The 281,146-nt window shown below is 40.9% G+C and overlaps 26 protein-coding genes, 7 long non-coding RNA genes and 1 pseudogene across 64 annotated transcripts; 14 read left to right on the plus strand and 20 right to left on the minus strand.

Moving 5' to 3' along the window:
* Window positions 1–1,771: 1,771 nt before the first annotated feature.
* Window positions 1,772–11,946, minus strand: LOC135343959 (receptor tyrosine-protein kinase erbB-2-like). Of its 2 annotated transcripts, none has more exons than XM_064541009.1 (14): window positions 11,780–11,946; window positions 10,079–10,109; window positions 6,356–6,843; window positions 6,278–6,302; window positions 5,813–6,213; window positions 5,487–5,637; window positions 5,333–5,373; window positions 5,130–5,279; window positions 4,927–5,010; window positions 4,661–4,875; window positions 4,278–4,387; window positions 2,354–2,513; window positions 2,161–2,300; window positions 1,772–2,097 (listed from the first exon to the last, which is right to left on the minus strand). In XM_064541009.1, the coding sequence occupies exons 1-14, from the start codon at window positions 11,826–11,828 to the stop codon at window positions 1,953–1,955; spliced, it is 2,190 nt and encodes a 729-aa protein (XP_064397079.1). In that variant the 5' UTR covers window positions 11,829–11,946; the 3' UTR covers window positions 1,772–1,952. The 2 variants fall into 2 exon arrangements, with proteins under 2 accessions (XP_064397079.1, XP_064397080.1); XM_064541010.1 differs by having other exon boundaries at window positions 6,356–6,822; window positions 11,780–11,945.
* A 3,154-nt stretch (window positions 11,947–15,100) lies between these two features.
* LOC135343973 (tyrosine-protein kinase receptor UFO-like) lies at window positions 15,101–27,372 on the minus strand. Of its 4 annotated transcripts, none has more exons than XM_064541031.1 (9): window positions 20,557–20,845; window positions 20,413–20,504; window positions 20,216–20,359; window positions 18,117–18,200; window positions 17,848–18,062; window positions 17,461–17,570; window positions 15,793–15,952; window positions 15,600–15,739; window positions 15,101–15,543 (listed from the first exon to the last, which is right to left on the minus strand). In XM_064541031.1, the coding sequence occupies exons 2-9, from the start codon at window positions 20,450–20,452 to the stop codon at window positions 15,399–15,401; spliced, it is 1,038 nt and encodes a 345-aa protein (XP_064397101.1). In that variant the 5' UTR covers window positions 20,453–20,504; window positions 20,557–20,845; the 3' UTR covers window positions 15,101–15,398. The 4 variants fall into 4 exon arrangements, 2 of the variants coding, with proteins under 2 accessions (XP_064397101.1, XP_064397100.1); XM_064541030.1 differs by having other exon boundaries at window positions 15,102–15,543; window positions 20,413–20,453; XR_010397286.1 differs by lacking the exons at window positions 15,101–15,543; window positions 15,600–15,739; window positions 15,793–15,952; window positions 17,461–17,570; window positions 17,848–18,062 and adding exons at window positions 20,854–21,254; window positions 21,768–21,792; window positions 21,839–22,311; window positions 25,161–25,191; window positions 27,161–27,372 and having other exon boundaries at window positions 20,413–20,453; window positions 20,557–20,688.
* Window positions 27,373–29,322: 1,950 nt separating this feature from the next.
* On the minus strand, window positions 29,323–37,212 carry LOC135343957 (tyrosine-protein kinase receptor TYRO3-like; annotated as a pseudogene).
* Window positions 37,213–40,368: 3,156 nt separating this feature from the next.
* LOC135343958 (fibroblast growth factor receptor homolog 1-like) lies at window positions 40,369–84,690 on the minus strand. The gene is made up of 14 exons (XM_064541008.1): window positions 83,873–84,690; window positions 83,753–83,783; window positions 81,877–82,349; window positions 81,799–81,823; window positions 81,339–81,751; window positions 43,107–43,251; window positions 42,956–42,996; window positions 42,742–42,903; window positions 42,329–42,412; window positions 42,067–42,281; window positions 41,691–41,800; window positions 40,902–41,061; window positions 40,713–40,852; window positions 40,369–40,655 (listed from the first exon to the last, which is right to left on the minus strand). The coding sequence occupies exons 1-14, from the start codon at window positions 83,916–83,918 to the stop codon at window positions 40,511–40,513; spliced, it is 2,190 nt and encodes a 729-aa protein (XP_064397078.1). The 5' UTR covers window positions 83,919–84,690; the 3' UTR covers window positions 40,369–40,510.
* Window positions 45,499–50,629, minus strand: LOC135343991 (uncharacterized). The gene is made up of 3 exons (XR_010397299.1): window positions 49,631–50,629; window positions 48,892–48,922; window positions 45,499–45,820 (listed from the first exon to the last, which is right to left on the minus strand). It is a non-coding gene; the product is annotated as an uncharacterized LOC135343991 (long non-coding RNA).
* LOC135343990 (uncharacterized) lies at window positions 51,450–57,457 on the plus strand. Of its 7 annotated transcripts, none has more exons than XR_010397294.1 (7): window positions 51,450–51,497; window positions 51,661–51,749; window positions 51,974–52,123; window positions 53,753–53,817; window positions 54,236–54,394; window positions 54,776–55,048; window positions 55,355–57,457. It is a non-coding gene; the product is annotated as an uncharacterized LOC135343990 (long non-coding RNA). The 7 variants fall into 7 exon arrangements; XR_010397296.1 differs by lacking the exon at window positions 51,450–51,497 and having other exon boundaries at window positions 51,536–51,749; window positions 54,236–54,252; window positions 54,332–54,394; XR_010397292.1 differs by lacking the exon at window positions 51,450–51,497 and having other exon boundaries at window positions 51,534–51,749.
* On the minus strand, window positions 58,657–65,555 carry LOC135343982 (uncharacterized). The gene is made up of 6 exons (XM_064541042.1): window positions 65,479–65,555; window positions 65,360–65,437; window positions 65,166–65,226; window positions 64,875–64,930; window positions 64,011–64,055; window positions 58,657–63,800 (listed from the first exon to the last, which is right to left on the minus strand). Exons 3-6 carry the CDS (start codon window positions 65,212–65,214, stop codon window positions 62,703–62,705), a joined length of 1,248 nt encoding a protein of 415 aa, XP_064397112.1. The 5' UTR covers window positions 65,215–65,226; window positions 65,360–65,437; window positions 65,479–65,555; the 3' UTR covers window positions 58,657–62,702.
* Window positions 77,820–81,490, minus strand: LOC135343980 (tyrosine-protein kinase receptor UFO-like). The gene is made up of 10 exons (XM_064541040.1): window positions 81,348–81,490; window positions 80,605–80,754; window positions 80,504–80,544; window positions 80,299–80,451; window positions 79,991–80,074; window positions 79,731–79,945; window positions 79,003–79,112; window positions 78,348–78,507; window positions 78,137–78,276; window positions 77,820–78,087 (listed from the first exon to the last, which is right to left on the minus strand). Exons 4-10 carry the CDS (start codon window positions 80,426–80,428, stop codon window positions 77,943–77,945), a joined length of 984 nt encoding a protein of 327 aa, XP_064397110.1. The 5' UTR covers window positions 80,429–80,451; window positions 80,504–80,544; window positions 80,605–80,754; window positions 81,348–81,490; the 3' UTR covers window positions 77,820–77,942.
* A 77-nt stretch (window positions 84,691–84,767) lies between the features above and the next one.
* LOC135343972 (catalase-like) lies at window positions 84,768–96,053 on the plus strand. Of its 2 annotated transcripts, none has more exons than XM_064541029.1 (15): window positions 84,768–84,906; window positions 87,999–88,058; window positions 88,442–88,531; window positions 89,407–89,485; window positions 89,788–89,898; window positions 90,258–90,388; window positions 90,948–90,998; window positions 92,519–92,698; window positions 93,261–93,371; window positions 93,577–93,657; window positions 93,956–94,108; window positions 94,439–94,654; window positions 95,043–95,093; window positions 95,306–95,473; window positions 95,905–96,053. In XM_064541029.1, the coding sequence occupies exons 1-15, from the start codon at window positions 84,844–84,846 to the stop codon at window positions 95,917–95,919; spliced, it is 1,560 nt and encodes a 519-aa protein (XP_064397099.1). In that variant the 5' UTR covers window positions 84,768–84,843; the 3' UTR covers window positions 95,920–96,053. The 2 variants fall into 2 exon arrangements, with proteins under 2 accessions (XP_064397099.1, XP_064397098.1); XM_064541028.1 differs by lacking the exon at window positions 84,768–84,906 and adding an exon at window positions 85,502–85,661.
* LOC135343979 (uncharacterized) lies at window positions 86,116–87,794 on the minus strand. Of its 2 annotated transcripts, XM_064541038.1 has the most exons (3): window positions 87,669–87,794; window positions 86,919–87,244; window positions 86,116–86,665 (listed from the first exon to the last, which is right to left on the minus strand). In XM_064541038.1, coding segments are annotated over exons 1-3 (849 nt in total). In that variant the 5' UTR covers window positions 87,671–87,794; the 3' UTR covers window positions 86,116–86,144. The 2 variants fall into 2 exon arrangements, with proteins under 2 accessions (XP_064397108.1, XP_064397107.1); XM_064541037.1 differs by lacking the exon at window positions 87,669–87,794 and having other exon boundaries at window positions 86,919–87,286.
* Window positions 96,054–96,484: 431 nt separating the features above from the next.
* LOC135343978 (uncharacterized) lies at window positions 96,485–98,116 on the minus strand. The gene is made up of 2 exons (XM_064541036.1): window positions 97,703–98,116; window positions 96,485–97,522 (listed from the first exon to the last, which is right to left on the minus strand). Exons 1-2 carry the CDS (start codon window positions 97,986–97,988, stop codon window positions 96,639–96,641), a joined length of 1,170 nt encoding a protein of 389 aa, XP_064397106.1. The 5' UTR covers window positions 97,989–98,116; the 3' UTR covers window positions 96,485–96,638.
* A 56-nt stretch (window positions 98,117–98,172) lies between these two features.
* LOC135343987 (uncharacterized) lies at window positions 98,173–98,889 on the plus strand. Its single transcript, XR_010397289.1, has 2 exons — window positions 98,173–98,345; window positions 98,564–98,889. It is a non-coding gene; the product is annotated as an uncharacterized LOC135343987 (long non-coding RNA).
* A 438-nt stretch (window positions 98,890–99,327) lies between these two features.
* LOC135343949 (metabotropic glutamate receptor-like) lies at window positions 99,328–102,500 on the plus strand. Its single transcript, XM_064541000.1, has one exon. The coding sequence runs from the start codon at window positions 99,436–99,438 to the stop codon at window positions 102,145–102,147; it is 2,712 nt and encodes a 903-aa protein (XP_064397070.1). The 5' UTR covers window positions 99,328–99,435; the 3' UTR covers window positions 102,148–102,500.
* A 242-nt stretch (window positions 102,501–102,742) lies between these two features.
* LOC135343955 (probable serine/threonine-protein kinase drkD) lies at window positions 102,743–105,830 on the plus strand. The gene is made up of 3 exons (XM_064541007.1): window positions 102,743–102,972; window positions 103,032–104,126; window positions 104,803–105,830. Exons 1-3 carry the CDS (start codon window positions 102,790–102,792, stop codon window positions 105,757–105,759), a joined length of 2,235 nt encoding a protein of 744 aa, XP_064397077.1. The 5' UTR covers window positions 102,743–102,789; the 3' UTR covers window positions 105,760–105,830.
* A 292-nt stretch (window positions 105,831–106,122) lies between these two features.
* Window positions 106,123–195,398, minus strand: LOC135343942 (sushi, von Willebrand factor type A, EGF and pentraxin domain-containing protein 1-like). 8 transcript variants are annotated; one of them, XM_064540991.1, is made up of 36 exons: window positions 194,813–195,398; window positions 194,609–194,764; window positions 193,042–193,239; window positions 192,674–192,811; window positions 192,377–192,559; window positions 191,996–192,148; window positions 191,582–191,794; window positions 191,217–191,405; window positions 190,897–191,070; window positions 190,564–190,740; window positions 190,176–190,349; window positions 189,887–190,060; window positions 189,548–189,724; window positions 189,176–189,355; window positions 171,496–171,675; window positions 171,200–171,385; window positions 170,876–171,049; window positions 170,189–170,365; window positions 164,479–164,658; window positions 164,144–164,317; window positions 163,715–163,894; window positions 163,361–163,534; window positions 162,938–163,057; window positions 162,602–162,724; window positions 129,174–129,296; window positions 128,805–128,981; window positions 127,179–127,316; window positions 126,738–126,932; window positions 126,417–126,596; window positions 126,001–126,177; window positions 108,997–109,113; window positions 108,702–108,824; window positions 108,393–108,515; window positions 108,187–108,251; window positions 106,808–107,320; window positions 106,123–106,571 (listed from the first exon to the last, which is right to left on the minus strand). In XM_064540991.1, exons 1-36 carry the CDS (start codon window positions 194,982–194,984, stop codon window positions 106,536–106,538), a joined length of 6,093 nt encoding a protein of 2,030 aa, XP_064397061.1. In that variant the 5' UTR covers window positions 194,985–195,398; the 3' UTR covers window positions 106,123–106,535. The 8 variants fall into 8 exon arrangements, with proteins under 8 accessions (XP_064397061.1, XP_064397057.1, XP_064397056.1 ...); XM_064540987.1 differs by lacking the exons at window positions 106,123–106,571; window positions 106,808–107,320; window positions 108,187–108,251; ... (1 more) ...; window positions 108,702–108,824; window positions 108,997–109,113 and adding exons at window positions 123,499–123,891; window positions 124,130–124,653; window positions 124,780–124,844; ... (1 more) ...; window positions 125,295–125,417; window positions 125,589–125,705 and having other exon boundaries at window positions 163,361–163,528; window positions 194,813–195,395; XM_064540986.1 differs by lacking the exons at window positions 106,123–106,571; window positions 106,808–107,320; window positions 108,187–108,251; ... (1 more) ...; window positions 108,702–108,824; window positions 108,997–109,113 and adding exons at window positions 123,499–123,891; window positions 124,130–124,653; window positions 124,780–124,844; ... (1 more) ...; window positions 125,295–125,417; window positions 125,589–125,705 and having other exon boundaries at window positions 193,042–193,236; window positions 194,813–195,394.
* On the plus strand, window positions 110,702–114,007 carry LOC135344284 (uncharacterized protein K02A2.6-like). Its single transcript, XM_064541450.1, has one exon. The coding sequence runs from the start codon at window positions 110,702–110,704 to the stop codon at window positions 111,761–111,763; it is 1,062 nt and encodes a 353-aa protein (XP_064397520.1). The 3' UTR covers window positions 111,764–114,007.
* On the minus strand, window positions 117,574–119,188 carry LOC135343988 (uncharacterized). The gene is made up of 3 exons (XR_010397290.1): window positions 119,174–119,188; window positions 118,686–118,972; window positions 117,574–118,216 (listed from the first exon to the last, which is right to left on the minus strand). It is a non-coding gene; the product is annotated as an uncharacterized LOC135343988 (long non-coding RNA).
* On the plus strand, window positions 119,342–123,342 carry LOC135343953 (probable serine/threonine-protein kinase DDB_G0278901). The gene is made up of 3 exons (XM_064541004.1): window positions 119,342–119,728; window positions 119,778–120,860; window positions 122,301–123,342. The coding sequence occupies exons 1-3, from the start codon at window positions 119,498–119,500 to the stop codon at window positions 123,270–123,272; spliced, it is 2,286 nt and encodes a 761-aa protein (XP_064397074.1). The 5' UTR covers window positions 119,342–119,497; the 3' UTR covers window positions 123,273–123,342.
* LOC135343941 (sushi, von Willebrand factor type A, EGF and pentraxin domain-containing protein 1-like) lies at window positions 134,828–224,802 on the plus strand. Of its 3 annotated transcripts, XM_064540981.1 has the most exons (37): window positions 134,828–135,022; window positions 135,149–135,304; window positions 135,469–135,666; window positions 135,886–136,023; window positions 136,133–136,315; window positions 136,537–136,689; window positions 136,890–137,102; window positions 137,281–137,469; window positions 137,615–137,788; window positions 137,954–138,130; window positions 138,335–138,508; window positions 138,796–138,969; window positions 139,124–139,297; window positions 139,496–139,672; window positions 139,914–140,093; window positions 140,477–140,662; window positions 140,824–140,997; window positions 141,508–141,684; window positions 142,045–142,224; window positions 142,431–142,604; window positions 142,856–143,035; window positions 143,224–143,397; window positions 143,776–143,892; window positions 144,106–144,228; window positions 144,396–144,518; window positions 144,698–144,820; window positions 145,201–145,326; window positions 145,498–145,620; window positions 220,019–220,192; window positions 220,587–220,709; window positions 221,822–221,941; window positions 222,322–222,447; window positions 222,616–222,741; window positions 222,970–223,092; window positions 223,188–223,249; window positions 223,405–223,898; window positions 224,112–224,802. In XM_064540981.1, the coding sequence occupies exons 1-37, from the start codon at window positions 134,959–134,961 to the stop codon at window positions 224,644–224,646; spliced, it is 6,387 nt and encodes a 2,128-aa protein (XP_064397051.1). In that variant the 5' UTR covers window positions 134,828–134,958; the 3' UTR covers window positions 224,647–224,802. The 3 variants fall into 3 exon arrangements, with proteins under 3 accessions (XP_064397051.1, XP_064397053.1, XP_064397052.1); XM_064540983.1 differs by lacking the exons at window positions 220,019–220,192; window positions 220,587–220,709; window positions 221,822–221,941; ... (4 more) ...; window positions 223,405–223,898; window positions 224,112–224,802 and adding exons at window positions 145,857–145,979; window positions 146,083–146,144; window positions 146,298–146,791; window positions 154,490–155,141; XM_064540982.1 differs by lacking the exons at window positions 220,019–220,192; window positions 220,587–220,709; window positions 221,822–221,941; ... (4 more) ...; window positions 223,405–223,898; window positions 224,112–224,802 and adding exons at window positions 145,857–145,979; window positions 146,083–146,144; window positions 146,298–146,791; window positions 147,009–147,715.
* Window positions 148,374–153,749, minus strand: LOC135343962 (uncharacterized). 2 transcript variants are annotated; one of them, XM_064541012.1, is made up of 3 exons: window positions 153,547–153,749; window positions 149,775–150,788; window positions 148,374–149,503 (listed from the first exon to the last, which is right to left on the minus strand). In XM_064541012.1, the coding sequence occupies exons 1-3, from the start codon at window positions 153,721–153,723 to the stop codon at window positions 148,523–148,525; spliced, it is 2,172 nt and encodes a 723-aa protein (XP_064397082.1). In that variant the 5' UTR covers window positions 153,724–153,749; the 3' UTR covers window positions 148,374–148,522. The 2 variants fall into 2 exon arrangements, with proteins under 2 accessions (XP_064397082.1, XP_064397083.1); XM_064541013.1 differs by lacking the exon at window positions 153,547–153,749 and adding an exon at window positions 152,945–153,518.
* Window positions 155,971–160,896, minus strand: LOC135343965 (uncharacterized). Its single transcript, XM_064541018.1, has 9 exons — window positions 159,709–160,896; window positions 159,283–159,624; window positions 159,051–159,197; window positions 158,790–159,002; window positions 158,345–158,518; window positions 157,989–158,162; window positions 157,602–157,781; window positions 156,724–156,837; window positions 155,971–156,672 (listed from the first exon to the last, which is right to left on the minus strand). The coding sequence occupies exons 1-9, from the start codon at window positions 159,770–159,772 to the stop codon at window positions 156,143–156,145; spliced, it is 1,938 nt and encodes a 645-aa protein (XP_064397088.1). The 5' UTR covers window positions 159,773–160,896; the 3' UTR covers window positions 155,971–156,142.
* LOC135343999 (uncharacterized) lies at window positions 170,676–171,731 on the plus strand. Its single transcript, XR_010397308.1, has 3 exons — window positions 170,676–171,061; window positions 171,192–171,397; window positions 171,543–171,731. It is a non-coding gene; the product is annotated as an uncharacterized LOC135343999 (long non-coding RNA).
* On the minus strand, window positions 177,769–183,994 carry LOC135343968 (uncharacterized). Its single transcript, XM_064541020.1, has 12 exons — window positions 183,772–183,994; window positions 183,567–183,695; window positions 183,308–183,496; window positions 183,091–183,240; window positions 182,819–183,022; window positions 181,977–182,129; window positions 181,625–181,840; window positions 181,326–181,502; window positions 180,975–181,157; window positions 178,602–178,781; window positions 178,268–178,443; window positions 177,769–177,908 (listed from the first exon to the last, which is right to left on the minus strand). Exons 1-12 carry the CDS (start codon window positions 183,848–183,850, stop codon window positions 177,906–177,908), a joined length of 1,839 nt encoding a protein of 612 aa, XP_064397090.1. The 5' UTR covers window positions 183,851–183,994; the 3' UTR covers window positions 177,769–177,905.
* LOC135343945 (CUB and sushi domain-containing protein 1-like) lies at window positions 195,672–239,094 on the minus strand. Of its 5 annotated transcripts, none has more exons than XM_064540994.1 (19): window positions 238,915–239,094; window positions 238,659–238,787; window positions 238,405–238,593; window positions 238,202–238,351; window positions 237,923–238,126; window positions 237,427–237,579; window positions 237,091–237,306; window positions 236,797–236,973; window positions 236,451–236,633; window positions 236,100–236,279; window positions 235,770–235,946; window positions 235,239–235,415; window positions 234,971–235,144; window positions 234,672–234,845; window positions 234,360–234,533; window positions 200,509–200,682; window positions 200,197–200,370; window positions 196,465–196,593; window positions 195,676–196,408 (listed from the first exon to the last, which is right to left on the minus strand). In XM_064540994.1, exons 1-19 carry the CDS (start codon window positions 238,988–238,990, stop codon window positions 195,900–195,902), a joined length of 3,519 nt encoding a protein of 1,172 aa, XP_064397064.1. In that variant the 5' UTR covers window positions 238,991–239,094; the 3' UTR covers window positions 195,676–195,899. The 5 variants fall into 5 exon arrangements, with proteins under 5 accessions (XP_064397067.1, XP_064397064.1, XP_064397063.1 ...); XM_064540993.1 differs by having other exon boundaries at window positions 195,677–196,408; window positions 196,465–196,596; XM_064540996.1 differs by lacking the exons at window positions 195,676–196,408; window positions 196,465–196,593; window positions 200,197–200,370; window positions 200,509–200,682 and adding exons at window positions 229,923–230,481; window positions 230,533–230,559; window positions 230,616–230,747.
* On the plus strand, window positions 212,598–217,187 carry LOC135343974 (uncharacterized). Of its 2 annotated transcripts, none has more exons than XM_064541033.1 (11): window positions 212,598–212,830; window positions 212,962–213,117; window positions 213,282–213,476; window positions 213,698–213,835; window positions 213,952–214,134; window positions 214,277–214,429; window positions 214,619–214,840; window positions 215,048–215,225; window positions 215,520–215,693; window positions 216,268–216,441; window positions 216,649–217,187. In XM_064541033.1, exons 1-8 carry the CDS (start codon window positions 212,767–212,769, stop codon window positions 215,173–215,175), a joined length of 1,239 nt encoding a protein of 412 aa, XP_064397103.1. In that variant the 5' UTR covers window positions 212,598–212,766; the 3' UTR covers window positions 215,176–215,225; window positions 215,520–215,693; window positions 216,268–216,441; window positions 216,649–217,187. The 2 variants fall into 2 exon arrangements, with proteins under 2 accessions (XP_064397103.1, XP_064397102.1); XM_064541032.1 differs by having other exon boundaries at window positions 212,599–212,830; window positions 213,279–213,476.
* On the minus strand, window positions 217,057–217,920 carry LOC135343997 (uncharacterized). Its single transcript, XR_010397306.1, has 3 exons — window positions 217,665–217,920; window positions 217,327–217,532; window positions 217,057–217,181 (listed from the first exon to the last, which is right to left on the minus strand). It is a non-coding gene; the product is annotated as an uncharacterized LOC135343997 (long non-coding RNA).
* LOC135343964 (uncharacterized) lies at window positions 225,418–228,222 on the minus strand. Its single transcript, XM_064541017.1, has 2 exons — window positions 226,884–228,222; window positions 225,418–226,611 (listed from the first exon to the last, which is right to left on the minus strand). Exons 1-2 carry the CDS (start codon window positions 227,853–227,855, stop codon window positions 225,631–225,633), a joined length of 1,953 nt encoding a protein of 650 aa, XP_064397087.1. The 5' UTR covers window positions 227,856–228,222; the 3' UTR covers window positions 225,418–225,630.
* A 2,333-nt stretch (window positions 239,095–241,427) lies between the features above and the next one.
* On the minus strand, window positions 241,428–247,968 carry LOC135343967 (mucin-2-like). The gene is made up of 11 exons (XM_064541019.1): window positions 247,626–247,968; window positions 247,370–247,510; window positions 245,813–246,019; window positions 245,042–245,191; window positions 244,319–244,528; window positions 243,876–244,010; window positions 243,503–243,715; window positions 242,637–243,014; window positions 242,231–242,422; window positions 241,850–242,056; window positions 241,428–241,576 (listed from the first exon to the last, which is right to left on the minus strand). The coding sequence occupies exons 1-11, from the start codon at window positions 247,693–247,695 to the stop codon at window positions 241,554–241,556; spliced, it is 1,926 nt and encodes a 641-aa protein (XP_064397089.1). The 5' UTR covers window positions 247,696–247,968; the 3' UTR covers window positions 241,428–241,553.
* Window positions 247,969–248,974: 1,006 nt separating this feature from the next.
* Window positions 248,975–253,342, plus strand: LOC135343963 (CUB and sushi domain-containing protein 1-like). 2 transcript variants are annotated; one of them, XM_064541015.1, is made up of 11 exons: window positions 248,978–249,162; window positions 249,274–249,615; window positions 249,684–249,830; window positions 249,885–250,103; window positions 250,186–250,374; window positions 250,431–250,613; window positions 250,946–251,119; window positions 251,195–251,368; window positions 251,499–251,678; window positions 251,849–252,019; window positions 253,003–253,342. In XM_064541015.1, exons 1-11 carry the CDS (start codon window positions 249,099–249,101, stop codon window positions 253,134–253,136), a joined length of 1,977 nt encoding a protein of 658 aa, XP_064397085.1. In that variant the 5' UTR covers window positions 248,978–249,098; the 3' UTR covers window positions 253,137–253,342. The 2 variants fall into 2 exon arrangements, with proteins under 2 accessions (XP_064397086.1, XP_064397085.1); XM_064541016.1 differs by lacking the exon at window positions 250,946–251,119 and having other exon boundaries at window positions 248,975–249,162.
* Window positions 253,343–256,786: 3,444 nt separating this feature from the next.
* LOC135343969 (uncharacterized) lies at window positions 256,787–261,950 on the plus strand. The gene is made up of 12 exons (XM_064541021.1): window positions 256,787–256,986; window positions 257,902–258,051; window positions 258,191–258,385; window positions 258,528–258,671; window positions 259,072–259,275; window positions 259,447–259,608; window positions 259,770–259,973; window positions 260,220–260,402; window positions 260,704–260,865; window positions 261,193–261,366; window positions 261,579–261,689; window positions 261,802–261,950. Exons 1-11 carry the CDS (start codon window positions 256,926–256,928, stop codon window positions 261,662–261,664), a joined length of 1,725 nt encoding a protein of 574 aa, XP_064397091.1. The 5' UTR covers window positions 256,787–256,925; the 3' UTR covers window positions 261,665–261,689; window positions 261,802–261,950.
* Window positions 261,951–262,703: 753 nt separating this feature from the next.
* LOC135343948 (sushi, von Willebrand factor type A, EGF and pentraxin domain-containing protein 1-like) lies at window positions 262,704–270,788 on the plus strand. The gene is made up of 18 exons (XM_064540999.1): window positions 262,704–262,846; window positions 263,004–263,132; window positions 263,205–263,393; window positions 263,460–263,609; window positions 263,678–263,881; window positions 264,169–264,321; window positions 264,456–264,671; window positions 264,788–264,964; window positions 265,133–265,315; window positions 265,476–265,655; window positions 265,811–265,987; window positions 266,342–266,518; window positions 266,613–266,786; window positions 266,922–267,095; window positions 267,234–267,407; window positions 268,352–268,543; window positions 268,737–268,913; window positions 270,508–270,788. The coding sequence occupies exons 1-18, from the start codon at window positions 262,771–262,773 to the stop codon at window positions 270,618–270,620; spliced, it is 3,015 nt and encodes a 1,004-aa protein (XP_064397069.1). The 5' UTR covers window positions 262,704–262,770; the 3' UTR covers window positions 270,621–270,788.
* Window positions 263,725–270,906, minus strand: LOC135343993 (uncharacterized). 3 transcript variants are annotated; one of them, XR_010397303.1, is made up of 8 exons: window positions 270,714–270,906; window positions 270,524–270,640; window positions 268,713–268,848; window positions 268,330–268,481; window positions 266,299–266,778; window positions 264,781–266,077; window positions 264,193–264,562; window positions 263,725–263,863 (listed from the first exon to the last, which is right to left on the minus strand). It is a non-coding gene; the product is annotated as an uncharacterized LOC135343993 (long non-coding RNA). The 3 variants fall into 3 exon arrangements; XR_010397302.1 differs by having other exon boundaries at window positions 264,781–265,020; window positions 265,103–266,778; XR_010397301.1 differs by having other exon boundaries at window positions 264,781–266,778.
* On the plus strand, window positions 270,900–279,806 carry LOC135343950 (CUB and sushi domain-containing protein 3-like). Of its 2 annotated transcripts, XM_064541001.1 has the most exons (18): window positions 270,900–270,970; window positions 271,157–271,291; window positions 271,469–271,657; window positions 271,926–272,123; window positions 272,370–272,582; window positions 272,869–273,057; window positions 273,241–273,414; window positions 273,480–273,653; window positions 275,582–275,755; window positions 275,842–275,964; window positions 276,155–276,277; window positions 276,436–276,558; window positions 276,641–276,820; window positions 277,045–277,233; window positions 277,422–277,595; window positions 277,695–277,793; window positions 278,746–278,796; window positions 279,579–279,806. In XM_064541001.1, exons 1-18 carry the CDS (start codon window positions 270,922–270,924, stop codon window positions 279,680–279,682), a joined length of 2,661 nt encoding a protein of 886 aa, XP_064397071.1. In that variant the 5' UTR covers window positions 270,900–270,921; the 3' UTR covers window positions 279,683–279,806. The 2 variants fall into 2 exon arrangements, with proteins under 2 accessions (XP_064397071.1, XP_064397072.1); XM_064541002.1 differs by lacking the exon at window positions 278,746–278,796.
* Window positions 273,660–275,441, minus strand: LOC135343977 (lysyl oxidase homolog 2-like). The gene is made up of 6 exons (XM_064541035.1): window positions 275,327–275,441; window positions 274,989–275,183; window positions 274,756–274,935; window positions 274,551–274,706; window positions 274,169–274,502; window positions 273,660–274,117 (listed from the first exon to the last, which is right to left on the minus strand). Exons 1-6 carry the CDS (start codon window positions 275,385–275,387, stop codon window positions 273,859–273,861), a joined length of 1,185 nt encoding a protein of 394 aa, XP_064397105.1. The 5' UTR covers window positions 275,388–275,441; the 3' UTR covers window positions 273,660–273,858.
* Window positions 279,807–281,146: the final 1,340 nt, after the last annotated feature.

Here is a 281,146-nt window from a genome sequence, read left to right on the forward strand (position 1 = left end):
GAAATTGCTTGGTGGTGGTCTTCCTGTCAGTGCATTGTCAACAGGCTTCAGCAGGGGGTGTGACTCAAGTATATAGGTCCATTTGCTCATCAAACCATGGGTGACAACATTGAATAGGCCCACCCTTCCTGATAGGTGTTCTATTGACAAGGAGAAAGCAGTCAACATGAATTTGTAAGCAGAATGAAAGAAGGATTGCTTTTTTGGACGTTTCTGAATGATAATACTTCGTTGTAACATGTTTAATTTTGAATGCAATTCTGTTGTATAGGGCATTATTGATTATTATACAACTTGTGTGTGGGTTTTGAGAATACAAATAATTAGACTTTATTTCTTGTTCATAGCTAATAAGCTTGTAGCTAGGCCGCAGCTAATTATGATATCATAATGAGGGATGTGGCTTCCTGTATAAAATTTTCCGGCGCTCCGCGCCAGGGGCAGTCCAATTTGGGTAGTGTTTCGCACCGCCAAGTGGCCCCCCAACCTTTTAACTGTTCCTACTCCACTGACTAGAGACCCACTCTTTGATCCCAGTATGAGTTGTGACATATTCTCCAGAGCCAATGGCGACGCCCAGGTAAGGTCTCCATTGTTCACACCTGTGTCGGTGAAAAAGGTCAGCTTTGCTTCAGCATTGCAGTCCTTCTTGGTGATTAGCCAGGTCTTCGACGCTTTTGGAAAGTAGCCATAGCCCGCGGGCCTGCTGTTGTTAATCTGTCCCACTCAAACACCTGCGGTGTCCCACCTTATCAGGACTTCCTCAGGCTATATTATGAGACAAGGCTAGATGAGGTGGGACACCACAGGTGTCTGAGGCTCAGCCGTGCTTGATTGAGGGCAGTTTCGAGACCAACCCTCCTACACACTCACGCTCATTGCCACCATAGATTTCTACATTGGTAGGAATTTAGGTGCATTGTCATTTATACCCGCCGTGCTCGACAATCGTGGCGAATCCGAGGCTCCATCAGTGACACTTGTTCAGTGACCACACCGTTATAATCACGCAGACCACTCTGCTGCTAGAGAAGAATCAAAATATCATCAAAGCATTGATGGAAATCTAAATTGCAAGAGAGTGCACTAAGCTACTTTATTGTAATACATAGAAACGCATGACAGATTCATGTAAGTGTTAATTATTATGACCGTTTTACTTTTATAGCGTAGAATGTTCGAGGCACTTATATTTCGTTGAATGGCCTCTAAAAGCATTTTGTTACACAATGTTCGTGGAATGACTGCTTACCGGAAGCCATCTTTGCACGTAGCAATTAAAGAACAATTTTCGTGGACTTAATTTTCGTGTGTAGGATTGCAAAATCAGCGAAAATTAAGCCCCTCGAAAATTTCGTTCTATACGGTACTTTACAGTTCCTTGTACTAATTGATGTAACTGTTTATTATGCCTCAGTTGCACATAGCAGCGATACATGTAGATCTATACGGTATAGGTAGCGTGTGTGTGTAGAGTGCAACAGCTGTTGCTCAATGAGTAAGAGTTTCCAGTAATATTTTCTTAGAGCAATTTGTGGATTTGCAAAATCGATCGTTCTCAAGTATAAAATGGCTAGCTATACTAGCTAATAATCTTTAGCTATTGCAGACTCTTCAGACTTGTTTGTAGCAACATCGGTTGACTATTCTACTTATAATAGTAGTTAGTTCTGCACTAGAATGCAAGCTTTGGTAGCTGCAATAGTGAGAAAAGAGCTGCAAAGCCACACCGAGGCATCACAGAACTTGCGGTGATTTCAGTGTAACAGTATATCGTAACCGTTTTTATTCTTTACTGTAACTGTTATAGCAAAAACAATAATAATTTTTATGAGCAAAATCTTATCATGTGAGCATTAATGAGAAATATAAATTACAAGAGAGTTGCACTAACTAAAGCTACTTTATTTTAAAAAGTAGAAATTCACAGCATTGTATAATTCATAATCCAGTTAATTGTTACTCGGTGTGTCAGTGTTTTCAATAATGTAAGCGTGATTCTCCTCCCAGTGCTCTTGTAGCTGTTCCACCAGCTGACTGAATGGTGGTCTCTCCTCAGGCAGCAACTTCCAACATGGGGTCATCAGAAGTTCATATCTAAACAGAAGAGCAATCATATATATAATTATATATAACTACTCAGTATGTCAATGGATTTACAGCATTTTTGGACATAGTGACGGTCTCTTTAATCTCCTGTTTTCAGTGGAGATGTGTTTGAGAATATCCTGGTTTCGTATCCCTGGATACGGGCCTCGTCCCAAAGAGAACACCTCCCAACAAGTCACACCAAATGACCACTAAGAATAGAAATATAGCAACCACAGTGTAGCTGATAAGTTCACTAACTCACCACATCAGTTTTCTCGTTGCTAATGGCATCATGGAGTGTCTCTGGAGCCATCCACTTGACTGGGATCTTGGCTCCTTCATTGGCTCTGTAGTAGTCACTACTGTAGATGTCCCTGGCTAGGCCAAAGTCACCAACCTTCACAACTAGATTATTGTCAACCCTGAGGTAGAGTAATAAAGGTAATCAGTGGCGGATCAAGGAAAAATGAAAGGGAGGGTTCTTATCCAACGTGCGCGCAGCGCGATTTTTGAGGGGTTTACGCCCACTTCTGGTCAAATGTTGTGCAGTAAAACTAGGGAAAATCCTATTCTCAGCCAGGGGAGGGTCCCATAATAGACTATAGCTTGCGTAGAGCTAGCTAACTGCTACAAACAGTCAACTAGCTAGCCTAGGATATAATTATAACCATTGACTCTGGCAGTTGATATATCAAAACAACAGGTACAATCAATTAAAATAGCTACAAAAATTGATAAATAGCTAGCTGGTAGCTGCATAATATAGCTAGACTGAAAGGGGTGGGGGGGTCCATGGCACCCTGGGCCCTGGGATCTCCCCCTGCATCCGGTAATTAAGTATAACTACCTCGTGCGTGTGCGCACGTAATAGGGTAAGAGTGATTGGTGTGTGCGGACACAAAAGTGAGCTGTTTGAGTGAACTAGATACTTTCATGCTTTTATAACTGCTAATTACGAGACAGTGGTTGGATGAATAGGCTACTTACAATTATAGTAAGTGATCTTCAAGGCGACAAAAAAAGTAATTGTTGCTTTATAGATTCGGATTTTTCCGTATTTACTAAACAGCATTACGAAACATGTACATGCTGGAGACGATAGCAATACACGAGTGCGAGAACAGCATGTCCGAGTATCTGTCGTTGATACCAATGACAACTGTCCCCTGTTCACACAAAGATGCTACATTGGAGTCGTTGATGAGAATTCCGATCGAAGGACTTCTGTTATCACTGTTACTGCCATATGAATATTACTTAATTGGTCCTAATTTGGCACTGTTTCTTAACAATTTAGGAAGTTGACTGCAACTAGTTTTCCTTTCTTACTAGCTTTCATATGCACTTATCAGTTACTTTTAGTTCTTGCAACTCCTGCGAAGGTTTGTTTGTGCAGTTTTAGTGATTTTTGTTGGGTAAAATTCCGGCAATGATCTAATGCGCATGCTGACTGTTCAGTAGAAGTGACGACCTTTTTTTAGTCAGAATCTTTGTCCTGCTCAACTGACTGTGCTACTGGAATCCCCTTTTTCAAGAATCCTAGATCCGCCACTGGTAGGTAACACAATGGTGGTACGCATGAGGGCACGGGCAATTACAAGGCTTGAAATGGTGTGTAAGTAGCTCACCACTACATGTGGAAACAGATATGCATATACAGGCTAGCACGCTGTATGGAGGACCGAGGTAGATCTTCAATTAAACTGTGCTAGATATACGCGAGTACTTTTCCTGGAAATTGAAAGCTGGCTCTACTATAAATTGCACATAATTATACACATGTTATTATACATGCACACTAGTATTGCACATGCTACAAATAAGTTAAAGGATACGAGCAAGTGTCTACAGATGCAGTTTTGTGGTGAGCCCATGTGGAGTAATAGGGAGAGACTCAGAACTATATACTGTTGGCATAGCGGAGAGCCACAGGTATAGGACACTATACACCTAGAAAAGCTCTAAATACTACCAAAAGGCTATGTATCGAATCCACACGATGTAAGAACAATACAGTAACACTGCACATGCGCGGCCACACCATACATGCACCAAGGAAGTTATATCTGCCAATGTATACAAACACTTTCCCCACCTGCCATTAACCACTGTTTAGTGCTAACACACAAATTTAAACCCCTTTTTGAAACAAAGAGCTTGTTGACCCAAAAATATTGATCACTTACATGCAGTTCCTTGCTGCTAGATCTCTATGAACAAACTTCTCCTCAGCAAGATATTCCATACCATTGGCTACCTCCATACACATGCGTACCAGGGTAGAAACATTTAGATCCTGTACAGAGGGAATACAAGCGTAAATTGTTACAAATTACGGAGTGGACAAAACAGGCTTTAGGAAACGTCAGCTTTGGAGGTACAATGCATATCACACTACTTTATAAATTGAAAAACGCTTGAGGAAAGTAATTAAAGTTTTGGGGCTAGCTTCAAAAATTAAATCTGTAATTTGAAAGAACATTTATAAAATTAATTTGCAGACAACCACAAAATCATACAGAGCAGCACGAGCTACAGTACGTTCCAGTTGTCTATTCAACCCTTTTACCTTAGGTAGAATATCTACGTTGGTAACGTGAGTTCTCTTCGTCTTCAGAAAATCCTTCAAACTTCCATTGGCCATAAATGGGAGGAGGATGTAGGGTACTCCATCAAGAGTGTCAAAACACACTCCAGCTAGCCTAAGAATGTTGGGGTGACTGAAATCCTTCATCATCAAACTCTCGGCAAAGAACGATTCCAATTGATCTTTCGAACTCAAGTCTGTGTGGAGAATAGAATTTGCTTTAAGGAAAAGATCTAGACGCAACTCACTTTTGATTGTTTTGATGGCAATGTCTTCAACTTTTGAGGAATCTAACTTTCTCATTTCTCCTCGAAAAACCTTGCCAAATGCACCTATAAAATACAAGCTTGCAATTGTAGATCATCTCATAATAATTTACACTCGGTTTGTTGAACCCCATCTCCCTCCCCCCACACATACACGTCACCCTGTACCACACTCGGTTACTTACCTTGTCCAATCACCTCTCCGACCGTTAGGGCAGTGTATGGCACAAGAATTGAAGAGAAGACCTTCTCATAAGATAATCTGTCAGCATCACTCAGTTGGATATCCTCAGTGCCAGTGAACAACTTATTTTCAGCATTGTGACTAGGGCTAACTGTATAATTATGATTCACTCAATGCCACAAATAATTACAGAGTGTTACTTACAATTTTCTTTTTTGTACATCCTTTGGGAACCTCCTTGCTTCCTGAATAAACGTTGCTATTGACACAGTTACAATCATTATATATATATTCAAGAGCAATCATCTCCTCATATATATAGGTCTATAAAAAGAGCAAGAATACAAACTATAGTTACCTGGAAACTTTGTTACGCTGTGATCTTTTTCGAACAAATACAACCAGAACAAAAAAAAGCAGTCCAACCCCGAGAATCAGGAATACACCACTCCCCACAATGGCTCCAGCTATCACACTTACAGCCACTATCTCGAAGATGGCAGTCTCGGCTGAAGGATGAGAGCACACAAGTAACACATGTAATACTAAACAAATGGACGCACTTAGAAACATGATGTATACTGCATACAATTATACTACATATATTCAAGAGAAATAAAAATTAATGTATCACAAAAATTTAAAACAGAGCAAATACTATAATTTCAAGCTTACAAAACTCACGCAATTTACTTGAATTGATACACAGAGACGAGCTCACAAGTACAAAGTCTGGCAGATAGGAATTGGCATCAGAACAATTGAACAGTGACATCATGATCGTTAATTCATTCACTGATGTGACCATTGAAAGACAAAATTGAATCGAAGCATATTCAACTTCACAGGCCTCCAAGCAGAGTGGTAGTGCATTTCCTGTCTCAGGGTCACAAGGAGGAAATGTAATGTAACAGCCGAGAGAAAGAAGAATGTCCGTACAATTCTGGTCAAAGTTGTCACTAGCAGCCACCTCTCCTAGCAACTGTTGGTAGGTTGTTGTGCTCCGACTGCGTAGAGGAATGTAGTGGGTGTACTGGGAGATGGTTGTAGAGTTACAGATACTCGTGGAAGGAGTGGGCACACACCTAATTATTGTGATGTGTTTTAATTATAGCAATGTCATTGTTAAATGTGCACATGCAAACTTACTGATTTGGATTAGAGAGGATTGAATCTGAATGGATAAAATGAGTTATGCTATACTGTATAATACAATTATGCATATACCTGTTTGTTGAGGTGTGAGCAGATCAGTACATCTCTCAGCATCAATAAGTGAGTCAGATGAAAAATAATAAGTACTCACATTATTGCAGTTAAACTCCGTTAACAATTCTAAAGAAAATTTATCCACTGAGGCACCAGTTGACATCAGAAATATTTTAGAAGACTGTAATATAGAGTCACACTTTCCTTCTTCAACTAGACGATTAAACGCTGAGCAACTATCACTGCAAACTGGCAGTAGAAGATCTGTAACATTGTTGCAAGGTGGTGTAGCTGCCAAACATATTACGTGCTGGAAAGCTGTTTCACAGTTCGGGTCGGGTGGGGGCACTCGTAAGAAAAGGAATCCAGATGCGATACTACTTTCGCTAAAATAAACATTACCAGGAAGCACCTGAGGATATTTGTCCGGGGTGTTTCTGCCTGTTAGGGGGTAGCAGGTATGTTCCTCATCAAGTGGAGTACATCTGCACAATGATTGCGTTTTACTGTACGACATTAGATAATCCCACAAGCACTATAATTATATGTATAATAGGTGTGACACAGCCAGGAGTGCCACATGAGAATTGGCTCAGTATACGTAGTGACATAGTGACTTCAATGCATGCAGTTTATATTGCTCGGACCCTCCTATATTCATCCAGATTTCAGAAATTCAAGTAAAAGATACCCAGGCAAGATTGTAATAATGAAGTCATTGTTAGACCCTTGAAAAATTGGAGCGTTATTTACTTGCTATATTAGTGCTCATTAATTATGATGAGTGCTATTAAATCTCTCAATGCATGATACCACTGTTGATTGCTAATCGTTATGATGCAGTTTTCTGCAGTTTAATAAGCCGACTGTATTCGAAAACAAACCATTGTGTAATTACTGGTCCATGCAGATGTGATAATTTCACTGCTACACTTTATATTCTAGCTATATCTTGTTATGATTACAAAGAAACATGTGAAATCCTATTCTGGTATTGCACGCATGCTTATTAATGTCAGACCACTGGGCAAAGAGGATCGAGAACACTAAGAGCATAATAAACCGATATGTTACAACTTGCTTTATTATTCTGAGCTGCTTATGATGTATATATAGCATTTCATGAACTTGATGTCGAGTTCATGGAATACTATAATTATATACATCATAAGTAGCTCAGAATAAGAGCAAATTGTCCGCCCTTGTTGAAATGCTAGATCAGTGCTACAGATTATTTATAACTGCATAGTGCTGGAATGCAGTGCAACGAGAAACTAGCGGTGAGAATCAGTAGTTACAAAACACTACTTTTGATATGAGTTGCTAGGGTAAGAAGGTGTGATCATGCTTTTTCAATTCGTTATAATTATGTCTGAGCTAATTGGGCGTGGCCCATGCAACCTTCCAGAAAGGAGGCCGGGTTGTAATCTTATCTTGGATTTGTTCTAGCCGTCACTTGAGAATAACACTTGGGTAAGAACGACTCTGCAATCCTACCTCTTTTCTTAACAGAAGGTCAGCTATGCCCAACTATGTCTGAGCATGCTCAGTAGGAAAACAGTGGCGAACTGACCTAGCTGTATAAAGGGGTACACCCTAGCAAATTTAACTTAGAGGGAGTTAGTTAGAAACGTATATAATTATATATACCCAAGGCGACGGAGGACAGTACGGTGTCACTAGTGCTGTGGACCTACAGTTCTCTAGATTATCTTGCGGAATAACGTGAGAGGAAGAATGACAAAAAAATGAATTTTTGTAGTTTTGTTGTTCTTATAACTTTTTCATTCCATTCATTCACAATTAGTAAGATTATTATTGGCAACATAATTATATCTTGTGTCTCAAGAAGATCCAGAGAGAGAATGATTTTTGCTGTTTTCGACCAAGTCACCCAACCTTACTATTAGCACGGTACCACGCTAATGATTGTTAGTTTGTTCACACAACAGCTATTTTCAGTTTTGTATTATGCAGTCCTAAACAAGCAAACATTAAACAAACATATTGATAAGAACAAACAGTCACACATGTACTGTACATCGTTTCAACACCAGTGCTCTTATTTAACGTCTGGTCACCGGACAATTTCCGGACAAAAATTGCAATTGTGTAACCTCAGATGCGCATGCTCGGTAAAATTGTCCTGCCACGCGATGAAACATAGTAAGCAGCTGCAAAAATGAAAAGACTCACTAATATAAAAGACTACTAGTGCCAGTCATGATGCATGTAGCTTTACTACTGATATAGTATACTAGCGGATCTAGACCTAAAAGAAGAGCAGTAGGATGCAAGGTGCGTATATACTCGAATCAGGATAAACTTATTATAATTTGTATAGGTTCATCCTTACGACCTTTCATATTTTTTGTTTTGTTCTCTCAAACACTACACTGTCAGGACATTTTGTCGTGATGCTATGAAAAGTTAGTAAGAGCACTGCAACACTATTAGTGTTATGTGTGTTATTAGGTATAATAGGAGTTCCATTCAGTATATAGACAAAGTTAAAAGAGTTTCACAGAGTATCATTCTGTTGGCCAATTAATAAGTAGTATAGTTTACAGAACACACACAAAGCCTTTAAAATGAAAGCACCACGGGTGCTGATGTCTCGGTGGAGGTGTCAAAGCTACATAACAGATACACATATTGATTACATCATGAGAATATTTTTGTTTTGCTGCATGCAGGCAGAATCCAGAATCACAGGGAAACTCAAAGAGTGGGTAATTATGATCGACATGATTGTTATCAATGCCAAGTCTATAAGGCTGCATCAGCAGACTGAGCCTCTCATATCTCTTCTCACCCTTGCAGCTAGCGTTCTAGTGCAGAGATAACTACTAAGTGTAGAGTAGCGATATACTCAATGAACAAGTTTTTCTACGCATGCACTCTTCTGAAAAGGCTGCAATGGTATTCCAAGTAAGCAAAACTAGGCATAACTTGAGAACAAAGCATTATTTTGCAAATCCACTGTTTATAATTATAAGCCTAAAATATAGAAACTTTTATTTGCACTACATTGATCCTTGAGCAGCTGTAGCAGTCTACATTGACAGTTGTTTACAATGCTGTGAAGCTTACACATTTTAACTGATACAAGAAGATATATACACGGGATCTATACACGAGAATAGTTGACAACATCTAGCTATATTGAACAGATCTATTGAACAGATGATGATATCTTCAAGCCAAACAAATGAAAAATACAAGGGACCTCCATCCCCATTCTTGCATGCACTACGATTAAAAGGATCCCCAGTGATTTCCACCATTCCTTTATATTGACGTCTCTTGCAAGAAAGAAAAAAATGAGTGGAGCATGTCATACTCTAGCTATAGTAGTTATAGTATAATATATACTTCTTGATTTGTGTACTTATAGCTCATGTATAGCTTTCATCCAAAATGCATCCAGGCTGTGTCTAATTCGAAAATATATAAACATTCCAGACAGAACTGCTAATTAAGTATTGTTTGAGGTAGAGTTGCAATTTAGCCGCGGCCATTTACTGGGTGCTTTCTGAAGTACGGCCACCTCGCTATCCCGGCCACATTACACTGTCCCAAGGGTGATTGGATTAACAAGAGTCTACGTATACTGCATTATCTATAATAAAAACTGGCTTGGCTATATACACATGCATCCGGATCCTTACTATATTTTATGCCACAAATCAAACCAATTTTTCAACCACAATACATTCATGGCCATGCAAGTCAACTTACGATTGCGTTGATACTTGGTTTATCCACAACCCTATGAAATGATCATATATATATGCATGCACGCAATAAATCAAAAGTCTGTATTGTATACCGTAGAAACTGGATTATTAGCTCTTGCTCAATTATAAGCGTATCTTTATTTTAAGTGCAAGGTTTTTTGTACTCGAATTGGTCTGCTTTTCCAATAATGCAAAGGATTTAGTGACATTTCCGCTAACTTTGTTTATCTATGAGCTGTTACTGTACTGTAGCTGCATGGTGATATCTATCTGGAAGGACTCTTTGAGCCAGCTCGGATCATGCGGAGACTCGGATGAGGTGGACTTTACCCTGTTCCTGGTCAATTGAGTTGTGCAATGAACTGTAGCATAGTTAGCTCGCTCACTTTCTACATAGCTATAGCTGTCACAGAGACATCCGGTTACTGGGTGGGGCTCAAAAATGACTGTATTATAGGCGCATTCCCTCTGCTATTAACTTCATGAACGCATGCATGCGCTAATAATCTAGTTTCTATATACAGTACAATAAATCATGTCAGTCTTGACCCATGTTATATATACACTCATGTTTCATTCAGTGGAATCTTCATAAAATAGAGACAATTGGGGAACAGCCTTTTGGCCGTTATAGAGAGGTGATCTTCCTTGGGAGGTTCGATTGCCAGCTATGTATGCTCTAGGAGTCGTTTCTTGCTGCAAATGAATCTTAGAGCTTTGCTAACTGCTTCTTAGCTCATACACGGCTGTAGGGACAAGCTATAGCTAGGTTTCAACACTATCTTATCAGCCATCTTTTTTGTAAATGCTGTTCCACTCTAGAATTCATATCACGTAGTGCAGTCGCCGCAAGTAGTTTACTTAGTTTTAAGGCTCATGTGCGGGACTGTTTCTGAATCAATTAAATACGTATATACTTATAAGTACTTATACTAAGGCCAAGCCAACTTAATTACATGCTTCACGGATGCAAGCGGGTCTCTTTTTGAAAATCTAAAAAAACCCACAACCACCCACTCCATACCCTTATAAGGCTTATTTTGTTACCACAACTTACCAGTGTGGTTTGGGAAGCCTAAAAATTTCTCTAACAGTCTAAAAACACCCACTCTCCCTTTATTTTTAATGAGATTCAGGCTTGGCTGGTCTATAAATTGCTAATGAAAGTCCGTGAAACAGTTGGCTTGGCCTAATTGCCTGTTTGCTTACCTGTTGTGTTTCTTTGGGACAGTTACATCTGTTAATTAATTATACTTCACTCACTGCCCCTTTTTTTTTGTCAGTCCTGTACTTTCATTGTTTTGCTTTTCGTTGTTAAGCTCTTAGTTGCTAGTTGGTATACACTTCATGCTCCGCATTAAATTTTATAAAGAAAAATGTGTTCACGATTGTGCAAAATAATGCTATCTCAGCCATAATTTCCTGGTAATTCTGGGTAGGAGGTTATATTTTCCACTGCTAAAACTGATTGGGTAACTAAAAAGCTGCTTGCTATACAGAGTAGAGAGCTGCCCGTTCCTGAGAGATTGCTTAAATTGAAGTCATTGTAGTTTCAATCCGGACCTGAGCTCTTGGCCGTTATATAGCCTGTGGTTGCTCTTTGGAGGTGGTTCCACTGTAGCTATATACAATTATAGGCTTATAATTTATGTATATAGCTATACAGTGCAACTCAGATATAAATCTATATAGTTATACTCACCTCCAATAAGTAGGCTTGTACAAAGAACAAGATACTCATCAATGATCATACTGTAAGACTTGCGGCGTTAGCTAGATCTACTTCTCCACAATGAGTTAATTTACCAGCTATAGATCTAGATCTAGCTTATAGTCTTTGCCATATATAGAGATAGAAAAAATGACACAAAGGGATTTTACCTATAGTTAGTCTTAGAGCCTGCAAGTTGGGGCGTTGCCCAATTTCAGTTTCAGGATAGACACAGTATATCTACATTAGCAAGCAGCGATCATGCACCGTCATAATAGATCTACAGTAGATGTATAGATCTAGGTCTACACGACGTCGTGCAGATCTCTATAGGTTCCACGATTCTACGTACTTCACATGCATGCATGCAGTTCTACAGTTCTTTAGTTCCATGGTTCTACAGTTCTCTGGTTCTACAGTTCTCTGGTTCAGTCTGCAGTTCTCTGGTTTTACAGTTCTTTAGTTCTACAGTTCTTTGGTTCCACAGTTCTTTACTTTCATGGTACTATATACGTGCAGTTCTCTGGTTCTATACAGTTCTGTGGTTCTACAGTTCTGTGGTTCCACAGTTCTTTACTTTCATGGTATACTACATGCAGTTCTCTGGTTCTATACAGTTCTCTGGTTCTACATGCAGTTCTTTAGTTCCATGGTTCTAGCCACAGTTCTCTGGTTCTACAGTTATCTGGTTCTACAGTTCTCTGGTTCCACATGCAGTTCATGGTTCTACAGTTCTGTGGTTCTATAGTTCTGTGGCTCTACAGTTTTGTGGTTCTATATACAGTTCTCTGGTTCTACAGTTCTCTGGTTCCACATGCAGTTCTTTAGTTCCATGGTTCTACAGTTCTTTAGTTCCATGGTTCTACAGTTCTCTGGTTCTACAGTTCTCTGGTTCAGTCTGCAGTTCTCTGGTTTTACAGTTCTTTAGTTCTACAGTTCTTTGGTTCCACAGTTCTTTACTTTCATGGTACTATACGTGCAGTTCTCTGGTTCTACAGTTCTCTGGTTCTATAGTATACAGTTCTGTGGTTCTACAGTTCTGTGGTTCTACATGCAGTTCTGTGGTTCCACAGTTCTTTACTTTCATGGTACTATACGTGCAGTTCTCTGGTTCTATACAGTTCTCTGGTTCTACAGTTCTTTAGTTCCATGGTTCTACAGTTCTTTAGTTCCATGGTTCTACAGTTCTCTGGTTCTACAATTCTCTGGTTCAGTCTGCAGTTCTCTGGTTTTACAGTTCTTTAGTTCTACAGTTCTTTGGTTCTACAATTCTACACCCCTAGCTTTCCAAACAATGACAGTAATTGACTACAACAAACAACTGTTACTGGATGCTTATGGAATGCTCGTATAGCTTTGTTAACAAACTTAATAAATTCCAATCATATATAGAAACCAAATCTTTCGATCTAGTATACATAACAGAGACATGGCTGAATCAGATGATTAAGGATCCCCAAATATTGTCAGCCAACTACACAATCTACAGAAATGATCGTACTTCCCTTGGTGGCGGGGTTCTGATAGCTGTCTCATTACATAATAATGAAATTCTTACATGTATACTACACCAGTGGAAATGGTCACAGTCAAGATTTTATACACTGTGTATGCATCCTACCAAATTGTGACTCATCCTATCAGTATCACATTATTACGGCCTTGAGAAACCTCCCCTCAGACTACGATATAATAATTACAGGTGATTTCAATACCCCAGACAGACATTTTCTGGCCTTCACTATTCGCCCAACAACCTTTCTCCAAAGATATTTGTTATACTTTCTTCTCTCTAAACCTCCAACAGCTAATAAAATTCATATAGGTAACATGTGTGCGGCAACATTCTATACTGGCTATACAAATTCTCCAGACAGGTTGAGTAATGTCATTGTGGATGAAAAGAATAAGTTTTGTCGCTCTGACCACTACTTTTACTTTTTCTCGTTTGATGCCGCCGCTATAAACATACACCAACTAGACCTGTGGGTCCAAGAACGGCCGGTCTTGCTATATTCGAGGGCAGACTTCACATGTTTAATAATTCCATATAACTTCACATATCTCCTCGTCCAGCAACCATTGACACATTTTGGAATACCATTAAAGATGCCATCTTGTCTGCTTGTCTGCTCTATGTACCAACAATCTCAATATCAAGTTACCAAAGTGGTTTGATGGTGAAGCTAGACATCTCCTAACAATTCTGCACCCTTAAACGTTCTGCAAAATGAAATAACATGGTGGCTAAACAACAAAGGATTAACTGTATATGGAAGAAGAAATTATCAGTAAACTGATTAGGGGAAAGCGTTGTTACAAAGAAAATCTCATTCAGAACTTCTCCTCCACTCTAAAAAAACTGTGTCGCCACCTATAAGATCTATCAGTGTGTCTAAACACAGTTCAAATCATCTAAATGTAAATTCTACCCCTGTCACTGATCCTGTTGAATTATAGTGAACAATTATGAATTGTCTACATGCAGTGCAACTCAGATAGAAATCTATAGATATCAGTTACCTCCATAAGAAGGTATAAAGAACAAGATACTCATCTAATGATCATACATGCACATAATATACTTGCATTACTTTTCCACAGGTTTGCTAATTAGTTTTACAAAGTTTCCTGTGACAAAAAAGGCAGCTCCAGGAGTGCTCAAGTTAAATATGGAAACTGCAAATAGAATGAGTTGGTATGAATCCATCATTATTGACTTCAAAAAATGTAATGGTAGAGCTTAGCACAATTGAGCATCTAGCATCAACGTATATATAATTAGTTTTAAACTAGCAGATTATTGTCTCACTATATAAATAATGCCTTAGAGCCTTCCGCATGGTTGTGATCGACTTGTGTGTAATATTCGCGTCAGAAGTAATCACTATAATGAGATCTAGATGAGATCACTCTGCTGCTAAATATCTCAGTTAGATATCAGCATACAAGTCTATAACTGCAGCACTTAAGGCCTGACTATGAGCAAAAATATTTATGGTACAGGCATTATGAGGCATTAGAGATGTACCACCCAAATTGTTTGCTACGCAGCAGCTCTAGGTGGGATAGGGATATTTACCAACAATGTGTAGGATTCGTTGGACCTAAAGTTGCTATTTCCATCGGAAGCAATTTGGTTTATCCAATTAAGTTTTTAATTAATATAGTATCATGCATAGCCATGGCACCGTTATATAATATGTGTTTGCAGTTAGTTAGAATCAATCTCGGTTTGCACATTCAATGTATACATAGCTGACATTATTTTACATGAAAAAGTTTGCTAATCTGCTTGTAATCGATAAATAGTGTATATACACCTGAATAAAATAACCCCCTCATCACACACACACACACAAAAAATCTGAGCCTCTGCGAAACTAGAAACTGTTCTGCAGACTGTACTATAGAGTCGCACTTTCCTTCTTCAACTACACGATTATAGCAAAGACGATAATAACTTTTATGAGCATTAATTATTCTTATCATGAGCATTAATATAAATTTGCTAGAGAGTTGGAATTAAGCTACTTTATTAAGTGAGACCATAGATTTCAATCTATGATGAGACGTAGAAATTCACAACATTGTATGATTCATAATCCAGTTAATTGTTGCTCGGTGTGTCAGTGTTTTCAATAATGTAAGCGTGATTCTCCTCCCAGTACTCTTGCAGCTGTTCCACCAGCTGACTGAACGATGGTCTCTCCTCAGGCAGCAACCTCCAACACGGGGTCATCAGAAGTTCATATCTAAACAGAAGAGCAATCATTATAGCTACTATGTAATATGATGTCAATGGACTTACAGCATTTTTGGACATAGTGACGGTCTCTCTAATCTCTTGTTTTCAGTGGAGATGTGTTTGAGAATATCCTGGTTTCGTATCCCTGGATACGGGCCTCGTCCCAAAGAGAATACCTCCCAACAAGTCACACCAAATGACCACTAAGAATAGAAATATAGCAACCACAGTGTAGCTGACAAGTTCACTAACTCACCACATCAGTTTTCTTGTTGCTAATGGCATCATGGAGTGTCTCCGGAGCCATCCACTTGACTGGGATCTTGGCTCCCTGGTTGGCTCTGTAGTAGTCACTACTGTAGATGTCCCTGGCTAGGCCAAAGTCACCAACTTTCACAACTAGATTACTGTCAACCCTAAGGTAGAGTAATAAAGGTAAAATCAGTGGAAGATCAAGGAAAAATGAAAGGGAGGGTTCTAATCCAACGTGCGCGCAGCGCGATTTGGGGGGGTTTTACACCCATTTCCGGTCAAATGTTGTGAAGTAAAACTAGGGAAAATCTCATTCTTAGCCAGGTGAAGTCCCATAATAGACTAGCTTGCATAGAGCTAGCTAACTAGTACAAATAGTCAACTAGCTAGCCTAGAATATATATTAACCATTGACTCTTTGGCAGTTGATACATTAAAACAACAGGTACAATCATTGAAAATAGCTACAAAAATAATAAATAGCTAGCTGGTAGCTACATAAAATAGCTAGACTGAACTGGGAGATCCATGGCACCCTGGGATCTCCCCCTGGATCCGGTAATTAAGTATAATTACCTCGTGTGTGCGCGCGCGTAGCAGGGGAAGAGTGATTGGTGTGTGCGGACACAAAAATGAGCTGTTTTAGTGAACTAGATACTTTCATGCTTTTATAACTGCTAACGAGAGACAGTGGTTGCATGAATAGGCTACTTACAATTATAGTTGAAATTTGTAGTTATATACTGCCATAATTATGAATATTGGTTAATTGGTCCTAATTTGGGCACTGTTTCTTACACAATTTAGGAAGTTGACTGCAACTAGTTTTCCTTTCCTACTAGCTTTCATATGCACTTATCTTTTAGTTCTTGCAACTCCTGCGAAGGTTTGTTTGTGCAGTTTTAGTTATTTTGTTGGGTAAAATTCCGGCAATGATCTAATGCGCATGCTGACTGTTTAGTAGAAGTGACGACCCTTTTTTAGGTAAAATTCAGAATCCTTGTCCCGCTCAACTGACTGTGCTACTGGAACCCCCTTTCAAGAATCCTATAGTAGATCCGCCACTGGTAGGTAACACAATGGTGGTACGCATGAGGGCACGGGCAATTACAAGGCTTGAAATGGTGTGTAAGTAGCTCACCACTACATGTGGAAACAGATATGTGTATACAGGCTAGCACGCTGTATAGAGGAGGTAGATTTTCAATTAAACTGTGCTAGATACTTTTACTGGAAATTGAAAGCTGGCTCTACTATAAATTGCACATACACATGTTATTATATACATGCACATTAGTATTGCACATGCTACAAATAAGTTAAAGGATACGAGTGTCTATACAGATGCAGTACGTTTTGTGGTGAGCCAATGTGGGGTAGGGAGAGACTCAGAACTATATACTGTTGGCATGGCGGAGAGCCACAGGTATGTAGGACACTATATAGACCTAGAAAAGCTCTAAATACTACCAAAAGGCTATGTATCGAATCCACACTATGTAAGAACACATACAGTAATATTGCACATGCACGTGCACCAAGGAAGTTATATCTGCCAATGTATACAAACACTTTCCCCTCCTGCCATTAACCACTGTTTAGTGCTAACACACAAATTTAAACCCCTTTTTGAAACAAAGACCTTGTTGACCCAACAATATTGATCACTTACATGCAGTTCCTTGCTGCTAGATCTCTATGAACAAACTTCTCCTCAGCAAGATATTCCATACCATTGGCTACCTCCATACACATGCGTACCAGGGTAGAAACATTTAGATCCTGTACAGAGGGAATACAAGCGTAAATTGTTACAAATTACGGAGTGGACAAAACAGGCTTTAGGAAACGTCAGCTTTGGAGCTACAATGCATATCACACTACTTTATAATTAAATTGAAAAACGCTTGAGGAAAGTAATTAAAGTTTTGGGGCTAGCTTCAAAAATTAAATCTGTAATTTGAAAGAACATTTATAAAATTAATTTGCAGACAACCACAAAATCATACAGAGCAGCACGAGCTACAGTACGTTCCAGTTGTCTATTCAACCCTTTTACCTCAGATAGAATATCTACGTTGGTAACGTGAGTTCTCTTCTTCTTCAGAAAGTCCTTCAAACTTCCGTTTGCCATAAATGGGAGGATAATGTAGGGTACTCCATCAGGAGTGTCAAAACACACTCCAGTTAGTCCAAGAATGTTGGGGTGACTAAAATCCTTCATCAGCAAACTCTCGGCAAAGAACGATTCCAATTGATCTTTCGAACTCAAGTCTGTGTGGGAGAATAGATATTACTTAGAAATATAAAGAAAAAGATGCAGCTCACTTTTGACTGTTTTGATAGCAATTTCTTCACATTTTGAGGAGTCTGACCTCCTCATTTCTCCTCGAAAAACCTTACCAAATGCACCTATAAAATACAAGCTAGCAAGTGCTATACATGCTTATTGCTCATTGTGGTCAGACATCAAAGGAGTTTCTTTGTATTTTATTTTTGTTATAATTTATTTGTATTTTATATTTTATGCTGTATAATACATTGTTGCATTTTGAGTGGGCAGATCAAAGGAAACACTGTGCCAATATCTGCCATATGGCACAGGTCAAGCCTTGAACTGTGCCACTATCTAGATACTGGCATAGTATAGCTGAAGTTACCTAAAGCCCACCCTCCAGCCAGTAACCTGAAACGGTCCCTTTTATAGTATAACACTGTTAAACAGTCAGTGGTAGGCAGAAAACGTTTTTCATGCGTCTGGAGCATTCCACAGCCACCACAAGTAGTTGAAACTAGTTGTCCTATAAAAGGAGTGATGTGTACACGGAAAGGAATGCACAAGGCAAATCAGTTGTTACACAGCTCACTCGTGCGCACATGGGATATATTGGCTCAGTAGTGCCTTTGCCCTCGAGGCCTGCGGCCCTCGGGCCTAAGTCACTACTGAGCCAATATATCCCATGTGGCACTCGTGCATGTGTCACAACTATAACGTACACACGCCTGACTGTGGCGTTTCTAGGAATATCCGGCAGTAGGAGGGTGCTCAGGTCACGTTTAATTTTTTGGGACCTGCCTATGCACAGGAAACCACACCCACAGTTAATACGCATAACAAGAGACACACCTTGATTATAAAGAATAATCACCTCTACCATGCATTGTCTACAAAAGTCATATAATTATAGCTGTTATAAAATAATAGCAATCCTATACAGGTATATGTGACGATGTATGAATGCATGTGTAGAAGTAGTCTAGTTAGTCGATCATTAATTCTGTACGTGCATGGTGATGCCCATTCGAGTATTTTGATTAAATCGGCATGTACATAGATTATTATAATTATTCAGAATACCGACACAGTCATGTTTTGTGTTTTGTTTGTTACACAGTTCTACAGTTTTTGAAGTTGTCCGTTTCGATTGCAACGTTCAGTTCAGTAGTTGTATATCCTTTTGCTCATTGTGGTGATTGTACTGCTGTCTCTACTCCCTTCATACCACTGAAAGACCTCTCTGCTGAGCAGCTAGTGACAGGCTGAGTGCACAATATACTATCACCAAGACCACACATTTGTATCAAAAGCTTTGTTAATTGTCTTCGTTTACCTGGTAGAGTGTGATCAAGTTTTTCTAGGTTTCTGCTGCATGGTGATGGTTGCATGGGATATACATTTTGTAGCGTGCAGCTTTATAATAAGTCACAGTCTGAGTCAAAGTACGCATGCCCAGGAAACTTATTTCACCTCATGCATATCTGAAGGTGTGGTCTCCAATCAGATAAAAGCTCTTCTGCTAGCTCGCTTTCGATCTATCTCAGAGGAGGTACAAGTACCTTGATTTAGCAATTAGCCTCTGCAATAACGTTGAGCACCCTGAGCCCCTAGCTGGATATTACCCAGGATGTGGTCATTATCCAGGATACAGCCTAAAGCACCACTGACCACCGTATTGGTTTAAAATACGAAGTATTTACATTTATACAAAAATTTGCACCAACGAATTTACCCGCTATAGTACAACTGATTTGTTGCATTCCTTAATATTATTGCATTCCTTTCCGTGTACACATCACTCCTTTTATAGGACAACTAGTTTGCAACTACTTGTGGTCGGCTGTGGAATGCACCAGACGCATGAAAAACGTTTTCTGTTTACCGCTGAATACTGCAATAGTGTTATACTATAAAAGGGACCGTTTCAGGTTACTGGGTGGGCTTTAGGTAACTTCAGCCATACTGTGCCAGTATCTAGATAGTGGCACAGTTCACCATTTGACCTGTGCCATATGGCAGATATTGGCACAGTGTTTCCTTTGATCTGCCAACTCAAAATGCAACAACATACCATACATTTAATACACTCAGTTGTTAAACACCTCTCCCCCCACACACACACACCTTGTACTCATACATGGTCACCCACCTTGTCCAATCACCTCTCCAACTGTTAGGGTAGTGTATGGCACAAGAATGGAAGAGAATATCTTTTCATAAGAAGATTTGTCAGCATCACTCAGTCGGATATCATCAGTGCCAGTGACAAACAACGCATTGTGACTAGGGCTACCTGTATAATTATGATTCACTCAATGCCACAAATATTTACAAAATGTTACTCACAATGTTTTTTGTTGCATATCCTTTGGGAACCTCTTTGCATCCTGTAAACATTGCTATTGACACAGTTACAATCATTATATCGCAATCATCTCCTAATAATTATATAGGTCTATAAAAAGAGCAAGAAATACAAACTATAGTTACCTAGAAACTTTGCCGCGTTGTGATCTCTTTCGAACAAATGCAACCCAACCCCAAGAATCAGGAATACACCACCCCCCACAATGGCTCCAGCTATCACACTTACAGCCACTATCTCGGAGATGGCAGTCTCAGCTGAAGGATGAGAGCACACAAGTGCATGCATGTAATACTAAACAGATGGACGCACTTAGAAACATGATGTATACTGCATACAATTATACTATCCAAGAGCAATAAAATGTTTCACAAAAATTTAAAATAGAGCAAATACTACAATTTCAAGTTTAAAAAACTCACGTAATTTAGTTGAATTGATACACAGAGAAGAGCGCACACGCACAAAATCTGGCAGATAGGAATTGACATCAGAACAATTGAACAGTGACATCATTATCGTTAATTCATTCACTGACGTAATCATTGAGAGACAAGATTGAATCGAAGCATATTCAACTTCGCAGACCTCCAAGCAGAGTGGTAGTGCGTCTCCTGTCTCAGGGTCACAAGGAGGAAGCGTGATGTAACAGCCGAGAGAGAAGAGAATGTCAGTACAGTTCTGGTCCAAGTTGCCACTAGTAGCCACCTCTCCTAGCAACTGTTGGTAGGTTGTTGTGCTCCGACTGCGTAGAGGAATGTAGTGGGTGTACTGGGAGATGGCTGTAGAGTCACAGATGCTCGTGGAAGGAGTGGGCACACACCTATTGTAAAACCTTAAAGTTACTATTAAAAGACAGGTAGTGATTTTAGAGTTTTCAGATTTTTCTCTCTTTTTAGGGTATTAATTTAGCAGATTTGCAGAAAATTCATTAGCACAAAAAAATTGTCAGTTTAAGGTTGAATTGAAAGTTTTGAGTCAGGCTAGCTTGATGCTTAGCATACTCTCAAACAGAAGCAGTTGGAAGGTTGAGGCAATTAAAGCTATAAATGTGGTGAGTGAGTCAGCGCTATTTTTGTGTCAGCAGTTTAGTTGTACATAAGATACCAAGAGCTAGAAAGAAGCAGTACTGAAGATCCAGAGGACCACCTATATAAGCCAGACTCCTGTTCAATCCGGGAAGAGAAGCCTCGATCATCTCCGTGGATATAGTAGTTTGGCTAGGAGAAACCTTAGTAGAGATTTTAATCGGAAACTAGTGCAGTGATCAATGTTGTACATACACATACACACATGTACATTTAACTATAATTATTGAGCCTGCTCAAAAACTTACTGATTTGGATTAGAGACAATTGAATCTGAATGGAGAAGAAATAATTATGATTTAATAATTCATTTTCTTACCTGTTTGTTGAGTTGTAAGCAGATCAGTGCATCTCTCGGAATCAATAAGAGAGTCCACCCGGTCGAAATAATAATAAGTACTGGCATTTTTGCAGTTAAACTCCGTTAACAAGTTAAATAAAAGCTGAGCCTCTGGAACACCAGATGATAACAGAAATTCTTCTACAGACTGTAATGCAGAGTCACACTTCCTTTCTTCAACTAGACGATTAAACGCCGAGCAACTATCACTGCAAACTGGCAGTAGAAGATCTGTAACATTGGTGCAAGGTGGTGTAGCTGCCAAGCATATTATGTGCTTGATTGCAGTTTCACAGTTCGGGTCGGGTGAGGGCACTCGTAAGAGAGAGAATGCAGCGGTGATACCAACTGAAGATATAAAAACATTACCAGGAAGCTCCTGGGGATATTCATTCAGGGTGTTTCTGGCTGTTAAGGTGTAGCAGGCATGCTTCTCATCAAGTGGAGTACAACTGCAAGGATTGTGTATAAAGCATGCAGTTAAAATTATTATGCCAGATATCTATAAAGCACACTATACACGGTTGAATGGTTACTGTTAATACAGTCACACTATAAAAAAGCATTGTTCTGTGTTCTTGACCTTTGCTGCATATAGCATCTGTTGCGGTTTGAAAAGCTTACTATATCTAGATCTATATATATCCAGTGCAGCAAGCCAGTATACAATACCCTAGGAGTAGCCACGGAATATCAAATATCTGCAGTCTAGAATTGCTATTACATACCTACGGGTGTTCTTATAATATATTTTTCATAATTGATCAGTTCATATTTCACGCAAATGTCACAAAAGATATTGGCAATATGTACTACACTTGGCTTCGCCTCGAGCTACATGAGCTTCTCGAACTTCCGCTTGGCCAATAATATCCATAGAGCATGAGCGTAAAACAGTGCATTAACTGGTTTGTAGTTTTTAGCTTCTTGCAGCTACCAATAGCTATCGGCTCTAGTATAGAGCTAACTACTAAGTAGAATAGCAACCTTCTACGAAAACATTTTGCTATTTCTGATTCTGGAGAGACTGCAATGGCCTTCAACGTACACTGGTAAGCAAAACTAACCTTTATACTCGAGAATAAAGCCTTTAATTTGTTAGCAAGATAGCATTGCTAGAAGCTTATAGCATGGAGCAGTTGTAGCTATTATAAAATTCTGTGGCTTAAAAAAATGACCACAAACCGTGCTCTAACTACCCCAGCCATGCTCTAACTTAGTCTACCAAACTGTTCCAAAAATGCCAACCACAGAATAATAGAGCACGGTCTGTGGTTCCTAGTCTATGGCATTTGTTAGCATAGTTTTTCCTTTGATCTTTGTACAAAAAAACTACAAAATTATATAAACTCTATAGGTAAGATCCAGCTAGAGGTTCGACACAACACTACTGCATGACTATACTATAGTTTGTTCACGCAACAGCTATTTTTGCAGTCATTATATGAAATTAACAAACAGTCACAAACTGTTTCAACACTATAATTTATTATATAGCTATATATGATTATGGGTTCCACTCAACGTCATGTATATATAGACATGCACAGTCTAACAATTGCAAGTTAAAGAATTTCACAGTATCTGGCTGTTGGCCAATAATAAGTAGTAGATGCAGTACATGTATATACACAACACACAATTCATGCACAAAGTGAGTGCGTGTGCATCAGTTGTTTGCCATGCTGTGAAGCTTACACATTATTATGAGGTGCCGTTTGTCTTAAAACTGTGTAAAAGTGAGACATATATATATCATTCATTCTATGTGGGTAGCTAAGTCAATAGCGAGGAATTAAAGTGGGTGTTGGCGACGCCTCTCAGTCAATCCAACGTGTGCAAAATTGACACGTGGTAAAGTTGAGTGGGTGTGATCAATCCACTTAAGATACTGCAACCTGATTGGAGCTGGTGGAATTCCACCAGCAGAACAAAACCATGGATAGGCTTGGGTCCCAACCTCCTTCCGGGCAACAGTAGAGGGCAGAGACACCAGACTAGGCATGTACGTGCAGCTAGCTAGCTCATAATGTGCAAAAAACAAGACTTTAAATGTTAGTAGTACTATATCAATATAGACCTATACAAAGTTGTTAGATCTATCCTAGAACAGACATCAAGCGTTTAAGATGAGACTGTTTCCTCTGAACACCAGAACACATCTATACTTCCAGATCAGTCAGGCCCCATTCTATCTTGTGGCAGAGTGCCTTCTGTGATCTGTAACTGTAGATGGAGCTGTGTCATTTTCATAGAAAGTACCGGCCAGCATAACTCTCTTAGATGGGCGCTTGCACGGTTTAGTATAGCACATGATCAAATATCTGCCCACCCCTTGTTTAGCCTAAATGAAGCTATCAAAACAGATAGGCGGTTCGACGGTTAACTACAGTAACAGTATATACATGCATACATTCAAGCCTCGAGGGCAAGGTTTGCACATACATGCACACTAGTATCTAAATGAGTTAGACACTGTTTTAATTTGTTAGTGTCCATGCATGCAATTTAGAAGCCCTCAGGCACTTGTATAATATAGTACCCTTGCTATTCTCGGGATACTAAAGTACGTGTGCCTTTGGCCTCTAAATCTCATTTACACCTCAAAAACAGTGTTTAAATACAGTAGACTCACTCTGAAGTACGGCCACCTCAATATACCGGCCATTTGGTTTGGCACAAAATGCTAGCTATATAATTATTATTATGTTTACTCCACCTGGGGTGTGGTTTCCGGTTGAAAATTTTGCAGGGTTGCCTCCTTCCTGTACAATTTTTAGCTATGCCCCTGTTCTTCCACCAGGATTAAGAGGTTCCCCAGTGATTTCCACCATTCCTTTATTGACGTCTCTCACAAGAAAAAAAAAGTCAGTGGAGCTATACTTTGGCACATGTCCTATTATTACATATCTAGCTATAGTAGTTGGTATACTTCTTGATTTGTGTACTTAGCTCATGTATATGGCTTTCATCCAAAATGCATCCAGGCTGTGTCTAATTCAAAAATCTAAACACTCGAGACAGAACCGCTAATTAAGTAGCCTTTGTATTTGAGGTAGAGTCGCAATTTAGCTGCGGCCATTATTTTTACTGGGTACTTTCTGAAGTACGGCCACCTCACTATTCCGGCCACACTGCACTGTCCCATGGGTGACCGAATTAACGAGAATCTACTAATAAAAACTGGCTTGCTATACACAATACATGAAATGCATCCGGATCCTTGCTATTTTTATGCCACAAATCAAACCAATTTTGAAACCACAATGCCATTCATGGCCATGCATGCAAGTCAACTTACGATTGCGTTGATACTTGGTTTATCCACAACCCTATGAAATATCATGTAATAGTTGTACCATGGATATCAAGGGTGTATTGGATTTGTACTACCAAAGGCAGTTCTTTGTATTCCCCGAGGGAATACATACAACTGCCCTCGGTAGTACAATAACAATACACACGCAGATAAATCAAAAGTCTACATGCCTATAGTTGATTATAATACCGTAGAAACTGGATTATTATAGCGCTTGCTCGATTATAAGCGTATCTTTATTTTAAGTGCAAGATCAACTGCATGCAGGTTTTTGTACTCAAATTGAAGCACGCGCTTTTGCAATTATATGCGAAGGATTTAGTGACATTTCAACTAACTTTGTTTATCTATGAGCTGTACAATCTATATAGCTGGTGATATCCATCATGGTCAGAAGGGCAAGCTCTGATCATGCTGAGAGAATGGAGAGAATGGAGACTCAGATGAGGTGGACTTTACCCTTTTTATGCCTCGGTGCGCATGCACAAGCGAGGTATACGGTTGTGTGTGTGTGTCTGTGTAGACTGCTACAGCTGCTCAAGGATGAATCAAGTGCAAGTAAGAGTTTCTATAGGCTTCTAGTCATGTTTACTTGGATTTTAATTCGTGGATTTGCAAAATAATGCTTCGTTCTCGAGTTATGCCTATAGTTTTGCTTACTTGGAATTCCGAGTGAGAACAGAGCTGCAAGGTCTGCTAATGCAGCCATTATAATTTTAGACTTTAACTTTTGGCATCCATCGTTTTTAACAACAATCATGGTCAATCATTACCCACTCTTTCAGTTTGCATGCAGCAAAATTATTCATCATGTCATATGTATAAAAATCAAGCTATTAGTAGCTTTATGTTATGTAGCTTTGGCATCTCTACCGAGGCATCAGCACCTGCGGTGCTTTCATTATTTAAATAGTGTACAATGAACTGTAGCATACTGTAGCATAAATTATATGATATGATATAGATATAGTTCACTTTCTACATATATAATTATAGCTATAGTTGTCACAGAGACATCCGGTTAATGGGTGCATGGGGCTCAAAAATGACTGCATTATAGGCGCATTCCCTCAGTCTGCTATTGACTCCATGACCGCATGCGCTAATAATCCAGTTTCTACGATACAGTAAATCATGTCAGTTCTTGACCCATGTTATAATTATATACAGTGGAACTTCCATAAAACGAACACCATTGGGGAATTAACCGCCTTTTGGCCGTTATAGAGAGGTGAACAAGAGTCATTTCTTGCTGCAAATGAATCTTGGAGCTTTGCTAACTACTTCTTTAGCTCATACATGGCTGTAGGGACAAGCTATACATGTATAGGTTTCACACCAGTCATCTTTTTTTGTAAATGCTGTTCCACTCTGGAATTCCCTACCACGAAGTGCAGTCACCGCAAGTAGTTTACTTGTTTTAAGGCTCATATACTGTTTCAATTAAAATTAATACTTAAGTACTTATACTAAAATTGCCTGTTTGCTTACCTGTTGTGTTATTTCTTTGGGACAGTTATGTCTGTTAATATTGTCCATGTCACTGCATGCCCCTTTTTTGTAAGTTGTGTATATACTTTTGTTGTTTTTTGTAAAAGGTTTTCACCGGATTGTGCAAAATAATGCTATCTCAGTAATAATTTTCTGGTAATTCTGGATGTGGCTGTCCGTTCTTGGAGGTTATTTTCCACTGCTATATAAAGCTGATTGGGGGGGAACTATAGAAAGCTGCTTGTTATACGGAGTATAGAGAAGTTGCCGTTCCTGAGAGGTTGCTTTACGTGAAGTCATCGTAGTTTCAATCCGAACCTGAGCTCTTGGCCGTTATATAGCGTGTGATTGCTCTTTGGGGGTGGTTATTAATGGAGGTTCCATGCACTGTAGCTATATACAATTATAGGCTTATAATTATATCTTTGTGTAATTATAGTTATTTATATGCAACTTAGATATAGAAAATCTAAATCTATAATTATACTCACCTCCAATAAGTAGGCTTGTGCAAAGAACAAGATACTCATCAATGATCATACTGTAAGACTTGCGGCATTACTTCAATCTTCACAATGAGTAAATTTACCAGGTTTTTTCCGGCTATAGCCTTTGCCATATATAGAGATAGAACAAAGAGTCTGCAAATTTGGGCGTCGCCCGATTTCAAAGCTGCATGAGAAAAGGTTGGTTGATGAGTCTTCTTGTGTATATTTTGAATTCTCAGCACAATTGTATGTCTTGAGCATGCATGCACCCATCAACCGTTTATCTATAGTTTATCAATAGACTTTAGAGTACTCTATTATAAGAGTAAGTCGGCGAACTCCGTCAGACATCAAAGTGCGTAACTATAGGCGCTATGTATAAGCGCTTAAATTCAACACACCTATGCTAGACTAAGTATCACTGCATGGTCAACTCACTGCTTCCGCATTAAATTCGACCCATGTCCTCAAAAATTGTGCCACCTCGCTAACAAAAGAACTCACGGAACTCTTCAATCTCAGTATTAGGACTGGCTATATACAATTGAGCACCTATGCAGCATCACTTTAACGTATTATTAGTTTAACTCTAACAGATTATTGTCTGACTATAGTTTTATAACGCCTATAATTTATAGAGCCTTCTGCATGGTTGTGACTTGTATGTAATAAATTATTCGTGTCAGAAGTAACCACTATAATGATATAGATGAGATCACTCTGCTGCTAAATATCTCAGCTAGATATAATTTTTATCAGCATACAAGAACTATCACCACTCATTATCTAACCGCGGCACTTATAAGGCCTGACTATTTTACAAAAATATTTATGGTACAAGCATTATGAGGCATATCATTAGAGATTTACCACCCAAATTGCTTGCTACGCAGCAGCTCTATATAGGTGGGATACGATATGTAGGATTTATTGTACCTATAAAGTTGCTATTTCCACGGAAGCAATTTGGTCTATCCAATTAAGTTGCGCTTAATTAAATATCATGCATAGCCACCGTTTTAATAAGTGTTTGCAGAATCTTATTTAAAAAAAAAGTGGCTATGCAAACACTTATTAAAACTGTGGCTATGCATGATATTTAATTATACACAGCTGAAATTATTCTCCTTGACAAAGTTTGGTAATCTGCTTGCATTAATTTTGATCATGAAAGCATTTAAATAAGTGCATGTATATATACACAAATTCTTTAGAAAGAAATTCACAACATTGTATGATTCAGTTATACTCGGGGTATCAGTGTTTTAAATAATGTAAGCCTGATTCTCCTCTTAGTACTCTTGCAGCTGTTTCACCAGCTGACTGAACGGTGGTCTCTCCTCAGGCAGCACACTCCAACACTGCACCATCAGAAGATCATATCTAAACACAAGAGCAATCATGCACTTAAGTAGTAATTTTGATGTTAATTGGCTTACAGCATTTTGGGACATATAGTGATGGTCTCTCCAATCTCTTGTTGTCAGTAGAGATGTGTTTGAGCATGTCCTGGTTCTGTATCCCTGGATACGGGCATCGTCCCAAAGAGAACACCTCCCAACAAGTCACACCAAATGACCACTAAGAATAGAAATATAGCAACCACAGTGTAGCTGACAAGTTCACTAACTCACCACATCAGTTTTCTCGTTGCTAATGGCATCATGGAGTGTCTCTGGAATCTGGTTGGCTCTGTAGTAGTCACTACTGTAGATGTACCTGGCTAGACAAAAGTCACCAACCTTTATCACTAGCTCTGTGTTCACCCTGCATGAGGTAAAGCACAAAAGCAACTATTAAAATTAATGTCAGTTCATATACAAAGTCAAATAACTGTAGTTGTGTGTATCAGTATAATATCAAATCTGTAAATAGTTGATAGAAAGTGTATTAACATCTGAGGCACTGGAGCAAACACTTGTACCTCAGTAGTTATATTGATCACTTATACATGCATGCAGTTCCTTGCTGCCAGATCTCTATGCACAAACTTTCTATCAGCAAGATATTCCGTCCATACACATGCGTACCATGCAGGATAGAAACATTTAGATCCTATGCAGAGGGAATAAAAACATCCTGGTAAAAGATGAACAATGCATTGGACAAAAATAACTAAATATAACCTTTGTAGCTGCATTGTACCCATGTAATAAACTAAAAAAGCATTTACGTTATGTATATTGACAATTTCACACAATAATGAGCAAAATTATTCTTATCGTGAGCATTAATGAGAAATATAAATTACAAGAGAGTTGCACTACTTTATTAAAAGTAGAAATTCACAGCATTGTATGATTTATAATCCAGTTAATTGTTACTCGGTGTCTCAGTGGTTTCAATAATGTAAGCGTGATTCTCCTCCCAGTGCTCTTGTAGCTGTTGAACCAGCTGACTGAACGGTGGTCTCTCCTCAGGCAGCAACCTCCAACACGGGGTCATCAGAAGTTCATATCTAAACAGAAGAGCAATCATAATTATATGTAGCTACTCAGTATGTCAATGGACTTACAGCATTTTTGGACATAGTGACGGTCTCTCTAATCTCTTGTTTTCAGTGGAGATGTGTTTGAGAATATCCTGGTTTCGTATCCCTGGATATGGGCCTCGTCCCAAAGAGAACACCTCCCAACAAGTCACCCCAAATGACCACTAAGAATAGATAGCAACCACAGTGTAGCTGACAAGTTCACTAACTCACCACATCGGTTTTCTCGTTGCTAATGGCATCATGGAGTGTCTCCGGAGCCATCCACTTGACTGGGATCTTGGCTCCCTCGTTGGCTCTGTAGTAGTCACTACTGTAGATGTCCCTGGCTAGGCCAAAGTCACCAACCTTCACAACTAGATTATTGTCAACCCTGAGGTAGAGTAATAAAGGTAATTAAAAATAACCTCGTGCGTGCGCGGGGGCAGCAGAGGAAGAGTGATTGGTGTGTGTGTTTGTGTGGACACAAAAATGTTGTTTGACTAATAAACTAGATACTTTCATGCTTTTATAACTGCATGCTAACGATCGAGACAGTGCATGGCATGGTTGACAAGGCTACTTAAAATTATAGTTAACATTTGTAGGTGATCTTCAAGGCAACAAAAACACTAATGATGTTGCTTTATAGATTTTCGATTATTCCTGATTCACAATTCAATGTCATACAGCATAATAATATGATAATTTGGGCAAACAAGGCTGTTAAGCCACCACACGTGATAGGAGGTGGCCGATGTGTGAGGCCATGCCCCCGTGTGGGTAACATACAAGGCTGTGATACCGTAAAGATTAGCGGGCCAAAGGGAAATCCGTGGGATGCGATAGCAATACATGCCAGTGGCGTAGGAAGCAATTTCTCAATAGGGCTCTATAGTTTTTGGAAAAAAGTACGGCTATCTACATAGTGCAGCTTGATAAGTCATATCTACTTAATATAGCCTAGAAAGATGGGGGGGGGGTTCCAGCCTCTGGAGCCCCCAGGCCCTCCTTCACTTACATGCAGTTCCTTGCTGCTAGATCTCTATGCACAAACTTCTCTTCAGCAAGATATTCCATACCATTGGCTACCTCCATATACACATGCGTACCATGGTAGAAACATTTAGATCCTGTACAGAGGGAATACAAGCGTAAATTGTTACAAATTACGGAGTGGACAAAACAGGCTTTAGGAAACGTCAGCTTTGGAGCTACAATGCATATCACACTACTTTATAGCTTGAGGAAGTAATTAAAGTTTTGGGGCTAGCTTTGAAAATTAAATCTGTAATTTGAAAGAACATTTATAAATATTTGCAGACAACCCACAAAATCATTGTTGCCATGCAGAACACGAGTTACAGTTATTCCAGTTGTCTATTCAACCCTTTTACCTCAGGTAGAATATCTACGTTGGTAACGTGAGTTCTCTTCTTCTTCAGAAAGTCCTTCAAACTTCCATTGGCCATAAATGGGAGGAGGATGTACGGTACTCCATCAGGAGTGTCAAAACACACTCCAGCTAGCCTAAGAATGTTGGGGTGACTGAAATCCTTCATTAACAAACTCTCGGCAAAAAACAATTCTAATTGATCTTTCGAACTCAAATCTGTGTGGGAGAATAGAATTTACTTTGAAGAAAAAAAGACGCAACTCACTTTTGATTGTTTTGATGGCAATGTCTTCACATTTTGAGGCGATTGACCTCCTCATTTCTCCTCGAAGAACCTTGCCAAATTCACCTATAAAATACAAACTAGCAATTGCTATATACATGCTTATTGCTCGATCACATTGTGATCAGACATTAAATATGAATTGATTGATCTATTGATAATGATCCTCGAAATTATTACACAATAAAGCAACAGACCGAATAATGTTATACAATGCACTGTACACAAAAATTCACCATCTTCTTTAGTTTTTGCTCATAAGCTGTTGCATGCCCTCTCTCTGTTTATACGCCCTTGTTATGCTACTCATGCCTTCATGCTGTTACTGCTAATACAACTCTCCCCTGCCCCACACACACACATCACCCTGTATATCTACTCACACACAGTCACCCACCTTGTCCAATCACCTCACCAACTGTTAGGGCAGTATATGGCACAAGAATGGAAGAGAATATCTTTTCGTAAGATGATCTGTCAGCATCACTCAGTCGGATATCCTCAGTACCAGTGAAAAACAACTCATTTTCAACATTGTGAGCAGTGTGATGAGGACTAGCTGTTTAATATGATTCACTCAATGCCACAAATATTTACAGAATGTTACTCACAATGTTTTTGGTTGTACATCCTTTGGGAACCTCCTTGCTTCCTGAATAAAATTGCTATTAACACAGTTACAATCATTACATTAATTATTCTATTCAAGAGCAATCATCTCCTAGAAGAGCAAGAATAAAAACTAGATTTATTTACTTTGATACTTTGCCGCGTTGTGATCTCCTCCGAAAAATAACAACCAGAACAAAGAAAAGCATTCCAACCACGAGAATCAGGAATACACCACCCCCCACAATGGCTCCAGCTATCACACTCTCAGCCACTATCTTGGAGATGGCAGTCTCAGCTGAAGGATGAGAGCACAAAAGTACATGCAGCATGGGATGATGTAATACTAAACAAAATGGACGCACTTAGAATCATCATGTACAGTACTATAGCCTCGTTCCCAGGCCGATCCGTCTCCAATTGAACGCTAGGTCGACTCCTAGGCCTGGTATTGATTGTATCTGGGCGTGGTTGGAATTCGCTCAAACGAGCGAATTCCTAAGCGATTTTAGTGTTTATATTAGCAAGCTAGCTAGCACCTGTGACTGGACAAGGGGAGCGCTGGTCCTACCAAGCTTGTAGTCCATCAAAAAATGGTAGCAACTGGTAGCAGAGAGACTTTCCATACCCTGTTGGGAACCACAGAAACACTTCCCTTCCCTCAGACAGGAGCTTGAGGGCCTGGGCCTGTTCCAAGTAAGGCCTTCCAGAACTGAAGTCTCCATAGTCGAGTCACAGGTAGCTAGCTAGCTTGCTTAGTAATAATTTATAATTTAGAAGGAATTCGCTCGTTTGAGCGAATTCCAACCACGCCCAGATACAATCAATACCAGGCCTAGGAGTCGACCTAGCGTTCAATTGGAGACGGGTCGGCCTGGGAACGAGGCTAGTACTGTCCAAGAGCAATAAAATGTATAAAAAAATTTTTAAAACAGCATATACTACAATTTTTAAGCTTACAAAACTCACGCAATTTACTTGAATTGAAACACAGAGAAGAGTTCACAAGCACAAAGTCTGGCAGGTAGGAATTGACATCAGAACAATTAAACAGTGACATCATGATCGTTAATTCATTCACTGACGTGATCATTGAGAGACAAGATTGAATCGAAGCATATTCAACATCACAAGTTTCCAAGCAGAATGGTAGTGCATCTCCTGTCTCAGGGTCACAAGGAGGAAACATGATGTAACAGCCGAGAGAGAGGATAATGTCCGTACAGTTCTTGTCAAAGTTGCTACTAGCAACCACCTCTCCTAGCAACCGTTGGTAAGCGGTTATGTTCCGGCTGCGTAGAGGAATGTAGTGGGTGTACTGGGAGATGGCTGTAGAGTCACAGATGCTCGTGGAAGGAGCGGGCACACACCTATTGTAAAACCTTAAAAGTTACTATTATGCATGGAGACGAGTATAGTATAATTTTAGCATTCTAAGATTTTTTCTGTTTTTCTTAGGACAGTACTCATTTCGGCGGATTTGCAGTAAATTCATTAGCACAATGATTATTTGTATGAGTTTTAAGGTTGAATGGAAAGTTTAGAGTCAGTTTTAGCTTGCTTAGTATACTCTCAGAGGAGGTTGGAAGGATGCTGAGACCACGTGCGAAAAGAGCAATTAAAGCTATAAAATATGTGCTGAGTTGGTGCTATTTTGTGTATAATATAGTCGTACACAGATATGTTATAATAACATAAAACATCTCAAATAAAATACATCATTTGAAATTTAATGTAGAAATGACATAAATTTCTGTCATTTTAACACTAAAATACTATGATGCATCCCATATAACATAATTATGTGTTTTTGCGGTGTAGTTTAGTTGAACATAAGATATCAAGTGGTAGAAAGAAGCAGTAAAAGATCCATAGAATAACCTACAAGCCAGATCTTCTGTTCAATCCAGGAAGAGAAGCCTCATCTCCATTATCTAGTAGTTTGGCTAGGAGAAACCTTAGTAGATATTTAAATCGGAAGCTGGTGTATAGTGATCAATGTTGTACAGTTTGGAGAAGAAGTCAAACTGCTCATTTCCTTGATGGCCATGCGCAGTAGCTATCTCTGAAACTGCTGACTAGACACAAAAATAGCGCCATAACTTTTAATTGTTCTTTTCACACGTGATCTCAACATCCTTCCAACCTCCTCTGCTCTCAGAAGTATACATTTTCATTAGAAAAAGAGATTAGCACGTACGGACATAATTTACTCAAATTAGTATAGTTACCTGTTTATAATAGTAAATAGTAACAGGTGTAACACAGTCATATGTATGTTAGTGAGCCTGCTCAAAAACTTACTGATTTGGATTAGAGATAACTGAATCTGAATGGAGAAGAAATAAATGATTTAATAATTCAGAAAAATTAATTTTATTACTTTTTTGTTGAGGCGTAAGCAGATCAGTACATCTCTCGGAATCAATACGTGAGTCCACCCGGTCGAAATAATAGTAAGTACTGGCATTTTTGCAGTTAAACTCTGCTAACAAGTTAAATAAAAGCTGAGCTTCTGGGAGAGCAGATGATAACAGAAACTCTTCTACAGACTCTAATATAGAGTTGCACTTCCCTTCTTCAACTAGACGATTAAACGCCGAGCAACTATCACTGCAAACTGGCAGTAGAAGATCTGTAACATTGGTGCAAGGTGGTGTAGCTGCCAAGCATATTATGTGCTTGATTGCAGTTTCACAGTTAGGGTCGGGTGGGGGCACTCGTAAGAGAGAGAATGCAGTGGTGATACCAACTGAAGATATTAAAACATTACCAGGAAGCACCTGAGGGTATCTGTCCAGGGTGTTTCTGGCTGTTAGACGGTAGCAGGCATGCTCCTCATCAAGTGGAGTACACCTGCAACGATATCGATTGTAAAACTTTATAAATAAGCATGCAGTTAAAATTTATTTTGGCAAATATCTAATATACAGGGTTGAATGTTTTATAAAAAGCATTTTATTCGTAGCTTACCTTAGCCCATTAAAAACACACAATCATAATTATACTGAAAAGATCTGAGATGCTTTTGTACTTGTATATATCTAGTTGGCTAACTAGAGTAGCTAGCCAGAAGTTTAATAGCTAGCCAGAGCTCAGAGGAGGAATGCCTGCATGGGTGTCAATAGGGTGTTCAATGAAAGATCAAATATCTCAGTGTTTTGGGTTCTTAATTGCATGACTTTGCTGCATATAGCAGCTAGCGCTTTTGTTGTTTATTTACCTGCTCGGAAAGCTTACTATACCTATAGATCTATCCAGTATACAGCAAGCCAGTATTATACATCAACATTAATACCCTACTAGCCATCGATATAATTTGGTAGTACAAAACACTACTGTTGGTATGGATGTCAAATGGTTGCTAGGGTAGGACGGGTGTGATTGTACCTTTCAAAGAAAGAAGGTCGGATTGCAAGCTTATTTTGGATTCGTTCTAGCCGCCACTATAATTATAGTGGCAGCCTAATCAAATTGTAGTATCTTTCAAGTGGTTGGTGCATGTGCATGTGTACTATGCTGTGGTTTAGCCACGGCATCAAGTCAGTTAACACCCACTTGAGAATAATAATATTCATAGCAGTGTTAATAATAGCAGAACAGATCCATGATAAACTTGCAACCCTATACCTCCTTTCTTAACGGAAGGTCGGGCTACACTCAACTATGCTCAGTAGGAAAACAAACTGACCTCTGCACCTATTAAGAAGGTGTGTATAGCTTCCACCCTATATACTTCGAGGGAAAGAGATTATTGTTAGTTAACTAATAGGGAAGTATACCCAACGACAGAGGACAGTACGGCATCACTAGTTTATGCTGTGGACCTATACAATTCTCTAGATTATCTCCTGAAAGCCTGGGGAAGAATGACAAAAAGATGTGACAGTCTTTTTATAGTTTTGCTGTTCTTATAAATTTTTCATTCAATGTTGAATTCAGTTTCAGTTCACGCAAATGTCACAAAATTAATGGGTAACATAACTATAATAATAACTCTATAGGTGAAATCCAGAGAGAGGTTTTTTTGCTGTTTTCAATCCAACCCTATACTATTAGCACTACGTATACTAATAATTGCTAGTTTGTTCACACAACAGCTATTATAGCTATTTTCAGTTTTGTATGTTATGCAGTCATAAACAAACAGTCATAATTATGAAAAACAAACAAACAGTCCACAAAGTGTTTCAACACTAACCATGCAGATATGGGTTCCACTCAACGTCACATGTATATAGACACCGGCCGTCCATGGATGCATGTGATTTAGAAGCCCTTAGGCACTTGTAGTACCCTGCTCGGGATATACTAAAGCTGTGTCTTTGGGCTTCTAAATCCCTCTGACACCTCAAAAACAGTGTTTGAGTATTATAATTATAACAAAAACTTGCTTGCTAGACAATGCATGCATGCATCCGGATCTTTGCTCTTTTTATCTTTTTATTACAAATTTTGCAACCACAATGCATACATGCAAGTCAACTTACCATTGCGCTGATACTTGGTTTATCCACAACCCTATATGAAATGATTAAACACTAAAAAATGATGATTTTTGTGTGGTCTTCACGCAAGTGCATGGGTGACTATATTGTGGCAAATATCAGCAAATTTACATTAGCCAAAGTCACACACTCAGCGTGAAAACCACACATCATTTTTTACAGTGCGCATGCATGCATGCGGAAATCAGAAGTCTATAATTACCCTGATCATAATTACAGTAAATCATGTCAGTTCTTGCTTGACCCATGTTATAGCTACAGTGGAACCTCTCTATAACGGACACCTTTGGGGAACAATGTTTTGGCCTTTATACAGAGGACTGGTGGCCTTTGTTGAGAGGTTGTTTTGTACACAAATTGTTCATTTGGGACCTGGGTGCCTGGCCGTTATATAGCAACTGGCCTTTATTTGGAGGTGGTTGTTAACAGAGGTTCCACTGTATATATCAAGCTATACAATATTGGTATATCTACACTATATACAGTGCAACTATAATTATAGCTACTCACCTCCAATAAGTAGGCTTGTACAAAGAACAAGACACTCATCAATGATCATAGACATACTGTATAGACTTGCATTACATCTCCCAATGAGTTGATTTGCCAGGTTTTCCGGCTAGATGTCTATATATACTGAGATCTATAGAGCTATAGTCTTTGCCATATATAGAGATATTATTATCTAGATCAAAGAAGTTTACTTTGACAACAACTTGAAAGGGGATTTTACCTGATCAGTCTTAGAGCCTGCAAGTTTGGGCGTTGCCTGGTTTCAAGGCTGCATATATGTGTTGGTTGATGCATAGATGATATCATCTATGGTTGATGTGTCTATCAGGAAATATTTTCTCAGCACAAATGCTGAGCATGCATGCACCCACCCATGGCCATGCATCAACCGTTCATTCAATTAGGCCACTGTTAGTTGCATACTTGTTTCAGATGAGAATACTAGCTCGACCCGATGAGGGAGCTGAGGGAGGCCTTCATTACTCATTATCCCATTATTTGATGACGTCATATCCTGTTTTTTTAACTGACGAAAATACACAAAAGGACGGAGTCTGAACAATAATTATATATAATTTTTTTACGCACTGGCTTTTTGGTGCACAATGCAACTTGCAACATGGCACATGGTAAAAAAAATAATGCCAAAAAAATGACTTTGACCTCAAATAATGGCTGACATCAGCAATAATGACTTAATTGAGGAGGTGAGCAAACGAGGAGGGAGGTTGATCTGAAACAAGTATGCAACTAACAGTGGCCTTAGAGTGAGTTAGTTTTATATTTATTGTTATCGTAACCATTTACTGTAACTATATAAATTATAGGGGTTGGAAGATTATGCTGGCATAATTTTGAGCATAACGGGCACATTTTTTTAGTGAGAAAGCGTCGCCGCCCATAACAAGAATTATGACGAGAATAATAGGCAAGTTTTGGAAGTGCAGGTCACAGTATAATTATACATTATGTTATAGATAGTACATGGGCATGAGGTATCTATGTGTTATAGTGTCCCATATCACGAGGGCTTTGCCCGAGGGATGAGGGACACTATAACCATAGATACCGAATGCACATGTGCTAACTGATTTAGATCCCACTTTTCATTGGCTGCCTCAGGCAAGAAGTGTATCTATAAAAGCAGCAAGCCTTAGCAACAGCTTTATTTTTGAAAATGTCCTGTTTTGACAAGCTAGATGATTTCTGCTTCTCTGCTAAAAAACCTTTGCATTGGCCTTGCTTCAACATTGGAATGGACAACTATAGTGACTCCACCTTGTGCAGGAAGCACTCTGCAACAAATGAGCCCAGCCTCCTCTTTTCTCTGCACTCAAGCCCCACCCCCAGCTCAAGCTTCTCAGTAAACTGTTCTGATAGTACGGCTAGCTAGCAAGGAACAGCTTGCAGCAATGCTACAGTGCATTATCGTTTCCAAAAAGACACAGGAGTCTCCTGTTTGAAACATGGCTGCAGGATAGAAACAGAAGTCAGGAGGACGAAGTTGACAAATGCTACAAGTTGAAGAGATGCTTTCATGCTTGTGACAATGGACCCAGAACTGTTATAATCATTCGCTCTTAGTGTTCCTCGTAGAGACAAGAAAAGATACTGGTGAACCCTACCATCAACCCAGCAAACGCTATAGAAACTGGTAGTGAAAAAACTGAACAGCCATAGCTAATTATCATGCAGCTAGCTACAGCTTTATTATCATTTCTGTGCATTCAAAAAAATTATACTTGTACTTTATACCCTCAAGCTTATAATTCCCTGGGAAACTATGAGATTATGGCTCATAATTCCCTGCTAAACACACACAAGTGGGATCTAAGTTAATATAGAGTCATGTGACCATTTGTAGTTTATGCTATTTGTGTGACGACATGGCCAGCCATGGGGTCTATGTTGTGTTACGAGGAGGAATAATGGGTGATTTGAAAAGCTGAACATAAAAGAATATCATGCAGTAAAAACAGATTCGTTATAATAACATAAAACATCTCAAATAAAATGCATCATTTGAAATTTAATGTAGAAATGACAGAAATTTATGTCATTTCTACATTAAATTTCAAATGATGCATTTTATTTGAGATGTTTTATGTTATTATAACGAATCTGTTTTTACTGCATGCATGCATGCATGATTAATATCTCGAGCACAAAACACAGCACACAACAGCACACAACAGAACTGACACCATTCAATATTATGACTCTCAGTGTTATCTTGCTGACTTGAACTGATTCACGTAAAGGTTGGTAAACATAATTATGTAGCCATGGACCTGTTATAGATAATAAGTGTTTGCATCAATCTCGGTTTGCTCATTCATACTTGACAAACTTTGCTGCAAAAATTGCATCAAAAAAAGGTGATCATGAAAGCATTTAAATTAATTGAGAAATGTAATAATATTATTGGTAGAGAATGTATACACAAAATTCTTTAGAAAGAAATTCACAACATGCACATTGCAGTTAATTGTTACTCGGTGTATCAGTGTTTTCAATAATGTAAGCCTGATTCTCCTCCCAGTACTCTTGCAGCTGTTTCACCAGCTGACTGAATGGTGGTCTCTCCTCAGGCAGCACACTCCAACACTGCACCATCAGAAGATCATATCTAAACACAAGAGCAATCATGCACTTAAGTAGTAATTTTGATGTTAATTGGCTTACAGCATTTTGGGACATATAGTGATGGTCTCTCCAATCTCTTGTTGTCAGTAGAGATGTGTTTGAGCATGTCCTGGTTCTGTATCCCTGGATACGGGCCTCGTCCCTAAGAGAACACCTCCCAACAAGTCACACCCAAATGACCACTAAGAATAGAAATGTAGCAACCACAGTGTAGCTGACAAGTTCACTAACTCACCACATCAGTTTTCTCGTTGCTAATGGCATCATGGAGTGTCTCTGGAATCTTGGCTCCCTGGTTGGCTCTGTAGTAGTCACTACTGTAGATGTACCTGGCTAGACAAAAGTCACCAACCTTTATCACATGCAAGCTCTGTTTTCACCCTGCATGAGGTAAAGCACAAAAGCAACTATTAAATATCAGTTCATATATAAAATCAAATAACTGTAGTTGTGTGTATCAGTATAATATCAAATCTGTAAATAGTTGATGGAAAGCGTATTAACATCTGAGGCACTGGCAAACACTTGTACCTCAGTACTTATATTGATCACTTATACATGCATGCAGTTCCTTAATTGCTGCCAGATCTCTATGCACAAACTTTCTATCAGCAAGATATTCCGTGCCATTGGCTACGTCCATACACATGCGTACCATGCAGGATAGAAACATTTAGATCCTATGCAGAGGGAATATGAACAATGCATTGGACAAAAATAACCTTTGTAGCTGCATTGTACCCATGTAATAAACTAAAAAAGCATTTACGTTATGTATATTGACAATTTCACACAATAATAATTTTTATGAGCAAAATTATTCTTATCGTGAGCATTAATGAGAAATATAAATTACAAGAGAGTTGCACTAACTAAAGCTACTTTATTAAAAGTAGAAATTCACAGCATTCTATGATTTATAATCCAGTTAATTGTTACTCGGTGTCTCAGTGTTTTCAATAATGTAAGCGTGATTCTCCTCCCAGTGCTCTTGTAGCTGTTGAACCAGCTGACTGAACGGTGGTCTCTCCTCAGGCAGCAACCTCCAACACGGGGTCATCAGAAGTTCATATCTAAACAGAAGAGCAATCATAATTATATGTAGCTACTCAGTATGTCAATGGACTTACAGCATTTTTGGACATAGTGACGGTCTCTCTAATCTCTTGTTTTCAGTGGAGATGTGTTTGAGAATATCCTGGTTTCGTATCCCTGGATACGGGCCTCGTCCCAAAGAGAACACCTCCCAACAAGTCACCCCAAATGACCACTAAGAATAGATAGCAACCACAGTGTAGCTGACAAGTTCACTAACTCACCACATCGGTTTTCTCGTTGCTAATGGCATCATGGAGTGTCTCCGGAGCCATCCACTTGACTGGGATCTTGGCTCCCTCGTTGGCTCTGTAGTAGTCACTACTGTAGATGTCCCTGGCTAGGCCAAAGTCACCAACCTTCACAACTAGATTATTATCAACCCTGAGGTAGAGTAATAAAGGTAATTAAAAATAACCTCGTGCGTGCGCGGGGGCAGCAGAGGAAGAGTGATTGGTGTGTGTGTTTGTGTGGACACAAAAATGTTGTTTGACTAATAAACTAGATACTTTCATGCTTTTATAACTGCATGCTAACGAGACAGTGCATGGCATGGTTGACAAGGCTACTTACAATTATAGTTAACACTAATTTTGTAGGTGATCTTCAAGGCAACAAAAACACTAATGATGTTGCTTTATAGATTTTCGATTATTCCTGATTCACAATTCAATGTCATACAGCATAATAATATGATAATTTGGGCAAACAAGGCTGTTAAGCCACCACACGTGATTGGAGGTGGCCGATGTGTGAGGCCACGCCCCCGTGTGGGTAACATACAAGGCTGTGATACAGTAAGGATTAGCGGGCCAAAGAGAAATCCGTGGGATGCGATAGCAATACATGCCAGTGGCGTAGGAAGCAATTTCTCAATAGGGCTCTATAGTTTTTGAAAAAGTACGGCTATCTACATAGTGCAGCTTGATAAGTCATATCTACTTAATATAGCCTAGAAAGATGGGGGGGGGGGGGTTCTAGCCTCTGGAGCCCCCAGGCCCTCTTTCACTTACATGCAGTTCCTTGCTGCTAGATCTCTATGAACAAACTTCTCTTCAGCAAGATATTCCATACCATTGGCTACCTCCATACACATGCGTACCAGGGTAGAAACATTTAGATCCTGTACAGAGGGAATACAAGCGTAAATTATTACAAATTACGGAGTGGACAAAACAGGCTTTAGGAAACGTCAGCTTTGGAGGTATACAATGCATATCACACTACTTTATAGCTTGAGGAAGTAATTAAAGTTTTGGGGCTAGCTTCGAAAATTAAATCTGTAATTTGAAAGAACATTTATAAATATTTGCAGACAACCCACAAAATCATTGTTGCCATGCAGAACACGAGTTACAGTTATTCCAGTTATCTATTCAACCCTTTTACCTCAGGTAGAATATCTACGTTGGTAACGTGAGTTCTCTTCTTCTTCAGAAAGTCCTTCAAACTTCCATTGGCCATAAATGGGAGGAGGATGTACGGTACTCCATCAGGAGTGTCAAAACACACTCCAGCTAGCCTAAGAATGTTGGGGTGACTGAAATCCTTCATTAACAAACTCTCGGCAAAAAACGATTCTAATTGATCTTTCGATTTCAAATCTGTGTGGGAGAATAGAATTTACTTTGAAAAAAAAAATGCAACTCACTTTTGAATGTTTTGATGGCAATGTCTTCACATTTTGAGGCGATTGACCTCCTCATTTCTCCTCGAAAAACCTTGCCAAATTCACCTATAAAATACAAACTAGCAATTGCTATATACATGCTTATTGCTCGATCACATTGATCAGACATTAAATATGAATTGATTGATCTATTGATAATGATCCTCGAAATTATTACACAATAAAGCAACAGACCGAATAATGTTATACAATGCACTGTACACAAAAATTCACCATCTTCTTTAGTTTTTGCTCATAAGCTGTTGCATGCCCTCTCTCTTTTTATACACCCTTGTTATGCTACTCATGCCTCCATGCTGTTACTGCTAATACAACTCTCCCCTGCCCCACACATACACATCACCCTGTAGATCTACTCACACACAGTCACCCACCTTGTCCAATCACCTCACCAACTGTTAGGGCAGTATATGGCACAAGAATGGAAGAGAATATCTTTTCATAAGATGATCTGTCAGCATCACTCAGTCGGATATCCTCAGTACCAGTGAAAAACAATTCATTTTCAACATTGTGAGCAGTGTGATGAGGACTAGCTGTTTAATATGATTCACTCAATGCCACAAATATTTACAAAATGTTACTCACAATGTTTTTGGTTGTATATCCTTTGGGAACCTCCTTGCTTCCTGAATAAAATTGCTATTAACACATGTACAGTTACAATCATTACATTAATTATTCTATTCAAGAGCAATCATCTCCTAGAAGAGCAAAAATAAAAACTAGATTTATTTACTTTGATACTTTGCCGCGTTGTGATCTCCTCCGAACAACCAGAACAAAGAAAAGCAGTCCAATCACGAGAATCAGGAATACACCACCCCCCACAATGGCTCCAGCTAGCACACTCTCAGCCACTATCTCGGAGATGGCAGTCTCGGCTGAAGGATGAGAGCACAAAAGTACATGCAGCATGGGATGATGTATACTAAACAAAATGGACGCACTTAGAATCATCATGTACAGTACTAGCCTCGTTCCCAGGCCGATCCGTCTCCAATTGAACGCTAGGTCGACTCCTAGGCCTGGTATTGATTTCATCTGGGCGTGGTTGGAATTCGCTCAAACGAGCGAATTCCTAAGCGATTTTAGTGTTTATATTAGCAAGATAGCTAGCTACATGTGACTGGACAAGGGGAGCGCTGGTCCTACCAAGCTTGTAGTCCATCAAAAAATGGTAGCAACTGGTAGCAAAGAGACACTTTCCATACCCTGTTGGGAACCACACAAACACTTCCCTTCCCTCAGACAGGAGCTTGAGGGCCTGGGCCTGTTCCGAGTAAGGCCTTCCAGAACTGAAGTCTCCATAGTTGAGTCACAGGTAGCTAGCTAGCTTGCTTAGTAATAATTTATAAGGAATTCGCTCGTTTGAGCAAATTCCAACCACGCCCAGATACAATCAATACCAGGCCTAGGAGTCGACCTAGCGTTCAATTGGAGACGGGTCGGCCTGGGAACGAGGCTAGTACTGTCCAAGAGCAATAAAATGTATAAAAAAATTTAAAAACAGCATATACTACAATTTTTAAGCTTACAAAACTCACGCAATTTACTTGAATTGAAACACAGAGAAGAGTTCACAAGCACAAAGTCTGGCAGGTAGGAATTGACATCAGAACAATTAAACAGTGACATCATGATTGTTAATTCATTCACTGACGTGATCATTGAGAGACAAGATTGAATCGAAGCATATTCAACATCACAAGTTTCCAAGCAGAATTGTAGTGCATCTCCTGTCTCAGGGTCACAAGGAGGAAACATGATGTAACAGCCGAGAGAGAGGACAATGTCCGTACAGTTCTGGTCAAAGTTGCCACTAGCAACCACCTCTCTTAGCAACTGCTGGTAAGCGGTTATGTTCCGGCTGCGTAGAGGAATGTAGTGGGTGTACTGGGAGATGGCTGTAGAGTCACAGATGCTCGTGGAAGGAGCGGGCACACACCTATTGTAAAACCTTAAAAGTTACTATGGAGACGAGTATAGTATAATTTTAGCATTCTAAGATTTTTTTCTGTTTTTCTTAGGACAGTACTCATTTCGGCGGATTTGCAGTAAATTCATTAGCACAATGATTATTTGTATGAGTTTTAAGGTTGAATGAAAGTTTGGAGTCAGGCTACCTTTAGCTTGCTTAGTATACTCTCAATTAAAACAGAGGAGGTTGGAAGGATGCTGAGACCACGTGCGAAAAGAGCAATTAAAGCTATAAAATATGTGCTGAGTTGGTGCTATTTTGTGTATAATATAGTCGTACACAGTGAAAACAGATATGTTATAATAACATAAAACATCTCAAATAAAATACATCATTTGAAATTTAATGTAGAAATGACATAAATTTCTGTCATTTTAACACTAAAATACGATGATGCATCCATATAACATAATTATGTGTTTTTGCGGTGTAGTTTAGTTGTACATAAGATATCAAGTGGTAGAAAGAAGCAGTAAAAGATCCATAGGATAACCTACAAGCCAGATCTTCTGTTCAATCCAGGAAGAGAAGCCTCATCTCCATTATCTAGTAGTTTGGCTAGGAGAAACCTTAGTAGAGATTTTAAATAGGAAGCTGGTGTAGTGATCAATGTTGTACAGTTTGGAGAAGAAGTCAAACTGCTCATTTTCTTAATGGCCATGCGCAGTATAGCTATCTCTGAAACTGCTGACTAGACACAAAAATAGCGCCATAACTTTTAATTGTTCTTTTCACACGTGATCTCAACATCCTTCCAACCTCCTCTGCTCTCAAAAGTATATATACATTTTCATTAGAAAAAGAGATTAGCACGTACGGACATAATTTACTCAAATTAGTATAGTTACCTGTTTATAATAGTAAATAGTAACAGGTGTAACACAGTCATATGTATGTTAGTGAGCCTGCTCAAAAACTTACTGATTTGGATTAGAGATAACTGAATCTGAATGGAGAAGAAATAAATGATTTAATAATTCAGAAAAATTAATTTTATTACTTTTTTGTTGAGGCGTAAGCAGATTAGTACATCTCTCGGAATCAATAAGAGAGTCCACCCGGTCGAAATAATAATAAGTACTGGCATTTTTGCAGTTAAACTCTGCTAACAAGTTAAATAAAAGCTGAGCTTCTGGGAGACCAGATGATAACAGAAACTGTTCTGAAGACTCTAATATAGAGTTGCACTTCCCTTCTTCAACTAGACGATTAAACGCCGAGCAACTATCACTGCAAACTGGCAGTAGAAGATCTGTAACATTGGTGCAAGGTGGTGTAGCTGCCAAGCATATTAAGTGCTTGATTGCAGTTTCACAGTTAGGGTCGGGTGGGGGCACTCGTAAGAGAGAGAATGCAGTGGTGATACCAATTGAAGTTATTAAAACATTACCAGGAAGCACCTGAGGGTATCTGTCCAGGGTGTTTCTGGCTGTTAGAGGGAGCAGGCATGCTGCTCCTCAAGTGGAGTACATCTGCAATGATATATATCGATTGTAAAACTAAGTATGCAATTAAAATTCATTATGGCGAATATCTGCACTAATAATATATACAAGGGTTGAATGTTTTATAATACAGTCACACTAAAAATGCATTTTATTTGTAGCTTACCGTAGCCCATTAAAAACATTTTATACTGCAAAGATCTGAGACAGAAGGCATGCTTTTGTACTTGTATATATCTAGTTGGTTAACTAGAGTAGCTAGCCAGAAGTTTAATAGCTAACCAGAGCTCGGAGGAAGAATGCCTGCATGGGTCAATAGGGTTTGTAATAAAAGATTAAATATCTCGGTGTTTTGGGTTCTTAATTGCATGACTTTGCTGCATATAGCAGCTAGCGCTTCTGTTGTTTATTTGCCTGCTCGGAAAGCTTACTATAATTATACCTATAGATCTATCCAGTATACAGCAAGCCAGTATTATACATCAACAATAATACCCTACTAGCCATGGGCATCGATATAATTTGGTAGTAAAACTGTTGGTAATATGGGTGTCAAATGGTTGCTAGGGTAGGACGGGTGTGATTGTGCCTTTCAAAGAAAGAAGGTCGGATTGCAAGTTTATCTTGGATTCATTCTAGCCGCCACTATATATAGTGGCAGCCTAATCAAATTGTAGCATTTTTCAAGTATTTAGTGCATGTTACATTTCTGGTTGCGAAACCGTAATGTATATACTATAAATTATATACTGTGGTTTAGCCACGTCATCAAGTCGATCAGTTAACATCCACTTGAGAATAATAATATTCATTGCAGTGTTATATATACATAATAGCAGAACAAATCCATGATTGCATCCCTATACCTCCTTTCTTAACGGAAGGTCGGGCTACACTCAACTATATGCTCAGTATAGGAAAACAAACTGACCTCTGCACCTATTAAAGAAGGTGTGTATATAGCTTCCACCTTATACTTCAAGGGAAAGAGATTATCGTTAGTTAACTAATATAGGGACGTATACCCAAGACGGCAGTATATACTTATTGTTGAATATGCATGGCTGACGATGAATTACATATGCAAGATGTGTCTGAAGAAGAAGTTAATGCAATGGAGGCGACGACCAATGCAGTTAAACATATATAATTATACGGTGTCACTAGTTTGTGCTGTGGACCTATACAGTTTTCTAGATTATCTCCCGGAAGCCTGGGGAAGAATGACAAAAATATGTTTTTTTTATAGTTTTGCTGTTTCTTATAAAATGTTCAATCAATGTTGAATTCAGTTTCAGTTCATATTTCACGCAAATGTCACAAATAATAATTGGGTAACATAATTATATAATAACTCCAGTGGCGGATCCAGGAAAAATGAAAGGGGGGGTCCAAACTAACTAGCGCCCAGCGCAAGTAATGAAAGTCGCTCGCAGCGCGAAATTTTTAGGGTTACGTCCACTTCCGGTCACACGTGACTAGGGAAAATCCCATGCTCAGCCAGGGGAAGTCCCATAATAGACTTGCGTAGAGCTGCCACGAACAGTCAACTATAGCTAGCCTAGGCTAACCTGAACACTCTTTTGGCAGTTGATGCATCAAAACAACAGGTACAATCATTGAATCAAATTACAATAGCTACAAAAACTGATAAATAGCTAGCTGGTGTCATTAAGCCTTTTAAAGTTAACTTCAAAAGGGGGGGTCAAGGGACCCCATGGACCCCCCTCTGGATCCGCCACTGAACTCTATAGGAGAAATCCAGAGAGAGGTTTTTTTGCTGTTTTCAATCCAACCCTATACTATTAGCACTACGTATACTAATAATTGCTAGTTTGTTCACACAACAGCTATATAGCTATTTTCAGTTTTGTGTGTTATGCAGTCATAAACAAACAGTCATAATTATGAAAAACAAACAAACAGTCCACAAAGTGTTTCAACACTAACCATGTAGTTTATATAGATATGGGTTTCACTCAACGTCATGTATATAATTATATAGACACCATCTATATATTATAACAATTGCAAGTTAAAGAGAATCTGCTGGCCAATTAAGTAGTTGCCTCGATCCCAGGCTGCACTTCACTCAGGGAAGTGGTGGAGGCTAATTAAGTAATAGATATACACAACACAAAGTCTTTTGAGTGCGTGTGCACCAGCACGTTGTTTGCCCTCCTGTGAAGTTTACATATTTTATATATATATAGCTGATATAAGTAGATCTATATATATACACGGGATCTATGTTATAGTTGTGACACATGCACGAGTGCCACATGGGATATATTGGCTCAGTAGTGATTTAGGCCTCGAGGGCAAGTGCACTACTGAGCCAATATATCCATTGTGCGCACGAGTGAGCTGTGTAACAACTGATTTGTTGCATTCCTTGTGCATTCCTTTCCGTGTACACATCACTCGTTTTATAGGACAACTAGTTTCAACTACTTGTGGTGGCTGTGGAATGCACCAGACGCATGAAAAACGTTTTCTGCCTACCACTGAATCTGTTTAACAGTGTTATACTATAAAAGGGACCGTTTCAGGTTACTTTTACCATACTTCAGCCATACTATGCCAGTATCTAGATATTGGCACAGTTCAAGGCTTGACCTGTGCCATATGGCAGATATTGGCACAGTGTTTCCTTTGATCTGTGCCCACTCAAAATGCAACTAATTATACATGAGAAAAGTGCCTCATATAGCAATTATATAGTCTACAACTTACTTTATAGTATACCCGTTGTCAAGTACATACATGCATGCATGTATTATTAAACTTGAGAGCAAGGTTTGCACATACGCATTAATAGTATCTATATATAGACACTGTTTTGTTAGTGTCCATGGATGCATGTGATTTAGAAGCCCTTAGGCACTTGTAGTATACCCTTATAATTATGCTCGGGATACTAAAGCTGTGCCATTGGGTTTCTAAATCCCACTGACACCTCAAAAACAGTGTTTGAGCATTATAATTATAACAAAAACTTGCTTGCTAGACAATGCATGCATCCGGATCCTTGCTATTTTTATCTTTTTATTTTTACAAATTTTGCAACCACAATGCATACATGCAAGTCAACTTACCATTGCGCTGATACTTGGTTTATCCACAACCCTGTATGAAATGATCAAACACACTGTAAAAAATGATGACTTTTGTGTGGTTTTCAATGCAAGTGGGTGACTATTGTGGCAAATATCAAATGTACATTTGCCAAAGTCACACACTCAGTGTGAAAACCACACATCATTTTTTTACAGTGCGCATGCATGCATGCGGAAATCAGAAGTCTATATAATTACCCTGATCATAATTACAGTAAATCATATCAGTTCTTGCTTGACCCATGTTAGCTATACTGTATAGCGGGTAATTTTCGGGGGACAAAATATTCGTGGTTCAGCAATATTGAGACATTTCGTGGATAATATTTTCGTGGTTGCTGCTTGGATTGTAAGTAAAGGTAGGCAAGGTCGCTTCATTCGTGGGTAAAATATTCGTGGTCAGACCTCCAACCACGAAAACCACGAATATTTTGCCCCACAAAAATTACCAGCTATACGGTATATAGCTAGCTACAGTGGAACCCATCTATAACGGACACAATGTTTTGGCCTTTGTTGAGAGGTTATTTTGTACACAAACTGTTCATTTGGGACCTGGGTGCCTGGCCATTATATAACAACTGGCCTTTATTCGGAGGTGGTTGTTAACAGAGGTTCCACTGTATACATATATATAAAGCTATACAATTTGCAATAATTTTATTGTATATCTACATGCACTCTGATACAGTGCAACTATAATTATAGCTATACTCACCTCCAATAAGTAGGCTTGTACAAAGAACAAGACACTCATCAATGATCATAGACATACTGTATAGACTTGCATTACATCTCCACAATGAGTTGATTTGCCAGGTTTTCCGGCTATACTGAGATCTAGAGCTAGTCTTTGCCATATATAGAGATATTATAGATCTAGAACAAAGTTTGCTTTGACAACAACTTGAAAGGGGATTTTACCTGATCAGTCTTAGAGCCTGCAAGTTTGGGCGTCGCCTGGTTTCAAGGCTGCATGAATGCGATATGCATGCATGCATGATTGGAGAAAAGGTTGGTTGATGTGTCTATCAGGAAATATTTTCTCAGCACAAAATGCAGCATGCATGCACCCACCCATGCATCAACCATTAGAGTGAGTTAGTTTTATATTCATTGTTATCATAAGGCCACACTCCAAATGAGACTGTAGTTTCCCGTCAGAGAATTATAAGCGGATGTGAGCAGTATTATCATTATTCATTACTATGAAATAATTATAAATTGAACCGTCACAATGAATTTGACTTAATTAGCCACAAGAATTCACCCAACCATGTGCTTAGAGGCAACAAAGAACAAGAAAAAGATTCTATCGCGTTAGAGTCATGTGGCCATAGCCTCGATCCCAGGCCGAGTTTTCGCTTTTATAACGGTTAGGCTCCCGTTATAAAAGCGAAAACTCGGCCTGGGATAGAGGCTACATGTGGCCATTGTTATATGCTATTATTTTGTGTGACAACATGCATGGTCAGCCATGGGGTCTATGTTGTGTTATGAGGGGAGGAATAATGAGTGATTTGAAAAGCTGAACATAAAAGAATATCATGATTAAAGGTATAGCCAGCGATCCGATTACGGCAGATGTTTTTAATATATCTGATGATAGATCTTGATTAGTGCTCTCTAGTGGTGGTCTTGGATTTCCAGTGCCTTGCTTGGTTCTCTAGATATGAAGGCCGAAAGTAGCTGGGCGTGGTCTGGCGAGTGGGTAAAGGGTCCTGTAACCCTAGGACTTTACCCACGCGCCAGACCACGCCCAGCTACTTTCGGCCTTCATATCTAGAGAACCAAGCAAGGCACTGGAAATCCAAGACCACTAGAGAGCACTAATCAAGATCTATCATCAGATATATTAAAAACATCTACCGTGTACCCTAAATGCGCGGGCGTATGTATTTCTTGGTGTGTATTGTGTGTGCGCAAGTGCATTTTTTATTTACTGCACACACAATACACACATAGAAAAATATACACTTACACGTACCGTGTACCCTAGAGTGCACGGGCGTATGTATTTCTTGGTGTGTATTGTGTGTGCGCAAGTGCATTTTTTATTTACTGCACACACAATACACACATAGAAAATTATACACTTACCGTGTACCCTAGAGTGCGCGGGCGTATGTATTTCTTGGTGTGTATTGTGTGTGCGCAAGTGCATTTTTTATTTACTGCACACACAATACACACATAGAAAAATATACACTTACCGTGTGCCCTAGAGTGCGCGGGCATATGTATTTCTTGGTGTGTATTGTGTGTGCGCAAGTGCATTTTTTATTTACTGCAAACACAATACACACATAGAAAATTATACACTTACACGTACCGTGTACCCTAAATGCGCGGGCGTATGTATTTCTTGGTGTGTATTGTGTGTGCGCAAGTGCATTTTTTATTTACTGCACACACAATACACACATAGAAAATTATACACTTACCGTATACCCTAGAGTGCGCGGGTACTGAGTGCGTGTGCAGTCCACTGATGAGTCCCGGCACAATAAACATTAGGGACGAAAAGGTCTAGACCTTCTGGGCTATACCAATGATGGATGATTGACATGATCAATCTTCGTTCTGTAAGTGTATGGCTTTTTGTCACAGCCTTTTCTGCAGCTCAAGCACACCTGTCCAGTAAATGTCCAGAACAGTGCAAGCTAGGATAATTAACATGCCGATTTACCTTAGGTTTTTGTTTCTCACATACATTTCACTTGGTCCATTTGCCTATTCGTTCTGCAGGTGATGTACAGTTTGGATTCATTGAGAATGACGCTATTTTGATGTGAGGAACTGAACTGGCAGTATTTAAACAGTTACAGTCAAGAGATGTGAGTCGTCGTGGTGATGTGTATTCTGATCTAAATAGCAGCTGTTGTATATGCCCCCTGCTCCATTAGACTATAACTTTCACTTTCAGCATTAACACACACACACACACAAACGGACTACCGTATACCTCGCTTGCGCATGCGCACCGAGAGCATAATTATTCTCGGCCACAGCAATTATGTCTGCATGCAGTCACATGGTATTCCTCTGATCTGTTGCCTAGGACCATCGAGAGGCCTCTCTTCCAATCGAACGCTACCAAGGTCACACACAGGAGGTGTGCAGGCTCAGATGGTCACCTGACGGTCAGCTCTTAGCCTCAGGTGGAGATGACAACTATGATGTTTTCAGAGTACGAAGCTTGCATGTACATGTACGTGTACTTTAGATCGAGTCATCCAATGCAAATGTTCCTACACAAAGATGCCTCTCAATCAGGCAAATAAGCAAATAAGCAAATAAAGCCTCTCTATAGAAAACCCGTTTTCAGGTGCACCTGCACAGCATGTATATCTCCCACTCACTTTTGGTATCATCATTTATAATAGGGTCACAGGCCAATGTTACGAGCTGTTGTATACGCTGTGCCCTCCCCCCTATGCTCAGTTAGACACTAACGTACTTTTTGTTAAACCATAGATACAGGAAGAGAGGGATTGGTAACAAAAGCGCCTCGAATAGCCATCCGTGTTTCCCTGCGGTTTAATTGAAGCCGTTTACTTTCAACGTTGGGAAAAATGGCCAGACACAAAATAAGAGACAAACGATTGTTTTACTGTCAGTATAAGAATTTTGCTGCTTGACTTTCAGTTCAATGCAGTGCTTTAGGCCATATGCTACACAGTACACTACTTAGTTAGGCAGCTCTAGCTATATTATAGTAGCAGGAGGTACATAGTGTCGCATGTACCTCTAGCTACTTCACAACAATCGAAATTATGTTTTTGTCATCTCTAAAATAATGATGCCTACAAGCAAGGGGCATCGAATAGAAGGGCTTGGAAAGGTTCGTAAAGGTTGTTCTACCGCGTTGGGGAGGGAAACACGGATGGCTTGTCAAGCTCTGTATTGATTTCATGTAATTTTATATGTGGCTTATGGGCGCACGTGATCCGTTGCCAATCCCTCTCTTCCTGTATCTATGGTTAAACAAGCTGTTGCATACGCTGTACCCCCCCCCCCGTGTTCCATTAGACTATTATAATAACGTACTTTTTGTATGTTGTATACGCTGTGCCCCCCCCCCCCCCGTGTTTCGTTAGACTTTTTATGTGTTGTATACGCTCTGCCCCCCCTGTGTTCCATTATAGTGTTATAATAATGTATGATCGACCCTTCAGAGATAGGACCTCCGTCTCACATAGTGTTTATTGTCTAGTGGGTCTTTACCGGCTGTTTTGGCTTATTGTGACTGTTACTTATCCATTCTAAAGTCTTTACCCACTAATCGAGGCACGTGTGTCGTATACCTCTTCTGCTCTTGAACTGTGACATACATTCGAGAATAATGGTATAACAAGTGCAAAAAACATTTTTGGGAGAGTAGGGCATGTGCTCTTGAACTGTGACATACATTCGAGAATAATAGGTATAACAAGTGCAAAAAACAAAAATGGGGAAGAGTTATTGGACAGAGTTCAGATAACAATAGAGATCACAGAAAGACGCACAAACATGAGTGAAATAAGCTTCATCACAGGGACTTAATTATATGCAGGAAGCGGCTTGTTTGCCAAGGTGGTTTGAACACCAATACTTGCTGGGGAAATCTGCACTTTATTGTGTCCACATCATCATGCTACATGTAGGTGGTTCCACCCAATTTCATAGCTCCGTGGAGGGTCACAGCGATCCCTACTCAACTGGTAGTCAGTGACCGCCTACGACGTTAGTATTTAGCTTTTTTTCACAGCAATATTTTCTTTTTTGCAGCTCTAGTGAGTTTCTCTATAGCAACACTTTCATTTTGAAAATTTTCATTTTGGATCTAATTACCAACCAGGAATTTGGCTGCCCGATTCACTCACATTGAGAACGACAGAGATCAAGAGACAAGACTCGATCAGAGTAAGTCAACGTGTTATACGGTACCCTCTTCGATGTGGGTCATTCGTTTCTCACGTTTAATTCTTAAGTTTCACCCCAAAAGCACTCTATGTGTAACTATACACGACAATGTATAGCCAAAGTTAGCTACTTGCTTGCACCATAATCATCAAGGTGAGGTGTATTGGCATTGGCCTACAGTATTGCCCAGCAGTGACAGTTATTGTAGCCTTTAAGGAATGGATGCATGTAAAGTACTTAGTATACGTACAATTAATCCTTAATTCGAACCGTTGCCAATAATTATCATAAACAACATTAGATTGCAATCATTAATCTTTGTATGTACACATGTACATTATTATTGTCTTTGTGCAAAAGCACAAGATATACTGTGACATGCAGCCTATAAGCACATGTGTCATATACACACACACAGCACATACACCACTCCAGGTATGGCAAAGACCAACTCGTTCTTTTGGGACGATTGTACATATTGCTAGGTTGTACAAAGACGTTATCTCCTCCGCAGTGGGAGCCTAGGGTTTGGGATCACCAAGCACCTCCAGTGACTGTCAGCGGATTGCTGTAAAAGGTGAGGGTTACAAAGTAATGTGTTAAACCAGCATGTATGTAAATTTATAATGCAATACTAGCCATGTACGTACATTTTATCTCCACAGTTAATACTGACTCTGTCATAATCCATGTACACGCATGTACCTAAAGTGTCTGTTTCGTTATATACGTGTGTCCATTACAAATGGTTGTGATCCTCCAACTGTGTACCTCTAACTCTAAACCATTGGATATCACCATCCCCTCATGTCCTTCTACCCACGCATTTCTGTGTCTTACATGGGGAGGTATGAGTTAGCTAGCCAGACCAAGAAACCTGGTTCAGAGCTAGCCTCTTTATATACATGTCGTCGTGTGTGCTAACAGTAGTACTGATATGCATCTCTTGTCCTTGCAGAGAACAAATTAGCTTGTGAAAGCGTGACCCTATATACCCATTGGAGATGAAGCCAATTTATTGTGTAGGGGGTATTTACCGTATTTTTTTGTCTCAGTGTGTTGTGATTCGTGTCCCAACGACAGTGCTGGCTGCTTGACAGAAGTGATTGACCAATGGATGAAGGGTTGGTCTGGACGACCAACATGGAGTGAGCTGGCCAATCTCGTCTCAGTAACATAGGAGAGGAGCAAGTACATGTAGCAAAGGAACTTGTGACCAGCTACGAGTCTGGTGAGTATACAGTGATAATAGTTGTGTTAGGTTGTACAATCAACCCTTTATCAGAGCTACGTAGGACTCGTGTGTCGCTTAATGTTTATTGTCTAGTGGGTCTTTACCGTCTGTTTTGGCTCAGTGTGACTGCTGCTTTTACCCAAGTGCTCTAAAGTATTACCAAATGTACCCACTCTGAGTAGAGAGGATGTGTTTATTGGTTGACTGATGCTTCCATTTACAGCCCCTTTGTATACTTTATTGCTTCTTGATGTTTACCACTTCTAGCAGTTAGAATAAAGTTCCCATTCTGTTTACGTGTAGGGGCATGTGGCAGGGGTGCACGACTCTAAGAGGATCTTCTGAGAGGAGAGTGTGCTATATAAAATATCTCCTTGGGCAGTTCCAGCAGTGGATTGCAGCTACATCTGTTATAGAGTGTACACAAACCAGTGAGGAGGACCTTGCACATAAGGAAGTGTTTTGGTACACAGTAATATTACCTAGCTAGCTACATTGTAGTGTTTTCTAACCAGAGAGATGGGATTCTATTTCACAGAGTGTATACTAGCTAACGTAGGTGATGTGTTTTCTCTGTGCATGGTGGCCTATATCAACCTTAGCACTCTAGTGGGTCTTTACCGTGTGTTTTGGCTCAGTGCGACTGCAATATTTCCTTTTCTGCAGCTCAAGCACACCAGTGAGTTTCTCCATAGAATCAGATTGCTCGTAGCACCAGTCGTATGCTGATGAAGGTGGCAAGAGAATTTCAAGAAAATGGCTGCCCAGGTCACCCAGATTGAGAACGACAAAGATCGAGAGAAGACTCACCGATAAGAGAGAGTACATGTAAGTCAATATACAGTACCCCCTTAGATTATAGGCACGTAGTTCACATTTAAAGGTCGTCAGTTGAATCCGAAGGTCGGGTGGAGATGCTGGCGTGATAATATCGGTTTACGCGGGCACAGTCTTTGTGGCTTAACCTGTTGACCCATACTTGCATTTTTTTTGTCATCTTGTTGTGGGGGCTGGCTATGCGTTTAGGCCACTCTTTTTATTTGTTGAACACACAATCAGCATGAGCTTGCCGTCACACAAACACGAAGTTTAACCCCACTCTCTTTTGAGTAGCCCCACAAAATTAGCGCCACTGTTTTTAGCTTGTCGCCACACAAATACAAAGTTTAGCCCCCCTACTCTTAGCATACTTTTAGAACAAATAGTATGCCATACAATGGAGGATTTCAAGTTGGTGGCAGAAGTTAAAAGTTGAAGTGCACTCAGCCATGACCCCTCCCCCCCACACACACACATGTACACACACACCGTGCACTGTGCACAGGAGGATAGTCAGGGTCAATTAAAAGGATTCCTGATAACTTATTTGCATTCCGCTCTTTCTTTCTTACCTCTAACCACTAGCGAGGGGGTTGGAGATAATTAAGTCCGCTGGAAGCAGATTTGAATTGACCTTGAATATCCTCATTTGCGCGCACACACACACACACACACACACACACACACTACTGACAAACATTTGGTTCATATTAGCTCAGCCAACAAGTCACAAGTAAGTATCCTTTGTCTTCGACTTAATTCGTGGATTTGCAAAATAATGTTCACAGTTTTGCTTACTTGGAATGTCATTGCAGCCTTTTCAGAAGAGCACGTTTGTTTACGGAGTGTCAATTGGTTGATCGTTACCCATTCTTTGAGTTTGCATGCGCAGTAAAATGTATGTTCGTCATGTACATTTAAAAAAGCTATTAGTTGCTTTATGTTATATGTACGTAGCTTTGGCATCTCCACCGAGGCATCAGCACCTGAGGTGCTAAGTATACTTAGACAGAGGAGGTTGGCCACGCGTCATCAATTTTGTGACGTATGTGATGTCTCTGCTCAGGTTACCATGGATACCGAGCAACTGTAAAAAGAATGTATGGCTACTGTTACTTTGCTAGCTTATAACTGTTGTCTAGTTGGACCAGGATTAGTTAGACTATAGGGTAGAGTATAGCTCAGCGGTGCTGCATGTAGCTTGTACTGTACTGGCTGACTATATGCACTGATAACTCGCCAGAATAGAGGGGATCGCTGGGGATCGGGTTGGTTAATGATAGCCAGAGAGATACATAAATGTTGCTTTCAGTCTCCAATGACCGTGCAACACCAGCTAGAAGTTTACATGGAAAACCCTTGTCAATTTCTATGCCAGCTCAGCAAAAAAAGTGGTGCACGTGATCGTGTCCAACCTCCTCTGATGCTTAGATCATGTTTGTCATAAATACTGCAATTTGATTGGCTAAAGGAATTAAGTGTTCTATCCAACTTAGAAAATCATGTATATACTTCACTTAGAAAATCATGTAGAGATAAGAACATTCAAATCTGATTGGCTAAATACCCATGGTTGCTATGATCTAAAATGCTTAGACGTACACTGTTTAGGAAGTTTCCACGTGATTTAGAAGTCCTCAGGGCACTGCGTTCGAGATACTACGACCAGCCCTTTGGGCTTCTAAATCATGCAGAAACTTCCTAAACAGTGTCTAACTATTGCATAATCATACCATGCAACTGCACTGTGCTGATGAGGCCCAATAAGGCCGAAACCATCTGACCATAATTATAAGGCAGATGGTCCACAGTTGTTAACATACGATTGGCATATCAATTTGAAATGCAAATTATTTACCTCTACTATAGTGTTGAGAGGCATTAGCAAGCTATAGCGCACGCTTGCAACACTCATGTAAGTTATGTGCATGACCATTATATAATTTGACAACATAATTGCAAAACAACAAGCGAGAGCTAGCTAGTGACAAGCTACTGAGTGGGAGTGATAAGTGAGCATCAATAACAACGCAGAAATACAATCAATTAGTGTTTGTTTTCAAGAGCGTTTGTAATTAATGTATAGAATTAGCTAGTGTATGTTTTGTTTTCCCCTTTTCAAAGGACGTTCATTCGGCCGGTTTCCAAGACACCTTTGAGGTACGGCCTTCATCTCGCTTTTTTTTTTCGAGGTATCGCCAGTAGCCATATAACCCCGCTCACATCACCATCATGTTTGCCATAAATACTGCAATTTGATTGGCTAAAGGAATTAAGTGTTCTATCCAACTTAGAAAATCATGTATATACTTACTTAGAAAATCATGTATATACTTCACTTAGAAAATCATGTAGAGATAAGAACATTCAAATCTGATTGGCTAAATACTCATGGTTGCTATGATCTAAAATGCTTAGACACTGTTTAGGAAGTTTCCACGTGATTTAGAAGTCCTCAGGGCACTGCGTTCGAGATACTACGACCAGCCCTTTGGGCTTCTAAATCATGCAGAAACTTCCTAAACAGTGTCTAACTATTGCATAATCATACCATGCAACTGCACTGTGCTGATGAGGCCCAATAAGGCCGAAACCATCTGACCATAATTATAAGGCAGATGGTCCACAGTTGTTAACATACATATCCTATTGTAAAAACAACCCATTTATAATGAAAAACTCAATTTGAAATGCAAATTATTTATATACCTCTACTATAGTGTTGAGAGGCATTAGCAAGCTATAGCGCACGCTTGCACTCATTTTGTAAGTTATGTGCATGACCATTATATAATTGACAACATAATTGCAAAACAACAAGCGAGAGCTAGTGACAAGCTACTGAGTGGGAGTGATAAGTGAGCATCAATAACAACGCAGGAATACAATCAATTAGTGTTTGTTTTCAAGAACGTTTGTAATTAATGTATAGAATTAGTGTATGTTTTGTGTTTTCCCCTTTTCAAAAGGACGTTCATTCGTTTCATTCGGCCGGTTTCCAAGACACCTTTGAGGTACGGCCTTCATCTCGCTTTTTTTTCTCGAGGTATCGCCAGTAGCCATATAACCCCGCTCACATCACCACGGGACACTGCAGGAAATAAACACACAGTCACATTGCATTCTCATAATCGTCTTCACTCACTGTATTAACGCTCAAAAGAAATGTTTAAGAACAATGAAGTTGCCCATTGTTTTGTTGGTGTGTTCGTTAACTGTAAGGTCTCTTGCACCAGCTAGTGTGCTCATAGAGACACAAACGGAAGGAATACTTTTAGGCTACACATACATGTTCAAGTGCAGCTACATTCTCACTAGCCTCGATCGCAGTCCCTCTCACTAGAGGAAGGCCTGGTAACCAACCATGCACCGTTCACGTTCAATTTTTTCGAATTCTTTACCCAACGAAAATTAACTGCTACAGTAGTAAAGTTTTTAGTACTTATGGTTACCAACGTGGTTGATTAAACTTAGCCTCTACACAGGCTCTCCTTTTTCTGTTCTTTATCACAATCGTTCAATAAGATAAAATACTGTCTTAATCGTTCAATGAGATAAAATACGGTAGTTAATTAGAGGAATAAAGAAAGAAATAGACGTAGAGTTAGGAAAAGGAGAGCCTGTATCGGGAAGTCGCGTGAGGGTAGAAGGGTGGTAGAAGGGTGAAAATGAGCGTGGGCATGCTGAGCTAGAGATGTTGGACTGCCCACACAGATATCTATGACTAATAAAACTTTGCCTGCAGCATGCAAGCTGGACATGGACTTGGAACTGGAAGTTTGCAAGCACTATAGCTAGCTATATACCTTAGGCTTAGCTAGATGATCTACTAGTCTAGATTGTGTGTTCAGATTCTATCAGACTATTACCTTTTCTTGTGTCTTTCTACATGCTAGTATAGATCAAGAATAGCTTAAGTTAGTCATCATTATCATATATAGCAGGTAGCTACTGCCACCAGAGCTGGCCACGCTGGTTCTCTGATCTGACTTGCAGCACAGCTTGGTGGTTGTCTCAGTACAGTCTTATTAACTCTGAATGCGTGGGAGAATACCTTACGTCACGATTGTGGGCTACATATCGCCCACGTTCATAAAAATCCTTGTGGATCACGCGATTTCCCAAACCAGGCCTTACTTTTTCTTAACTGTACGCCCATTTCTTTCTTTGCTGCCTCACTAGCACTATGTCTTTCATGGATGAACAGTGACAACAGCAAGAAAAAGTAAGGCCAGGGAACGAGGCTAGATTAAACTACCGTATAGCACGAAAATTTCGCGGATTTCGTGGGTTAGCCGAAAATTAAGTCCACGAAGTAGAATTACCTGTTACAAGTCATGTATGACGTAAAGGCATGGCTTCTGGTAAGCAGTCATTCTGCGAACTTGTGCAACGAAATACTTTTAGAGGCCAATCCACGGAATATAAGTGCCTTGAAAATTTCGCGCTGTACGGTATTAGAAATGAAGAGAGGAGAGATAATCGCCATCACAACTCTAGGCTCATACGAGGAGCACTGATCTTTCTAGTAGCTATCAGATGGGCTAGAACCTTCAATCAAAGTTTCCACCGTATAGCAGGTTATTTTCGAGGCACTAAATGTTCGCGGATTGGCATTTCGAGGATAGATGTTCAATTGACCACACCCCTATAGTAGAAAGGCTCAATACCGGATGTAAACCAATTTTCGAGGCACTAAATGTTTGTGTTTCTGGGCCAATCCTCGAAAATAACCAGCTATACGGTAAACGGTTGCGTGTATTCCAGAACTGGTCATTTTCCTGTTTGAGAAATTATAAATTATAAATTTATATATAGACGCCGCCCCAACCCCCCTGTTTGAGTGAGAGACCCGCAACATTATTGGATATTTGTTCCCGTAAATACTGATTTATCACAAAAATATCTTGACAAAGTCATACAAAGAGCTACTTTCTATATACTATAAGCATATAGGATGTTCTTGGTATCAAAATGTAGCCCATTTATCTGTAAACTTACTACAGAAATTTGAAAGCTAAGCTATTAATTTTTCAAAAGTTATTACTCTAACCAAAAGTGTACCTGAAAACCAGTAAATCATGAATTATAAACACTGTGAACATTTGTAACACCCATAAAGGGATGGCCAGGATACTTAAACCATTGAACAATTACGTGATGAAGTCTAGGACCTTAGCTGTACAAGATTACTGTTTTATTACTCTAACCAATTACCCACTATAACAATTTGCTGTTGTTCTATTAATCACCACAAACCCACCACCTTATGTTTCCATGGAAACATTTTTGGATATGTTGTAGTTCAGTCATTCATTTACACACGGGTATCAACACCATTTCTTAGAAATACTTCAATCAAAAGATATTTACATTTAAGTACAACTACTCACACATTTGTGGTAATCTACTCTCTAGACTAAATGAACTGTAGGTAACACGGGTAATGTAGGTAACACAGGTAATGCTGGTAAGGTAGGTAATGCTGGTAATGTAGGTAACACGGATAATGTAGGTAATGCTGGTAATGTAGGTAATGCTGGTAAGGTAGGTAATGTAGGTAACACTGGTAAGGTAGGTAATGTAGGTAACACTAGTAATGTAGGTAATGTAGGTAACACTGGTAATGTAGGTAACACTGGTAATGTAGGTAATGTAGGTAACACAGGTAATGTAGGTAACGTAGGTAACATAGGTAATGTAGGTAACACGGGTATATAATGTATTATAGGTAATGCAGTTAATTAGATGCAGTAATGCATGTACATAGCTACGCATTATATAGGTAGGTATTTTGTAACAGTGGTAATAATTAGCGGTTGCAATAATGCAATAATGTGATGAACACAATTTGAAACGATACTCTCCTTATAGTGACAAAGAGCACCGACTTACTCGTTTTCGTTTATAAAGAGATCAAAGTAACTATAGTCGCCATCAAATTAAATTAATATAACCATAGATTGAACTCTTCAATCTATGATGTAACCAGCATGTTTGCTGATTTCCCAGCAATTGCACACTAATTATAATGACTGTAACACCTACTTAATTACTAATTATAATGTGTTACCTACATGTACATTACCCATGTTACCTACCTACATTACCTACATTACCCCTGTTACCTACATTACCCATGTTACCTACCTTACCCGTGTTACCGACATTATCTAAACACTAGGCTTATGATGTAATATAGTCTATATGATGTAATGCAAGGAATAGTTGTACCAAGAAGCACCCAAAACATAAGCCCACGTGATGTTTTAATTAGTGACTGACATTGGCGTACCTCCTCTGGCCGGGGGCTAGTGTTTAGGTGTACTATAGCTTACCAGATAATATTTTTCCATTTCCGAATGAAAAGTATTCTCTCCCACTCCATGGCCCTCTTTGCTAACTTCAAAGAAGAACGTCTTCTTTGGGGGAGTTACGTTGGCCATTGTAGGGTTGAGATGGTAGTGCAGGTTGGGTTGAGACGGTAGAACTGGTCAGTGTAGTACGTTAATTGGTTGCACTTGTAAGAAAGTAGATACACAATTAACCTCTGACCCCCCACTGTCCACCTAGGCCTATGGCCTCGATTCAAGGGAATGTCAGATCACTTGCAGGGGAGTGGTCTGCCTAGCCTCATGGGACTGATCCACCACCTGTCTGTATATACATGTTGTTTTTTCTCTCATTATTTTGCAATTAAAAAAAGACATTATACAGAGAGACAAAGGTGCAAAGCAAAAGACAGACAGACAAAGGTGCTAAGCAAAAGACATTATACAGACACAGACATTATGCATAAATTTGGCACATCCTAGACAAACAAAAAATAAGTTCATTTTTGTTTGTATTTCGATATCCTTCGGATTATATATGACAATGCCCCATTTGAGAAGTGACCAATCGCGGGGCATTGAGGGTACCTAAACCTTCGTGTGTACAGGAATGTATTGTCTTTGAAATTCAGTTGTAGTTTCAAAACATCTAAATCTGTGGAAGATCCCAACGTCATCCCATACGCTGTCAGGGTAGTAATATCTTTTAGCCTCATACTCGTCCCATCTGAATCTGAATCAATCGTGTTTGCCAACACATTATAAAATTGATGACACAACACGAGCATCATATTTGCCTTTAACTCTAGCTCAATTTCGTGTGGGCTTTGTGAGCTGCTGCTGCCCACCTTACATTCAATGATACTTGGTCGACGGAAGCTTTGAGAAGGGTCAGAAGTGGGGCTGTCAGGGCGTGAGCTGTCAAAGTCTGTATCGTCTAGCTCTCTAAAGAGGCATACACCAGTATGGTTTGATAAGACGTCTTTGTTAATGAATATGTCCCCCCCTCCCGTGAACGGGCAGACATCTAATCTCATTTCTTTAAAAAACTCTGTTGATAGTGATAGATGAATATTGTTGTGTTTTACATATGGTACCTTCTTCAGCTCATCTAACAATATAGCTGTTCGTTCGGTTTCCGTTGTCAGTCTTTTCCGACACAAAAAAGGATTCGCTAAAGATTGTTTTTCAAAATGAGTTGATGCTGCTATACAAACGCCGTTGGGGGAAGGTACATAATCGAATCGGATAGATGGGAATAAGTACTTTCCCACAGGGTTGAAATTAGTCAGCAGGTTGTTTTCTTCAATTAAGTCTGATGGTTCAATTAAGTCTACAGTAGTTTGACATATTTGTTTGTGACATGTACTAGATGTGTCCCGACAGCCAGCTGTAGTGTCGTAAATAAACCCGTATATGATTACATTTGGACACCAAATTACATTTCTGAAGCATCCACTAGGCAGTTCGAAAGGTAGGGGAATACCTAAACGTCTTATTTCGTCTTTCATATATATTTCTTTGGATGGTAAACTACATTGATGTAAAAATGGGCAAGGCCCAACAGCAAGTAGAAATGATGTAGTTATCCGTCCAACCTATGAAGTACAGAAATAGTTTATATTAAGCAGAGTTCCAATTACAATAACAAATTAACATGTAACAAAGCACAGTTCTATAGCATTGTGGTGTTACATAACCATATAGCGAAGAGTAATTCGCCCTCGAAAAATGTGAAAATTACAAATGCGTAACAGGAAGCAATGTGCAAATGGAGGAAGACTGTTATTCTGTACCATGTACCATACCGGTAGTTCCTGTAGTTTGGATGGAGATACTTGTATTCCTTTGTCCTGAATATTATGGATATAGATGCTGACAACACACAACAAACATGAAGTCATTACGTACACGTGTGTGGTGCTATGAATATCATTAACTACTGGGGGGTTTAGGGCACATAGGTACAGTCAAGGGCATATACAGAGAAGAGGGCATGCAACTCACTATGTACCCTACGTACTCATCTGACTTCGTATCAGAGACCGGGTATGCTAAAAATAGAATCCAGTATACGGACGTGAACAAGTGGGCGGTGTTGTTTACGGAGTTATAATTATGGGCATGTACATCAGAGCTGCCTAGCCTTTGCTAGCTAGCTAACAGTGGAGTATTATTAACAGTGGAGTATTATTTTAGAAAAGTGTCATGACCAGTCCTAGTCCAGCCAGGTCCAAGACAACCCCTTCGAGCGGGAAGTTAAGTGCTGGGCGCATTGTTAAGAAGTACCAGAGACTCAGGAAGACAGGTTTATTGTACCTAGGTTTCATCTTCTTGGAGTTGCAACTGTTGGATGGTTTGCCTTTGACACTGCTAGTACGAGCCATACTGCTGCTGAGAACTAGTTTTACTATGCTGCAATCGAGCTAGCTAGTTAAGCACAGATATAAAAAAGACTTTGATTTACCTTGTGCGGTCAAAGATTACGCGTGGGCGTTTTGTGGGCAGTTTTAAAATAGCTCAATACGAAGTCGGATGATTCTGAGAATTGGGCGAGTTGCATGCCCTCTTCTCTGTATACGCCCTTGGTACAGTACAGCAGAGGAAAAAGCTCGTCCACATCAAAGGCTCGTGGGAGGAGCCCAACAAACCACACTAATGTGATGACTTACTATACAAAGACGTTTTGATGGCCCTGGCTCTTCTTCGTTTGACTTTTGTCTGGTACCTGAAATTAACAAAAGAACAAAAAGTCCATCATAAAGCAGGTAATTAATTTTTGAGGCACAACATTTTTAGGCCATTTTTGCAAGTTCCACCGGGAGTTCCACGGAATAAAATGTTCAAGGACACCTATCAAAGTGATGGTTAGTCACCTAACATTGTTCAGATACATATTAACACTCCACTCATAAACTACAGTAACTTTTTTTTTTAACACACAGCCAAAATCCACAACTTACTTCGTCTACTCTTTCTGATTTTTTTTCCTTTTCCATTCTTATCAGACATTAATAGTGATAGCTGTTGATAGTGATAATCATAGTAAAACATGCTCTGACATATATCTATAAAGGCTTCTAAATTAACAACAACGCTTATACCCTCATACGCCTATGGGTTAAACACTAGGCTCTACTCAGGTAATACCACATACCCTAATCACGACTGGATTGTTGAGAGAGATGGTAGAGTGAGACAGTAGAGCTGGGCTGAGACGGTAGAGCTGGTACAGGTTGAGAGAGATGGTAGAGTGAGACGATAGAGCTGGTACAGGTTGAGAGAGATGGTAGAGTGAGACGGTAGAGCTGGGCTGAGACGGTAGAGCTGGTACAGGTAGTGTGCAAAATATCCCTCGAAGACGACAGTGAGTTACTTCAGAGTAGCGACTTTTTATACTCCTAAAATGCTCTAGTCATCCGGTCATAAATACTGCAATCCGATTGGCTAAATGAATATGGGCAGTTCTATTTTTAGAAAGTGTCTCTATTTTGTCATTGTCATCAGAGGAGGCTGGAACCACTTGACCTTAGCTAATTAAGGTTACTAATTGGCAAACTTCTCTTGTGAGGGCACACCTTAGACACAACTGACGGCTAGCCACAGGGATCACTCGATTAAACCCCTAGTGCAAGGTGTCCAATTACAAACCCGGGTTTAGTGAGTACATGTATGTTGCACTCCAAAGTAGTTATGCTCTAGAAAATTTTGACCTGTATTTTATTCTCAAAACCACGAGCACAACATAGACCACATCATTGCCATCACACAAGCAACCTCACAAACTTTATGATGGCCACATAACAGAGATAATAGTTGAGGAATCACCCATAACTAATGTCTCCGTACAGACATGTGTTTCCAAAGCCTGCATATAGTTACCCCTTTTATACCAGCATAATTCTCACCCAAAAACTTGAACTTTCTCAATGTACTCACCAGTCGAGGCTTTGAAGTCCGAGCTGAATAATGAGAGGGTGTGTCTAGTCTTTCTCCCAAGACTGTGGAACCCACCACTCAGAGTGGGGGTCTGGACCACAACTCTCTGTTCTGCTGTTGAGGGATAGTGAGCGTAGAGAACAAGACGCAGGGGGTAGTGAGCAATAACTATGCACGAGTTCGAGCGTGCGCCTCAGGCCAAGTGTTAGCTGTGTGTGTGCAGGGGGGGGGGGGGGGGGTTGAGAGAGTGAAGCTGTGTGTTAGTGAGTGTATTGGGGGGTATAGAGCTATAGCATGCATGCACACAATACACACCGACAGGATCTAACTAGCCCAGAAAATAAAGTAAGCTATAACAGGCGTACACATGAATTCCGCAAAATAGTTATTCGTATTACTAGAATAATTATTTTGCGGATGGCCTTTGCGAATAAGCCAAATCAGCAGAAAAATTGACCTACCGGAATTGAGGTTTTGGGATTTTATTTTGGGATTGATCAACACTTGCAAAGTTCACATATTTTTTTTTATTATGGCTCACAAAACATTCTAGCAATACGATATGCACAGTTAGTGAAAAAATAATGTGCATCACGCCATGTGCAAATTGGTTTTATAGCAAATCCCCTGTAGATGGCGCATGTGGCCCAGAAGGTCTAGACCTTTTCTTCCCCTATGTTTATTGTGCTGGGAGTCATCAGTGGACTGCACACCTAAATCTAGTTTGCAGTCTATCATTACGAGCACGTACGTATGATCCAGTGTGGTTCCTCTGATTAATCGTAATTATTTGAATCCTTGACCTTTTGACAAGTGCCCACTGGTCTGTGTGACCACCCTCCAGGTCTCCTAAGAGTAGAGCCCCACACCCTCAGCCACATGGTACATGTACCTGAGAGGAGGGTTAGTAACGTTCAATGAACACAATAATCTAGCAATGTGACTGTCGCTCTAACACTTACTTGTCCGTTGAAATTCTTGAATGCAGAAACACACTGTTACATGTACGTGTAGCAGTCGTTGTAACAACAGCCAGCTTCTCTAGCGTAACTATAGTCAATAAAGGGACCACTGGTGGGTGGGCGAAGTAAACCATGAATGATGAAGAGTGTAAAGAGGTGTCAATCCGAGAGGTTCGTCTCTGGTCAGTCGTGCGTGAGACAAGAGAGGGGTGGATCTGTGTGAGGGGGTGGGGTTGATGTGTACTGTATGTCATTAACACATACATTCAGTAGCTCTAAAGGAGGTCTATCACATCACATGAGTAAAGTGGGGAGAAGTTGGGGGATAGTAGGGGAACAAGTGGAGATCTAGAGTGAGGGATATTGGGCAAACTGTACGTGAAACGGTGAATGTCAATGGTAACATGTATGTGGTGTAAGGAAGGGTTTAAATAATGTATTCAGTGAGTTGGCGCGGTAATTACAAGTACATCAACTACGGTGCACACTGTAAAATTGTTTGAAATGACAGGTTACTTAATTGCATTTTGGGTGCAATTTCAATTTAGGTAATCATTTCTATGTTGTCACCGACATACTGATAACGAACTGGAGCACTGAAGTGCTACGTCTCAAAACGAGGTATATGTACCCATAGCAAAAGTTTAGTAGGTGCATATTTTCGCTAAATGGCTCGAGAGCCCTCAGAAGAAATTTCCTCAGTCAATTCCACGCACCTCATGGGTACACAAACACATTATTATCTTGTTGTGTGATATGGCATCCAGGTGAGTGGACTTAATCGCAAACAGACAAACAAACCAACGGACTATTATACCCGTGGCCTTCCACGCGCCTCGGATAATACAGTACAACTATATGCATCAAATGGATGCGCACAACGAACCAAAAAACAAAGCCGACTGCACCTTGTCCTCCACGGAAATTATTCACTAGTGAAGTAGAACACTGATTCAGCCGTATTGCGGGAATGTATGTACTGTATAGCGGGAATTTTCGCGGGTGCAAAAGAACAAGAGCACGTGTATGGAAACAACAACTGAGTGCAATGTACAGTAGAGGCCAAATTAAAGTTCTGTTCCATTTGTTGATTCTATTGCAGCAAGCAAATCCAAACATCAACATTACACTAGAAGGGACTGCTTCAACAAACCACCACTTCACTTTGACCTTTATTTGATTTTTGGGTGTGTGGGTGGACTAAAATAACACAACAACTACATTGTGGTTGCAGTGGCTCTAGAGTATAGCCTGCAAAGGACTGTAGTACAGAGGTTTTCAGGTAGGTTGAGGGAATCTTTAGAGCATAAAGTTACTCATGCATAAGTTATGTACTGTGGAACAATAGATACAGTAGAGAAGGATTGGAAACACTGTACCTCAGAAGTACCATCCATGTTTCATAGCCTGCAAAGGACTGTAGTAGTACTGTGGAACAATAGATACAGTAGAGAGGGATTGGAAACAACGTACCTCGAAGTACCATTGCTTGTTCCCCCCCCCCCCCCCGTTTTAATCGAACCTTATTTCCAAGTGAGGGTCTAAACATGAATAATTCATGAGAATTGTTTTTGCTGTCTGTAAAAAGTCCAAGAGCAGTTCTGCTGCCAAATATTACATTAAGGTCACTCATTGGGTTTCTCCAGTCTGTTCTGTCATAGATTGAAAAGGAAGGGGATTGGAAACGAGAATGTTTGCATGAAACACTCCGCGTTATAGGGCGTGGCTAACACTACAAAGGGATTATTTTATAGTCAGCATGCTCATTACCTGTCTTGGCTGCCATACAATGTGCTGTACACAGAAATGGATCACTTTTAATGTTGAATATTCTAAAAAGTAAATAGAATATAGCTCTAAAAGGTCGACTAAGCAACGCAACCACTATCACTAAACAAATAAATGCTATAAAAGAAGGAATAGCCCTTACTATGAAGTCGTGAGAGGTCAAGGCCTGTGGTGTGTCTAAAAGTATACTAAAGCAGTTTGAAGGACTATACTGCAAACGTTTATGAACAGTAAAGCTTATCCATGGCATGAAGATACATAATAACCAAGTCAAGCAATGTCTTTTGCTGTTTAGGCTTTGCAGCAGGGAAAGAGAAAAGTTGACATGGAGTAATTCAAGCTATACTCAACAAAAACTAAAAACAGAGTAAAGACAGCGGACTTAGACAAATTAGAGCTTGTCAGTGGTGTAAACTTACTTCTCTAGAGTAACCTCCCAGCCTCTGAGTGATCGCTAGTGGATAGGAGAGCTAGAAACAGTTGAAATACAACCAGAGTATGGTCAAAACAAAAATAATCGCGAGCGTGATTTCGCGCGGAGAGTTTCAACCATTTACACAGGGAGGCCTGGTTGGTTCCAATCCCCTTCCTTTTCAATCTATGGTTCTGTGCAGCACACCACTGCTCCTTTTAATGTTACATTCATTGTCTGGAATTAATCTTAGCCACAAGGTGCTCATTAGCTCCCCACACTCTATCTGACATCTACAGTGGTTTTCCTTTGTACTAGTACCTTTGCAGGCTATACTGCAAAAGCACTGCAACCACAATGTAGTAAATATAGTATTTTGGTTGGCTTCTGTTATGATTGTTAGTACAGGCCAACAAAATTACTTGCTATGGCCTGCAAAATGCAAACTGTAACTGGTTTTCATTTGGCAATTTCAAAATTACCAAATTAGTGGACCTAATTGCTGTAGTAGCCTAAGATGTCAAATTAAAAATCGCCAAATTCTAATAGCTCACTCAGCCAAATAATTATAATAGCCGCTAAATGTTCCAGGTATCTCATATTTTGTCTAACTGAAGTGATGGTAGCTCTGATGGTAGCTCAGCTAACTTGTTGCTTGGTTCATTGTGGCAAAATGATATGAGCTAAAACTTGTATGTATAGCTATAGGGAGCGGAGGGCCTATATTTACTAGGCTCAAAATTGGATATTTCGAAGCAGCTTGTTGACCTCAAGCATTATAATTATAGAAGGAGTGCTGTGAAAGTAGTGCTGTGAAAGTAGAGTAGTAACCCCTTGAGTTGTGTGAAAAGTCTGCAATAGCCAGTATTTTACCCATCATTGATTTTTTTGTGATGTGTGGGTGTACTAAAATAACACAGACAGGTAATCACTACATTGTGGTTACAGTGCTCTTGGAGTATAGCCTGCAAAGGTACATTTGTACTGGAGTTTGCAGAATCTTTGCAACACATGAATAAAAGTGTTGAGCACTGTGGTTCCTGAAATGCTCAAACAGACCCCAGTGTGTACACAAAATCCATATAAGGAACGGGTAACGCTCTACGCTTTTACTGGTGTGTTGCGACTCTGCAAACTCCAGTATGGAAAACCACTGTACCACATGGCAACAAGCTGGATCTTGCCTAGATTCACACTGGGCAGACAATGAATCAACACCTCTATCTGACATCTAACCACATGGCAACAAGCTGGATCTTGCCTGGATTCACACTGGGCAGACAATGAATCGACACCTCTATCTGACATCTACCACATGGCAACAAGCTAGATCTTGCCTGGATTCACACTGGGCAGATAATGAATCAACACCTCTACCTGACATCTACCACATGGCAACCAACTGGAACAAGCTGAATCTTGCCCTGATTGACACCTGATTTGTCACCCACCTAACCATGCACACCTGCACACCTGACTGAGTGGGACTGTCCACAACCCCCCCCCCCCCCCCTCTGCGGTTTTCCATACCTTTGCAGGCTATACTTGCCCAATTGTGCTCAAAATTTTTTATTCTAGTCTCCAAGTCTCATGCATTGTACCTATTCAATAAAAAAACTAAACTGCAACAACATCACAGACACTTCTATATAATCTTCTAAGAACTATATTGGTGAAGAAATCTGAGTCAACTGATCTAGTAGTATACTACACCTTCCATACATATATACTCAGCCCTATAGCCAGTCTAGCCACCAACATAGACCTGCTCAGAAGTGTGAAGGTCAACTATTAGCTTCTACCAAACTTTGGTAAAAATTTCCAATAGGCTAATATTTTTTGCCTATTAGGCTGGCTAAGTACGGTGGCCCTGAGCGTTACTATTAGTTCACCTACCTTAGCTACTTGATAGTTCACCTACCTTAGCTACTTGATAGTTCGCCTACCTTAGCTACTTGATAGTTCAACTACCTTAAGTTTGTAGTTCAACAACCTTAGCTACTTGATAGTTCGCCTACCTTAGCTACTTGATAGTTCACCAACCTTAGCTACTTGATAGTTCACCTACCTTAGCTACTTCGAAGTTGACCTTTGAACTGTATGTTAATGCTGCTGGAGAGCCACGTGACTCAGAGCTCCATGTATATATACAGGTACTGAGGATTATCTGCAGCCGGTTAGTGCTACCTATAGGGTAACAGCAATGCAAGATGAGAGTACCGCACTTGATTCATTTGGAAGTTACATGTTATTCACAATACTAGCTCAGTAGTCTAATAGCTTGGGGCAATAGAGCTAGGATTAAGAGACCTTTTTCTTCTCTTCCCCCTCCCCTCTGAGAAAAGGTCTGGCCCCAGACTAATACAACACATGCAGTTCAAGTTGTTCATGTTTATATCTCCTAATCCCATCGCAGCACAAGAATTCTGTACTATACAATGGTTCTGGTGTGGTACTCTAGTCTTGCATTGCTGTTAGATAATCCTCAGTACCTGTATACGTGCATATGTAGCTCTCATTATTGATCTCTAGTCGCTATGTACAGTACGGCTACAGCAGCATTAAATAGAATTAACATGCAGTTCAAAGGTCAACTGCAAAGTAGCTAAGGTAGGTGAACTATCAAGTAGCTAAGGTAGGCGAACTATCAAGTAGAACTACCCAGTAGCTAAGGTAGGTGAACTACCAAACCTCTTATAACCCAGTAGCTAAGGTAGGCGAACTATCAAGTAGAACTACCCAGTAGCTAAGGTAGGCGAACTATCAAGTAGCTAAGGTGAACTAATAGTAACGCTCAGGGCCACCGTAGCTAAGGCCTAGCTATGCTCCAACAGCATTGCAACCACCATGTAGTGATTATCTGTTTTAGTCCACCCACACATCACAAAAATCAATTCAAAGTGAAGTAAAAATACTGACCTTACAGACTACTGCAGATTTTTCCACACAACTCAAGGGGATGTACATTTACTCTTACTTTCACAGCATTTATGTATATACTCATTTATGCTTGATGCTCTTGATGCTCAAGTCAACAAGCCAATTGTGAGCCTATATACTGTGTATGGATAGTAAATACAGGCCCTATACATAAAGTTTTAGCTCATAATTATCATTTTGCCACAATGAACCCAAGCTACCATCGCAATCACTCAGTCAGACAAAATGTGAGAAATTTAGCAGATAAGCAGATATTATAATTACTTGGCGAATGAGCTATTTGAACTTGGCAGTTTTTAATTTGACGTCTTAGGCTACTACGGCAATTAGGTCCACTGACTGGCAGTTTTAAAATCGCCAAATTAATACACCCACCAAATCAGTTATAAGAGGTTTGCATTTTGCAGGCCATAATTATAGCAGGAGCCCATACAGAAAAGGAGCGGCTAACTTCAACGTATACTCGGGAATCACGTTTCGTAATTGCCGGTGAAACCGCACTTCCTTGTATGGAAGCGACTAAGTGCTTGCAAACCGCAGCCCTGTGTTGCGTATAACACGTGTAGGGAGTCAACCACTTAAGTGACTCTGCATATATGGAAATGCGGTCATAACCACTTACGAAACGTGATCCCGTAGTCAGCCACTCCTTCAATTCTCTTTATGGGCTCCTGATTATAGCAATTCCAAAATTATTTTGTTGGCTTGTTACTGACATCATAACAGAAGCCAACTATATTTACTACATTGTGGTTGCAGTGCTCTTGCAGTATAACTGCAAAGTACAGTGCTTTTCAAGTAGGTTGAATGTATAACTTGAAGATTGCTCTGGAATCGCCCCCTGTACTAACAGACTGAGATAGTGACTTAGAGGGAATTGTGGGCATGATTATGGAACAAGAGTAGGAGAATAACATCACTATTTGTTGTTATGAATTACGACAAAGCTCTTTGTATATGGTTGGGCTATATCCTAAATGAAGCCCTGACAAGTACGTACATGTAGTAATCGTAGCATTATACCAATCGGCCTGATACGCACAAAAAGCATGTACATGTACGTACACAATGGTGTCCAATGGACGGGCTAGTGCACATACATAGAATAATTTTACAGGCATTTGTGAGGGTTACATACACAAAAGTAAAGAACCTGAGGCAAAAAAGAAGCCCAGAGTACAGGGCATAGAAAATACGACTGATACATCTTGATTCCATCATACTTACCTCAGCAGGCACAAACATTGTGTTAAGCAATCCAAGCAGATAGGGAGTTTTTTGGCCTGATGAAGAGCTGAAACTCCCCATTTTACTCCCCATCTGCTTGGATTGCTTAGGGCATGATGAAGCAATATTGAAAAAGCTGAAACCTCCCCCTCCCCGATTGGATATACAAGCTATAATTTTGACTTAACCCTAATACACACAATAATTGAGCACAAGGAATATGTTATAACTTGTTTATATCCCGAGGGTATAGCAACATAACACTGTCTTTATAAACTGCACAAAAAAGACAGAGACAACTCTAGACACAGCTCCATCTCTTCTCTCTTCTAGACGCCAGTATCTGCAGCGTGAAGATTGGCAAAACTGACGAATGGCTTGACAAAAAGGAGTTCCAACGCTGAAATCTACAAACAGCCCCACCCCACTTACTGCTGCAAAGAAACAAGCCCCACCCCACTATACTACCCAGTGTAACTGCTGCTCGAACAGCCTCCACGGTAGTCTACCCTCGGCCTCATAACCAAGCCAAGAAAGCTCGCTTCTACACTGCTGCAATGCTGCAAAACAGCTCAAGCCACCAGCAAAAAGAGCCGCTACTAGAATCTACATGCATCACGAGGTCGATCTAGGATCAAGGAACACAGAATCTTCCACAAAATGAGCATTGGACCATTTTAAAACCTGTACGGTTACAAAGAAGAAACTCCAGCAGTGGTGAACATTCCTGCATGGCTGGACTTACTTTGATACTTGTTATTTCTCATGCGTATTAAATTTTAATCTGTCAAATGCCAGAGGGCGTTTTGCATTATGACTTTGCGGTTAGTGCATTATGGTGCATATTGCACTTGGCAACATCGTAGCAACGGGATATAAATACAGTTATATTAACGGCACAGTTACCTTAACTTGTACACTAGTCTAGCTGTTAGAGCTAGTTTACAACACTTACCATGAGGTCATTCTCCTGTTCTTTGATATCATCCTCAGCTGCTTCATTCTCGTAGCACTGTTCCCAATCATCGACCTGTACAGTAAGCACACAATTATTATGACATACAGAGCAGGCTAGTGGCGGTCAACTGAACGTCCACAGTATGAGCATACAAAACTGCACATTCTGGAATAGCCATATGTACATGTAGGTATCAACAAGTTATGCATATCACATGTAATACTAAAATAGCAGACAAGAGATACACAAAATGCATGTTATTATTATACCCTTAACCTTAGCAGTGTACACAGTATTATTATACCCTTAACCTTAGCAGTGTACACAGTGGGACCATAGGCTCTGTACACACACATTTTCAGGCGAGGTGAAGGTGTATAATGCAGTAAAAACAGTTAAGAACAAGTGTTGCAAGCGTGCTCTTGCTAATGCCTCTCGTCATGTTTGTGCTTTTGCTCAAAAGTATTAGAGTGTTATAGAAGTATACAACACATAAAAAGTCTAACGAAACACGGGGGGGGGGCACAGCGTATACAACATACAAAAAGTACGTTATTATAATAGTCTAATGGAACACAGGGGGGGGGGTACAGCGTATGCAACAGCTTGTTTAACCATAGATACAGGAAGAGAGGGATTGGCAACGGATCACGTGCGCCCATAAGCCACATATAAAATTACATGAAATCAATACAGAGCTTGACAAGCCATCCGTGTTTCCCTCCCCAACGCGGTAGAACAACCTTTACGAACCTTTCCAAGCCCTTCTATTCGATGCCCCTTGCTTGTAGGCATCATTATTTTAGAGATGACAAAAACATAATTTCGATTGTTGTGAAGTAGCTAGAGGTACATGCGACACTATGTACCTCCTGCTACTATAATATAGCTAGAGCTGCCTAACTAAGTAGTGTACTGTGTAGCATATGGCCTAAAGCACTGCATTGAACTGAAAGTCAAGCAGCAAAATTCTTATACTGACAGTAAAACAATCGTTTGTCTCTTATTTTGTGTCTGGCCATTTTTCCCAACGTTGAAAGTAAACGGCTTCAATTAAACCGCAGGGAAACACGGATGGCTATTCGAGGCGCTTTTGTTACCAATCCCTCTCTTCCTGTATCTATGGTTTAACAAAAAGTACGTTAGTGTCTAATTGAGCATAGGGGGGAGGGCACAGCGTATACAACAGCTCGTAACATTGGCCTGTGACCCTATTATAAATGATGATACCAAAAGTGAGTGGGAGATATACATGCTGTGCAGGTGCACCTGAAAACGGGTTTTCTATAGAGAGGCTTTATTTGCTTATTTGCTTATTTGCCTGATTGAGAGGCATCTTTGTGTAGGAACATTTGCATTGGATGACTCGATCTAAAGTACACGTACATGTACATGCAAGCTTCGTACTCTGAAAACATCATAGTTGTCATCTCCACCTGAGGCTAAGAGCTGACCGTCAGGTGACCATCTGAGCCTGCACACCTCCTGTGTGTGACCTTGGTAGCGTTCGATTGGAAGAGAGGCCTCTCGATGGTCCTAGGCAACAGATCAGAGGAATACCATGTGACTGCATGCAGACATAATTGCTGTGGCCGAGAATAATTATGCTCTCGGTGCGCATGCGCAAGCGAGGTATACGGTAGTCCGTTTGTGTGTGTGTGTGTGTTAATGCTGAAAGTGAAAGTTATAGTCTAATGGAGCAGGGGGCATATACAACAGCTGCTATTTAGATCAGAATACACATCACCACGACGACTCACATCTCTTGACTGTAACTGTTTAAATACTGCCAGTTCAGTTCCTCACATCAAAATAGCGTCATTCTCAATGAATCCAAACTGTACATCACCTGCAGAACGAATAGGCAAATGGACCAAGTGAAATGTATGTGAGAAACAAAAACCTAAGGTAAATCGGCATGTTAATTATCCTAGCTTGCACTGTTCTGGACATTTACTGGACAGGTGTGCTTGAGCTGCAGAAAAGGCTGTGACAAAAAGCCATACACTTACAGAACGAAGATTGATCATGTCAATCATCCATCATTGGTATAGCCCAGAAGGTCTAGACCTTTTCGTCCCTAATGTTTATTGTGCCGGGACTCATCAGTGGACTGCACACGCACTCAGTACCCGCGCACTCTAGGGTATACGGTAAGTGTATAATTTTCTATGTGTGTATTGTGTTGCAGTAAATAAAAAATGCACTTGCGCACACACAATACACACCAAGAAATACATACGCCCGCGCACTCTAGGGTACACGGTACGTGTAAGTGTATATTTTTCTATGTGTGTATTGTGTTTGCAGTAAATAAAAAATGCACTTGCGCACACACAATACACACCAAGAAATACATACGCCCGCGCATTTAGGGTACGCGGTACGTGTAAGTGTATAATTTTCTATGTGTGTATTGTGTTTGCAGTAAATAAAAAATGCACTTGCGCACACACAATACACACCAAGAAATACATACGCCCGCGCACTCTAGGGCACACGGTAAGTGTATATTTTTCTATGTGTGTATTGTGTGTGCAGTAAATAAAAAATGCACTTGCGCACACACAATACACACCAAGAAATACATACGCCCGCGCACTCTAGGGTACACGGTACGTGTAAGTGTATAATTTTCTATGTGTGTATTGTGTGTGCAGTAAATAAAAAATGCACTTGCGCACACACAATACACACCAAGAAATACATACGCCCGCGCACTCTAGGGTACACGGTACGTGTAAGTGTATATTTTTCTATGTGTGTATTGTGTGTGCAGTAAATAAAAAATGCACTTGCGCACACACAATACACACCAAGAAATACATACGCCCGCGCATTTAGGGTACACGGTAGATGTTTTTAATATATCTGATGATAGATCTTGATTAGTGCTCTCGATCTAGTGGTGGTCTTGGATTTCCAGTGCCTTGCTGGTTCTCTAGATATGAAGGCCGAAAGTAGCTGGGCGTGGTCTGGCGAGTGGGTAAAGGGTCCTGTAATCCTAGGCCTTTACCCACTCGCCAGACCACGCCCAGCTACTTTCGGCCTTCATATCTAGAGAACCAAGCAAGGCACTGGAAATCCAAGACCACCACTAGAGAGCACTAATCAAGATCTATCATCAGATATATTAAAAACATCTGCCGTAATCGGATCGCTGGCTATACCTTATTAATTAATATCTCGAGCACAAAACACAGCACACAACAGCACACAACAGAACTGACACCATTCAATATTATGACACTCGGTGTTATCTTGCTGACTTGAACTGATTCACGTATAAAGGTTGGTAAACATATATGTAACCACCTGTTATAATTATAATATAAGTGTTTGCATCAATCTCGGTTTGCTCATTCATACTTGACAAACTTTGCTGCAAAAATTGCATCAAAAAAAGATGATCATGAAAGCATCATTGAGAAATGTAATAATATTATTGGTAGAGAGTGTATACACAAAATTCTTTAGAAAGAAATTCACAACATGCACATTGTGTATGATTCAGTTAATTGTTACTCGGTGTATCAGTGTTTTCAATAATGTAAGCGTGATTCTCCTCCCAGTACTCTTGCAGCTGTTCCACCAGCTGACTGAATGGTGGTCTCTCCTCAGATAGCAAACTCCAACATCGAGTCATCAAAAGTTCGTATCTAATTATAAACAAAACAATTATTATTATGATGATGTCAATTGGCTTACAGCATTTTGGGACATAGTGAGGGTTTATCCAATCTCTTGTTGTCAGTGGAGATGTGTTTGAGAATGTCCTGGTTCTGTATCCCGGGATACGGGCATCGTCCCAAAGAGAACACCTCCCAACAAGTCACACCAAATGACCACTAAGAATAGAAATAATTATAGCAACCACAGTGCATGTATAGCTGACAAGTTCACTGTAATTACTCCTCACCACATCAGTTTTCTCGTTGCTAATGGCATCATGGAGTGTTTCTGGAGCCATCCACTTGACTGGGATCTTGGCTCCTTTATTGGCTCTGTAGTAGTCACTACTGTAGATGTCCCTGGCTAGGCCAAAGTCACCAACCTTCACCACAAGCTTTGTTTCCACCCTAAAGGTAAAAGCAATAATATTTAATCAACATCTGAGATAACTGTCGTATCAGTATGATTCCCAAGAAAAGACACAAAGTCATTAATTCTGACGGAAGAGGAATGTTTTTGAAATACTGTAGAAACTGGATTATTAGCGCATGCGTTTTTGGGGTCAATAGCAGAGCTCTATACGCTTATATTCGAGAATGCGCCTATAATGCAGTCATCTTATTCAGCATTTTCGCGCGCAATGAGCACCCCCTTTTGACTAAATCCTAGGATCTCCCCTGGATATATCACCAGCTATCATTCACTGCATGTACAAGCTACTCATAGATAAACAAAATTAGCTCAAAAATTTCACTAATAACCTTCGCATAATTGGAAAAGCGCTTCAATTCGAGTATAAAAAGCCTGCAGTTAAGCATGCGCTTAAAATAAAGATACGCTTATAGTCAAGTATAAGCGCTAATAATCCAGTTTCTACGGTAACTTAGCAAAATTAACCTTACATGCAATTCCTTGCTGCTAGATCTCTATGCACAAACTTCTTCTCAGCAAGATACTCCATACCATTGGCTATGTCCATACACATGCGTACCAGGGTAGAATCATTCATGTCCTGTAAAGAGGGAGGGATGCAAACGTCTTGGTGTGAAACAAACACAAATTATATGGAATGGACAAAACCTGCTTAGGAAATAATTATAATTATGTGCAAAAGTTTGAGTTTAATCGCTTAACAAAAATTACACAGTTGACTCTCGATCGCTAGTCCGGCTCTCTAAAGTACGGTCACCTCAATAATTATACCGATTATTTCGTTTGGCACAGATTGCTAGCTTGATCTTTACTGCACAAAACTCGCCCTGAAATACAACCACTCATTATTCCATATACTGGTCAGTTCTGGCTACCCCAAATTATTTTATTATGTCCGGACGTGACGTTTTGGTTGTAGTTTGGCAGATAAATTGCTTAACTAGAGAGCAGCATGTTCGAGACAAAACCGTCATTAGATTCGAGGTAGGGTCACTTTTTAGCCGCGGCTACTTTCTGAAATGCAGTCACCTTGCTATTCTGGTCAAACTGCATGCACTGTTCCAAAAAGTAATGAGAGTCTATTCATAATTATGACAATTATGAGCCAGTTTCGAAGAAAAATTAATTAAGCAACAACTGTTAATTTGAACTAATTCAACATTGTTGCCACGTACAGTTGTCTATTCAACCCTTTTACCTCAGGTAGAGTATCTACATTGGTAACGTGAGTTCTCTTCTTCTTCAGAAAGTCCTTCAAACTTCCGTTGGCCATAAATGGGAGGAGGATGTAGGGTACTCCATCAAGAGTATCAAAACACACTCCAGCTAATCCAAGAATGTTGGGGTGACTGAAATCTTTCATTAGCAAGCTCTCGGCAAAGAATGACTCCAATTCATCTTTCGAACTCAAGTCTGTATGAAACATTTAATTATAGAGAGATAGAAAAAGCAACTCACTTTTGATTGTCTTGATGGCTATGTCTTCAAATTTTGAAGAGTCTAATCTCCTTATTTCCCCTCGAAAAACCTTGCCAAAGGCACCTGCAATATGCTTAACGTACACAATCTGTTCTCATGCATAATTATATATTCAGCTTGTTGCACCTGCATGACCTCAATTTTGGCTCCTTATTTGCTAACCCAACCCAATCACACCCAATACCCTTGCAAAACCTCTCCCTTTTTCAAATAATGGCCGAAATGTGCAGGGGGTTGTTGATGTTTTCGCATGCACACACACTCCCTATACTCACACAGTCACTCACCTTGTCCAATCTCCTCTCCGACTGTTAGGGCAGTGTATGGCACAAGAATGGAAGAGAAGATCTTCTCATAAGATGATTTGTCAGCATCATTCAGTCGGATATCCTCAGTACCAGTGAAAAACAAATCCATTTCAGCATCGTGACGAGGACTACCTGTAATATTTATATGCATTTGGTGCCACAAAACTTTACAAAATTTACGCACGAGGTTCTTTGCTGTATATCCTTTGGACACCGGTACGCTCCCTAGATAAAAATGACATTGCTGCATTATTATACATGTAGAGAGCTGAGTTTATTAGTTACCTGGAAGCTTTGAGAGTTTGAGATCTTCTCCGATAAATAACAACCAGAACAAAGAGAAACAGTCCAACCAAGAGAATTAGGAATACACCACCCCCACAATGGCTCCAGCTATCACACTCTCAGCCACTCTCTCGGAGATGGCAGTCTCGGCTGAAGGATGAGAGCACATGTAAAACTAAACAAATGGACACAATATTACGTAGTATTATAAATACTTCGTCCCCATGCTATAGGGGTTGGAGACTATGCTGGCATAATTTAGAGCATAATAGGCTCATTTTTGGTGAGAATTATGCTGGCATAATAGGCACCTCAATTACGAGAATAATAGGCAGGTTTTACAGGTCAGTACAAATCATATAGTATAAACATTAATTTTGTAGCCTGATGGAAGTACTGGTGGTTAATTATATCTCCTTGGCATTTGCGTTATAGATAGAGTCATGTGGCCATTATTTATAGTCTGATAATACTTGTGCGAGCTATAGGACATGGGGTCTATGTTGTGTTTTGGAGGACTAATGTGGGAATAATAGGCGATTTGAAGAATAATGGGCAGTTAACTTGAGCATAAAAAGAATAGCAAAGGTAATATCTCGAGTATAATCTACCAACCCCTACGGGCCCATGCATGCCAGTTAACTTCACTTTGAAAAGGACGCCTGTGAAGGAGGCTATCTATAGGAGCTATCGTTTCCTAAAATATCTAGCGAATACTACAATTTCAAGCTCACAAAACTCACGCAATTTAGTTGAATTGATACACAGAGAAGAGTTCACACGCACAAAGTCTGGCAAGTAGGAATTGACATCAGAACAATTAAACAGTGACATCATGATCGTTAATTCATTTACTAATGTGACCATTGAAAGACAAGATTGAATCGAAGCATATTCAACATCACAAGTCTCCAAGCAGAGTGGCAGTAGTGCGTCTCCTGTGTCAGGGTCACAAGGAGGAAAAGTGATGTAACAGCCGAGAGAGAGGACAATGTCTGTACAGTTCTGGTCAAAGTTGCCACTAGCAACCACCTCTCTTAGCAACTGTTGGTAAGCGGTTATGTTCCGGCTGCGTAGAGGAATGTAGTGGGCGTACTGGGAGATGGTTGTAGAGTCACAGATGCTCGTGGAAGGAGTGGGTACACACCTAATTAGAGGATGTTTATAACAATGTATTACTTTAGATCTGCTTACTTATTCGGATTTGAGAGGACCGTTTCTGAATAATAAGAAGCATAAATTATTGTTACAGTTACTAAGAAAAGCATTTACCAGTTTGCTGAGGTGTAAGCAGATCAGTACATCTTTCAGAATCAATAAGTGAGTCCAATCGGTCAAAAAAATAGTAAGTACTCACATTATTGCAGTTAAACCCTGTTAATAATTCGAATAGAAACTGAAGTACTGTGAGATCGGATGACATCAGAAGCTGTTCAGAAGACTGTATTATAGAGTCACACTTTCCTTCTTCAACAAGACGATTAAACGCCGAGCAACTATCACTGCAAACTGGCAGTAGAAGATCTGTAACATTGGTGCAAGGTGGTCTAGCTGCCAAGCATATTATGTGCATAAAAGCAGTTTCACAGTTAGAGTCGGGCGTTGACACTCCTAGAAAAGAGAATCCAGTGCTGGCACTATTTGAAGATATAGAAACACTACCAGGAAGCACCTGAGGGTATCTGTCCAGGCTGTTTCTGGCTGATAGGGAGTAGCAGGCATGCTGCTCCTCAAGTGGAGTACATCTGCAAGATTATAAGTATACAGAGATTATAAAAGATAATTCTTAGGTCACTATATTTTTATTAGCGCTGCCTGCTATATACATAGGAATCTAAACCTCTTAGGTGTAAGGATGGTACAGTGTATCCATCACTATACCATCCTTACACATAAGAGGAAGGAAAGCATTCACACCTGTCCTGAATACTGAAAAGGTGAGATGCAGCCTTATAACAGAGGAAGACTATAATTATACATTCATGCATGCATGTCTGCCATTAAATGCACTGTTAGTTGATGTGCTCAGTCGGTAGTGGCGGATCTAGAGAAGTATATAATTATAGGTGCTGGAAAAAGGCAAGGAAATACACGTGCGTCTCGTTTTGGGGACCACGCCCATTTTAGTTATTTCCGTAGTTTGCAACTGTACTATGTTAGTCCGCACTGCAGCAGTGCATATGCTAGTCATTGCTAGTTAGCTAGTTTATAAAAGAAAAAGACACAACTGTGTTAGATAGGTCTACAACTGCTCAGCTAGTTCAGTTTTCAACTGATCCAAGGTCATGCAAGGGTGCTTGAGCACCTCTGCTACCTGCATGCTAGATCCGCCCCTGATCGGGGACCCTTGCATGTACACACACATGCACACCAAAGAACAGACTCAACTGATAATTAATATTTTGGCAGCCATTAAAATACACATCCTGTAACAGGACATGCATTGTGTTGAAGAAACCTGTGCACTGCTAATCTAATTAACTCCTGCTGAACTGAATGGAATTCACACTCCATATACTCTATACTCCTAGAGACTAAACTATTATAGACTATACACTGGCTTGGAGAGATTTCATGGTCACATTAAGTTTGCGCTATGACACATAAAGCTTGTTTGATTATTATAAGCGTATAATTCATACGTGGAAAGTACGCACTTTAGAAAAGAACGTCTGATATTCATGGCTGATCGTGGTAGTGCACGTCTCCAGTTTGGTTAGTTAATTACCAGTCTATGGACTTCTGCACAAGTTTCACATAGGAACTGACTAGACACGCAAGCCGTCACTGTTGCAGACGAACAGTAGACTGGTCAAACTCCGTGTAGAGACTCGTGTTGCACAGTCAGCATATCTGATAAGATTCTAAGTGGCTGCGGTTTTCGTGACGTCACTATACTGCTGTGCTACGTAGAGTTTTCTAGTGGTACGTCACTATTAACGATCTTGCGGTAACCGCATCGGTTAGTTGCCACAAATATCGTGGCAAACCTTACACAAGTCTCTACACGGAGTTTGACCAGTCTACTGTTCGCCTGCAACAGTGACGGCTTGCGAGTCTAGGAACTGACCAGACGTTCTGTTCTAAAGCGCCGCGAAACAGTGGCCATGAGTGCCATAATAATATTATGAATACTACATCAGCTTACGATTGCGTAGACACTTGGTTAATCCATAGCCCTGTGGAATGATCAGACTGGGTAAAAATCAGAAGTTTGGGAAATTGAAAAGAGTCTACCAGCTTGTAACTAGTCTAGCTAGACACTCACCTCCAATTAGGCTTGTACAAAAAACAAGGTAATGTAAAACTTGCATTACTTGTTAGGTGCAGCTTTGCATTGTCTGAGTAGAAATCTAGTGTGAATCAGCTAAGATTCTAATTAGTTGGGCAGAGTCCAACCAACGCTTCGCTCATGGTTGGGTATCAGTACACGTAGCAGTTTTGTTCCAACTGCAAGAAATTTGCAGCCCAATCAGATTGCTGCGTTCAAGTGGGAAACCTTACAGCTCAATTTAGCTGACAAGGCGAGCTGGGACACTGTATTTCTCTGGAGAATGCAGAAACAGCTCCTGCTGGATATCTAGGCTATATCTACTAGAAAAGAAGCATAGTCTATCTTAGCATCTGTGAATGAAGCTAGCTTGAACAGTAGTATCTTTGTATTAATTAATTAAAAGGACTTGTCTTTGTTTTAAGTTTTGTTGTGCTACCAATAAGATTAGATCATTAGTTTGGACAAAACCTGTGTTATGTATGCCTTCTTTGGTCTTCGAAAAGCTTCTCCAGAAGCCTTGGGGTAGTCTTATAGCTGGCTGTACCTCTCCTTGTGCTAGATGTCTAACTATTATGAAAAAGTTGATTTCTGCCTGTACTAAATCTTGTATTACAGGCTACAGTATTCTTCTACTTTCTCTAAGAGTCTGACGTCTTTCTTGAATTCCAAAACAACTATATAGCTAGATCCAGTCAGCTAGAAGAGCCATCCAAATAGTTAATTGATTTCTTTATATCGCACCCCGGGCCCCTGAGCCATGCGGTTGTCAGCCACATTATTAAACAATATTCATACTCTGTCTCAAGTACCGGAACAAAACTGCTACATGTACTGATACCCAACCCAGAGCGCAGCGTTGGTTGGACTCCGCCCAACTAGATTCTAATAGCGGAAGTTGTCTTTGCAGAGATGCAATAAATGATCTTTACCTATAAATCTATCAAGTTTCACAATAAAAGAAAGAGATGAGTGCTCAAGATCATTCAGCAAATGGGAGCCCACCCCAGAAAAGAAGAAGAATTTTGAGTGTTAGTTTGCAGTGATCATGTTGCAGGAATAGTTGCTTCGATTCCGAGATCAGGCACTATCTCCAATGGAGAGACTTCTGTAAAAATATACCGAGCTCCCATTTATTATATTTATTGTCTGACTACAGCCGTATATCGCTTGACTGCCTATTATATAGCTCACTGAGTGGTTGTGATTTGTGAGTATGCTACGCGTCAGAAGTGACCGCTATTAGTATATATAATAGTATCGAAGGCCACATTTCAAGGCGCTAGGCCTGTGAAGGAGGCTAATCACTCTGCTGCAATATAGATCTAAACTTCAGTCTATAGCTCAGCTAATGCTTGTTTAGTACACGCACGTGTACGAGCTCTTGTACAAAGCTTGTAGAAGAAGTGCATAATTTGGCTCATCAAACATTATTTTGAAATTAGCTCAAAATCTGGTATAGGATACAGGATAATTATAGATACATGATCATGAGCAGCATCATCAGCATCATCTACATCCTATTGTAGCTAGACAGAACATGTATTCATTATTCTTAGTCAGTTGGAAGAAAACTGCCCCAGCCCACCCACGCATCTTGCTGCACAGATTTTAGGATCAAACAGAGATACTCTTTACCCAGATCAAGGCCCATAGGAAAATGAGTTTCACCTTTACTCTGAGGAGGCTGCCAGTAAGGCAAGTTAGACAGCTTATGAGGGGGAGCTGCAAGAGTGTTAGGTGCAGGCTAGTAGCCACCAGCAGTGTGCATCTCTCAAATGGCAAGGTAGCTTGCATTTGATGTATATAAATGGTAGCTCTGTTTAGCTATACATGTACCCATATAATTATATTAGCTATTGTAATTTACCTCTACAGCATAATAATTATTCTATAGCATTATTAGTTTCTCGTCCTCTCCCTCCTCTGCCTGATATGTCACATGATGCCACCTCTTGCACGTTCGTTTGTATTGCTGATCCGTGTGATTAATTAGCTTGGCGCGTTTATGATGTTAAAACCAATAATAAGGTACCAATGACAGGGTAGTATTTTCAGCCAAAAATGCATGCATATCTGGTCACATTGAATGATGAATAATGACAGGAAGTGAATGAGAAACTGATCGTTTTGTGGCTAATATCTTATGACAATTTAGAGCATGCAATTATATACGTCATCCCAAAAGAAGGGTGGCTGATTCATGAGATTAGCAATACAGTATAATAACCATTTCAAGCTTTATTTTTAACAAAAGAATCATTCGATGTTACAGTAGCTTTGAAGCAAAATCAGAGACAAAATCAACAAAAGTTTGATGATATTCTGGCCTAGTTAACATATGATCTCCATCAAAATATCGACACTCGACTCTTGGTGCATTCCTCTGCAGCACTCCCACCATCCTCTCTGCAAACACCCTCTGTCCATCGCGATCGAGTACATACTCGTCTTGACCACTAAAGCATAGTGCAATAGGAATCTTCACTGCAGACAGAATTGGGATTAGCTCGGCTTCGGTTAAATCTAGTGAAAACATGTCATCATCTCCAAGACGTTCTGCTAGACTGAGATATCGGTTCGCAGTTATCGGTGCGTCGAAATATCGTTCTGATAGGCATATTTCGCCCTGATTGCTTTGCTTTAGCTCTCTGGCCTGTTGCAGCATGCCTTGCGTCTCTGGTAGCGTTGTAATGTAGTCACGGTCGCTCACAGCTCCTTGTAGGATCACAGCATCAATGGTGTTAGATAGGACAGAATGGCGTAGAAAATACAGTATGTCCTGACAACCTGTGTGGGTAGGTACATGTAGTAGTGGGCACATAATTATTATCTCAGAGGAGGTGGGACATACAGGTCCCGTTGCTAATGGGGGTATCGCGCAAGGGTATTAATTGTTTTGCACATGATCCGTGCTTACTCACGTGGGACAGCCACAGTGGCTCTATGTGTTAGAAGTGAACAGTCTCCGACTATACATGTACTGTGTCGGTGTCTTAATAGGTGATAATCATAAAGAATGCAATAACGAACGAATAAATACCTGTTGAGGATCCCATGAAAACAATTTTCTTGAATTCATACTTTTCCTCAATATGCGACACCAAATCAGTGAGGTCTTCACTGTCTGTTTGCAAGCACTTGAAGCCAAACTGTAGAAACGAGCTCCCCAAGTTCACCTGGATCAGCGAATAGTCGAGAGTGGCCAGTTTTCCCGCAAGAGGGACAGAGTAGTTGAGCGAGAGAAAACCGTCAGTCTGTCCAGCAATAAAAACTAGAGCATTGCTACATGGTTTGGACTGGGCGTTGAGAGACATAAATGCTAGGAGGTTCTTGTCCCGAGGAGTGAACTGGAACAATCGACCATCCATCTTCGACTTAGTTGGGCGTGGCCCCACCCTGGACGCGAACGTAGGGTTGGGCACCACTGCAATGTCAGGTTTGTGTCTGCTGCAAAAAATTTGCAGCCCAATCAGATTGCAGAGTTCAAGTGTGAAGGCGTGGCTCATTAATGAACCAGTCAGTAACTAGTAATTCTCTTTAGTCAAATCAAAATGCAACAATAGGAGACAAGCCAGCTTGATCCAGGAACACGCCAGGTCAGTTAGAGCTAGTGGTATGCAAAAATGACTCCTGCAGTAGCATTCTAACTGAGCTTTGCGGTTACCGCCCACTTGGAATTAATCGTATTCATGCTTAGCCACACCCTAAAGATAAGTGCCGGTGGAACAAACCTGACATTGCAGTGGTGCCCAACCCTACGTTCGCGTCCAGGGTGGGGCCACGCCCAACTATCTTCGACTTGAAACCTGCACCAAATAATTTTGCATTTGAGGAATGAAGGAGCAACTTACAAAACTTAGTATAGATCAAATTATAGTCCACGTGTGCAGTCACTTACTAGATGGTAATGAAGTCCTAGTGCAAAAGATAAAACTATTGTTTGCGCATGCGCATATCCGCCACGTGGCCCACAATTCCGGTCCGAGACCCACCCCTATTTCCTTATAAGCTAGCCACGTGACAACATCTGCCCTCTGCTTCCAGCTTCTTCTGCTCTCTCTAAAGCGTGTTCCTTGCCCTCTTGCTGCATTTACTTGCTTAATCGATTTATTGTCTGCAGAACGACTCTGTAAACATGTCTGAGAAGCAAATACAAGACTGGGGTGCTCAGAAGAAAGAGGTATGTATGTAGCACTGCACCATGTGTACGTGTGTGGTTGTAACAAAATTAATTTATATGCTAATTTTTTTTTTATACTACCACAAAAGTCATTTAAATGTAGTTTGTGTTTGATTAGGCTGTAATTATTATTATTCTGATGCTAATTTATTTTGTGTGCATTGTGTTTAGTGTACATAGTGCACGTTTTACGTTGTAGCCTTGATAATGGATACACTGCACAATTAAACTTCAATGTAGAACCTGTGTGTGATTTTTCAACCCTGCTCCCAAGCAAGTTATGTTCTGGTTTGGTTATGTGTACAGGTCTGAACATAATTATTGTTATGAGTACAAATTGTAGATGTTCTCTCTTACTAATTGTTGACCCCTCCCCCCTGTAGCGTGATGTCCTGACCACTGGGGAGGGTGCTCCCATCTGTAGCAAGACAGCTGTCATGACTGTCGGACCACGTGGACCAATGCTCATGCAGGTAAGCATTATGTGAAGGGGAGGGGGGAATCCCTAGTAGCTGATGTCGCGTGGCTTGTAGATTTAGCAAGATTATAATAACCACTAAGTGTTATGAGGGCATATATAGTCAAGGTCATTAACAGCCAGTTCAAACATGTTCTTTCTTTGAGCTTGTAACACTGCCTATTGTGTGGGTACACCAACTATTGTACCAACCATTCCCGCTACCCCCATCACATTTTATTTTTGCTTGGTTGCATAATTCAATCAGCTTGCTACATGTCACTACTCTGTGCCTAATATATCTATTACCTAACTCAGGAATTTTCTCCAGCTTTGCAGGCACAAGCTTTGTACTGTTATACAAGTCTTATGTAATGGTTTCTGTAAGGTGCATGCAGTCTGTGCTTACTTCATGTACACTGGCATAGCATAGCCTACATGTACTGTGTAAATATGTTGCTTTTAGTTGCTAATCTATTGTTTGTCTTCTCTAAGGGTTCAAGTTGTGGTCACTCTAATACTAGTTGATGTATGTACACTGTGCTTCAATTGATTGTGTGTGTATTACCAGGTGTGTGTGTGTTACTACCAGTGACATAACTTTGTGTGTGTGGTGCATGAGAGTATTGAAGGTGTTAATTGGTTTGCAATTAGCTTGCTTTAATGCATCAATGGTAGAAAGTAATGGCCCTGCATGTGGTTTACATGAAGTGCAATCATGGTTTCTATGCAGCATTAATTTTTATGAATGAATAATGGTACTCGTAGTTATGCCCTTTGGACAGTAGTATTCATTTGAATTCCTCAACACTACCAGGTCAGAATTCCACAACGAGATTGGCAGTACACGTATTGCATTAATGATATCCACCCACCCACACACACTGACAGGACGTTGTCTACATGGACGAGATGGCCCACTTTGATCGTGAGAGGATCCCCGAGAGAGTGGTGCACGCCAAGGGGGCAGGTCAGTACCTGGGTCACAGACCTCGGGGTGGATGGGCTAGATTACCGTTGCTTGCAGCAATACTCGCACTACCGAGCTGAAAATAATTATTTTTGATTACTTGTAGTTCCTATAATAGTGCATAATTATACCAACCGACCGTTTACTACATGATGATGTGACTGTTGTCTTGTAGAGTTGGGTCAGTGTGGCTAAGGACCATATAATTTGTGTGTATTTTAGTGAGCAAGCAGCTGGTTACAGACACTCGTGTAGTAAACGTTTAGTTACAGTATTGTAACTGCCACTATTTGTTTGTGCAGGTGCTTTCGGGTACTTTGAGGTGACGCACGACATCAGCAAGTACTGCAAGGCCAGTCTCTTCAGCAAGGTCGGCAAGAAGACCCCCATCGCTGCCAGGTTCTCCACTGTTGGTGAGGGCACCATACCTCTCTGTTTGATCCCTGCACATGTGTAACAACACCATCTGCATGTGCCTTATAGTGCATGTACCTTATAGTGCATGTGCCTTATAGTGCATGTACGTGTATGTACCTGAATATTCACCAGCACCCACGTTTAGAAGACCCTCCATAAAAATTAATAAGGTATACACGTAGCTCCAACTGAACATTAATCTCGCCCCCTCCCCCTAGCAAACTTAGCAGGTCTACTAAATGTCCGTATAACAATAAATTTCCATCCTTCGCTATAGTTGCCCTCTCGTATAAATTAGTGCTTCTAGACTACGGTTTCCTGTCTTCTAGTCGTTGATTACTGCCTCCCTGTGTAGGTGGCGAGAACGGCAGTGCCGACACTGTGTTTGACCCGAGAGGATTTGCCGTCAAGTTTTACACGGAGGAGGGCAACTGGGATATGGTCGGCAACAACACTCCAATCTTCTTCATCAGGGACCCAATACATGTGAGTGGGTTGGGGGCGGGGTTTGATAGCTAACTATGAGTGTCCGTAACTTGAGTGAGGATTGTGCATTTTTAATTATCACTTGTGTAATTTTGTAGCCCCTTGAAATACCTACAATTGCGTTTCGATAGAAATGTCCCATTCGGAAAGGCTACAATAATTATCTCGAGTTACCTGTAGGATTTGTGTACTAGTATTTAAAATATGCGTTTTATAGCCTTTTGAAATTCCTATCTAATGATGTGTAAATTACAGATTGGTCTGTTTCATAGAAAAAGCATGACTTTACTACAATTATAATTATAGCCATGTATAGGCTTCATTTTTATAATGGCTGTTTTTGATAGCTTGAGTACTATCCTTCAATATACAGTGCACAGCTTTTCCATTTAGTACTCCCCTGCACCTTTCTTGGAGCAAGGGGCACTTACAAGACACTTATTATAGTGTAAAGAGATAAGGCTATGTTCATAACATTAATTAATTGGTATGTACATTGTACCTATAACGATGTAATTATCTGGTTCATTAACTCCACTATTTACAATCTCTCTTCCAGTTCCCCAACTTCATCCACACCCAGAAGAGGAACCCAGCCACTCATCTCAAGGTGAGTCTCTTCGTGGGATTTCCTGTGAACTCTATCCATGCAAGGATGTGGTCGGTGGTGGTTGATACTAACGACTTCTAAAGCACTAAAAGTGCAAACCTTGGGCTGTGATTAGGCATTGCCCAGTTATGCTCAAAATTTTGCCTATTTGTCTAGTCTCCAAGTCTCATGCATTGTACCTATTAGTCTTTAATTCTTACCCATTAATCTCTAAGTATTACCCATTAGTCTCAAAATCATCAACGAGAATTATACTGCAACATCACAGACACTTCTACATAATCTTCTAAAGAAGTATTATTGGTGAAAGAAATCTTAGAAACTAGAGCACTGAAGTGCAAACCCTCGGCTGGTGACATGATTATAAAGAAACCAGAAGAGTGATATAATACAGTGCATAATTATAGTGATGTTGTTATCATGTATGACTTAATTGTCTAGTACAGCAACTCAGGAGCAATAAAACTAAACCAGACTGGAGGTATGCTGAAAAATTTGAGAACAGGTAGTGGTACTATAGATATATGCACTGTGGATTAGGATCACAGCAAAGAAGCCTGGAGTCTCAGAGAAGTATGGGTCCAGGTCCTGCATGGAGTAGGATCCCAGTCAGCTAACATGGCTAAGCAGCAGGAGCTATAATTTTAGCTTTCTACTTTAGTGACCCTGTTCCATTGTTCCTGGTACAGGATCACTTTAGTTATAAGTAACACATGTGCCAAGTTCTGTTCAAGCTACATTTTGCTCGCTTTTACTAGACAACGAAGCTTTAACAGCGAAAGCTGCCACTATTAAAACTAATAACTTGTTGTATGAAGGCTATCCATGCTGTAAACGCAGTGCTGTGATATCCAGGTGAGTAGATTCAGAATACACAAACAAACAAACAAACCAACAGAATACTATACCCGTGGCCGCCCACGCGCGCCTCGGGTAAAAAGTCAACTGATCTAGTAGTACTACTAGCACCTTCCATACGTATATACTCAGTCTACCACGACGTGGACCATGTGCTCAGAAGTACGTGTAAAGGTTAACTATTCATGCTACTGAGCTTCTATAAATACTTTCTACCAACATTTGGTAAAAATTGCCTAATAGGCTAATATTTTTTGCCTATTAGGCTGGCATAGCTGTGATATGATAATGATAATTATTACTCAATAAATGCAGTGCCATGTAGTATGTGTGATTAAGGCTGTCTATATAGCACAGCAACTCAAGAGCAATAAAACTAAACCAGACTGGAGGCATGCTAAAAACAGAGTTTTAGTGGTACATGAGACATACACTGTGATCACAGCAAAGAAGCCTGGAGTCTTAAAAGTACATGTATGGCTCCTGGAGTGCTGCAAGATTAAACCACAATCATAATTCTAGCTTTCTACTTTAGTGACCCTTTTCCATTATTCTTGGTACGGGATCACTTCAGCTGCAAATAACTCTTTGTTGTCGCAATTCCATCAAACGTTTACTATACATGTACAGTGTATCTTTATGTCGTTCTTTGTTCCTCACAGGACAAGAACATGTTCTGGGACTTCATCACTCTGCGCCAGGAGACTGCCCATCAGGTCTCATTCCTATTCAGTGATCGCGGGATCCCAGACGGCTACCGTCACATGAACGGGTACGGCTCCCATACCTTCAAGTTGGTCAACAGCGAGGGCAACCCTATCTACTGCAAGTTCCACTTTAAGGTGCGTGTAGTCATAGTCTTTAGATATGCATAGCATCAGCAAATTGTCATATTAAAAATACATTGCAATGGTTATGACATACTATGGAGTGTGACCATGCTCTGGAAAAGAATGAGGGTTAGAAGGAAAAAACACAACACACTTGAGAGTTACCGCCTACTGCTACTCTGAGTATGACAACTGTACATTCAATGTGTTCACCATTTCCCTTCATGCCCCAGTTGTGCTGTAGCTGTGTCTAGTCACTTGTTTACGCCTGAGTGTGTGTACGGTTACGTGCAGCAGTTTTGGGGTCAAAACTCTGGTAATTGTTTAGTCATCTTTGTTGAGGGAAGGGTAGACATCACGCTGCTTGGTCTGTAATTATAGCCACATGTGTTAGGCTTAGAATCAGGGTAGTGGTCTGTTTAGACTGGTGTGTATATCCTGGAAACCCAACTTTATCACACACGCACGCACGCGCGTGCGTCACACACACACACACACACACACACACACACACACACACACACACACACACACACACACACACACACACACACACACACACACACACACACAGACTGACCAGGGCATCAAGAACATCATGCCCGATCGTGCTGGAGTGTTGGCCGGTACTGAACCAGACTACGGTATCCAGGACTTGTTCAATGCCATCGCCGCCGGCAACCCTGTGAGTAATTACGTACAATGTGTTCTAGATTTTACCATTCACTGTATCATAACAGGTACCCATTTCTTAGAGTGTAATTATCTCTTCTTTCTTTACAAGTTTATTCACAGGAGGTCTAATCTTCCCTGTATAAGTGCTGTACATGTATTTTTATAGTGACAAGTTTGTTGCTATTTGTGTATCATTTAGTGTTGTTTGCCCACAGCCATCTTGGAGTACGTTTCTCCAAGTGATGACCTTTGAGCAAGCTGAGAAGTGTCCCTTCAACCCATTCGACGTCACCAAGGTAACACAATGCATTGTATTGTCCACATTGTTATTTATAAAGTGAAGCCTGTGTATTGTGGTCACCCTCTATAATATAACAGTCCCTAAGTCTCTCCAGAGCATGTGTTTGGACACACTACCTCCTTATTCCAGTGTGTTGATCTGCCACCAATGGTGACCACATTAGACAATAGATTTCATACATGTGCAGTGTATTTCAAATGTTGTGCTTTCAGAATATAATTATGTAGATTCATCGACTGCCTAATAATATTATAGCAGAACCAAGTGTACAATACTTTACCCACCCCCCCCAGGTGTGGTCCCACCATGACTACCCACTCATCCCCGTCGGTAAGATGGTGCTCGACCGTAACCCAGTCAACTACTTTGCCGAAGTTGAGCAGGCTGCTTTCTGTCCCTCCAACTTTGTTCCCGGCATCGAGGCCTCCCCTGACAAGATGCTGCAGGTCAGAGCTACTAGTAGTATTAGTGTAGTTAGTACTCCTGGTTGGACATGTAGTGTGAGTTTGATGGATGTAGGAGCATGTTGTCTATACGTCTCTGTAAATGCAAGTGACGCAGGAATGCTTTTAAGTACCATATAAGGGTATGTGTATTTGTTCGTTTCAGGAGTGCATGAATATTCGTTTGTAGTGTAGTGTACAGAATATGTAAGTACGTGTATTGTTATATTTCCAGCTGTACTGCTCAAAATGTGTGAGTGTGTACTTTCTTCATTTCCTATGTACACGTAAGTATGACACACGTGTACACGTACGTCCTGCTTCCACTCTCAGGGTCGCCTCTTCTCCTACGCTGACACCCATCGTCACCGCCTGGGCACCAACTACCACCTCCTCCCCGTGAACCAACCCAAGAGCAAGGTGGCCAACTACCAGAGGGACGGGCCCATGTGCCTCGGCGACAACCAGGGAGGAGCACCTAACTATTTCCCCAACAGTTTCCAGGGACCCGTAGACGACAGGAAATACAACGACTGCAAGTGGACCACTGTGAGTCATGTGATATTACAGCCAATATTAGTCAGTGCTAACTACCTCTCTCAACTCATAGGCCCGGCTTATAACACGCTAGGCTGTGAAAGTATAAGTTTGTATAGCAGTTTTTGTTTGTTTCAGCATGGTATTCATATAGCCACCATCTCATTATTATTCTGGGCTGATTCCTGGTGATGTACATGTAGACTTTGATTTTGTGACCCTTACAAATGCTGTATTGTTTTACAGTAACCAGATTTGCTCAGTATAATTATATATAGTCACAATTCTTTACTGTAGTACTTTTCTGTAATAATTATACCCTAGCCTCGTATACATTAAAGTGTACATAATTAGTGTGTCTTGTCTCCACCATGAAAAGTCACTCCTTTTTCTCCTACAGACTGGAGATGTGGCACGACATGAGACTGGGGACGACGACAACTATTCCCAGGTAAGCATAAAGCTGTGATTGAGCATTCAGCAAGGAATGTGGGAATGTGAGAATTAAAGTTAGTACATGTATACTAAAGACCACAAGTCAACCAGTTGTTTATGTGTGTAATACAACGTGTATGTATGTAAAAGTTGGAGACAAACACATTATACAGTAACATTATATTAAATTACTGACCAAGCCCCTTACGCACACGCACATACATTCAGGCTGGCATATTCTACAACAAGGTGCTTAGCGAGGAAGAGAGAGACCGTCTCACCAGCAACATAGCCGGCCATGTCAGTGGGGCTGCTGATTTCATCCGCACACGCTGTGTCGAGATGTTCTCCAAGTGTGACCCTGATTATGGTGCTCGTATTGCTGCCAAGCTCAAGGTGAGTCTCAAACAGTAGGCAAATGAGTATTAGCTTTGCATGTTTGTTAGTACAGTGAAGCCTATAAATCTCTCTATAAATGCAGTGAACCCTGTCTATTGTAGTCTCCCTATAATCAGGTCACCCTCTATAATACAAATGGGCTCCAAAGTCTCCATAGCATGTGTTTTGACCTGTGTTAGTAGTCCACCTTTTATGGCACCCACTGTCGGTCCATTTGCTGTAATATTGCGATTTCAGGCAAAGCTTGGTTTAGTCTTTCCCACATAATTTTGTTTAGTCTGTGTCACACACCCACCACCTTGCATGCCCCTGGATATCCTGTGCACACGCATGCGGGGGATGTGTCACGTCTATAAACTCAAAAGCTTTAATACTTTTGCATGCAGTTATAATTATATATTTATGACAGATTTGTTGTTTCCCTGTAGGCTATGGGCAAGTGAGATGAAAAAAAGAGACGTTGAAGAACTTCGTACTTTTTGCAGTTAACGTGTTTGAACTTGAATACAACTTTAGTATTTATGTGATTGTGTTTTTGTTTGGTAGTGAGATCGTTATTCGTTCTTCTGACAATTAATTCTGTTAATGGGGTGGTAACAAGGTATACTGTATATAGGGTGCAAATTGTTTGGAGAGCATGCAGTATACAAGTACTACAACCAATCTACATCTGCACATACTGTATAATTATAATCAATGGATCGATGTACACTATAATAATAAAGTTTGGAATTCGAAGGATCTAGAGTATAAAAGATGCTGTGGTGTATATACGTATTTGACAATGGATTACATATGTAGTAGTGTATCAATCACACATGCATGGCCATTGATCGGTCTAGCTGGTCTATATAGCTACGTATACATAATTATAATAGCTTTGCTCTAGATCTACATGCATGTATACATACATGTACATGTATAACTATACTACATAATTATATCCATGCAGACATATAAAATTATAAATGATAATTATAGGGTTATAATTATAGCCATGCATGCATTATTGAAGATTCAATAAGGAGAGAAAGTTAATTAAAGCTGTTCATCGTATAATATACATGCATGTACAATGTAGTACACCGATACGACAGATGAAGTAAAGAGTCATAAAAACAATTATAAATTATTGAAGTAAAATGAAGATATTATCCTTCAATTAAATTCTAGGTACAAGCAGTCCCATGGAAGCCAGTACTCGCCTCCTTCCATTAATGAACCACTGGTTGAGTCTGTCCAGGGTCATATCAGTTCTCAAACACAGCTCTATTTTTTCAGCGTTGTTAGGATATGGATTGTCGGCATGTTCTATCAACCACTGACGAAGGATATCCAAGGACTGCCTTGGAATAATTTTATATTTCCGCTTTTTGGTTTGAACACAACTTGTCTTCTTAGAATACTTTTGCTCGGTATTAGTTTTGTCCTTTAAGCTCACACGAATTGAACTAGTTCTGTTTGTGGCAGTGTTTTTCTTGTGTTCTTCAGCGTCTTTTCGAGCCGTTTGAAGCAAATTTTGACAGAATGAGCTGACAGAAGTTAACATGGAGTTACAGTCTTCGTCAGCTCTGACTATGACATCAATGAACTTGTCATCATTACACAGTTGTACAGCAGACTTCACTGCACCCAATATAACTTCATCAGCCTCAGGGTACCCACTGGTAAAGGCATGAGGACATAAAGGGTTTGAAGACAACTCCAAATTGTCGAATTCTTTTTTTGCCAACACGACTGTTTGTTTTGCCAAATGTATCGACTTATATGTGTGGTTCTTACTGCGGGGAGATTCTTGTTTGTGTATTAGGGCGATTTTCATCTTAATGAAATATTTAAGCGTCTCAAAAAGAGGATGGTTGCATAGAATAGTAACTCGGTCGACGTCGCTATACTGTAGTGAAGCACACTCAGCCAGGTACTGTTGTGAACGAACATTGTTCTTGGAGACCAACACGGGTAGTGAGAGGAGATATCTGAGACTGCTGCGGGAGATGGGCTGAGATGAGGCTACTCCATCCTCCACTGGTAGAAAAGATAGCAACTCTGGAGAAGAAAAAGTTGAACATTCTATTAGAGGCCAAAGAAACATGCATATTCAAGTTGCCATAAATAGTACTATAGCTAGAGGAAAGCCCCGACGTGAACAGTCAATGATACTGTGAATGACGTTAGCTTTAGAAAAAAGTACAGCATTTGGTAAAGGTATGGTGGTATAAGACTTGCCTGTCATGTCAATGCCCTCCAGTAGACTTTCCAGTTCACATTCATCAATCTCCAGTTGCTGAGCCTCCTCTCTGTCATGCACACACCCGATGATTAACTCACCTGACTTGTCTGGAAACCCACTGGCACTGACATCAGCATGCAAATGATCAGCCTGGTACATCTCTCCAGCTAGATCTAGTTCTGCAAGGTCAAACTGTGAGGATTGGTCTTTTGCCGTGAGTTCTGGGATGGTAGGAACCACCGTGTACATTTTAGGGAGCATTGGCAAGCCTGAGGAATCCATTCGGTATCCGCTGTGAGCATGGCATGTCGCGCGTGGAGATCAATCCTTCAACGTTCTTGGAGCAGACAGCAGAGCAGCAAATTGTTTCTACCACGTGGGTCTCGTGATAGTGAATGACATCATAGGCACGTTATGTTTCCGCTTGTGGTTTGTGGTCAAACAATTAACAAGATCACACACGTCGAAAAGGTCACATTTTCTGTACTGTCTACAAGATCAATAAAGTATAACATCCCAACCGTACCCAAAGCCATGTTTCCCTGGAGCAGTGTCACAAGACAGGTTCTCTCGAGATCCTTGACTAGGAATGTCAATGTTGCCAGGAGCCAATCTACTGCTGTGATGGCAGCTCATGAGGTGAGTTTTATTCAAGCGACCTTTTCAATATCTCTAATCTATCTAGCCGGCTAAAACATCAACTACTGTATACCTATTGTGTATTGTGTATAGTGTAGATTATTTTATCCAAAGGCAGTGTGTACAATAGTAGGTATTGTCGCCCCTTTTTAATCACCTGAGAACACGAGTTCAGGCTCATTCTTGTATCGGTACTGACACTCATCTCTCCCTTTCAGAACATGTTCAGTGCTCACGCGAAGCTGTTTTTCACCGGAGCCATCATGTACACACCGGGAATCCTCATTATGGTCCTGAGACCAAAGCCAAAGGAAGAGTAATTATACTGAAACACGGGAAGAACAATCTGTAATAAAACATAGGACTTTAGAGGTATCTTCATTATTTATCAATTGTGGCATTGTGTGCCTTTAGAAGTATCTTCATTATTTATATTATATTTATCAATTGTGGTTTTGCTTTGTGTGTATACGTTCAGAAACTCGTACCTAGCCATGCAGTTGCCTCAGAAATTCCACTTCAGCATATAATTATTATTGAGATATGTGACAGGAAAACTTTTTTTGTTACATTCGTAAGGCTTGAATAAGTTTGAGAAATTAAATCACTTGTAAACTATCGTAGGTGGTATAATTATGTGTGGCATGATTGTTTGCTTATCATACTTGTGATCAATATGAATCCACTGAGATAATTATACGATTCTTCTAAGCTTTGTGAGGCACTGAATATAATTTTAGTAAGATTGTTCCCAAGTGAAAGTATAATAATATTATTAGCCAACCTGTTTAGTCTCGTAGTACATCCGTGAAATGCGTTGTGACTTTAAATGTACAATAACCATGCAGGCTATATTCAGTAGCATGTATAGCATAGCATAATCAGTACGTTAAACAAGATACCAAATTGGTGCACACATTACTATATTTGACTTGTCTACAGTTTCTACAAAGCATTCGTAAGACAAATAGTACAGTCTAACACTAAATATCCATACAAGTGCCATAGAAAAGGTCACACTTGACAGATGATTATATAAGAAGAAAACATTACAGTAAAGTAAAACTCAAGTTGAAAATAAAGATCAACCATGATATCCATGGGAATTACTATGCTTAAAGCAGCAGTACTTCTATTGTCAATAGCGACGGTCAGTAGTAACTCTTCGCTTGAAAGTCATGACTACAAGCACCAATTCAACAACGACAAATCACCAGAATCGATACTCTACACCAACACCCCCTCAGGCTCTCGTCGAATAAGAGGGATGCGAGAAACAAGACATGCTGATTTTGTTTTGGGAGGTCTATTTCCAGCTCACACTTATTCCAGGAATGGTGAAGTCTGTGGTGACCCTGCTCATATACCTTTGGTGGATGCAATGCTCTTTGCACTGGATAACGTTAACTCAGATCCAAATATTTTACCAAATATCACACTTGGGTACGACATCAGAGACACCTGCTTCATTGAGCGAATTGGTTTGGACGAAGCAGCTGACTTGATTCTCACGGGCACACAGCATAGAGTTGAGAAGTACACAGCTGCTGGTAACGAGCAGATAGGAGGAAACAAGACGACATCACCCTTAACTATCGGCCTAATTGGAGCAGCATCAAGTTCTGTATCAATCCCCATTGCAAGCCTTGGTCGATTGTTTAATATCCCACAGATCAGCTATGCCTCTCAATCCTCCATCCTTGATAATCACGACCGGTACAGCTATTTCTATAGAACTATGCCTTCAAACTCACTGGAAGTACAAGTGATCGTTGATCTGCTTCAACATTTTGAATGGACATACATTTCTATTTTGTACTCCAGAAACAGTTATGGCCAGTCTGGATTCAACAATCTTCACAACCTCGCTGCTAAAAATGGGATATGCATTGATCTACATGAAGGTATTGAAGAGGCATTCAGTGCAACGGATTACAGAACTTTAGCAGAGAAGCTATCACAATCAGCAGCAAATGTAGTTGTGTTTTACATGAATGAGCAAGAAGCGTATCGTTTATTGGATCAGCTGGTAACTGTTGCATCAAACCGTCGCTTCATTTGGGTCGCCAGTGGTGCATGGTATTACATAGCTGATAGACTACCCCCTCATATTGTCTCAGGTCTATTCAGCACATTGCCTCTTTTTAAACATGACAATCACTTCTACGATTACTACTATGATCTCTTCCCAAACAATAACGAGCGAAATCCATGGTTTCCCGATACCCAATCAATTTTCAAAGATGTAGCTGCTGCTAACTGTACGACTAATTGCACTGAAGACACTCCTAACCCATTTCACAGATTGAAGATTATAGACATTTACACATCTGCAGTTATAGACGCAGTGTATGCTTTTGCCCATGCTCTTGAGAAATACCTTGATGAGAATTGCGAAGAGCCTTTAGTGTGGAACAAAAATGCAAAGACGTGTAATGGCCAGAAGACACTATTTAGTGGTTCAGGTCTGCTCCAATACATTGATAAAGTCAATTTCACTAGTCTAACTGGAAACCATATTACGTTCAACAGTGAGGGAAATATTAACTGTGCGTATTCCATAATCAACTATCAGTCGGAAATTGATCAAAACCAGTCCATCCATAAATTTACTACAATTGGAACATGGGAGAACGGTTCTTTGGCTTTCGATTCTAGTACTCCAGCACAATTTGGTTTGGATAATAATGGACAACCAATGTTTTCATCAGTTCAATCTCAATGCCAAAGCTGTGCTCCTGGACAATATGTGAGGAAGATCAATGCCTCCTGCTGTGGTCTTTGTGATGACTGCCTTGGTCAGATGTTTTCAAATAACTCTGAGGCTGCTCGGTGTCTTAACTGCTCCATGTATGGTGAGATGTGGGGGAACAACCCCATTACTGGTAGTACTAGTTGTGTTGAGATGCCCCAAATATATTTGCAATTCACCCATCCATTTGCTGTCGTAGTCGCAATAGGGTCACTGATTGGTCTAGTACTCCTAGTAACAGCTTTCATTCTCCTGGTAATTTACTGGAATTCTCCAGTTATTAGGTCCTCTAGTCGTGAGTCTGTTGTTCTTGTTCTATTCGGTGCTGGGAGTAGCTTTGGAGCTAGTTTCATATATCTTGCTCCCCCGTTCTTGCCAATTTGTGCTCTGCAGCGAGTCTCATTGTGGTTTTGTTTCTCTCTAATGAATGGATCCCTTTTAATCAAAATGATTAGAATCACTAGAATCTTTGTTTTCCAGAAATCGAAAATGAATCAACACAAGTGTGCTCAACCTTACCAACAAGTCATTTTCTCTATACTGCTAGTGGCAGTTCAAATGGTCATTGTACTATGCTCAATCTTATTTGAGCACCCGAGAGTTTCACATGAGATGCTACAGAATAACCTGAACTTAGATTCCTCCCCAGAAATCTTGCTTACTTGTCAGCCTGAGCCTCTCGTGGGGTTCATTGTATCAGTTATGTACGAAGCTGGGCTCATTGTAGCTACTGTCATACTGGGTACGTTGACATTTAAAAGTCCTGCCAACTTTAACGAGTCCAAATCGGTCTGTGTCTCGGCGTATATCCTTCTATCAATTTGGACGATGTTCTTTGTTTCATACTTCTTCACTGAGTCGGCACAAAACGTCCAGAATGCTTTCATTGGGTTCACCAACACTCTAGGAGCATACACTATACTGGGGAGCGTCGTGGGACCCAGACTATTTACTGTAATTTTCATGAAGAAAAGAAACTCCAACCGTTTCAGCAGACGAGAGAAACACAGTGCTGATAAGAAAAGTGACAATTTGCCACCAGCACCGTAAAAACACAATGTCTTGAAATGAGCTGCTTGACAATTTCATGTTAATTTTTTTCAGTTTGAATAGCGCTGTTCCCATAATTGCATGTGTGTATGTATCGTCACTCTCATAACATTATCAATGCTGTATCTGCACTCCCCTGATATAGTTTCTATTGTCGTACGTATACATTGTACATGTACAGTAACACTAGTACTGGATAACATTTTCAATACACAGTTAAAAGAGTCTGGAGTACGGTCCAACTTGAAATCCGAAACCTTCCATGAAATCTCGAACGCTTTATAACGAAACCTGTGAAATCTCAAATGAAATCTTATAGACACTACACCTTTTTTAAAGAAAAAAGGGTGTGACTAGAGAAACATGCACATTAACGTCATACTGAAAGCTACATATTGCATGATGAGTCTGTGTTCAGATATTACACTTGTCTTACACTATTGCATGTGATAACACCATCAGTTTACTTATACATGGTAGTTTTGCAACAGCATAGTCATGTCAAATAGCTGTGGTTGGGAATGGGGATTGTGGGGGTGGTTAATGATAATCATGACTGCATAAGATACACCCCCTCATGTGCACCAGATCTAGATCCTAAAATTATATTAATTTTGTGCACACTGTAAAGATCTACTTGCAATGGGCAACAGACTGATCACTGCTCCCGAGCTAGAGCAGTTTACAGTCACTACAGTTCACTTGACTGGACGTGTACTAGGAGCAGGTGCTTATGGCAGTGTGGTGGAGGTGGAGATACCTGGAGCAAAGGTGGCTGCCAAGAAATTGCATCAACAACTTGTCAACCTAGGCTCTCCACTGCAGGTATATTTCATTTCATAAAGTTATATAGTTTAGCAATCAGTTAATTTATTTTCCTAAAGGTTGAGAAATGGGTGACTGATTTTGTGGAAGAGTGTAAGCTGATGAGCCAGCTCCGTCACCCTCATATAGTACAGTTCCTGGGGGTGTGCTATCTTCCTGGATCTCAACTCCCCGTCCTACTGATGGAGAAGTTACAAACCAGCCTCGACAACCTTCTGGAAACCAGCCCCAACATTCCTATTGACCTCAAAGTGCACCTTCTGACGGGGACTGGCCGAGGGGTGGTCTATCTGCACAGCCGCACTCCACCCATTGCCCATCGTGATCTGACAGCCAGAAACATTCTAGTTGATGACAGTCTCAATGCAAAAATAGCAGATTTGGGCGTTTCAAAGATTGTGAACATTCAGCCTGGCCAACTAGCTGCTACGATGACGCAAGCCCCAGGTAATAATCTGTACATGCCACCAGAGGCAATCCAAGAGGAAGGAGCTGCACGATACAATACAGCCATAGACATCTTCTCCTTTGGTGTGGTATCTCTGTTCACACTGACACAAACCTTCCCTAAAGACCTCAAACCTGCAACATATCATGATCCCGTTGTAAAAATGATTGTTGGCCGATCAGAAATCGAACGCCGTGAAAATTACATCGTGCCTATGAAAGCAGCTCTTGGTGCGACCCACCCCCTAGTCCAGTTGACCCTCGATTGTCTGGAGTACCTTCCTGAAAATCGACCATCTGCTGCAGTGGTGTTGAGACGATTGGAGGAGGTTGGAACAACACTCCCTCGGAACTTCACTCAAAGCAAGCTGGAACTGGTTCAGCAAAACAGTGAGCTTCAAGATGTGAATGATCACCTGAAACGACAAAGCACTGGCAATGAACGAGAACTGAAACAACGAAATGAAGCACAGATACAAATCATTGAGCAATTACAATCGACGAATGACCATCTCGACTCTGAAACAAAGGAGCAAGCGCAATTGATCACTGCCTTACAAGAACAACTCCGAGTCCGATACAAGGAGACACAAGCAAATAAAACCACAACTCCGAAAGAGACCATCCAACAACGGGAGAAAGCGGTTAACAAACCTCGACAATTAGAAAGTAAAGGGACTCAACCAGCAACCTCACCAAGACACAAGGTAAATTAACAAGTAATTATGTAATTAACAATGTTTAGGCCAAGCAAAGTCAATTTGTAGTTTCTCAGGCTATTATTCCTAAAATAGCAAGGCATTTATTAATGATAATGATTTCATATAATTTTAATTGAAAACACACCCCTAACTTCCTCAATAAGCGGAAGTGCATAATTTTTACTTATTAATTTTAGTCATAATTATATTCATAACCAAAAAACCATACAAATTTATCCTTTTCTTTTTTTTAGTGCCTTTAATTTGAGGTCACGTGATATTTAACGTAAAGCTGCCAATTTCCAAGCGTGAGGGCCTGAGAAACTACAAATTGACTTTGCATGGCCTTATTACCTCAGTCTACAGTGCATGCATGCATGGTTGAGTGTCTATAGAATGTTACAATGTTCTTGAATTACATGATAATCCCAAGAGAGCACATGAATGTGATGATGTGTGTGTATATGGTGATGTCTCAGGATGTTACCTCACAACCACAGTGACAACAGATGACTTGGCTGTATAATATGATTCAATATGACGTCGTAATGATGCCTATCACAAACATGTGAAATGAATCCATAACTATAATTGGTTTATAAGCACAAAAGCAAGCATAAACAATCTCTGCACTGCTCTCTTAATATTATTGTGATGACTTTAAACTTCCTTTTTTATATAGGGTTCTCCACCAGCAGTGCTATCAACTCTCATCTGGAAGAAATGCAAAAATTCTCCGCAAGTGGTCAGTACACGATTTGTTGCCAACAACAACAAGCTGTACACTATAGGCAAGATAGGTGACCCCCAGGCTCTGCACGAGTACGCACCTGATCAAGATGAATGGATTGCACTTCTCAGCCCCCCCATTGAAAATTTCACCATAGCAACCCTGAAGGGCACTTTACTAGCAGTGCCAGTACTAGACATTTCGTGTACCGAGGCTGATTCAGAAGCTTCTATCTTCAAATTGGTTGAATATGATCATGAAGAGCTATCATTCAAAAGGCATCAATGGATTTTGTCTGACTTCACTTTGCCACGAAATGCAACCCAATCACATCCTGCTATAGTGGAATACAGTAACTACCTTATCGTTGCTTGTGGGCAAACAGATGACCCCTTTGCTATTCATGCTAGTATTGAGGACGTCTATAGCCACTCCAACATTAAACTATGGATTCTTCAGGCTACGAATAACACATGGATTAGTACTACATGCCCAATTCTAGGCTCTAATTTCAGCACAATGCTAATTGTTTGCGACCATCTGTATGTAGTAGGAATCGATCGGGAGGTATTTAAAGCACACGTACCTTCTCTTATATCGCGATCTGTTTCTCATGGGAAACGTATGTGGGAAAAGGTCCCAAGTATGCCAAGTTTTATGTCGTCTCTTGTAACCGTTGGCAACAGCGTGTTGGCTGTGGGGGGCACTAAAGATGTTGAGTTTGGATGGGGGGGTATTCCTGCTACTAGTATTCATTCGTATGACCCAGCCTTGAAACGATGGACGAAGAGAGGCATCCTTCCTGAAAAAATTTACCACTACTCTTGTATCAAACTATCCGGCAAATTGTATGTATTTGGTTTAGCTTCTGACGCACAAACCACTGTGATGTATCAGAGTATTCTGTGAAACATTAACATCATTTTATTACTTATAATAGCTGCATATAATTATACCAATTTGTCAATGATCTTAAAACGTTTCACTGTAAACTGCATACTGCACGAAAATAATAGCTGAAACAGCTTGTTATAAAGACGGCTTTCCCCTTAATTAATGGCAGTATAATTTATACTGTAATAACCCCGATCAAAGAGACCATTCGTGCCTCCCTTAAAGAACATTATTTGTGCCGACCATAAGTCCCAAAATGCACTACCGGCGATATCAAAACACTGAAACTGTTAGTTTAACTGTCGATTCATTACTATAAGTGACACATGTGTTTTTCTAATTATGTGTCAGACTATTTCGTGAAATTTTTATCCTGGACTGACATAATATTGACCATACTAAAAAAATTATCTTTAACACTGATCCTCATTTAATTTGGTTATGTGAGATGAAACAGTTTGACAAAAAATAGTTATAACGTTTTACTGTCAGTGGTAAGCATTACTCTTTTGCATTTGATAATTTTCAGCCTGATAGAACAAATTAATAGTAAACTAAACAACTTCTAGTAATTGAATTCAATGTCTGCTACTCCTTGATTGTGCATGATAGTGTCACCACCCTGAAGGGGTGTGGTCATCTGGGAGTACGAGCTCCTGAGGGCAGGGGTGGTGAAGTCGTTGCTAGAAGTAAACGTAGAGAACTCAGAGCCTTGAGCTAAATCGGGAACGTAGGTAGGTTTGATTCGCTTTTGTCTCTGAGCGGAGGTCTCTTGGAAGGAGAGAGCATCATTACTGGCTGAGGCACCCTCCACAAAACCAGGGGGACTGCATGGTGCATCGGTGGTAGAAATGATTAATAAAGGTAATGTGCATGCATGTCTATATACACAAATTAAGTAACATCTTCATGGAAGAGCAAGAGATGTGTCATCATACATACACATAATAGTGTATGTGTATATGCCCATGCAATGATTAGGTTATTAATTCATTATGGCACTGTGGCTACTTAACAACGTCTGAGGGTGCCTATTCAGAAAAAAGTTACAGTAACAACTTACCGTGTCTTGCTGATCCTGGATATCCTGACGATAAACACACAACAAATTATGAGCAGGGTGAGAATGAGTAACAAGGCAACACCACCTCCCACCGCTGACACGGCGATAATCTCTATCATACTTAATTGAACCCTCAGATTCACCACTAGGCGTTTGTTCAGTTGCTTGTGTACCTGTGGTTGGTCTAGTCCCATTGTCTGACGGGTTCATACAGTCACTCTGAATATCAAATTCAACTTCACAATACGAAGCAATTCTTATTCTCACTGATTGTACTACAAGTGAGGGACTAGTGGAGATCCAGTCTTGTAGAATAGCAATAAGTTGAGTACAGTTTTCACCGTTAGTGACATCAAGTGTTGCTCTGTAAACGGCTACATTGCTTGTGGTGCAGTCGAGTTGGGCGTTAGTGATTTGAGAGGATAGTAGCATACAGTCGTCTCCACACTCATTATTGACGGTGGTTAGAACGCCAGCTGTTAGGTCTGATATTTTGGCTTGTGGTTCGGCAGTCTCTGTGTGTGTGTGTGGGTGTGTGTGAAAGTGTCGTACTTTAATAGCGCGAAGTACCCCAGGGGCGGATCCAGGGGGTGGTTTTGAGGGGCTGAAGCCCCCCCCTTTTGAAAAAACTACCTATGTATTGCTAGTCTGAGGTTACAACAATTTTGCCACCAACCTTGTTACTTATACATCTGCATGTAGACTCACTGACTTAAGAGATGCTAGACAATAGCCAGGCCAGGTCTAGCTACTAAGAGTATAAAAGATCTAGGCTACCTAGCTTGACCTAGCCATCTCTCCTACATCTATGACCTAGCTAGCTAGACTTACGTACTAATTTATAGGTCAACTATTGTTGTTGCTGAGTCAGCTCCTTGTGGAAGGAGGCTATTGTGCATGCTGCTGAGCTGCAACACATGGAGCAGATCTCAGACTGTTTCAGCTAGTTGCAAGGAAGCAGCCTTACCTCCTCTCACTCTCAGTGCAGTCTGAGTATAGGCATTGTGATTCTTTCATGTACCAAGAGTGCATGAATGTGCATGTAACATACAGTATACAATCCTTTGTTGATGAGAACGAGTTTTTTGTATTAACTTTTTCGTATTCAGTATTCACTTATTAATATGAAAGTTCCAAGGTCAAATTGTGAGCAAAAAGCAAAAAGCAAAAAAGCAAAAAAGTTCACCTCCGGTGAGGCGGGAGGGGAATGCTCCCCCTCCCGTACCCACCCCCTAGGTGGCTCTGCCACCCTCGTACGGGGCTTCGCCCCTTTCTACTAGCCCCCCCTTTCATTTTTCCTGGATCCGCCCCTGTACCCCCATGCACACTAGGCAGATAATTATATTTGATTAATGATAAGCAATGCAAAAGAAACCTACAAACCACTGTGAACATGTAACAATGCTCTCCAATACCAGCTGGAAGTCGCTTGAGCATGGAGGAGCTGATAAATAAGAAATAAGCACATTAGCCGTGTATCAAACAATTATTTTTGTACAGTGTAGGTTACGTATAGCGTTGACGTTTATATTTATAGGATACATACATTGTTCAATACACGACCAATGCATTTTATTCTCCTTACCTTCGCAGGAAAAGCCATCCCCCTCGAAGCCAGGTCTGCATACACATGTGAAGCTGCCCTCCGTGTCTGTACAGATAGCTCTCTGGTGGCAACTGTGACTAGCCTCTGAGCACTCATCAATGTCTGTAGTGAAAACAGAGAAGATAAGTGTGGCAATGAAGGGTAGTCTCAGTAGCATGATACTAGCAGGCCATCTCTTTTAAAGCTATGCATGCACTAGCTGTTGGTCTGCCAAAAAGTGACTAACAAAAACAGATTTCACTGTACAAACAGATTTCACTGAACAATGTTGCAGTACAAATCAGTTACTTTGACAGTCCAATCCTCCTCCCTTGTAGCCTGGTCTGCAGACACATGAGTGACCCCCCTCAGTATTGATACAGTTAGCATTCTCATCGCAATTGCCGCTGCCACGAGCACACTCATCAACATCTGCATGACAGAGTTACAAACAATCATAGCTAGCTACGTAAAAGATATGGTTATAGAAAGATCAACTGTCAAAAATGTGATAAAGAATGGTCTACACAGTTAAATGCTCCTTCCCTTTATGTGCTCCTGCTTTAACTGATACCAACACTTACAGCTACTATGTGAAACTCACCAACACAGGTCAATCCGTCTCCTTGGAATCCCCTCAGGCACTCACAGCCATACTGTAACTTGCCCACTCGTACACAGCTGGCCCGAGGATGACACTCATCACACACCGCAAACACGTCTGTAAACAAAACAGTCATCTTATACAATTAGCTATATAGTAACACTTTTTTATGATGTATGTATAATTATATAGAGCGATCGAAACCTTCTGGTTATAAACAATCTTTGCTATGATACCTACCTTATGTATAGCGGGTGATTTTGTATTACTTTCGTATAGTTATAATAGTAACGTAGAACCTATTGTGGTAGAATAATTTCGCAGTTTTAATATTCGGATGATGCACTGTACTATATACAATACGAAAATACAAAATTTACTGTGCTCTTTCAGTCAATGACCAAACTCACTCTGGCAGGTTGGCTGACTACTGGTCCACAATCCGACTGAGTTGCAAGTTCTGTTCACCTCACCGACCAAGTTAAACCCGGTGTCACACTGGTAACTCACTGTCCCCAATTTGTATACCGTTCAGGAAAATCTGACCATTCATCGGACTCTCCAGCGAAACACACTCCTCATGCATTTGATGCTACATCGTAGAATGCGAATAAGAATGCCGTTTATTAAATGTTCGCTTCCTACACTACCTGTATATGCTAGACAATGCTTCTTAATTAAATTGACGATTCGTGACATTCAATCATTACCTAGATTTAACAATTCCTTTTTCCCATGTGCTGTTTCAACAATTATTACTCAAAAGCCTTACCTATGAATTAGCCTCGATCCCAAGACAATTAAAAAGGCCTTGGATTCGAGGCTAATAGTGCGTAGCGAGGTTGCACTCCAGTGTATTTAATAATGATGTCATTGGAATGGCAGCCATTTTGAGGTACCAGCAGCAGACTTTTACGTACAAGGAGGCGACCTAGCGTTCAATTAGAGACGGATCGGCCTGGGATCGAGGCTAACAATGAACAGGATTTGGCTAGTATTTAGCACCAAAAGATACCCTTTGTAGAAGGTTATTTATCTTCAAAACAAGACCAAGGTGGCAAGAAGAAGTACCTGAACAAGCTAGATATCATTATTGGGCTAGATCCTTCAAAATGCGGCTGAAAACAAGGAGTGAAAAGATGGCTCTGTACTAGTGGAAATGTGCACATTGCAATGACATAGAGTTATTTTCAAGTTTATGTGCGTCAGCTATATTTAGCTATATGATTTTATGACATGTGTGTGCAAGTATGAACTGAATTGAACATTCTATGAAAAAGTTGGTACGTTTGGTACCCCAAAATGGCGGCTATCATTGAATTATCAAAGTGTGACGTCATATCACACTGTAGTAATGTGCATATTGTTTACTTTTAGTTGTGTTAATTAACTCATGTCCTGTGGTTAACTTTACTTCCTGTATTGTACTTTTCTGTTATTGTGGTTTCTGTTCGTTAGTAGGTTCTTTCTGTATAGTTGTTCTTTGTTCCCTTTGTGCCTAGCTATAGGGGCCCGCTCCAGGCGGCTCTTTGTGTATGGGAGCCTCTGCTCCACTGCCTTTTGTCTTGTACATACTTATACCTTTGTTCTTGTGCATTTTATCAGTTTTTGAATACGATTTCACTAAACTCAAATGTCTGCATGAACCTGCGACATAACAATTGGCGACGAGGATGGGATCGGCAACCAAACCAAGTACTACCCCATGGCTCATCTCTCAATCGGCACTATTGGCCCCTTCCAACCCAGCACGGAGGATTGGAAAGCGTATACAGAGCGACTTGTCTTTTTTGTCGCTAACCGCATTGATGACGCAGACATACGTCGTGCAACACTTCTCACCGTGTGCGGACCGTCAATGTATGGACTCGTCCGTGATCTCCTTGCTCCCGCAGCTCCTACCGAACATCTCCTTGTTGTCGCTGGCAAGGGACCCTCCTTGCTTGGACGAGACTGGCTGGAGAACCTAAGACTGGATTGGCACAGCATTAAATACTCAACGACCATGGCCGACGATCTCCAGGAGATCTTGGACAAGCATTCCACAGTGTTTGGGAAAGACCTCGGGCACATCAAGGATGCTCCTGCCACTATTCATATTGATCCAGCGCACAAACCTCGATTTTGCAAGGCCCGTCCTGTTCCCTACTCTCGCCGCTCGAAGGTGGAGAAAGAAATCTCACATCTCGAAGAACAAGGCGTTATTGAACCGGTGCAGTTCTCCGATTGGGCAGCTCCTGTCGTACCGGTGGTCAAGAAGGATGGCTCTATCCGACTGTGCGGTGACTACAAGGTTACTGTCAACACTGTGGCTAAACCTGACACTTACCCTCTACCTCGCATTGAGGACATCTTTGCCTCTCTGGCGAATGGTAAATCATTTACTAAGTTAGACCTTGCACACGCCTACCAACAGATCTCACTGACGGAGGAATCCAAGGTCCTGACGACTGTCAACACTCACAAGGGTCTCTTTCGGTACAACCGTCTACCGTTTGGGGTCTCAGCTGCTCCATCGATATTCCAACGAACCATGGAGAGCCTCATGCAGGGTCTACCTCACGTAGTGGTGTATATTGACGACATCCTCGTGACAGGATCCACTGGAGAAGAGCACCTCCGCACTCTAGAAGAAGTCCTAGACAGACTTGAGAAGGCCGGAGCTCGCCTGAAACGTGAGAAATGCAGATTCATGCTTCCCATGGTGGAGTACCTAGGTCACCGGATCTCTGCTGACGGTCTCCAGCCCACGGACGCAAAAATCTAGGCATTGAAACAAGCACCCATTCCCCGGAATGTTACTCAGCTGAAGGCATTTCTAGGCCTCCTGAATTAATCTCTCTACTCTGCTCGCCCCCCTTCACAGGTTACTACGAAAGGCTACTGCCTGGATTTGGGGCCCTGATCAGCAGAAGGCGTTCGACCAAGCCAAGCAAACGTTGACGTCAGACAGAGTCTTAGCACACTATGACCCATCTCTACCTCTCATCTTGGCATGTGATGCCTCGCCGTATGGAGTTGGAGCTGTGCTCTCTCATCGTTTCCCGGACGGCACCGAGAAACCTGTGGCCTTCATATCCCGCTCACTTGGTCCGGCTGAAAAGAAATACTCCCAGCTGGACAAAGAGGGGTTAGCTATTATTTTTGGTGTTAAACGTCTCCACCAATATCTGGTTGGCAGACAGTTTACCATTTTGTCTGACCACAAGCCCCTGCAGCACCTATTCAAAGAGAACGCAGTCCTGGCCTCAGCTCGACTTCAACGATGGGCACTCATCCTAGGCGCGTACAGCTACACGATCGAGTACAAGCCAGGACCAGACCATGCCAATGCTGATGTCTTCAGTCGTCTCCCCCTCCCAGAATGTGCTACCGAAGTACCGACCCCTGGAGAGAATATCCTGGCTATCAGCATGCTGGAATCCCTACCAGTCACGGCAAAAGAAATCACATCCTGGACAGAGAAGGATCCGGTCCTCTCTCGAGTTCGCCGTATGCTTGCTTCTGGCTGGAGAGACAACACCGACGCAGAACTCAAACCCTACCAGCAACGGCACACTCAACTTAGCCTCCACGATGGCTGTGTCATGTGGGGAAGTCGCGTGGTTATCCCACCTCCAGGAAGGGAGAGAATTCTCGAGGAACTTCATGAAGGACACCCGGGCATCTCGAAAATGAAGAATCTCGCCCGATGTTTTGTATGGTGGCCCGGAATGGACAAAGCACTCGAAGAGAAAGTCAAGCTGTGTGACGCCTGCCAGCGAACCAGGAAACTCCCTCCAGTGGCACCGATTCAACCCTGGGAATGGCCAGAACGCCCCTGGGCTAGGCTGCACATCGACTACGCTGGCCCTCTTCTCGGACACATGTTCTTGGTCGTAGTAGACGCCCACTCGAAGTGGATGGAGGTGAAAGCTGTACGGCACGCTACCACGGCTCAGGTCGATCTTCGCGACTCACGACATACCTGAATTGCTCGTGTCAGACAACAGATCAGTATTCACCAGTGCTGAATTCAAGGACTTTGTAAAAACACAAGGAATTCGACACACTACCTCAGCACCATACCACCCCACAACAAATGGATTGGCAGAACGAGCCGTCCAAACCTTCAAGGCTTACATGAAGAAAGCCCCTGATGCCCCACTCAGAGACAACCTATCCCAGTTTCTGTTTCAGTACAGAATGACGCCGCACTCCACAACAGGCATCTCCCCATCTGAGCTACTACTGAATCGCCGACCTCGCTCTAAGCTTGACCTAGCTATCCCGAACCTGACTCAAAAAGTTCGCGCAAAACAGCTGAAGCAAAAGATTGGTCATGATCAGCATGCTGTGGCTCGGAAGTTCGATGTTGGAGACAATGTCTATGTTTGTGATCTGCCCTCCAAGAAGGACTGGGTTCCCGGCACAATTGAAAGTACAGCTGGCCCTCTGTCTTTCAACGTTACCCTGATGACTGGTCAGACGTTTCATCGACACGCAGATCCCCGCTCTACAGTCGAACAACAACCCCTGACTGATTGGACCGATATACCGGAACTAGATCATGATACCGAAACACCCGACTTGAACTCTGAACAATCACCACCACCACCAACTGGCTCGACACTAGCAACTCCAAGTGTTCGTCGGTCAGCTCGAGCGACAACCGCTCCAGACTACCTTGTGGACCATTACTAGTTTGTAGTGAGTTATTTTATATGTTGATGTAACGCTTCCATCTAGTAGGGGAGGAAGTGTAGTAATGTGCATATTGTTTACTTTTAGTTGTGTTAATTAACTCATGTCCTGTGGTTAACTTTACTTCCTGTATTGTACTTTTCTGTTATTGTGGTTTCTGTTCGTTAGTAGGTTCTTTCTGTATAGTTGTTCTTTGTTCCCTTTGTGCCTAGCTATAGGGGCCCGCTCCAGGCGGCTCTTTGTGTATGGGAGCCTCTGCTCCACTGCCTTTTGTCTTGTACATACTTATACCTTTGTTCTTGTGCATTTTATCAGTTGTTGAATACGATTTCACTAAACTCAAATGTCTGCATGAACCTGCGACATAACACACACCCACTGCAATGGGTCTATTCGCTCCACCTTGCTCAGGTATTCGAGCGAATACCTGAGCAACCACAGCACATGCCCCATAGCCAGCCCCGGATGTTTTCTATTTGAACGCTAGGTCAATAACATGGGTCTGGTGAACTTCCTATGTACAAGTTGTGTCGACACGCCGAAGATTTCTCGGCGTGTTAACCGCTGCGGTCAACTGGAGGCAAAAAGAAGGAAAGATAGTTATGCAAAGCAGCCTCTTATTGCCCAACTTGCTACAGTTTCCAATAATAATAATGGCTTATAATAAGCCATTATTGTCAGTTGCATTTAGCTAGAAACTGTTATTTATGCCCTAAGACTATCCCAGAAGATCACAAGAGAGAAGTTCCATGGGTAGTTGTACAGAAGCAAGAGCTGAGTTATAGATAATTAGCTTCAAGGATGTCTCCTACTAGTACTATATCTATACCTGAAACCAGCATTCCATATTCAAGTGGCAGTACTGCAAATAAGATTTGATTTGCATCTTTTTCTCTGAGAACTGAATCCATGCCATTGTTGAGAACCTTGAAACATAACATGCCTGGTTTATATAAGCTCAGTCTAGATCTTTCTAGTGACTCTGAGTAGTTGCTATAGCTTCTCTCCTTCTTGCATGTGTAGATCCTAGCCTCGATCCCAGGCCGAGTTTTCGCTTTTATAACGGTTAGGCAAACAACTGGGCCTGGTACTAGTTGTCTGCACATGTGTCAGTCATTTGTCAGATTCTGACAAATGGATATTCTCGTTCACTTTCGTGACATTTATATTCGTGTACTATCGTGTACTAGGAGTCAGTTCCCATTTTATCATTATTGGAATCGATTGGAATGGCTCTTAGCTGAAGCTTCTCTCTTCTCTGAAGCTTATTCTGAAGACGGTATAAAGCTTTGTCAAGCTTGTTAAGGTCAGGTATTTTTGTGTGGGCCCTATGGCTATGCTATTAAGTCTTGTTCATGTTTGGCAAGATCTACCGGTAGGTAGACTATAGTTTCATCATTAATATGGTGGATCAAGTGAAGAGTGTGAGCTAGAGAACTTGGTGCTGCCATCATCAGCTCGTCGACAATGACAATGACACTATAACCTGTTTAATACGAGAAATTTAATATGTATAGATCTACACGTATTTAGAATGTCTACTTCTCTGTACAGGAGCAATGGCTAATATCCAGCTATCCCAACAGTGCTCCTCTTGGCTTAGCCTCGACTCAAGTCCGCTTTACTAAAGCGGCCTTGAATCGAGGCTACTCTTGGCTATACTAACGGACGAGACTGGACAGTTTGAGTTGTCCTATACTCACAGGACTGGAGTATGACCTGCTCATTCGAGCGTTGCTGGGTAGCTCAGAGACATCAAGAGAATCTACGTTTTCTCAAGCAAAATTTAACTGAGTTACGAGTTGGGGCCTAGAATCAGAGAAGTCCAGCAGCCTGCTAAATCTTTTTGAAACGTAATTTGAAGGCATTCAATCATCCTGAAGTTGCCCTGGGTCACTGTAATTGTGCTGCAGCACAACTGGCAACTCCCCAGGCCTTTGTGAAGCAGCTCCTTATGTGCATCTTTTGTGTACTCACTCTGTGCATTTTCTGTGTACAAATTTTGATTATTGATTTATTAAATATTTTTGTCGACCACAAATATACAATGAAAATTTGACGCATGCGCAGACAACTAGTACCAGGCCTAGTTGTTCGCCTAACCGTTATAAAAGCGAAAACTCGGCCTGGGATCGTGGCTAGTGTAGATCCATCCTGATTTGAGCACTGAGCACAGAGGACTCTCAACATATTTGCAGAACTGTAGTTTTCACATTATTGTAACCACAATGTAGTTATCAACCATGAATAATATTATTTGTGACCACTATTTACTATCACCCACTTGACTTAATGACATTCCAGGCCAAATTACTTTTTGTTTTTGCTGACTCAGCAGTAGAACACGACTGGATCTAGCTTGTATGGCTATTATATGCTGATAGGGTATATCAGCATATAATACCATCACACAGACACCAACACAACAAGTTGTCAACAGATTCAGCGACAGAAACCGTGCAGAAACATTGTCTCATAAATTAGTCGCCCTCTATGACATGGACTCGTGATTATGCCGCCCAACTTTTAGAGGGCGGCTAAAATATGAGACTAGCAGAAAAGTACAGTAGACGTTACTGCTGAGTCAGCAAAAACGAAAAGCAATTTGGCCTCCAGAAAAAATCTTGGAATGTCATTAAAAGGTCATAATTAGTGAAAGTTCAAGTGATGTCTGACCTCCTCTGGATCAGCCCCCTCCTGAGAAGGGGTCTGAGCACTCTTGTCTTGAGGTCATTTCACAGTGGAATGTGCCAGACCACCTGACCTTACGCCCCCACGTATTTGTTAATTGCACAAAGCGTCAAGCGCAGGCATTCTCTCTCTCTCTGAAGAAATTTATTACATGTATGTATTTTGCCTGTGGTGCTAACTCTGTGCCCAAGGACCCCTGCTTGGCTTGCTTATGCTTCGTAGCAGCGTCTATGTATGAAGCGTTTACCATGCGTAATGCATGCGTTACAGCTCCTGTATAGCAGCAACAACATGCATGTTTACTGCTCATGAATTTCATAACTTACTATCTGTATCCTTAATGATTATCCAAATGCGTTGAGCAACGTGCAGTTCTTTATTGCCTCCTATAATATCATAAGTCAATTGAGCCGCTGGAATTCCAGCGTGTGCAACAAAACTACATCTCAAGAGTGCTCAGGAGGGGGTAGTCTCGCGGGCCATACTCCACAATCTGATACTACGTATGGTGACTATTGCCAGGTTTTCGTGTACAGTTCTGGAATTTCGGAACGATGGCATTTCAAGAATTTCCACACAAAAATGCAAAAATGTACCGCAAGCATTCAAAAGGGGTGTGGTTTTAAATTGTTCACCATTGCTAAAAGTTGACAAGCTACACTGTACTGATCTGAGTCTGTTGGTTTGTACAATCAGGCACTCTAAAGGATCAAGACTATCATTGTATTGCTTTCTTGAATATGTAGCTGATGGATAGCTGCAGTCAAGAATGAAAAGAAAGATTAGGGAGCCCAAAAGTTGGCAAAACTATGGTTTCATTTATTCCAAGCAGAAATAGCCATGGCAAGACCTCTTCTCCAGAGTTTAATACTGAACATGAGATAATGTGTGATATGGAAGCAGAAATCAATGCATGCAATCATAGATAGTAGAGGAAGGGGATTGTGAACGAGATCACGTGAACTCAATTTCATGGACTGTCCGTGTTAGACGGAAGCATTAGCAGAATGGCCGGAAGTAGACAGGAAGTATATAGATCTGTGTTGCTGGGTATGGTTGCAGCCTCCTCTGTGGGCCCTCCTGCTAGTGAAGACATATCAAGGAAGTAGGGACTCTGAGCTATGTGTATATGCAAGCTTTTAGTTTTGAAATTCTTTTTTTTGTAGGTTCTTTCTACTCTGGAAATGTGTCCATGCTCTACAATTATACAATATAAAATATCCATGACAACTCATCATCTATATAACATTATTATGAACTGCAGACAAGCTATGACATTGTAAAGATACACGTACATTATGAACGATATGAGTCAGAATGTGTTGTCAGAGTCCGGTCTTCTGCGTTTGGGTAACGGTTCGTGAACAATTTTTTGACAGAACTTACCTGATCAACTATATAATAAGTGTAGAAGAGTAATGCTTTCACAAATCTAATTAAACATTTAAGGCCAGGATTTTCATCACAAAAGTTCAGGGAATCGATGTATCTCAATCAAAATAGCACAGCACGCTGGTAACTTAGGTTGAAAGAACTGGAGTGATGAGGAGAGAGGGGGTGTAAGGGTATATTCAGAACGTACTGACAAATTCCAAATGAGCTGGCACTGAACACACGAGGTGACGATGACATCAACTCTTGGCAGCTTGACAATGGTGAGCACGTTCTTGACGGCAATTAGTTCAACACTGACTTGGCAACCAAGAAGTGGAGAGATTCAAGAGTTGCTGGTCGACTCAGGTAAAGGCTGATGAGAGCAGACGGGGGATGTCTGCTGCTTCTTGCTTTTCTTTTGCTGAAAAAAACGCAATTTCTGACTTCCCATGCCCATTGTTTACAATCACACCTGTGTGGGAAAAGAGCAACATGACATTTTCACACTTTTTCATTGAGAAAAAATTCTTCTTTCGAGTTAGTACAGCTACTATGTAATAGCTATTCTCATAGAGTAAAGCTAAAAGAATCAGAAAATTCACACTAAAACTTTCAATTGTGAACAGTCAGATCAGGACACCCCACACAAAGAAGGCACCCCATTCGACTTATTTCACAACACTGGAGAACAACAAAAAGCTTACATATCAAAAAAAGGGGCTATCCTGTTAAAGCTCAAGTCAAGGAAACAGCCAATATGCTTACTAGCTTCTAAAAGTGTATCAGAAACTAGATTCTCCCCAAACAGTGCTAAAAACAGGTAAATGGTGAGTCATAGCTAACTTGTAGCTCAACAGGTATATCTTATTACTTAAAACGCTCAAAATATTGTTAGTATAGATTACTACTGACATTAAAGCTCTTACATAGTCGTTTCTTACCTTTAGAACCGAGTAAAACTCTGAAAAGTCTTTAGCCCGCTCAAAATTAGTCAATTCGCGGTCTAACGCGGATAGACCTCAGCTCTCATGTATGATCTATAGCGCACGTGATCTCGTTCACAATCCCCCTTCCTCTACTATCTACGATGCAATAGACAACATTTTCTTGTATTATTTTGCAGCTCTACAGATCTAGATCTACAATTGTTGAGTATGAATCATCTATTGTCTTGATACTGAGTCTATGTTCACATGATAGCTTCTTCCACTTGAGATACTTTCAGTCGCTGTAGAGTATGGTAACATTGTGGTTAATTGACAGGATACATTCCACTGTGACACGAAAACCTGGCAATAGTCACCATACGTAGTATCAGATTGTGGAGTATGGCCCGCGAGACTACGCGAGACTAAGGAGGGGGGCTCACGGTGCTCAAGCACCCTTGTCAAGTACCCCCTTTCTATCTGAGATTGTACACAAAGTGTACCTGATTGTCTAGTTGAGCACCCCCTTCTCTTCCAGATCTTGCTGCAGTTAGCTAGCTAGTAGGCAAGCAAAACCAATTGGTCTTTAAACTGTTCTGGCTTAGATCTATAAGACTACATGTACTAGTTTTCTTTCGTAGCAAAATAGGTTTCTCTATGCAAATAAGATTGGGCCACGCCCAACTATTAATTATTATGTCAATAATGAGAGGAGTGGCTTCCGGTCACAACCAAATTTCGGCGCTGCGCGGCTAAAGAGAAGACAAAGAGAGAGGGCGCAAAGCGCCCTCTTTTGTCAAAATCCTGGCTACGCCGCGCCCCTCCTCATGTGCACCAGATCAAATTATTGTACACTGTACAGTATAGATCTACTTGCAATGGACAGACTGATTACTGCTCCCGAGCTAGAGCAGTTCACAGTCACTACAGTTCACTTAACTGGACGTGCACTAGGAGCAGGTGCTTATGGCAGTGTGGTGGAGGTGGAGATACCTGGAGCAAAGGTGGCTGCCAAGAAACTGCATCAACAACTTGTTAACCTGGGCTCTCCACTGCAGGTATTCATAAATTTATAGTTTAGCAATCAGTTAATTTCTTTTTCTAAAGGTTGAGAAATGGGTGACTGATTTTGTGGAAGAGTGTAAGCTGATGAGCCAGCTCCGCCATCCTCATATAGTACAGTTCCTGGGGGTGTGCTATCTTCCTGGATCTCAACTCCCCGTCCTACTGATGGAAAAGCTACAAACCAGCCTCGACAACCTTCTGGAATCCAGCCCCAACATTCCTATTGACCTCAAAGTGCACCTTCTGACGGGGACTGGCCGAGGGGTGGTCTATCTGCACAGCCACACTCCACCCATTGCCCATCGTGATCTGACAGCCAGAAACATTCTAGTTGATGACAGTCTCAATGCAAAAATAGCAGATTTGGGCGTTTCAAAGATTGTGAACATTCAGCCTGGCCAACTAGCTGCTACGATGACGCAAGCCCCAGGTAATAATCTGTACATGCCACCAGAGGCAATCCAAGAGGAAAGGGCCGCACGATACAATACAGCCATAGACATCTTCTCCTTTGGTGTGGTATCTCTGTTCACACTGACACAAACCTTCCCTAAAGACCTCAAACCTGCAACATATCATGATCCCGTTGTAAAAATGATTGTTGGCCGATCAGAAATCGAACGCCGTGAAAATTACATCGTGCCTATGAAAGCAGCTCTTGGTGCGACCCACCCCCTAGCCCAGTTGACCCTCGATTGTCTGGAGTACCTTCCTGAACATCGACCATCTGCTGCAGTGGTGTTGAGACAATTGGAGGAGGTTGAAACAACACTCCCTCAGAACTGCACTCAAAGCAAGCTGGAACTGGTTCAACAAAACAGTGAGCTTCAAGATGTGAATGATCACCTGACACGACAAAGCAGAGAACTGAAACAACGAAATGAAGAACAGATACAAATCATTGAGCAATTACAATCAACGAATGACCATCTCGACTCTGAAACAAAGGAACAAGCGCAATTGATCACTGCCTTACAAGTACAACTCCGATTCCGATACAAGGAGACACAAGCAAGTAAAACCACAACTTCGAAAGAGACCATCCAACAACGGGAGAAAGCGGTTAACAAACCTCGACAATTAGAAAATAAAGAGACTCAACCAGCAACCTCACTAAGACATAAGGTAATTTTTGGATTTTTAAGTGCATGCATGGTTGAGTGTCTATTACAATGTTCTTGAATTACATGATAATCCCTAGCCTCGACTCCAGCCCCTTGATTAGTGGGCCTGGTATTTACTGTTGGCGCGTGGGTGGACAATTAATTTATTATTTACCGTATTTTATCTCATTGAACGTTAAAACAGTATTATTTTTATCTTATTGTGATAAAGAACAGAAAAAAGAAAAAGGAGAGGCTACCTCTCTGTATATACTGTAGACAGAGACATGCAGCTAAGTAAAACATCAGCTCTGTAGATTTATTCATTAACTTGAGGCTCGGATCGGATACACACTCAGGCAACAAGTTAATCTCATAAGAAATTAGTTAAACCTGTGGGTAAAAAATAAATGTGGATAAGTACAGTGGCTGTGACGTAGCATAATGTGAGGACTACTTATTGATTTACACAATAGATTTACCATTGAAAGCACTATCCATTAATACACACTCAAGCAACAAGTCCCTCGGATCGGATACATACAAGTCCCTCGGATTTTAAACACATTCAGGCCACACAGTTCTCGGATCAGATACCACGTACTTACTCTATGACCAATTTTCGGCAAATGTCACAACAATACTTCCTTCCAGAGAGAATGGCACTGAACGTCGAACAGACACACCAACACTTTGAAGATGGCTTCACTCAGAGAAACAAGAGGAGAAATCACCATCACAACACTTCTTTCATCACAACACTTCTTATCACAACACTTCTTTCAGAGAGAGGTGCACTGGTCCTCACATCAATCAAGAAAGGGAGTGTCTGGAAAGCAGATGGACTTGCTCTGGGACTTGCCATAGCCGGTCGGTACGGTAACCACATAAACACCAGCGTACAGACACTTCAACGCCTCCAGCTGCTTGTCTTTCAAGACTAGACCTGGTTTTCCAACACAGGATAACGCGTACGCGAGAGCAGACGAGAAGGTAGCAGACATTACACAACTTGGACTAGATTTCTTTTTTCAATGACATCATTATAAATGAAACGGATATCAATGTTTTTACAACTAAATGCGGAATAAGAATACTGATAAATATACTACAATTTACAATTACCAAGATTCTTGGTACATGCGTAAACAGTGTTTACCAGGCCGCCTTTCTCAGCGGCCTGGAATCGAGGCTAGATAATCCCAAGAGAGCACATGAACATAATAATGTGTGTGTATATGGTGATGTCTCAGGATGTTACCTCACAACCACAGTGACAACAGATGACTTGCTGTATATGATTCAACATGACGTCGTAATGATGCCTATCACAAACATGTGAAATGAATCCATAACTATATTAATTTGGGTTTATAAGCACAAAAGCAAGCATAAATAATCTCTGCACTGCTCTCTTAAATAATTATTGTGATGATGACTTTAAACTTCCTTTTTTATATAGGGTTTTCCAATAGCACTGCTATCAACTCGCTTGCTATCAACTCTCTTCTGGAAGAAATGCAAAAATTCTCCGAAAGTGATCAGTACACGATTTGTTGCTAACAACAACAAGCTGTACACTATAGGCAAGATAGGTGACCCCCAGGCTCTGCACGAGTACGCACCTGATCAAGATGAATGGATTGCACTTCTCAGCCCCCCCATTGAAAAGTTTACCCTAGCAACCCTGGAGGGCACATTACTAGCAGTGCCAGTACTAGACACTTCGTATACCTGGGCTAAAGCTTCTATTTTCAAATTGGTTGAATATAAAAAGCTATCATTCAAGAGGCATCAATGGATTTTGTCTGACTTCACTTTGCCACGAAATGCAACCCAATCACATCCTGCTGTAGTGGAATACAGTAACTACCTTATCGTTGCTTGCTGTGCGCAAAAAGATGACCCTATTCATGATACTATTGAGGACGCCTATAGCCGCACCGACATTAAACTATGGATTCTTCAGGCTACGAATAACACATGGATTAGTACTACATGCCCAATTAATAGCTCTAATTTCAGCACAATGCTAATTGTGTGCGACCATCTGTATGTAGTAGGAACCAATGGGGGGGTATTTAAAGCACACGTACCTTCTCTTATATCGCGATCTGTTTCTCAATGGAAATTGTGGGAATTGTGGGACACGAAGGTCCCAAGTATGCCAAGTTTGATGTCGTCTCTTGTAGCTGTTGGCAACAGCGTGTTGGCTGTGGGTGGTACTAAAGATGTTGAGTTTGGATGGGATGGTATTCCCCCTACTAGTATTCTTTTGTATGACCCAGCCATGAAACGATGGACGAAGAGAGGCATCCTTCCTGAAAAATTTTACCAGTACTCTTGTATCGAACTATCCGGCAAATTGTATGTATTTGGTTTAGCTTCTGACGCACAAACCACTGTGATGTATCAGTGTAAGAGTATTCTGTAAAACATTAAATTCAGTTCACTTATAACAGCTGCATACCAATTTTTCCAATGATCATGAAACGTTTCACTGTAAACTGTAAATAATCATACTGCACAATTATACATGAAACAGCTTGTTATAAAGACGGCTTTCCCCTTAAATTAATAGTGGTATAATTTATACTGTAATAATCCCGATCAAAGAGACCGTTCGTGCCTCCCTTAAAGAACATTATTTTAACGCTTATCCTTATTTAATTTGGTTATTGTGAAATGAAACAGTTTGAAAAATAATTATAACGTTTTACTGTCAGTGGTAAGCATATATTTGATAATTTTCAGCTTGATGGAACAAAATTAATAGTAAACTAAACAACTTCTAGTAATTGAATTCAATGTCTGCTACTCCTTGATTGTGCATGATAGTGTCACCACCCTGAAGGGGTGTGGTCATCTGGGAGTACGAGCTCGTGAGGGCAGGGGTGGTGAAGTCGTTGCTAGAAGTAAACGTAGTGAACTCAGAGCCTTGAGCTAAATCGGGAACGTAGGTAGGTTTGATTCGCTTTTGTCTCTGAGCGGAGGTCTCTTGGAAGGAGAGAGCATCATTACTGGCTGAGGCACCTTCCACAAAACCAGGGGGACTGCATGCATGTGCATGGGTGGTAGAAATGATTAATAAGGGTAATGGTGCATGTGTATATACACAACATCTTCATGGAAGAGCAAGAGATGTGTCACCATACTTTACATACATAATAGCAGAGCTAGTGTACGGGTATATGCCCATGCATGCAATGATTAGGTCATATGGCACTGTGGCTACTTAAACAACGTTTGAGGGTGGTGCCTATTCAGAAAAAAGTTACAGTAACAACTTACCGTGTCTTGCTGATCCTGGATATCCTGACGATGAACACACAACAAATTATGAGCAGGGTGAGAATGAGCAACAAGGCAACACCACCTCCCACTGCTGACACGGCGATAATCTCTATCATACTTAATTGAACTCCCTCAGATTCACCACTAGGCGTTTGTTCAGTTGCTTGTGTACCTGTGGTTGGTCTAGTCCCATTGTCTGACGGGTTCATACAGTCACTCTGAATATCAAATGACTCAAATTCAACTTCACAATACGAAGCAATCCTTATCCTCACTGATTGTACTACAAGTGAGGGACTAGTGGAGATCCAGTCTTGTAGAATAGCAATAAGTTGAGTACAGTTTTCACCATTAGTGACATCAAGTGTTGCTCTGTAAACGGCTAAATTGCTTGTGGTGCAGTCGAGTTGGGCGTTAGTGATTTGAGAGGATAGTAGCATACAGTCGTCTCCACACTCGTTATTGACAGTGGTTAGAACGCCAGCTGTTAGGTCTGATGTTTTGGCTTGTGGTTCGGCAGTCTGTGTGTGTGTGTGTGTGTGGGTGTGTGTGAAATTGTCGTACTTTAACATAACGCGAAGTACCCCCATGCACACTAGGCAGATAATTATATTTGATTAATGATAAGCAATGCAAAAGAAACTTACAAACCACTGTGAACATGTAACAATGTTCTCCAATACCAGCTGGAAGTCGCTTGAGCATGGAGGAGCTGATAAATAAGAAATAAGCACATTAGCCGTGTATTAAACAATTATCTTTGTACAGTGTAGGTTACGTATAGCCGTTGACGTTTATTTATAGGATACCATACATTGTTCAATACAGGACCAATGCATTTTATTCTCCTTACCTTCGCAGGAAAAGCCATCCCCCTCGAAGCCAGGTCTGCATACACATGTGAAGCTGCCCTCCGTGTCTGTACAGATAGCTCTCTGGTGGCAACTGTGACTAGCCTCTGAGCACTCATCAATGTCTGTAGTGAAAACAGAGAAGATAAGTGTGGCAATGAAGGGTAGTCTCAGTAGCATGATACTAGCAGGCCATCTCTTTTAAAGCTATGCATGCACTAGCTGTTGGTCTGCCAAAAAGTGACTAACAAAAACAGATTTCACTGTACAAACAGATTTCACTGAACAATGTTGCAGTACAAATCAGTTACTTTGACAGTCCAATCCTCCTCCCCTGTAGCCTGGTCTGCAGACACATGAGTGACCCCCCTCAGTATTGATACAGTTAGCATTCTCATCGCAATTGCCGCTGCCACGAGCACACTCATCAACATCTGCATGACAGAGTTACAAACAATCATAGCTAGCTACGTAAAAGATATGGTTATAGAAAGATCAACTGTCAAAAATGTGATGAAGAATGGTCTACACAGTTAATGCTCCTTCCCTTTATGTGCTCCTGCTTTAAGTGATACCAACACTTACAGCTACTATGTGAAACTCACCAACACAGGTCAATCCGTCTCCTTGGAATCCCCTCAGGCACTCACAGCCATACTGTAAGTCACCCACTCGTACACAGCTGGCCCGAGGATGACACTCATCACACACCGCAAACACGTCTGTAAACAAAATAAATAAAAACAGTTACACAGCAAAAACACATATGTTATATGGGATGCATCATCGTATTTTAGTGTTAAAATGACAGAAATTTATGTCATTTCTACATTAAATTTCAAATGATGCATTTTATTTGAGATGTTTTAGTTATTATAACACATCTGTTTTTACTGTGTATCTTATAAAATTAGCTATAGTAACACCTTTTTATGATGTATGCATGTACACTTTACTATATTGAGCGATCGAAACCTTCTGCTTTTGGTTATGAACAATCTTTGCTATGATACCTACCTTCACAGATTGGTTCCTCTGGAGACCACACTCCTTCTTCTGTACACACTCTTGACTCCGTCCCTTCCAGTCGGAAGCTTTCCGGGTCACATGAGTAGTTGGCGACGGATAGGTAGGTAGTCAATGATAGAGTGACAGTACCATTAGGGGGATTTGACAGAGGGCCACAGTCGGCAACTAGACAGGAGGAGGAGAGGAATAATACTGTATAGCAGGTGATTTTGTTGGTGCAAATGTTCATGTGAACTATGTATTACTTTCGTATATTGTAGTATATAATTATAGTAACGTAGAACCTAGCTATTGTGGTAGAATAATTTCGCAGTTTTAATTTTCGGATGATGCACTGTACTATAAATTATACAATACGAAAATAATAAATTTACTGTGCTCTTTCAGTCAATGACCAAACTCACTCTGGCAGGTTGGCTGACTACTGGTCCACAATCCGACTGAGTTGCAAGTTCTGTTCACCTCACCGACCAAGTTAAACCCGGTGTCACACTGGTAACTCACTGTGTCCCCAATTTGTGTACCGTTCAGGAAAATCTGACCATTCGTCGGGCTCTCCAGCGAAACACACTCCTCATTTGGTGCTACATCGTAGAATGCGAATAAGAATGCCGTTTATTAAAATGTTCGTTTCCTATACACTACCGGTATAATTATATGGATACAATTACAAAATGTACTTTTTTTTAATTACTTGTACAGAAGCACAAAAATCTAACACTTACGTTCATCTTCAATGATGGTTATCATAGCCTCAGGCCCGACAGTGACTCCCACATCAGTGGTACTGAGTACCCCAAACACAGTGACATTGTCTCTGAAGCCTGCCCCGTCCACAATCGATATGGTAACAAACTCCTCCATTTGTCCAGGAGCCAGTGTGAGCTTCAAATTCTGACGCTCTAAATAGTCACGAGGAGCTGAACAAGTGGAGAGCAAAGAGAGTAGTGGCATAAATTATAATTGCTTCGTGTCACAATGCACTTTGTGTAAATTGTATAACTATGGCAAGGGCCTCATGTGACATGCAATGTAGCTTCAATATGTTTCTCATGCATGCCGGGTACATATAATCTCGTTTGTGGATCTAATAGCTTTCATGAAAGTACACCACATGCTTTAGTATATATGCATGAAATAAAGTTACATGCATGCTTGATACTCACCCACTGCAGTCCCTGCTCTGGTGTTGAAGAATACATTGACCTCTCTATCAGTACTGTTCCTTTTGATGACACGTAGCAATGCAGCCCCCACAGTTTCTAGCACTCGGTACACTTTCGGCTCAAACTCCACGTGCACAACTGCATGCAGAACGAAGGGAGAGCATGCAGTAGATAAACTGTACTCAGTACTAATAATTATGCATGTGCACAAGGCATGATTGTGTCTAATAGTATAGATCTATTTTGAATTTAATTCGACTGTTCACATAACGTTTATTAGTATAATTATACACAGTACTAAAAGCTAAGTACAAATGTTCCTTAGTCTATATAACATCTGTTATTTGGTGCACACAACACAGTTAAGCGCTTTAGCAGGATTGTACGGAGGACACTGAAGCCCATGACAAGCAGCCGTAACATGATATAAAAGTGCACCATTCTGATCACCAGTAGTGCCTGGAACTGAACGTTGGATCCTTATCTACGCAAATATTCTGGCTACGTTGGCGGTCAACAAAATTTCCTTCAGACACAATGTAGCCATAGTACTCTCTTGTCCAGCTAGCAGGGCAGCTAGTCTTGGCAGGTATCATAATCGAAGAAATCCTTGTGGCAGAATAGCAGACAGAGCAAGGCACACTGTGATCATGGGTTCCAACAAGTGGTCCCTCATACTCGGCTCCATAAATAGGTGCAGCAACTCCAATATTTGACCTGAGGGTATACTCAGGATTATCTGGCAGGCACAAATAGTCAGCTCCCCCTCCTTTAGCAGTAAAAAACGTTCCAGCAAGTTGACCAGAATACAGCAGCTCTGTTCCAGGCACATCTGGGCAACCATTGTATCCCCATCGAGTGTACGTCAATCCCCCAGAGGCAGGTCCAGGAACTCCAGGTGGTCCTTGCTTCCCGCGGGGTCCCCTGCTCCCGGAGAGTCCCTGTGGTCCAGGTGATCCATCCCTTCCATCACGCCCATCTCGTCCCTGAAGAATTTCCAGGCATGTACTTTTGTTAGTATTGACTTCAGCCACACTACGCTCGCTTCTGGCCAGTGATGTAGCTATTAATGAACATTTAGTAGTAGCAGTGAGGGTCTCCTACACTTACCTTCAATGAAGACTGTAGGCTCCACAACTAAGAAAATTGCTGAAATTAAAATACTACCGACTATCATCTTCTGTTAGGTGTTGCTATCTGACTTAGCTGTCTATCAATTAATTTTTAATGTTGATGAAGTGACATCTTTTTATACTGCAGCTACAAAATTCAATAACACCATGAATAAATATGTGGCTGACGTAAGAGTTAACCATACACGTCATATTTGAAGTAAACTATCTATGAATGGACTATGACAAGGTGCGAAGAAAAATCACGTACTGGATGTAAATATTCATGTTTTGAATCATCCTCGCTTGACATAAAACTGGCAGACATTTACGCATTAACAAACGGCAAAACAAGTTTTTAGTGGATAAACATATCTTAGCTAGACATAGAGGAAAGGTGGCTATAGTTATACGCTCTGAATTAGTTATTATAACTGTTTACTTCATGGAGGACTGCAATTAGACTCACCGTGTAATCAATGTACCCTATGCCAGTATGTAACCATCAACACACCTTTCAAACAAAAGATGACGGCAGACTCCCACTCTCCACCCTCCAGACACACCCTCTCCTCACCCCCCTGAACAATGAACCCCTCATCACATTCATGGATGGCAACGCCCCCTACAAGAGTACCGGGGGTATAGGTGATGGTCCCGTTAGCAAGAGGAGGAAGGAGACCACAATCAACTGCAATGAGAAATAGGAAATTAAACAGATACGTTGTTACAGTAAACCTGTAAGACTTGACGTCAAAAATATTATAGAAAAGCATATTCTATAATTATCGTACAAGGATTCTAGAGTAAACTAAAGAAAATCATTACATTGACACTTTTGAAGGATTGTACAACTGCAATTTGCTGCAATACAATTACTCACGTATACATGTTCGACCATCTCCCTGGAAACCCTGCTGACAGGAGCAGCTGAACCCTCCTAGTGTGTTGGTACAGGAGGCATTGCTGTGACAGTCGTCCTCCGACAAGAAGCACTCATCAATATCTAGAATGGAGAGGGGTTAGGTTATACATGGTGAACAGTTATCGGGTACAAAAACAGTATACTGTAATTAGTTTGCTCCATTTTATTATTTAACGTTAAAGCAAAGTGAGAGTGAGAGTGACTATTAGCAAACAGTTTTTTAGTTTTTACCACCAACACTCACCCTCACAGGAGACCCCATCACCGGAAGGTGAGTAACCTTGGCTACAGACACACTCGAACGAGCCGACAGTATTGACACAGTCTTGTGAGCAGTCACCGCCTTCCACCATACACTCGTTCACATCTGCACAAAATATTGGGAATTATAATTATCATAGCAGCAGGTATAGCGCCTTTGTACAATACACATGCAGTAAATTACGATGTGCTTATTATTTATAGCCAGCATGCAAGTGCAATTAACCAACAACATCGAAATATAATTATTACACACCCTGAATCTAATTATGTGTTTGATCTGATTCTTAAGCTAGTTGAGACGTATTGATTTTGTCTGTATAATAGCAGGAGTGCTCCTGATAATAGGCACATACACTTTAATTATGTACACATGCAGAGTAATACCTTCACAAGTAGGGGCCATATTCGACCAGTTTCCACTCCTCAGACACACTCTAGTCTGGTTGCCAAGCACCTCGTAGCCAGCCCCACATTGGTAGTCTGCTATGGAGCCAGTTGTGCGAGATAACTGTTCATTAACTGAAGTGATATTTACTAGACCGTTTGGTGGAGAGGTCAATTCGGGACACTGAATCAGCTCTGCAGAGAATGGGAGGATAGATCAGGCGATTTTAGTGAGTGCAGTGAGAATCTATACCAAACAGAGCAATAGCTATACGTATACCTGAATGGAGCTATTAATTTTGGTCTAAAACTAGTAGCAGGTATAAGCGGATTTTCAACAACCCATGAATCTTTTCAACCCCCTATGTATAGAATAGTTTTGCCGAATAATCATGCTACAACTATTAGTTGTCAGTAAATGACACCCACTTCCGGTATGTTTACAAATTTCACTATGCACATACAGTTTACCTTCACACAGTGGTTCCATGCTGGACCATTCTCCGTTGGCCAGACACGTGCGGCTGCTGTTTCCTAGCAACTGGTAACCACGGAGACAAGCGTAGTTAGCGACTGCCCCCAAACTAGTCTGGTTGACCTGCTTGAGCTCTACTGAACCAAATAGGGGAGGGGCCAGAAAACCACAGTCAACAGCTGCATAAAACATTGAATGGAAATTATACGGTGCATGCTAGTACAAGAGTAAATTCTTATAGTTCACTGTTGTTAAAACAAAAAGTAACATCACTTGTAAAAGTAAATACGTACAATTACAGGTTGGGTCTGGGCCAGACCACACCCTGTTAGCGGTACAAGATCGGATTTCCTGGGAGGGGGGGTCCAGTAGGAATCCATCGTCACAGCCATAGCCAGCTAGAGAGTTGAAAGTGGTCAGCCCAACGGTCACACTGCCGTTACTGAGAGAAGACGGTGAACCACAATTCACACCTGTATAATAATTATCAGGAGGGAGAGAAATCATCAGCATGAGCGCATTTTCTGAGCTTAAATGAAGGCTTCTGGCTCTAGCTATACTAGGAACAGTCTCAACTTTATTTAAGAGCTACTGAATGCATATCTCATTAAACTCGTATTCAATGTGCAAAAAACGGTTTTATTGAAAAACAGGTCCATGGATTTAGCAGCAGAGCAAATCAACTTACGTTCACAAGATGGTTGAGTGCCATTCCAGGAACCACTAGCCTGACAGATACGAGAAGCGGAGCCCTGCACAATCTCAAACCCAGTGATACAACTGTAGATTGCCTCTGAGCCAAAGTTGAACATGGATGTAAAGCTTATGGTGGCTTGAAATGGTGGAAAGAGTCTGTTACACGTGACAACTGTGAGAAAAGGGGAATAGTAGACAATAATCCATGCAACTTAAACATTTCTATGTAGTTTGAAGATTGAGTCCTACTCCATGCAGTTACTCTTTGGCTTACTCTGACAAGTGACTGAAATATTCGACCATTGTCCGTCGGCCTGACAAAAACTGATCGTATTGACAGCAACCTGCGCCAAATATCCTTCATTGCACTCATACATCACGAATGAGTTGACAGTGGTTGTGATGGTGACAGACGATGGTCCTCCATTCTCCAATGTGGGGGGTGGGCCGCAGTCGACAACTTTATGGGTGTGCATTAAGCATTAATTAATTTATGCACACTGATGCATGCATGGGTGATGACTAGCCTCGATCCCAGGCCGCACTTCCCACTAGGGAAGTGGGCCTGGTATCGACTGCTTGCGCATGCGCTAATATCCCCCCGGTATCTGGGGGCTTTGGATAACATCGTTTATGCTCAGTAAAACTATGACATCACAACGAAAGGAAGTGGATTGAAGGAAGTAGATAGAAAGTTCGATTGATAGTTTCTAGCCCATCGGATAGCATTCTCTGATAGCTACACTTAGCCTGCTATGTTAACAAAAGACTCACAGCCTGCAACAGTGTGAGTGACGATCGTCTGAAAGGAGTGACGGCTGTAAGAGCCTATATGGACAGGCCACGCCCATTTAACACTAACTTTAGTGAAAGTCTACTATACTACTGCTACTGATTCTATCAGAAGAAAATAGCAGTACAACAAACCTACACAGCTCTGTCTCTAGCTAGCTAGCTATATAGCTCTGTGTATGACTTTTAGGATAATTATTTTCTCTGATGTATTCAGTATTATAGGAATATTTACGGGAAAAAAATCCAATAATTTGGCGCTTGCGCAAGCAGTCGATAGCAGGCCTTCTTCAAAGGCCGGGGAAGGAGGCTAGGGTGATGACATGCATTAAGTCAAGAATTTCGACCATTGATCAGTTTTATCAATAGCTACACAGTCTGATCACAAAGGAATGTCAATGTTTACTGTCAAGTAAGTACTGTAAGGATGGACTTGCAGCAATATAGTCATGAGCTGTGCAAATAGAACCCAATGATGTGCCAGGTATGACATAACCTATGCCAGGAAGCATGGAATATTAACAAGCTGTTAGTTTGTAGCCATGCAACTCTAAACATGTTTTAAATAATTATGCTGGTAGCCTTCTCATACTAGATTCAAAAAGCCTACTGGATGAAAAAAGTACATTTTATATACAGTACTATAATTATAGCAAGGAGAATGTGACAATGACCTACGATTGCAAGCAGGCTCAGCTCCTGACCACGATCCATTAAACTGACATGTTCTACTAATGTCTCCTTCTAGTGTGTAACCAGAGTTGCAGCTGTAGGCTGCTGTGCTCATGAAGATGGTCGTGGATACCATGACAAGTCCATTACCAGGATCAGTGAGAGGTCCACAGTCAATGGCTATAGAAAAACAGAGTATAAACATGCAGTACAGACAGTAACTATAATAAAACTGTTTGAAAAAACGTGACTTAATGATGGAGAGAATTAGTAAAGCAAGGATTGACCTACTATAACTCACAATTGCAGACAGGCTCAATTCCAGACCAACTCCCGTTTAATTGACAGGTTCTAATGACATCACCATCTAACTGGTAACCAAGATCACAGCTATAACTGGCTGTACTCATAAAGGTGGTTGTGTTGACGCTGATGTCACCGTTTGTTAGCAATGGTAGGGGGAGGCAGTCAACAACTGCATGAGATACAAATGTAACAGAAATATTAACGCCATCGATCCTATTAGATGGGCAACATACAAATTGTATAATGCCACCCAGTTAACAGGAATCTGCTGTGGGAAATTTGCAGATTCAGTATACATTCAGTGTACACGTACGTGTGCAGGAAGAATCCACGCCTGTCCACAACCCATTGTTCAGACATGCTCTTGTGTCCGATCCTTGCAGTTCATAGCCTTCGTTACAAGAGAAGGTAGCCAAAGAAAATCTTTCAATAGGACTGGGCTGGGACACTTCTCCATTCTCAAGTGCGGGGAAAGGAGTACAAACTGGGCGGAGAGAGTAGTTGCGGAATGAGATGCATGTAACATCCGAGAAAATCACATTAATGGGTACTGACTTACAATCTTGTCCTCTAGACAAGTGAATAATTATTACACAAAATAGAAATTCGAGCAGGTATGTTCTATTCATTATTATCAGGTATTAGCTTTCACACTTTGTCTTTGTACTAGTCTTAGGTAGAAGCTACACATACATAATATAATTGTGGTAAACTTGCTTTAGTAAGGAAACTGCTCCACATCCTAACAACCACTCTTGGCTTCAATAATGCAATGCGTATTTCACCAGCTAGATAGGGGGCGTTCTATTAAGTGAATAATTATGTCTATGTTTACTTGAATCATGAATGCAGCATGCAAAATTAATGTAAAATTAGATCTGCAAGCATTACAAACAATAATCCATAATAATTATTTATAAAGAGTGTCCACTGTTCATTCATCCTCCTTCTTGGCTGTCTTGACATATGGAATGAGGGCGGCCATTACATATCCTGGGCTGTAAATGATCAGGAACATGCTCAAGATCATCATTCCTGTAGAAACCTGAACACATGCAGGAAAAAGATTTTATAGACTGTTTGCACCAAGTCATACAATAATTGGGATCGAGTGCATCTAGATCTAGAATACACATGTACAGCGAACAGCTCCTATATTTGAGGTAGTATGTAGTTAGTAGTTGTTATTATGTGTATTTAAAACTACTGTGGGGACAGAGAAGCTTCACTAATGCACCTTAGTGATTGCCTCTTGCCTCACTGGCACTGTGGACTTGGGGGCCTCCAGTATGGTGCTGAGTAGCGGTGCTGTATCTGTGGAAGAGCGACGAGCCCCACGTCCCTGCAGCGGAGCAACCCTAACTGCCATCCATCGTGGAGAACGAGTGAGGAGACGAAGGGTCTGTACAATCATGATAGCTGGAAGATATAATTATAACTGATCGAGACTGTATATTCTAGTCTACAAAAATTGCCGGATCTCGTATTGTTAAAAATTAATGTTCTTGGACAAGCTATAATAATTATGTAGACTAGAGGCAGTAGTTACAGGCCATATCAGCATGGAACGCTGTAGCTATGGCAGCATTGAGAATCAATGATCTAGAGGTAGATCAAGAGTAAAACACTGTGTTGGCCTGTAGCATTGAGAATCAATGATCTAGAGGCAGACGCTGCGCATGCGCATAGACTATTTTACATTATTGAGGGCGGGGCTACTTTTATGATCACCTCAAGGGAAACCTGGAGGGAAACCAGCCTGGAAGGAAATTCTTTTCTGCTACTGTAAGTCAGTAAAATATGCTTCATTGACAATACTTGGCTTCACTGTTGTCTGAACACTTACAAAAGTAAGGGCATCTGTAATTGATACCAGCAACACAGTCAGTGTGATGCACATCGTCTGCATGCTGCATAGCAATAGTTATCAGTGACTGGTATCTAATGCTGCATACCTCCTGTGCAACTTCCTCTCTCTATAGTTACAACTGGACGTAGATACACCAGTTATGGAATGCTTTGTTGGTAGCTTTCAACAAGTGTTCCGTGCCAACGGATAGGCCTGCTCTCATAGTTTGCTCATGCAAAAACTGAAAACTTAGTTTGTTCTACTTCAAAGAGCTAAAAGCTAGACTAAAGACTATCTTCGGAGCTATGGCTCTACTCAGTGCGACTGTATCCATTTTACTTCTTTATGTCAGCATCACCAATGGACAAAGTAAATTACATTTAGCCACTGCATGGCTACTTACCTAAGTGTAGTTGTGGCTTTATATAATAGTTTTTGGTTCAATCTCTCTGTCGTCAGAACCGTGTGTACTTAGTGCTTACTGAATTTTTGCAGACACTGGTGTGAGGGTGGTGTTTGACTCGGTGACCCCAAACTCGTACACAGTGATAGAAAATGCTGAGGAACTGATGGTGTGCATCAGAGTGGAGGGAACCATCAATCAACAGTTCTCTGTCACCCTCAACACGTTTAGCGCTGGAAGTGCCATTGGTATGAATGAATTCTATAGAGCTACACAATTCAGTTGTTGAGCTAAAGAAAGATTGGTACTACATGCTGTTTAGGATTAGTCAGGTGTTGTTGTGTTTGTTAATGTGAACAGTGTTATTGATTTTGAGTACCAAAACTCCAATCATTTGATCTTCCTCTCCTAGCAGGTGGTGTTGACTATACTGACACCACGGCAACACACACGTTCATCCCATTCTCCACCCTTACCCGCTGCACGACCATTACTATTAATGATGACAACATACTCGAGGGAACTGAGTTCTTTTTTATCTCTGTCTCCTCTGACGATTCCTCAGTTGAAATTCCTCCGCTGGCAACTGTTTCCATCACAAATGATGACAGTGAGTGTTCATAAATTCTCATCCCATTTCTATGATACCTCTGCATTATCATGCAGTATCTGCTTAAGGGGGGGCTGGTATATGCATAGTGCACAATCAACTATAATAATTATCAGCTTGTTTACACTTGTCCGATAGCCATGTCCATATAATACGCTATACTCCTCAGGGACCAACTCCTAATTAGTCACCTTGCATTTATTAACCTCTTCTCTCCAGCCGTGGTGATTGGTTTTAACCAGACGAGCTACTCTACAATAGAGGGGATCCCAGGCAAGATGTGTGTGGTCATTGTCAGTGGGTCTATTGCGAGGAGTGTGTCATTCATTGTGACACAGACAGGAGGAACTGCTTCAGGTAACGGTGTCGTTACCGATATAATAATTGTTACATTTTAGTCAGTAAATTTTTTGTAGACATTGTCAGTATAAATTAAGTGTTTCATATGGTCCATACCTCACTCTAGGTGATGACTACATACCAGGACCTCTTACTGGTAGCATCACGGTAGCCGATGAGCCAGTGTGTGTGAACCTTCCCCTCAACAATGACAGCATTGTAGAGGACACAGAGACAGTCTTGCTCACTGTGAACAGTGCGGACTCACCAACAACAGCCACCACCACACTGAACATTCTCGATGACGATGGTGGGTGGGCATGGCTATTCTATACAGTATTTTTTGCTTTCTAATTTTATTTCTCATAGATCCTATTATGGTAGCTAGGCTAGAGTGTGGATATTGGGTTGGCCTTTGTTGAGACCTGGGTGTCTTGCTTTTTTGGCCCTTCATCACAAGGGTGGCTATTAAGAGGGGCTCCATGCACTGTATATCCCAATGTGTGCAATTTTTTGCAACTATTCTTTCAGGTGTGACTGTACAACTGGCCTCGACTCAGTTGAGTGTAGTTGAGGGAAACAGTGGAACCTCTTCTCTTTCACTCTGTGTCCTTCTGACTAACGTACAGAATAACTTGGATAGGGACGTGACCCTACTGATGAACACACAGCCATCATCAGCAGGTGAGGATAGCATGTTTTGAGAAGGGAGTAGGAGGAGTGTTATTATAATAACAAGTCACCCATTATAGTTCATTGTAATCGACACATAAATTATTGTGATCTTCTGTATGAGTTGAAATTAATCAGAATAACAGTATTTTTGATATGTCTCATTACATGCAGATACTTGAGCGTAACAGTTTATATTTCATTCTGCATAGATACGAGTGATTTTGTCTCTCTTGTGGATCAACCCCTCACTATTCCCATGACAACAGGCCTCTTTGAAAATGTTTGCTTTCAATTAGCTGTAAACGGAGATACAGTTTGTGAGCAGAGTGAGTTGTACTCGGTCAGTGTGACCCCTATGAACCCTCTGGACATGGTGACGGGGCTAGCCGAGGTTGATATTACAATTCTGGATGATGGAGATTGTGAGTGTGTTTGTGTGTATTGTAGTATTTTCACCATAATTATATCTCTTTTCAGTAAAACTAACCAAGGCAACTATGTAGTTCTAATTGTTACGCAAGGATACATGTGTGAGGCTGCCTCTTGAAGAGTTCACAACAACCTAAGTATAATTATTACTTTGTATTTCCTTCCCGTCAGCTATTGAAGACTGTGGTCCGCTGTCTGTTGCCAGTGGCACAGTCCAGTACACTGCCACTACCCGCGGCTCGGTTTCCACCTATACCTGCGCGCCAGGATTCATTCTGGAGGGGGTGGAGTCTCGGACCTGTGAGGCCACGGGATCATTGTGTTTAGGACTGTGGTCAGGGAGTCCCCCCACCTGCAGATGTGAGTCAAGTGTGTATGGAATTAGAGTTGGTAATAGATAGTACCTTGCACGGAATTTTTTCCGCCTAGCAGGTTGGGATGATCAGTAAGAATATCCAATAGATGTCTGTGACGTGTTCTATATTATACCCTTCCTTTCCTACAGTGGCTAACTGTGGACTCCTCCCTTCTCTAAGCAATGGGGAAGTTAGTTTTTCAGCGACCACTTTCAACTCGGTAGCTTCCTACACTTGTGACTTGGGTTACATCCTTATTGGAGAAACCAGTCGCATGTGTCAGCTGGACGAACAATGGTCTGGTGATGCACCCACTTGTGACGGTGAGATTTCACTGTATTCTCTTCGGCACTTAAGTTTTATGAACTGGAGAAATAAATGTTCATGCCTTTGCCATAATAATATATCTACTCTCATTATTGATGATTAATATTATTAAGCATAAATTTCATAAGTTTAATTAATGTTTCTCTGTTTTTTTCATACAGTTGTACAATGCCCTTCGATCTCAGCCCCTGACAATGGAGGTCTAATCTTTACCAACGGCTTTATCTTCAGCTCTCTGGCTAGATACAGCTGTGAGGGAGGCTACGATATCAGTGGAGCAAGCATCCGGATCTGTAGATCTACTGGACTTTGGAGTGCCATTGCACCCACATGTCAACGTGAGTGATACACTTGCAGTTCATTGACTCAAACACTCCAACAGTTTGGTATTACAAATAATATTTGTAGTTTGCACTTTATTTTAGCCGAACTTCGATTGTATTCACTTATAGTGTATAGCTGAAGTAGGAGGCTTTAGCATAACCTGCAAAATTAAGTGATTATATTTTTACTGCGTCCTATTCCTGTCTCCCCTTTTACAGCTGTTGACTGCATGGGACTCAATAATCCGGCCAATGGGATGGTAGCTCTGTCCGGTACCACTTTCACACACACGGCCACGTACTCATGCCTCAGTGGGTTTGCTCTGATTGGGCAGGATACTAGACAGTGTCTGGCAACTCGGCTGTGGTCTGGAGAGGAACCAACGTGTGTCGGTGAGTGCACTAGGAGTAATTTATTATTGCATGGTCAGCATAAGTAGTATAATTTATGTATTATGTACCCTACTATAACTGATATCAGTAGTAACCCTTGAGGCAGCCTAACAGTAACTTATAGTGGATACAATAAAGAGGTGGCCTGTCAGCACATCGCATGCTATTGGTACATGCATTAACCTGGCGTATATTAAATTGAGGATGAATTGATTGTTACAATAGACAAGCTTTACTAGAGCTCCTACTTTATTAACTATAATTATACCCGTCTCTTCCTCATACAGTTGAGTGTGGTGACCTTCCTATCCCAAGCAACGGTGCTGTGAGTTACAGCGACACCACCCTCATCAACTCCGTAGCAACCTTCACCTGTAGCGAGGGTTACATAGTGACTGGAGACTCCACCCGAACCTGCCTACTCACTGGGATGTGGTCTGGCATCCAGCCATCTTGTGAACGTGAGTTAGGCTCTAGTATATATTGCGTATCTGTACCAATTGAGAACCTGTGATTGTACACTCAGTTTTCACACTTATTCAAAACAAAATATTTATGTTCGTTCACTAAGTAGTATATGAATCCTGTTGTCATACATTATTGCCATTCCCTCAGCTGTTGATTGTCCATCTCTATCGGATCCCCTCAATGGACAGGTCCACCTCACCACCACCACTCTGAGCTCCATAGCCAGCTATTCTTGTGACCAGGGTTTTGCTCCCAGCTCAACAGAGGATCGGCTCTGCCAGACTACTGGACAGTGGTCTGGTTCACCACCAGTGTGTACAAGTGAGTGCATTCTGATTCTATATCTATATACAGTAGATACTACTTCCTATGGTAATAATTTTCGTGCCACTATTCAAATCTTAATTCCCCAGTACATAATGGTATGTTGTCATGATGACTTTCAAAAAGTTGCATACTCACAATGATATCAGAATCCATTAGAGTTTTCTGTAGAATAATTCGCTTCTTCTCCATTAGGAGTAGACTGTGGTCCTCTTGCTGACCCTCAGTTTGGTTTCGTCACCCTGACTCCTGGTACTGACTTTGGGTCTGTTGCCGCCTATGCCTGCAATACTGGCTACGAGCCAAGTAGTACCACAGACCGGACTTGTCTCGGGTCGGGGGTGTGGTCTGGAGACATGCCCACCTGCTCACGTGAGTCAGAAGGACGTTAGTTAATTCAGTAAATCAGTTACAATAATAATTATGCATGTAAAGGGGACATAATGAAAGTAGATCTAGTATACGTAGTATGTTGTATATATAGTTCTGCACATCAAAAATTAATTGCTTTTGCAAATTTCTTATTCACAGCGTAATTACGTAAGCCTACCTGACTTACATGATAGTTACTACTAATCACAATTACCAATTTGTAATTAACATTCTCACACAGTTATTGACTGTGGAACACCTAGCTCCTTAAACAATGGCGGACAAGTCACAGTCTCCCTCACCACCTTCGGCTCATTATCAGTGTACACTTGCCTCTCTGGCTATGTTCTCAGTGCTCCGTCCTCAATCCGTTCCTGTATGGAGAATGGGAACTGGTCAGGATTGGATCCAACCTGTGATCGTAAGTCTTTGCTGTGTATAAGATTCACTATATAAATTATACCGTATAGCGGGTATATTTCAAGGGTATAAATGTTCGCGGTTTTCGCGGATTGAGCCTGTACCGCGAAAATTTCTACCCACGAAAATTTATAATAGTAGGCGTGTTCAGTATTATGGATTCGAGGCTAACAGTGTGGAGGTACAGCTGCATGTTGATGTGCGCATGCGCCAAAAGGCTAGAACTCAGACCACGAAAATAAAATCCGCGAAATCCTTTGTAATGGTCCATCCGCGAAAATTTATACCCTCGAAATATACCCGCTATACGGTAGTCCGAATTTTGCAAAAGTGTATTGCTTGAATAGTTTTGCTTGGTCATTAAAATGTTTCCACGACATGCAGCTGTTGACTGTGGTCCCCGGGCTAGTCCCATCAACGGTCAGGTAGAGATCACCCCCTCGACAACCTTCACCTCCACGGCAACTTACAGCTGCACCAACGGCTATGATCTCGTCGGAATAACGGAGAGAGTGTGTGAGGCTGATGGTGATTGGTCGCTGCAGGGGTCACCTGACCCTGTCTGCAATCGTACGTCACTGTGTATTTGGGGGAGGGTGTTGTTTGATTGGATACATAGCTATAAACAAATTTATACTGCTTTAAGGGCTAGCAAATCTCAAATATGATACTGGCGTAATGCAGTGTCCAATGCACTGGCTTGATTTGTATTTTGTTATCTCCTATCACAGCTGTTGACTGCGGTCAGCTGACGTCGCCTAGTAACGGTTTGGTCACTGTTTCAGTCACCACTTTCCTTTCCGAAGCTATGTATTCGTGCAGCAATGGTTATATTTTGATGGGTGTCGTCTCAAGAACATGCACGGCTGATAGAAACTGGTCTGATGCTGAACCAACTTGTGAACGTAAGTAAATCCCCATGTAGGGAAGATTCACATACAATAATTATTATGACTCGGAGGTAGTGAGCGTAATTAAAATGTGCATGTTCATTCAAAGTGTGTTTGTATTTGTATGTACATCATAGTGTAAACAAGTATGTGTTTACTGCAATATCTCAGACGTATTTGCTTCGGAACTTCTGACGTACATTACGCTTGAAACCTATTTGGAATTCATCAGTGTGTTATTGGGCCATCGTTAACAACCATTCTGCTTTGTGCGTGTGTGTCACTGCATGGCTCCATTGTTGACCGATGCCATAGCAGGTACACTGTTTTCATACAAACCCTTACAATGATGTGGTGTCCGATTACCTCACAGGGCTCCCCAAAGGAAAAAACACAGCATGTTTGTCAATGCCAAATCAATCAAATGTTAATTCCATGAGAGCTTGCACCTTGCATGCATTCATCTTTATGTGATAGACGTTGTATTGTATTACATTATAATAAATACTGTTACTTCTCCCACAGCTGTAGTGTGTCCCAGCCTGAGCAACCCAGCCAATGGTGTTGTTGATCTCAGCCAGGGCACCAGTCTAAATGCAGTGGCCACTTACTCCTGTAATGTTGGTTACAGACTGGAGGGAACAGGACAACGAACCTGTGGTCCCGAGGGGGGGTGGTCTGACACTCAACCTGTGTGTGAAGGTAATATCTTTGGCATTACTTATACTGTACATTAGCTAATTAGAATCATATACTATTGTGTAACCTTAATATGTAGTAGTTATAAAATATTTATGCATCTAGAGTAAGTCGCCGAACTCCGTCAGACATCAACGTGCGTCAGGTAAAAGGGCGTGTAACGCACAAACAAAACAAGACTGATTCAATTCAATAATAATATTACACACACTAACAGATGGCCATGGGCCTATTATCCATTGGATGGTCATAATTTTGCACTACTATCTAGTTGGTCGACCCATAATTATATTCCATACTACTACAGATGATCTCTATCCCACTTAATGTACGCTATTGCTATCTCCCTCTCTCTTTGAACAGAGGTGACTTGCCCTGATGATCGAGTGGACCCGATCAATGGGGCTATTCAGATTATGACAGGACTAAATTTTGGCTCCCTCGTCACCTACCTGTGTGACCCGACTTATGCCCTCATTGGTACTTCCACCCAGACATGTGCGGCCAATGGACTTTGGACCGACGAACCACCCACATGCCAGAGTAAGTGTGCTGGTTACTTACATTGTTTTTATGTGATTTCTGCAAGACTATAATACATACTATGAGATCTGTATAGTAATACGTATGGTGTGTCTCGTTAGCTAGAATTTATTGAGCACATGCATACACAGTTTCAAACTCTATAAAGTGGCACAAGGCAATGATAGAGTTTGCACTATTTCTCTTCAATTTATACCTCTTTACAGTGATCGGTTGCCCCGACAGAGCTAACCCAATCAATGGGACATCTATTCGGTTAACGGCCAATGTTGTCCAGTTCTCATGTGATCGTGGATTCACTCTGAGTGACTCCATCCTTGCGTTTAGTCAGTGTGAACCAACAACTGGGTTGTGGTCAGGCCCAGTGCCCAGCTGCATTAGTAAGTGTGCATGTCCTTCTATTACTATCTCTGTCTATGAATCGTTTTAAGATCATAATTAGATAGTGGTACAACAGCCACAATAAAACGGATGAAAAAAGTCACCTCCAAGACAGGATTCACTGTATAATTATGTTTGTGCTGTGTGTGTGTGCGCATGTGTGTGTAGTAATGAATAGATGTGCGCAAGCTTTTCAGGATATATAGTACTAGCTCTATTTTACCTGATTTTTATTTACTAAACTTCTCAGTTGAGGACTGTGGACCACCCCCTGCTATCTCTGATGGTACAGTGGACTCTACTGGCACAGTCTATCTCTCTGAGGCTGCTTATAGTTGTGAGACAGGATTCAGAGTACAACCTCTGGCCAGCTCTGTGAGAGTGTGTGAGGTGGGAGGGGTGTGGTCAGGAGAGAATGGAGCATGTCAACGTGAGTTTTTGTCTTGTGGCATTATTAAAATTATGAGCAATTAGTTGGACAATTAGATATGCCATGATACTCTCTTCAAAATGAGACGCACTACACTGTTTATGCTACTCTCATCAATTGAATACTTTTGTAGATCAAATAGTAATATTGCTTCGTATTTAATCTCTTCAACAATCCCTCATACACAGCTGTAGATTGTGGTTCATTGAGTAATCCGACCAATGGCATGGTGAGCCTTGACTCCACCCTTAGGGGTTCCGTAGCTGCCTATTCTTGTCAGGACAACTACACTCTGGAGGGCGTGGCCCTGCTAGTGTGCATGGATAATGGGGAGTGGTCAGAGGAGGAGCCTCTCTGTGAAGGTACGTCATTATTTGCTTAGTGTGTTTATGAAAAGTATTGTCACTTACTTGCATGACTTCTAATCTGTAAATATCCACCTGCATGCATGGACTGTACATATACATGCATAATTATGTTAATTGTATAAACTACTCTACCACAATTTAGTATAATGGCTCAACCTCAGCTCAACTGTCTATAATAACGTATAAACTACTACAATCAATAATTTTAGTACAGACTAAACAGATACCTTATCTCAACTGTCCATAATAATATTTATTATTATCGTATAAAGTCTCTCCTACTACAATTAGTACAGACTAAACAGACACCACTCACTCAAACTGCTGTTACACTACGTACTTATAATTATGCTATGTACGTACATCTGACAGACACTGATGAGTGTACCCTGGGGCACGACTGTGACCAGGTGTGTACCAATACTGAGGGGGGCTACGAGTGCAGCTGTGCTGTCGGGTACAGGCTGTCCGGGTTCTCACGCTGCGAAGGTGAGTGAAGAGGGGGAAGGCAACTGAATACAGTTTTAAATCAAAGGGAAATAATTATTTAATTGAACAGGGGTACAATTTTGGCGGTGTATTTTCTTATTGGTTCATTTTGGCTCTCAATTGTTAATTATGTTCTCTCTCAATCATAATCATAGAATGTGTAGATTCAGACGCTCTATGCTAACCAATGAATGTACATGTTCCTCTATTCAGACATTGACGAGTGTTTGTCCAACAAGGGAGGGTGTGCTCAACTCTGTGTGAATAACCAGGGCTCCCGGGATTGTGACTGTCTCCAAGGATTTGCACTAGACCAAGACAATGTCAACTGTAGTGGTGAGTATTTTTATGTAATAGAGAAAGTTCGGCTTTTATGATACTTTCATGCCTCAATTGAATTGCTAGCAGTTACTCCTAATTGCAATCTGTCCTTGGTGGAAAGAGAATAACATAACAACAAAGCTACAACATTCATGATAACCTCCCCAAACACACATGCACAGATATTGATGAGTGCTTCTTGTCGAAGGACAACTGTCACAGCAATGCCTCCTGTACCAACACACTGGGAGAGTTCAGCTGCTCCTGTCAGCAGGGCTTCCAGGGAGATGGTCGAACTTGTATAGGTGAGTGCAGCACGGCAGCTTGTGGCTTGTCTCTATTATTTCTTTATTATTAGAAACCCTTTTCCTCTGTACAGAGTGTTATAATAGTTATAAAAGCTATAATGATAACATGTTGTTCCCCTTGTTAATAATTATTATACTGTGGTGCTTACACCTTTTAAACATTGAATATCTCACAGATATTGATGAGTGTGCTCTCGGAAATGACAGCTGTTCACAATTTGCCACATGTTCCAATACCGAGGGTAACTACACCTGCTCCTGTTTGGATGGGTTTACTGGAGATGGACAAGATTGTCAGAGTAAGTGAAAGAGCAATATTCTCACTCATTTTTCGATTAATCTCTTACTTTGGAGTGATAAGCTGTGATCATAAGCTGTGGACTGGTAGGATTTCCCAGTTTGCGTAATGATATTCTGCGGCACTGTCACAGTATAGGATACTCTTATGTAACACCTTTGCGTGGGGAACAGCGGTGGCCTTTGTTGAGTGTATGTATTGTTTGTATACATTTGAGGATCAAGGTGACTTGCCTTTACGTTGCAGTTCTTTCCTCAGAGGTGGCCATTAAGATTAGAGTGGTTCTACTGACCACTGCAAAATCGAAGATCTATTTGCATTGCCCAGATTTAAATCATAGCCAAAGCTGTGCAAATACCATGTACGCCACCACACACACAGATATAGATGAGTGTATGGAGGGTGGTGTGAGCTGTGCCCAGAATGGAGTGTGCACGGACAATGAGGGCAGCTATGACTGCTCTTGTGCACAGGGGTTCATCGGGGACGGTACCATCAACTGCACTGGTAAGCTATTAGGACTGGTTTACAGTTATGACGCTTTTTTAAAAAGCATATACCAAAGTTGTGAGTCAAATCACAGGAAACATTTTTGGCATAATAATTTTATTCTATTGACATTGCATAGCTATATTTAAATGGCTGTTACAAGCAGTTTATGCAACGAATCTTATGCAGATATTGACGAGTGTGATAGTAGCCTTGACAATTGTCATGACTTTGCCATCTGCTCAAACACAATTGGCAGCTTCTCTTGCTCATGTGACGAAGGCTTCGCTGGGAATGGCATCAGCTGTAATAGTGAGTATACCTGTCATTACGAATGTGAGGGTGTATAATTTATTTGTCTATGGTGAAGTATCCTATAATAATTATTATAGGCAAACCCCTGTTTTAAAGAAAGCACAATCATAGTTTTACAAGAGGTTGCCTTACAACAAAAGATCCGAGTCTATTGTTAATTAAATGAAGTAGTTGCTCTACATTAACGATATAGTAATAGTTAGTGTGAGCAATTATAAAGTGATTTGTTTCAGATATCAACGAGTGCGAGATAGGGATGCATGGTTGCCATACCAATGCCGAGTGTATGGATACTGATGGTAGCTTCACCTGTTCATGTAAAGAAGGGTTCACTGGAGATGGAATCAACTGTACAGGTCAGCAAATTATTATTACCTATTCAAATTCTAGTTAGCTATCATGTGATCAAATCTACTCCCTCTTCCTTACTAATGACGGCATATATCATGCACTATACAGATCAGTGTCAAGCCATATTCCAGGTAGTGTTAGGAGGAGTGGTGGATTGTAGCACTTGGAGGGTGAGTTGTCTATAGCTGAACAAGCACCATGCACGACAAATATAGAGCAAATTATACGAAATACATCCTCGCATCCTAATAAGTATAATAGTGAGCTCCATGCTTGTTAAGTTATTTGAAGTACGTTGGGTTGATGTTATCCCTTTTTTACAGCTTGATGATACTAATCCCAAGCTAAACGACACCGCCATGCAAGTAGCCACAGAGATACAACAATCTTGTACAGACTGTTCGCTCGGAGTGACCCAAATCACAAATGGAGAGTTCAACTGTTTAACAGAAGACACACCTGATCAAGTTACCTATCGTGCAAACCTCCATGGCAACACAGACTCAGATTGTGACGATCTGATCGAAAACATTGAATCATGGGTCCAAGGCGCTCAAGCGTCCATTTCTGTGCAGGGTAACAGGCTGAGGATAGTTGCAAACTGTGAGATTGGTGTGGATACGTTTACCTCTCCTCTTGAATGTGTATCGGAGACGACAATGAGCGTGACAACTCTTGGTCTGGGTGCATCCGAGGGTATATCCATACCGCTAGTAGCTGGGGCTGCAGCTGGAGGAGTGGTGCTGATGATAGTGGTGCTTGTTGTGGTGATTGTCGTGGTGTCTTTGCTGTCTGCATCAAGGAGAAAGAGAAAGAGGTAAATTTACGTTGTACATGACAATGATATCTGGAGGGGTGTACTTTCTATGGGTGATCATTTCTGTGGCTAAATTGTAACGACTGCATAAGATATGGCTCGATCACTTTTATTGGTACGTAGAAACACATGTTTCCACCTTAAGCTATTATTTGCTAATTGTGGAAATACTTGATCTAGTATCTATCAGTACTATTATTTCAATCCCCACCTACAGTGTTGAGATACCCACCCATTTCGTGGACAACCCTACAGCCAATGATTACACCAACTTCACCCCACACCCTTTCGGGGAGGTCCACAACCCAGTCTCCCCCAGCAGCTCAAACGTCCACCGCCCACTCATTCCACAAACATCCCTTTCAAATTTCGGACAGAATAATGACCTACGAAAATCTTCATTCAACCCTCAGGGCGATGTCGTTCCAATGCTGGGTCGCTCGTACAGCACACTGTCTCGAGACCGAAACAAGATAAAGCCAGTCTGTGCTGAACCTCAGGAGGAACAAATGCAGGAAGATTTGTACGACAGTGTGTACGACGACAGTAATGTAACCATGACGACCAACGTCGCTGATGTAGGGCCCGAGGTGGAGGAAATGTACGATACAAGCATAGGAATCAAAGCAGATGAGATTTATGATTCAGTGGCCGAGGATGAGCCAGAGGATACGTTTAATGACTCTTTCGAAAGTTCAGGTGACGAATCAATCTACGATAAAGCTGATCTTGGACTGGACATTAACTTTTAGTTTCCATTATTACCCTCACATTCCATTAATTATAGAATTTATTTTTCACACATCAATCTTCTTTTGTAGAGAAATTCACTGGAAAAATTGGTGGATGTTATAATTGGGCAATTTGGCGGATTATAATTTTTTTATATCGAAGAGCGCTAAATTTAAAACTGTCAAATTAAAGTTTTTCGGTGGACACAACGTCATTGCTGTAGTAGTCACGCCTGCATGAGACACCAAATTAATGAATTATGTTCAAATGGCATATCCGCCAACCAATTAAGTCTCAAAAGCCACGCCCCTTCACTCAAAGAAAGGTCTGGCAACAGTGTGCATGTGGAGTTGTCGCAGAGGAATTTAATTACGTATTCACTCTGCTACGCCCACTCTATGGTGGGCGTGGTAAATTAGCTGCTCAGCCTATCAACATGCTAATTCATGGCATTATGTGGTTGTGGTTTTATGATGACCTTACAAATCTAAAATCTGATTGTTGGTGCCAAGATCCTGGCGTATTAACCAACGCCATAGCAGATACTAATTCATTAGTCTACCGCATAGCGCTCAATTTTCGCTGTTTTTGTGGGTTAGCAATCCTACACGAAACTGACTCTGTTACCAGCACTTCGATTGTACCGCAGCCTGTATAGTTTATCATGTTAGGTGTATATAAACGCTCCGTCCATATAATCGGAACTATATTGTTACTGGAACAACTGTATGACTGAATTATATGGACATTTCAACTTTAATTTCGTATTCTGGGTGATTAAAAGTGAACATGTTGTACATACCCGTGTAGCACTTTTTTTTTGCGGATTTTTTTCGAGGATATAAGTTGACCACACCCCTAAGATTCAATACAACACACTTTTGAGGCACTAACATTTCGAGGTTTAAGGTCAATCTGCGAAAAACGGGAAATTTTAGCTCCTCGAAAAAATGAAGTGCTATACATTGAAATGAATAAAAAAAAAACAATGCATGTAAACTAGTGTGAAGTGGATGAGATTACTGTGTACACAGATCTGATAATGGTTAAATATCTATGACCGCCAAGTACACACAGTTTGCCAGATAGTTCAATGCAGTGACAACAGTACATTTCCTCAGGAAGGTCACCGCATTGTGTCCACTGGTCTTTAGTAGGATCGTACAGATAGATGCTTGAGGTAGTATTATTTCCTAGTCCTTTCTCTTTACTACCCCCCACAGTCAGGAGAGTGTTGCCGATGGCGATGGGAGACGACCCATAGAATGGCACCTTTGCAACAGATTCCCACACACCAGAACTGGCTCGTAATATGAGGGAGGGTACATGAGCTCCAAACACTTCTTTAGTGCCTAAACTTCCTACAAGATACAGTGTGTCTCCAATTAGGCAAGTGTTGTAGCTATCATTAGTGCGGGGAAATGGTTCGGCTGTAATCCATTTATTACTTGTGTTCAGAATGTTTACATCGGCTATATCAGTGCTGTTTGAGTCAACTCCACCGATAACGATCAGATGGTCCTGATATCCAACAATTATTGGCTCAGTTAATGCTTTTGTCATGGGGGGAAGTGACTGGATCCATTGTCGAGAGCTCTCATCGTATGTTAGGATGATATTAGTTTTTTGTTTTGTAGACTTGTCCCGACCTCCGACCACTAGCAGTCGACCCCTCAGTGTTGCTATGGTGAAGTCGTCTACTGGAGGAGGTGGCAGCTCATCCCAGCTATCCTGATCTGGTGTGTACACTAGCACAGTCTCAGTCCAGTGTCTCCTGCCTCTCATGTACAGCTTCCCGTTGATAGCCACAGGATGATCGAATACTTCCATTCCCCTTGGTATGTCCTTGCATCTTGTCCAGTTGAAGGTGATGGCAGTAGGAACAGTTGGTTGTAGTGTGGTCGACTTGTGCGGTAGCAATTTGTTTCCACTGCTGGAATCAACAATCTTGATTGCTTTTGTGGTTTTGTTAGTGGTTATCTGTATAAAAATAGATAATCAGGTGGTGTGTATATTGTCAAACACAGCTGTATTATTGGCGCATAACACATGAAAATATACCATCTACACCCATTTCCCCACCCCATTGACACCATCACCTTTCCTATCGGCAGATAAATGCAATTAATACTCTTTATTGCTGGTCAACGTCAACCAAAGCACACTCAACCATAATATTTGTACAAGACAAGATATTTTAAGGCACAACTACATCTTTTCATAAGGGACTACCGGCCCCTCACACAGTCACCTCTCTCTGTCCGGAGCCCAGAGGTGTGTCCTCCCGAGGCTGTATTTGTAGAGACCTCACTGAACTGAAAAGACGATCAATTTCTTTGCGTTGAACTTCCAACTGCTCTTGTTGGAGAGTGGTCAATTCTTCCAGTCCACGAACTTGCTCTCGTTTCTCAGCTTGAAGATGATTAATTTGAGCTTGTAATTGAGTGTTTTGAAATTGCTTTTTGGCAGCAACTAGCTGTATTTCTTCTTTCTGTTGAATCAGTTCCAGCTTGGTCTGGGTGCTGTTCTGAGGGAGTGTTGTTCCAACCTCCTCTAATCGTCTCAACACCACTGCAGCAGATGGTCGATCTTCTTGGTCATACTCTAGGCAAGCGAGGGTCAACTGGACTAGGGAGTGGGTCTCACCAAGAGCTGCTTTCATTTGTATGATGTAATGTTCTCGACGTTCAATTTCGGAGCGAGCAACAAGCTTTCGAGTAGCAGGGTCACGATATGTTGCAGGTTTCAGATCTTTGGGAAATGTTTGTGTCAGTGTGAACAGAGATACTACACCAAAGGAGAAGATATCTATGGCAGTGTTATATTGTGTGACCCCTTCCTCTTGAACTGCCTCTGGTGGCATGTACACACCAGTGCCTGGCATTTGAGTCATTGAGGCAGCTAGCCGGCCAGGCTGAATGTTCACAATCCTAGAAACACCCAAGTCTGCTATCTTGGCATTGAGACCATTATCGACTAGAATGTTCTTGGCAGACAGATCACGGTGGGCAATGGGTGGAGTGCGGCTGTGCAGATAGACCACCCCTCGGCCAGTCCCCGTCAGAAGGTGCACTTTGAGGTCAATAGGAATGTTGGGGCTGGTTTCTAAAAGGTTGTCGAGGCTGGTTTGTAGCTTCTCCATCAGTAGGACAGGGAGTTGGGCTCCAGGGAGATAGCACACCCCCAAGAACTGTACTATGTGAGGGTGACGAAGCCGGCTCATCAGCTTACACTCCTCCACGAAATCAGTCACCCACTTCTCAACCTGTGGAGGGACAAAGTGGTATAATTATGAGACATCAAATTGTTTTTGATATAGGTAGTCACTAATTTATAATGAAAGCACCGAGGGTGCTGATGCCTCGGTGGATCAAAGCTACATAACATAAAGCTACTGTACACACATTGTATCATGATGAACATTTTTGTTTTGCTGCATGCAAACTCAAAGAGTGCATGGGTAATGATCGGCCACGATTGTTGTTAAAAACGATCGATGCCAAAAGTTCAAGTCTAAAATTAATGGCTGCATCAGCAAAGCCTTGCAGCTCTCTTCTCACTCTTGCAGCTACCAATATAGCTAGCGTTCTAGTGCAGAGCTAAATACTAAGTACAGAGTAGCAACACTCGGTAAACAAGTTTGGCTACGTGCTCTTCTGAAAAGGTTGCAATGGCATTTCAAGTAGGCATAACTCGAGAACGAAGCTTTATTTTGCAAATCCACGAATTGAGAACATGACTAGAAGCCTATAGAACTTTTTACTTGCCACTTTATTGATCCTTGAGCAGCTGTAGCAGCCTGACTACACACACACACACACTACCGTATACCTCGCTTGCGCATGCGCACCGAGGCAAAATAACCATGCATAGTCAATACATATAGGCTTTGCATAAAAGCAAAAATTGTCTATAGTGCATGGTATACAGTGCCTTGTTTGCAGCAATTATATAGTGCTCTATAATTATGTGACAGGAAAACCAGACTTTTGAAGCAAGCTAGTGATTAATGTACCAAAGAGCAAAGCATCGCCTACTCTGCATACGCCACTGCCTTACTAATCCATGAGAGTAGAACCTACATAAATTTTCACATTTTTTGACCAATGAAGAAAGTTACTGTAATCAGAGCTAGAATGAGTTCTAACCAAATATCCATTATATTATATCTCACTAAAGTCAGAGGTTGACCTTCATAATGTTGTCATAACTTTGTTATACTTCAACCAGCTAAAAGTTAGCATTTTCTATGTAGAAGTCCCGCATATACTAGTCAACCACATAAACCATAAAGCCATAGTTGACCACATAACTTCCAGGGGCCGGAACTCTAGACATTAAGAGCTTTCTTTTAATACCGATGTTGTTTTCTACAACTTGGTATTGGAGGCTGCATTTTCAACACTATTGATGAAGGTAAGCCATTTTTTTCACAGCTAACGCGCATAACAATTATATAGTAACTATAATAATAATGAAATGATATCTTATGAAAGGTATTCATATTTACAATACATTTTGGGCACAAGAAGGTGCAATTGACGAGACATTTTAGCAGTTGTTTATCTTCAATTTCACCCTTAACCTACCTGAGGAGACAGGGGGGTATTATGAGACACCATGGCAAATCAATTTTTAACTATAATTATACAGCATGGCCTTTGACTTGAAATACTGTCCTTCTATTGTCTCTTAAAAATGTGGTACCTGCAGACAATAATTATACAGTGGCATTTCACTAAATTCTACTTGAGTTGAGTTGGGCCCCTGGAAGTTCTTTGGTCAATTATGGCTTCCTTTATGTGGTTGACAAGTACATGTATGCCAGGGACTTCCATATATGGAAAAATAGTTGAAGCTACAGCTCTAAAGCATATAGAAGCGAAGTATGACAAGTTAATCATTATTTTCACACTCAATTTATTTATATTTCCCCCTTTTCATGTATCTCTCATGAAACCTTATTAGAGAAAGTGTAAGTCAGCCACTATAATACAGTGTACAATACAACTCCGAAATGTTCATCAGTGCATGCTATTAAAATGTCTACGTTTAGCCAATTCATGCGCCCACGCTTTGAATTATAATCGCTATGTGCATTAGCCTCGTTCCCAAGCCGATTTGTCTCTAAAACAGCGCTAGGTCGACAACTAGGCCTGCATGCTATTAAATAGTCTGGGTCCATGTGGTCTATCAATGTTTTTGTGCTGCTTTTAACTAAGAGTAGTACAAAAAACATTCATGGGGGCTGGAGAAAAAAGCTCCATTAATATTCGCTTGAAACTCACAGTGATTGTCCACACAATACCAGCCAGCATGAGAAAATGCCGTAACGTCACACCATAGACTATGGTATATATTAAACGACTGCATGTGTCTATTGCTAGTAAAAGATCCAATGGTAAAAGGGATATTGCTCACCATAACAATACATCCAAGCCACTTGCGATGCTCCTAGAGGATAGATACCAGAGATCTATGCCTAGAGGGTGTATCTGAAACATGTGAAGCTTCCCAGCACTGGTGGTCCTATATCAACCTTGTCCACCCATATATAGCAACTGGACCTGTTCTTTCATGAGAGTGAACTCTTTGCTTCGCACAAGACAGCGTACTCCACTCCAAAACACTTGCACACTAGCTAGCTAGGCACATGACACGAAATTATGGTAATATTTACGGAGCAAGTGTCTTTACATAGACCTTTAGTGTTTGCTTATACTCAGAAATTCGCTCGTTTTGAGTGAATACCTAAAGCGAATTCCAACCACGCCCAGATACAATCAGCTGTCGATCTCGGCCTGGGAACGAGGCTATATATGTGTATAGTCAGTCACCTGCATACCCTCTCTTTTTTATACGCCCTTGCTTCAAGTACTCCTTATTATTTAAAGGTGGATTAATATGGGCATCAAAAGCTGTTTTCTACTTAAGTTAAGATTTAGATTCGCAAGCCAGTAATTTCTGCAGTGACGGCTTGCGAGTCTAATCAAGATCCACTAGCTGGGTATAAGTGTAGTTACCTGCTGTGGAGAGCCCAGGTTGACAAGCTGTTGGTGCAATTTCTTGGCAGCTACCGTTGCTCCAGGTATCTTCACCTCCTCCACACTGCCATAAGCACCTGCTCCTAGTACACGTCCAGTCAACTCAACTGTAGCAACTATGAATTGCTCCAACTCGGGAGCTGTGATTCTAGCCATCCTATACAGTCGAATGGCCAAGGCACCGGAAGTCCATGTAAATGCCTAAGCGGTTAATTTATCCAAATACGTCATGCTGGAGAGTAAACAAAAAAGAGGGCTTGAGTTTGAGGCTAGTTTTAGAAGCACGCGTAGGTCATAATTATGGTAAAAAACAACACCACAAACTGGAAGGGCATCATCCCAGCTACAGGTTGATAATCAGGTTTGTAGAGTGTAATCACACTGGAACGAAGTTACAAGCCAGTGTGTAGAACAAGTGTGTTTAGGTGTCTTTACTCCTGCTTCTGCAAAATCAGTTCCCTACTAGATCACAAGTTTTCAGGTGGTTGATGTTGTACAGGTACTGGGTAGGTCTATTCTATGTTGTTAAATTATTAGCTAGTTGTTCCCATTGTAGTCTCGAATACCCGCCTTAACCTAAAAGCTTGTTTAGGTTGAGGCGGGTATTCGAGACTATTTCCATTGTTGGTTTAGATTTTATGCAGGTTTAAAATAGTATGTGGTTTTTCAGCATGTACAATGTGTAGTAAGTGAAATAAATATAGTAAGTGAAATAAAATCAATATACTGATACACAGTTTATGTTTATAATCAGAAACCGACTCCTGCTGTGTGAATCATCACTTTCAGAGTCCCCAAAGATGTCAGCATCATCTATGTCTCCCACTAGAAAAAGATGGGGACGTGTTTTCACCTTAAGCTATTATTTGCTAGTTGTGGAAATACTTGATCTAGTATCTATTATTTCAATCCCCACCTACAGTGTTGAGATACCCACCCGTTTCGTGGACAACCCTACAGCCAATAATTACACCAACTTCACCCCATACCCTTTCGGGGAGTTCCACAACCCCGTCTCCCCCAGCAACTCAAATGTCCACTGCCCACTCATTCCACAAACATCCCTTTCAAATTTCGGACAGAATAACGACCTACGAAAATCTTCATTCAACCCTCAGGGCGATGTCGTTCCAATGCTGGGTCGCTCGTACAGCACACTGTCTCGAGACCGAAACAAGATAAAGCCAGTCTGTGCTGAACCTCAGGAGGAACAAATGCAGGAAGATTTGTACGACAGTGCATGTGTACGACGGCAGTAATGTAACCATAACGACCAACGTCGCTGATGTAGGGCCCGAGGTGGAGGAAATGTACGATACAAGCATAGGAATCAAAGCAGATGAGATTTATGATGCAGTGGCCGAGGATGAGCCAGAGGATACTTTTAATGACTCTTTTGAAAGTTCAGGTGACGAATCAATCTACGATAAAGCTGATCTTGAACTGGACATTAACTTTTAGTTTCCATAATTACCCTCACATTCTATTAACTATAGAATGTATTTTTCACACATCAATCTTCCTTTTGTACAGAAATTCTTAATTATAACTGGAAAAATTGGTGGGTGTTTTAATTTGGTGATTTATATTAAAGCGCCATAAACTTTGGTGGACACAACGTCATTACTGTAGCCACGCCTGAGACGCCAAATTAAAAAACGCCAATATCCTGTCGCAGGCTAGGGGATCAGACACCTCCATATACACTCTGTTGCCAGACCCTTCTTCGTGTGAAGGGGCATGGCTTGCGAGACTAGCTATATATAATTAGTGCTTAAAATTATTAACCAACACCATAACTGTGACAAACGCTATTTCATCTACAAATAAAGTAGCACTCTACGTATATACATGTATACACAATGAGCATGCATGCACTCCATACAATTATAGTGCATGTGTTAGATCTAGCAGACTGCCCCTATTTCAATTTTCGTATTTTAATACATTTCCTAAAATGGTATCAGCCTGTACCCAACAACACAACTGCACTTGTAGCCTCCCTCAGTGTTGGTACACATGCACCTGGTCACAGTCGTCCTGCCCCAGCTAGCTTAGGGCACAACTAATCGATCGGTGTCTGTCAGGATGAGCATTAGTGTATATAGCACTTATACTACTATACATTATAATTAATAACAGCTCTTATATGCTAAGAAATCTCATGACCACCTTGACATGCATATATTGGACAATGGCATGAGTGCAAGATCTGACATAGTATCTATAGTGTACGCACAATGTGCATGGTCAATATTTTATTTAACATGCTAGATCGATCTATAGGGTCTGGCGTGTTGGATTACATGTATCTAATTGACTATACGCCATGCAGTAATAATATCAATATCCATGCTTATTCTGAGTAGTCACACTACCTTACATTACCATAATAATGCATCACTGTATCTTAGATCAATATTGCATTATAAATAATGCAATAAATAATGCATGCGATAAATTTGTTACAAAATTAGTCTCACAAAATAATATGCATGTGCATGTAGCTCTAATTCAAGTAACGGTAATCTACAAAGTGTTCTAATCTGTGTTCAATAAAAGCTTAGTCATATAATTATGACTTAGTGTCAGCAGTCACACTAGTGTATGCCTCATTCTCTGTGGTGGGTATATACATATCTATCGGCTGCCTTACTCCAGCGTAGGCTTCATTTATTATCATTGCCTCTTCTGCTGTCCTACTCAACCCGTTAGCGTCAGTTGCTATGTCATTGTCTTTAGTAGTGGTAACATCACCATAGGCCGGATTTAGTATTATGGGTGGACCATGTGATACAGGTGAAGGATTGGTAATATAGTCATAGGTTAACTGGGCCATTTGTGGTTGCTCGGTTGTGCCATACGATTCGTTTGTTTCCATGGTTACTTCATTTATCCCTACCACTCCCTCGTTGCCGTAGTCACTTGTTGTGACAACATTTCCATAGGCTTTGCTCTGAGTTAGGTTGCTGTTGGAGTCAGTTGATTCCTCGATGGTAGTATAGAGGGGCTCTTGAGTTGAAGGGACCTCTGTGCTAGAACTAATTATTGGGGCAACATTGATGTCTTCATAATACTCACTATTGGCTTGGTAGGTAACCACTTCTGAAAAATGTCATTTAATTGACAGTCTGCAAATTAATACAATGATCTTACCTGATAGCTTAGTTCTTTTCTTGTGCATAACACACAACAATAGAACTGTTGCGGCAATTATTACTAAACCAACTGGTACTGCTATTCCCACATAGAGTCCAACATTGTCAGCTGCTGTAGAGGGAATTTATTTATATAACAACGGTGTCAGTCAACCATGGAGCCGAGCCATGCATGCAGTATATGGTTGGTTGGAAGATTTAAATTTTATGGAGGAAATACTTTGGGGCGTAAATGGTTCTTCTGCTAGCCATCTTGACTGAGGGGCCAACAGCGAAGGCATTTCTAGCGTATGAGATTTCAAAATCACGTGATTTTCAAAGTCTGATTTTCAATAATTTCAAGATTTCCAGCTGATTTTCAAGATTTAATTCATGATTTCTTTAATATGGCGTCAGTAGCAAGTATTCATTTAGATTTCTGATTTACATGTATATTATTGTGTGGATTTCATATATAGATTTCTGTAAAAAAGTCATTACTTCGTGGGTGGCTACTGGCTAGAGAGACTGGAGGATATGCCTTTTTACTCGCAAAAATGGAATGCCCAGCCTATAGCCAGAGAACGGCCAGCTGTCCTTGCTATTGGCTCGAATCCAGTTCTCTTTTCTCAACAGGCCTGTGATTCGAGGCTCTGTTTATGGAAGGCTGTGAACTCGATACCACAACTGCATGCATGGAGACCACGTGCACTTATAAAAAGGCGTGACTTCTTGTGCCGCTAAATTTCATTTGAGAAGTTCTAGTTGGGCTGTATGAGATTTCACTTGTTGCCGGTTATCAATCATAATAGTGAGCTATAGAGAGGAAATCATTGTATTATGTGCCTGTGCAAAATTCAGACTATATAGTGAATATTATAAACAGCGAAGACTTACAATCACAGGTTGGATCCAATCCTGACCAGTTCCCATTCTCCATACAGGAACGGATTGAGGGCGGAGCACTGAGAACATAGCCAGATGGGCAAGTGTACACTGAGAATGAGCCAAAGGTGGTGAGGGAGACTGTGACTTGTCCGCCATTGTTTAAGGAGCTGGGGGTTCCACAGTCAATAACTGTGTGAGAATGTTAATTACAACTTGGGGTAATTAATTAAAGTACACATTATGTAACTATCATGTATAAGTCAGTATTTGTAGATTTAGGTAAACACTGTAATAATTATGCCTAAGGCTATAGTGTCACTCTGAATTGTGGGCATCAAAATGGCTGGGAAGTATAGTATCTATAATACTGTATAGATTGACTCAAAATCCACTCACTTGTACACACTGGTGGTAAACCAGACCACTGTCCAGTAGTCTGGCAGAGCCGATCCTCTGTTGAGCTGGGAGCAAAACCCTGGTCACAAGAATAGCTGGCTATGGAGCTCAGAGTGGTGGTGGTGAGGTGGACCTGTCCATTGAGGGGATCCGACAGAGACGGACAATCAACAGCTGCATGTGGAGGAAATGGAGCTAGGTGACAACGAGATTCATACTACTTAATAAAAACTTAATTATAGTTATACTCAACTATATACTTTTTGTTTGAATTAAGCGAGTGTTTACTCACAGGCTTTCAAATGGTACAGGCATACCATCATCATGCACATTATAGACCTCCTCCATTCACTCACGTTCGCAAGATGGTTGGATGCCAGACCACATCCCAGTGACTAGGCAGGTTCGGGTGGAGTCTCCAGTCACTATGTAACCCTCGCTACAGGTGAAGGTTGCTACGGAGTTGATGAGGGTGGTGTCGCTGTAACTCACAGCACCGTTGCTTGGAATAGGAAGGTCACCGCACTCAACTGCATGTCAGGGTGGGGGAGTAGATATTAAAAGTATAAGAGTTCTTTTTCCGATTAATGTCTCCATATAGCTATAGTGCTGTGCTGCCTCTTTAATACAGCAACTATTAGTCTGCCCAAAGTCCAATGCATACATCTCAGAGCTACCCCCATTACTGAATCACATGCCCCTGATTATTATTTGGAAACATGCAGGTGTATCATTTGGAAACGAATAAAATGTAATCTCGAAGTTTAAGTCTTTTTCAAGCGGTTAATCTTACTAGCTCACCATCATCGTTAATGATTGTAACTACCACTTGACCGTTGGTAGGACTAAGCTGATATTGTCTGTTACTGTTGATGGTCAAATGAAATGTTTCATCTGATTCCACACTCTGATCTGAAGTGATAGGCACGGAAAAGCACCTGCCACTTGCGGGAGTGTTCTGGTCAAGAACAATTACCATTGACCGTAAAGAGGGGTCGTAATCTCTGTCAGCCTCTGAAATCATAAATGCAATAATCTGTGTCACTTATACCTTTCTTATAACTGTGGCTGTTCCGTCAGTAAGAGTGACCATGAGTGTTACCATAAGAGTTCCCTCTATGGAGCCATTTCCTTCGATCACGACACAGACTTGGCCACCCTGATCCTCGAGGAACTGATAGCTGGTCTCACCAAATCCAATTGTTAGAACTGAAGCAAAAAACAATGGTGTTAAGCAATAAAATAGTCCTCTGTTACTTTATCTGTTAACAGTACAGCATAATTTTTTGCTTACTGCCAACATTTCCAATAGTAGCTGTCTGGGGGGACATATCTGTAGGTGTAGTTGTTCCGCTCAAAAAAGCTTCAATTCTGAATGATTCAAACCCTTCCAGAGCCTCATCAGCAAGAGTCTGAATGTTTCTACACTGCTCCAGGTCCATGCCTAGGCCGAAGGTGAGAGTCTCGACAAAAGAGGTGAAGTCGCTACCACCTGTAGTAGTACTTATTGCACCGCCAGCTCCCCCATCCAGTGTAGACAGCACGATTTCAGTTACTGATTCAGGAGTACTAGTATATGTGACACAAGCTCTTACAGTGTCACCTTCGTTCACAAGAATAGGAGTTATCGACAATGCTGAAAAATAAATAACAATAGTTTATTGGAAAATGATCTTTAGCTTCTATAATATTATTGCGTGCAACTATATGAATTACTTACTCCGAGCATTGATCAGGTTCGAACTGGACACCAGTAGTAGCACCAAAACGGCAATTGACTTCATGTTTAGATATCTACCTTTCAATCCGTGATTGAGTTTATAGTTTAGTCAGTCACAACAGAGATATCTTGCAAAGTGACGTATACAAATGTGCTGTTGTCTGGTTGTTAACACAGGCCACATGTTAGTGCCATAACTGATTTAAGTCAGTTGGAATGAACTGCTTTGTTCTGTGGGTTTTCTGTGTCATGTTGTTAGTAGTCATCATCGCTAATACTAAATGTGTATATAGATTGTCGCCAGGAAAAGTTGCCAGGAGACTATCATGCAATGTTTTCAGAAGCCCTCTAAAGAAGGAAGCAAAGGTTGCTTATGATGTATTCAAGAGTAAAGTTATACAGAGGGGATCTGTCCCTCTGATGTTTCCACGAGAATGTTGATCCATAGGCAAGGATATGCTTTTCTACATTATTTTCTGTGGTGGGTATAATTATAGAGTCTACATGCATATCTATCGACTAGCGTAGGCTTATATCATCGTCACTTCTGCAATGTTTTCAGAAGCCCTCTAAAGAAGGAAGCAAAGGTTGCTTATGATGTATTCAAGAGTAAAGTTATACAGAGGGGATCCGTCCCTCTGATGTTTTCATGAGAATGTTGATCCATAGGCGAGGATATGCTTTTCTACATTATTTTCTGTGGTGGGTATATATAATTATAGAGTCTACATGCATATCTATCGACTAGCGTAAGCTTATATCATCGTCACTTCTGCTGTAAATGTCCCGCTTAGCGTCAGTTGTTGCATGTGACTATCTTTAGTGGTGCATGGTAGCATTACCATAGGCCGAGTATAAGTATCGTGGGTACGTACTGTAGAGGTGAAGGTGTGGGTAGAGGTGAAGGACTGGCGATATGGTCGTAGGTTAACAGGAACATTTGTGGTTGCATGGTCTGTATACAGTAACGTGAAAACATTGTACACTGAACACAGGATAGCCAACCGTAGAGGGCACTCAATTGAACACTGTTGCCTGCACAAAGCTTCAGAATCTGGGGAATAGATTGCAATTTGTTGTGCACAGGAAAGACACAAGCAATCAGGTATAGACACATCATATTTGATATTTCGGAGGTATCATACACACAACTATAGACCTGGTTCGATTTTCACATTGTGGCAGACTTCACTCACTAGAGTTGCATCTCATTATGACGTATCGATGGAAAACCTCCTCTGGAACATCTAAGTGCATGTTCAATTGTGAAGCACTGTCCACAAACACAGTGGGATCGAGGTTATTTTAGCCTGTGAGATTTGGCAGAAGATTGCTCTATTATTTCTTCCAGTGGTTTAAAATGTTTGGAGTAGTTTTGCCTTTGCCAAATACGTCCACCTGCTAGAAAGACCATGTGCATGTCGAATGCAGCAAATTAACTGGGTGACTATAATAGCTATTGTTTCAATTCCTCCATCTACGCACAATATTATAACATAATAGTCATCACACTATAATATAGTTGGTTTAGGGTCTGGTCTTTCATTAATCTAGATGACACACTTGCATTACTATGCATTGCTGCATGTATTAAACGATAGTAAGCCAATTAGAACTTTTATTAAACGATAGCGCATGCGATAAATTTGTTACAAAATAAAGTCTCACAAGTGTGTACAATCATGTAGCTATTTGTATATATACACATGTTCTGTGCTCAGTTAGTAAAATGTATAGTCAGTGTCAGCGTTCCTAATGTATTTATGACTCAGTGTCAGCAGTCACACTAGTGTATGCCTCATTCTCTGTGGTTATTAGTGGTGGTAACATCGTCATAGGCCGGGTTAAGTATCGTGAGTGGATCGTTTGATACAGATGAAGGATTGGCAACCAGTTGTGGTTGCTTGGTGGTGCCGTATGCGTTGTTTGTTTTCATGGTTACTTCATTTATCCCTCCCATTCCCTCGTTTACGTAGTAGTAATCATCTGTTGTGATAGCATCCCCATTGGCATTACTCTCAGTTAGGTTGCTGTTTGAGATAGAAGATTCCTCGATGGTAGTATAGAGGGGCTCTTGATTTGAAGGGACCTCTGTGCTAGAGCTAATTATCGGGGCATCATTGATGTCTTCATAATACTCACTATTGGTAGCTTGGTAAGTAGCCATGTCTGAAATAATGAAAACACGGACTTTTAATTGGCAGTCTTCATAATTATCTTTATTTACCTGATTGCTTGTGCTTTTTAGCTCTTTGCTTGTATATAACACACAGCAATAGAATTATTAGAACTGTTGCGGCAATCATTACTAAACCAACTGGTACTGCTATTCCCACATATAGTCCAACATTGTCAGCTGCTGTAGTAGGACTAGCGTTGCCATCTGTTGTCATAGGGGGTTGTTAGGGTGTGGGAAAATGAGGTGTGTAGGGTTCTACAGCTGTGGTTGTACTTACCTAGACATGTTTGACCATCTCCCTGGAAGCCCTGCTGACAGGAGCAGCTGAACCCTCCCAGTGTGTTGGTACAGGAGGCATTGCTGTGACAGTTGTCCTCCGACAAGAAGCACTCATCAATATCTATTATGTGTGTGTGTGTGTGTGTGTGTGTGTGTGTGTGTGTGTGTGTGTGTGTGTGTGTGTGTGTGTGTGTGTGTGTGTGTGTGTGTGTGTGTGTGTGTGCGTGTGTGTGTGTGTGCGTGTGTGTGCACGTGGTGGTGGGAGTTAGGGAGAGGGTTATAGCGTTTGTGTTACTTATGCTCTAATTCTCTTTAAAATCCTAGACAAATTACAATTGACTAAAGTTTTGCTAGCAATTCAAGAGGCATGAAAGTATCATAAAAGACAAGTTATTTCGTAGGTTATAATTTCGTAGTACTTATGTCATCTCTCACCATTACAGTTGACATCGTCTTGGTCGAGTGCAAATCCCTGGAGACAGTCACATTCACGAGAGCCCTGGTTATTCACACAGAGTTGAGCACACCCTCCCTTGCTGGACAAGCACTCGTCAATGTCTGAATAGGGGAACATGTACATTCATTGGTTAGCATAGAGCGTCTGAATCAAAAATACACATTCTATGATTATAATTTATATTGACGATTGAGAGAGAATATCAATTGAGAGCCAAAATGAATACACTGCCAAAATGATACCCCTATTCAATTATCCCCTTGACATAGTTAATTCTAAAACTGTATTCAGTTGCCTTCCCCCTCTTCACTCACCTTCGCAGCGTGAGAACCCGGACTGCCTGTACCCGACACCACAGCTGCACTCGTAGCCCCCCTCAGTATTGGCACACTCCTGGTCACAGTCGTCTTGCCCCAGGGCACACTCATCAGTGTCTGTCAGGGTTAGATGTACGTACATAGCATAATTATAAGTACATAGTACTGTAACAGCAGTTTTGAGTGAGTGGTGTCTGTTTAGTCTGTACTAATTGTAGTAGGAGATACTTTATACGATAATAATATTATTATAGACAGTTGAGACGAGGTTGAGCCATTATACTAAATTGTGGCAGAAAAAATTGATACAATTAACAATACATACAGTCCATGCAGGTGGATATTTTACGGATTAGAAGTCAAGTAAGTGACAATACGTGTACTTTTTCTCTAACACACACTAAGCAAATAATGAGATACCTTCACAGAGAGGCTCCTCCTCTGACCACTCCCCATTGTCCATGCACACTCGCAGTGCCACGCCCACCAGAGTGTAGTTCTCCTGACAAGAATATGCAGCTTCGGAACCCCTGAGGGTGGAGTCCAGGCTCACCATGCCATTGGTCGGATTACTCAATGAACCACAATCTACAGCTGTGTATGAGGGATTGTTGAAGAGATTAAATACGAAGCAATATTACTATTTGATCTACAAAAGTATTCGAGAGTAGCATAAACAGTGTAGTGCGTCTCATTTTGAAGAGAGTTCATGGCATATCTAATTGTCCAACTAATTGCTCATAATGTTGATAATGCCAAAAGACACAAACTCACGTTGACATGCTCCATTCTCTCCTGACCACACCCCTCCCACCTCACACACTCTCACAGAGCTGGCCAGAGGTTGTACTCTGAATCCTGTCTCACAACTATAAGCAGCCTCAGAGAGATAGACTGTGCCAGTAGAGTCCACTGTACCATCAGAGATAGCAGGGGGTGGTCCACAGTCCTCAACTGAGAAGTTTAGTAAATAAAAGTCGGGTGAAATAGAGCTTGTACTATATATCCTGAAAAGCTTGCGCACATCTATTCATTACTATACACACATGCACACACACAGAGCACAATCATAATTATACAGTGAATCCTGTCTTGGAGGTGACTTTTTTCATCCGTTTTATTGTGGCTGTTGTACCACTATCTAATTATGATCTTAAAACGATTCATAGACAGAGATAGTAATAGAAGGACATGCACACTTACTAATGCAGCTGGGCACTGGGCCTGACCATAACCCAGTTGTTGGTTCACACTGACTAAACGCAAGGATAGAGTCACTCAGAGTGAACCCACGATCACATGAGAACTGGACAACATTGGCCGTTAACCGAATAGATGTCCCATTGATTGGGTTAGCTCTGTCGGGGCAACCGATCACTGTAGAGAGGTATAAATTGAAGAGAAATAGTGCGAACTCTATAATTGCCTTGTGCCACTTTATCTATAACTATGACACACCATACGTATACAGATCTTGCAGTACGTATTAGTTAGATCAGAAATTACATAAAAACATTATAAGTAACCAGCACACTTACTCTGGCATGTGGGTGGTTCGTCGGTCCAAAGTCCATTGGCCTCACATGTCTGGGTGGAAGTACCAATAAGGGCATAAGTCGGGTCACACAGGTAGGTGACGAGGGAGCCAAAGTTGAGTCCTGTTATAATCTGGATGGCCCCATTGATCGGGTTCACTCGATCATCAGGGCAGGTCACCTCTGTTCAAAGAGAGAGGAATATGGGGTGCCAAATGTTTCAAAATTAAAAAAATTGCCGTATTTATATATCTATATGTGTGTTTATAAATCCACGTCTGTATTTATAAATCTATGCCTAGATACAATATTATTATATCTATGCTCAGATTTATAAATCCATGCCAAGATTTATATATCTATGCTCAGATTTATAAATCCACGTCTGTATTTATAAATCCATGTCCAGATATATATATCTATACTCAGATTTATAAATCCATGTCTATATTTATAAATCCATGCCAAGATTTATATATCTATACTCAGATTTATAAATCCATTCTACAGATTTATAAATCCATTCTCCAGATTTATATATCCATGCTCAGATTTATATATCCATGCTCTGATTTATATATCCATGTCCAGATTTATATATCCATGCCCAGATTTATAAATCCATGTCCAGATTTCTATAGACCACACCCAGATTTATATATCCATGTCCAGATTTATAAATCCACACCCAGATTTATATATCCATGTCCAGATTTATAAATCCACACCCAGATTTATATATCCATGTCCAGATTTATAAATCCACACCCAGATTTATTTATCCATGTCTAATCCACACCCAGATTTATATTATAATGCCAGTCATGTGATACTCACTAGCTAGTGCAAAGGTAGCCTCGAATCCAGGCCGATTTTGGAGGCTAGTGCAAAGGAGGCTGGAACCACTTGACCTTAGCTGACCCCTTGCAAAATAGCTTATACAGCACTAGCCTCGAGAAGACCAGGCCGATTAAAATAATCGGCCTGGTCTCGAGGCTAATACAGCACAGGCTTGAAGTACATGATTGTCTAGTGACCTTAATTAGCTAAGGTCAACTGGTTCCAGCCTCCTCTGAAACCTATTAATCATGTGAGTATCACTTGACTGACATTATAATATAAATCTGGGTGTGGATTTATAAATCTAGACATGGATAAATAAATCTGGGTGTGGATTTATAAATCTAGACATGGATAAATAAATCTGGGTGTGGATATATAAATCTGGACATGGATATATAAATCAGAGCATGGATATATAAATCTTAGCATGGATATATAAATCTGGAGAATGGATTTATAAATCTGAGCATAGATATATAAATCTTGGCATGGATTTATAAATCTGAGTATAGATATATATATCTGGACATGGATTTATAAATACAGACATGGATTTATAAATCTGAGCATAGATATATCCGACTAGAAAAACATTTGCAATGTGAAAAATTGCTAGGATTGGCCAGGGGAACCACCAAAAAGCGTGGAAACAAGAAATCAGACGAGAGCATAACTCCAATCCGTTACAACGTCATTCACATGTATTGGTAGTTTCCATGTTTTCCCAGCCAATCCACGCAATTTTTACTGGTGGGGTGATGACCGATCCCTATATATTTATACATCCATTTTGGAATGTGCGGGCATATAATCATGATGATTTGTGATGAATTTATGTTCCTAATACATGCAGTGTTGAGCACAGGTATGTACATGTATACACAGTCCATCCTAGCCTCAAATCCGGCCTCGTCTCGAGGCTAAGTCCATCCATGCATGCATAGGGACATGCACGGACCGTACTGGTGACCTGCATGGAATGATGTGGTGGATGGAAGCTGGTAGATGGATCTGGAACACACTATAATGTACATGTTCATGACGTTGTAACGGATTGGAGTTATGCTCTCTTCTTGTCTCCACGCTTTTTGGTGGTTCCCCTGGCCAATCCTAGCAATTTTTCACATTGCAAATGTTTTTCTAGTCGGATTCCCTTTCTTTTTCAGTCAGTACAGTTTACGTATCATGACATGCATAAGTGAAACGTCAAGAGGCAGTACAGAAGTTCAAGAAGAGAAGACAAGACTAATCAGATATCTTCTCGAATATCTCTGGACTAATAATTATAGTAATGAGTAATCATTGCTTGATATGTTGAATTTGTGAATCAGTATTAAATGACAGCCATTTTAAGAGCATGATATCTAGCCAGTGCATATAGCATGCCTGTCAGAGAAAGGGAGCTAGAGCTGAACAGTGTGAAGAAAAGCAGACTCTGGAAAAGCTGATTTTAGGCGCACGGTTTCTTAGCCACGCCTATCTATTATTTGGCCACAAGGCAATTGCTAGTCATTAAAGATGGCGGAATTGTCTAGGTAAGAGAAATAGAGACTGAGAGATCATCTACCTCGTGGAAGCAATCGCAAATCTGAAGAAGCGCTTTGTAATCCAGGTTGTAGTCGTTTGGAAACCCTGTGCAGAATGTCCTGGAGATGGCTGTACTTGGAGCAAATGCTGGGCAAGAAACTTACTCACTCACTCACTTACTTACTTACTTAGTCAGTCCATAGATGTAGAATATGGAACGCCGTTTGCGACAAAATTCAGACAGAATTAATTGGCATGTGCATCCAAAATAAAATCGATTTTTGAAGATCGATTTCTAATAATCGATTTTTGGCTGTTGATTTTCGATTTACACGTGAACGATCTTTGACAATCGATCTGATAATCGATTTTAGAACTGCTCTGAGGTGGGCTGGGGGGGCCCCTGTCTAAAGCTGTATCACGTGAGACTATCCTTAGAGCATTGAAGAAGCCACTATTCATGACTTCTATTCTATCTGGAATCACCAAACTCTTTCTCAGCTCTCTAAGCACACACAAGATGGCCAAATAAAACAGTGCTGGCGAGATTATGGCCCTTCTTTTTAATGGTTCCAAAAAACAATAATGTTTCGCTTTTGCGTTATAGTCTATCATGTGAGATAGCTAACCAAGCCAAGCTTTGATTCCAGGCCGCGGAAAGGAGTTTGTGCATGTTCTGAGTTTCAAGGGCGGCCTAACTGTAGCCATTTTAATCGGCCTGAATTCGAGGCTAGTATCGCGATTTTTGTAATCGATTTTCAAAAATCGATTATCAAAAATCGAATTTCAATAATCGATTATCAAAAATCGATTATCAAAAATCGATTATCAAAAATCGAATTTCAATAATCGATTATCAAAAATCGATTATCAAAAATCGATTATCAGATCGATTGTCAAAGATCGTTCACGTGTAAATCAAAAATCAACTGTAAAAAATCGATTATTAAAAATCGATCTTCAAAAATCGATTTTATATTGGATGCACACGCCTATCAGATTCTGCCTGAATTTTGTCGCAAACGGCGTTCCATAGTAGGAGAGAGGGATTGGAAACGGAAGTAGATTTCAATGTACTTCACATATGACCTCGATAAACATCCGCGCCTCGCTTAATGAGGGCTAATCTATTCCCCAGGAACTTCGCGGGTAACTGAGATTATTGCAAATCTAGGATTTTATGAGTTGTCACTAGTATTCTGTCAAGTTTTCCAGTATCCAGTGCAACTGTGCTTTATATAGATAGTGAATAACCGTTATTCAAGCTCTATTTACCGTTGCAACTATCTTCTTCATTGAATTTAGGTAAGTTTAATCTTGTATTGTACACATTTATCCCTTTTTCTCTGAAATGATTAATGTTTAGGTCGTATACTTCAATATGCTTGTTGGTAAATCATGTGGTATCACCCCAAGCCAAAGAAAGTTAGTCATACATCAGCTCGTAGAATTTAGTGCTAGAAAAAAGTTGAATTAAAGAGCACCACTAAAGATCCCTTTTTTGGGAATACGCTAAGCGTTACAGAAATTTTAATTTTAGGCATACATTCCCTTATGATTGGTGATCACCCCAAGAGCATTAGTTTTGGATCAGGTGGATGTATAGCTTTTGTGTGCATGAATGTGTAGTCACCTATTTTTACCTCATAATTGTTATTGGCCCGGTAGTAGATTGTGGTGAAGGGCCTGTAGGCCCGAGATATTTAACTACTACAAATGCTGTTTCATCTATATTTTATATAGCAATACCTCGCAAGCCAAAATTTACTGAGTACGCTGAAGAAAAGAAGACAGAAGAATACCCCTCCTCTCTACACCCCTACACGTCACCGCCCTCGTAAATGTTATCGGCTGTTCCGGCTATATATACACCCTTGTATACCTCACCAGCTTCTCTCCATCTAAGACTGTCTGATTAGAGTGCTAAACTAATCATAATTATAGCTGTATAATAATCATTTTTATCGTGTAAGTTTTTGTTAATGTTGTTCGGTTTGATCCCACTCGTTTTACACTTAGAAAGCAACTGGCAGTGCTGTGGAGTGTTTTTGCTGTCTCCAAGTGTATGTAATTATACTTAATGAATTGGAAATTGAAATGTACGCTCACCAGCCTAGTATATATATATATAGTACAATTGATTCATCAAAAGTGAAAACAATAAATTATTATTAAGAAAGTTACATGGTGTATTATGTATCTTGTCGTATGAATGATCATGGTTATTGTCTCAAACTAGTGGACTTCTTGATGGTTTTCTTTTTCATTTAATTAAGTTGGCAGCAAAAGAGAAGCCTCTGAGTGTCACAAATACATTCACAATTTCAGGGAACTAAGCATCCTCTGATGATTTTATATCTACTGTGAAACAAGTATCCAATACCACTAGCTCTGCACATTCTCCTTACTATTACCATGTACCACCAATGCACTGTTGTGTTGATTGTGTCTCTTTCCCTCTTCTTTCACCGCTTATGCAATGAGCTTTCCTCATTTTGAGGCAAGAAAAGAAGACAAGAAAGCGAGGCGCGGATGTTTTCCAAGGCCCACTTCCGTTTCCAATCCCTCTCTCCTACATCTATGGTCAGTCAGACAAAGAGCGGTGAAACGTCGAAATAGTGCAATTTTTAAAATGATAATATTCATTCATTAAAATGTTCATGGATTATGAAATGAGAGATACAAAGAGAGAAAAGGCTAAATAAACTATCTGTCTAGCCAGTTCCTTGATGTGGCCTTTCTCTGCAGAGATAGAACAGTTTGAACATGAGTCAAAATAATTGAAATATTGCTAAACACGGGCAAACCCACTGCCAATCCTATGTAAAATCTACTGGTTTTACTAATAAATCTTGGCATGGATTTATAAATCTGAGCATAGATATATTATATCTAGGCATAGATATATAAATCTTGGCATGGATTTATAAATACAGACGTGGATTTATAAATACACATAATTATAGATATATAAATACGGGCAATTTTTTTAATTTTGACACATTTGGCACCCCATAGTATGAGGAAGATAGCAGTAGCGTACATTAAGTGGGATAGAGATCATCTGGAATATAATTATGGGTCGACCAACTAGATAGTAGTGCAAAATTATGATTAATCTAACCAGAGAAAATACCTCGGTTCATTTAATAAAGGCTTAGTGTTGGCAGGCCACCTGTATTGCAACCATATCGTTGGTTTTTCCCATAAAACAGAATTTGGTCACAACAAGATAGATGCATAATTATGTTATAACTATTACATATATAAGGTTAAACACAATAATAGGACTGTAATTATCTATCTAAACGCATGTACAGCATAACCGAATGCCAAAGATTACCTTCACACACAGGTTGAGTGTCAGACCACCCCCCCTCGGAACCGCAGGTTCGTTGCCCTGTCCCCTCCAGTCTGTAACCAACATTACAGGAGTACGTGGCCACAGCATTTAGACTGGTGCCCTGGCTAAGATCAACAATACCATTGGCTGGGTTGCTCAGGCTGGGACACACTACAGCTGTGGGAGATAGATAAGTATATATGTAGAATCACAAGCATGATTGCTAGACTGCATGGATCAAACACACTGTATTTCTGAATCATCTCTATGTACATAAAGATGCACGCAAGGTGTAAGTTCTATATACTGAGGCAACATTTGATTTGGCATCGAAAAACATGCTGCTTAGGGAGTCCTATGAGGTAATCGGACACTGTGTCATTGTAAGGGTTTGTATGACAACAATGTATCTGCTATGGCATCGGTCAACAATGGAGCCATGCTAACACACACGCACAAAGCAGAATGGTTGTTAACGATGGCCCAATAACACACTGATGAATTCCAAATAGGTTTCAAGCTAATGTACGTCAGAAATTCCGAAGCAAATACGTCTGAGATATTGCAGTAAACACCTACTAACTTACTATGATGTGCATACAAATACAAAACACCTTGAATTGATAACTATGCTCATTATCTCCGAGTTATATATGTGACTTCTCCCTACACAGGGAATTTACTTACGTTCACAAGTTGGTTCAGCATCAGACCAGTTTCTATCAGCCATGCATGTTCTTGAGGCAACACCCATCAAAATATAACCATTGCTACACGAGTACATAGCTTCGGAGAGGAAAGTAGTGACTGAAACAGTGACCAAACCGTTACTAGGCGACGTCAGCTGACCGCAGTCAACAGCTGTGATAGGAGGTAACAAAATACAAATCAAGTCAGTACATTGGACACTGCATTTACGCCAGTATCATATTTGAGATTTGCTAGCTCTTAAAGCAGATTATGGCTATGTCTCCAATCAAACAACACCCTCCCAAACACACAGTGACGTACGATTGCAGACAGGGTCAGGTGATCCCTGCAGTGACCAATCACCATCAGCCTCACAAACTCTCTCCGTTATCCCGACGAGATCATAGCCATTACTACAGCTGTAAGTTGCCGTGGAGGTGAACGTTGTTGAGGGGGTGGTCTCTACCTGACCGTTGATGGGACTGGCCCGGGGACCACAGTCAATAGCTGCATGTCGTGGTAACATTTTAATGACCAAGCAAAACTATTCAAGCATTACACTTTTTCAAAATTCGGACTATATTATATAGTGAATCTTATACACAGCAAAGACTTACGATCACAGATTGGATCCAATCCTGACCAGTTCCCATTCTCCATACAGGAACGGATTGAGGACGGAGCACTGAGAACATAGCCAGATGGGCAAGTGTACACTGAGAATGAGCCGAATGTGGTGAGGGAGACTGTGACTTGTCCGCCATTGTTTAAGGAGCTGGGTGTTCCACAGTCAATAACTGTGTGAGAATGTTAATTACAAATTGGTAATTGTGATTAGTAGTAACTATCATGTAAGTCAGGTAGGATTACATAATTACGCTGTGAATAAGAAATTTGCAAAAGCAATTAATTTTTGATGTGCGAAACTATACAACATACAACGTATACTAGATCTACTCGCATTATGTCTTAACCCTTTACATGCATAATTATTGCAACTGAAGTACTGAATTAGTTAACGTCCTTCCGACTCACGTGAGCAGGTGGGCATGTCTCCAGACCACATACCCGACCCGAGACAAGTCCGGTCTGTGGTACTACTCGGCTCGTAGCCAGTATTGCAGGCATAGGCGGCGACAGACCCAAAGTCAGTACCAGGAGTCAGGGTGACGGAACCAAACTGAGGGTCAGTGAGAGGACCACAGTCCACTCCTAATGGAGGAGAAGCGAATTATTCTACAGAAAACTATAATGGATTCTGATATCATTGTGAGTATGCAACTCTTTGAAAGTCATCATGACAACGTACCATTATGTGCTGGGGAATTAAGATATGAATGGTGGCACGAAAATTACTACCATAGGAAATGGGTATCTACTGTATACATATAGAATCAGAATCCACTCACTTGTACACACTGGTGGTAAACCAGACCACTGTCCAGTAGTCTGGCAGAGCCGATCCTCCTCTGTTGAGCTGGGAGCAAAACCCTGGTCACAAGAATAGCTGGCTATGGAGCTCAGAGTGGTGGTGGTGAGGTAGACCTCTCCATTGAGGGGATCCGATAGAGATGGACAATCAACAGCTGAGGGGATGGCAATAATGTATGACAACAGGATTCATATACTACTTAGTGAACGAACATAAATATCTTGATTTGAACAAGTATGAAAACTGAGTGTATACAATCACAGGTTCTCAATAGGTACAGGTACATACTAGACCTTAACTCACGTTCGCAAGATGGCTGGATGCCAGACCACATCCCAGTGAGTAGGCAGGTTCGGGTGGAGTCTCCAGTCACTATATAACCCTCGCTACAGGTGAAGGTTGCTACGGAGTTGATGAGGGTGGTGTCGCTGTAACTCACGGCACCGTTACTTGGGATAGGAAGGTCACCGCACTCAACTGCATGTCGGGGTGGGGGAGTAGATATTATATTAAAAGTATAGGAGTTCTTTTTCCGATTAATGTCTCCATATAGCTAGTGCGTGCCGCCTTTTTAATACAGCAACTATTAGTCTGCCCAAAGTCCAATGCATACATCTCAGAGCTACCCCCATTACTGAATCACATGCCCCTGATTATTATTTGGAAACATGCAGGTATCATTTAAAATGTAATCTCAAAGTTAAGTCTTTTTCAAGCGGTTAATCCTACTAGCTCACCGTCATCGTTAATTTGTAAACTACCACTTGACCGTTGGTAGGACTAAGCTGATATTGTCTGTTACTGTTGATGGTCAAATGAAACGTTTCATCTGATTCCACACTGTGATCTGAAGTGATAGGCACGGAAAAGCACCTGCCACTTGCGGGAGTGTTCTGATCAAGAACAATGACCATTGACCGTAAAGAGGGGTCGTAATCTCTGTCAGCCTCTGAAATCATAAATGCAATAATCTGTGTCACTTACACTTTTCTTACCTGTGACTTGTCCGCCATTGTTTAAGGAGCTAGGTGTTACACAGTCAATAACTGTGTGAGAATGTTAATTACAAATTGGTAATTGTGATTAGTAGTAACTATCATGTAAGTCAGGTAAGCTTACGTAATTACGCTGTGAATAAGAAATTTGCAAAAGCAATTAATTTTTGATGTGCGAAACTATACAACATACTACGTATATACTAGATCTACTCGCATTATGTCTTAACCCTTTACATGCATATGTGACAGGGCCTAGGAAAACAACCCTTATGAAGCAAACTAATTAATTCTTCCCTCTGATGTTTCCACGAGAATGTTGATCTATAGGTGAGGACATGCTTTTCTACATTATTTTCTGTGGTGGGTATAATTATAGAATCTACACTGCATATCTATCGACTGCATTTCAGCGTAGGCTTCATCGTCACTTCCCCGCTTAGCGTCAGTTGCCTTGACTATCTTTAGTGGTGGTAACATTACCATAGGCCGAGTAAGTATCGTGGGTACGTACTGTAGAGGTGAAGGTGTGGGTAGAGGTGAAGGACTGGCGATATGGTCGTAGGTTAACAGGAACATTTGTGGTTGCATGGTCTGTATACAGTAACATGAAAACATGCACACTGAACACAGGATAGCCAACCGTAGAGGGCATGACTCATTTGAACACTGTTGCACAAAGCTTCAGAATCTGGGGAATAGATTGCAATTTGTTGTGCACAGGAAAAGAGCTAACAGACCCAAGCAATTAGGTAGACACATCGTATTTGATATTTCGGAGGTATCATATGCACAACTATAGACCTGGTTCGATTTTCACATTGTGGCAGACTTCACTCATTAGACTCATTATGACGTATCGATGAAAAACGTACATGTTCAAGATCAATTGTGAAGCACTGTCCACAAACACAGTGCATGGGATCGAGGCTATATTTAGCTATAATTATAGTGAGATTTGGCAGAAAGATGTTCTTATTGTTTCTATTATTTATTCCAGTGCATGTTTTTTTGCCTTTGCCAAATACGTCCACCTGCTAGAAAGACCATAATTATACATACCGAATGCAGCAAAATTAACTGGGTGACTATAATAGCTATTGTTTCAATTCCTCCATCTACGCACAATTACATAATAGTCATCACACTATATAGTTGGTTTAGGGTCTGGTCTTTCATTAATCTAGATAACACACTTGCATAACTACGCATTGCTGCATGTATTAAACAATAGTAAGCCAATTAGAACTTTTATTAAACGATAGCGCATGCGATAAATTTGTTACAAAATAAAGTCTCACAAGTGTGTACAATCATGTAGCTATTAATTTTGTATATATACGATGTGTTCTGTGCTCAGTTAGTAAAATGTATAGTCAGTGTCAGCATTCCTAATGTATTTATGACTCAGTGTCAGCAGTCACACTAGTGTATGCCTCATTCTCTGTGGTTATTAGTGGTGGTAACATCGGTATAGGCCGGGTTAAGTATCGTGAGTGGATCGTGTGATACAGATGAAGGATTGGCAATCAGTTGTGGTTGCTTGGTGGTGCCGTATGCGTTGTTTGTTTTCATGGTTACTTCATTTATCCCTCCCATTCCCTCGTTTACGTAGTAGTAATCATCTGTTGTGATAACATCCCCGTAGGCATTACTCTCAGTTAGGTTGCTGTTTGAGATAGAAGATTCCTCGATGGTAGTATAGAGGGGCTCTTGAGTTGAAGGGACCTCTGTGCTAGAGCTAATTATCGGGGCAACATTGATGTCTTCATAATACTCACTATTGGCTTGGTAGGTAACCACTTCTGAAATAATTAATATTAATTGACAGTCTTCATATATCTTTAGCTACCTGGTTGCTTGTGTTTTTTAGCTCTTTGCTTGTATATAACACACAACAATAGAACTGTTGCGGTAATCATTACTAAACCAACTGGTACTGCTATTCCCACATAGAGTCCAACATTGTCAGCTGCTGCAGTAGTAAAACCACCGTCACACGTCACAGTTGCCACTGAACCAGGTTGGGTACTGTTGGTGAATGCAATATCTCCGTTAGCAACGGTGGTGATGTCAGGGCATTGGATAACTGCAGGGAGAGAATTAGTCGAGTGATTTTTTGCAACTGGCTATTTTAGGTAGGAGTGTGTGTATGAATGTGTATATTCAAACACACATTTATATATCAGCCCTCAATTATGATCAGGGTTTTGCACTTTGTTGCTGTAATTGTATTCTATAACCTCGAGTATAGCCACTGAGAAGGGAAAAGTGGTCTGGTATTTCTATTTGCACATGCGTATCAATTACCAAGACAATCGCATACTATAGTGTACCGTTTGGTTTTCTTATTTCGAATTTGACCACTTGATCGATCAATTAAACCACAGGGGTTTCCTATACACTCACTCTGTGGTTAAGCAAGCCCAAGTATAAATGATGAGAGCTATTGTGATTACACGTACGCGTAAAGCAGTAAGCACCAGGCCAAATTTTCAGCAGTCTGCCATTAGCACGCACTACTATTCATACTGTGCTGTATACAAAATTTGAGCCCTTGAACCTTTCCGCAAACTGCTACGATATCTATTTGCTATAGTTGGAATGTGAATTGGGGCTGAAGCCTGTTATTGTTGACATTAATTCCATACCAAATGATTCCCCCGTGTTTCTCTTTGTAAGGCATATCACCGGCATTGTACTGTCACTAAGGTGGAGTGTTGGTGTACAACATCTATTTGCTGCGTTGTCTAGTGTAAGATATCAATAATAATTGTTTAACTGTTATTTAGTAAACTGTGTCCTAGTTGCATTAGCATAGTGTCGAAACATATAGTTCTAGATCTGTTGCAATCGCCTCTGGTTGCTATGATTATATATGATTATATATATCGAGACATCTTAACGCATTTGAGATGCAGATTTTGTATGCTATTGATTGTGTGTACTGTATTAATACCTGAAGCAGGAGCGTAACCAGGATTTTTTGGAAGAGGGGGCAAAACTCACCAGCCGCGCAGCGCACCAAAATGTTGACAGGAAGCCACGCCTCTTAATTGTGACGTCATAATTGACTTATCTATAATTATACTTGGGTGTGGCCTGATGTTTTATTGCATCATAGATTGAAGGTCTAACTCTTCAATCTATGATTGCATAGAAGAAGCAGTTTAGCAAAGAACAAGAACTGTCATAGATTTAGACCAGAATAGCTCACAATTTAGAGACTAAATTGTTTTGCTTGCCTACTAGCTAGCTAACTGCAGCAAGATCTGGAAGAAAGGGAGTGCTCAGCAAGATAATCAGCTACACTAACCTGAGCTGAGTAGTAGAGATCCAGAAAAAGGGGGGGCATTTGCCCCCTTTGCCACCCCCTGGCTACGCCACTGTCAGAAGAGTATACGTATGTACAGAGGATGCATTGCCAACCAGGGTGATGAGGAGTAGGTGGGTATGCAGTATAGTGTGGTTTGTGAAGTATGTGTGCCAAGTTTTGTTGAAATCGGAGGGGCAGGGTCCATTAATGGATATAATACTAATTCCCTTACGTTCACAAGTGGGCTCATCGTCTGTCCATTCTCCTGTAATCTGACATGTAAGGGAGCTTTGTCCACTGAGTCTGTAGCCATCACTGCACTGTACTGTGGCTACCGAACTAGTCCTGTAGCCGTTGGTAGTGTTGATCGTGCCCTGAGACACTTCTAGCTCGGGGCATAATATCTCTGCAGGAGGTGCAAGATTAAATGAGCATCGATTGCAGGACAACGGCCACGGTAGCTCCACGCAGTGTTTTCATACAAGTACTAATCTATAGTCTTTATACATAATTATCTGTTGCCACTAATAATGTGAGTACTCACCTTCACAAGTTGGGATATTTCCTGACCATGAACCGGTTTGTTGACAAATTCTGACCGTCGGTCCGTTGATCATGAAGCCAGAGTTACAGCCGTATGTTGCTTGAGAATTGAACACCACACTGCTGAGCAATAGAGTTCCATTCACAGGAGGGCTCAGACCATCACAGACCACAACTGGATTAAATTTCAGTCGTGCATGTATAATATTACTGGTGGTGTTTGTATTATGGGGGTATATCTGTGCATGCTATTATTCCTACAACAACTATTATAGTATCTATATAAATCTATATACTGGCACAGAAAGGAGGCCCATTGCTCCACATTGAGTTAGATTGGCAGACAGTTGTAGAGGAACCTCTGAGATCGTAACCACTGTTGCAACTGTACATAGCTTCGGATTGGAATGTGCTACTACCGACAGTGACGGCTCCATTCTCAGGGTCGACTAGGTCTGCGCACTCAATAACTATAGTGATAAGGAATTAAATAGAGTATAAGTATGTATTATACTTGTCAGTTTATTTGCTAAGCTTCCTTATTATAATGATACATACAGCACTTACTTTCACAGGTAGCAGCAGTTCCTGACCATTGTGAATTGGCCTCGCAGTTTCTGATATTATTTCCATTTAGCTCATAACCTTCATTACAACTATACGTTGCCGTGGTGTCTCCATTGATTCCAACCTGAATGTTCACTTCTCCATTGTCTGGATTCTGTAATGTAGGGCACTCTATCACTGCAACAGAGAGGCAATGTGATTACACATTCTATTAATAGGTTCAGTGAATTTGATATGTTTACTCTACGTAAGGCTCTGCTTTAATACATTATAGTGCATGGCTATAGTTACGCGGTAATATAATGTGGAAACTCCTTTTAACATTGGAGAACAAAGATTTGGCCAGAATGACCTTTGTTGAGGGGTTATTTGTACATTTAACTGTTCTGAGTGTTGTCACGCCTATATTATACAGTTGGCTCCTTTTTCAGGGGTGGCGGTTAAAAGGGCTCCCTGCACTGTATGCTTCCTCAATTATAGGTAAATCTTTTACCATCTATAAAATTATTATTATATATGTATAAGAGTTTTCTCACCCTGACATCTTGGTGCAATTTCCGACCATGTTTCGTTTGCCTGACACATTCTAATTTGAGGACCGTTAACCAGCTCAAAATTAGTATGCAAGAGTATGTAGCCGTGCCTGGGAACAGATTAGAGGACACCTCAACGATCCCATTCTCCGGATTGCTTAGCTCCCCACAACTGACAGCTGTATATAGTATAGGATACAAAAAATTAATGCTGTGCTTCGTTTAGATAACTTATAAGTAAGTATATAACTTGTCCAATAGCCCTGAGGAAGCTAATTCATTATGTGTTTTGATGATTCGGTTGATCAATCTTTAAACGATATAAGGGTACACTTACGTGTGCAAGAGGGTGCTGTGAGTGACCACGCCCTGTTGGCCTGACAGGTCCTCACAGGAGTTCCCGTGAGGTCATAACCTGCGTCACATTCGTATTCTGCAGTGTCCTCAAACATAGTTTCACCGTTGGGGTATCGCACAAGTCCATTAGTCGGATCGGCTAGGAATAGACAAGTAACCGCTGCATATAGAAAGGTTTGCCTAAAACAGTGGGATTACTCTATCAGCTATTTGGAACTTTTGAAAAGAGCAGAACTACCAACGCTGGGTCAGAGAAGGGCATTGGCCAGTCTGCACCATTTATTCAAAATTATGTATAATATAAGTTACTATGAGGACACACCTAAGAAGAGACAATTAACATACAATACAAGATATGTTAACAATCTGTCTCTGACTCCAGTATCATGCAGAACATTGGTCCATAGTAACTCCTTTTTCCCAAGGACCATTGAACTGTGGAACAGGATTATGGCAAATTGTGAACTTATAATCAGCACTTGTACTCCCTTAAAATATATTATTTAAATCTATGCTTAATGACCCTGTAGTACTTAGCATTCTTTGAATAGGTAGTTATACTATATATAATTATATATATATATATATATATATATATTTTTTTTTTTAGGGTACTAACTTATTAGCTTCTGCTATTTTATTGTATCCTGGCTTTGCCGAATTGTTAAAATATATATATATATATATAGAGAAAACGTGGTACCGTACATAATGAAAGCACCGCGGGTGCTGATGCCTCGGTGGAGGTGCCAAAGCTACATAACATAAAACTACTAATAGCTAGCTTTTATACACACATTGATTATGATGAATTTTGCTGCATGCAATCAACCAAATAGTGGGTAATGATCAACCATGATTGTTGTTAAAAACGATCGATGCCAAAAGTTCAAGTCTAAAATTAATGGCTGCAAGTATAGATATAAGAAGGGAGAGGGATGGGAAACGCTACGTAAATAGCATTGATGATCCGCGTTTCGGTCAATGTTTTCTTCTTTATTTCCTCCAACCCATGCTTTTAGTTAGTACTAGGCTATAAACTAGCTACTGAGCTCCATGTATTAGCAATGGCTAGTGGAACAGTCACAACAAGGTAGCAGCAATAGTTAGTGAGACCCTCCAAGCAGTAAAAAGCAGCTTGGACAGCAAATTCTTGAGAGGAGCTCTGTCTGTACCGTTGAGTATTCCAGTACAGTCACAGACATGATAGAGAATTATGGAAATGTAGCAAAGTTCTGTCGTAAATTACTGTGCCGATACGATGAACCAACTATCAATGAATACAAAGAGACATTTACCTACATTCAATCATTGATGTAACTTTCTAAATGGGTACACAAAAAGTCTGCTTTTAAAAACCAGCCTTTTTACTAAAACAAAAATGAACATTACTTACCAACCTAAAGCCAAGTGGCTTTGATTTTACTTGCATACAATGCCCAGCTACTTAAGAAAGAGGGAATTATTAATATTTTGGGCTGTAGTCACAGCCTCTCCTTGTAGAAGGTACATAAATCCACTAGATAGAGCCGAAACGATAATACAACACTCAAAAAACTGCCTTTGAAAGTTTTCAAGCTCTTGGTGAGATACACAACGCTTCTATATGATGCACAGTAGGTGTGGATGCTCAGCACAGTACTAAGAGTCCCAGTGGGGAGCTGTGAATGATAGTAATAACATTTCCCGCTGGGTTGGCGGGGTGTCTAGAGCCGAAACCCGGATCAACCTTTTGGCATTACACAGAAGTGATTGTGCGCACGTGCTCCGTTTCCCATCCCTCTCCCTTCTTATATCTATGCTGCAAGTCAGCAGAGCCTTGCAGCTCTCTGCTCACTCTTGCAGCTACCAATAGCTAGCGTTCTAGTGCAGAGCTAACTACTAAGTAGAGCAGTAACACTCGGTGAACAAGCTTTGCTACGGACTCTTCTGAAAAGGCTGCAATGGCATTCCAAGTAAGCAAAACTAGGCATAACTGGAGAACGAAGCATTATTTTACAAATCCATGAATTAAAATCCAAGTAAACATGACTAGAAGCCTATAGAAACTCTTACTTGCACTTGATTCATCCTTGAGCAGCTGTAGCGGTCTACACACACGCACGCACGCACGCACGCACGCACGCACGCACGCACGCACGCACACACACACAAACACACACACACACACACAGACACACAAACACACTACCGTATACCTCGCTTGCGCATGCGCACCGAGGCATAATTATAAAGGCCAGGGAAAGTGTATAACTGTGTGTATACATTCACAGCTAATGTTTTGGTGGTAGTTACCACAAAACACATACACATGCAACTAAACAGTTAAATGGTGCATTTGTTGGTCACTTACGGACACACTGAGGAGCCGTTCCTGACCACATGCTGTTTAACTGACAGGTCCGAGTCACAGTGATGGAACCAGTATCAAGCTCGTAGCCAGAGACACAGCTGTAGATAGCCTGACCCTCATAGTTAGTGTTGGATGTTTGAATCATTCCGTTCTGTGGATTCATAAGATTTCCGCAGTCGATTTCTGCGTGGAAAGAGGTAGAAGCTTATAATATCTATTTACACGATCAAGTATAAATTATTATTATTGTGTTGTGATACACCATTATATAGGGGTGCAAGCATACCTCAAGTGTATTGTGCTCTGAATTAAGGCAAGCCCCACAAACCACAAAATTATCAATTTCCTCACCCTGGCAAGTTGGTGCTTCTCCTCCCCAGCCTGAGTTGAAACAAGTTCTAGTCTTGTCTCCATTGATATCAAATCCAATGTTGCAAGAGTAGGTAGCAATGGAATCTTCCAGTGTATCTGGGCTAACAGTCACCTGACCATCAGCGGGATCAGCAAGAGCTGCACAATCTCTCACAGCTGCATTGTGAGTGAGTAAAATATATGTTAAAACTTCTCCAATGTTATTATGATAGATAGATAGCACGGTGAGTAATCAAATAATGTGAATCTTATAAGTAATATAGCTGCATAATTTTTACCATCCCCATCATCTTGTATCCTCACAAATACTTGACTGAGTCCGAACGCGTCATTCTCATTCTCTGCAGTGAATTGAATTCTGTACAGCTCTGTGTTCTCCTCCACTAGGTCACCAACAATTTGAGCAGTGAAAGTAAAACTATCTCCATCAGCAGCCGTGGCGGGTATCGTAAATGGCTCGTTGACCAATTGAATAAAGTCAATGTTTCCAATAGCTGTAAAAACAATCCTCTGACTTTGTATAGTAATACTTTGCTGTTTAGTACATTCAGTGGAACCAAATTTTTAGCAAACACATATAATATAATTATGTCAAGGTATAGAGTACACTTGCCAGTATGATAAACTCACTTGCTGTTCCATCTATTGTATTGGCCAACACTGTGATGGCTCTGTCCAAAGTGAGTCCATTTAAGGCCACTGTCAGATCGATATTAACGTCAGTCAATCCACTGTCTCCCTCTGGGATCAACACCGAAGATGAAGACACTGCCAAGTTGACACCTTTAGATACAGTGTGGAGTGTTTGCTTAAATATTTCCTGGGAAAACATAACTACATGGCACTGTAACCAGTACATACGACAAATATTTAACATGACACGTTGGGGAGTAAAGTTGTACTTGAATCTGGGAACCTTGAATTTGTATGAGTGCACACGCATGGCTGTTACATAAGTGCCAGTTGTCCCGGATAATAATTATGTTATAGTTGTGACACATGCACGAGTGCCACATGGGATATATTGGCTCAGTAGTGACTTAGGCCCGAGGGCCGCAGGCCTCGAGGCCAAAGGCACTACTGAGCCAATATATCCCATGTGCGCACGAGTGAGCTGTGTAAACAACTGATTTGTTGTATTCCTTGTGCATTCCTTTCCGTGTACACATCACTCCTTTTATAGGACAACTAGTTCAACTACTTGTGGTGGCTGTGGAATGCACCAGACGCATGAAAAACGTTTTCTGCCTACCACTGAATCTGTTTAACAGTGTTATACTATAAAAGGGACCGTTTCAGGTTACTGGGTGAAGGGTGGGCTTTAGGTAACTTCAGCCATACTGTGCCAGTATCTAGATAGTGGCACAGTTCAAGGCTTGACCTGTGCCATATGGCAGATATTGGCACAATGCATATGTTTCCTTTGATCTGCCCACTCAAAATGCAACAATACTATATAAATGTCTACTTACCATCATTGTCTGTTATGGAGACTGTAGCTTTGCCAGTGATGACATTTATAGTATCCACACCAGCTGTTAAACTGACCATAAATGTCTCAACCTCTTCAATAATGTCATCGCTTCGAATGGCAATATTTGTGCACTGTGGCTCGCTGGCGTCTATCGGGCTGAATGTCTTTGAGACAGTTCCTGAAGGTATGTAATCGTCTGCAGCTGTGGAGGGAAAATTCAAAGGGAAAGTGCAATATGAAGATAACTCCAGTGATTAAATAGTATCTTACAAGAAGCTGTTCCAATGTCAACTGTATCGAGTGTGACCGAAACTTGTCTTTGTATGCTTCCATTAACGGTCATGGCACACACCATTACAGAAGTGTCCTCTGTCTGTTCCACTGTTGAGTAGTTTTCCTGAGTGAGGCTGACATCGATATCTGAATGAAATCACAGTATACAAATGTGTGTAATACAACTACACTGCATGCATGCATCGCATCTTACAGCTGGCATCACTAATGGTAACGACGGTGAAACCAGTAGCTCCAACAGTGATCATCCCACCGATACTTATTTGAAACAGTTCCCCATTCTCGACAATATCATCAGGATAGGCTTCTATGTCAAAACATATCTGAGTCGGCCCGTCAACAGTAAACTGTAACTCGTTACTGGATATGTCAAAATCGGTGCCTGAATGAAATAATCACAGCATGAAATGAAACAGTTCATGGTTTCTATAATTTATAGCAAAACTAAGTACCTTCATTCAGTGTGAATGTAAGTATGGATACTAGCAACTGTACAGTCACATCTTGAGGTTCATCGATATTGACACACAGTTGAACCGAGTCTCCTTCATTCACGACGATAGTGCTGGTCGAAAGAGATGCTACAAAAGGATGTTCTTCAGTTTAGAATTACCATTCACATTCAACAATGTTCTTTGTTAGCACAATTATACTTACCGGATAATGCATTCACAGAACAGAGGCACCAACAGAAGGTAGTTACAACCAGCAGCACTACTATAAAAGACACTCTCATTCTTGTTGCTCTCTGACAATGACTAGACTCAATCAATGTAGAGATAGATCTATGTCACTAGTAAAGTACTGATACTCTCTGCTGGATCATTAACAATCAATTGTTTTGGGGAAATGAAAGGTGCATGTTTGCTTCTGAAATGTGTAACTATACATGTAGGTGCTAGTTAGATACTGTTTCCTTGAAGAAACATGCAGTATTTTTTTTCAGGGGATTCTGTGCTTTGTTTGTTGTGCTATCAGATTCTGTACTTGTATGTAATCATACAAAATCTATGATCAACATCACAAAAAGGTTGTTCTAGTATGTCAGCAGCACCAGCTACAGTAGAACCTCGATTATCCGGACACCTTGGTTCCAGAGCAGGCCGGATAAGTGAATATGCCGGATAATTGAATAGATAAACCACGCCTTGATCCACCCACTTTATTGATAAACAGCAGTGCCACATGGTTGTCTGCGCATGCGCAGACGATAAGCAGGCATGTCTCCATGGTAACAGCTGCAATGCGCATGCGCATTTGAGGGACACGCCCATTTTCTGATCTTGTTATCAGTGATAACAAGAAAACTGCCAAGCCAGATAATCGAGGTTCCGGATAATGGAGGGCCGGATAATCGAGGTTCTACTGTATATAATATCCGACTAGAAAAACATTTGCAATGTGAAAAATTGCTAGGATTGGCCAGGGGAACCACAAAAAAGCGTGGAAACAAGAAATCAGACGAGAGCATAACTCCAATCCGTTACAACGTCAATCATGCACATGTACTGGTAGTTTTCCTATGTTTTCCCAGCCAATATGCCACGCAATTTTTACTGGTGGAGTGATGACCAATCCCTATAATTTTATCCATTTTGGAATGTGCGGGCATATAATCATGATGATTTGTGATGAATTGATGTTCCTAATACATGCAGTGTTGAGCACAGGTATACACACAGTCCATCCATGCGTAGCAACATGCATGCACGGACTGTACTGGTGACCTGCATGGAATGATGTGGTGGATCTGGAACACAGTCTATTATTTAATATACTATGTATTGTACATATTCATGACGTTGTAACGGATTGGAGTTATGCTCTCGTCTGATTTCTTGTTTCCACGCTTTTTTGTGGTTCCCCTGGCCAATCCTAGCCTCGATCCCAGTTGTTCGCCTAACCGTTACAAAAGCGAAAACTCGGCCTGGGATCGAGGCTAGGCCAATCCTAGCAATTTTTCACATTGCAAATGTTTTTCTAGTCGGATTAGTAAAACCAGTAGGTTTTACATAGGATTGGCAGTGTTCAGCAATATTTCAATTATTTTGACTCATGTTCAAACTGTTCTATCTCTGCAGGGAAAGGCCACATCAAGAAACTGAATCAGGACAGATAGTTTATTTAGCCTTTTCTCTCTTTGTATCTCTCATTTCATAATCCATGAACATTTTAATAAATGAATAATTATTGTAATTTTAAAAATTGCACTATTTCGACGTTTCACCGCTCTTTGTCTGACTGACTAAGTAACTGTAAGTGAGTAAGTAAGTAAGTAAGTAAGTAAGTTTCTTGCCCAGCATTTGCTCCAAGTACAACCATCTCCAGGGCATTCTGCACAGGGTTTCCAAACGACTACAACCTGGATTACATTTGCGATTGCTTCCACGAGGCAGATGACCTCTCAGTCTATTTCTCTTACCTAGACAATTCTAATGACTCAGCAACTGCGTTGTAGCCAATTAATAATAGATATAGGCGTGGCTAATAAAATCAGTGCAGCAGTGCTTTTCCAGAGCCTGAGGTGTTGCTGTTAATCACACTGTTCAGCTCTAGCTCCCTTTCTCTGACAGGCATGCTATATGCACTGGCTAGATATCATGCTCTTAAAATGGCCGTCATTTAATACTGATTGAGTGATACAAATTCAACATATCAAGCAATAATTATTACGCATTATGCCTCGAGGTGTAGTCGCACAAGGAGCTGACTGTGTGTGTCTGTGTGTCTGTTCCAGCTGTAACTGCGCAACGATTGCAATGCGACGAAAACTAACAGTTTCTATAGGCTTCTAGCCACGTTCTCTTGGATTTTGATTCGTGGATTAGCAAACTAAAGCTTCTTTCTCGAGTTATGGCTAGTTTGACTCACATTGAAGGCTGTTGCAGTCTCTTTAGAATCTTTCATAGCATCATCTGTCCGCACAAACTTTCTATTCAACATATGAGTTAGCCTTGCACTAAAGCGCTAGCTTTTTGTTAGCTACAAGACTCAGAAAATACCTGTTAAAACAGCTAGCTAGCTAGTTGTCTGCGCATGTGTCAAATTTTCATTGTATATTTGTGGTCGGCAAATATATTTAATAAATCAATAATACAAATTTGTACACAGAAAATGCACAGAGTGAGTACACAAAAGATGCACATAGGGAGCTGCTTCACAAAGGCCTGGGGAGTTGCCAGTTGTGCTGCAGCACAATTACAGTGACCCAGGGCAACTTCAGGATGATTGAATGCCTTCAAATTATGTTTCAAAAAAATTTAGCAGGCTGCTGGACTTCTCTGATTCTAGGCCCCAACTCGTAACTCAGTTAAATTTTGCTTGAGAAAACGTAGATTCTCTTGATGTCTCTGAGCTACCCAGCAACGCTCGAATGAGCAGGTCATACTCCAGTCCTGTGAGTATAGGACAATATTAAAAGAAACCAAAGATGGTTAAACCCTTACCTCAAACTGTCCAGTCTCGTCCATTAGTATAGCCAAGAGGAGCACTGTTGGGATAGCTGGATATTAGCCATTGCTCAAGAAATCAGACAAGAGCATAACTCCAATCTAGAGAGAGTTAGAGATGAAAGACATGCTCACTTGTGTGTTTTTGTTCATTTTCATGTTTGGTTGACAAAATAATGGTGATTATATATACCTTCGTGAAAAAATCACACACAGAACAAGCATCGATGATCAACATAAAAAAAGGTTATCACTTTTCCTCCGTAGTAAGCGTGCTGGTTAAACACCCTGACGTCAAAAAATGTTTCTCGTGGCGGCCTTTGGGGTGATCCTTTCTAGACAGTTGGTATACGGCACGGCACGCTCTGTAACCGAGGATATGGCATTCTTCACCACCTTTACCTCTATATATATCCATTTAGAGACCACTATACCATGCAGCAATTATGTCCTTCAATCGGACGAGTGTATATAATCAATTAATTCTAGCGCAGAGTCTTTGCGGCCAATCCTTGAATAGGTTTGGGGAGTGGTTGTCTTGTTCTCTCTCCCTCTGACAGAAAACGATGCCCAGTTACTTGGTTAATCGAAACATATAATTATGTCAGACAGCTCCTTAATACTTATGACTCGTTATGAGCAGTGCAGAATAATTATGAGATTCAGTGCATTATGCTGTTTATTGCACATAGCAACAACATAGCAACGGGGTATAATAGTTTTAATCACAAAGATGGCCAAGTACAGACTATAGCTATTTGTATCGGTGCTTAATATCATACAACTGATGGATGGTGCCAAACTTAAAACACACTATCACTAAATCTAGATAGTTCTCCTATAATTATGTGTGTCTGCATAATCACTACTTATATATAATTATAGATATATCCCTACATCTAGTAAATTCACCTTCATGCATGCAGTGTTTAATGCTCAACTCTTTAAATTCTGAATCAGTTCAGGCACCCACCCAGGATAGTGTTATCATAATTGTATGTGGTGGAGGTGTACAATATAAACTACAGGGATCAGAGCCGAGCAGAATTATGATTCAGTGGCCTGAGGATTCTTATGATTCTTCTGAAAGTTCGGGTGACTAATCAATCTATATACGACTGGAGATTATCCCCCTTGCATTAACTAAAAAATAATTTTGTTATACACATAAACCTTCGTTTTTACATTTATTGTAATCTACTCGTTTTACATTTATTGTACAGTATAATTTCTATGAACTATAGTTTTCTGTCAAGTCGATCAGCTAGATCTATCCCCATATCATGAATCCACCTGGAGTAAGGAGAACAGATAGCCCTAAAATAATGACAATATTTATTAGCGGCGAAAGTAGTAAAAAGAGCACAACACAATAATACGTAACTGACCCGTTGGAGGAAGAAAGGTGGAATTTGTTGAGGGGAGAATTGTGTAATCATACCTGACTGCGGCCTTTAATCAGAGTAACTCGGTGGCGGTTAAACAGTACAATTATAGCTAGAGCTATTTAAAATAATTGCACTAATCATTCACTCCAACTATAATAATTATAATACTTAAAACTCACTACCAAATAATACAGTATACAGTAGCTGATCTCTCTGTAGAATTTAGCAATTGACCATACCTTTACACTGCTTTCTGTAAGACCTTCGTATAAAACATGTGGGCGTGGCTCCAGTCCATTTGTTGTTGGATTGACACACCCGCCTTCTTTTTCCATGCAGTTGGTAACCACGGTCACAGTAATAGTATGCACTCTCGGCCACCCTCCTCCCATGAGGGTGCCAATTAATTATAGGTTTTTTTTTTATAGGCAGGGGTAGAGTAATTGGTCAGTTTGACTCTGCATGTGTGTGTGTTTTGGCACAAAAATGAGCTGTTCGATCAAACTAGACACTTTCATGAATTGTTCAAAGGCGACAAAAAACACTGTGTTCTAATTGTTCCTTGATAAGAGTTACGATCATTCCCAAATGCCCAGTCCATCCTCAGGGGATTGGAGGATGGACTGGTCAGTATGTGCACACACCACAATTCTATGACTTGTGCTTGTGTTTTTCAGTTGTATAATTATAACAAACAACAATCGACTGGTACTAGCTGCTATTCCCACATATATATAGTCCAACATTGTCAGCTGCTGTAGTAGAAATAATTGTATGACAACAGTGTGTCCGCTCTGCATCGGTCAACCATGGAGCCATGCAGTGACACACACACGTGCGCACACGCAAAGCTCAGTATGGTTCTTGACGGTGGCCCAATGCACTAACAAATCCAAAAAAGTTTAGTGTTAATATAAGCCAGAAATTCTGAAACTAATACGTTGAAACGGTAACCAAACCGTTACTAGGAGACATTAGCTGACCACAGTGAATTGGTTGTGTTCAACTCGCAAAGCTACAGTATTGCAATTTTACCAGGTAAAATCAAAACAAGTTGAGGGGGTGGTCTTTACCTGACCGTTGATGGGACTGGCCCGGGGACCACAGTCAATAGCTGCACGTCGTGGTAACATTTTAATGACCAAGCAAAACTATTCAAGCATTACACTTTTGCAAAATTCGGACTATATTATATAGTGAATCTTATACACAGCAAAGACTTACGATCACAGGTTGGATCCAATCCTGACCAGTTCCCATTCTCCATACAGGAACGGATTGAGGACGGAGCACTGAGAACATAGCCAGAGAGGCAAGTGTACACTGAGAATGAGCCAAAGGTGGTGAGGGAGACTGTGACTTGTCCGCCATTGTTTAAGGAGCTGGGCATTCCACAGTCAATAACTAGAATGTTAAGTTGTCTTTAGTACACAATGTGTAACTAGCATGCAAGTCAGTAGTACGTGATTACACTGTAAAAGCAATTTGATGTGCAGAACTAGACAACACACTACTAGATCTACTTTCATTATGTCCCCTTTACATGCATATTATTGCAACTGAAGTAGTGAATTAGTTAACGTTCTTCTGACTCACGTGAGCAGGTGGGCATGTCTCCAGACCACACCCCTGACCCGAGACAAGTCCTGTCTGTGGTACTACTCGGCTCATAGCCAGTATTGCAGGCATAGGTAGTGACAGACCCCAAGCCAGTACCAGGAGTCAGGGTGACGGAACCAAACTGAGGGTCAGTGAGAAGACCACAGTCCACTCCTAATAGAGGAGAAGCAATTATTCAAACTACTATAGAGAGAAAACTATACGGATCTGATGTCATTGAGTATGCAACTCTTTGAAAGCCATCATGACAATGTATGAAACTGAGTGTACAATCACAGTTCAATTGGTACAGGTACATACTAGACCTTAACTCACGTTCGCAAGATGGCTGGATGCCAGACCACATTCCAGTGAGTAGGCAGGTTCGGGTGGAGTCTCCAGTCACTATGTAACTCTCGCTGCAGGTGAAGGTTGCTACGGAGTTGATGAGGGTGGTGTCGCTGTAACTCACAATACCGTTACTTGGGATAGGAAGGTCACCACACTCAACTGTATATGAGGGGGAGACGGGTATACTGACCAGCTTCGTATTAGCGTTCCTATACATTTATGTAGAATACTACTTACTGACCATGCAGTAATAAATTACTCCTCGTGCACTCACCAACACACGTTGGTTCCTCTCCAGACCACAGCTGAGTTTCCAGACACTCCCTAGTATCTTGCCCAATCAGAGCAAACCCACTGAGGCATGAGTACGTGGCCGTGTGTGTGAAAGTGGTACTGGACAGAGCTACCATTCCATTGGCCGGATTATTGAGTCCCATGCAATCAACAGCTGTAAAAGGGGAGACAGGAATAGGATGCAGTAAAAATATAATCACTTAATTTTGCAGGTTATGCTAAAGCGTCCTACTTCAGCTATACACTATAAGTGAATACAATCTAAGTTTGGCTAAAATAAAGTGCAGACTCCAAATATTATTTGTAATACCAAACGGTTGGAGTGTTGGAGTCAATGAACTACATCTATTTCAAAGTGTATCACTAACGTTGACATGTAGGTGCAATGGCACTCCAACTTCCGATAGATCTACAGATCCGAATGCTTGCTCCACTTATATCGTAGCCTCCCTCACAGCTGTATCTAGCCAGAGAGTTGAAGATAAAGCCGTTGGTAAATATCAGACCTCCGTTGTCAGGGGCTGAGATCGAAAGGCATTGTACAGCTGTACGAAAAAACAAGAAACATGGAGTTATGGAATTTATGCTAATCATCAATAATGAGAGTAGATTATTATTATGGCAAAGGCATGAAAACTTATTTCTCCAAATATACCAATTCATAAAACTTAAGTGCCCAAAAGAATATAGTGAAATCTCACCATCACAAGTGGGTGCATCACCAGACCATTGTTCGTCCAGCTGACACGTGCAACTGGTTGCTCCAATAAGGATGTAACCCAAGTCACAAGTGTAGGAAGCCACCGAGTTGAAGGTGGTCGTTGAAAAACTAACTTCTCCATTGCTTAGAGAAGGGAGGAGTCCACAGTTAGCCACTGTAGGAAAGGAAGGGTATAATATAGAAACACGTCACAGACATCTATTGGATATTCTTACTGATCAGCCCAACCTGCTAGGCGGAAAAAATTCCGTGCAAGGTACTATCTATTACCAACTCCAATTCCATACACAATTGACTCACATCTGCAGGTGGTGGAACTCCCTGACCACAGTCCTAAACACAATGATCCCGTGGCCTCACAGGTCCGAGACCCCACCCCCTCCAGAATGAATCCTGGCACGCAGGTATAGGTGGAAACCGAGCCGCAGGTAGTGGCAGTGTACTGGACTGTGCCACTGGCAACAGATAGCGGACCACAGTCTTCAATAGCTGACGGGAAGGAAATACAAAGTAATAATTATACTTAGGTTGTTGTGATCTCTTCAAGAGGCAGCCTCACACATGTATCCTTGCGTAACAATTAGAACTACATAGTTGCCTTGGTTAGTTTTACTGAAAAGAGATATATGGTGAAAATACTACAATACACACAAACACATACTCACAATCGCCATCATCCAGAATTGTAATATCAACCTCGACTAGCCCCGTCACCATGTCCAGAGGGTTCATAGGGGTCACACTGACCGAGTACAACTCACTCTGCTCACAAACTGTATCTCCGTTTACAGCTAATTGAAAGCAAACATTTTCAAAGAGGCCTGTTGTCATGGGGATAGTGAGGGGTTGATCCACAAGAGAGACAAAATCACTCGTATCTATGCAGAATGAAATATAAACTGTTACGCTCAAGTATCTGCATGTAATGAGACATATCAAAAACACTGTTATTCTGATTAATTTCAACTCACACAGAAGATCACTATAATTATATGTGTCCATTACAATGAACTATAACAGGTGATTTGTTATTATAATAACACTCCTCCTACTCCCTTCTCAAAACATGCTATCCTCACCTGCTGATGATGGCTGTGTGTTCAACAGTAGGGTCACGTCCCTATCCAAGTTATCCTGTACGTCTGTCAGAAGGACACAGAGTGAAAGAGAAGAGGTTCCACTGTTGCCCTCAACTACACTCAACTGGGTCGAGGCCAGTTGTACAGTCACACCTGAAAGCAAAGAATTGCACAGATTGGGATATACAGTAGAGCCTCTCTTAATAGCCCTGTGATAAAGGACCAGGTATTAAAAAAGCAAGACACCCAGGTCTCAACAAAAAAGAACATCTCAACAAAGGCCAACCCAATATCCACACTCTAGCCTAGCTACCATGATAGGATCTATGAGAAATAAAATTAGAAAGCAGAAAATACTGTAGAATAGCCATGCCCACCCACCATCGTTGTCGAGAATGTTCAGTGTGGTGGTGGCTGTTGTTGATGAGTTCGTACTGTTCACAGTGAGCAGGACTGTCTCTGTGTCCTCCACAATGCTGTCAGTGTTGAGGAGGAGGTTCACACACACTGGCTCATTGGCTACTGTGATGCTACCAGTAAGAGGTGCTGGTATGTAGTCATCACCTAGAGTGAGGTATGGACCATATTGAAAGACTTATCTGACAATGTCTACAAAAAACGTACTGATATAATTTTATAAAATGTGAACAATTATCGAATAACGACACCGTTATATACCTGAAGCAGTTCCACCTGTCTGTGTCACAGTGAATGACACACTCCTCGCAATAGACCCACTGACAATGACCACACACGTCTTGCCTGGGATCCCCTCTATTGCAGAGTAGCTCGTCTGGTTGAAACCAATCACCACGGCTGGATAAAGGAGGGTGGGGTGCGGCAAGGTTAATAAACTAACGAATAGACTAGTAGGTAGTAAAATTTGTCATGAGATGCTGCATAAATACGGACATGACTATGATTATCGGACAGGTGCGAACAAGCTGAGAATTAGTATAGCTACAATGTATACAAGCCCTGCAGAGGTATTGTAGAGATGGTACGAGAAATTATTTAAGACCTAGAATAATTATACCGGAACTCACTGTCATCATTTGTGATGGAAACAGTTGCCAGCGGAGGAATTTCAACTGAGGAATCGTCAGAGGAGACAGAGATAAAGAAGAACTCAGTTCCCTCGAGCATGTTGTCATCATTGATAATAGTGGTTGTGCAGCGGGTAAGGGTGGAGAATGGGATGAATGTGTGTGTTGCCGTGGTGTCAGTATAGTCAACACCACCTGCTAGGAGGAGAAGATTAAATAATTGGACTTTTGGTACTCAAAAGCAACACACTGGGCAATCGCACAATCTGGAACAGTTCCTAGTTTGCATCTGACCAAATTAGCTTGATTTATCGCCGCCCCATGGCTCAGAGGAGGTACGACATAGGTTGACCTTTTTGCTAATGAGTTACTCCCGTATTGCATTCCTGCAGCATGACAGGATGTCACGCCCACATTTACCTAGAGGAGGTGTGGCCTTGCGTCATAATTTATCATCAAGTTTCACGGAGGAATTGTGAGTGTACGGAGAAAGAAGAGAATATACGGAAGCACAACACCAAAACTTGCTCTCCTAGCTAGCTAAAAGACTACAAACGATCATAGTACTCCACAGTAGTTATAAATAATGCCTAGCTATATCCTGTGACATAAGAAAATGAATAGCATAGTCATTGTTGAAGAAATAAGCTATAAACTTACAGTGTAAGAGTTTGTTGCGCTTTCTATGGCTCCTGTGTTAATGTAACACTTATAGTAGATACTAAGATTGATAAACTAGTAGAAAATGCCTCTTGAAGAGACTCCAGAAGAGATAAACACATAGTTGGGCGGAGTCCAACCAACGCTGCGCTCTGAGCGAAGCGTTGGTTGGACTCCGCCCAACTAATAAACACAGTAAAATAGCGCTGACGGTGCATAAAATACCTGCTGAGTCAACACAAATATCATGTGGGCGTGACATCCTGTCATGCTGCAGGAATGCAATACGGGAGTAACTCATTAGCAAAAGGTCAACCTATGTCGTACCTCCTCTGGCTATGGCTTAGTAGAGATGGATATGGGCGTGGGTCAATGGCTGTGCATGTACAAACTAACCATCGATTTTATGCCTTGCTGCTGCCTTGATGGAAGTATGTGTGGCCTTTAAAAGCTGCACTCTGGTCAACTAAGCTGCTTAGACACATGTAGACTATTGTAAGTGCTTGTGTTCACTTGTAATTTAAGTGCCTGTACACAAATGGCTTGCTGCTTCCTCTTCGAAAATATTCTATGGCTACCAAGATAGTCCAGAGGGTCTACCAATGGATACTACTCAGTCCCTACATGCTGTATAGTTGGTTTTAAACTTTTAATTGAACAGCTCAGTAGAACTTAAAGGATAATCGCATTCATGATACTATCCAATCTGCCACAGAATCCAATATCATGCAACATTCACAAGTTGATAGCACGCTCCCTCCCAGATTGTTGTTGAACAATTTGACCAGTAAAGGGTTAATAAACACAACCACAACACCTGACTAACCCTAAACACATGTAATACCGATCTTTCTTCAGCTCAACAACGTACTGAATTGTGTAGCTAGAATAACTATAACATTCATACCAGTGGCACTTCCAGCGCTAAACGTGTTGAGGGTGACAGAGAACTCTTGAGTGATGGTTCCCTCTACTCTGATGCACACCATCAGTTCCTCAGCATTCTCTATCACTGTGTACGAGTTCGGGGTCACTGAGTCAAACACCACTCTCACACCAGTGTCTAAGGAAGAAATATAGTATAGTATGTAAGACTATATATCTAGTTTACTTTGTCCATTAGCAATGCAGACATAAAGAAGTACGATTAAAGTAGTAACACTGAGTAGATTCATAGTTCTGTAAGCCGGACTGTCTATATAGGCTGAATTAACCACAACTGCATGCCTAGCTTTAGTCACTGAATCCAATCCATATGCAAGCAGAAGGAGGAACTGCTGCATTGGGAAATAAAAAGCATGTTTGCTATAAAATGTGTAACTAAGGTGTTAGTACTCGTTACTGTTTCCTTGAAGAAACCTGCAGCGTTGTGCTTCTTGGAATTCTGTGCTTTCCTCTGAAGAGGTTGTTTGCTACTGCTGCATGGTTTTTGTTTATAATTACTCTATGGCAACATGACCACCACTTGGCTTCTCATTACTATAGCTGTTGGCTGGCACAATATAAATCTAATCCTTAATACTGAACTCATCTTCACTTCCACTAAGTATACCATGCAAGAACCACTTCAGGAAAAGAGGAGATTGGGTGAGATTATTATCGGCTAGGTCGCTCATTAGATTAATTAACATACAACTTATCTTAATTGGTCTTGCAGCAAGTGGAGTACGTAGTGCATAGTGAGTGTGCTCTTTCACTTGGATTTGAAATACCGAGTCCTCCAAGTGAGTAGGCAGTGCTTTTTCAATTTGTATTTTTGGCTAGTGAAATTTGTGGTTTAACATGTTTGGAGTAGTTTTTGCCTTTGCCAAATACGTCCACCTGCTAGAAATGTGCATGTGCATGCCAAATGCAGCAAAATTAAAACTGAGTGACAATTGTTTTAATTCCCGCATAATAATGATAATACGCACAATTACGTACAAATAGTCATTATATTGGTTTAGGGTCTGGTCTTTCATTACATTGTATTAAGATTGCTGTATTAACGATGCAGTCCATTTAATCCAAACTAGAACTTTTATTAAACAATAGCGCATGCGATAAATTTATTACAAAATAAAGTCTCACAAGTGTGTATAATCATGTAGCTATTTATATATATATAAGATGTGTTCTGTGCTCAGTTAGTAAAAGTTCCTATTGTATATAATTATTATAGTCATATGACTCATGCAGTGTCAGCGTTCCTAATGTAATTATGACTCAGTGTCAGCAGTCACACTAGTGTATGCCTCATTCTCTGTGGTGGGTATATTCGACCACCTTACTTCAGTGTAGGCTTCATTTCTTATCATTGCCACTTCTGCTGTCCCACTCAACCTGTTAGCGTCAGTTGCCATGACACTATTATTAGTGGTGGTAACATCGCCATAGGCCGGGTTAAGTATCGTGGGTGGATCATGTGATACAGATGAAGGATTGGCAACCATTTGTAGTTTCTTGGTTGTGCCGTATGCTTTGTTTGTTTTCATGGTTACTTCATTTATCCCTCCCATTCCCTCGTTTACGTAGTAGTAATCATCTGTTGTGATAACATCCCCATTGGCATTACTCTCAGTTAGGTTGCTGTTTGAGTCAGTTGATTCCTCGATGGTAGTATAGAGGGGCTCTTGAGTTGAAGGGACCTCTGTGCTAGAGCTAATTATCGGGGCATCATTGATGTCTTCATAATACTCACTATTGGTAGCTTGGTAAGTAGCCACGTCTGAAATAATGAAAATACGAACTTTTAATTGGCAGTCTTCATTTATCTTTATTTACCTGACTGCTGCTGCTTCTTAGCTCTTTGCTTGTGTATAATATACAGCAATAGAATTATTATAACCGTTGCAGCAATCATTACTAAACCAACTGGTATTGCTATTCCCACATATAGTCCAACATTGTCAGCTGCTGTAGTAGAAATAATGGTATGACAAAGTAATGAGACATACATCAGTAGGTTTAGTAACGTAATAATTGCTGGCAAGAAGCACTCATCAATATCTGTGTGTGTGTGTGTGTGTGTGTGTGTGTGTGTGTGTGTGTGTGTGTATGTGTGTGTGTGTGTGTGTGTGTGTGTGTGTGTGTGTGTGTGTGTGTGTGTGTGTGTGTGTGTGTGTGTGTGTGTGTGTGTGTGTGTGTGTGTGTGTGTGTGTGTGTGTGTGTGTGTGTGTGGGTGTGTGTGTGTGTGTGTGTGTGTGTGTGTGTGTGTGTGTGTTTGCAACCTAAAGCCTTGTAAGTATCTTCTGAGATCGCATTGAGCTCTGGTAAGCTTAAAATAGCCACTCATTACTAGAGTAAGTCGCCGAACTTATAACAACAGTATATAGCGCCTAAAGTTATAAGCGCTATATATTAGCGCTTATAGCTAGAATATTGCTGACTCAGCACTTTACAAGCTTCACAAAGAAACAAGTGTAGCTCCGCTTTGCAGGGTCGCCTGATTCTGGGAATTGCTCCACTCTGTACTGCACTCTATCTAGATTGTACTCAGCTTGTGTCAGTTAGCTCTAGCTGTGTAGTTTGGCAAAACGGCGATCGGTACGTTTTGACGAAAATCGAAAAATTCGATAGTTTTTTCAAGTTATCACTGCTCGGACTGGAAGCGACTTGGCCTATCCAAGTTTTCGCTGGATAATAGGCCCATGGCCATCTGTTAGTGTGTGTAATTAATTTGAATCAGTCTTGTTTTGTTTGTGCGTTACACGCCGATGCACTTTGATGTCTGACAGAGTTTGGCGACTTACTCTAAACAGGCTTGAATACAGAAGCTGAACAGGCCTAGTGCAGTGCGTGCAGTACTAGTGCTAGTGCATGAGCAAGGCTCAGCCTGAGCCCTAGCCCTCTCCCAGAGTGTCTCTAAAGCAGCTCCTTCTGCAAGCACACAGCAGAATTTTTGATGAACTATAGTCTACCGACCAGTGGCGTAGCCAGAGGGGTGCAGAGGGTGCTCCAGCACCCCCCTCTGGCCTCAGACTCTGCTCCACAAGTTCCTTAGCTAAGCTACATGTAGCCATATATAGATACACAAAAGAAAGGGATAGGTAACACCCAGCACTTCCGTTGGATGAGGCGAGTTGCTAAAAAGGGGCGTGTAATGAGCAAAAAGGGGTGTGTGCACTCAAAATGTCAGTAAAGATATTAATACCTTATAGCAGGTATATTTCGAGGGTATAAAAATGTTCGCGGTTTTCAATGATTGAGCCTCTACCGCGAAAATTTATACCCACGAACATTTATATCTTTATTGAATAGTAGGCGTGTTCAGTATTATTGACCACACCTATCGACAATAAGAGGTGCCTCACCGTTATAGGCTAGGCCTGGATTCGAGGCTAACGGTGTGGAGGTACAGCTGCATGTTGATGTGCGCATGCGCCAAAAGGCTGGAACTCATACCACTAAAATAAAATCCGCGAAATCCTTTGTAATGGTCCATCCACGAAAATTTATACCCTCGAAATATACCCGCTATACGGTAGTTTGTAGTATTATAGCAAACTGTGCTCTTGAGGAGACACCAGATACACTTAGACATAGGCTATTAATCTTTTAGAGCTACTATATGCAAAGTGATGAGAAAGTGAGCTCCAAAGGGGGTGTCAGTACACTCTACAAACCATAACAGGTCTGTTCCCAAGTCCTTCAAATGCCATCTCTTCGATCACACAATACAGAGAAAGATACTTGTGTTCCACTTTCTAATACCTAAACTGTGTCTTAGAGCACTTCAAACTAGATTACCATGTACAGTAAGAGCAGGAGAGGTACACAAACTTTCTGGACTTCAGACAAACGTTTCATGGTGCTGCTACTATTTCACTGCATTGAGAGCTAGAAAATATGCTTTGTTCCATGCAGTTATAAACACACTTTAATTCTGTGAAACGTACATGTTATAAAATTATTTCATATTGGAGATATAGGTACATAAACTGACAAATTGGTGTTGAATAAAAGAAAGCTCGGCACTAACATAGCAACTGTAGCTATCAGTATAGTGCTGGGTGTATGTGTGCATGATGCCTGATTGCTTTAAATTTCTCTTTTAGGCCCCCTACGAGAAAAATAAGCAGATATAGGGATCATTGTGTACTTTCTTGAGCGCAACTCGCCTCCAACCAGAGGGTGTGACGTCACACTGCATTTACCTAGCATCACGTGGGGCGTTGCCTATCCCTTTCTTTCGTGTATCTATGATGTAGCTAGCTAGCTGATATGAGAAAACTAGAGCTAGAGCTCTTGTTGCGATCAACTCAAAACTCCACCTCCAACTAGCTAGCTCCACCTCCAAATTTCATTCCAGCCAGTGCACATGCGCAAAGCCACGTGGGCTGAGCAGACCAAGGTCCCCCACAGAGTTGCAGACTATTCAGCAGCTATCACCATCATCATCATCATGTCACTCTTTCAGTTGAGCCCAGTTCACAGAGCAGCACTGCAAAACTGCAAGTGGCTTGCCACCCTGTCCTGCTAATTCACAAGCAGAACCTGGTTAGCAGCTGCATGATTTAATTGTCACAACTCAAAACAATGCATTTTATAGGACATATTCAGATAAAGATGTGGCTTAACCACCAGTACCCTCAAAGCAGCTCATTTCTTAGCCAGATTGTGTTAGAATCAATCTCAGAGCATGTAACAACAAAAATTTTCTGGGGTAGTGCCCCCAGACCCCCCTTGTTGGGGCACATTTTGCACCACCGGAGCGCACTGGTAATTCAGACAATCCATTCATCCAGCACCCCCCTCTCTCAAATCCTGGCTACGCCCCTGCCGACTACACCGTCTGTCCCTCTATTTTCATTTATGTTTCTCATGCAAGACATTTCATTCATCTTCATTCATCAAAAACGCCTTATTTTTGCTGCATATGCTTGAGGTGCCAATTTATGAGCCATAATTATTTTCCCTTGTAGCCCTGAGGTGCCAATTTATGACAGTTAAACCCCACTAGACTGCATGGCAAAAGTGTAGTAGGTGGGAAATATGAACACCTATATTAATCTTTACATAAACATAGAATGATGGCTAAATACAGTGATGTTGAGAGAGAACATATCGATTGAGAGCCAAAATGGACCAATAACTGCCAAAACTTTACTCCTTCAATTACCCATAAAACTGTATTGGTAATTTAGACACCGCTCACTCAAAACTGCTGTTACACTACGTACCTATAATTATACTGTCACTAAGGTAGAGTGTTGGTACAACATCTATTTACTGCGTTGTCTAGTGTCAGATGTCAAGTTTAATTGTTAAATAGTAAACTGTGTCCTAGTTGCATTAGCATAATTATAGTGTCGAAACATATAGTTCTAGATCTGTTGCAATTGTCTCTGGTTGCTATATGATTATATAATTAATTTATATACGTAAAGTTACACGCATTTGAGATGCAGATCTTGCACGCTATATTGATTGTGTGTACTGTATTAATACCTGAAGAGTATATGTATGTACAGAGGATATTGCCAACCATTAATGGGTATAATACTAATTCCTTACGTTCACAAGTGGGCTCATTGTCTGTCCATTCTCCTGTAATCTGACATGTAAGGGAGCTCTGTCCACTCAGTCTGTAGCCATTACTGCACTGTACTGTGGCCACTGAACTAGTCCTGTAGCCGTTGGTAGTGTTGATCGTGCCCTGAGACACTTTCAGCTCGGGGCATAATATCTCTGCAGGAAGTGCAAGGTTAAATGAGTATCGATTGCAGGACAACAGCCACGGTAGCTCCATGCAGTGTCTTCTTACAAGTACTAATCTATAGTCTTTATACATAATTATCTGTTGCCACTAATAATGTGAGTACTCACCTTCACAAGTTGGGATATTTCCTGACCACGAACCGGTTTGTTGACAAATTCTGACCGTCGGTCCGTTGATCATGAAGCCAGAGTTACAGCCGTATGTTGCTTGAGAATTGAACACCACACTGCTGAGCAATAGAGTTCCATTCACAGGAGGGCTCAGACCATCACAGACCACAACTGGATTAAATTTCAGTCGTGCATGTATAATATTACTGGTGGTGTTTGTAGATTGAAATAAAAAATAATAAAAGTTGGGTGTATATCTGTCCACTGAGACCTTGCTGACTCATATAATTTAAAAATTCAAATTTCTCAAACAGGAAGATGCTGATTTTCAGTTTATACATATGTTATAGTTACAACACGGGCACAAGGGATGCATGGAATACACTGCACTGAAGCACGAGGGCGTAAGCCCCGAGGGCTGAGTGCAACACATTCCATGCATCCCGAGTGCACGTGTAATAACTAGTTTATATCCCGAGGGCATAGCAACATAACACTGTCTTAGTAACACAATATAAAGTGCACAAAAAGATGACAAAGACAACTCTAGACACAGCTCCATCTCTTCTCTCTCCTAGACGCCAGTATATGCAGCGTATAAGATTGGCATGACAGACGAATGGCTTGACACAAAATTGTTGGAGTTCCAACGCTGAAACCACTGCAAAACAGCCCCACCCCACTTCTGGTGCTGCAAAACAGCCCCACCCCTCTACTGCTGCAAAGAAACAGCCCCACCCAATTTACTGCTGCGAAGAAACAGCATACTACTCAGTGTAACTGCTGCCCGAACAGCCCCCTCCACTAGCACTATCCTCGGTATCACAACCAAGCCAAAGAAGCTCGCCTCTACACTGCTGCAAAACAGCTCAAGCCTACCTGCAAAAAGAGCCGCTTCTAGTGCTATGATGAAGCCAGAATTGACCGTGCATCAAGAAGTGGAGGACTAGAGTAAGTTGCCCAACTCTGTCAGACATCAAATTGCGTCAGGTAAAAGGGCGTGTAACGCAAAAATAAAACAAGACTGATTCAAACTAATTACACACACTAACAGATGGCCATGCAATATATATAGCGCTTATAACTATAGGCGCTATTATACTAGCGCTTATAGCTAGAATATTGCTGACTCAGCACTTACAACCCTCACAAAGAAACAAGTGTTGCTCCGCTTTGCAGGGTCGCCTGATTCTGGGAATTGCTCCACTCTGTACTGCACTCTATCTAGATTATACTCAGCTTGTGTCAGTTAGCTCTAGCTGTGTAGTTTGGCAAAAACGGCGATCGGTACGTTCTGACGAAAATCGAAAAATTCGGTGGTTTTTTTCAAGTTATTACTGCTCGGACTGGAAGCGACTTGGCCTATCCAAGTTTTCGCTGGACAATAGGCCCATGGCCATCTGTTAGTGTGTGTAATTAGTTTGAATCAGTCTTGTTTTGTTTGTGCGTTACACGCCCTTTTACCTGACGCAATTTGATGTCTGACGGAGTTCGGCGACTTACTCTAGGTCTAGGATCACAGAATCTTCACAAAATGAACCTGGGACGATTTTAAAACCTGCATGGCTGCAAAGAAGAAACTCCAGCAGTGCTGAACATTCATGCATGGCTGGACTTACTTTGATACTTGTTATTTCTCATGATACAATATTTAATTTAATTATGCCAGAGGGGCGTTTTGTGGTCAGTGCAATATGACTTTCAGCAGTGCAATATGACTTTTCAGCAGTGCAATATGCTTCATATTGCACTTAGCAACAACATAGCAACGGGATATAAATATCATATATGTTATTTGTAAATGTATGCAGTCTAACAACATTATTTTAACTTATGCTGTGTCTTTTTGATGCTGAGAAGAAATATTCGTATTATAGCTAACTGGGTTGGATGGAACCGCGCCCGCTGAAGCGTACCATTTTGACTCAAACGGGATGCACATTTATTTTTATGAAAGACATTCAATTGACAATTTATATAATTTTTTCCGGTCTTCAGAGGAGCACCAGACCCGTCATTGCCAGTCCACAAGTTTCGGTCCCTTTAATTTCCTGACTTGTGGATAGCTCGAGGAAAGGCGGGACCACTCCCATACATGCGGAGTCCGGGTGTGACTGTCAAACCATAGACTCTATGGTTAAACACCACAAAACATGCAGTTGAAAAAGCAAGCTAAATTTTTTTGTTTAGGAAGTACTTCAAATTTGCTACCTTATAGTTATTGTGTATATAAGTAATTAAGTTAAGCAAAATGGAACCCACGTGACAATGTCAGTCTCTTTCTTTTCCATTATTGTCAGCTCTTTTATTTCTGTCTCTTTGTTCTCAGTTTTTGTACCAGTTTTGTAGTACCATGACCATTATGTTTAGGCTCATGTGATTCCCATATCTGGGTGTATCATCTTACTTTAGGCGTTTTGTGGCTTGTAGCTACATGTATAAGATCTAACCTTGGTTGGATTTGCCATTAGTTAAAATAATTCGATGTTAGTGTGTGTGTGTGTGTGTGTGTGTGTGTGTGTGTGTGTGTGTGTGTGTGTGTGTGTGTGTGTGTGTGTGTGTGTGTGTGGGTGTGTGTGGGTGTGTGTGTGTGTGTGTGTGTGGGTGTGTGTGTGTGTGTGTGTATGTGTGTGTGTGTGTGTGTTTGCAACCTAAAGCCTTGTAAGTATCTTCTGAGATCGCATTGAGCTCTGGTAAGCTTAAAATAGCCACTCATTACTAGAGTAAGTCGCCGAACTTACAACAACAGTATATAGCGCCTAAAGTTATAAGCGCTATATATTAGCGCTTATAGCTAGAATATTGCTGACTCAGCACTTTACAAGCTTCACAAAGAAACAAGTGTAGCTCCGCTTTGCAGGGTCGCCTGATTCTGGGAATTGCTCCACTCTGTACTGTACTCTATCTAGATTGTACTCAGCTTGTGTCAGTTAGCTCTAGCTGTGTAGTTTGGCAAAAACGGCGATCGGTACGTTTTGACGAAAATCGAAAAATTCGGTAGTTTTTTCAAGTTATCACTGCTCGGACTGGAAGCGACTTGGCCTATCCAAGTTTTCGCTGGATAATAGGCCCATGGCCATCTGTTAGTGTGTGTAATTAATTTGAATCAGTCTTGTTTTGTTTGTGCGTTACACGCCGATGCACTTTGATGTCTGACGGAGTTTGGCGACTTACTCTAAACAGGCTTGAATACAGAAGCTGAACAGGCCTAGTGTAGTGCGTGCAGTACTAGTGCTAGTGCATGAGCAAGGCTCAGCCTGAGCCCTAGCCCTCTCCCAGAGTGTCTCTAAAGCAGCTCCTTCTGCAAGCACACAGCAGAATTTTTGATGAACTATAGCCTACCGACCAGTGGCGTAGCCAGAGGGGTGCAGAGGGTGCTCCAGCACCCCCCTCTGGCCTCAGACTCTGCTCCACAAGTTCCTTAGCTAAGCTACATGTAGCCATATATAGATACACAAAAGAAAGGAATAGGTAACACCCAGCACTTCCGTTGGATGAGGCGAGTTGCTAAAAAGGGGCGTGTAATGAGCAAAAAGGGGTGTGTGCACTCAAAATGTCAGTAAAGATATTAATACCTTATAGCAGGTATATTTCGAGGGTATAAAAATGTTCGCGGTTTTCACGGATTGAGCCTCTACCGCGAAAATTTATACCCACGAACATTTATATCTTTATTGAATAGTAGGCGTGTTCAGTATTATTGACCACACCTATCGACAATAAGAGGTGCCTCACCGTTATAGGCTAGGCCTGGATTCGAGGCTAACGGTGTGGAGGTACAGCTGCATGTTGATGTGCGCATGCGCCAAAAGGCTGGAACTCATACCACTAAAATAAAATCCGCGAAATCCTTTGTAATGGTCCATCCGCGAAAATTTATACCCTCGAAATATACCCGCTATACGGTAGTTTGTAGTATTATAGCAAACTGTGCTCTTGAGGAGACACCAGATACACTTAGACATAGGCTATTAATCTTTTAGAGCTACTATATGCAAAGTGATGAGAAAGTGAGCTCCAAAGGGGGTGTCAGTACACTCTACAAACCATAACAGGTCTGTTCCCAAGTCCTTCAAATGCCATCTCTTCGATCACACAATACAGAGAAAGATACTTGTGTTCCACTTTCTAATACCTAAACTGTGTCTTAGAGCACTTCAAACTAGATTACCATGTACAGTAAGAGCAGGAGAGGTACGCAAACTTTCTGGACTTCAGACAAACGTTTCATGGTGCTGCTACTATTTCACTGCATTGAGAGCTAGAAAATATGCTTTGTTCCATGCAGTTATAAACACACTTTAATTCTGTGAAACGTACACATGTTATAAAATTATTTCATATTGGAGATATAGGTACATAAACTGACAAATCGGTGTTGAATAAAAGAAAGCTCGGCACTAACATAGCAACTGTAGCTATACGGTGGCCCTGAGCGTTACTATTAGTTCACCTTAGCTACTTGATACTTCGCCTACCTTAGCTACTGGGTAGTTCGCCTACCTTAGCTACTGGGTAGTTCTACTTGATAGTTCGCCTACCTTAGCTACTGGGTAGTTCACCTACCTTAGCTACTGGGTAGTTCTACTTGATAGTTCGCCTACCTTAGCTACTTGATAGTTCACCTACCTTCGCTGCTTGATAGTTCACCTACCTTAGCTACTTCGCAATTGACCTTTGAACTGCATGTTAATTCTATTTAATGCTGCTGTAGCGGTACTGTACATAGCGACTAGAGATCAATAATGAGAGCTACATAGCACGTATACAGGTACTGAGGATTATCTAACAGCAATGCAAGACTAGAGTACCACACCAGAACCATTGTATAGTACAGAATTCTTGTGCTGCAATGGGATTAGGAGATATAAACGTGAACAACTTGAACTGCATGTGTTGTATTAGTCTAGGGCCAGACCTTTTCTCAGAGGGGAGGGGGAAGAGAAGAAAAAGGTCTCTTAATCCTAGCTCTATTGCCCCAAGCTATTAGACTAGCTAGTATTGTGAATAACATGTAACTTCCAAATGAATCAAGTGTGGTACTCTCATCTTGCATTGCTGTTACCCATAGGGTAGCACTAACCGGCTGCAGATAATCCTCAGTACCTGTATATATACATGGAGCTCTCATTTATATTGAGTTGCATGGCTCCAGCAGCAGCATTAACATACAGTTCAAAGGTCAACTTCGAAGTAGCTAAGGTTGGCGAACTACCCAGTAGCTAAGGTTGGCGAACTACCCAGTAGCTAAGGTTGGCGAACTACCCAGTAGCTAAGGTTGGCGAACTACCCAGTAGCTAAGGTAGGCGAACTACCCAGTAGCTAAGGTAGGCGAAGTATCAAGTAGCTAAGGTGAACTAATAGTAACGCTCAGGGCCACCGTAGTAGCTATCAGTATAGTGCTGGGTGTATGTGTGCATGATGCCTGATTGCTTTAAATTTCTCTTTTAGGCCCCCTACGAGAAAAATAAGCAGATATAGGGATCATTGTGTACTTTCTTGAGCGCAACTCGCCTCCAACCAGAGGGTGTGACGTCACACTGCATTTACCTAGCATCACGTGGGGCGTTGCCTATCCCTTTCTTTCGTGTATCTATGATGTAGCTATAGCTAGCTGATATGAGAAAACTAGAGCTAGAGCTCTTGTTGCGATCAACTCAAAACTCTACCTCCAACTAGCTAGCTCCACCTCCAAATTTCATTCCAGCCAGTGCACATGCACAAAGCCACGTGGGCTGAGCAGACCAAGGTCCCCCACAGAGTTGCAGACTATTCAGCAGCTATCACCATCATCATCATGTCACTCTTTCAGTTGAGCCCAGTTCACAGAGCAGCACTGCAAAACTGCAAGTGGCTTGCCACCCTGTCCTGCTAATTCACAAGTTATCAGTTTATTTGCTAAGCTTCCTTGTATAATGATACATACAGCACTTACTTTCACAAGTAGCAGCAGTTCCTGACCATTGTAAGTTGGCCTCGCAGTTTCTGATATTATTTCCATTTAGCTCATAACCTTCATTACAACTATACGTTGCCGTGGTGTCTCCATTGATTCCAACCTGAATGTTCACTTCTCCATTGTCTGGATTCTGTAATGTAGGGCACTCTATCACTGCAACAGAGAGGCAATGTGATTACACATTCAGGTTAAGTGAATTTGATATGTTTACTCTACGTAAGGCTCTGCTTTAATACACTATAGTGGCGATAGTTACGCGGTAATATAATGTGGAAGCTCCTTTTAACATTGAATCAGCTCTGCAGAGAATGGGAGGATAGATCAGGCGATTATAGTGAGTGAGTGCAGTGAGAATCTATACCAAACAGAGCAATAGCTATATGTACCTGGAGCTATTTGGTCTAAAACTAGTAGCAGGTAAAAGCGATCAACCCATGAATATTTTCAACCCCCTATGTAGAATAGTTTTGCCGAATAATTATATCATGCTACAACTATTAGTTGTCATTCATGCAGTAAATGACACCCATGCACTAGCTTCTGGTATGTTTACTAATTTCACTATGCGCATACAGTTTACCTTCACACAGTGGCTCTATGCTGGACCATTCTCCATTGGCCAGACACGTGCGGCTGCTGTTTCCTAGCAACTGGTAACCACGGAGACAAGCATAGTTAGCGACTGCCCCCAAGCTAGTCTGGTTGACCTGCTTGAGCTCTACTGAACCAAATAGGGGAGGGGCCAGAAAACCACAATCAACAGCTGCATAAAACATTGAATGGAAATTATACGGTGCATGCATGCTAGTACAAGAGTAAATTCTTATAGTTCACTGTTGTTAAAACAAAAGTAACATCACTTGTAAAAGTAAATACTTACGATTACAGGTTGGGTCTGGGCCAGACCACACCCTGTTAGCGGTACAAGATCGGATTTCCTGGGAGGGGGGGTCCAGTAGGAATCCATCGTCACAGCCATAGCCAGCTAGAGAGTTGAAAGTGGTCAGCCCAACGGTCACACTGCCGTTACTGACAGACGACGGTGAACCACAATTCACACCTGTATAATAATTATCAGGAGGGAGAGAAATCATCAGCATGAGCACATTTTCTGAGCTTATATGGAGGCTTCTGGCTCTAGGAACAGTCTCAACTTTATTTAAGAGCTACTGAATGCATATCTCATTAAACTCGTATTCAATGTGCAAAAAAACGGTTTTATTTGAAAAACGGTGCATGGATTTAGCAGCAGAGCAAATCAACTTACGTTCACAAGATGGTTGAGTGCCATTCCAGGAACCACTAGCCTGACAGATACGAGAAGCGGAGCCCTGCACAATCTCAAACCCAGTAATACAACTGTAGATTGCCTCTGAGCCAAAGTTGAACATGGATGTAAAGCTTATGGTGGCTTGAAATGGTGGAAAAAGTCTGTTACACGTGACAACTGTGAGAAAGGGGAATAGTAGACAACAATCCATGCAACTTAAACATTTCTATGTAGTTTGAAGATTGAGTCCTACTCCATGCAGTTACTCTTTGGCTTACTCTGACAAGTGACTGAAATATTCGACCATTGTCCGTCGGCCTGACAAAAACTGAAGACTTATGTATAGAATAGTTTTGCCGAATAATCATGCTACAACTATTAGTTGTCAGTAAATGACACCCACTTCTGGTATGTTTACAAATTTCACTATGCACATACAGTTTACCTTCACACAGTGGTTCCATGCTGGACCATTCTCCGTTGGCCAGACACGTGCGGCTGCTGTTTCCTAGCAACTGGTAACCACGGAGACAAGCGTAGTTAGCGACTGCCCCCAAACTAGTCTGGTTGACCTGCTTGAGCTCTACTGAACCAAATAGGGGAGGGGCCAGAAAACCACAGTCAACAGCTGCATAAAACATTGAATGGAAATTATATGGTGCATGCTAGTACAAAACAAAAGTAACATCACTTGTAAAAGTAAATACGTACAATTACAGGTTGGGTCTGGGCCAGACCACACCCTGTTAGCGGTACAAGATCGGATTTCCTGGGAGGGGGGGTCCAGTAGGAATCCATCGTCACAGCCATAGCCAGCTAGAGAGTTGAAAGTGGTCAGCCCAACGGTCACACTGCCGTTACTGAGAGAAGACGGTGAACCACAATTCACACCTGTATAATAATTATCAGGAGGGAGAGAAATCATCAGCATGAGCACATTTTCTGAGCTTAAATGAAGGCTTCTGGCTCTAGCTATACTAGGAACAGTCTCAACTTTATTTAAGAGCTACTGAATGCATATCTCATTAAACTCGTATTCAATGTGCAAAAAACGGTTTTATTGAAAAACAGGTCCATGGATTTAGCAGCAGAGCAAATCAACTTACGTTCACAAGATGGTTGAGTGCCATTCCAGGAACCACTAGCCTGACAGATACGAGAAGCGGAGCCCTGCACAATCTCAAACCCAGTGATACAACTGTAGATTGCCTCTGAGCCAAAGTTGAACATGGATGTAAAGCTTATGGTGGCTTGAAATGGTGGAAAGAGTCTGTTACACGTGACAACTGTGAGAAAAGGGGAATAGTAGACAATAATCCATGCAACTTAAACATTTCTATGTAGTTTGAAGATTGAGTCCTACTCCATGCAGTTACTCTTTGGCTTACTCTGACAAGTGACTGAAATATTCGACCATTGTCCGTCGGCCTGACAAAAACTGATCGTATTGACAGCAACCTGCGCCAAATATCCTTCATTGCACTCATACATCACGAATGAGTTGACAGTGGTTGTGATGGTGACAGACGATGGTCCTCCATTCTCCAATGTGGGGGGTGGGCCGCAGTCGACAACTTTATGGGTGTGCATTAAGCATTAATTAATTTATGCACACTGATGCATGCATGGGTGATGACTAGCCTCGATCCCAGGCCGCACTTCCCACTAGGGAAGTGGGCCTGGTATCGACTGCTTGCGCATGCGCTAATATCCCCCCGGTATCTGGGGGCTTTGGATAACATCGTTTATGCTCAGTAAAACTATGACATCACAACGAAAGGAAGTGGATTGAAGGAAGTAGATAGAAAGTTCGATTGATAGTTTCTAGCCCATCGGATAGCATTCTCTGATAGCTACACTTAGCCTGCTATGTTAACAAAAGACTCACAGCCTGCAACAGTGTGAGTGACGATCGTCTGAAAGGAGTGACGGCTGTAAGAGCCTATATGGACAGGCCACGCCCATTTAACACTAACTTTAGTGAAAGTCTACTATACTACTGCTACTGATTCTATCAGAAGAAAATAGCAGTACAACAAACCTACACAGCTCTGTCTCTAGCTAGCTAGCTATATAGCTCTGTGTATGACTTTTAGGATAATTATTTTCTCTGATGTATTCAGTATTATAGGAATATTTACGGGAAAAAAATCCAATAATTTGGCGCTTGCGCAAGCAGTCGATAGCAGGCCTTCTTCAAAGGCCGGGGAAGGAGGCTAGGGTGATGACATGCATTAAGTCAAGAATTTCGACCATTGATCAGTTTTATCAATAGCTACACAGTCTGATCACAAAGGAATGTCAATGTTTACTGTCAAGTAAGTACTGTAAGGATGGACTTGCAGCAATATATAGTCATGAGCTGTGCAAATAGAACCCAATGATGTGCCAGGTATGACATAACCTATGCCAGGAAGCATGGAATATTAACAAGCTGTTAGTTTGTAGCCATGCAACTCTAAACATGTTTTAAATAATTATGCTGGTAGCCTTCTCATACTAGATTCAAAAAGCCTACTGGATGAAAAAAGTACATTTTATATACAGTACTATAATTATAGCAAGGAGAATGTGACAATGACCTACGATTGCAAGCAGGCTCAGCTCCTGACCACGATCCATTAAACTGACATGTTCTACTAATGTCTCCTTCTAGTGTGTAACCAGAGTTGCAGCTGTAGGCTGCTGTGCTCATGAAGATGGTCGTGGATACCATGACAAGTCCATTACCAGGATCAGTGAGAGGTCCACAGTCAATGGCTATAGAAAAACAGAGTATAAACATGCAGTACAGACAGTAACTATAATAAAACTGTTTGAAAAAACGTGACTTAATGATGGAGAGAATTAGTAAAGCAAGGATTGACCTACTATAACTCACAATTGCAGACAGGCTCAATTCCAGACCAACTCCCGTTTAATTGACAGGTTCTAATGACATCACCATCTAACTGGTAACCAAGATCACAGCTATAACTGGCTGTACTCATAAAGGTGGTTGTGTTGACGCTGATGTCACCGTTTGTTAGCAATGGTAGGGGGAGGCAGTCAACAACTGCATGAGATACAAATGTAACAGAAATATTAACGCCATCGATCCTATTAGATGGGCAACATACAAATTGTATAATGCCACCCAGTTAACAGGAATCTGCTGTGGAAAATTTGCAGATTCAGTATACATTCAGTGTACACGTACGTGTGCAGGAAGAATCCACGCCTGTCCACAACCCATTGTTCAGACATGCTCTTGTGTCCGATCCTTGCAGTTCATAGCCTTCGTTACAAGAGAAGGTAGCCAAAGAAAATCTTTCAATAGGACTGGGCTGGGACACTTCTCCATTCTCAAGTGCGGGGAAAGGAGTACAAACTGGGCGGAGAGAGTAGTTGCGGAATGAGATGCATGTAACATCCGAGAAAATCACATTAATGGGTACTGACTTACAATCTTGTCCTCTAGACAAGTGAATAATTATTACACAAAATAGAAATTCGAGCAGGTATGTTCTATTCATTATTATCAGGTATTAGCTTTCACACTTTGTCTTTGTACTAGTCTTAGGTAGAAGCTACACATACATAATATAATTGTGGTAAACTTGCTTTAGTAAGGAAACTGCTCCACATCCTAACAACCACTCTTGGCTTCAATAATGCAATGCGTATTTCACCAGCTAGATAGGGGGCGTTCTATTAAGTGAATAATTATGTCTATGTTTACTTGAATCATGAATGCAGCATGCAAAATTAATGTAAAATTAGATCTGCAAGCATTACAAACAATAATCCATAATTTATAAAGAGTGTCCACTGTTTATTCTTCATCATCCTTCTTGGCTGTCTTGACATATGGAATGAGGGCGGCCATTACATATCCTGGGCTGTAAATGATCAGGAACATGCTCAAGATCATCATTCCTGTAGAAACCTGAACACATGCAGGAATAAGATTTTATAGACTGTTTGCACCAAGTCATACAATAATTGGGATCGAGTGCATCTAGATCTAGAATACACATGTACAGCGAACAGCTCCTATATTTGAGGTGGTATGTAGTTAGTAGTTGTTATTATGTGTATTTAAAACTACTGTGGGGACAGAGAAGCTTCACTAATGCACCTTAGTGATTGCCTCTTGCCTCACTGGCACTGTGGACTTGGGGGCCTCCAGTATGGTGCTGAGTAGCGGTGCTGTATCTGTGGAAGAGCGACGAGCCCCACGTCTCTGCAGCGGAGCAACCCTAACTGCCATCCATCGTGGAGAACGAGCGAGGAGACGAAGGGTCTGTACAATCATGGTAGCTGGAAGATATATAACTGATCGAGACTGTATAATTATTCTAGTCTGCTGGATTGTTAAAAATTAATGTTCTTGGACAAGCTATACTAATTATGTAGACTAGAGGCAGTAGTGACAGGCCACAGCAGCATGGAACGCTGTAGCTATGGCAGCATTGAGAATCAATGATCTAGAGGTAGATCAAGAGTAAAACACTGTGTTGGCCTGTAGCATTGAGAATCGCAGACGCTGCGCATGCGCATAGACTATTTTACATTATTGAGGGCGGGGCTACTTTATGATCACCTCAAAACCTGGAGGGAAACCAGCCTGGAAGGAAATTCTTTTCTGCTCTGTCTGCTACTGTAAGTCAGTAAAATATGCTTCTCATTGACAATACTTGGCTTCACTGTTGTCAGGTTCTTTGTGAACACTTACAAAAGTAAGGGCATCTGTAATTGATACCAGCAACACAGTCAGTGTGATGCACATCGTCTGCATGCTGCATAGCAATAGTTATCAGTGACTGGTATCTAATGCCTCCTGTGCAACTTCCTCTCTCTAGCTGCAACTGGGCGTAGATACGCCAGTTATGGAATGCTTTGTTGTAGGTATATCTTTCAACAAGAGTAAGCGTATACGGTCAGCGATTAGGCCTGCCCTCTCATAGTTTGCTCAGGCGAAAACTGAAAGCTTAGTTTGTTCTGCCTCAAATAGCTAAAACTACTATAGACTATCTTCGGAGCTATGACTCTACTCAGTGCGACTGTATCAATTTTAGTTCTTTATGTCAGCATCACCAATGGACAAAGTAAATTAGATTCGGCCACTGCATGGCTACTGGTTTTAAGTGCATGTATATTTGTGGCTTTATATCTCTTGTTTTCAAATCTCTGTTGTCAGTACTATTATTTGTACTTACTTCTTGCTGAATTTCTGCAGACACTGGTGTGAGGGTGGTGTTTGACTCAGTGACCCCGAACTCGTACACAGAGATAGAGAATGCTGAGGAACTGATGGTGTGCATCAGAGTGGAGGGAACCATTTCTCAACAGTTCTCTGTCACCCTCAACACGTTTAGCGCTGGAAGTGCAACTGGTATGAATGTTATAGTTACTCTATAATATATAGCTACACTATTCGATCAAAATGGGTATTACATGCATGCAATTGTTTAGGGTTAGTCAGGTGTTGTGGTTGTGTTTGTTATGTGAACAGTGTAGATTTTAAGTATCAAAACTCCGATCTTCTACTCCTAGCAGGTGGTGTTGACTATACTGACACCATGGCAACACACACGTTCATCCTGTTCTCCACCCTTACCCGCTGCATGACCATTACTATCAATGATGATAGTGTGCTTGAGGGAACTGAGTTCTTCTTTATCTCTGTCTCCTCTGACGATTCCTCAGTTGAAATTCCTCCACTGGCAACTGTTTCCATCACAAATGATGACAGTGAGTTCCGGTATAATTATTCCATCCTATCTCTATGATAATTATTGTGTATACTAATTCTCTCAGCTTGAACACAAGGGTCCGATATCATAGTCATGTTCATATATAATTATTTATGCTGCACCTCAAGAACTAATTAATTTTTACTACCTATAATTATAACTATAGTCGTCTATTCGTTAGTTTATTAACCTTGCTGCACCCCACCCTCCTTTATCCAGCCATGGTGATTGGTTTCAACCAGACAAGCTACTCTGCAATGGAGGGAACCCCAGGCAAGACGTGTGTGGTCATTGTCAGTGGGTCTATTGCGAGGAGTGTGTCATTCACTGTGACACAGACGAGAAGAACTGCTTCAGGTAATGGTGCCGTTACCGATAACTTTTTACATTTTATAACATTAGATCTGTACATTTTTTGTAGACCTTGTCAGTATAATCTTAATTTCATATGCATGGTCCATACCTCACTCTAGGTGATGACTACATACCAGGACCTCTTACTGGTAGCATCACGGTAGCGAATGAGCCAGTGTGTGTGAACCTCCCCCTCAACACTGACAGCATTGTGGAGGACACAGAGACAGTCCTGCTCACAGTGAGCAGTGCGGACTCACCAACAACAGACACCACCACACTAAACATTCTCGACGACGATGGTGGGTGGGCATGGCTATTCCACAGTAATTTTGCTTGCTATATTTTTGTTTCTCATATCCTCTTGGCTAGAGTGTAAATAGGCTGGCCTTTCTAGAGAGGGCTCCACTGTATATCCCAATCTCTTAGCAACTATTCCTTCAGGTGTGACTGTACAACTGGCCTCGACCCAGTTGAGTGTAGTTGAGGGCAACAGTGGAACCTCTTCTCTTTCGCTCTGTGTCCTTCTGACAGACGTACAGGATAACTTGGATAGGGACGTGACCCTACTGTTGAACACACAGCCATCATCAGCAGGTGAGGATAGTATGTTTTGAGAAGGGTGTGGGAGAAGTGTTATTATAATAACAAATCATCCGTTATAGTTCATTGTAATTGACACTTTTCTAATTATAGTGATCTCCTGTGTAAGTTAAAATTAATCAGAATAACGATAATGTCTCATTACAGATACTTGAGTGTAACAGTTTATTTCATTCTTCATAGATACGAGTGATTTTGTCTCTCTTGTGGATCAACCCCTCGCTATCCCCATGACAACTGGCCTCTTAGAAAATGTTTGCTTTCAATTAGCTGTAAACGGAGACAGCTTTATCTTCAACTCTCTGGCTAGATACAGCTGTGAGGGAGGCTACGATATAAGTGGAGCAAGCGTCCGGATCTGTAGATCTACCGGAAGTTGGAGTGCCATTGCACCTACATGTCAACGTTAGTGAAATAGATGTAGTTTATTGACTCCAACACTCCCAACGGTTTGGTATTACAATAATATTTGAAGTTTGGACTTTATTAGCCGAACTTTAATTTGATTGTGTTCACTTATAGTGTATAGCTAAAATAAGAGGCTTTAGCATAACCTACAGAATTAAATGATTATATTTTTACTGCGTCCTATTCCTATCTCTCCTATTACAGCTGTTGACTGCATGGGACTCAATAATCCGGCCAATGGGATGGTAGCTGTGTCCGGTACCACATTCACACACACCGCCACGTACTCATGCCTCAGTGGGTTTGCTCTGATTGCATGGGCAGGATACTAGACAGTGTCTGGAAACTCAGCTGTGGTCTGGAGAGGAACCAACATGTGTCGGTGAGTGCACGAAGAGTAATCTATTATTGCATGGTGGTCAGCATAAGTAGTATAATTTATGTATATTATGTATCCTACTATGAAACTGATATCAGTAGTAACCCTTGGGGCAGCCTAACAGTAACTTATAGTGGCTGCCATAAAGAGGTGGCCTGTCAGCACATCACATGCTATTAGTACATGCATTAACCTGGTGTATATTAAATGGAGGATGAATTGATTGTTACAATAGACAAGCTTTACTAGAGCTCCTACTTTATTAACTATAATTATACCCGTCTCCCCCTCATACAGTTGAGTGTAGTGACCTTCCTATCCCAAGTAACGGTGCTGTGAGTTACAGCGATACCACCCTCATCAACTCCGTAGCAACCTTCACCTGTAGAGAGGGTTACATAGTGACTGGAGACTCCACCCGAACCTGCCTACTCACTGGAATGTGGTCTGGCATCCAGCCATCTTGCGAACGTGAGTTAAGGTCTAGTCTGTACCTGTACCAGGGGCGTAGCCAGGGGGGGTGTCAGGGGTGCTCGAGCATCCCCAACCAGCCTGAGTCAAGTATAAAAATCACAGAGAAATGTATCTGATTATCCAGCTGAGCACCCCTTCTCTTCCAGATCTTGCTGCAGTTAGGCTGTTAGCTAGCTAATATAGCAAGGAAAACGATTCAGTCTCTAAACTGTGAGGTATTTTGGCTTAAATCGTTCTCTTTGTGATCGTGGCCAGCTTCTCTATGCAAATAAACGTTCAGCCACGCCCAACTTGGCAGATAAGTCGATTATGACGTCATTAATAAGAGGTGTGGCTTCCAATCAACCAAATTTCGGCGCTGCTCGGCTAAAAATCAGGCGCTTTGCGCCCTCTATCATCTGTGATAGGCTTATTAGCACCCCTTTGTCCAAAATCCTGGCTACACCCCTGTGTACCAACGGAGAATCTGTGATTATATACTCAGTTTCATACTTATTCAAAACAAGATAATATTTATGTTTGTTCACTAAGTAGTAGTGAATCCTGTTGTCATTATTACTACCCCCCTCAGCTATTGATTGTCCGTCTCTATCGGATCCCCTCAATGGACAGGTCCACCTCACCACCACCACTCTGAGCTCCATAGCCAGCTATTCCTGTGACCAGGGTTTTGCTCCCAGCTTAACAGAGGATCGGCTCTGCCAGACTACTGGACAGTGGTCTGGTTCACCACCAGTGTGTACAAGTGAGTGCATTCTGATTCAATATATCTATAATATATAGTAGATATCACTTCCTATAGTAATGCTACCATTCAATTCTTAATTCCCCAGCACATTATGGTACGTTGTTATGATGGCTTTCAAAGAGTTGCATACTCAATTACATCAGAATCCATTATAGTTTTCTCCTATAACAGTAATTTGAATAATTCGCGCTTCTCCTCCACTAGGAGTGGACTGTGGTCCTCTCACTGACCCTCAGTTTGGTTCCGTCACCCTGACTCCTGGTACTGACTTTGGGTCTGTCGCTGCCTATACCTGCAATACTGGCTATGAGCCAAGTATTACGACAGACCGGACTTTTCTCGGGTCGGGTATGTGGTCTGAAGACATGCCCACCTGCTCACGTGAGTGGGAACGACGTTATAGTTAATTCAGTACTTCAGTTGCAATAATATGAATGTAAAGGGTTAAGACATAATGCGAGTAGATCTAGTATACGTTGTATGTTGTATAGTTCTGCACATCAAAAGTTAATTGCTTTTGTTATTCACAGTGTAATTACGTATGCTTACCTTGACTTGCATGATAGTTACTACTAATCACAATTACCAATTTGTAATTAACATTCTCACACATGTGGAACACCTAGCTCCTTAAACAATGGTGGACAAGTCACAGTCTCCCTCACCACCTTCGGCTCATTCTCAGTGTACACTTGCCCATCTGGCTATGTTCTCAGTGTTTTGTCCTCAATCCGTTCCTGTATGGAGAATGGGAATTGGTCAGGATCAGATCCAACCTGTGATCGTAAGTCTTTGCTGTGTATAAGATTCACTATATAATATAGTCCGAATTTTGCAAAAGTGTAATGCTTGAATAGTTTTGCTTGGTCATTAAAATGTTACCACGACATGCAGCTGTTGACTGTGGTCCCCGGGCCAGTCCCATCAACGGTCAGGTAGAGACCACCCCCTCAACAACATTCACCTCCACGGCAACTTACAGCTGTAGTAATGGCTATGATCTCGTCGGGATAACGAAGAGAGTGTGTGAGGCTGATGGTGATTGGTCACTGCAGGGATCACCTGACCCTGTCTGCAATCGTACGTCACTGTGTGTTTAGGGGAGGGTGTTGTTTGATTGGAGACATAGCCATAATCTGCTTTAAGAACTAGCAAATCTCAAATATGATACTGGCATAAATGCAGTGTCCAATGTACTGACTTGATTTGTATTTTGTTACCTCCTATCACAGCTGTTGACTGCGGTCAGCTGACGTCGCCTAGTAACGGTTTGGTCACTGTTTCAATCACTACCTTCCTTTCCGAAGCTATGTACTCGTGTAGCAATGGTTATATTTTGATGGGTGTCGTCTCAAGAACATGCATGGCTGATAGAAACTGGTCTGATGTTGAACCAACTTGTGAACGTAAGTAAATTCCCTGTGTAGGGAGGATTCACATACAGCATTATTATGACTCGGAGGTAGTGAGCATAGTTATCCATGCAAGGTATTTTGTATTTGTATGCACATAATAGTAAACAAGTAGGTGTTTACTGCAATATCTCAGACGTATTTGCTTCGGAATTTCTGACGTACATTAGCTTGAAACCTTTTTGGAATTCATCAGTGCATTATTGATCTGAGTCATCGTCAACAACCATTCTGAGCTTTGTGCGTGTGTGTTACTGCATGGCTCCATTGCCATAGCAGATACACTGTTTTCATACAAAGCCTTACAATGATGTGGTGTCCGATTACCTCACAGGACTCTCTAAGGAAAACACAGCATGTTTCTCAATAGTCAATGCAATGTTGCTTCCATAAGAGCTTACACCTTGCGTGCATCTTTATGTACACAGAGAAACTTGGTAGAGTGCATTTGATCCAGTCTAGCAATCATGCTTGTGATTACATAATTATACTATTACTTCTCCCATGCACAGCTGTAGTGTGTCCCAGCCTGAGCAACCCAGCCAATGGTATTATTGATCTCAGCCAGGGCACCAGTCTAAATGCTGTGGCCACCTACTCCTGTAATGTTGGTTACAGACTGGAGGGAACAGGGCAACGAACCTGCGGTCCCGAGGGGGGGTGGTCTGACACTCAACCTGTGTGTGAAGGTAATATCTTTGGCATTCCTTACGCTGTACATTAGCTAATTAGAGTCATATTATGTGTTTAACCTTAATATGTATTACTGTTATAACAAGCATCTATCTTATTGTGACCAAAATCTGTTCTTAATGGGAAAACAACAATGGCTGCAATACAGGTGGCCTGCCAGCACTAAGCAATTAATTAAGTTAACCGAGGTATTTTCTCTAATCATAATTTTACACTACTATCTAGTTGGTCGACCCATAATTATATTCCATACTACAGATGATCTCTATCACACTTAATGTACGCTACTGCTATTTCCCTCTCTCTTTGAACATGCAGAGGTGACTTGCCCTGATGATCGAGTGAACCCGGTCAATGGGGCTATTCAGATTATGACAGGACTAAACTTTGGCTCCCTCGTCACCTACCTGTGTGACCCGACTTATGCCCTCATTGGTACTTCCACCCAGACATGTGAGGCCAATGGACTTTGGACCGACGAACCACCCACATGCCAGAGTAAGTGTGCTGGTTACTTATAATGTTTTTATTTGTGATTTCTGATCTAACTAATACATACTGTGAGATCTGTATACGTGTGGTGTGTCTAGTTATATTTTTAGCCAAAATGTTATTGAGCACATTGCATGCATACACATGCAGTTCCGAACTCTATAGAGTTTGCACTCTTTCTCTTCAATTTATACCTCTCTACAGTGATCGGTTGCCCCGACAGAGCTAACCCAATGAATGGGACATCTATTCGGTTAACGGCCAATGTTGTTCAGTTCTCATGTGATCGTGGGTTCACTCTGAGTGACTCCATCCTTGCGTTTAGTCAGTGTGAACCAACAACTGGGTTATGGTCAGGCCCAGTGCCCAGCTGCATTAGTAAGTGTGCATGTCCTTTTATTACTATCTCTGTCTATGAATCATTTTAAGATCATAATTAGATAGTGGTACAACAGCCACAATAAAATAGATAAAAGTCACCTCCAAGACAGGATTCACTGTATAATTATGATTGTGCTGTGTGTGTGTGCATGTGTGTATAGATGTACGCAAGCTTTTCAGGATATATAGTAGTACAAGCTCTCTGACTTTTATTTACTAAACTTCTCAGTTGAGAACTGTGGACCACCCCCTGCTATCTCTGATGGTACAGTGGACTCTACTGGCACAGTCTATCTCTCTGAGGCTGCTTATAGTTGTGAGACAGGATTCAGAGTCCAACCTCCGGCCAGCTCTGTGAGAGTGTGTGAGGTGGGAGGGGTGTGGTCAGGAGAGAATGGAACATGTCAACGTGAGTTTGTGTCTTTTGGCATTATCAACATTATGAGCAATTAGTTGGACAATTAGATATGCCATGAACTCTCTTCAAAATGAGACACACTACACTGTTTATGCTACTCTCATCAATTGAATACTTTTGTAGATCAAATTGTAATATTGCTTCGTATTTAATCTCTTCAACAATCCCTCATACACAGCTGTAGATTGTGGTTCATTGAGTAATCCGACCAATGGCATGGTGAGCCTTGACTCCATCCTTAGGGGTTCCGAAGCTGCCTATTCTTGTCAGGACAACTACACTCTGGTGGGCGTGGCACTGCGAGTGTGCATGGACAATCGGGAGTGGTCAGAGGAGGAGCCTCTCTGTGAAGGTACGTCATTATTTGCTTAGTGTTTATGAGTTGGAGAAAAAGTATTGTCACTTACTTGACTTCTAATCTGTAAATATCCACCTGCATGCATGGACTGTACATAATTATATACATGCATAATTATGTTAATTGTATAAACTACTCTACCACAATTTAGTATAATGGCTCAACCTCGTCTCAACTGTCTATAATAATGTATAAAGTCTCTCCTACTACAATCAATAATTTTAGTACACTCTAAACAGATACCTTATCTCAACTGTCCATAATAGTATTTATTATTATCGTATAAAGTCTCTCCTACTACAGTTAGTACAGACTAAACAGACACCACTCACGCAAACTGCTGTTACACTATGTACTTATAATTATGCTATGTACGTACATCTGACAGACACTGATGAGTGTGCCCTGGGGCAAGACAACGACTGTGACCAGGTGTGTATCAACACTGAGGGGGGCTACGAGTGCAGCTGTGTTGTCGGATATAGGCTGTCCGGGTTCTCACGCTGCAAAGGTGAGTGAAGAGGGGGAAGGCAACTGAATACAGTTTTAAATCAAGGGAAATAATTGTATAGGTGAGTGCAGCACGGCAGCTTGTGGCTCGTCTCTATCATTTCTTTATTATTAGAAACCCTTTTCCTCTGTACAGAGTGTTATAATAGTTATAAAAGCTATAATGATAACATGTTGTTCCCCTTGTTAAGTATAGGATAGACTACACCTAAGAGTAGAATATGCGTCTATGTAACCTCCGCGGTTGCGGTTAGCCCGAGGCGCAAAGCCGAGGGAATCTAACCGTAACCAAGGCGGTTACTAAGACGCATATTCTACGAGTGGGTGTGGTCTATCTAACTTGGACTTCATTGCGCATGCGCGAGGCGTGGTTATAAGCGCCAGGTTTGGTGCGTAGCAACAGAAATTAAATTTGTGTGAGCTGGACGAGCTGTGAGAGACACCAGTTTGACAGAAAAAGACAAGAAGACGGCTTCAAAACAATGAAAAACTACAGTAAAACTTAGTAAAGCTTGTGAAACGCTTCTTGAAGATACTGAAAAGAACAGACAAGTAAAAAGAACCTAGAACTATGCTAGAACTGACTGCAACACTACAACAAGAAGAATGAAGCTCTGTGGTGGAGTGGAGGGGGGTATAGAGCAGACTGGACCGGCATGAAACCTTATAGAAAGTGTCAAGCGACTGCTAAAGTGTTTTTGATGCTTCCTGGCCCCCCTTGCCCATGCCCAACTGGAAAAAGCAATACAAAGCAACAGTGCATGGACATGGAAAGAATGGATATTGACTGAACAAACTATTGCATTCTGTGTTTTTTATAATGTTTTTGTCATCTTCTTGTCACTTTCACTAAAAATTTCATTTCAACTTTTGAGAACTTCCTGCAAATTATTTGTCACTTCCTGTAGAATATGCGTCCATTTCCTGTAGAATATGTGTCCACTTCCTGTAGAATATGCGCCCATTTCCTGTAGAATAAGTACCTTCTTGTAGATTATGCTTCCATGTAATCTACTGTTTTTAGCCAATCAGATCAATTACAGATGATGTAATGTAGTCTAATAATTATTATACTGTGGTGCTTACACCTTTTAAACATTGAATATCTCACAGATATTGATGAGTGTGCTCTCGGTGACAGGTGTTCACAATTTGCCACATGTTCCAATACTGAGGGTAACTACACCTGCTCCTGTTTGGATGGGTTTACTGGAGATGGACAAGATTGTCAGAGTAAGTGAAAGAGCAATATTTTCACTCATTTTTCAATTAATCTCTTACTTTGGAGTCATAAGCTGTGATCATAAGCTGTGGACTGGTAGGATTTCCCAGTTTGCGTAATGATATTCTGCGGCACTGTCACAGTATAGGATACTCTTACATAACACCTTTGCGTGGGGAACAGCGATGGTCTTTATTGAGTGTATGTATTGTTTGTATACATTTGAGGATCAAGGTGACTTGCCTTTATGTTGCAGTTCTTTCCTCAGGGGTGGCCATTAAGATTAGAGTGGTTCTACTGACCACTGTAAAATCGAAGACCTATTTGCATTGCCCAGATTTAAATCATAGCCAAAGCTGTGCAAATAACATGTACGCCACCACACACACAGATATAGATGAGTGTATGGAGGGTGGTGTGAGCTGTGCCCAAAATGGAGTGTGCACGGACAATGAGGGCAGCTATGACTGCTCTTGTGCACAGGGGTTCATCGGGGACGGTACCATCAACTGCACTGGTAAGCTATTAGGACTGGTTTACAGTTATGATGCTTTTTTAAAAAGCATATACCAAGTTGTGAGTCAAATCAGGAAACATTTTTGGCATAATAATTTTATTCTATTGACATTGCATAGCTATATTTAAATGGCTGTTACAAGCAGTTTATGCAACGAATCTTATGCAGATATTGACGAGTGTGATAGTAGCCTTGACAATAATTGTCATGACTCTGCCATCTGCTCAAACACAATTGGCAGCTTCTCTTGCTCATGTGACGAAGGCTTCGCTGGGAATGGCATCAGCTGTAATAGTGAGTATACCTGTCATTACGAATGTGAGCGTATATAAATTATTTATCTATGGTGAAGCATCGTATAATATTATAGGTAAACCCCTGTTTTAAAGAAAGCACAATCATAGTTTTACAAGGTTACCTTACAACAAAAGACCCGAGTCTATTGTTAAATGAAGTAGTTGCTCTACATTAATGATATAGTAATAATTATAGTGTGAGCAATTATAAAGTGATTTGTTTCAGATATCAACGAGTGCGAGGTAGGGATGCATGGTTGCCATGCCAATGCCGAGTGTATGGATACTGATGGTAGCTTCACCTGTTCATGTAGAGAAGGGTTCACTGGAGATGGAATCAACTGTACAGGTCAGCAAATTATTCAAATTCTAGTTAGCTATCATGTGATCAAATCTACTCCCTCTTCCTTACTAATGACGGCATATATATCATGCACTATACAGATCAGTGTCAAGCCATATTCCAGGTAGTGTTAGGAGGAGTGGTGGATTGTAGCACTTGGAGGGTGAGTTGTCTATAGCTGAACAAGCACCATGCACGACAAATATAGAGCAAATTATACGAAATACATCCTCGCATCCTAATAAGTATAATAGTGAGCTCCATGCTTGTTAAGTTATTTGAAGTACGTTGGGTTAATGTTATCCTTTTTTTTTACAGCTTGATGATACTAATCCCAAGCTAAACGACACCGCCATGCAAGTAGCCACAGAGATACAACAATCTTGTACGGACTGTTCGCTCGGAGTGACCCAAATCACAAATGGAGAGTTCAACTGTTTGACGGAAGACACACCTGATCAAGTTACCTATCGTGCTAAGCTCCATGGCAACACAGACTCGGATTGTGACGATCTGATCGAAGATATTGAATCATGGGTCCAAGGCGCTCAAGCGTCCATTTCTGTGCAGGGTAATAGGCTGAGGATAGCTGCAAACTGTGAGATTGGCGTGGATACGTTTACCTCTCCTCTTGAATGTGTATCGGAGACGACAATGAGCGTGACAACTCTTCGTCTGGGTGCATCCGAGGGTATATCCATACCGCTAGTAGCTGGGGCTGCAGCTGGAGGTGTGGTACTGATGATAGTGGTGCTTGTTGTGGTGATTGTCGTGGTGTCTTTGCTGTCTGCATCAAGGAGAAAGAGAAAGAGGTAAATTTACGTTGTACATGACAATGATATCTGGAGGGGTGTACTTTCTATGGGTGATCATTTCTATGGCTAAATTGTAACGACTGCATAAGATATGGCTCACTTTTATTGGTACGTAGAAACACATGTTTCCACCTTAAGCTATTATTTGCTAGTTGTGGAAATACTTGATCTAGTATCTATCAGTACTATTATTTCAATCCCCACCTACAGTGTTGAGATACCCACCCGTTTCGTGGACAACCCTACAGCCAATGATTACACCAACTTCACCCCACACCCTTTCGGGGAGGTCCACAACCCCGTCTCCCCCAGCAACTCAAATGTCCACCGCCCACTCATTCCACAAACATCCCTTTCAAATTTCGGACAGAATAATGACCTACGAAAATCTTCATTCAACCCTCAGGGCGATGTCGTTCCAATGCTGGGTCGCTCGTACAGCACACTGTCTCGAGACCGAAACAAGATAAAGCCAGTCTGTGCTGAACCTCAGGAGGAACAAATGCAGGAAGATTTGTACGACAGTGTGTACGACGGCAGTAATGTAACCATGACGACCAACGTCGCTGATGTAGGGCCCGAGGTGGAGGAAATGTACGATACAAGCATAGGAATCAAAGCAGATGAGATTTATGATGCAGTGGCCGAGGATGAGCCAGAAGATACTTTTAATGACTCTTTCGAAAGTTCAGGTGACGAATCAATCTACGATAAAGCTGATCTTGGACTGGACATTAACTTTTAGTTCCCATTATATATTACCCTCACATTCCATTAATTATAGAATTTATTTTTCACACATCAATCTTCTTTTGTAGAGAAATTCACTGGAAAAATTGGTGGATGTTATAATTGGGCAATTTGGCGGATTATAATTTTTTTATATCGAAGAGCGCTAAATTTAAAACTGTCAAATTAAAGTTTTTCGGTGGACACAACGTCATTGCTGTAGTAGTCACGCCTGCATGAGACACCAAATTAATAAATTATGTTCAAATGGCATATCCGCCAACCAATTAAGTCTCAAAAGCCACGCCCCTTCACTCAAAGAAAGGTCTGGCAACAGTGTGCATGTGGAGTTGTCGCAGAGGAATTTAATTACGTATTCACTCTGCTACGCCCACTCTATGGTGGGCGTGGTAAATTAGCTGCTCAGCCTATCAACATGCTAATCCATGGCATTATGTGGTTGTGGTTTTATGATGACCTTACAAATCTAAAATCTGATTGTTGGTGCCAAGATCCAGGCGTATTAACCAACGCCATAGCAGATACTAATTCATTAGTCTACCGCATAGCGCTCAATTTTCGCTGTTTTTGTGGGTTAGCAATCCTACACGAAACTGACTCTGTTACCAGCACTTCGATTGTACTGCAGCCTGTATAGTTTATCATGTTAGGTGTATATAAACGCTCCGTCCATATAGTCGGAACTATATTGTTACTGGAACAACTGCATGACTGAATTATATGGACATTTCAACTTTAATTTCGTATTCTGGGTGATTAAAAGTGAACATGTTGTACATACCCGTGTAGCACTTTTTTTTGCGGATTTTTTTCGAGGATATAAGTTGACCACACCCCTAAGATTCAATACAACACACTTTTGAGGCACTAACATTTCGAGGTTTAAGGTCAATCTGCGAAAAACGGGAAATTTTAGCTCCTCGAAAAAATGAAGTGCTATACATTGAAATGAATAAAAAAAAAAAACAATGCATGTAAACTAGTGTGAAGTGGATGAGAATACTGTGTACACAGATCTGATAATGGTTAAATATCTATGACCGCCAAGTACACACAGTTTGCCAGATAGTTCAATGCAGTGACAACAGTACATTTCCTCAGGAAGGTCACCGCATTGTGTCCACTGGTCTTTAGTAGGATCGTACAGATAGATGCTTGAGGTAGTATTATTTCCTAGTCCTTTCTCTTCACTACCCCCCACAGTCAGGAGAGTGTTGCCGATGGCGATGGGAGACGACCCATAGAATGGCACCTTTGCAACAGATTCCCACACACCAGAACTGGCTCGTAATATGAGGGAGGGTACATGAGCTCCAAACACTTCTTTAGTGCCTAAACTTCCTACAAGATACAGTGTGTCTCCAATTAGGCAAGTGTTGTAGCTATCATTAGTGCGGGGAAATGGTTCGGCTGTAATCCATTTATTACTTGTGTTCAGAATGTTTACATCGGCTATATCAGTGCTGTTTGAGTCAACTCCACCGATAACGATCAGATGGTCCTGATATCCAACAATTATTGGCTCAGTTAATGCTTTTGTCATGGGGGGAAGTGACTGGATCCATTGTCGAGAGCTCTCATCGTATGTTAGGATGATATTAGTTTTTTGTTTTGTAGACTTGTCCCGACCTCCGACCACTAGCAGTCGACCCCTCAGTGTTGCTATGGTGAAGTCGTCTACTGGAGGAGGTGGCAGCTCATCCCAGCTATCCTGATCTGGTGTGTACACTAGCACAGTCTCAGTCCAGTGTCTCCTGCCTCTCATGTACAGCTTCCCGTTGATAGCCACAGGATGATCGAATACTTCCATTCCCCTTGGTATGTCCTTGCATCTTGTCCAGTTGAAGGTGATGGCAGTAGGAACAGTTGGTTGTAGTGTGGTCGACTTGTGCGGTAGCAATTTGTTTCCACTGCTGGAATCAACAATCTTGATTGCTTTTGTGGTTTTGTTAGTGGTTATCTGTATAAAAATAGATAATCAGGTGGTGTGTATATTGTCAAACACAGCTGTATTATTGGCGCATAACACATGAAAATATACCATCTAGACCCATTTCCCCACCCCATTGACACCATCACCTTTCCTATCGGCAGATAAATGCAATTAATACTCTTTATTGCTGGTCAACGTCAACCAAAAGCACACTCAACCATAATATTTGTACAAGACAAGATATTTTAAGGCACAACTACATCTTTTCATAAGGGACTACCGGCCCCTCACACAGTCACCTCTCTCTGTCCGGAGCCCAGAGGTGTGTCCTCCCGAGGCTGTATTTGTAGAGACCTCACTGAACTGAAAAGACGATCAATTTCTTTGCGTTGAACTTCCAACTGCTCTTGTTGGAGAGTGGTCAATTCTTCCAGTCCACGAACTTGCTCTCGTTTCTCAGCTTGAAGATGATTAATTTGAGCTTGTAATTGAGTGTTTTGAAATTGCTTTTTGGCAGCAACTAGCTGTATTTCTTCTTTCTGTTGAATCAGTTCCAGCTTGGTCTGGGTGCTGTTCTGAGGGAGTGTTGTTCCAACCTCCTCTAATCGTCTCAACACCACTGCAGCAGATGGTCGATCTTCTTGGTCATACTCTAGGCAAGCGAGGGTCAACTGGACTAGGGAGTGGGTCTCACCAAGAGCTGCTTTCATTTGTATGATGTAATGTTCTCGACGTTCAATTTCGGAGCGAGCAACAAGCTTTCGAGTAGCAGGATCACGATATGTTGCAGGTTTCAGATCTTTGGGAAATGTTTGTGTCAGTGTGAACAGAGATACTACACCAAAGGAGAAGATATCTATGGCAGTGTTATATTGTGTGACCCCTTCCTCTTGAACTGCCTCTGGTGGCATGTACACACCAGTGCCTGGCATTTGAGTCATTGAGGCAGCTAGCCGGCCAGGCTGAATGTTCACAATCCTAGAAACACCCAAGTCTGCTATCTTGGCATTGAGACCATTATCGACTAGAATGTTCTTGGCAGACAGATCACGGTGGGCAATGGGTGGAGTGCGGCTGTGCAGATAGACCACCCCTCGGCCAGTCCCCGTCAGAAGGTGCACTTTGAGGTCAATAGGAATGTTGGGGCTGGTTTCTAGAAGGTTGTCGAGGCTGGTTTGTAGCTTCTCCATCAGTAGGACAGGGAGTTGGGCTCCAGGGAGATAGCACACCCCCAAGAACTGTACTATGTGAGGGTGACGAAGCCGGCTCATCAGCTTACACTCCTCCACGAAATCAGTCACCCACTTCTCAACCTGTGGAGGGACAAAGTGGTATAATTATGAGACATCAAATTGTTTTTGATATAGGTAGTCACTAATTTATAATGAAAGCACCGAGGGTGCTGATGCCTCGGTGGACCAAAGCTACATAACATAAAGCTACTGTACACACATTGTATCATGATGAACATTTTTGTTTTGCTGCATGCAAACTCAAAGAGTGCATGGGTAATGATCGGCCACGATTGTTGTTAAAAACGATCGATGCCAAAAGTTCAAGTCTAAAATTAATGGCTGCATCAGCAAAGCCTTGCAGCTCTCTTCTCACTCTTGCAGCTACCAATATAGCTAGCGTTCTAGTGCAGAGCTAAAATACTAAGTATAGAGTAGCAACACTCGATAAACAAGTTTGGCTACGTGCTCTTCTGAAAAGGTTGCAATGGCATTTCAAGTAGGCATAACTCGAGAACGAAGCTTTATTTTGCAAATCCACGAATTGAGAACATGACTAGAAGCCTATAGAACTTTTTACTTGCCACTTTATTGATCCTTGAGCAGCTGTAGCAGCCTGACTACACACACACACACACTACCGTATACCTCGCTTGCGCATGCGCACTGAGGCATAATAACCATGCATAGTCAATACATATAGGCTTTGCATAAAAGCAAAAATTGTATATAGTGCATGGTATACAGTGCCTTGTTTGCAGCAATTATATAGTGCTCTATAATTATGTGACAGGAAAACCAGACTTTTGAAGCAAGCTAGTGATTAATGTACCAAAGAGCAAAGCATCGCCTACTCTGCATACGCCACTGCCTTACTAATCCATGAGAGTAGAACCTACATAAATTTTCACATTTTTTGACCAATGAAGAAAGTTGCTGTAATCAGAGCTAGAATGAGTTCTAACCAAATATCCATTATATTATATCTCACTAAAGTCAGAGGTTGACCTTTATAATGTTGTCATAACTTTGTTATACTTCAACCAGCTAAAAGTTAGCATTTTCTATGTAGAAGTCCCGCATATACTAGTCAACCACATAAACCATAAAGCCATAGTTGACCACATAACTTCCAGGGGCCGGAACTCTAGACATTAAGAGCTTTCTTTTAATACCGATGTTGTTTTCTACAACTTGGTATTGGAGGCTGCATTTTCAACACTATTGATGAAGGTAAGCCATTTTTTTCACAGCTAACGGCGCATAACAATTATATAGTAACTATAATAATAATGAAATGATATCTTATGAAAGGTATTCATATTTACAATACATTTTGGGCACAAGAAGGTGCAATTGACGAGACATTTTAGTAGTTGTTTATCTTCAATTTCACCCTTAACCTACCTGAGGAGACAGGGGGGTATTATGAGACACCATGGCAAATCAATTTTAACTATAATTATACAGCATGGCCTTTGACTTGAAATACTGTCCTTCTATTGTCTCTTAAAAATGTGGTACCTGCAGACAATAATTATACAGTGGCATTTCACTAAATTCTACTTGAGTTGAGTTGGGCCCCTGGAAGTTCTTTGGTCAATTATGGCTTCCTTTATGTGGTTGACAAGTACATGTATGCCAGGGACTTCCATATATGGAAAAATAGTTGAAGCTACAGCTCTAAAGCATATAGAAGCGAAGTATGACAAGTTAATCATTATTTTCACACTCAATTTATTTATATTTCCCCCTTTTCATGTATCTCTCATGAACCTTATTAGAGAAAGTGTAAGTCAGCCACTATAATACAGTGTACAATACAACTCCGAAATGTTCATCAGTGCATGCTATTAAAATGTCTACGTTTAGCCAATTCATGCGCCCACGCTTTGAATTATAATCGCTATGTGCATTAGCCTCGTTCCCAAGCCGATTTGTCTCTAAAACAGCGCTAGGTCGACAACTAGGCCTGCATGCTATTAAATAGTCTGGGTCCATGTGGTCTATCAATGAATTATTAACGATGCAGTCCATTTAATCCAAACTAGAACTTTTATTAAACAATAGCGCATGCGATAAATTTATTACAAAATAAAGTCTCACAAGTGTGTATAATCATGTAGCTATTTATATATATATAAGATGTGTTCTGTGCTCAGTTAGTAAAAGCTCCTATTGTATATAATTATTATAGTCATATGACTCATGCAGTGTCAGCGTTCCTAATGTAATTATGACTCAGTGTCAGCAGTCACACTAGTGTATGCCTCATTCTCTGTGGTGGGTATATTCGACCACCTTACTTCAGTGTAGGCTTCATTTCTTATCATTGCCACTTCTGCTGTCCCACTCAACCTGTTAGCGTCAGTTGCCATGACACTATTATTAGTGGTGGTAACATCGCCATAGGCCGGGTTAAGTATCGTGGGTGGATCATGTGATACAGATGAAGGATTGGCAACCATTTGTAGTTTCTTGGTTGTGCCGTATGCTTTGTTTGTTTTCATGGTTACTTCATTTATCCCTCCCATTCCCTCGTTTACGTAGTAGTAATCATCTGTTGTGATAACATCCCCATTGGCATTACTCTCAGTTAGGTTGCTGTTTGAGTCAGTTGATTCCTCGATGGTAGTATAGAGGGGCTCTTGAGTTGAAGGGACCTCTGTGCTAGAGCTAATTATTGGGGCATCATTGATGTCTTCATAATACTCACTATTGGTAGCTTGGTAAGTAGCCACGTCTGAAATAATGAAAATACGAACTTTTAATTGGCAGTCTTCATTTATCTTTATTTACCTGACTGCTGCTGCTTCTTAGCTCTTTGCTTGTGTATAATATACAGCAATAGAATTATTATAACCGTTGCAGCAATCATTACTAAACCAACTGGTATTGCTATTCCCACATATAGTCCAACATTGTCAGCTGCTGTAGTAGAAATAATGGTATGACAAAGTAATGAGACATACATCAGTAGGTTTAGTAATGTAATGATTGCTGGCAAGAAGCACTCATCAATATCTGTGTGTGTGTGTGTGTGTGTGTGTGTGTGTGTGTGTGTGTGTGTGTATGTGTGTGTGTGTGTGTGTGTGTGTGTGTGTGTGTGTGTGTGTGTGTGTGTGTGTGTGTGTGTGTGTGTGTGTGTGTGTGTGTGTGTGTGTGTGTGTGTGTGTGTGTGTGTGTGTGTGTGTGTGTGTGTGTGTGTGTGTGTGTGTGTGTGTGTGTGTGTGTGTGTGTGTGTGTGTGTGTGTGTTTGCAACCTAAAGCCTTGTAAGTATCTTCTGAGGTCGCATTGAGCTCTGGTAAGCTTAAAATAGCCACTCATTACTAGAGTAAGTCGCCGAACTTATAACAACAGTATATAGCGCCTAAAGTTATAAGCGCTATATATTAGCGCTTATAGCTAGAATATTGCTGACTCAGCACTTTACAAGCTTCACAAAGAAACAAGTGTAGCTCCGCTTTGCAGGGTCGCCTGATTCTGGGAATTGCTCCACTCTGTACTGCACTCTATCTAGATTGTACTCAGCTTGTGTCAGTTAGCTCTAGCTGTGTAGTTTGGCAAAACGGCGATCAGTACGTTTTGACGAAAATCGAAAAATTCGATAGTTTTTTCAAGTTATCACTGCTCGGACTGGAAGCGACTTGGCCTATCCAAGTTTTCGCTGGATAATAGGCCCATGGCCATCTGTTAGTGTGTGTAATTAATTTGAATCAGTCTTGTTTTGTTTGTGCGTTACACGCCGATGCACTTTGATGTCTGACAGAGTTTGGCGACTTACTCTAAACAGGCTTGAATACAGAAGCTGAACAGGCCTAGTGCAGTGCGTGCAGTACTAGTGCTAGTGCATGAGCAAGGCTCAGCCTGAGCCCTAGCCCTCTCCCAGAGTGTCTCTAAAGCAGCTCCTTCTGCAAGCACACAGCAGAATTTTTGATGAACTATAGTCTACCGACCAGTGGCGTAGCCAGAGGGGTGCAGAGGGTGCTCCAGCACCCCCCTCTGGCCTCAGACTCTGCTCCACAAGTTCCTTAGCTAAGCTACATGTAGCCATATATAGATACACAAAAGAAAGGGATAGGTAACACCCAGCACTTCCGTTGGATGAGGCGAGTTGCTAAAAAGGGGCGTGTAATGAGCAAAAAGGGGTGTGTGCACTCAAAATGTCAGTAAAGATATTAATACCGTATAGCAGGTATATTTCGAGGGTATAAAAATGTTCGCGGTTTTCACGGATTGAGCCTCTACCGCGAAAATTTATACCCACGAACATTTATATCTTTATTGAATAGTAGGCGTTTTCAGTATTATTGACCACACCTATCGACAATAAGAGGTGCCTCATCGTTATAGGCTAGGCCTGGATTCGAGGCTAACGGTGTGGAGGTACAGCTGCATGTTGATGTGCGCATGCGCCAAAAGGCTGGAACTCATACCACTAAAATAAAATCCGCGAAATCCTTTGTAATGGTCCATCCGCGAAAATTTATACCCTCGAAATATACACGCTATACGGTAGTTTGTAGTATTATAGCAAACTGTGCTCTTGAGGAGACACCAGATACACTTAGACATAGGCTATTAATCTTTTAGAGCTACTATATGCAAAGTGATGAGAAAGTGAGCTCCAAAGGGGGTGTCAGTACACTCTACAAACCATAACAGGTCTGTTCCCAAGTCCTTCAAATGCCATCTCTTCGATCACACAATACAGAGAAAGATACTTGTGTTTCACTTTCTAATACCTAAACTGTGTCTTAGAGCACTTCAAACTAGATTACCATGTACAGTAAGAGCAGGAGAGGTACGCAAACTTTCTGGACTTCAGACAAACGTTTCATGGTGCTGCTACTATTTCACTGCATTGAGAGCTAGAAAATATGCTTTGTTCCATGCAGTTATAAACACACTTTAATTCTGTGAAACGTACATGTTATAAAATTATTTCATATTGGAGATATAGGTACATAAACTGACAAATCGGTGTTGAATAAAAGAAAGCTCGGCACTAACATAGCAACTGTAGCTATCAGTATAGTGCTGGGTGTATGTGTGCATGATGCCTGATTGCTTTAAATTTCTCTTTTAGGCCCCCTACGAGAAAAATAAGCAGATATAGGGATCATTGTGTACTTTCTTGAGCGCAACTCGCCTCCAACCAGAGGGTGTGACGTCACACTGCATTTACCTAGCATCACGTGGGGCGTTGCCTATCCCTTTCTTTCGTGTATCTATGATGTAGCTAGCTAGCTGATATGAGAAAACTAGAGCTAGAGCTCTTGTTGCGATCAACTCAAAACTCCACCTCCAACTAGCTAGCTCCACCTCCAAATTTCATTCCAGCCAGTGCACATGCGCAAAGCCACGTGGGCTGAGCAGACCAAGGTCCCCCACAGAGTTGCAGACTATTCAGCAGCTATCACCATCATCATCATGTCACCCTTTCAGTTGAGCCCAGTTCACAGAGCAGCACTGCAAAACTGCAAGTGGCTTGCCACCCTGTCCTGCTAATTCACAAGCAGAACCTGGTTAGCAGCTGCATGATTTAATTGTCACAACTCAAAACAATGCATTTTATAGGACATATTCAGATGAAGATGTGGCTTAACCACCAGTACCCTCAAAGCAGCTCATTTCTTTAGCCAGATTGTGTTAGAATCAATCTCAGAGCATGTAACAAGAAAAATTTTCTGGGGTAGTGCCCCCAGACCCCCCTTGTTGGAGCACATTTTGCACCGCCGGAGCGCACTGGTAATTCAGACAATCCATTCATCCAGCACCCCCCTCTCTCAAATCCTGGCTACGCCCCTGCCGACTACACCCTCTGTCCCTCTATTTTCATTTATGTTTCTCATGCAAGACAATTCATTCATCTTCATTCATCGAAAACGCCTTATTTTTGCTGCATATGCTTGAGGTACCAATTTATGAGCCATAATTATTTTCCCTTGTAGCCCTGAGGTGCCAATTTATGACAGTTAAACCCCACTAGACTGCATGGCAAAAGTGTAGTAGGTGGGAAATATGAACACCTATATTAATCTTTACATAAACATAGAATGATGGCTAAATACAGTGATGTTGAGAGAGAACATATCGATTGAGAGCCAAAATGGACCAATAACTGCCAAAACTTTACTCCTTCAATTACCCATAAAACTGTATTGGTAATTTAGACACCGCTCACTCAAAACTGCTGTTACACTACGTACCTATATACTGTCACTAAGGTAGAGTGTTGGTACAACATCTATTTACTGCGTTGTCTAGTGTCAGATGTCAAGTTTAATTGTTAAATAGTAAACTGTGTCCTAGTTGCATTAGCATAATTATAGTGTCGAAACATATAGTTCTAGATCTGTTGCAATTGTCTCTGGTTGCTATATGATTATATAATTAATTTATATACGTAAAGTTACACGCATTTGAGATGCAGATCTTGCACGCTATATTGATTGTGTGTACTGTATTAATACCTGAAGAGTATACGTATGTACAGAGGATATTGCCAATCATTAATGGGTATAATACTAATTCCTTACGTTCACAAGTGGGCTCATCGTCTGTCCATTCTCCTGTAATCTGACATGTAAGGGAGCTCTGTCCACTCAGTCTGTAGCCATTACTGCACTGTACTGTGGCCACTGAACTAGTCCTGTAGCCGTTGGTAGTGTTGATCGTGCCCTGAGACACTTCCAGCTCGGGGCATAATATCTCTGCAGGAAGTGCAAGGTTAAATGAGTATCGATTGCAGGAAAACAGCCACGGTAGCTCCATGCAGTGTCTTCTTACAAGTACTAATCTATAGTCTTTATACATAATTATCTGTTGCCACTAATAATGTGAGTACTCACCTTCACAAGTTGGGATATTTCCTGACCATGAACCGGTTTGTTGACAAATTCTGACCGTCGGTCCGTTTATCATGAAGCCAGAGTTACAGCCGTATGTTGCTTGAGAATTGAACACCACACTGCTGAGCAATAGAGTTCCATTCACAGGAGGGCTCAGACCATCACAGACCACAACTGGATTAAATTTCAGTCGTGCATGTATAATATTACTGGTGGTGTTTGTATTATGGGGGTATATCTGTGCATGCTATTATTCCCATACAGCAACTATTATAGTATCTGTATATAAATCTACTTACTGGCACAAAAAGGAGGCCCATTGCTCCACATTGAGTTAGATTGGCAGACAGTTGTAGAGGAACCTCTGAGATCGTAACCACTGTTGCAACTGTACATAGCCTCGGATTGGAATGTGTTACTACCGACAGTGACGGCTCCATTCTCAGGGTCGACTAGGTCTGCGCACTCAATAACTATAGTGATAAGGAATTAAATAGAGTATAAGTATAGTATACTTGTCAGTTTATTTGCTAAGCTTCCTTGTATAATGATACATACAGCACTTACTTTCACAGGTAGCAGCAGTTCCTGACCATTGTGAGCTGGCCTCACAGTTTCTGATATTATTTCCATTTAGCTCATAACCTTCATTACAACTATACGTTGCCGTGGTGTCTCCATTGATTCCAACCTGAATGTTCACTTCTCCATTGTCTGGATTCTGTAATGTAGGGCACTCTATCACTGCAACAGAGAGGCAATGTGATTACACATTCAGGTTAAGTGAATTTGATATGTTTACTCTACGTAAGACTCTGCTTTAATACATTATAGTGGCGATAGTTACGCGGTAATATAATGTGGAAGCTCCTTTTAACATTGGAGAACAAAGATTTGGCCATGCTTTATCAGAATGACCTTTTTTGAGGGCTGGGTTATTTGTACATTTAACTGTTCTGAGTGTTGTCACGCCTATATTACAGTTGGCTCCTTTTTCAGGGGTGGCGGTTAAAAGGGCTCCCTGCACTGTATGCTTCCTCAATTATAGGTAATCTTTTACCACCTATAAATTATTATTATGTATAAGAGTTTTCTCACCCTGACATCTTGGTGCAATTTCCGACCATGTTTCGTTTGCCTGACACATTCTAATTTGAGGACCGTTAACCAGCTCAAAGTTAGTATTGCAAAAGTATGTGGCTGTTCCTGGGAACAGACTAGAGGACACCTCAACGATCCCATTCTCCGGGTTGCTTAGCTCCCCACAACTAACAGCTGCATATATAAATTGGATACACACATTGTTAGAACACTATAGTTGTAATCATACCCAAAACAAAGTTCAGTAGCTTTGAGAGAGATACTAATTATGTGCTTAGATCAAACTGGTTGATCAATCGTTAGACAATGTTAAGGGTGTATACTTACGTGTGCAAATGGGTGCTGTGAGTGACCACTCCCTATTGGCCTGACAGGTCCTCACAGGAGTTCCCGTGAGGTCATAACCTGCGTCACATTCGTATTCTGCAGTGTCCTCAAACATAGTTGCACCGTTGGGGTATCGCACAATTCCATTAGTCGGATCGGCTAGGAATAGACAAGTAACTGCTGCATATAGAGAAAACGTGGTACCGTACATAATTATAAAGGCCAGGGAAAGTGTATAACTATGTGTCAGATGAATACATTCACAGCTAATGTTTTGGTGGTAGTTACCACAAAACACATACACATGCAACTAAACAGTTAAATGGTGCATTTGTTGGTCACTATACTTACGGACACACTGAGGAGCCGTTCCTGACCACATGCTGTTTAACTGACAGATCCGAGTCACAGTGATGGCACCAGTATCAAGCTCGTAGCCAGAGACACAGCTGTAGATAGCCAGACCCTCATAGTTAGTGTTGGATGTTTGAATCATTCCGTTCTGTGGATTCATAAGATTTCCGCAGTCGACCTCTGCGTGGAAAGAGGTAGAAGCTTATATAATTACACGATCAAATATAATTATTATTATTGTGCTGTTATACACCATTATATGGGGATGCAAGTATAATATACCTCAAGTGTACTGTGCTCTGAATTAAGGCAAGCCCCACAAACCACGTATCAATTTCCTCACCCTGGCAAGTTGGCGCTTCTCCTCCCCAGCCTGAGTTGAAACAAGTTCTAGTCTCGTTTCCATTGAGATCAAATCCAACGTTGCAAGTGTAGGTAGCAATGGAATCTTCCAGTGTGTCTGGGTTTACAGTCACCTGACCATTAGCGGGATCAGCAAGAGCTTCACAATCTCTCACAGCTGCATTGTGAGTGAATAAACTAATTATAAACTTCTCCAATATGAGAGATATAGCACTGTAAGCAACATGGATCTAATAGCTGAATAATTATTTTGAGCAATAATTAGGTCATTTACCATCCCCATCATCTTGTATCCTCACAAATACTTGACTGAGTCCGAACGCGTCATTCTCATTCTCAGCAGTGAATTGAATTCTGTACAGCTCTGTCATCTCCTCCACTAGGTCACCAACAATTTGAGCAGTGAAAGTAAAACTATCTCCATCAGCAGCCGTGGCGGGTATTGTGAATGGCTCGTTGACCAATTGAACAAAGTCATTGTTTCCAACAGCTGTAGAAACAATATTGTGACTTTGTATAGTAATAATACTTCCACATCAGTGGAACCACATTTTTAGCAGACACATAATTATGTCTAGGTAGAGTACACTTGCCAGTATGATAAACTCACTTGCTGTTCCATCTATTGTATTGGCCAACACTGTGACGGCTCTGTCCAAAGGGAGTCCATTTAAGGCCACTGTCAGATCGATATTAACATCAGTCAATCCACTGTCTCCCTCTGGGATCAACACCGAAGATGAGGACACTGCCAAGTTGACACCTTTAGTGGAGTGTTTGTTAGTACATTTCCAGGGGAAAACATAATCTGCATGGCACTGTAATCTAGCATCTAGGATATGACAAAGGTTAAATTCCATTTAACAGACACATGCATTAGTGGAGCAAGTATTATATGCAGGGTGCATGGTTCATGGTGGCATCTTTTGAGGGGTTGTTTTGTACTCAATGATCGAATTGGGATCTGGGAACGTGAAGTTCGAATTTGTTTGTGAGTGACTGTTAAGAGCTTTACTGTACAGTAGGAAGTCGTAGCCACAGTGCTTACAGTGGTATGGCATAGATTAATAATTTTATTTTCAAAATGGCTATAAATGTCTACTTACCATCATTGTCTGTTATGGAGACTGTAGCTTCGCCAGTGATGACATTTACAGCATCCATACCAGCTGTTAAACTGACCATAAATGTCTCAACCTCTTCAATAATGTCATCGCTTCGAATGGCAATATTTGTGCACTGTGGTTCGCTGGCGTCTATCGGGCTGAATATCTTTGAGACAGCTCCTGAAGGTATGTAATCGTCTGCAGCTGTGGGGGGAGAATTCAAAGAGAAAGTGTAATTAGTAATATGAAGTCAACTCCAATTGTTAAATAGTGTCTTACAAGAAGCTGTTCCCATGTCAACTGTATCGAGTGTGACCGAAACTTGTCTTTGTATGCTTCCACTAACGATCATGGCACACACCATTACAGAAGTGTCCTCTGCCTCTTCCACTGCTGCGTAGTTTTCCTGAGTGAGGCTGACATCGATACCTGAATGATATCGAGAGTACACATGTATATGTAATGTATTGTGCATTGCTCACGGCTTGCGTCGCTAATTGTAACGACAGTGAAACCAGTAGCTCCAACAGTTATCGTCCCACCAATACTTATTTGAAACAGTTCCCCATTCTCGACAATATCATCAGGATAGGCTTCTATGTCAAAACATATCTGAGTCGGCCCATCAGCAGTAAACTGTAGCTCTTTACTGGATATGTCAAAATCTGTGCCTGAATGAAATAATCACAGCATGGAATGAAACAGTTCATGGTTTCTATATAGCAAGACTAAGTACCTTCATTCAGTGTGGATGTAAGTATGGATACTAGCAACTGTACAGTCACATCTTGAGGTTCATCGATATTGACACACAGTTGAACCGAGTCTCCTTCATTCACGGCGATAGTGCTGGTCGAAAGAGATGCTACAAAAGTTGAGAATTGAAGTCACACAATTTGTTAGTGATGTTTGTGTTCAAGTGGATCTGATTATTGTTAAACAATGATCTTCAGTTCATTCAATTGCTTAATTTATTGGAACAATTAACTTACCCAATGCATTCACATAATAGAGGCAGCCACAGAAAGTGGCTACAGATAGCAGCACTATTCTAAAAGACACTTTCATTTTTGTTGCACTCTGACAATGGCTCAACTCAATCAATGTAGAGATAGATCTATGTCACAGGTAAAAGTACTGAGATATTCAATTCTGTTTTGGGGGAATGAAAGGTAGATCTATGCATGTTTGCTTATGAAATATGTAACTATGTGCTAGTTAGATACTGTTTCCTTGAAGAAACATGCAGTATTTTGTTTCAGAACTTTACTTGTTGTGCTATCAGATTACAGTACTTGTAAATCATTGTTGTAAAATTCACCATGATCAGCACCAAAAAGGTTGTTCCAGTATCTCAGCACCACTAGCTGTATATATTATTCCAACGCAGTATGAAGACCGTGTTACAAGGCATCCCAAACACTTGTGTGTATTTGGACGACATAATAATCACCGGAGAGTCCACGAGTAACACTTATTATAATCGGAGACTTTGGATAAGCCCGGTGCTAAGTGGTTTAAACAAGCAGGCCTATAGCTTTGGATAAGGTGCCGTCTGAAGAAGGGGAGAAATGCCATTTCATGCTACCTTCAGTGGAATATTTGAGTTAAGGATGGTTTACAGCCCATCATGAGACGGAAAGATTTGAGCACTCATGAGATGCCCCCATACCTAAAAATGTGAGCTGAAAACTATTAATTTTTGCCTATAGATGTATATAACCAGTCCCACAATATGGCCCCCTGCAAGTTGTTGCAGAAGAACACACCATAGATCTGGGTTCCAGGGCACTGCATGCAGGACGCTTTAACACTGCCAAAATGTTACTCACCTCCAATGATCTCGTGCCCATTGCCTCACCATCAATCATTTTATGGCATAATTATAGGAGTTGTCTATACAAGTTTTAAGACGGTGACGGCTCATGCATACACTTCTAGGACACTAGTACGTACATGCGGAAGAGCTCAACTGGATGCAACTGCGCAGAAGCATGTCATTCTCTAAATAGGTGCTTGTCGTTCTTTAAACAGGTGCTTGTGATCCAATTGAATGAGGAAGTGTTTACTGACTAGGTATTGATCTGATTCGATACCCCATTACAACTTTGAAGGGGATATATTCGTTACAGTGTGAAGTATGAACTGGTGCCGCATCAAGAAGACGAGTTTGAGATGATCCTGTCTCTTTCCATTAGACAGCTGGTACGACACGGCACGCTCCGTAACCGAGGATATGGTATTCTTCACCACCTTTACCTCCATCCATTTAGAGACCACTACCACACAGCAATTATATGTCGGATCAGTGTAATCAACTAATTCTAACGCAGGGTCTTTGCGGTCAATCCAATTGATGCCCATGCAGTTGCTTGGCTGATCGAAACGTATAATTATGTCAGACAGCTCCTGAAGACTTATGAGCAGTGCTGAGTAATGAATTATGAGATTCAGTGCATTATGTAGCCTTGTTTCCAGCCTCGTTGTCAGTGGTATTAATAAAATCATATTGCACATAGCAACAACATAGCAATGGGTTTTAATAGAGAACACAGAGATGGCCAAGTACAGACTAGCTATTGGTATAGGTGCTTCTATCCCTACATCTAGTAAATTCACCTTCAGTGCATGCAGTGTTTAGTACTCGATTCTGAATCAGTTCAGGCACCCACGTACCCAGGCTCTAGTGTTATCATAATAATGTATGTGGTGGAGGTGTATAATAAAATTACACGGATCAGAGCGAAGCAGAGCGGAGCAGATTTGTGGCCTGAGGATTCTTACGAAAGTTCAGGTGACAAATCAATCTATGTACCGTATATCTTCTAATTTATCGGACAGCAAAAAATAATTATTTTAGAAATTGTCCGGGTATAATTGGAACAGATCATGCGAAGTGTCCGGAATGATTAGAACAAGCAAGCAGCTGCATGCGAGCTAGCTAAGTTTAATAGAACAGTGTGCGACTGAATAGTTGCACTAGCTATCTAAAACTAGCTACTCAAGCTATCTAACTGCAGCACTCTAAGTCTTACTTGCCGTCTATGAATGTAACTCAAGATATTGTCCGGATATTTAGAACGAATGTTATATTAAAGCACTGGAGTGTCCGTTGTATTAGAACAGCGAAAATTTCCCAAAAGAGTGTCCTGGGTAATTAGAAGTGTCCGATAAATTAGAAGATATACGGTATTAGCTATTGCATGAACGAGTGATTATGATTTGTTGCGTGGGAGAAGCATAGTTATAATGAGATTCATGCCTTCCGCATTCCATATTTTGAAAGTGAGTTGTAGGAACAATATAAAAGAGATCATTCCAACTTTTGTCCAAGCTTTCTGGCTGTACAAATATTGCACTGCGGTGACTTGTTAGCTTTGATGTGCCTGGCTTCACTGTGCAATATGCCATATATTTGCACTGTGGTTTCTTTGATCTTTTGCTCAAACATGCAACAAATAGTAATACGACTGGATATTATCTTGCCATTTTCCCCTTGCATTAATTTACGGTACTAAAATCATTATGCAATGCTTTGTTATACTACTCGTCTTACATCATTGTACTAGTACAATTCGTATGATTTCTATGAACTGTATAGAGTGATAGTTTGCTGTCAAGTTGATCAGGTCTATCCCCACAGCATGAATCCACCTGGAGTAACGAGAACAGATAGCCCTAAAATAATGACTAGCGAGGACCCGTTGGAAAATACTGTTGAGGGGATAATAATTGTGTAATAACTTTGATACCTGACTGCGGCCTTTAAAATCACAGTGACCTTTTTTAAGGTGGCGGTTAAACAGTATAATTGTAGCTAAAGCTACTTAAAATAATCGTACTAAACATCTTCACTCCAACTATTGAAACTCACTACAGAATAATACGATCTTCTAGTATTATAGCTAATGCGATGCGTGACTATACCTTTACACTGCTTTCGGTAAGACCTTCGTCTACAACATGTGGGCGTGACTCCAGTCCATTTTTTGTTGGATTGACACACACGCCTTCTACTTCCACACAATTGGTAACCACGGTCACAGTAATAGTACGCACTCGAGGTCACCCTCCTTCCACGAGGGTAGCGTACTTTACCATACCGAGGTTTTTGTAAGCCAGGGCATTCAATGGCTATTATGAGAATGGGAAAGAGATAAGACGTACATACACATAATAATATGATTTGGTGTATGGAGAACTTCAGAATCACAAGAGATTTGTATTTCCATAACGCAAGTTACAGCTATTATTTTTTAAAACAGCCTTGCCTGTAGAAAGTACCAATGCAGTGAAACGTTGGCTTACATTCACAAGTTGGAGCAGTTCCAGACCATGTTCCATCTTCCTGACAAGTTCTAGTCTTATCACCATTAGTCAGAATAAATCCAAATTGTCCAAAGCAAGAGTAAGTAGCAACAGAACCAACTGTGCGTAAACGTTGAAGCACACAGCCATATTTCACTCTCGGCAAAACTGGGCACTCAATTAGCTGAGTAGCTGTGCATGGAATTTTCAATTGTTGTTATGAAGCCAATTAATGGCTATTGCAGTGAACCATGCATACATACATACACACTATACTGCTACATTATTTATAATTCGTAATGCTTGAAACTGACTTAATTGTTCCTAGAAAAGTCCAGCAAAATAGAACATCAAACCAGGCTCAGAAATGACACACACATGAACAACAGCAGTGATATAATCATACTTGTGATTGGTGGCGTTGTTGGTGGAGGTGTGGTGGGTGGAGGTGTGATGGGTGGAGGTGTGGTGGGAGGAATAGTGGGAGGAGTAGTGGGTGGAGGTGTGGTTAGTGGAGGTGTGGTGGGTGGAGTAGTGGGCATAGTAGTGGGCATAGTAGTGGGCACAGTAGTGGTCTGAGGCACAGTAGTAGGCATGGTAGTGGGCCGCTGAGTAGTAGGCATGGTGGTAGGCATGGTGGTAGGCACGGTGGTAGGCACGGTGGTAAGAATGGTCATGGTGGTAGGAACGGTAGTGGGTGGCATCGTCGTTTCAGTTGTGGGTGTAGTCATTGGTTCAGAAATTGGCTCGGGGGTGGTAACAGGAGGCTCTGTTGTGGGCACATCTGAGGAGAAAAAAAATTCAAGCAACTTAACACTATAGATACTAAATTACTCGGCCTCTGACAGCTAGGCTGCATGGGTATGGAGAATTTATCCTGCAACATTCAGTCTCTAATAGTTAGACACTGTTTTTAGAGGATTCCATAGTACACCTCGATCTTCTGAGGCACTTCCCTCATGTATATATCTTGTCAAGCTATATGTAGAGTCTATATAATAGCTAGACACTGTTTAGGAAGTTTCTACATGATTTAGAAGCCCAAAGGGCTGGTTGTAGTATCCCAAACGTAGTGAGGGTTCTACTAGCCCTAAGGGTTAGTAGAACGAAATTAATAGAAGTTAATAGAAAAAATTCTAGAAAGAATGTTATTGTACAGTAGCCCTAAGTTGCAATAAAATGTAAAAATTAATGAAAATTCCTGGAAACAAAAACGTCAAATTGCTCGGTCAAGAAGGGAATGATGATGTATGCAAGCACCACTATCATTACCCAGAATCAGTACGATTTGTGGAGAGGTGGGAACAGTGTCTCCATTCCCAGCAGTTGCCAACACTGTAAACATCTCCGGTACTGGCTCCAGACTGTTATCCTGGTTCACAGTAATGTTTACACACATGCTTAGTTCTGTTGTACCAACAGGAAAGACTATAAACACACTGAGGGGTTCATAATCACCAACCAGTCCACTGCCAGGCACAGATGCTGCAGGACAACAAGAAGAGTAGGCACAGCATCAATCATGGTTACACTTGGCAGGCATACAATTACTCACTGATCTAACTTGGCAATTGAAGAATGATAATACAGGATAACCACACTATATACAGCTTAATTTAGCTGCATTGATCATGAGAATGCTCACCTACGGCTGTACCGTCTTGTGTCATTAGAGATATATTACGTAACTCGATTGATGGAGAGCCCAAGAGTCCCACACACACCTCCACATAACCATCAGTCTCTGTCACATTCGAGGGAGTCACACTGACGATAATCTCTGTATATATATGGAGACAGGAATTTCGAATGGCATAGTTGTGTCTCGACAAGTACAACACTTAGTTATCTAATGGGCAATACCATTTTATTGTGCATTAAGAGCTGGCATTAGGCCATCAGCTTTAAAGGCTATTGATTGAGTTCTTGCACTAGCTATAGCTTCATCTACTATCATCCACGTCATAGTTATATGATTAATTATATAATTATAGCTAAAATTAGCAGCAAAACTTCTTGTTCTTTGCTACTATGGTAGCTATATACATACCATCAAATTCCCAAAATGCCTGGAAACTATATACATACCATCATCGTCCACAATAACAATGTCCGTTCCATTCAGTACGTCGTCTATAAGAGTATCTCCAATGGAGCTGACCAAAGAGAGGGTGAACTCCTCCATGTCCTCCAACTGGTCGTCATTGATCAGCGGAATGGTGACACAGGAACCCGACTCAGGTGTGTTGTTATCCAACTCCACTCGAACCATTGATATGGGATTGTAATCAGCACCCTCTAATAGATGAAAATTAATGATGAGAGGTTTTAGATAAAGGCTTTAATTGATTTCCTGCACATGCAGAATATATGCTTTGGTCACAGAGGATTATAATAATCATTCTCTCTGTGCATGGTTGACCATGGGATACTATTGCTGAAGGCAACCACATACAACGTATATGGCCACCAATATAAACAGAATCATGGATTACGAAATTGCAAAATCAATTATTTTGGCACTCAAGTCAACTTCAAATGTAGCCTGATCGTTACTGTTGATATGGAAAGCCGTATGCTGCCTGCATGTAACCCAAAAAATGCTTGAACTATTGATAAAAGATAATTCCTAACTAGACTAGCCACCACGCCCATAAATAATGAGATAGGAGGTTAATTTCTAGCCTGCAGCTGTATATGAGCAATGGCCGCGGACTCAATTATTTAGGTGCATGGAAACAATACACTATAATTATACGTACATAGCTGCATATAAAGATACTGCTATAGCAAGTCATAAGATGTACGTACGTGTGGCGGTTCCGGGGATGGCATTGATTAAGGCCAATACAATAGGCAGTGTTCTCACTATCACTCCCTCCAGCAGCTGCACACACACTTCAGGGTTGGGTTCTCCCTCCGTAAAGGTGTAGACACCTTCAGTAAAACCCAGTGTCACGGCTGCAGTATGTGCGTATGTAGCAATGAAATTGTATGATAATAATTATTGGGCAAGTTAAGAAGTAATTATAGCATAATTATGGGAAATAAGCTAGGACATAGCTACTCAATCAAAATCTGAGGATAAACTAAAAAAAATGAATTTTAGCATGCTGAACCCTAGCAACCAGGCCAGGTGTGTTTAGTGGCCAGCCTAAACAACTCTCTTTTTCCCAATGTTTGATCCACCCATAAAAGTACTTAATATGGAACTAATTTAAGTGCTAAAAGTTTACAGCCAAAAACAGCTTTGGGTTGAGAACCATTAGTGCCCACCCATTTGACTTAAATCAGGATAGCTTAAAGTTGTGATCTCGTGCCTCATCTACCAAGGGCGTATAAAAGAGAGGGCATGCAAGTGAACTAGTACACGTAGCGATCAAAATTCAAAGGGTGGGCGGATGAATATGAATGTGCATGAAGTGCTAAAAATAGAAATTTCCAGCACTTCATGCATATTCATCCGCCCATACTTTGAATGGTTTGCTGTTGCATGCCCTCTCTTCTTTTATACGCCCTTGCTAAATTGAACAACTTAATAATTGCACGAGAAAACATGCATGCAGCATATGATTTATATACCTGTGTTGTCCAGGAGACTCACTGTCTCAGTGTCAAGTATCATGACAGAACTTCCTCCATCTATATCCGCTATTCCTGACACAGTGAACATCTCACGAGGTTCCAGTAAATCATCCGGGAAGACAGTGATGCCAGTGCAGCTCATGAGTGTGCCTGTTGAAGTGTCCACGAAGAGGATAGCGTTTAGTGGAGCAAAGTCTATACCACCTGTGTGCGGGGGAGGGTGGTGTGAGTGTGTGTGTATGGGGGGGAGGGTGGTGAGTGTGTGCATGTGTTTTGTGTGTGTGTGGCTGTTGAAGTACACATTAATTCTACTGTTTATACTGTATGCAATACGCTTACTTAGATCATGTTTGCCATAAATACTGCAATTTGATTGGCTAAAGGAAGTGTTCTATCCAACTTAGAAAATCATGTACTTATTTAGAAAATCATGTACCGTATATCTTCTAATTTATCGGACAGCAAAAAATAATTATTTTGGAAATTGTCCGGGTATAATTGGAATAGATTTTTATAGAGCATGCAAAGTGTCCGAAATAATTAGAACAAGCAAGTAGCTGCATGCGAGCTAGCTAAGTTTAATAGAACAGTGTGCGACTGAATAGTTGCACTAGCTATTTAAAACTAGCTCTCAAAGCTATCTAACTGCAGCACTCTAAGTCTTACTTGCCGCCTATGAATGAAACTCAACTTTTCAAGGTATTGTTCGGATATTTAGAACAAATGTAATATTAAAGCACTGGAGTGTCCGTTGTATTAGAACAACGAAAATTGCCCAAAAGAGTGTCTGGGGTAATTAGAAGTGTCCGATAAATTAGAAGATATACGGTACTTACTTAGAAAATCATGTACTTCACTTAGAAAATCATATAGCAAAGGATTAGATAAGAACATTCAAATCACTCATGGTTGCTATGATCTAAAATGCTTAGAAGTCCTCAGGGCTAGTAGAACCCTCACTGCGTTTGGGATACTACAACCAGCCCTTTGGGCTTCTAAATTATGTAGAAACTTCCTAAACAGTGTCTAACTATTATATAGGCATTGACCAAATTTGCTTTTCTTTTTTTGCTTACAATTTTTATATACCCATTTTGCTTCCAAATTGCTTTTATAATTTTTGTTTCTTTATTGAAGAGCTAGTCGGTGATATACTCATGTACTGGTTACAAAACTCACTGAATGTACAAGTAACATAAAATACTACACACACAGTCTCACTGTAGGAAGTGTGTTTGCAAGTGGCTTCGTTTCCAGGCAAATTTTGCTTTAAGAAAATTGACCTGGGGACAGGGCTATAACAAAATGCAAGTAGCAAACTATCGCATTTGGCTGCACAATAATTATTATAGTGGTCCATCTAATTTGCTTGACAGCCCATTTTGCTACTCATTGCTCCTATTTTGCTCAAAACGTTGCTAGTAAATTTGGTCAAGGCCCAAATACGCTATGCATGGAAGTTAAGACAAAAATGCACTTATAAATCACAAGAATGAAACCTACTATACGCTACTCTCTAATTAAATTTATGCGCTCGTCAATGAAATAACTCACTCATAGCACTGCCACTATTTGTCTGCACGGTTGCATTAACGGAGACATCACTAGACGACTCAGAGGGAAGAGATACTTCAATACATACCTGGATATTTAGGTCAGCCTCTGAGATTGTATTAGGCACTGTCAGAGTTACCGCTGCACATGTGGAGAGGAAGAAGAACGAATTTATGAGCATAAATTACGCTATGATCATGTGAAATCAACTATGCTAATAATAGCGATATGTACTTGGTTTATACTACAATCTTACTTGGTTGGCAAAGTGTTGGCTTCAGTAGTAGTGATATATAAAGCAAATAGATCAAATACAGTAGTGACATCTTGCTTCTATATGGTTAAGAACTACGGCTAAAACATCAGTCAGTAAGTATCTAGTGCTCAGTTTGGACCAGACTGTAAATACAGTGATCTACACTTTATACTAATACGTTAGTACAATTACTCTAAAGGGTGTGGAGAGGAGTGTATGCACTATAGCCTCCACACAATAGTGTACAGTAAAGTGGCCAGTCATGTGCCAAACACTTATGCCAACAGTCTCAATAGGTTTAAGTACAGTCCTTTAGTGCATTATGACAGTTGCAACCAATACACCACACCCCAAGTAGCATAAGGAAAGCACAGTCAATGACACCTTTTAGGGTAGCTTATGACATTATTCAATTGTTCCATTGATGATCTTTACCTAATTAGGTGAGCTACATGGCTACCCAGAGGAGGTACGACAGGCGTGGTGCAGCTCAGGCAATTAGCCTTTGATTGAGCAATAATTATCCGCCCACGTCGTATGTTTTTGCTGGAGAGAAATCAAGGCTAATTACTTGAGCTGCACCACGCCTGTCGTACCTCCTCTAATGGCTACCATGGCATGTGCATATGGTTCATACTCTTACATCAAATAATGCTGCAGCATGTAATTAGACACCTGTATATTCAGTGCCTATATTGGTTAGAGTCTCTGTGGCAATCCATTAATACTTGTGAGATATTATACCAGTGACACACATCTATTTAGACAGTTACTTAATTGTTTTGTCATAAGCAAACAGTATTAATACCAGAAATGCATCCAAAAACTAATCCATGTGCTTGTGATAGATACCCAATGCGTATTCTTCTGAATTGACAACACCCATGTAGTCTATATATTATAAGTTGCACATTAGGCCACATGCAGTCCTCTCGAGGTGCTCCCTGTATACAACAATTGCACACACAAACAAAATAAAAGGTAGGTAATTAATTAGCACTGATTATATGATATTGATTGAGTACATGATTAATTGTAAAGCAATCTGCTCACGGTGTTCAGTGTTATAGCATCGCTTTAGTAGCAATGACATGAATCAGTAATGCACATATACAGAGATGATGTCATATAATTAAACACCCTTTGAATCCTTCTTTTAGTGGGCTTCTGACAACATTGGGTGAAGGTTTTCTGGCAATGTTGTCGCATGTAACAATGCACTCTGTAGTCAGGTAAGCATAACAACATACACATTTAGTATTAGCGATGATAACTACTAACAACATGACACAGAATCCACAGAACAAAGCAGTACATTCCAACTGACTTGAACTTTTACGTATCCGTTACTAACATGGCCTCTGCTATACTCCATAAAGACCAGATACATGACAATTCTACGTCACTTTGCAAGAGATTTCTGACGAGACTAACTAATCATAGATCGTAAAGTTGTAAGGTAGATATCTAAACATGAAGTCAATCACCGTTTTGGTGCTACTACTGGTGTCCAGTTCGAACCTGGTCAATTCTCAGAGTAAGTAATGGAGTCCATTCATAGTCAAGAAGTCCAATGTTGTTGCATGCAATTGTAGAAGCTCAAGCAGCAAATCCAAAAACAAAAGTAAACTATTGTTTTCTTTTTCAGCATTGTCGATAACTCCTATTCTTGTGAACGAAGGTGACACCGTAAGAGCTTGTGTCACATATACCAGTGCTCCCGGATCAGTAACTGAAATCGTGCTGTCTACACTGGATGGGGGAGCTGGCGGTGCAATAGGTACTACTACAGGTGGTAGCGACTTCACCTCTCTTGTCGAGACTCTCACCTTTGGCCTAGGCATGGACCTGGAGCAGTGTAGAGACATTCAGACTCTTGCTGATGGGGCTCTGGAAGGGTTTGAATTTTTCAATATAGAAGCTGTTCTGAGCGGAACAACAACTGCTATAGCTGGGTCCCCCCAGACACCTACTATTGGAAATGTTGGTGGTAAGTGCAATGCTAATCAGACAAAGTAAACTAGATTTATTACTTAACACAATTGCACCACCTTTTAGTTATAACTGTTGGATTTGGAGAGACCAGCTATCAGTTCCCTGAGGATCAGGGTGGCCAAGTCTGCATCGTGATCGAAGGAGATGGTTCCATTGAAGGAACTCTTACAGAAACACTCACAATCACTCTTACTGACGGAACAGCCACAGGTAAGAGAAATCAAGTTAACACAGATTATTGCACTTAACATGATCATATTTCAGATGTTGAGGATTTTGACTCTTCTCTACTGTCAGCTTTTAACATTGTTCTTGACCAGAACACTCCCGCAAGTGGCACGTGCTTTTCCCTGCCTATCACTGTAGATCAGAGTGTGGAACCAGATGAAACGTTTCAAATTACCATCAACAGTAACAATGACGGACAATCTCAGCTTAGTTCTACCAACAGTCAAGCGGTAGTTACAATCACTAATGATGACGGTGAGCTAGCAGTTGAAAATAACTTCAACTAATATAGTTTAATTTTGACCATTTTATTATTCCGAGTTTTTTCTCTATACAGCTGTCTGTGGCGATCCTCCTGCGTTAACTGAAGGGAGTTTCTCGCTCAGTACTGCTGGGGAGGTGCCCTCAAGACGTGGGGATACTGCCATGTACAATTGCAGTATAGGTTACGAGCTGATGGGAGATAGTCTACTAACCTGCCAGCTAGGAGATGTGTGGTCCCCAGCAAGCCCAGGCACCTGTCAAGGTAGATTTTACAATATACAATCAATTATCTATTTTTACCCACTGTCTCTTGTATAGGACTTGACTGTGAAGCACTCAGTGATCCGGCCAATGGAGAGGTTGACACCGCTAGTGCTGGCACTGTCTTCCCTTCAGGAATAGCAACCTACAGCTGTGAAGATGGCTACATACTTACTGGAAGTGTTACTAGAATGTGTCAAAACGATGGAACCTGGTCTGGAGAGGCACCTACTTGTGAACGTAAGAAAATGAATTGTATAATATTATATATCTATGAACTGAATTGATATACCGTATAGCGCGAAATTTTTGAGGGGCTTAATTTTCACGGATTTGGTGGGTCAGAATTCTACACGAAAATTAAGTCCACGAAAATTGTTCTTTAATTAGAATTACCTGCTATCATGCAAAGATATAAAGGCGTAGCTTCCGGTAAGTAGTCATTCCGTGAACATTGTGCAACGAAACAGCTTTTAGAGGCCAATCCACGAAATATAAGTGCCTCAAAAATTTTGCGCTATACGGTATTAGACTAACATAGTTATAATACAGATGCATCTTTCTCAATACAGTAAGGGACTGTGGTGGCTTGTCCATTGCCAATGGATCTGTGGAAGCCCCACAGACAACGTTCATGGCCACGGCTACCTACTCATGCATCACTGGTTACGGTCTGGTAGGAGAGAGCACACGTACTTGTCAGGCCGATGGAACCTGGTCAGGATCAGAGCCAACATGCGTGCAATGTAAGTAGCCCAGATAATCATCCCACATGCTTGTATCTATTAGGCTAACATACACATGCATCTTTCTCAATGCAGCAAGGGACTGTGGTGGCTTGTCAATTGCCGATGGATCTGTGGAAGCCCCGCAGACAACTGTCATGGCCACGGCTACCTACTCATGCAACTCTGGTTACGGTCTGGTAGGAGAGAGCACACGTACTTGTCAGGCCGATGGAACCTGGTCAGGATCAGAGCCAACATGCACGCAATGTAAGTGGCCTGGATAAATCTCATGCATGCATCTATATAAATATATGGTTTTATTCCTAAAACTAAATTTTAACTCCTGTTTATCATGTTGCAAGATACATACCTACAGAAAGTTCATTTATCAATACAGTTACATGCCAAGAACTTGAATTGCCTGACAATGGCAACGTGAGCCCTAGGGAAGGGTTTGAAGGAGACATGGCAACCTACACCTGTGCACCAGGGTATAGGCTGCTCGGAACTGCCGCAAGGACTTGTCAAGAAAGTGGTAGTTGGAGTGAACTCGCCCCCATTTGTCAAGTGATTCAAGGTAGAGACTATATCACATTATATACACAAGTCATGCACAATATGCTCTATATATACAATGGCCACAGTATTAAGATAGAATAGCTATAATTATACTAGGAACATCTAAGGGGTACACACACTGGAAACAAAGCCCTTCACTCATTATCATGCACACACTCATGCACACAGTGATGCCACCAGGCGGTCTATCTCAGGAGCAAACAGTGGGAGTTGGAGTCGGAGTGGGCGTGGCAGGTGCTATCATCCTTGTTCTAGTCATAGTTGCCGTGATAATACTGGTGGTGTACATGAGACGCAAGAGAGCTGACAAATATGTCCTAAACTACAGCACTGTCTATGGTGAGTGAGTTGTATAGGAAATTGCTGTATAATTTATATGTATATCCTTCCATTTTAATGACATGGCAAGCATTTGTATATGTAAATATGACTACTACCTGAATCTATCCTCTCTATATACTCCACTTGGGCTCTGTATCATAGCGACTGGGTGGGGTTTAACTACCATAAATACCAGCCCTGAAGCACATTCCTCATAAACTCCCTTGCCTTGAGGGCGCACTGATTTTATACTAGATCTACACAGCCAAAAAGAAGCTAGACACTTGTTAACAAGGGCAGGACAGATAGGTGCATGGGGCTCGCTAAACACCAGGAAGGCTGGAGGATGGGTGGGGCTCACTGCTTGGACATTGAAAAGTTAGTGCGTCGAGCTAGAAACTTAACACTGGCTTCAAGCTATTCGCACAAGCTTTTTGAATAGTTTTCGAGACTATTAGCTAGTTGTATCCAAGGTGAGGTAGCTTAGGTAGCTAGTACTTTTCATTCAAGTGTGCGCGCTGTGAACATTTTAAGCCTCAATTATTCCATAGCTACAACTCACAAGTTGAGAATGTGCTATAATTATAATGTTACTGTTGCCCTAGAGAACTGTATTTTAAGCAAAAATGTGTTTGAATAGCTATGCAACTAGGTGAGGCTATAAGCATGCTCTCACACGCAGCATAAGTTGTCTGGGGTAGCTCTATGTTAGAATGGTATGTCCAGGTGGGAACCTAATAGGGTGAGAACACACATACGTCAACTACCTCTGAGAGAGTTAGGAATTTGTAAAATCACAGGAAAACTTATCATGCACAGACTGAGCTGGCAGGTAACTGTGTATGTGTATGACTTAATGTGGTGCAAGTTTATTTTCTGGATCAACATACAGAGAAAACTAATATTCGTACATTAAAGTTTTGTTGCAGTCACCAAAATAATTGGACTACTGCAAATGATTCGATTGTATAATATTAGAGACTGTCTTACAATTTGTGCAGGTAACCAACGCAAGAACGAAATGTCTAGCCGCCCTGTAGAGCCAACTGAGGAGAATGTGTACCAAGAGAGGAGTGTCAACTCCCCCCCGCAGTACGCAGAGGCAGAGGATACTCTGGCAAAGGAACAGTCATAAAAATTGTACATTCAAAATTTATGTAGTGTCTGAACTCAAAAACTGTAGTTTGTTTGTGTCCCATTTTTCAATTTCACATCTTCTGTCATTTGCAATTTTTATCTATATTTCTCAGTCTGTGTTCACATTTAATTAATTTTTTGAAAGTAGTAGTTAGCTATAAAATTGTCTTCTTACACTGCGTGTAATGATACACTGATAATCAAGCCAACTGTAATTAAAGTCATAGCAGTTTGTGTACAGTTAGCTAGTATAGCTTTTAAATCAACAATCATTACCAATTAATAGCTTAGTGAGATTATAGTGGGACAACAATTGTGGTTCAACAGCATAACATTTAGTGTGTCAATCTCCCGCTTTGGGGTATGCACCGTAAAGATGATGAATGATTTATTACTATTTGCCATGTCAAGATGAATACACACAACAGGCACACTAAGCAACCAAGTGCTTTAGCTTTAGTGCACAAAAATTCAATTTTTTGGCTTTGAAAATTCCCCTGAAAATATGTATGGAACACAGACGTTTTGCCAGCACATGCAGACTAGCAGTTGTGAACCCATGCATATACAGGAAGTCAAAACCAGTTGCTGGGGAATCACAAAACATGGTATAGCAACAGTGCACATGCATCTCAAATAATACTCTAAGAGGACATAACTAACGACATCTTATGTAATGGATGTGGTTGTTTCGTAACTACATGCAGCCTTGGGTACATGTCCAGCTTTGAAACCTAAGCTTGCACAAAGATGTGCAATTGGATCCAGCCTCAATGAAGGCTGGAGTGTGTCAATCTGCTCGTATAGCAAGCTGTTAAATTTTTAGATTATCAGTGCTTCAAAATTAAAATTAATGTGTAGATCTACTAATAATCAATATTTTGCAGAGAGATATTAGCAGGGAAATATTATAGCAGATCAAATCATTCAACAAAATGTTTAAGCTGGGCATGACAAAATGTTATGTCATGGCCATGCAGCTGTCACAAAGTAAACAATGAAACGAAAATGCACGCAGCAATTTACTACAATTTTATATATACACACAAGATACAAATTAGAGTATTTTGTATGAGCGTTTCATCTTCTTTGTAATTAATTTTGTTCAATTTGTTCTCGAAGACATTGAGTATTTTTAATTTCACATGAATAATCGACAGTATAAGAATGGGTACATGATACTTAGTAGAGTATTTTGTATGAGCGTTTCATCTTCTTTGCGATTTCAATTTGTTCAATTTGTTCTCAGAAATACAGTTTCACGTTACGAATCCATATACCGTTTATACGGCATGTAAAAAGACCGTGTAGTAGTACAATTTGTGAGAGGGGGGTGCTGGATGAATGGATTGTCTGAATTAAATGCGCCCCAACGGGGTCTGGGGGCACTCCCCCAGAAAATGTTTGTTGTTATATGCTCTGAGATTGATTCTAACACAATTTGGCTAAAGAAATGAGGGTATACTGCTGCTTTGACGGTACTGGTGGTTAAGCCATATCTTCATCTGAAGATGTCCTATAAAATGAGTTGTGACAATTAAATCATGCAGCTGCTAACCAGGTTCTGCTTATGAATTAGCAGGACAAGGTAGCAAGCCACTTGCAGTTGCAGTGCTGCTCTGTGAACTGGGCTCAACGGAAAAATACTCAAAAGAGTGACATGATGATGATGGTGATAGCTGCTGAACAGTCCGCAACTATGTGGGGGACCTAGACTCGCTGGCCAGTCCCATCATCATCTCTTGGTCTGCTCAGCCTACGTGGCTTTGCGCATGTGCACTGAATATTTGGAGGTGGAGCTAGCTAGTTGAAGGTAGAGTTTTGAGTTGATTGAGCTCTAGTTCTCTCAGCTCGTATTAGCTAGCTAGTTAGTAAAAGGAACTTGTGGAGCAGAGTCTGAGGCCAGAGGGGGTGCTGGAGCACCCTCTGCACCCCTCTGGCTACGCCACTGAATTATAACGATAAAATTCGAACCTAAATGTCAGTCGCTTGCATATGTCCTTTTGCGGACGCTCCTTGCTTATGGAAGACCTGCCCCCTCCCGATCGCCACAATCAAGGCCGTAGCAAGCAGTCAGGCTGGTCAGGTTTTGGCTTGACTGAGCTAAGTAGGTAATGGTCGTCATTATAAAATCTACAAGTCTAGGATCAAATTCATTTTTTTCGGGAGTTGTATAGTCGACCAAAATATAGGGAACTACAGATAGCCCTTTCCTTATCTGTGCAGGTGACGAACTCAAGAATGAAATGTCTAGCTTGTAGAGCCAAGTGAGGATAATGTCTACCAAGAGAGGAGCGTCGACTCCGCCCCCCAGGACACAGAGGCAGAGGACAGTCTGGCAAAGGAACAGTCATAATTATTATACTCAGAATCACAAGTGTTTGAAATCAAAAACAGTGTTGTTGGTCCCGTTTCAAACTTTACATAATTATTTGCCCCATTTACTCTGTTCTCAGTCTATGAAAGTAGTAGAGTTAATTACCAGTTATAATTATTGTGTTACACTACATGTAATGATACACTGATAATCTAATACTGTATAGTTGGCAATTTTTGGGGGGAATATTCGTGATTTTCGTGGTTGAAGCTATGACCATGAATATTTTACACACGAATGAAGCGACCTTACCTTACCTTTATCTGCAGTGCATGCATGCAGCAATCAGGAAAATATTATTCACAAAGTGACTAAAGATAATTGCTCAAGCACAAAATAATTTGCCTCCCAAAAATTACCAGCTATACGGTAGTGAGTTATAAGAGTGCAATAATTTATGGAATAAAGAGCAAGCAATAATTATGGCAAGGCCTCTAGCAAAGCCGACCATTTACCTTGACGACGTGCAATTAATTGTTCAAATTCCAGTGCAACAATTATAAATAGAAATGCATTCATATAGCTGCTGCCGTTAATGATTGTTGTATTAAGAGCCACTAATAATCGTTGCACAATCTGATGACTTCAATAGAGTGATATGCTCTAAATGTGTACAATGATTAAGCTGTGCTATTAATAGCGTACCACATCCGGACCAGTAATTGCACGTCATCAAGGGCTGTAATTGTATATGATGCTTGTTTTCAAATACCCAAACATAATCCAAATCTGTAATGCAAGCTAGAGTAATGAAATTAATTATTTATTTATTTATCAATAGTGAGACAAAGTAAATGGGTTAGACACAAATTGTGGTTGGTTGAAATTCGACAGCAAAAATGAGTTAATTCTATAGTCATTGAGTGGTTGTGGTGAGGGAGTACATGCACAACAGGTGCACTATAGCAACCAAGTGCTTTAGTGTAAACACATACAAATATGCAAGAAAACATACAGCTTTAGTGCGCACACATGAAGTCAAACTGCTTTGCCAAGTTTGCACTTTTATGGAATCTCAACCCACAGGCATTCTCCCAGCAGCCTATCAGTTGTGAACCCATACAGGCAGTCAAAACACAGTTGCTGGGGAATCACAAAATATGATGTTTACTAAATATAGCAACCGCATGCATTTCAAACAATACTAAAAGTGTCCAGGAAGACATGACTAACGGCATCAACATACCCTACTGCTAATCATGTAACCAGGAAGTGGTCGTTGGTAACAACATGTAACTTGTGTACACATACAACAGTGCAGGTTGTCCAGCCCCACCCTGCTTCTGCAGACTAAGCTTGACAACAGACAAAACATAGAGGGCTAGGCCAAAAACAATCTTTTGACTGCAAAATCAAGCTGCAAGCATTGTGAAAGAGTTCAATTTCAAGGCTAACTGCATCAAGAATACAATGAATACTGGAATGATAGTCAATCTGCTGCTAGCATTGCTAGCAGGAGCAAATGGTCAAGGTGAGCATACATAATATAGTGTGATGAAGCACGCATCATATTTATTTATGTCCTATAATTATTATAGCAAACGCTTATTATAGCGTACACATTATCAATTCAGTCTTAGAAAGATTAGAAGCGATGTTATCGAGGTATGCCACGGTACTGGTTTTATGCAGTTACTTCAAGGAGAGAGATAGGAGGATAAACAATGTTCAAGTTACTACCATGCAGCTCATTGATCCTTACCATGTTTCTGTCCTATGCTTTCCCGTGTTTATATGCTTTCTCTTGCTTGCCTATCAGCATAAGGGTGTAACTGACTGTAACACCGGGAAAGCAGAAAGCATAAAACAGAGAAGCATAGATAGTATAAAAACACAGAAGAGTTAGTATAGGGAAACAAAGTATATCTAGTATATCTATATAATATTTTTTTATTATATAGGAAGTATTCAGTATAGCCATGTAGGTAATACTCATGCAGTGTTAATAAATTAAAACCAGCTCCACCCACCTTTGTTTCTGTAATACAAGTCATGCAGACCTGAGTACCAGTCCACTATAGGCATATACAGCATACCAGTTAATTGATACTCACAGTAAAGGGTATATTGCCATGTTCCAAGATTTTTGTATAAATCTGCCCAGTGCACTTAATTGGAACAAATAATTCAATTGCTTAATAAGTATAATTATACCTAAACTGTACAATAGATGAAATCACCAGTCAACGTGTTGTTTTATGTGACCTTTACACAGTTATTGGGACTCCGTTTTAATGATTAGTCCAAACTAAAATCTCATGCCATGGCTTCTGTGTATGTACAGGTATGACCACCAAACAAGGTTATCATACTGGGCACAATAAATTCCTAACATTGAAGTTATTGCAACTCAAGTCTATAATTATCATCCCTAATGCACATGCAGGCATTGCAGCCTCTTTCGTTTTCACCAATGGTCAGACGGTACAGGAATCTGCTGGAGTTTTCCAAGCATGTGTTGCATTGAACGAAGCACTCAGCACAGGCAGCATCACCATCACCGTTGCTACACAAGCTGCAGTCAACACTGAGCGAGGTCAGAGTACATATCAAGTATTTAGTTTAAAAAGCCATTTTATAGGCTATAATATTATAATTATTCTTTAGATATATATACCAGTTGAAATATTCATTATAGCAATGTCATAAGAATACTACTTTCTATATTTACACAGGGATTAATTTTGGGAATCCAACACCGCAGGCCCTGACCTTTACACCGACTGCTTCTCAGCTGTGCTTCAGCATTCCCATTATCAGGGACAACATTGTGCAACTCGGAGTACAACTGTTTGCACTATCGCTATCTTCCACTGATATAAATGTGCAACTATCAATGCAACAATTTGTCACCATTGAGGAGAGTGATGGTGAGACTAGTAGTTATTATGCACTTATAAAGTTAATTGTTTGGCATGTACATTGATTATTGAGCTGGAAGTGTTATAAAAAAGAATCAGATCATCTTAATCGACTAAAGCAATCCCATCTCTCCCCTCCTCTTTTACTCAGTTCTCGTAGTCGCTCTGTCCAGTTTATCTTATACCGTCCAGGAGGGTATGCCAATACAGATATGTGCTGATGTAGTGAATGGGATTCTAGCCTCAGGCAGTTCACTCACAGCCACCGTTACCAGCCAAACAGGCACTGCTAGTGGTAAGACTATAGCGTGACAATGAACTGCATGGAATACAATAAAATTTTCCTAAAATACAATATACATGTACACATTATTACAAGCTGTAAATTAAAGAATATTTAGGCCAAATACTATGTTTTGTAGGCTGCATCAGTATAGCACTAACATTGGTTACAGAGGAAATCCATTATAAAATGGACATTGAGGAACAAAGTTTTAATTGCCCATTGTATACAGAGGTGGCATTATTTTGTTGAGGGGTTGTTTGTACAGAACATGTTCATTGAGCATTGGGTGCGGCATTTATATCACAGTATGTACGTTAGCCTTTTTTCAGAGAAATAGCCATTGAAACGAGTTCCACTGCATTATTGTAGTATACAAATTTAATGCTCGTCAATTGAATCTTTATTCCAGCTGGATCTGACTTTGTGGCAATAGTGTCTCAACTCGTTTTTACCAGTGAAGTGGTGGCTCCAGTTTGCAGACCAGTCAGTACCATTGACGACTCAAGTATAGAGGCACTGGAATCCTTCACAGTCACCTTAGAACCTCTGGCTGGGGCTATTAATCTGGAGGTTGTGAATGGTACAGGGATCGTTTATATCGTCGACAATGATGGTGAGTGAAATACATACTAGTATATTATAGTGCTCACAAGAGCAGTAAACAGGAGTGTATAGTTATATTTAACTTACTTCTGCATGAGAGTGTCCAATACCACATGTATACATAATATTATATCAATTGATAGACAAACTAATTGTGCTACCGTTGCATATGCATGCACAGTTGCAACACTTGGATTCCAGGAGACGGCCATAATGGTAGATGAGGGCAACTTCAACATGAGCATGCAGCTTGAGGTGTGTGTTGAGCTGATCCTAGAAGCAGGGCAAGAACTTGAGAGGCTTGTCAATGGATCAGCAATCACTGTAGCTAATACAGCATCAGGTATATAATTATAATTAACCATAACACAGTTAGAACTGTTTTTAGTAATGAGTGTGTGTGTGTGTGTGTGTGTGTGTGTGTGTTTCATTATCGGAAGATTAACAAACCACTTTGTGATTATTAACCCATACTGTGCTTAACAACTGTTTCTTGTATTTCAGCTGGACAGGACTTTCTTCCTTTGACACAGTCTTTAAGTTTCGATTCCACCAACAGGAATGGCGACCTCTTCTGTTTCGAAGTGACAATCATCGGAGACGACACTATTGAGCAAAATGAGACCTTCAGAATTAAGCTCACCTCATCGACAGAGGACACTGTTGATCCCAAAGAGGTCACGATTACTCTCATCCACGACGGAGACGGTGGGTATACAAAATAATCATGTATAGTCTATCAAACTATAGTATCAATTTTAGCCTGAGGTTTTTTCTTCAGATTTAGCCAAAAGCAAACAGTAATCTAACAGCACAATACACTCATTTATAACTCACATTGGTTAGTACAAAGTCATAATTATGGTCACTAAACTCTGACAGAGTAACATTTTACTGACATAATTCGAGGGTGGTCTAAGTATAAACTAAACAAAATTGTTTCTTTCACTACAGTCAATGTCTGCCCAATGCTGCCCAACATTTCAAATGGCCAGGTGACAATTACCGGGTTCGGTTTGAGAGAAACAGCTACCTACACCTGCAACACTAACTTCACGCTAGTAGAAGGAGCCATTACCCGGGAATGCCAGTCGAGTGAAGCCAGTGGGCTGTGGTCAGGGAATGAGCCTCGTTGTGGTGGGTGGTGCAGCATGTAGACACATTGACAATGCTATATACATGTGCATGTCTACACATGCACTGACCATATACCCAAAAACAGTGAATGTTTAGCCTGCGCTTTGGTTAGCCCTGTACTTGTTATGCCCTATAACTAATACATGTGAAGTAACTATAAATACTGTACTTTGGCATAGCTTTCAGTCCATCTACATAATTATATTTATGCATGCTATAATACACCTGCACACTCGTGCACACACACAGTTAGCCTTGTGCTTATATACTACTTCCCCTTCCAAACACACACACTATACAGTTCCGATGTGCCCCATCTTTATGATCGAACAAGGTACTATCCAAATCACGGGAGACTCAGCAACTGCAGAGTGTTACGATGGCTATGAGGTGTCAATGGGTGATGTCGTGAGATATTGTCAACAAAACTATACATGGAGTGGCACAGAGCCGCAATGCACACGTGAGTTAGTTACATACATTTCTGGGAAATTTCGGCACAGATTTTGGAATTCTATGGAAACATTAAAGGCTGGTTGAAGTTCCCTTCCTAGATGAGGTCACTAGTATAATTAGTTGTTTATCTAATTCTTATTGTCACGAGTTTAAAAATGTGTAACATTATACCGTTCATTTCTATGAGTTGCATTGCACTGTTGCTAAGTGTCTAAGCATGTGGTTAAACATTACAACCATTTTTGCGATGAAGACAGCCTTTCAAATACGATGTATTGGCACCGAGCAACACAAATGCAATGCATGCATGATTAGGTTTGTTTCCCGCGTGCAGTTGTTGACTGTGGTACCCTACCGGATGTCATGAATGGAATCGTGACGCATGAGGATACTGTATACCAGTCCACGGCCATGTACATGTGCAACAGTGGCTTCACACTGACGGATGGGAACAGTCAGAGGACTTGTGATATTAACGGAGATTGGACAGGAGAGGAGCCAACGTGCAGTAAGTTATTCCAATGCCAATATATGATTATGCCGATCTTTTGTGTTTTACAACAACCGTTAAACAATACAATTCTATACCATAATAGTTATTATAATAATTATAAGGCACCAGAATTGTCATTGCCCCATAGTAATTATGTCTACAGTGTGTACACATAATTGAAGAAAATTTATGGCAAACTTTCACTGATTTATTTTAATTATTTTTAGATGGTGCATTGAAGACCGTGGTGCCTTCTGGAGTGGTCATGACGCTGCTGACAGTACTTATGGCTACTCTATTGGCTAATCTTTAAGTAATTCACAACTTCACACCCTAAGGTGAATGATTGCATGTACACAGGGCAGGCTACAAGAAACATAGAATGATAGTAAATTCTGGATAATTTATGTTATTGAATTGTAACTCTATACAATGCACACACACACACAGATTTTATTGAATGCTACACAACTGAACAATATATAATTATTGTATGTATAAAAATTTAGTAGGAGCTTTTTCTTATTGTTTTTTATAATTATGTGTCGCAGAATAATTTTTTTTAAATGACTTTGTAACAAATATGAAATGAATTGTGACGTATCTGATTATAAAGTTGAGTACCATGAACCGAATGCATGGGCACACGAACCAAATAAGCATATACATGACAATCGAATAATTGTACCGTCAACCAACACAATTAGTATTACAAAAAATACATCTATTTGATGTGGTTTACCTTATTGTTAACTATTATAAACAGGTACTAATTTTAGTGAATTTGTAATTAACGCTAAAGTAAGTACGCGCTAATAATAATAATTAAAAAATTATGAATCTCATTAATGTACTTTTGAGAGTATGCTAGCCCTTTTTTCATCTGTATCTGACTCCAAACTTTCCATTCAACCTTAAAACTCATACTTGTACATCTTTTGACTAATATTATATTGTGGTATTGAATTTGCTACAAATCCGCCAAAATTAGTACCCTAAAAACAGAGAAAAATCTGAACACGCTAAAATTACTACCCGTCTATAATAGTAACATTAAGGTAATTTCAGCAAATAGACATGATTTGCTCAAGTGCTTATTGTGACAATGATGACAATGATGACCCACAAGTTATGGCCATGATGTGCCGATAAACTGATAAACAGAATCTGATAGCACAAACAATCTCTTCCGAGCAAAGCACAGAATCCCATGAAGCACAACACTGCATATTTGAAAAGGTAACTAGCACTTGATAGTACCTAGTTACACCTTTCATAAACAAACATTTAATCGTTTCCAAACACATTTCAATATCTCAGATCTACAGTACTGTTGTTAGTTTTAACGCTGTGTTTCAAAAAGTGAAGGAATATTGACAGAGCTGTAATTATTATAGCCATTTTCAGAGAGCAACACGAATGAGAATGTCTTATAGAGTAGTACTGCTGGTTGTAACTACCTTCTGTGGGTACCTCTGTTCTGTGAATGCATCCGGTAAGTTAAGTGTGCTAATAATTACAAATAATTATGATAAAATAAAATAAAAGAATGATAAATTATATCTACAACAGAAGAACATTGTTCATTGTAAATCAGGTCCACTTGAACACAAGGGCTGCTTTAACAAATTTTCAATTCTCAACTTCTGTAGCATCTCTTTCGAGCAGTACTATCGTCGTGAATGAAGGAGACTCAGCTCAACTGTGTGTCAATATTGATGAGCCTCAAGATGTGACTGTACAGTTGCTAGTATCCATACTTACAACCACACTGAATGAAGGTACTTAGTTTTGCTATATAGAAACCATGTAGTCTATACTGTTTCAAATCATGCTGTGATTATTTCGTGCAGGCACCGATTTTGACATATCCAGTAACGAGTTACAGTTTACTGTTGACGGGCCGACTCAGATATGTTTTGACATAGAAGCCTATCCTGATGATATTGTCGAGAATGGGGAACTGTTTCAAATAAGTATCGGTGGGACGATCACTGTTGGAGCTATTGGTTCTACCCTCGTTACCATTAGCGATGCAAGCCGTAAGATGTGATGCATGCATGCAGTGTAGTTGCATTACATATATGTGTACTGTCGATATAATTCAGGTATCGATGTCAGCCTCACTCAGGAAAACTACGCAGCAGTGGAAGAGACAGTGGATACTTCTGTAATGGTGTGTGCCATGATCGTTAGTGGAAGCATACAAAGACAAGTTACGGTCACACTCGATACAGTTGACATGGGAACAGCTTCTTGTAAGACACTATTTAATCACTGGAGTTATCTTCATATTGCACTTTCCCTTTGAATTCTCCCTCCACAGCTGCAGACGATTACATACCTTCAGGAGCTGTCTCAAAGACATTCAGCCCGATAGACGCCAGCGAGCCACAGTGCACAAATATTGCCATTCGAAGCGATGACATTATTGAAGAGGTTGAGACATTTATGGTCAGTTTAACAGCTGGTGTGGATGCTGTAAATGTCATCATTGGCGAAGCTACAGTCTCTATAACAGACAATGATGGTAAGTAGACATTAATACCCATAATTATTGAACTATGGCATACCCCACTTCCTACTGTACAGTATAGCTCTTAACAGCCACTAACAAACAAGTTTGAACTCCATGGCAGGTTCCCAGATCCCAATTAAATGAGTACAAAACAACCCCTTAAAAGATATCACCATACATTTTGTATATTTAAATACTTGCTAACGTGTCTATTAAACGGGATTTAACCTAATTTGTCAGATCTAGATACTAGATTACAATGCCATTCTTTAAAACAAACACTCCACTCTGTATTAAAGGTGTCAACTTGGCACTGTCCTCACCTTCGGTGGCCATTCCAGAGGGAGACAGTGGATTGACTGATGTTAATATCGATCTGACGGTGGCCTTAAATGGACTCACTCTGGACAGAGCCATCACAGTGTTGGCCAATACAGTAGATGTAACAGCAAGTGAGTTTGTCATATGAAATAATTATAGGCTAGGCAAGTAGATCATTTATGTGTCCGCTATAAAAAGTGATTCCACGGCATGTATTAAACAGCAAATTTATACAACTATACAAAGTCACAAAATTGTTTTACAGCTGTTGGAAATGATGACTTTATTCAATTGGTCAACGAGCCATTCACGATACCTGCCACGGCTGCTGATGGAGATAGTTTCACTTTCACTGCTCAAATTGTTGGTGACCTAGTGGAGGAGAACACAGAGCAGTACATAATTCGATTTACTGCAGAGAATGAGAATGACGCGTTCGAACTTAGTCAAGTATTTGTGAGGATACAAGATGATGGGGATGGTAAAAAGAATAATTATGCAGCTATAAGATTCACATTATTTGATTACTCACAGTGCTATCTCTCTCATATATATTGGAGAAGTTTTAACAAACTATTTTACTCACTCACAATGCAGCTGTGAGAGATTGTGCAGCTCTTGCTGATCCCGCTAATGGTCAGGTGACTGTAAGCCCAGATACACTGCAAGATTCCATTGCTACCTACTCTTGCAATGTTGGATTTAATCTCAATGGAGGCGAGACTAGAACTTGTTTAAACTCGGGCTGGGGAGGAGAAGCGCCAACTTGCCAGGGTGAGGAAATTGATTATGTAGTTTGTCGGGCTTGCCTTTAAAGCACAGTACACTTGCTATCAGTATAATAATTGTATGCGTACACAATAAATCACAGCACATTAATTTACCAAAATAACTTGATCGTTTAGCACATACCTCACTGAGCTGATACCTCTTTCCATGCAGTTGTCGACTGCGGAACTCTTACGGATCCACAGAACGGAATGATTCAAACATCCAACACTAACTACGAGGGTCTGGCTATCTACAGCTGTGTGTCTGGCTACGAGCTTGACACTGGTGCCGTCACTGTGACTCGGACTTGTCAGTTAAACAGCATGTGGTCTGGAACGGCTCCTCAGTGTGTCCGTAAGTTGATGACCAACGAATCCACAATTTTGTGTTTAGTTGTGTTGATCTACACAAAACTAAAATTAACACCTAAACACTAGCTGTGAATGTATTAATCTCACATACACTCTCCCCTTTAATTTTTGTCTTATGGCTACCATTTTCTCGCTACATACAGGAGTAACTTGTCTATTCCTTACTGATCCAACTAACGGACTTGTGCGATACCCCAACGGTGGAACTTCGTTTGGAGACACTGCAGAGTACGAATGTGACGCAGGTTATGACCTCACGGGAACTCCTGTGAGGACCTGTCAGGCCAACAGGGAGTGGTCACTCACACCACCCTCTTGCACACGTAAGTATACACCCTAACATTGTCTAACGATTGATCAACCAGTTTGATCTAAGCACATAATTAGTATCTCTCTCAAAGCTACTGAACTTTGTTTTGGGTATGATTACCACTATATAGTGTTCTAACAAATGTGTGTATCCAATTTATATATGCAGCTGTTAGTTGTGGGGAGCTAAGCAACCCGGAGAATGGGATCGTTGAGGTGCCCTCTAATCTGTTCCCAGGCACGGCTACATACTCTTGCAATCCTAACTTTGAGTTGGTGAACGGTCCTCAAGTTAGAATGTGTCAGGCAAACGAAACATGGTCGGAAATTGCACCAAGATGTCAGGGTGAGAAAACTCTATAATATAGTTGTAAAAGATTTACCTATAATCGAGGAAGCAGTACAGGAGAGGATCGAGCCCTTTTAACCGCCACTCCTGAAAAAGGACCCAACTGTAATATAGGCGTGACAACACTCAGAACAGTTAAATGTACAAATAACCCCTCAACAAAAGTCATTCTGATAAAGCATGGCCAAATCTTTGTTCCCCAATGTTAAAAGGAGTTTCCACATTACATTACCGCGTAACTATAGCCATGCACTATGATGTATTAAAGCAGAGCCTTACGTAGAGTAAACATATTAAATTCACTTAACCTATTAATTTAGAATGTGTAATCACATTGCCTCTCTGTTGCAGTGATAGAGTGCCCTACGTTAGAGAATCCAGACAACGGAGAAGTGAACATTCAGGTTGGAATCAATGGAGACACCACGGCAACGTATAGTTGTAATGAAGGTTATGAGCTAAATGGAAACAATATCAGAAACTGCGAGGCCAATTCACAATGGTCAGGAACTGCTGCTACCTGTGAAAGTAAGTGCTGTATGTATCATTATATAAGGAAGCTTAGCAAATAAACTGACAAGTACTATACTTATACTCTATTTAATTCCTTATCATGCACTAGTTATTGAGTGCGCAGACCTAGTCGACCCTGAGAATGGAGCCGTCACTGTCGGTAGTAACACATTCCAATCCGAGGCTATGTACAGTTGCAACAGTGGTTACGATCTCAGAGGTTCCTCTACAACTGTCTGCCAGTCTAACTCAATATGGAGCAATGGGCCTCCTTTCTGCGACAGTGAGTAGATTTATATAGATACTATAATAGTTGCTGTATGGGAACAATAAGCATGCACAGACATACCCCCATAATACAAACACTACCAGTAATTATACATGCACGACTGAAATTTAAATTTATTCCACAATCTAGTTGTGGTCTGTGATGGTCTGAGCCCTCCTGTGAATGGAACTCTATTGCTCAGCAGTGTGGTGTTCAATTCTCAAGCAACATATGGCTGTAACTCTGGCTTCATGATCAACGGACCGACGGTCAGAATTTGTCAACAAACCGGTTCGTGGTCAGGAAATGTCCCAACTTGTGAAGGTGAGTACTCACATTATTAGTGGCAACAGATAATTATGTATAAAGACTATAGATTAGTACTTGTAAGAAGACACTGCATGCAGCTACCGTGGCTGTTGTCCTGCAATCGATACTCATTTAACCTTGCACCTCCTGCAGAGATATTATGCCCCGAACTGGAAGTGTCTCAGGGCACGATCAACACTACCAACGGCTACAGGACTAGTTCAGTGGCCACAGTACAGTGCAGTGATGGCTACAGACTCAGTGGACAAAGCTCCCTTACATGTCAGATTTCAGGAGAATGGACAGACAATGAGCCCACTTGTGAACGTAAGGGAATTAGTATTATACCCATTAATGGTTGGCAATTATTATATCCTCTGTACATACGTATACTCTTCAGGTATTAATACAGTACACACAATCAATATAGCGTACAAGATCTGCAATCTCAAATGCGTGTAACTTTAAGATGTCTCATAAATATATATATAATCATATATAATCATAGCAACCAGAGACGATTGCAACACTATATGTTTCAACACTATGCTAATGCAACTAGGACACAGTTTACTAAATAACAATTAAACAATTATTATTGATATCTGACACTAGACAACGCAGTAAATAGATGTTGTACCAACACTCCACCTTAGTGACAGTACAATGCCGGTGACATGCCTTACAAGAGAAACACGGGGGAATCATTTGGTATGGAATGTCAACAATAACAGGCTTCAGTCCCAATGCACATTCCAACTATAGCAAATAGATATCGTAGCAGTTTGCTTCCTTTGGAAAGGTCCAAGGGCTCAAAATCTGTATACATCACAGTATAGTAGTGCATGCTAATGGCAGACTGGCCTGGTGCTTACTGCTTTACGCGTACGTGTATAATCACAATAGCTCTCATCATTTATACTTGGGCTTGCTTAACCACAGAGTGAGTGTATAGGAAACCCCTGTGGTTTAATTGATCGATCAAGTGGTCAAATTCGAAATAAGAAAACTGCCAAATGGTACACTATAGTATGCGATTGTCTTGGTAATTGATACGCATGTGCAAATAGAAATACCATGCAGACCACTTTTCTCTTCTCAGCGGCTATACTCGAGGTTATAGAATACAATTACAGCAACAAAGTGCAAAACCCTGATCATAATTGAGGGCTGATATATAAATGTGTGTTTGAATATACGCATTCATACACACACTCCTACCTAAAATAGCCAGTTGCTAAAAACTCACTCGAATAATTCTCTCCCTGCAGTTATCCAATGCCCTAACATCACCACCGTTGCTAATGGAGATATTGCATTCACCAACAGTACCCAGCCTGGTTCAGTGGCGAATGTGACGTGTGACGATGGTTTTGAGTTCAGTGGGTCGGAAACACGCACCTGCACAATGAATGGGGTGTGGTCAGGAAATGAAAACTTGTGTTCCCCATCAATGGGCCCAAGTGAGTGATTTGAGAGTGAGAGTGGTGATTCTGCTAATGATTAACCTTTTTCAAATTACCTAAAATAATTTTACAATCTAAGTTTTGCAAGCGAACAATGATTTCATACAAGCATGCCAGTATAAAATTGTAGGTATTTTTGAATACGGTTGCGCAATATTACTCGCACCTCAAATTGTTCCTTCACCTACAGATAATGGACTAACCAGTCTTCTTGATCAGACTACAATAATTGGCATAGCAATTGGTGGAGCATTGTTCCTGATCATCCTTTTTGTCATCGTGACAATTTCTGTTTGTGTATGCTGCAAAATAAGGAAAAATAAGATATATAAGAAGTATGTTCTCCCCTACAGAAGCTACATATACGGTGAGTGTGTATAAGTTAATTTATAAAAATAACGGGTGGAAGAATCGTAAAATTATAATATTTTTATACGGTTATCCCTTTACTGGTCAAAATGTTGTAAATATTACCAAGAGTGCAATTATTACAACAACAAAGGAGCATGTGTCAATATTGATCAATGTTGATATTGGATTGTGTGGTAGATTGGAGTGTCATGAATGCGATTATCCTTTGAAGTTTTGCTGAGCTGTTCAATAAGCTGACACTGGAACTGGATTGGCTCTGGAAGTACTATTGACTTTGAACTCTGGTGATCCTTAACTGCTTATTCTCCTGTTCAGCCATTGTCTGTGGCTACTGCTCCCATCTACACCACCTTTAAAGATGCTAAGTTATACTTTCTCCAGACACAACTCATCTTTTGTGTGTCCTACTGTATCCCTTTACCGGTCAAATTGGAAGGTTTAGACCAGCTATATACAGCTTTTAAAGGCCACACATACTTCCATCGAGGCAGCAGCAAGGCATAATCGACTGGTTAGTGTGTGTGTGTGTGCACAACCATTGACCCACGCCCATCTTCTAAGCCAATTAAGTCTTCATTGGGGGGGGGCGGCGATTAAATCAAGCTAAGTTGGTGGGTTGGGCCGGCTGACCACAAATTCAAACTAAAGTGATGACCCTTTTCTCCACGGTTGCGAACGACCTGGAAAGGGTAAGGTAGGTTTACTAGCAGGGGCGTAGCCAGGAGGGTGCTAGGGGTGCTCGAGCACCCCCAACCAGCCTGAGTCAAGTATACAAATCACAGAGAAACGTATTTGATTATCCACCTGAGCACCCCTATCTTAATTGCTGCAGTTAGGCTGTTAGCTAGCTAGTATATAGGCAAGGAAAACGATTCAGTCTCTATACTGTGAGCTATTCTGGCTTAAATCTATAAACTAGTTCTCTTTTGTGACCAGCTTCTCAATGCAAATAAACATTCAGCCACACCCAACTTGGCAGATAAGTTAATTATTACATCATAAATAAGAGGTGTGGTTTCTGGTCAACCAGATTTCAGCGCTTCGCGCCCTCTTTTATCTATGATAGCACCTCTTTCTCCAAAATCCTGGCTACGCCCCTGTTTAGTGCATGTACATGTAGTCTACAGCCTCGAGACATCTAGGCCAACATGCAGGTTCAAGCTTCTTAGCTTGCTCGCTTTTATTCGCCACACATGTTATATGAACTAGCATGCAAATAGCTTATAAGGCACTCCAAAGTGATACTCTGGTTTCTGGTCCCGAAGAATCTCTAATCGCATGCGGGCGGACGGCTTTTATCATTATCTAATTATTGGTTTCACTAGGAGTACTCCTGGTTTCACCTTACGAATAACAAATGAATATCATTATCACACTATTTTGTATCACATGGACCACTGTGCGCATGCGTAGTAGAAGATGAAATAGAAATCCAAGAATAATGCAGGTGGTGGACCAGAAACTAGATTGTTACTTGGAGTGGCCTAATTACAGAGGCATGAATAATGCAAACAATTCACAATTTATGATGTTTTGTGCATGCTGCAGATGACAAAATTTAATAATACTATGTTACTCTCCTCTTGCAGCTAACACTCAACCCACCAGTGGAGGTCCCCTGTCTGATACGGAGATAAGACAGTGGGAGAGTGAGACCAGACAGCATGCAGTAGATGCGGTGGATGCTCTCCAGAACCACTAACAATCCAATCACCAGTTCACCTGCATGTGTTTAACAATAGCTACTTTATTATTATACATTATACTACTATGATTATAGCCAGTGCATCCTCACCTGTTGATTTTTTGTCACAACTATATTCCATAAATATTGTGTTTGATCTATCAAAGAGGAGAGTTGTTGATGAGAGGCTAGGGGTCAATGTCCCAATGTAATGTCGTCATGGCGGCGTTAATTCGAGGCTTTTACGGTGACTGCGCATGTGCAAAAAGTCTAACTGCAATGTGATAATTCTTTAGTCTAAAGCTCTGCTCCCTAAGCAATGGTTGCACGGTTGCTACCAGTACTTTTACTCGCCACAACTGCATTAGGTAAAGTTAACTAGATCTGTATCAGATATTAGCTGAGGAAATTGTTGCTGCTATATTACTAGATCTACACTGTGCATGCTAATCAGACCATGCAGGTACCTAACAGCTTGCATACTTGTTGTGTCTTATTGCCTAGTATGCATATTACTATGTACATGCATGTACCTAGCTAATCGTTTTATCCAGGGCTGCTGTTTGAGCAAAACAAGTATGTATTGTCAGAATCAGAAGGAGGTGTAATGATGTGTGTGCAAGCCCCGGACCCACCTCTCCAGGCCCCACTAGAGTTTTTCATTGTGGATGAACCAGACACTGCTTTACGTACGTAAATATCATTAATTTATGGTGTTGAAGTTCATATAAATTGATTCTCACATTTAATTTTCATTGCATTTCACTTTATATACTGTATTGTTTGAACAGCTAGTTAATATTGTAGTTCGTGTGTTAGTGCAGTTTGTATGCACGTGCCATTGTGAGCTAAACTGTTTCTTGCAGGTGATCAAGACTACATTCCAATAGGAGAATTTGGAGCAGTGTTAAACGTCTCTGTTTGTTTCAGTTTGTCCCAATACATAGTGGATGATAGGGCAGTTGAGGGGACGAAGGTGTTCACTGTGAGACTCATAGCGACCAATGGTAGTATACGTATAGACACAGCTGCAGTATACATCATTGATAATGATGGTAAGCTTAGATAGCAACATTCATATAGCTGCCACATTCATGTTGTTCATGTATACGTACTTTCGCCCTGTATATTAAAGAATTTGTCATACTGTGTGACTGTGTCATTAACAGTATGCACTGTAAAGTGAGGGAAATGTGTGAGCAACATTCCTCAGTATGCTTTTATTAGCTGCGTGTGAATTAGGAAAACTGCACACTATAGGCAGCCACATATTGTAGCCCTTCCGTGTGATTGCCGAGATAAACCCTCATTACTTCTATACAGGAGCCCACTTTCGATTAGTCAACAGATTAAATCCAGAATTTGGAGCTGGTATATTCTCCATTACTGAGACCAACGTCAACATGAGCCTCCCAGTGTGTGCAGAACTGGTGACGGGTGGGGAAACAGATATGCAAAGAGCAGCCATTGGCTTGGAGAGGGAGGCTGTACTTCTCATCACTACAATGGAGAGAGCTGCAGGTATAATTATAATAATAGAAGTTATAATGGTCTAGCTTTTATTTGGGACTTGAGTGTCTGGCCGCCCTTATTATCATGCAGTTGGTTTTCATACATTCAGGGTGCCACTGTATGCTATGATGACTGCTAGTTTATGTATAAGTATATACAACTGTATGAGTTCTGTGAATTTCATATTAACTGATAATTGAATTAATTACAGCGATTGATCAAACGTTAAGCTCCGTTTGCGTACACACTTTACAGACAGTAATGACTTTCTGGTGGTGAACAACAAGACTTTGACCTTCCCCACCGGCTCCACCAATTCCCTCCAACTGTGTGAGGAGATCATCATTTTTGGTGACATTATTCCAGAGCAAGCGGAACTGTTCATGTTTAGTGTGAGCACTGCTGACTCACTGGACGTCATTGAGGGACCAACCAGCTCTACAGTTATCATACAAAACGATGATCCTAGTAAGACGATCGATTTTAAGTTCACAAAAAATATTGTGCATGCATGCATGCCTCAATGTATATTAGCCTAACTGTTACATGGGAGAGAGAGTGGGAATGTTGGAAAGAAAAGGGAATAGACTGGGGGGTAGTGGGATTAAAATTGAGGGATAGAGAATATGCCTATGACTCGTTGCCATAGATATGTCACTAAGCCATACACGTTGTGCTGTTAAACAATTTGGTGGCAGGGAGATATGAAGCCAAAACCTTCTTATGAAATGATAGTAATTATATTTCCCTTCAGTTCCCGACTGCGGTCAGCCCCCTAGTCCAGGGGAGAGAGGTGTGGTCATGTACAATAGTACCCTCCTGGGATTCAGGGCAGTGTACAGCTGTGAGGTGGGGTACCAGCTGGAACCGAGGGGAGGGACAGATTCGGAGAGAGTATGTCTGCTCAGCGGAAACTGGAGTGGAGTGGACCTCACCTGCACAAGTGAGTTGATTTGTTGTCTAATCTGTAGCACTGCTTTTCATTGTATTGCTATACGAGGTAATACTCACTAAGTTTTGTGCAAACAATAGTATACCCTTATAATTATGTGCTCACAACTTATATGTTTCAGAGCTTAGTGTTAACGTTACACTCCATCGAGCTGAATACCTTTCTGTTACACAGTTGTGAACTGTAGTATTCTGACCCCTCCCCTCCTCGGTGCGGTGGTGCTTAACCAGACCAGCTTTGGGGCAGTTGCTGTCTATGCTTGTCTCCGTGGTTACCAGTTGCTAGGAAACAGCAGCCGCACTTGCCAGGCCAATGGACAGTGGTCCAGCAGGGCGCCACTTTGTAAAGGTACAGTACATCTATGATTATAATCCTGATTCATCACTCGGAATCATTACATGTATTCATTTCAGCCGTAGACTGTGGAGATCTCTCAGAGCCGGATAACGGATTCATTGCTATCAACAGCACGACCTTCACAAGCACTGCTAGCTACAGCTGTGCCACTGGACATGAACTAGTTGGGAATGATACAAGAACGTGTGTGGCAAGTGGAAATTGGTCCGGGAATCAACCACAGTGTGGAGGTGATTATAGATCTGTTAATTTACACTTACATCATAATTATTGTGTCTCTTGTTTGTAATTTTGTAATAACATTAACATAATATACACAACGGCTTGTTATACTGCTAAAATCAACTACTTTATATGTGTATGCTTGAGTTTCCGTATGAGTTTCCGTAATTCTAGTGTTGGGTGTGAGTGTGAAAGTTAGTTTTCAGTTTTCAGTCAGTTGCAAATGGTGACAATCTCGTAAGCATTTTCCTCTTGCTCCACCTGACCATATGCAGAGTTGTCAGTTAAGTCTTCTTCAATCTCATAAGCATTCTCCTCTTGCTCCACCTGACCATATGCAGAGTTGTCAGTTAAGTCTGTCACCATGGATACACGTCCAGACTCCCTGTGATCACCATTCTGTAGTCTTGGTGTTATGTTTTGGCTTGTACCAGGCTTTTTGGTATATACAGTCGATATGACTTTTCTGGTGCTACAAGTTGAAAACATTTGTATAGTGTATGAGCTCAGCTTTTTGCCCTACCTTCTTTTCCGGCTTGAAGTGACCACCAGAGCTATGATCATCCCAATCAGAAGGGCAATGAATAATCCAATGAAGATTCCTAGTATTGTAGTAGTGAGAACACTGGGTCTTTCCGTCAGTTCATTGTATGTAGAGATATTCAATAGAACTGCTGAATTCACAAATTTTGTACTAGTATTGCTACATTGAGCTTTATGCTGGCATGTGATCCTAAGCTCCATGCATGTAGTGTTCGACTCAGTTACTGGTGCACAGGTTAAGCTTCCTCCATCTTTTAGTGTACAGTTATTGATAGGTGAAAAACTGCTTCCAAATGTGCTCACTACGTTTGCTCCTATAATTCGATAAAAATAATTATTGTAGTTAACTCATTTGTGGTTACCTTCTGTAGAGAATCTCATTTGAGAGCACACAGCTCCAGCTAACTCTGGGTTGTTATTGCACACTGTTCCCCATAGTCCATTCACACACACCTCCACTCGTCCCTCCATAACAGTTGATCCATTTACCAATCTCGTATATCCTTCAGTACTGCATGCTATTGTAATAGGTCCATAATCATTATAACTGATGCTACAATTTCGTACCTGTTTGGCATTGTAATGTAGCAAAATTTCTAAATCTGTTATTTAAACAATAGTTGGAGCTGAAGTCCAGGTCTGGGCAGTCTTGTAGGCGACTCTCGGTGCCTCTGCACCCGCCAGTGATCTGGAAAAACCTTGAGGATACAAGGCTTGAATTCAGCTTTGAAAAACCTGATTGGGCTCCTGAATATGATAATTGATGTCTCAGAAACATAATTATACGTATTGATCTATACCTTCGCCACTGTAGCCAAGTTGCTTGCATGCCACTCTAGCTTCTGTATCAGTCCAGACACCATATCTACATCTCCTGTAAAAATTTTGATTTTCACATACCGATTCTTTAATTTGTCGCCAATCCCTTTGGTAGCAGTACTCAAGATAGTTGTTCCCATTATAGGCTAGTAATCGAATGTCATCATTCGTGCAATCTGGACAATAAAATAGAGAAAGTTTATTTCATGTAAGACTTGCTGCAATTCGAATCATCAATGCTATATAAAACTATGAGTAAGCTGTATTATAACACACATACTATATTGGTATACTATACTACTATACAATTATACTATACTTTCTTGAGCTGCAACAAGTCCTAGAAGAAGTAACACTGTGCCAAACAGTAAGAGGCTCATGACTGAAATCTAGACACAACAATTTATAATGTGTGTTTTATTTTGAATGCTTTGTCCAAACATGCATAAAGGTCTTCAAACATTCAAACAGTATTATCAGCGAAGTGTGATTAGCTAAATCACCAAACACTCACATCATCGTGTTTGTGGTCATTCACACGTTCGTAATAATCCACTTTTCTATGCACATACAGTTGTTAACTGCGGTCTCCTGGAGTCTCCTCGGCAAGGTCATGTGACTATCACCACCTCCGTCTATCTCTCACTGGCGATCTATAGCTGTGACACTGGGTACATGAATACTTCCAATCTTGTGAGGGTGTGTGAAGCGAGTGGGCAGTGGAGCAGTACGAAGCCAAACTGTACTGGTGAGTGTGAGGTGTGTGCATGAAGTGTGTTACATTATAAATTATGATGACAGACGAATTATAACCCCACACACACACACACACAGATATTGATGAGTGCTTCTTGTCGGAGGACGACTGTCATAGCAATGCCTCCTGTACCAACACACTGGGAGGGTTCAGCTGCTCCTGTCAGCTGGGCTTTCAGGGAGATGGTCAAACATGTCTAGGTGAGTGCAATATGGCTTGTCTTCTCAAAATAGTGGGTCCTTCGAATTCCTGATGGACGTATTCTTGAAGCAAATTAGCTAGGAACTGTCACTCAAAAGCTTAGGGGTTGCGTAATTTCAGACGTGGGCATAATCTCGGTAGAGTACAGTTATAAGCATACACTTGGCAATGAATTTTTCTCCCTCGTAGATATAAATGAGTGCTCCCTGGACAAAACAAACTGCTCACAAGGTTGTGAGAATTCAGTGGGATCCTTTCAGTGTGTCTGTAATCAAGGTTACCGACTGGCACATGACGGCCAACTCTGCAACAGTTGAGTCCAGTGCACCATTTAGTGGTATAACTCATTTACAATTAATATTAACATTGCGTGCTGGCCTAGTGTGTCATTTCTGGTCATGATATATAATTATGATGGAGATTTTATGATACTTTTTACCAGCTATACTATACCTATGCATGACATACAGACATCAATGAGTGTGAGGATGGGACGCATGGTTGCCATGCCAATGCCAATTGTATGGATACTGAGGGCAGCTTCACTTGTTCGTGTAAAGAAGGGTTCACTGGAGAAGGATTCAACTGTACAGGTCAGCAAATAGTACTTAAAATATGTACAGTATATACACTTTCAACTATTATCCTCAATGTTTTTGTGCTAATTGAATGCAGCCATCGACTGTGGAAGATTGGAGGCTCCTCAAAATGGTGCAATATCTCTTGCTAATAGTTCCACTCGTTTCAGCTCGGTAGCCATCTATTCTTGTCTCCGTGGTTTCAACATGATAGGTGAAGCTAGTCGAGTGTGTCTGGTCAGTGGAGGGTGGAGTGGACAGGATCCAGTGTGCAGAGGTGGGCGTCATTGTACAAGTTGAACAATACAACAAATACTTAATACATGCATGACGAAACTCTCGGTTGTTATTAAGGGGCAGACGGGGCTGGAAAAATGTGAGTGCCCATATCTTGAGTGGGATCATCCAACGGTACAACATAACATTTTTGTACTTAAAGTATCGATCCCATTGTGTATCACATGTCATTAGTGCTAAGCTTTCATATGTATTACTCAATAGTTGTTGACTGTGGACCCCTCCCCGACATATCACTGGGCGGAGTAAAGCTCCTCAATGGTAGCACAGTGTATGCATCGGTTGCTGAGTACCAGTGTGTGACAGGCTATCTCTTGGCTAATGGAGATGAGAGGAGAGAGTGTCTTAGTACTGGCCTGTGGAGTGGCAGGGCTCCTGTCTGTCTGAGTGAAGGTGACCGTGTGCTTAAACTGCATAATTATAATTTACATTGTACTATATTTTCACATGCAGAGTGTACTAATTCAATTTTAATTAACACATAATAGAGTTGGCCGTACTAGCTGTACTGTAAGATTTTATGAAAGTGCTGCTGTGGTTTATTGCATCCTTATAATGTGTGAATGTTGTCTATATTGCAGGCTCTGTGACTGATACATCTGTAGACATTGTAGTGGTGGCTGTGGGCGTATCTGTGGGAGGGTTCTCATTGGCCGTCATCATCGTGTCGATCCTCCTCCTCACTGCCGTGTATCAGGTACGACAGAGGGGGCGGGAGAAAGTGTACGGGGTGGACAGTCACGGAACATGGACAGGTGAGAGGAACATAATTATTTGCAAGTGATGCATCTTCCTATCATTTCATGCATTCTGTTTTTTCACACTGTTAATAAGTTACAATTAAACTGTTCTAGGGAGCAGAGATAGCATTGAGCCAGTGACGTTGCGATACACCAGACCCATTTACGTCGACACATTCAGCGAGGACACACACACCTCACACGCATTCTCAGGTGAGATAATTGACATCTATGTCATAATTATAATCAATATTGACTATAATAGTCAATATTAATTAGTCAATATTGATTATAATTATGATACACACAGCCTATCATAAGAATAGGATATACCACACCTAAGAAGAGGATATAATTATGGGGTGCATATCCTCTGAGTAGGTCATATTTTACTTATATACCACGTGACTGCAGCACTATAACAGGAACTCCCCCTAGCAACAGATTCAATCGACGGTGCAAACTGCAAAAAGAACAAAACTATGCCGGATTTACAGCCGTCAAAGAGCTAGTTGAGCAACGCGTCGACTCCTAAAGATACTCAAGTGCTTCCTTGCTCCAAGCGTTGACCATTCGACATCCCTTACTGGAGTTGCAAGCTCTTTTGAATAACTAAACCACGCCCATGGACCCATATGGAAGCTTAACCATCTTGTTAAAGAGCAGTTTACGTGTTTCTGGCGTTACTTTGAGTCTTAGTACCATCAAGCATGGCACTTTTCTCTTTGCTCTCTTTCTGAAAAAACTGTGCATGCCTGCATGCATGGCAGTGGCGTAGGCAGAGGGGGGGCTGAGGGGCTAGAGCCCCCCCTTTTGTGCTTTATCAACTCCAACTCAGCTTGAATTACCACGATCTGTCCATGATTCTGCACTGTACTGTTATACTAGAATGATGTCATTGAATGGAAATGTGGGCAGGGCCATCTAATGCGCATGCTGACTGCTGGGAAAAGTGACTGAGCCCTGCCCTTCCCAAAATCCTGGCTACGCTGACCAATGAAACCAATTAGTGGTGACTTAAGTGTAGGCTCCGATAAATTATGCTCGGAATAATTTTAGCCGGCATAATAGGTGTCTAGTAAGTACCGTAAAATTATAGAACCAATTATTTTTCTAGAAACAATGTACAGAAAAAAATTGATTTTATATGGTGGTATAATTATAGGTGTTATAAAAGAGGGCGTCCTAACCGAGGCTGGTGCTATGGACATTTACGGTAGGCTCAATGTCCTTCTTGCATGGTATAGATCATTACGTTATGTTTTGCATAACCATGTTTTCATGGTAAAAAAATGGCTGAAGGTGAATATTATCAAATCAGCAAGATAATACTGAAAATCATAATTATGTCTTGTTTCAGTTGTGTGCTATATTTATATGTCTATACATCGTATTATATGTATGTCACATTTTTTTTTTATTATTGGATGAGAATAATAGACACATTTTCAAAAATTAAATATTAAATTGGTGAAAAAAACATAATTTATCAGGGCCTACTTAAGTGTAGTATAAATTTGATTATTGGTCATAATTATTTTTGTGGTTAGACATCAAACGATCGATTGTACTTGCTGTTTAAGTTCATAGGTAATATAAACTAGGATGCAGACCGATTCAACCTAAAGCACTACCCATGCACCACTTCATTAGCTTGCATTGCTAAAAACTGCAAGGAGTGCATTTATGCGTGGCGAATTCCAATGCAGTTTGGTAGAATAATGTTTGGTAGAAGGTAATGATCGATACTGTTATAATTATTGCCTTTGGCTGCTACTAGGGAACTGACGCAGGACTATTAAGCAATAAGTATAATAACATCATGCCCTCGTGCTATACTACTAATACAACTCTTGTATGAGGGAATTACTTCATCTTCAGCCTCGTATTATACAGGAAGACAAAATGTGTACATATTCTTGTCCCCAACTTTTATACTAAATTATTTTTCCACTGTTTATATAAATCAGTATAATTATACCTCTCTCCCCTGCTCAGATTTGGACTCGGCTAGATCTAGTACAGAGTTTCCTCTGAGTGAGCGCAGTCGACCCACTTATGCCGACATGAACGGGGAAAGTCAGCACCAAACATTCTTGTAGGCCGGCCTATACACTTTTCACATGCAGCCAATACGCATTTCAGAAAAAAAAACTTTTCCCAAGCAAAGATTGTTATTTCTTTTACTATTATAGCATGACCAGTCATGTATAATAATTATACAAGTGAGAGTAACCATTTGCCTTGTGTGTCAAATCAAAACCTACATTCGATGCTATAATTATATCATAATTGCAATAATAAGCATGTAATAAAAAGCAGTCAGCTATAGCTTAATAGCTATTGTAGAATAATTATTGTCATACACTATAGGTTGGTTGTTACTATCTTTAAGGCTCCGTACGTGTCTTGTACAAATTTACAGGAAAGCTATCGGCAATACCGCGGTGGTCGTTGAACTCAATACAATATTTCCAGAGAGTGTCACATTGTACAAATACTTTTACAGTGTAGTTATTTTGTATTGTAGGCCATTTGAACGGATTTGCCTACCGATTATTGACTTCACACTACTTCTACTTACAAAGGAAATTATCAGTTCCATTGTAGAAAAAAGAGTTTTAGATGAAGTTGCTTTATCATGCACCATTTGAGAATCGTCAAGAAAAAATGAAGATAGCATTACCCCCAGCATGCTCATCTGTTGCGATTGCCTTGTTCTCCCCAAAGGTAGAGGAATTGATTAGTGATTCTCCCATTATGTTGCAAGCAAATAATCCGTACCCTACACTTTCAATAATGGGTATGTTTTCGAGATTTAGGTTAGTAACGCTGACCAGGGATATTGCTGCCATGAATTTAAAATTGGAAGGCATGATAATTATTATACCAATACCAGGTGTAACTTTTGTCCTTAGGTGACTGCATGCTGCGTTTAGCGTAACCACAATTACTCAGTGTAAGACCTATTAGCGTCAGGTTTTCTAAAGATAAAGTTGAATCAATTATTGCACATTATCGTTGGCCATTCCTTCTTTAGTGATTGTGAGCCTTTCCAAGCTATGTTGCTGACATGTTCCACCACTAACTGGCTGGTGCTGGTGCAATGAGCAACTTCATGTATTCCAGGAAGAACTTCAACTGTTGTATTTGTAGCATTCAGACTATTTGTGGCATTAATGTAGTGACAGAGTGTTTGATACTGTGAAATGTCTTGAGACTCCATTCCTTAGACTTGAATAGTAGGAGCTACCTTAACAACATGCTGGTATCCATTTGTGCTAAGGATGCCTATATCCAAATACAAAAAGTAGAACACTGTAATCATCTTGAACTATAGAGCAATATGGATAATTAATCTCCAGCTATAGATTTTATATAGTTTATCTAATTGTACAGACATGCATGTGCATGCACTCTATAAATGCATGCAATCTATAAACTGTCAGGCCGTTATTTTTCTATGCTTCCAGTTGTGTATAGTACTTGTTTTACAAACATGCATGCATCATAAGTGCATGTTTGGAATATTACAAACATCAACCTATTTTCCTACCTCCATTTTC

This window comes from Halichondria panicea, chromosome 11 (genome assembly GCF_963675165.1).
Source record: "Halichondria panicea chromosome 11, odHalPani1.1, whole genome shotgun sequence".
NCBI classification, from domain to species: Eukaryota; Metazoa; Porifera; class Demospongiae; order Suberitida; family Halichondriidae; genus Halichondria; species Halichondria panicea.

Bases quoted from the DNA above. Each gene is read 5' to 3' on its own strand.
- LOC135343969 (XM_064541021.1), top strand. From the start codon at position 256,926: ATGAATACTGGAATGATAGTCAATCTGCTGCTAGCATTGCTAGCAGGA. The intron at 256,987-257,901 runs GTGAGCATACAT...ATGCACATGCAG, and splicing joins AGCAGGAGCAAATGGTCAAG to GCATTGCAGCCTCTTTCGTT. The intron at 261,367-261,578 runs GTAAGTTATTCC...AATTATTTTTAG, and splicing joins AGGAGAGGAGCCAACGTGCA to ATGGTGCATTGAAGACCGTG.
- LOC135343948 (XM_064540999.1), top strand. From the start codon at position 262,771: ATGAGAATGTCTTATAGAGTAGTACTGCTGGTTGTAACTACCTTCTGT. The intron at 264,965-265,132 runs GTGAGGAAATTG...CTTTCCATGCAG, and splicing joins AGAAGCGCCAACTTGCCAGG to TTGTCGACTGCGGAACTCTT. The intron at 265,316-265,475 runs GTAAGTTGATGA...CGCTACATACAG, and splicing joins AACGGCTCCTCAGTGTGTCC to GAGTAACTTGTCTATTCCTT.
- LOC135343965 (XM_064541018.1), bottom strand. From the start codon at position 159,772: ATGAAGTCAATTGCCGTTTTGGTGCTACTACTGGTGTCCAGTTCGAAC. The intron at 159,198-159,282 runs GTAAGCAAAAAA...TTTTTGCTTCAG, and splicing joins TACTATTGGAAATGTTGGCA to TTCTAACAATTGGATTTGGT. The intron at 157,782-157,988 runs GTGAGTGGATTT...ATTCTCACACAG, and splicing joins TTTACCACCAGTGTGTACAA to TTATTGACTGTGGAACCCCC.
- LOC135343968 (XM_064541020.1), bottom strand. From the start codon at position 183,850: ATGAGAGTGTCTTTTATAGTAGTGCTGCTGGTTGTAACTACCTTCTGT. The intron at 183,241-183,307 runs GTAAGATGCGAT...GATTTCATTCAG, and splicing joins TACCATTAGTGATGCCAGCT to ATATCGATGTCAGCCTCACT. The intron at 181,158-181,325 runs GTGAGGAAATTG...CTTTCCACGCAG, and splicing joins AGAAGCACCAACTTGCCAGG to AAATCGACTGCGGAAATCTT.
- LOC135343953 (XM_064541004.1), top strand. From the start codon at position 119,498: ATGTGCACCAGATCAAATTATTGTACACTGTACAGTATAGATCTACTT. The intron at 119,729-119,777 runs GTATTCATAAAT...CTTTTTCTAAAG, and splicing joins ACCTGGGCTCTCCACTGCAG to GTTGAGAAATGGGTGACTGA. The intron at 120,861-122,300 runs GTAATTTTTGGA...TTTTTTATATAG, and splicing joins CAACCTCACTAAGACATAAG to GGTTTTCCAATAGCACTGCT.
- LOC135343945 (XM_064540993.1), bottom strand. From the start codon at position 238,990: ATGAAAGTGTCTTTTAGAATAGTGCTGCTATCTGTAGCCACTTTCTGT. The intron at 235,145-235,238 runs GTAAGTGCTGTA...TTATCACTATAG, and splicing joins AACTGCTGCTACCTGTGAAA to TTATTGAGTGCGCAGACCTA. The intron at 196,409-196,464 runs GTAAATAAAGAT...TCATTATTTCAG, and splicing joins TAAGAAGCAGCAGCAGTCAG to ACGTGGCTACTTACCAAGCT.
- LOC135343964 (XM_064541017.1), bottom strand. From the start codon at position 227,855: ATGAGCCGGCTTCGTCACCCTCACATAGTACAGTTCTTGGGGGTGTGC. The intron at 226,612-226,883 runs GTGACTGTGTGA...ATTTTTATACAG, and splicing joins TGGGCTCCGGACAGAGAGAG to ATAACCACTAACAAAACCAC.
- LOC135343974 (XM_064541032.1), top strand. From the start codon at position 212,767: ATGACTCTACTCAGTGCGACTGTATCAATTTTAGTTCTTTATGTCAGC. The intron at 212,831-212,961 runs GTAAATTAGATT...GAATTTCTGCAG, and splicing joins CAGCATCACCAATGGACAAA to ACACTGGTGTGAGGGTGGTG. The intron at 214,430-214,618 runs GTGAGGATAGTA...CATTCTTCATAG, and splicing joins CACACAGCCATCATCAGCAG to ATACGAGTGATTTTGTCTCT.
- LOC135343979 (XM_064541038.1), bottom strand. The intron at 86,666-86,918 runs GTATTTATTCGT...CTACCCACACAG, and splicing joins TTTCATGGGATCCTCAACAG to GTTGTCAGGACATACTGTAT.
- LOC135344284 (XM_064541450.1), top strand. From the start codon at position 110,702: ATGGCTCATCTCTCAATCGGCACTATTGGCCCCTTCCAACCCAGCACG.
- LOC135343963 (XM_064541015.1), top strand. From the start codon at position 249,099: ATGAAGTCAATCACCGTTTTGGTGCTACTACTGGTGTCCAGTTCGAAC. The intron at 250,614-250,945 runs GTAAGAAAATGA...TTCTCAATACAG, and splicing joins AGAGGCACCTACTTGTGAAC to TAAGGGACTGTGGTGGCTTG. The intron at 252,020-253,002 runs GTGAGTGAGTTG...CAATTTGTGCAG, and splicing joins AAACTACAGCACTGTCTATG to GTAACCAACGCAAGAACGAA.
- LOC135343973 (XM_064541031.1), bottom strand. From the start codon at position 20,452: ATGCAAAGAGGTTCCCAAAGGATATGCAACAAAAAACATT. The intron at 18,201-20,215 runs GTGGGTGACCAT...TGTATTTTATAG, and splicing joins TGGAGAGGTGATTGGACAAG to GTGCATTTGGTAAGGTTTTT. The intron at 18,063-18,116 runs GTGAGCTGCATC...TCTCCCACACAG, and splicing joins TGCTATCAAAACAGTCAAAA to ACTTGAGTTCGAAAGATCAA.
- LOC135343978 (XM_064541036.1), bottom strand. From the start codon at position 97,988: ATGGATTCCTCAGGCTTGCCAATGCTCCCTAAAATGTACACGGTGGTT. The intron at 97,523-97,702 runs GCAAGTCTTATA...TTTCTTCTCCAG, and splicing joins GGAGGGCATTGACATGACAG to AGTTGCTATCTTTTCTACCA.
- LOC135343950 (XM_064541001.1), top strand. From the start codon at position 270,922: ATGGTTGCACGGTTGCTACCAGTACTTTTACTCGCCACAACTGCATTA. The intron at 272,124-272,369 runs GTATAATTATAA...CACACTTTACAG, and splicing joins TACAATGGAGAGAGCTGCAG to ACAGTAATGACTTTCTGGTG. The intron at 275,756-275,841 runs GTGAGTGTGAGG...ACACACACACAG, and splicing joins TACGAAGCCAAACTGTACTG to ATATTGATGAGTGCTTCTTG.
- LOC135343941 (XM_064540981.1), top strand. From the start codon at position 134,959: ATGGCTCTACTCAGTGCGACTGTATCCATTTTACTTCTTTATGTCAGC. The intron at 141,685-142,044 runs GTAATATCTTTG...CTCTTTGAACAG, and splicing joins CACTCAACCTGTGTGTGAAG to AGGTGACTTGCCCTGATGAT. The intron at 223,899-224,111 runs GTAAATTTACGT...CCCCACCTACAG, and splicing joins TCAAGGAGAAAGAGAAAGAG to TGTTGAGATACCCACCCGTT.
- LOC135343955 (XM_064541007.1), top strand. From the start codon at position 102,790: ATGGGCAACAGACTGATCACTGCTCCCGAGCTAGAGCAGTTTACAGTC. The intron at 102,973-103,031 runs GTATATTTCATT...ATTTTCCTAAAG, and splicing joins ACCTAGGCTCTCCACTGCAG to GTTGAGAAATGGGTGACTGA. The intron at 104,127-104,802 runs GTAAATTAACAA...TTTTTTATATAG, and splicing joins CAACCTCACCAAGACACAAG to GGTTCTCCACCAGCAGTGCT.
- LOC135343942 (XM_064540984.1), bottom strand. From the start codon at position 194,984: ATGCAGCAGTTCCTCCTTCTGCTTGCATATGGATTGGATTCAGTGACT. The intron at 191,406-191,581 runs GTGAGTATGTGT...CCTTCCCGTCAG, and splicing joins AATTCTGGATGATGGCGATT to CTATTGAAGACTGTGGTCCG. The intron at 163,535-163,714 runs GTGAGTTTGTGT...CCTCATACACAG, and splicing joins AGAGAATGGAGCATGTCAAC to CTGTAGATTGTGGTTCATTG.
- LOC135343972 (XM_064541028.1), top strand. From the start codon at position 85,536: ATGAGTTTCACCTTTACTCTGAGGAGGCTGCCAGTAAGGCAAGTTAGA. The intron at 90,999-92,518 runs GTGAGTCTCTTC...TGTTCCTCACAG, and splicing joins ACCCAGCCACTCATCTCAAG to GACAAGAACATGTTCTGGGA. The intron at 94,109-94,438 runs GTCAGAGCTACT...TTCCACTCTCAG, and splicing joins CCCCTGACAAGATGCTGCAG to GGTCGCCTCTTCTCCTACGC.
- LOC135343967 (XM_064541019.1), bottom strand. From the start codon at position 247,695: ATGTCACTACTGTATTTGATCTATTTGCTTTATATATCACTACTACTG. The intron at 245,192-245,812 runs GTATATAAATCA...CACATACTGCAG, and splicing joins GAGTCTCCTGGACAACACAG to CCGTGACACTGGGTTTTACT. The intron at 243,015-243,502 runs GTAATGATAGTG...TTTTCTCCTCAG, and splicing joins ACAAATCGTACTGATTCTGG to ATGTGCCCACAACAGAGCCT.
- LOC135343977 (XM_064541035.1), bottom strand. From the start codon at position 275,387: ATGAGCCTCTTACTGTTTGGCACAGTGTTACTTCTTCTAGGACTTGTT. The intron at 274,503-274,550 runs GTAACCACAAAT...ATCGAATTATAG, and splicing joins AATGAGATTCTCTACAGAAG to GAGCAAACGTAGTGAGCACA. The intron at 274,118-274,168 runs GTAGGGCAAAAA...TTCAACTTGTAG, and splicing joins ACTTCAAGCCGGAAAAGAAG to CACCAGAAAAGTCATATCGA.
- LOC135343959 (XM_064541009.1), bottom strand. From the start codon at position 11,828: ATGATCATTGATGAGTATCTTGTTCTTTGTACAAGCCTACTTATTGGA. The intron at 10,110-11,779 runs GTGAGTATAACT...ATCATTTCATAG, and splicing joins TACAAGCCTACTTATTGGAG to GGTTGTGGATAAACCAAGTA. The intron at 6,214-6,277 runs GTAAGTTTGCAT...CACAATAATTAG, and splicing joins ATCCTCTCTAATCCAAATCA to GTGTGTGCCCACTCCTTCCA.
- LOC135343962 (XM_064541012.1), bottom strand. From the start codon at position 153,723: ATGGCTAGAATCACAGCTCCCGAGTTGGAGCAATTCATAGTTGCTACA. The intron at 150,789-153,546 runs GTAACTACACTT...GTCCCTCCACAG, and splicing joins ACCTGGGCTCTCCACAGCAG to GTTGAGAAGTGGGTGACTGA. The intron at 149,504-149,774 runs GTGACTGTGTGA...ATTTTTATACAG, and splicing joins TGGGCTCCGGACAGAGAGAG to ATAACCACTAACAAAACCAC.
- LOC135343980 (XM_064541040.1), bottom strand. From the start codon at position 80,428: ATGGATTTGTTTTTCACTGGTACTGAGGATATCCGACTGAATGATGCT. The intron at 80,075-80,298 runs GTGAGTGACTGT...AGCATATTGCAG, and splicing joins CGGAGAGGAGATTGGACAAG to GTGCCTTTGGCAAGGTTTTT. The intron at 78,508-79,002 runs GTAAGGTTAATT...TTTTACCTTTAG, and splicing joins CTAGCAGCAAGGAATTGCAT to GGTGGAAACAAAGCTTGTGG.
- LOC135343949 (XM_064541000.1), top strand. From the start codon at position 99,436: ATGATATCCATGGGAATTACTATGCTTAAAGCAGCAGTACTTCTATTG.
- LOC135343982 (XM_064541042.1), bottom strand. From the start codon at position 65,214: ATGTCTGATAAGAATGGAAAAGGAAAAAAAATCAGAAAGAGTAGACGA. The intron at 64,056-64,874 runs GTAAGTCATCAC...CATAATATTCAG, and splicing joins CATCAAAACGTCTTTGTATA to GACAAAGGAATACAAGTATC. The intron at 63,801-64,010 runs GTATGGTACATG...TGTACTTCATAG, and splicing joins CCAAACTACAGGAACTACCG to GTTGGACGGATAACTACATC.
- LOC135343958 (XM_064541008.1), bottom strand. From the start codon at position 83,918: ATGCAAGTTTTACATTACCTTGTTTTTTGTACAAGCCTAATTGGAG. The intron at 42,282-42,328 runs GTGAGTTGCATT...TCTCCCACACAG, and splicing joins TGCCATCAAAACATTCAAAA to ATTTGAAATCGAAAGATCAA. The intron at 41,801-42,066 runs GTAAAAGGGTTG...CCCTCTGTACAG, and splicing joins ACGTAGATATTCTACCTGAG to GATCTAAATGTTTCTACCCT.